Below are 287,661 nucleotides of genomic sequence, written 5' to 3' on the forward strand. Positions count from 1 at the left end.
AAATTGTTTGAGCAGGGGGAGTTGCTATTCAGTTGTATATGTTACTTGCATTTTAACCCCTTATTAGATATGCAGTTTGCAAATATTTTCTCATTCTGTGGGTTGCATTTTCATTTATTGACAGTTTCCTTTGCTGTGCAAAAGCTCTTTAATTTGATGTGGTCCCTCTTGTTTATTTTTGTTTTGGTATCAAATCCAAAATATCATTGCCAAGACCAATGTCAAGGAGCATAACCCCCTAGATTTTCTTCTAGGAGTTTTATGGTTTCAGGTCTTATATTCAAGTCTTTAATCCATTTTGAGTTGATTTTTGTGTATGTTTTAAGATGAGTCATTTCATTCCTTTGCCTGTGGCTATCCATTTTTTTCAATACCATTTATTGAAGAGATTATCCTTTCCCCTATTGTATATTCTTAACTCCTTTGTCAAAAATTAATTGACCACACACACACAGGTTTATTTCTGGGCTCTCTATTCTCTTCCATTAATCTGCATGTCTGTTTTTATGCCAATATCCTATGGCTTTGATTACTACACCTTTGCAATACATAGTTTGAAATCAGGAAGTATGGTGCCTCCAGTTTTCTTCTTTTTTTCTCAGAATTACTTTAGATATACAGCTTCTTTTGTGGTTCCAAATACATTTTAGGATTGCTTTATCTATTGTTGTGAAAAAAGTCATTGGAATTTTGATAGGGATTACACTGAATCTGTGAATTGCTTTGGATAGTATGGACATTTTAACAATAGTAATTTTTCCAATCCATGAACATGGAATATCTATCAACTTATTTGTGTCTTCTTTAATTTTTTTCATTGATGTCATCTAGTTTTCAGTACACACATCTTCACCTCATAATGTCCCTTTCTAGCTTTGGTATCAGGGTAATTCTGGCTTTGTAAAATGAGTGTTGCCTCCTCTTCAGTTTTTTGGAAGAATTTGAGAAGGATTGGTATTAATTCTTTTTAAAACGTTTGATAGAATTTACCAGCGAAGCCATCTGGTCCTGTACTTTTTTTTTTGGAGGGGGGAGTTTTTTTTTTAATTACTGATTCAATGTGCTCACTAGTAATTGGCCTATTTAGATTCTCTATTTTTTATGATTTAGTCTTGGTAGGTTGCATATTTCTAGGAGTTTATCCATTTCTTATAGGTTATCTAATTTGTGGTATATAATTGTTCACAGCAGTTTCATATAAGCCTTAGTACTTCTGTTATCAGTGGCAGTGTCTCCTCTTTCGTCTGTGATTTTATTTACTTGAGTCCTTTTTTTCTTAGCCTACCTAAATGTTCGTCAATTTTGTTTCTTTTCTAAAAGAACATACTATCTTTGTAACTAGAAAAATACGAACAAAAAAAAATTTTTTTTTAAAAGAAAGAGCTTTAAAGAGCCAAAAAGCTGCTTAGGAGAACGAGTCAGGCAGCAGATGGCAGGGTTGTTTCAACTTTTGCTTCAATCTGCCAGGATGGTGAGAATCAGAATGCCAGAAAGAGTATTGTGAATATAGTAGAAGAAAAGGCTGCAATTACCATACAACATGATGTGACCAGTGGCTATATCTGGTGTGGGATTACCACAGATTATTTTTGAATCTTCTTTATGCTTTTGTGTATGTGTTGATTTTTTTCCATATGGACATACAGTACTTGTGGAATAGGGAAAAGAAAAGCATTTATTTCTTTAAAAGAAAAAAAAAATTTAAAGGGTTCCAAGTCCTGCCTCCCCAGGCAGAAGGCTACCCCAGGCCCAGAGTTTAGATGCTTCTACTCTGTTGCCCGGCCCTCGAGAGCCCCAAGCTCTCAAGCTACAGTCTCTGGCTATAGTCTCTGTCTCTCCAGAGGCCCATGTTCTCTCTCTTGATATCTCTGCTCCTCTTTGCATATCTGTTTCATTCTCCTCTTTCTCTTGACTAGTTTTCTCCTAACTTTTGCTCAGGGATGATCCTTCGCATTTGGCCCAGGCTCCAAGTCTGTCATATAGTCTTTTGGTTCCATTTTAGATGGTGGCCCAGACTCTCTGCTCCCCAATTCTGTATTCCTAAGAGAGGAATCTGCTCTAGTTCATCTTCTTCAGCCAGGCCACAGGAGTCCTGTATAGGGCACCAACTTGCCTATAAAGGGGCCATCCTTGGTCAAATGTCCCCTAATCCTGTTGCAATCAGACAAGACTGGGAAGGGGGGGTGTCTCATGGATATTTAGGATCATAGGAATGATGAGCTGGACAGAGTCCCTGTTGGTGCCCAGACAAATTATTAGCATCTCTAGTATAGCAGGCCTGGACACTGTGCTCTGATGAAAACCTAGACCAGAGGTCTACAAAGGCTTGCAAATCCTGCATGATATTCATGTGCCCAGTCTAATTTCAGAGATTCTTAGAATTGGCAGGTCCTAATGTCCATCATGGAGAAGGCAATGGCACCCCACTCCAGTACTCTTGCCTGGAAAATCCCATGGATGGAGGAGCCTGATAGGCTGCAGTCCATGGGGTCTCGAAGAGTCCGGCACGACTGAGCGACTTCACTTTCACTTTTCACTTTCATGCATTGGAGAAGGAAATGGCAACCCACTCCAGTGTTCTTGCCTGGAGAATCCCAGGGACAGAGGAGCCTGATGGGCTGCCGTCTATGGGGTTGCACAGAGTCGGACACGACTGAAGCGACTTAGCAGCAGCAGCAGCAGCAATGCCCATCAGGGTCCTGTGGCTCTGATGGTAAAGAATCTGTCTGCAATGCAGGAGACCTGGGTTCAGTCCCTAGGTCAGGAAGATCCCTTGGAGAAGGGAATGGCTACCCACTCCAGTATTCTTGCCTGGAGCATTCCATGGACAGAGGAGCCTGGTAGGCTACAGTCCATAGGGTCACAAAGAGTCGGACACGACTGAGCGACTAACATTTTCACTTTTTGCTTTCACGTAAGGTTCACCAGGCCTACTTGTACCAGTTCTAGCCCCCATCATTGGTCCTCCACTGCCTCTATTTAAGTTGAAACAACCTGTGGTAAATTCATGCAATGGAATATAATTCAGTCATACAAAGGAATGAAGTAGTGACCTGTGCAAAAACAGGGAGGAAACTTGAAAACATTATGCTAAGGAAAAGATGCCAATCACAAAAGGCCACATACTATATATTATTCCATTTATATCAAAGTCCAGAACAGAGACATCTATAGAGACAGAAAGATTAGTGGTGGCCCAGGGTTAGGAGTGGAGATGGGGTAGGAGAGTGACAACTAAATGGTACGGAGTTTGTTTTTAAGGTCTTGAAACTTCTAACATTCTAGAATTTACTGTGGCTATAGTCTCCCATATCTGTGAATGTACTAAAATTCACATCTCTCAAAGACTCAAAACAGCAGAACTATGAAAAGACTTTTTCTTGAACTAGTGACAAATTGTCCAAGTGAAGGAAAAATATTAGACACCCTAACTTCCAGTTAACTTGCCTCGTTATGAAATACACAAAGCTACAAATCCTGGCAAAAGATAGTCAAGGGAGGTCGTGAAATTCCATCCCAGAGTGCATGGCTTTCCCACACTAGTCTGAAGAATGAAAGCATACAGGGACACATGCGTGGATGATGGCATTAGCCTCTGCAAGGAGTCATTAGAGTTTAACAGAGCAATTGCTGTTGCTTGTGTGAAGTGGCGCTTTTTTTTAATGATCCAGGGCTGCTCCGAGTCTTAGTTGCGGAATGCAGGGTCTTTAGTTGCGGCATGTGAACTCTTAGTTGCGGCATGTGGGATTTAGTTCCCTGACCAGAGATTGAACCCTGGCCCCTTGCATTGGGAGAGTGGAGTCTGAGCCACCGGACCACCAGGGATGTCTCAGAAGTGGCACATTTAGATGTTGTACAGGCCATGGCCAAGAGGGGAGAACTAGTTTTGGAAACTGAAAAGCAGCCCAACTCATCTGACTGGCTCCAGAGTGATATGTTTCCAAAAGCTGATAGAATAAAGAAGCATAAGGGAAAGAGTGCAATCATAGTTCAGTTCAGTCACTCAGTCATGTCCGACTTTTTGCAACCTCACGGACTGGAGCATGCCAGGCTTTCCTGTCCATCACCAACTCCTGGAGCTTGCTCATACTCATGTCAGAGTTGGTGATGGCATCCAACCATCTCATCCTCTGTGCAATCATATCGGAAAGAACCATAAGGCAAGCTTTTTCAAGGGTGACCTTCATAGAAGTCATTTATATTATTCAGCTCTCCTTTTGAAAATATAGTGTATCTGTTAAGAGTTTTCAAATATATTTAACCATTAAATATTTTGAAAGTTATAATATATAGCTAGTACTCCAACATGGGCTTATGGATCACTCATGCACATAGCAGAAAACATAATGTAGTTTTCACAATTATTTGTTGCTAAAAAAAAGATCAAAATATGATTTAAATGCTGATTGTGTCTATTTCAAAATATGAAACCAGAGAAATTAAATCACTCTACTTGACAGTAAAAATAAAACATATAACAAGATAAAATAATGCTTATTTACATTTTTGTATAAAATATGATGTATACCACAAGACATCTAAAAATGAGAACAGTGAAGTATTCTTTTTAAGAAATTCCCCATGATGCTAATTTTATATCAGGAAAAAGTCCCGTACATTAGATGTATTAATATTAATAATAAAATACTAAATTTCTTCTTAAACTTGCTTTTTCTTGCCTGGTGATGTGAAAATCCTGTTTAACAAAGGTCTTCCTAGCAAAAGGAAGAACAAAAATTGGCAGCATTTGGAAATGCTTAAATAGACTGCTCCAAAACTCATGAATTATTAGGTATTTCACAGCTGTTTCCCTCCAGTTTTTAGAGATGGGGCTGGGGTGGGCCATCCTCACTTTGAAATATTCTGGCTTCTTGCTTACTTGATGCACATACAGTTTGAAGATATAAATCTCTGCTTCAAGTGTTAAGCTTCCTTCTTTCCGTCACCAGCTCATAGGAAATGAGTGGATGAAATAGACACATCCAATAGATAAGATATAATAAATAATAATATCATAAATATATGTCACTGGAAGTACAGCCACTGCCCTTTCCATCACCTCTCCAGCCCAGAGATGTTGTTAGCCCACAGGAACTAGTAAATCTCACCCAGCTTCCCTTTGCAGAGATTGCAGGAGGTAGCCCTGCCCTGGAATTTGACCTAGCCTCCAAAATAAAGAAAAAGACTTTCCATTCAAAGCTTCTGCCAGCTTTTGGAGTAGGTGGCTCTGTGGTAGGCTTACTTTTTCTGCCTCTGAAGCATCTGCCCCACCCACCCAGGGCACAGTCTGAAAGCAGGAGAAAAAAGACACTGGCACTTGCTCTGGGCGACAATGGAATTTGGCAGGGCCAGCTGGGCAGGTTTCGAGAACTTTTGGTGTTTCTCTTATGCAGTTTGAATTATGCTGGACCATCCTTGATAGTTAATGGGGACCTATGTTGATGCCAAGGGGGTCAGATCATCTCTTAAAGGTGTAGGCTTTTGAGCCTGCCTGCCTAGATTCACAATTACCATTCATTAGGTGCGTGACTTGGAGGCTCAAATATGTCATCTTTATAATGTTGATAAGAATAGTCCCTACATACTTCCCTGGTGGTCCAGTGGTTAGGACTCCGTGCTTCCACTGCCGGGGGCACGGGTTTGATCCCTAGTCAGGGAACTAAGACCCTGAAAGCCTCGTGGTGCTCCCCAAAACAGAAAATTTTGCTGGCGATCCACTAGTTAGGACTTCCAATTTCATGGCCGGGGGTATGGGTTCAATCCCTGGTTGGGGAACTGAGATCCTGCATGCCTCATGGTGCAGCCAAAAAAAAAAAAAAGTCCCTACATGATGGAGTCACTGTGATAATTAAATTTCCATATCTCCACTGAGACTAAGATGTAGGATAGACCATTATTTTATGGCCACAGGACTGGAAAAAGTCAATTTTCATTCCACTCCCAAAGAAAGGCAATGCCAAAGAATGTTCAATTGCACTCATCTCACATGCTAGCAAAAAAATGCTCAAAATTCTCCAAGCCAGGCTTCAACATTATGTGAGTCGAGAAATTCCAGGTGTTCAAGCTGGATTTAGAAAAGGCAGAGGACCCAGAGCTCAAATTGCCATCTGTTGGATCACAGAAAAAGCAAGAGAGTTCCAGAAAAACATCTACTTCTACTTCACTGACTACGTTAAAGCCTTTGACTCTGTGGATCACAACAAACTGTGGAAAAAGAGATGGGAATACCAGACCACCTTATTTGCCCCCTGAGAAACTTGTATGCAGGTCAAGAAGCAACAGTTAGAACCAGATATGGAACAATGGACTGGTTCCAAACAGGAAAAGGAGTACATTAAGGCTGTATATTGTCACCCTGCTTATTTAACTTATATACAGAGTACACCATGTGAAATGCCAGGCTGGATGAAGCACAACCTGGAATCAAGATTGCAGGGAGAAATATCAATAACCTCAGATATGCAGATGACACTACCCTTTTGGCAGAAAGCAAAAAGGAACTAAAGGAGCCTCTTAATGAAAGTGAAAGAGGAAAGTGAAAAAGATAGCTTAAAACTCAACATTCAGAAAACGAAGATCATGGCACTGGTCCCATCACTTCATGACAAATAGATGGGAAAACAATGGAAACAGTAGCAGACTTTATTTTCTTGGGCTCCAAAATCACTGTGGATGGTGACTGCAGCCATGAAATTAAAAGACACTTGGTCCTTGGAAGAAAAGTTATGACAAACCTAGACAGCATATTAAAAAGCAGAGACATTACTTTGCTGACAAAGGTCCGTCTAGTCAAAGCTATGGTTTTTCCAATAGTCATGTGTGGATGTGAGAGTTGGACCATAAAGAAAGCTGAGCGCCAAAGAATTGATGCTTTTGAACTGTGGTGTTGGAGAAGACTCTTGAGAGTCCCTTGGACTGCAAGGAGATCAAACCAGTCAATCCTGACTACTCATTGGAAGGACTGATGCTGAAACTGAAGCTCCAATATTTTGGTCACCTGATGCAAACAGCTGACTCCTTTGAAAAGATCCTGATGCTGGGAAAGATTGAAGGCAGGGGGAGAAGGGGACAACAGAAGATGAGATGGTTACATGGCATCACCGACTCAATGGACGTGAGTTTGAGCAAGCTCCGGGAATTGGTGATGGACAGGGAAGCCTGGTGTGCTGCAGTCCATGGGGTCGCAAAGAGTCAGACATGACTGAGTGACTGAACTGACTGAAAAAGGAAAAAGCAAGCTGCCCCTTAAACTCTGTATACCACTGGTTTGGAGACATCCTGGTGTCAGAAATGTTACAACATGAAAAGTACACATTTCTTAATTGCTGAAGTACAGTAGTTATACTGATAAGGTGCTCAGAGAAGTGCTTGGCCTACGGGAAGTACTCCAAGTCTGTAATTATGGGGTGGAATGTCCCTCCAGTAAGGTAGTCCACCTTGAAAATGGAGGCCTTATTGAGAAAGGAAGCTCATAGCCTTCAACAGGGGAGAGTGAGGCTAGGAACCAGGATGTGTCCACAAAGGACCCTGATGTAGGGGTTAATTCTTTCATGCTTTTCTATTGAACAACATAAAAGCAAACGCCATGTTTGGTGTTTAGCTTTGCACCCTCTCTCCGCCATTGTTACCTCTCTAGTTGCCCTTATCCCCAAGCCTCCAATCCTGCTGCAGAACTCTTAACTCCGCCTGATGGAGCTGTTGAGGACTAGGAGAGGAGGGCTGCGTCCCAGGCCGAAGAGCGGAAGCACACTGGAAAGTCTATTGTCCGGGAGCCCCACGTGACGACAGGCTATGAGTAGCCAGGAAGACCCGCACCCAGAGAAGTGGCTGTTGAATGGACATCCACTGAAGAGTAAATGTGAGGGGACAAAACTTCCTCCTCAGATTTTAGGAGAAAAGTGACCCTGGGGGTGGCAGAAGTGACTAATGCTTAGGACACATAGATGATGAAATTAGAAGACATCTTGCACAATCCATTCCAGCAGCCATTGAATAACTTTATTTTTAACTTCATTGATCTTTATAAGAAAGATGGATGACTTTATTTTCTCACTTTTAAAAAGCACATTTTCACATTTCATTATTTCTGAAATCAGAATGTGTGACTATGATGCTGGTGGGATGATGATGATGATAGCAATAATAATAGCTAACACTTATCTACAACTTAATGTTATTAAGTGCCAGATGTTATTCCCAGTGCTTGATCTGTATTAATTCATTTATAGCCCTAGAGATTAGATTTTCCCCTTATTGACAATTGAGGAATCTGAGGCATAAAAAGGTGAAAGTTCTCCAAGATGTCACACAGGCACCCCTACTAAGTGGCAGAGTCATGACCCCAACCATGACACTGTCCTGCAATTTACCAAAACCATGGGATTTATGTTCTTTCCCCAAAGCTCTTTCTAAGCCAATGGTACCTCTTAAGATACCCAATAGCATCTTAGAATTGAGGAAATTGAAGTGGTGGTGAAATGGTCCCTATACTTCAGTTCCAATCCCACCTTTGAGCGCTGGGGACTTCTGAGGGACAGCGTAGGGCAGTGGCAGGAGGCCACCCCTGCATTTGAGTCCAGCCATGCCACTTGCAAGCTAGGTGAGCTTGGCAGAGTTTTTTTAATTTACTTTTTAATTGAAGGATAATTGCTTTACCGAATTTTGTTGTTTTCTGTCAAACCTCAACATGAATCAGCCATAGTTATATATATATCCACTCCCTTTTGAACCTCCCTCCCATCTCCCGCCCCATCTCACCCCTCTAGATTGATACACAGCCCCTTTTTGAGTTTCTTGGCAGAATTTTTAAATCCCTCTGACCTTCAGTATCTTATAAAATGAGGACAATCATAACATTTTGTACCTCACAGAGCTGCTGTGATGATAATACCAGCTAATCCATGTGAAGTTCCTTGAACACAGTAGGTTAGTGTAGTGCTAAATCACTTCAGTCGTGTCCGACTCTTTGTGACCCTATGGACTCTAGCCCACCAGGCTCCTCTATCCATGGGATTCTCCAGGCAAGAGTACTGGAGTGGGTTGCCATGCCCTTCTCCAGGGGATCTTCCCCACCTAGAAACTGAACCAAGTCTCCTGCAAATCCTGCATTGCAGGCGGGTTATTCGACGCTGAGCCACCAGGGAAGCCCAGCAAGTGCTCCTTAAATGGAGACCATTTTCATCTTTCATTTGACTTCCTGATGTGCTGAGATGAAGGGTCTTTCCCTCACTGTTCAGTGAACGGGGTGGTTCTTAGTCAGTGAAGACTAGCATCTTAAACCAGTCAGTCAGCCCAGGGTCTGTAGAGTCTTCCTAGTGCTTCAGAGGGGGTAGCAGCGGGAAGGGCTCCTTGTGAAGGCACCAGGCACCCGGGGAATCACTGCTATCACATGCTAGGCACAACTTAGTCCCAGATGGGAATGCGTAACATTTGCTTCAGATCAGATCAGATCAGTCGCTCAGTCATGTCCGACTCTTTGCGACCCCATGAATCCCAACATTTGCTTACCTAAACTCAAAAACAACTCTTTTAGATTTTTGTCTCATGTCGTTCACCTTTTTCAAATGTTTCAAACCGGACTTGGGTCTGTGAGAAGCCTCAGAGGCCTTTGTTAGGAAGGACAAACATATAAACCAATGGAAAACACACACTGCCATCTTGAAGCAAAAGGTGACTATGCCAAGACGTACACGCGAAATGAATGATTCAGAGGTTGAAGTGACACCAAATTAATGACTGGAAAGGGTGTTGGGAGTGAGCCCATGGTCATCAGACAAACCCCCTTTTCTCAAGCTTATTTCCTCCTGTTCTCTCCATGGAATAGAAGACAAAGTTTTAATCCTCCCCAAGGTAAAAACCTTCTTTATGGGTTACTATCATGGAATCAGTGAATTTTAAGAAAGGGTTGGAGGAGAAAGTATGGCCAAGAAGGGAGAGAAAATCATGCTGTATGACCTAGAGGTAGGACATCTCTATGGAGAAAGGGGAAATAAAACTCAAGTTTGCACTGTTGTTGTGGTTTCTTTTATAAGACACATCTTGAAATTGACCTGCAGATTATGGTAAATAAGTGCAAGTTTGGTACCTAACTCGCAGAGACGATCTCATCCCATTTTGCTACAAAGGCCAGTTAGGATGTGCCTCTCTACTTGCTATTTTCACTTTGACCTGCTTCCCTGGGAATGTACATGGATCTTTGATTTGAGGATTTCAGGTTCTCCCCTCTTAGCATGTGTTTCTAGGAGAAACACACAAACTACACATAGCCATCATACCTTTGCTCCTAGTAGCAAACTCATGACTCTCTCATAAGCATACTGCTTCAACCAGCTAACCAGGTACAAGCAAGCTAACAAAGGCATTAAGACAACTGCTCCCCTTAAGAGCCCTAGGCATCTCGCTACATATAATAACTGAGCACTGGGATCTCATCCCAGTATTCAGCAACATTTTGCTTTGGCTCAGCATTTCTGAAAGTGAAATCAGTCATCTCTGAAAGTTAAGAGTGTCTGCTAGGGCCATCTCTGGGCATGATGCCCACCCAACTCATAGTTTCCAAATAGTACTATAGTGCTCATTTGGCCTTCAGAAGTTCACAGCCCTGATTCTCTGAGCAAGAGGCAGGTATGAAAAACACTTGGGGGAAATGTGTGGGTGGATAACAAATAATTATAAGCCAGCTGGTAGACATTCAGTGAACTCTTGTTCTAGATGGGTTGAATCCTTAGAGGTTAAGACACCACCTCCCATCTTTTCTGGAAATAGTTGGGGAGAAGATAAATATTACATGAAATGAGTATCACAAGTAGAGTTTAAGAAAAACACACAAGAGCAGCTAGAAGCACTGAGCTCTGCATAACACTTGTCACAGACATTGGGAGAAATAAGAATAGCATAATGATTAACAGATAGACAGGTGGAAGGCAGCTGTCTAGGTTTAGATCCTGCCTTGCTATCCATAGCTTAGTAAGTTAATTAACCTCTGTGGGCCTCAGTTTCCCAATCTGTAAAATGGGTATATTAACAAGCTTATGGAATTACTGTAAGATTAAATGTGCTATATAGAAAATGATTCCAACACAGCTAAGCATATGCTTAGTGGTCTATATTATCGTTTCTGAGCTCCAAATATTTCTAGAATGTTCAACTGACTTTGGCTGCTATGCCAGTTTAGCAAGCAGCCATTACAAACAGCAATTCAAAGGCGGATGAGAGGAGAGTTGCTGTGAGTAAAACTTCCAAATTCAGGTCACTGATTACCGCCCGCAAAGTCTTATTCTTCCACACACCCACATTTCGGGGGCAGAGGAGAGTGAGGAGTGTTTCCACATGGAAATTAAAGATTGAAATTGCTTATTTCGGGAAAGGCGAAAATAAACAACATGGAGACACAACTGGGGCCGTCCCCACCTACTTCCTAGGCAGCTTCATAGGAAGCTGGCATTGGCCCTTTGAGCAGTGTGGGGTCATCTGGGTCTGGATCTGTCACACACCTACTCTTTTCTATTCCACCATGTAACAAAGAACCAAATCACCATTCTTTGGTTACCGATCACTTTGATGAGTGAAACTCTTCATTTCCTAGTAACCGTTTCCTTCCTCATTACTAAGCCCTACCACCCAAAGGCCCCTGAGCTCTTCCACTGTGACTCAGAACAAGAAGCTCGCATGGCAAGCCCGACGCCATGAATCAGAGCTTTTCCAGTGTTTGTTGATAGGAAGGGAAGTATGCAGGTATGGCAACAGTGATCACAGTATCGACGGCTTTGGAAACCTCTCAAACCAATTTCTAGTCACCCGTCATCTAAAGATTGTTCCTGAGGGGTAAAGCACCTTGATGTGCGGGCGGAAACAATGATGCAGAGACTGCGAAGAGCTCCCTCTCTACCCCACCTCATTCCATGCCCCACTCTCTCCCCAGGTCCATGTGTACTTTATCCCTCTAGACGGGAGAAAAGATTGGACGCCAAATTCGCATTAAGGTCTTGAGTGTGACCCCACCTCCCTTAGGTAGGATTTACAATCTTTTGTGTGTGTGTGGCCACACTGTGTGGCTTGGGGGATCTTAGTTCCCCAGCCAGGGATTGAACCCATGCCCCCATGAGTGGAATCATGGAGTTCCCAACCATTGGACTGCCAGGCAAGTCCCAGAATTTGCAATTTGAAGGGAATTCCAGCTAGATTAAGAAATCTTGAGAGGTGGACACCCAAGCCCTTGAGACCTCTAGTCCCCAAACCTCAGAATGACATAAGCCACTTTGGATGACACCTTTTTCAATTATCCCAGCTAAACCGTTTCCTCCACAGGGGTCGTTCTCTAACCAACGACCCCTTTTTGTAGTCTTCATAAGTCTCGTGATGATCTAAAATCATCTTGATAAGTTATCTATTTGTTTCATTCCTGTCTGTCTAACCCTCTCAAGTATGAGACATATATGAAGACAGGAACTTTGTCTGGTTTGTTCATTCCTATATCCATTAAGGCACCTTTCAAAGAGTGCCTGTCACATAATAGGTGCTCAGTAAATATTTGGCAAGTGAGTGAAAAAATAATGAACTGAAATGATTTTAGAACAAGTTCTCCTGAAAATAAACTGTTCACTTCCCCGTAGCCTTTGATAATTCAGGCCCCATTCATTTTTTTATGCAGCCAACAAGAGTACCATCTGTTCCACTTGTATATTAGATCACATACGGCTGTGGCCGTGACAAGAAGCACCTATTATATTGTTATCATCTTCATCCAGGGGACTTCTGGTGAGAGATAAGCTGGAGTACCAGCTGCCAGAGGCCAGAACACCCTCCTGGATCTATACACACCAGCTTGGGGCCGGAAGGGAACACTTCACTTCTAACGTAATTGAAAGGTTGAAGAGGAGTTTGAAAGATGAAGATAACAGGTCTCCGCTTGACAACCCCACAGCGCTGAAAGTTCAAAGGTTTCCACTTTGTTAGATGTACATCTTCTAATGATCCCCCACTCTCTATGGCCTTTGCCTACCTCACAATAACAATAAGGTGTGTAGGTGGCGAGTATTATTAGGCCCATGTGCAGGTGGAGAAAGTGAGGCAAGGCCAAGACGGGATGAATCAAATCAACAAGCTGGCTTCTTGTGTACTCTGTTCAAGGCACCGCTTATTGAGTGCCTGCCTTGAGCAAGGCATGATTCTCCAGCCATGTCAATCAATACTCATGTTATTGCTCCCTTTCAGACAGGCCTGGGTTTGCTTGACTCAGGACAGGAAGAGACTTTTCTGACAGCCTAGGAGCTGAGTACACAGCCACAGATGAACAGAGCTAGGGAGACCAGAGCCCCTGAGATGACACCCAGGGCTTAAGAGTGGTGGGTTTCCTGTGTAGAATGAAAGGAACTGTCTGATTGGTTCATCACCACAAGGCTCACTCTGGAGTCAGGCACTGTGCTTCCCCTGCATTATCTCATCGGGTTCCCACAACTCTGGAGATACAAAATATCTTTATCCCCATTTTACAGATGAGGAAACTGAAGTTTACTGACTTGCCCAAGATCACAGAGGTAGTCAGTGGCAGAGCCACTTGAATGGGTCTCCCTGATTGTGGAGCCAACCTTAAGGCATCTGTGTTTCCAGCTGAAGACATGCCAACAAGTTCTCTACAGGATTTGAGCAGAGCACTGGGAGTCTGTCATTCTACACAGACAAGAAAGCTCTTTCAGCTGGAACTTCACACCATCACCTTTGGCTTCAATGGCCACATCAACAGCACCAGTGCTCAAATGAGGAGCGAACGCATGAATAATCTAGCTCTTGGATTTACTCTTCAATAAAATGGAACCACATATTGAGTCTTCTGTTGGAAAGTAACATTTTATGAAGATTTCAAGCCAACAACGGGCATAATTTGTAAGTTCCCATACATAAAGGGCTGGCCTTCAGCTATCGATGAATCAGCTTCTCTAGGAAAGTGTTCCTCCAATGGGTCGGGAAGATCCCCTGGAGAAGGGATAGGCTACCCACTCCAGTATCCTTGGGCTTCCCTTGTGGCTCAGCTGGTAAAGAATCCACCTGCAATGTGGGAGACCTGGGTTCGATCCCTGGGTTGGTAAGATCTCCTGGAGAAGGGAAAAGTTACCCACTCCAGTATTCTGGCCTGGAGAATTCCATGGACTGTATAGTCCATGGGTTTGTAAAGAGTCGGACATGACTGGGTGACTTTCACTTTCATTTTCAATGGATCTGGAGAGCTGTCCTTCTCTCGTATGCAGTGACTAGGCAGAAGTGATCATGAGCCAAGGCTCTGAAGTCAGAATGCCTGGGTTATAATCTTGGCTCTGACTCTTGTTAGCACTATAATCTTAGACAAATTACTTCATCTTTCTGTACCTCCTTTTCCTCATCTGTTGCACAGATTCAATGAGTTATTATTTGTAAAACACTTACAGCAGAACCTGGCATGTAGTCAACAGTCCATAAGCTATCCTGCTGCTTTAGGTAAGAAATGATCCTGTGATACAAAACTGGCCTGTGGACAGACCACCACATAAACAAAGCAGAAGCGGCAAGTTGAACGTGAAGCCTACGAGTTCAAACTTCTGTACACCAAGTATTTCTCTTTCCCTTTTCCATTGTTTGATGTTAACCTCCAGGGTATTAGTTAAATTGTGCCCCACCAGAAGCCACACTCTGTGACCACCAAAACTCAGAATTGCCCACCTCTGTCTTTTAGCAATTCTGTGTAAGTGACTCAGCACTCACTTTCTAATTCCCCCATAGAGCTCTAAACTCGAGGCTAGCCTGAACCACAACAGTGGGTGACACTGGCAGTGTGTATTGGGTGTCCTCTTTCACTCCTTCCTTCAGCATCTCCCTCCTTCAATTCTCCCAGATACTCAGTGCTCTTGTGATGACCCTGCCTGGGCAGGGCTCCTTGCAAAGAGACATCCAAAAGACTGTTAGTCTAGGGCTCCAGACCTTCCCCAAATGGGATTCTGGCTGAGCAAAACCTAGGTCCCCAGTAGCTACTTGGATTCAAATAGCCTAATCCCGCATTCATGAAACAAATATGTGCCCCCCCAAATAGCTTCCAAATGTTTGTTAGTGAACTGCAGGACTGAGCCAAGACAATTTTGTCATTACCAAGCTGTTTTTCTCCATCCCCCACATGATGGATTCCCTCCTCTTGCCAGGCCACCCTTGATAGCTATGACCTCTATTTTCTCAATGTCAGCCATAGAAAACCACATCTCAGAAGCATCTGAAGAGGTTTATAACATCTCTATGTTCTCAGTGGTGAAATATTTGATGTCATTATATATATTTTAAATTTCCGAGGTAATCTGTTATATTTTTTTACACTTAAAGTGAAGAGATTTGGGAAACTTTATACTGGAAAGCTCCAAAAGATTGAAAAAAAGCATGATTGTCTTTTTTCTTGACTCAGAAGAGCACACATTTTTAGTCAAATATATCAGTTCCTGCGTGTGAAGAGTTTTCATGAAACATTCATCTATTCTTGTGAAATGTTGGCTTTTGTGCAAATCCAACTAGATGGTATGTGATTTTAGTATCAAACTGATGGAATTTCCTCCCTGAGATCTGAGTTCTCTCACTTAGCACTTTTCCCTTCACTGGGCGGCCCTAGCCGGGTTTGTTTCCACTCCTCTTTGCTGCTCCCAACCCACTTCCATCATCAGTTACTCATCCCTGTTTATTGTAGAAATAGACAAAGACAATATGCTACGGGGTGAGTTAGGTTCCTCAAAATTCATGTGTTGAAGTCCTAACCCCCAGGACTTCAGAATACAACTGCACTTGGAGATAGGATCTTTAAAGAAGTAGTAAAATAGTTAAATTTTTTAAAGTTCACGTAGGTGGACCCTGATCCAATATGATTGGTGTCCCTATAGGAAGAGATTAGGACATAGATGAACACACAGGGAAGACTACGTGGAGACACAAGAGAGGATGGTCACCTACAGGCCACGAAGATAAGCCTCAGAAGAAAGCAACCCTGCACCACCTTGATTTTGCACTTGCAAACTCTAGAACTGTTGGATAATAAATCTATGTTGTATAAGCACCCAGTCTGTGGTTCTTTGTTATGGCAATCTAGCAAAGTACTATACTACATATACAATCAATTCATATTATTCTTTTTGGATAGTTAAAGTGATCAAATATCCAAATTTTTAACGACATATATGCCTCAGGGCCAGGTATCCTGGGGCAAGTCCTCAAGAGGACAGACGTACTCTAAGGCTCAGGGTCTCTGATGTGAAGTAGCTGTCTGGCTCAACCAATGGTGACTACAGAGCTCAGCATTTGGTCCTTACACCTGGCACTCTGGCCCCAGGAAAGTCTATATTGCGGTTCACTCAGTTTACAGGGAACAGTGAGGCTCAGGGGGGCACACCATTTTGTGGATGCCCCTCCCTTCCAGCACAGCCCACCCAATCTGAGGCACATAATTAAAAGAGACCCACCCCAACTGGCAGCAGTAGGCCTGATTGCCTTGGCCATTGCCACAGACTCAGGTGAAGAGCCCAGAATAAAGGAAAAGAACTCACTCTAGGACCACAGCAGAGAGGGGGAGGCCCTGGACTGAGAAACCTAGCTTCTTAATCTTGTCCTCAAGGACCTTGAGCAAATTACTCAACCTCTCAGGGCCTCTTTTTCCTCATCTGTAAAAATAAATGGGTTGCATCTGCTTCCTGCTAAAGCAGGATTTCTCAAGGTAGGATTCAGCATGAACCAGCTGCAGCCCAATCATCTGGGATACTTGTCCCCAGTAACATCCTGGGCCCTAACAGAGACCCACCCAATCAGAATCTCCTGTGTGGGAATCTACATCTTAACAAGCCCTATTGTTCCACGGTCTCATTCAACTCAGCGTCTCCTGAGCCTGTGACCCCTTATCTCCTCTGTCCCATCCCCTTCATCCATTTAGAAACAAGATCACTTTCTCCCCGGGGCCGTTGGCTGCTCTGTGCTTCTGCTTCTATCCTTGCAGCAGCTGGTGCCGTGCTTTCTGGCTCTAAAAGCCATCTTTCTACTTCCAGCAAAGGATGGCCCCGAGCAAGGAGAAAAGCAAAAATAAGTTTGATGGGAAATAATTTTGAAACTTCTAACTTAACATAAACTTTTGATATTGTCTGGCTTTTAATTTTCCAGAACTTGTTTGTCCTTCATGAGCACAAATAATCAGTAGGTAGCCTCACTAAAAATTTCCTTGAACCGGTTCCTTTGACTGAAAAAACAACGGAGAGAAGGGTAGGTTCGATAATCTTTTGAGTTCTACCTCGCATGATTGTTTTGCATATCAGTATTTTGGCCTTTCCTGCTAAAGGTCTTTCCTTGGGTTTGCAAACAGGAGTTTGAGAAGAGTCCTGGTACTGACTGAGCTTTCTTGGTAATGTCACACAATTTCCAACCACAAAGTCAATCTTCATTTGAGTCAGAGCAATTAGAGGAAGACAATGGCTGTGGACCACACGACTGAAATATTTTATCGAGGAAGCCAAAGAGGCAATTCAAATGGGAGAACATCTTTTTTACAATTATGGGGTACAATCTGCCACCTTTTAGCAGCAAAATGCCCAGAAGATATTCTTAAGGAAGAGGAGAAAATATGAGTATTCAAGACCCCCTCTCTACAGGTTGTAGGGAATGGTATTGTTTTCCTGTGTCTTTCTATAACATCTGTTTTTCACAATGTTATAATTCAAAGCTGAAACCCTGATTTCCAGTTGATCTAGCATTGTCCACATTCCGGTCCAGGATAGTTTTGATCAGAGTCCCAAGATCACAAATATGCATGATCTTGGGCTCTGTATAAAAACACACTGTAGGGACTTCCCTAGTGATCCAGTGGCTAAGAGTCTGCAGTCCCAATGCAGGGGGCCCCAGGTTCCATTCCTGATCAGGGAACTGGTTTCCACATGCTGCACACTACAACTTAGAGTTTGAGTGCAGCAACTAAAGATACCACAAGCTGCAACTAAGACCAAGTGCAGCCAAATAGATCATTTTTTAAAAACATACTGTAGGGTTAGCTAGAGAAGTGCAGAAAAGTCATTTTTAGGAAAGCTGAGCTTCAGCTAAAGGAGTGGTACTGTGTTTATATGTCAGAATAGCTAAAGCCACCAAATGTTCAAATGGTTCTTTTCGCTTAAGAATATATTACTGCTGGGAACTTTGTTATTTCCTGAATCTGGGCGGCCAATGATGAAGATTTCTTTGTATGAAGGTCATGCTTTTCCCCTGCAATTTGGGATACTTTAGAGCAGGGGTCCCCAACCTCTGGGATCTAGTGCCTGATGATTTGAGGTGGAGCTGATGTAATAATAGTAGAAATAAAGTGCGCAATGAATGTAATGTGCCTAAACCATCCAGAAACCATCACCCGCCCGCCCCCCCCCCCCCCGCCGCCCCGTCTGTGGAAAATTGTCTTCCATGAAACCAGTCTCTGGTGCCAAAAATGTGGGGGATCACTGCTTTAGAGGGTCCATACTTTTTATGGGGCTCACAATGCTAATGATTTGGATTGATAATACTTGTGGCAAGCAACAAACACAAATTATAGATTGTAAAAATGTCTAAATATTTATTGGTCTCTAAGTGAAAAGTAGGGTTGGAAGTTTTCAGCAATGTGACAAAATGCAGTAACCCTTATCACAACTATAGAGTCTGGGTGACACCTCCATCAGCTGAGCCACTTAGAAAGTTTCCACTTCTCACCTTAAGATTTAATGTGATACCCTTTAAGATGCTAGAATCTTCTCACTTGGTTACCACAGAAGACGTAGGGCATAAACCCATCAAGTCACCTTCTCCATCAAACCAAGTAACCAGATTAAAAGTGTGGGAGAGGCCTCCACATATACAACCCCTACATCAAGGCCATTGAAACAACTTTGGTTGGGAGTAGGTCACATAGGTGCCAGTAGAGACTCGAACTTGGAGGGTAGTAGAGTTGGGTCACTGAAAGTGATTCATCCTGTGGCACTGATATGTACTCCATTGCTCATGGAGGGGGGTACCTGTGTAGACAATCCTAACTAGATGCTACTCAAGCTTTGGAACTCCAACTTCACGGTCTTTGAGAAATGACTATCTCCACCAGAAAGAACAGAAATGCTTCGCGAGCAGCAGCCATGTCTCAAACCTCTTAATTCTGCACCTACTGCAGAGGAATAGGAGAAAAACCACAGTTTCGCAGTGGTGTGATGTTATTAAAAGAAGCATTCTATTATTGTTGCTTTTTAAAACGGTGGTTATTAAAATGTGGGGTAACAGAAAAATGCTTATTAGGAAAGGGTAAGTGAAGATAAATATGTGAGATGATGGAGGTGTTAATTAACTAGCTGGGGGAATCCTTTCACAAGGTGTACGTATATCAAAGCATCACAACATACACTTTAAATATCTTATAACTTTATTTGTCAATGATACGTCAATAAAGCTGAAAAAAAGGTAAGTTTTTAAAAGCAGGATACAAACATGTGGGTTCTATAATTACAAGAATAAAAAATTTTTGTGGAGAAAAGATGAAGGAAATATGACAATGGCTATGCTAGAAAGCTAGGTTTGTGAGTCATTTTATTCCTATTCTCTTTTTTTGTGTGTGCAATATCACTAAAAAACCCTTTTCAGCATTTTATTTAAGAGGAAGGTTCCTGTCCAGTTATTGTAAAGCTAAATTCCCAGGTTGACAGCATGAGTTGATTTTTTCCCTTGCCTAATTCAATCTTCCAGAAACGGAGAATCTCAGTGGGGTGAGCAATGCTCCGTCCTAAAAAGGTTTCCTAGGAGCGAGGCTCAGCTGGGTCCTTGGCCGGTGATGAGTAGGTTCATAGAAACTCTGAGTCACCCCAGAATGAGAGCCATCAGTCTTGCTCCCTTCCGTTTCTCTAAATTGAGGTCGTGGAGCAGCCCTTTCTTCTGTGTGTCTGCTGGTGCAGTCTCAGCTGAGCCAAAGGAGGAGGATGAAGAACAACCCGAGCCCCCTGATTTCAGTTCCAAGGGCCTGGAGTAGGAAAAAGGGACACAGAGCCTGCTGGGTGCAAGCTGGTGCTTCCACTTCTATGGAAGGAATATGACCTTTGTGGCTATGACTTGCCGCTTAGAGCTTTCCCCAGTCCCCACAGACCATCCAGTGAATCACTAGGTTCCCCAAAATGTTTTGTGGGGCCTGCTTACTACATTGACAAAAGAAAAAAAAAAGATCGTGAAAATACACCTGAATCATTCCAGAAATTGTTTATTGCAAAATGAGGAGTGGAGGAGCAGGACACCCAAAAAGCTTCATACCTAGTGCTTGTTGAGGAGAGAAGAAATCTTGAGTGCCAGGGCCTGCTGCTATAAAATTGAGTGCCACACGAATGGAAGAGAACTCCAAGACTACCAGAGCAACCTCTAAATTTCTCTGCCACTCACTGGGCGCTGGAGCTGATTTCATTTGATTATTAGCCTTTGGTATTTGATACGTTTGCCTCTGAGAGCCGGGGTTCTCCTCTTATGATTTACGAAATCAGTTCCTCAGAGGGACAAATTGGGAAACAAATAGAGAGATGCTCGCTTCCACATAGTGTTCAGGGGAAAAGGGGTCATAAACTTATATACTCAGGTGGAATCCAATGATGTGTTATGTATGCATCTTTCTTTATTGAGAGAGAGAGAGCATGCAAGCTGGTGAGCCTAGAAGGAAATACTCCAAAATGTTATCAGTGGTTATCTTTGGGTTGTGGGTGCTTTTTGTTTCCTCCTTTATATTTTTCTGCATTTTAGAGTTTCCCACAATGAGTGCTTATCACTTTTCTCATCAGAAAACCAGAGCTCCATCAGGCATTGATGGGTGAAGCATTCTAAAATGTAAGAGTTCTCTGTGAAAAATAATAAAATGGGCTTAAGAACAATGTTAAAGAAATCTCTGGCTAACTGAAAATGAATTCTTAATAGAAAGTAAGCCTCCTTACTAGCCTGGCCAAGTAACTTGTCCCTTTCTGGCTTGGATTCTATTTCACAAGTGGTCGCTGGGAGCTTCTAACGAAATAAAGTACATCAACTCCTTAGCATGGACTGGGTGTGCAGTAAGGACCCAGCCCATATTCGTCCCTTCCTGTTTCCTTCTGACTCTCACCCCTACTTCTGAAGTATTGAAATAACTTGCTAAGGGTCAAAAAGGAAAGAATCACAAAAACATAGCAATGCAAGGCACCAGGTGGAGAAAGAGGATGGCAATGTGGGATGCAGTGCAAATATTTGATACCATTTCCTAGTTATCCACAAGAAGCACGAATTGTCTCTGTATAAGGAAGGGTCAAGCTGTAGACAATACAGTTGCCCATGGAGTTTAGAGAAAGGGAGCCCTAATTGGGCTTCCTGGAGGAGGCTCAGCTGGGGTTGGCTCTTGAAGGGAGGGGTATGAAGGGGTGTGGAAGGAGAGAGGGATATGGCAGGTGAGATGAATGAAAGTGAAGGCAGGCACAATGAAGGCAAAAAGAGGATGCTGGACTGTCAGTCTAAATAACACCTTGCTTACAGTAGCAGTGGGTGGGTAGAGTACAGGAACAGCAAAGTCCCTTAGGGGACATCTTATGGTCCAAACTTCTCATTTTACATCTAGAAAACCTGAGACCCAGGAAAAGGAGGGCCACACAGTGACACAACTGGTCAGGACACAACCAAGACTAAAACCTTGGACTGGGGAAAGGCTTGGGGGCAGGGCTCCTGCCTTAGGCAAAACTGAATTGGAGGGGGGGAATGGAGGGAAAATGGGGCATAACTGCTAAAGAGAATGTTCTAGAATTCGAGAGTGGTGACGGTTGCACAATTTGTGAATACACTAAAAAGCACTCAACTATACACTTTAAACGTACCCAACTATGTTTGGACTTCCGTGGTGGCTCAGATGATAAAGCGTCTGCCTACAACGCGGGAGACCCAGGTTCAATCCCTGGGTTGGGGAGATCCTCTGGAGAAGGCAAAGGCAGCCCACTCCAGTACTCTTGCCTGGAAAATCCCATGGACAGAGGAGCGTGGTAGGCTACAGTCCATGGGGTTGCAAAGAGTCGGACATGACTGAGCGACTTCACTTCATACACTTTAAATGTACCCAACTATATGGTATGGGAATTATATCTCCATCAAGGTGTTATAAAAAAAAAAATACTGAAGCCCCAGGGCCTGTCCTGGGTCTCAGCTCAGGACGGGGATTCAGATGCTGGGAGAGGAACGTGGCAAGTGAATGGAACGCAGGCCAGTACAGCTCAGACCATTTTGCCACTGCACAACCACTCACACCCAGCAGAAAAGCCTAGGTACCTCTGAGGTGAGGTATTGGATTCATTCTCTGAAGTTCTTAGGCTTGGCCTTAGATGTCGCTTCTCCCCCTCCTTCCCTCACTCAGGATGCCCTTGATCTCTTCATAAACACTTGAGATCAGATGGTGCCCCAGGTGTTATGCTCTGGGTGCTGGCAAGGAGCTGGCTGGGGGTATGGAGAACCTAGGGTTGAGGAACTACTCAGGCCAGCAGAAGCCCCAAGCAGCTCCCCCATGGCCTCTGGCAACACAAACCCCAAAGAGGGGTTCAGCCTGGATGTTTGTCTGGATCATACAGCTTTACAGCTTTCACAGATTTTTGTGAAGTTATAAGGGCTCCCTCTTGACCACAGTGGTAAGGTTTTTGGCGAATCAAATCACTTATACCCACAACTATTTTTCCTTCGTTCTTTTGCATTTTTCATTCACTCACACATTCCCCCAAACAGAAATGGCTTCTGCCCTTGTGGACTTTATGATCTAGTGGGAGAAAGATCAATCAAATCATCGCTGTGGTAGGTAGAAATCTAAGACGAGCCCCAAGATTTCCATGGTTGGGTGCACACACCTGCTATAATCTACTTCCCCTGCACAGGGGCTGGATCTACAACTATGATGACAGCTCTCCTGTGATTAGGCTACATTCCATGTGAAAGGTGAAGGCATTTTGCAGATGTAATTAAGGTCCCAAATCATTTGGCTTTGAGTTATTCCAAAGAGAATTTATCCTGGTGGACCCGACAATGTAGCACCAAAAGAAATTGTAAGATGACAACTGGGACAAATGCTGCAGGAGGGGAACATATGGTGCTATGAGGGTCTACAAGGGGAGTACATGCAACAACAATCTAACATTCAACACAATATGTTCTACTTTCCAGGTGCTGCTCTTGGTGCCTTGTTTAGGGCTCACAACACCCTGCGGAGTAGAGACCGCTGTTGGCCCCATTTTGCAGGTGATGAGCTGAAGGCACAGGGAGTTCACTTGTCTGGTGTTGTCTGCTTAGAGAATGATGGAGTTGAGATTTGAAGCCAGGAAGTGTGGCTCTCATTCTGAGAGTCAAACCAAGCTGCTTAGCCCAGAAAAAGCATTCCTTGGGTAAGGAGGTAAGCAGTGCTTGAAGGGAAACAAGAAATGTGAGCTTAATCTTTCTTGCATCTTTTCCCCCTCTGGTTTCTATGCTACTGTCCAATCCTGATTCTTTATACTTTGACCCCCGCCCTGCTTCTCTTCTTTCTTGTACCTAATTTTGAGATTCCTCCAAGTTGTGGTCACTTGCTCTTTGCCTTCTCTTTTAAGTTTTCTTTCTTTCTGAAAGAAAGATCCCTCTAATGAATGATCTTTTAGGTATTGCGAGTCATTCAGCTAATTTTTAGTAATGAATCAAAGCTGATTTCAGAATCAGAAAACATACAGTCATCCTTCTGTATCCATGGGTTCCGTATCTACAGGTTCAATCAATTGCTGATCAAATATTTACCCTCTGTATCTGCAGCTGCAAAATTGTGGAACATCCTTGGATAAAGAGGGACCACTGTAAGGGACTTGAGCACCTGCAGAGTTTGGTATCTGTGGGGGGCCTGGAAGAGATATCCTGTGGATACCAAGGGGTGACTGTGTATGTCAATTTGTGTAGAGGTAGTAAAAGTATTTGTGACTTGGAGTGAAATGACTACTTTGCATTTTGCAATTCTAGCTACCCAGTAGAACCAAGTGAGGAAGTTGTCCAGATGATTCAAACATGCAAACAGGGCTGAGAACTAATGCTTAATACAACCAATGAAGTCAATCAGTACAATCTTGTTTTAAGAGGGTCTAGGAGTTACCATCAGAGAAGGCAATGGCCACCCACTCCAGTACTCTTGCCTGGAAAATCCCATGGGCGGAGGAGCCTGGTGGGCTGCAGTCCATGGGGTCGCTAAGAGTCGGACACGACTGAGCGACTTCACTTTCACTTTTCACTTTCCTGCATTGGAGAGGGAAATGGCAACCCACTCCAGTGTTCTTGCCTGGAGAATCCCAGAGACGGGGGAGCCTGGTGGGCTGCTGTCTATGGGGTCGCACAGAGTCGGACACAACTGAAGCGACTTAGCAGCAGCAGGAGTTACCATGGAGGGATGATCAGGAAGAGTTGCTTTATTTACAAGACCATGCACGAATAAACAAGCTAGAGCTCCAGTAAAATTATCCCACGTCCACTGGTGCAAATGAAAAAAACCAGGAAAGCCAAAAATTTATAGTATATCACTTACCTTAGTGTCCTGCACATAGTGTTAATGAGTGTTATACAGGTGAGAAAATAAGGTAGTAAGAGATGGGGTGGAGGGGCTTGGGTATTGTGTGATAACATTTTATATATATATAACTCAATCCTCAGACCCTGAGAGACATATTTTATTATCACTATTTATTAGGAAACTGAGGCAAAATGAGTATGTGATATGCCTAAGATTATAGAGATAGTAAGATTTAAATATAAATTATCTTATGAATGAAGATCTTCACTATTCTTTTGCTTCTAAAAGCATTGTCAGGGGGACTTCCCTGGCAATTCAGTGGTGAAGATTCCACACTCTCAATGCAGGGTTTGATCCCTCGTTAAGGAACTAAGATCTGGCATGCCACATGGCATGGCCTAAAACTAAATAAATGCATTGTCAGGAATTGATGTTGAATTTTTTTGCTTCTTCACCATTTATTGAAATAAATGGTTTAGTTAGTTCTGTTACTAACGGGAATTTGAGTAATAGATTTTCTAATATTAAGCTATTTTGCATCACTTGAAATGAGTCCCTCTTGGTGAAGGTATGAGCATATTAACATACTGCTGGATTCCATTTACTAATATTTTATTTAGTATAGTTTTGGTAAATATTTATGTGTGAAACTGATAGGCAGTTTAATTCTTCATACTCTTTGTGAGGTTTTTAAATTTTATCTTAACACATTGTTATTCAAATAAAAAAATTTTAATTAGTGAAAAAATTTTATTTTATTGTAGTAAGAACACCTAACATGAGATTTACCTTCTTAACAATTTTTAAGTGTACACAATTTTTAAAGTGTACCTATTGTGAGTATAGTGTTGTACAGCAGATCTCTGCTGCCACTGCTAAGTCGCTTCAGTCGTGTCTGACTCTGTGTGACCCCATAGACAGCAGCTCACCAGGCTCCCCCGTCCCTGGGATTCTCCAGGCAAGAACACTGGAGTGGATTGCCATTTCCCTCTCCAATGCAGGAAAGTGAAAAGAGAAAGTGAAGTCGCTCAGTCGTGTCCGACTCTTAGCGACCCCATGGACTCCAGCCCACCAGGCTCCTCTGCCCATGGGATTTTCCATGCAAGAGTATTGGAGTGGGGTGCCATTGCCTTCTCCGCAGCAGACCTCTAGACCTTACTAATTTTGCTTAACTGAAACCTTATGCCCATTGATTAGTAACTATTTCCCCCACTCCAGCCCCTGGCAAACACCATTCCACTCTTTGATTTTATGATTTTAACTATTTTAGGTGCCTTATATAAGAGGAGTCATGGGGTATTTGTCTGTCTTTCTGTGACTGACTTACCTCACTTAGCATAATTTCCTCAAGGTTCATCCATATTGTCCCATATTGCAGAATTTCCTTCTTTTTAAAGCCTGCATAGTATTCCATTATATGTCTATTCCACATTTTCTTAATCCAATCGTCCATCAGTGGGCATTTGTGTTGTTTCCACATCTCAGCTATTGCTGCAATGAACAGGAATGCTAATATCTCTCCGAGATCCTTATTTCAATTCTTCTGAATATATACCCAGAAGTGGAATTGCTGGATCTTATGACAGTTCTCTTTATAGTTTTTGAGGAATTTTCATGTTGTTTCCCATAGTGGCTGCACCATTTTGCATTCCTATCAACATGTGCAAGGGCTCCATTTTCTCCACATCCTCGCCATTGCTTGTTACCTTTTATCATTTTGATGAATAGCAATCGTGACAGGTGTGAAGTGATGGCTCATTGTGGTTTTGATTTGCATTTCCCTGATGATTAGTGACATTGAACATTTTTTATATACTTATTGACTTTTGTATGTCCTCTTTGAAGAAATGTCTATTTAAGTCATTGGTGGTGGTGGTTTAGTCTCTAAGTCATGTCCAACTCTTGCAACCTCATGGTCTGCAGCCTGCCAGGGTCCTCTGTTTATGGAATTTCCCAGGCAAAAATACTGTAGTGGGTTGCCATTTCCTTCTCCAGGGGATCTTCGAGACCCAGGGATTGAACTCGCATCTCTTGCATTGCAGGCAGATTCTTTACCACTGAGTTACCAGGGAAGCCCATTCAAGTCCTTAGCCCTTTTTTGGGTAGGAATTCCTTATATATTTTAGGGACTAACCCCTTATCAGATATATGGTTTGAAAATATTTTATTCCATTCTGTAGATTGCCTTTTCACTCAGTTGAATGTTTTCTTTACTGTAAGAAGCCTGTTAGTTTGATATAGTCCCATTTGTCTATTTTAGTATTTTTTACCTGTGCTTTTGGTGTTATATCTATGAAATCATTACCAAGACCAATGTCATGAAACTCTTCCCCACGTGTTCTTCTAGGAGTTTTATAGTTTCAGGTCTTATGTTTCAGTTTTGAATCCATTTTGAGTTGATTTTTGTGTGTCATGGAAGGTAAGGGTCCAATTTCATGGGTCCAATTTCTTTTGCATGTGGTTATCCAGTTTTCCCAACATCATTTGTTGAAAAGACTATCTTTTCACTGTTGTGTATTCTTTGCACCCTTGTCAAAGATAGTTGACATAATATATGTGGATTTATGTCTTGGCTCTCTGGCTAGTTCCATTGACCTGTGTGTCTGTTTTTATGCCAGTGCCACACTGTTTTGATTACTGTAGCTCTGCAATGTATCTTGAAATCAGAAAATATGAGGCCTCCAGGTTTGTTCTTCTTTTCAAAATTGTTGTGTATATTCAGAGTCCTTTGTGGTTCCACATAATATTTAGGGATTTTTTTTCTGTTTTTGTAAATAAGAATATCATGATTTTGATAGAGATACCTTAGATCTGTAGATTACTTTGGGTATATGGACATTTTAACATTATTAAACCTTTTAGTCCTTGAACATGCAATGTCTTTACATTTGTTTGCGTCTTGCTTAATTTTCTTCATTACTATTTTCTAGTTTTAATAAACAAGACTTTACCTCCTTAGTTAAATGTATTCCTAAGTATTTTATTCTTTTCAGTGCTATTAAAAATAGCAATGCTTTCCTAATTTCCTTCTCCAATAGTTTCTTGCTAGTGTTTAGGAATGCAACTGATTTTTGTGTGTTGTGTGTCATGAAACTTTACTGAATTTGTTTATTAATACTAACAGTTATTTTAATGGAATCTTCAGGGTTTTCTATACATAAGATCATGTCATCTGCAAACAGGGATAATTTTACTTTTTCTTTTCTGATTTGGATGCTTTTAATTTCTTTTAGTAGAGTAATTTTTTTTTAACATTGAATAGAGGTGGCAACAATGGGCTCCCTTGTCTTGATCTTAGAGGAAATGTTTTCATCTTTGCACTATCCAATATGATGTTAGCTGTGGGCTTGTCATAAATGGCCTGTATCATGGTGAGGTACTTTTCTTCTATTCCTAGTTTGTTGAGAGTTTTTAATCATGAAAAGGTGTTGAATGCTGTCAAATGTTTCTTCTACACCTGTTGAGATGATTGAGATGATCATGTGACTTTTATCCCTTATGCTGGTAATGTGGAGCATCACTGATTGATTTTCATATGTTCAACCATGTTTGCATCTTGGGAATAAATCTCACTTGGTTGTGGTGTTTGATCATTTTAATGTGCTTCGGTTTGCTAATTTTTTTGTTCTTTTTTAAAAATTTCATATTGAAGTATATTTGATTTAACACTGTTGCATTAGTTTCAAGTGTACAGCAGAGTGATTCAGTTATACATATACATATATCTATTGTTTTTCAAATTATTTTCAATTTAGATTATTACAAAGTATTGGGCAGAATCTCCTGTGCTATGCAGTAGGTCCATGTTGGTTATCTATTTAAAATATAGCAGTGTGTACATGTCAATCCCAATCTCCCAATTTGTTCCTCTGCTAATGTTTTTTTTTTTTTCCAAAATTGGGAAAGCACTAAGTCAGGCTGTATATTGTCACCCTGCTTATTTAACTTATATGCAGAGTATATCATGCAAAATGTTGGGCTCAGTGAATCACAGGATGGAATCAAGATCACTGGGAGAAATACCAATAACCTCAGATATGCAGGTGACACCACCTTTATGGCAGAAATTGAAGAGGAACTAAAGAGCCTCTTGATGAAGGGGAAAAAGGAGAGTGAAAAAGCTGGCTGAAAACTCAACATTCAGAAAACGAAGATCATGGCATCTGGTCTCCTTACTTCATAGTAAATAGCTGGGGAAAAACGGAAACAGTTGACAGACTTTATTTTCTTGGGCTCCAAAATCATTGCAGATGGTGACTGCAGCCTTGAAGTTAAAAGATGCTTGCTCCTTGGAAGAAAAGCTATGACAAACCTAGACAGTCTATTAAAAAGCAGAGACATTACTTTGCCAACAAAGTTTCGTCTAGTCAAAGCTATGGTTTTTCCAGTAGTCATGTATGGATGTGAGAGTTGGATCATAAAGAAGGCTGAGCACTGAAGAATTGATGCTTTTGAACTGTGGTATTGGAGAAGACTCCTGAGAGTCCCTTGGACTGCAAGGAGATCCAACCTGTTCATCCTAAAGCAAATCAGTCATGAATATTCATTGGAAGGACTGATACTGAAGCTGAAGCTCCAATACTTTGGCCACCTGAAGCAAAGAGCCTGATGCTGGGAAAGATTGAAGGCAGAAGGAGAAGGGGACAACAGAGTGTGAGATGTTTGAATCACATCACCGACTCAATGCACATGAGTTTGAGCAAACTCTGGGAGATGGTGAAGAACAGGGAACCCTGGCATGCTGTAGTTAAAGGGGTCACAAAGAGTTGGACACGACTTAGTGACTGAACAACAACAATATTTTTTTCAGGAGTTTTGCATTTATGTTCATTAGGGACATTAGCTTGCAATTTTCTTTTCTTGTGGGATCTTTGGCTTCAGTTATCCTGGCCTCATAAAATGAATTTGAGAATGAAGTATTTCTTTCTTTTTAATTTTTTTAAAGAGTTTGAGAATGAATGTTATTTACCAGTGAAGCCATCTGGTTCTGGGCTTTTCTGTGTTAGGAGACTTAGCATATCTTCTTTATCCATTCATTAGTCAACAGACACAGATTGGCTTCCATATCTTGGCTGTTGTAAATAATTCTGCAATGAACATGAGGGTGCGTATATCTTTTTGAATTATCGTTTTTGTTTTCTTTGGATAAATAACTGGAAGTGGAATTGCTAGATCATATGATAGTTCTAGTTTTATTTTTTTGAGGAAACTTCATATTGTTTTCTGTGGTGGTTGCTCCAATTTACATTCTCACCAATGGTGCACACGGTCCTCTTTCCTCCACATCTTTACCAATACTTTATTCCCTGTATTTTTGGTAATAGCCATTCTAACAAGTTGGAGGTGTTGGTTTATTGTGGGTTTGATTTACATTTCCCTGATGGTTAGTGACGTTGAGCATCTTTTTATGTGCTTGTTGGACATCTTTGGAAAAATGTCTATTCAGATCCTCTGCCCATTTTTAAAAAAGATTATTTGTTTTTTCTTTATTGGGAGGTTTTTGATTGTCAATTCAAACTCCTTACTCATATTGGTCTGTTCAGAATTTCTGTTTCTTAATGATTCAGACTTAGCAGGTTATATGTGTTTAAGAATGTATCCATTTTTCTAGATTATTCAGTTTGTTGGTGTATAATTCTTCATACTAGTCTCTTATGATGCTTTTTATTTCTGTGGCATCAGTTGTTACATGTCCTTTCTGTATATATATGTCTTTTCTTTCATTTCTGATTGTATTTATTTGAGTCTTCTCTCCTTTTTTCTTAGTCTAGCTAAGAGTTAGTCAGTTTTGTTTCTCTTTACAAAAAACCAACTTAGTTTTGTTGGTTTTTTCTATTTATTTTTAGTTTCATTTATATCTAATCTTTGTTATTTCCTTCATTCTGCTAACTTTGGACTTAGCTTTTTTTCTTTTTCTAATTTCCTGAAGGGTTAAATTAGGTTTTTCTTTATTTAGAACTCGATATTAATATTACACCGGCTTTGATTTGAAAATGGAGACCTTATTTTTCACTGTTCTAGAACATTTTTTAAAGTATCAAGATTATTTGTTCCTTGAAAGTTTGAAAGAATTCATTTATGAAGTTGGGCCTAATGCTGTTTTAAGAGTTAGCTGTTTAAAACATTCCTGGGACTTCCTTAGCAGTCCAGTGGTTAAGATTCCATGCTTCCACTTCAGGGGGCGTGGGTTCAATCCCTGATCAGGGAAATAAGATCCTACATGCTGTGTAGTGCAACAACAAAAAATTTCTAGTTTATCCTGTAGGAGCTTAAGTCAGTCCAAGGAGGACATGTCCATGAAGGACAAAAGAAATTCATTATACTGTATCAGGTCAATTCTTTGCTTTCCCTGTTCATTTTCTTACTCATTAGTGATTTCCTTCTGTTCACCTAGTTAACCTGTCTTCTTTTCTTCTTATCCAAATAAGGATTAGTTCTAAAACAATATTTACTGTGAAACTCTTTTCCAGGGCTACATCTAAGGGCATGATTTACTTATGGGCAGTCCCAGTATAATGGGTACATGATGTAGATTCTCTATATATGCAGGCAGCTTTTGATTTAAAAATATTCTGGACTTCCTGAGATTGACATTACCTTTTTCCCTCTGTTTCCTCTACATCCTTTTTTCCAGCTATTGAATCAAATCCCCTGTGCTAGAGGAGATGGCTAAAGAAGCAGCACAGAAGTAAGTGAGGGGGTGGGGAGAGAGAGTGGAAAATCTATCAGAAACCTAATTGGGAATTATATTTTCCCTGCCTCTCCCCCTCCCACCCAAAAAGGCCTACTGTTCTTCCGCGCCACAGTTTGAGCCTGCCATTCTAGAATGTTCCATAATGCAACCATTACTTTCCTGCAGAGGTCATGAAACAGAGTTTTGGCTTTCCGGTCTTGCTCAGAGATCTTCTTCATTTCAGTGAAATACCAGTCCAGAAGCTGCTTTGAAAGGTGTCATATGCCGTCCCCAGCCTCGGTTTAGGAATAACTTGTGCAAAAGCCACAATTGCTCTTCTTTACAAAACCTCTACTGTGGTTTTTGCACATCACTGCTACCTTGCACACAGCCTTTCCTCTTTCTTACAAGAGTAAGAGAAAGTCTTAGCTCTAAGTCAGCTCTGTCACATTTCCGGTTTCAGAGGAGCTAACTCTGAAAATGCAGTAATTTTCCTTGTTCATCAACTTTATGGATACCCACTCCATGGATGGAAAATTCTTGTGTCTTAAACTGCAAATGTCTATTTTACTTGCAGTTGGGAGTAGATTTTGAGACAGGTTTTTTGTTTGGAAGTACAAAAATTGGAGAATTAGTAATTGAACCATGTCAGTATGTGATCTCTTGAAATCTTTTGCCTTGAAAACAGCACCCCTCTCCTCCTCAAATAAATTAGCCAGGAATGGTCTTTAATTAAGACAATGGTACCTGGGTGTGGGCATTCCTTTTTAAGTAACTTCCTTACCTTCAGTTAATTGGCCCATAATTCTTATTAAGCTTCCTTTTGTTGTCCTGGCTAAATGGGAAAAGGTCAGGGAAAAGAACTGTGAAATCCCAAGGGGTCCCCAGAGCTCTGCTCTCTGACCTCTGTGCTCAGAAGCCCTCACTCCCTCCCCTTCTCCAATTGAAGTCCTTGGCTTCTGGGCTTCCAGAAACCCAGTCCTTCTCAGCCTGGAAAGTAGCCACACCCACTCCCTCTGAGTCAGGGCTTTGTTACTGTTGTTTAGTCGCTCAATTGGTCAGTGTCTGATTCTTTGGGACCCCATGGACTGTAGCCTGCCAGGCTCCTTTGTCCATGGAATTTTCCAGGCAAGAATACTGGATTGGGTTGCCATTTCCTTCTCCAGGGGATCTTGTATCTCAGGGATAGAACCTTTGTCTCCTGCATTGCAAAAGGATTCTTTACCACTAAGCCACCTGGGAATGGAGAAGGAAATGGCAACCCACTCCAGTATTCTTGCCTGGAGAATCCCATGGACAGAGGAGTTTGGTGGGCTACAGTCCACGGGTCGCAAAGAGTCGGACACGACTGAGCAACTTCACTTCACTCACTTTCACCTGGGAAACCCCCCAGGCTGGGCAAGGAGCAGCTTTGAAGCTTCCCGGAAATTTGCACTTAAAAAGGAGACCTAGGGTGGCAGCCAGCCCCTCTGTACAAAGCCTGCCTTCAGGGAGTCACCCCTCCACCCCACCCCACACACAAGGCCTTGTGGGAAGATGTCACCTGTGTGGAGGGCGGTGGGAGGGGTATCCTTAGGAGAGGACGTGAGGACTGGGGGTTGGGCGAAGATGACGGGCTAGGTGGGAGTGTTTTCCGCCTGCCCCACCCCACTTCCTTTTTCCCATTGTTTCACCAAGTCTTCCTTCTTGACTCACTTTTGTACATTTTCTGTACTTCTCATGTCCTCTTTCTGAACTGAGACTCTTTTCCATCCACCTTGCTGCCATTTCCTCTGTGTGTATGTCTTTTCTCTGTGTTAATGATTCTTTCTTTTTCCTTCACTTTAATTTTTATTTGTATACAATTTTTAAAGGTTACTTTTCATTTACAGTTATTATAAAATATTGGCTATAGTCCCCTTACTGTGTGTCAGTATTTCTTGACATGTCCTATTTCTTGTCTCAGAACCAAATAAATCATTCTGAGGTTGACAACCCCACCCACTGGCAAAGCCTGCCCTCCTCTTGACCCTGGATCTTTTTGTTGAGTGGCATTATTTTTGGATGAGGAGGCTTTTCCAGACTCACTTTGAACCACACCACTTGGGGTTATCCCTGTAGGTGATCTGAGAGGTCAGCCCTGGAAATTAGCTACCCTTTGGGGGATGGGGGCAGAGGAGCAGGTTGTGTGGAAGGACAGGGACTGAGAAGAGAGTGGGGTATCTTCTGCAGAGCACAAAGCTTGGTCTGAACAAAAATGTTCTTAGTAGCAGAAAATGCTTCTGAGGAGGAGCTTGCTTTTGTCACATCTATTCACTGAAAAGGTACTGATCACGTACTGTATACCTGGCACCATTCTAAGTGCTGGAGCTACAAGGGCTAGGAGAACAAGACAGACGAAAAGCTGTGTCTATAGATCTTACCTTCTAGAAAATGCTACTGGACCAGGTGTTGGGACCATGAGTGCTAGTCACAGCCCTACGAGTTATTAGCTATGAAACCTTAGACAAGTTCCTCAACAACTCTCTGAGTCTCAGATTCTTTATCCACCAGACAGGGGTATGGCATTGAATGGATTGATAAGGAGTGCTCTTTAAAGAGCATGGAATACCACACAGATACAGGGTTTTATTATTGTCTACATTCCCCACCACTGGGCTTTTCAGGAGTAGTTCCTAGCCTTGGATCCACAAGAAATGAAGGTAATCTGAGGCTATCTGACTTGGAAAATTCTTTGAGTATATAAGCATACTAGTAATTAAAGATCAGTAGATGGATAAGTAGATGCCAGGTAGATGTATATATACATATTTTACACAAGCAATACATAGCCATGTGGGAAACTTAGAAAATACAAGTTAAAGCAAAAAGATAAAAATCCCCCAGAATTTATCACTCAAAGACAAGTCTTGGGGTTTTTTTCCAGATTTATTTCTCTATGCATGTATAGACCAGTGTAGAGCATAACCAGAGGGACCACACATACCCAGGCTTGAAAGTGTGTCTTCTATTGATGAGCATCTTTCACCTCATGTCTCAACTGGAGCAACATTTCGGAAGATGGAGTCATTTTTTATTTTCAGAGATGTGTGGTATTGTTTTCCAATGACTGCTTTAATATGGTGCCACAAACTGAGTGGCTTAAAACAACCGAAATGTAGTCTTTCACAGTTCTGGAGGCCAGAAGTCTGAGATCAAGGTTTTGGCAGGGACATGCTCCCTCTGAAGGCTCTAGGGAAGAATCCTTTTTGGCCTCTTCCAGCGTCTAGTGACAGCCAGCAATCCTTGACATTCCTTGGCTTTTGGCTGCATCACTCCAATCTCTGCCTCCATCCTCACATTGCCATCTTCCTTCAATTTGAGTCCATGTCCAAATTTTCCTCTTCATGTGAAGACATCAGTCGTTGAATTAAGGCCCATCCTACTTCAGTATGATCTCATCTTAATTTAACTAATATCTGCAAAGATTCTGTTTCCAACTAAGTTCACATTCACAGATTCCGGGTGGACAAGAATTTGGCGGGGGAGGGGTGACACTATTCAAACCACTGCAAGTGTCAATCCTGTTGCTTATTTGAACAGGCTTTAGACAGAGTTGGGACCCTCATGTCAGGAAAGAGGTCTGTAGGCATCAGTGATCCTGTGACAATAGGGGGCCCCAGAGCTTCCTGCTACTCCCAGTCAGAAAACATCTTGATGTCAAAACCCCTGACTGGATTAGATAGATGTTGCATTAGATGTGGATGTTTTCTGGTGGGAGCCATTCCAGATCCACACTGAAGAGGGACTTCCGTGGTGGTCTAGTGGCTAAGACTCTGCATTCCCAATGCAGGGGGCCAGGGTTCAATCTCCGGTCAGGGAAGTAGATCCTGCATGGGGCAACTAAGACCCAGTGCACCCAGTAAATAAATAAATATATTAAAAAATAAAAATATATCCACATTGAGCAAGATGGCACCATTCACTGTGGCACATTGTGAAAGAGAAAAGTTGTCGGCTCCATTTATTTGCAAGTGAATGCCTGTGTTACAGCAACTCTCCAAGATTGTGGTCTTTGTCAACCATTAATCTCTGGGCAAAAATTAACATGGGTGCAGAGAGTGGAGGGGAACATACAGCCAATTTCTAACTACTGCTCATAAGCACTTTGGGGACACTCTCAACTTATTTGTGCAGAAGTAGAACTATGGGAACATTCTATTTTTGCCATGATTTTTGCACTAACAGTGTATCACAGGGGTCCTTCTAAGTCAGTAAATATATTTCTGTTACCCAAATGTATTTGACTAGAAATCTTAAATCTTTTTTTTTTTTTTTTGGAAATTCTTAAAAGGATATTACTACCTTTTTTTCCTTTTGAACTTTTCCCATACATATATATATTTGCATATATATATATTTGGCCAAAACATGCAGTATGCAGGATCTCTGTTTCTCAACCAGGGATAAGGCCTGTGCCCCTTGCAGTAGAAGCTCGGACTCTTGACCTCTGGACAGTCAGGAATGTCTCCAGAATCTTAAATGTTTTGATATAACGCTTTCACCTCCCATCCCTTCCCTGTAGTCCCTGACATCTTACCATTTCATTGACTCCCCCAAACTTCTTTTGCATCCCCTACCCTGCCAGAGGGAAAAAAAACGCTTCCTGCCTCCCGTGTTCCCTTAATCAGATGCAGACAGGGCTGGATGTTCTTTGCTGGGCTGCTGAGTCAGAAGCTTGGACAGGCCAGCTTCAGTCTTAATGAAGTGGGTCAGGAAGGAAGTGCTGAGAGAGATGGGTGCCTGGTGCAGTCAGTGGGTGGGAGCTGATGGCAATAACAAGATCGGAGCCTTCTGAGAGGCAGCCTGATTCCTGGGAAAGAGCATTGGCTACAAGTCTGGAGGCCTGGGCTAGTTTTACTCTGTTACTAAATTGCTGCCAGACCCTGGTAAGTCATCCCCCTTTTCTGAGCCTCAGTTTCCCCATTTCAGAAACCTTGAGGCGGACCCCAAGAGACACTGTGGGAGAACTGGAGGGCACCCAAGTCAGCCACCATGAAGAGGACAGTCTCCTGGGAGACTCGAGTTGGGAGCAGAAGCTCTCATTTGAGAAATAGCCCCAAGAGGTTGTTGAAACAGATGCAGAAGGGGTCTGGGAGGGACTGCCTGAGCCTTCAGTCAGAACTGAAGAAGAAAGCGTGGAGAAGAGTTAGAAGCTGAGGTGAAGGCAGGGAAAAGAGAGAAGCCTGAACAAAGTAAGTCAAGAAGAAGGATTAAGGTAGAGATAGATTAGGGCCCCAGGGAGAGGCTACATGGCAGAATTCAGGGGAATAAGAGCTAGGAACCAGTTTACTGAAGTTCTGGAGTCTAGGGGAAATGCAGAAGGTAGTCCGAGACTGCAGCGATGAAGGTAAAAAATGAGCTAGAAGCACACAGACAGGTCTTTTATGTTCAAGCATATCAGGCTGATTTCTGAAGAGAGAGGGGTACCCCTAGATTTACCCACCCATGCAGCACTTGATCCCTGAGACCCTTCATCCTGGAACAAAGAGGGTGTTTTTACTATAAAGTCCTCATAAGGTGGTACTCCATTTTAAAGGCACATTGGAAAACCCTGGAATAGAAACTGTGCAGAGCCCAGAGCAAGGCTGTGGTCCCAAGACTGAAGACTCAGGAAAAGAGCCCATGGGCTCCAGCCTCTGGGTCCTTGCTTGGGCTAGTCCCTGTACCGGGAAAGCATTCTTCCTCACCCAGAAAATTCCACTAGAGTCACCTCTTCCAGGACCTTTCCTCCTCCATACTTTTCTCCTTAACTAGCACTCTTTTCTTTCTCATTTTGGCTCCCCAGACATATCAGAGAGCCTAGTGCTTGCTAAGTCCTGGGCAAATATTTGCTGAACAGATACTAACTACTTGACACTAACTACTCATCACCTTATAAGGACTTTATGGTAAAAACACCCTCTTTGTTCCAGGATGAAGGGTCTCAGGGATCAAGTGCTGCATGGGTGGGTAAATTTGGGGGCAGCCCTCTCTCTTCAGGGCCCTTGTTCTTTAGTCACTCAGTCATGTCCAACTCGGTGACACCCTGGACTGTAGCCCGCCAGGCTCCTCTGTCCGTGGGATTTCCCAGGCAAGAATACTGGAGTGGGTTGCCATTTTCTTCTCCAGGGGATCTTCCCTACCCAGTGATCAGACCCAGGTCTCCTGTGTCTCCTGCATTGGCAGGCAGGAGAGCCACCAGGGAAGCCCAATCCTGCCACAGGAAACACCAGTGGGAGAACCTGGGGGACTTATACAGAAAGATGCCACGGGGCTTGTGTCTCTCTGCTAGACACATGGCAGGAGGTGTTTAAATTGTCCAAAAGCCCAGTTATGACTAGAATTTCTTCTAGAATTTCCTTCAAAGCAGATTGCTCCTACTGCTTGGTGGGCTGGGGATGGGGAGGCAGCAGGAAGTGAGGGGACAGAATCCTACCCCCAGAACACAACTCTAGAGTTTTTTTTTTTTCCCTTAGAGCTAGAGAAAGAGGAATCTCTCACCCATTTTCCCTCAGATACTAAGCCATTGACTGCCTCAAGAACAACCTTCTCTTTCTTGCCTCTTTCCAGGCTTTGCCAGAAGGGCAGGGAGACACTGATGAACACTGACCATCTCAGGCATGAAGCATAGAACCTTGCATAATTTTCTCATCTAATCCTCAGACCCAGCCTATAAAGCAAGAACTATTATTACCCTTGCTTCATAGGCAAAGCAACCAAGGCACAAAGAGGTTCAAAGATATGCCTAAGATCCCGCAGCACATAGGGTAGTCCGAAATGTCTGCTACCAAGATCTGGCTATTTCCACCACCCTAATCTGCCTCTTGGAAGAATTGCTATGCCCAAAGGATATCCCCTTTGAGGTGATTGTTTGAAATAATAGTTAGTATTAATAATATTTATTATTATTTATTATTTTTACTTATTTATTATTCAAACTATTATTATTGTTTGCAGTAATAATTATTATCCAACAATAATAATATATAATAGTATATTATTATATTATTATGTAATAATAATTATAAAATAATTATTTCAATTATTTTCAAATAATTTTCTTAAATGATTATGTTCTATATTTATAGAGGATGTTAGCATGCAAGTAGACATGTGGATAACAAATGAGCACATGCAGCGATGGTCAACATCATTAGCCACTGCCTGCATGCTAAGTTGCTTCAGTCATGTCCGACTCTTTGCGACCCTATGTAGCCTGCCAGGCTCCTCTGTCCATGGGATTCTCCAGGCAAGAATACTGGTAAGAATACTGGGGTGGGTTGGCCTGCCCTCCTCCAGGGATCTTCCCGACCCAGGGATCTTCCCGACCCAGGGATTGAACCTATGTCTCTTACATCTAACCTGCATTGGCAAGCGAGTTCTTTACCACTAGTGCCACGTGGAAAGCCCCATTAGTCAAATCAAAACTACAATGAGACAATACTACAGACTTGTTAGAAGAGCTAAGATAAATAATGCTGATGATACCAACTGCTAGTGAGGATAAGGAACAACTGGAAATCTTAGTCAAAATGATTCTTTGGTGATAAGAGGCAGAATAGTGGTTACCTTTGTGAGAAGTGGAGGTGATTGGAAGGAGACAAGAGGTGGACTTCGAAGATGCTAGTAAAAATCTACAACTGTTCAATCTGGGTGATGGTTACAATGGCTGTATTTACTTTATGAAAATCCACTAACATGATTTGTGCACTTTTCTGTATATAAAGGTTTACTTCAATAAGTTTATCAAAATTATAAAACTCAGGACTTCCCTGATGGTGCAGTGGTTAAGACTCTGTGCTTCCAATGCAGGGGGCGAGATTCAATTCCTGGTTGAGGAACTAGGATCCCACATACCATACAGCACACCCAAGAAAATATTTTTTTAATTATAAAAGTAAAATATTCTCATTATAAAAATAATGCAAAGGGTACAGAGGCATAAATCAAAAATTAAAACTTGTTCCCCGTAAACTCCATTGTACTTCCCAGTGGTAACCACTGTTACCTGTGTCTCTTGTCTATTTAAGCACATAAACAAATAGGGCTTTTCTCACACTAATGGAGAGTGGAGCCATGGTGCCCACAAGTTAGAAACAAAGAGTGGACATTTGTCAAGAAGATTCATCTCGGAGACATAGGATGGAGGCATGCAGCTAGAGATCGAAGATTCTGGTCACACTGTCAAAACTAATGTGTGTGTGGGCTAAGTCACTTCAGTCATGTCGGACTGTTTGTGACCCCATGTATACAAAGTTATCACAGGTGTATCTTCTTTGAGAAAGCCTTCCTGGACATTCTTCCTATTCTACTTCCCTGCTGTGACTCTTCCTTAATGCTCCCATAGCATTCTGTGTTCACCTCCACTGGGGCTCTTCTCACATTGTTTTCTGGTTATCTGCTCATGTATTCATGGGCTTTTCTAGATTGGGAGCTCCTGACAGGGTAAGGATTATCATTTTTATTTTTGTATTCCCAGCATCCAGCTCAGCACCTGGGCCATAGTAAGTGCTCTGGGAATGTTGCTTTGAGCAAATGAGCTGATTGAAGGAAAAATCTCCAGAAAATGCATCTTACAATCTCACCAACAAGTGCAACATCTGGATGTAAGCAGCAGATATCAAGCCATCTCAGGCTTTCTGCTGCAGACTTGCGTGGAGAATCCCACAAGGTGCAACCAGAATCCTCAAGGTGAGATAGGACTTTGCATTGGAAGCTTCAAAATGTAATGCCTGGCTTTGAAAGTGAAAGTGAAAGCCACTCAGTTGTGTCCAACTCTTTGTGACCCCATGGGCTATAGAGTCCATAGAATTCTCCAGGCCAGAATACCGGAGTGGGTAGCCGTTCCCTTCTCCAGGGAATCTTCCCAACCCAGGGATCGAACCCAGGTCTCCCACATTGCAGGACAATTCTTTACCAACTGAGCTATCAGGGAAGTCCACCTGGCTTTGAAGAGGGTGAATAACGCAGTTTACTATGAATTTACTATTCAGAAAACTAAGATCATGGCATCTGGTCCCGTCACTTCATGGCAAATAGATGGGGAAACAGTGGAAACAGTGGCAGACTTTATTTTTCTGGGCTCCAAAATCACTGCAAATTGTTATTGCAGCCATGAAATTAAAAGACACTTACTCCTTGGAAGGAAAGTTATGACCAACCTAGATAGCATATTAAAAAGCAGAGACATTACTTTGCCAACAAAGGTCCATCTAGTCAAGACTATGGTTTTTCCAGTAGTCATGTATGGATATGAGAGTCAGACTATAAAGAAAACTGAGCACTGAAGAATTGATACTTTTGAACTGTGGTGTTGGAGAAGACTCTTGAGAGTCCCTTGGACTGCAAGGAGATCCAACCAATCCATCCTAAAGGAGATCAGTCCTGGGTGTTCATTGGAAGCACTGATGTTGAACTGAAACTCCAATACTTTGGCCACCTGATGCAAAGAGCTGACTCATTTGAAAAGACCCTGATGCTGGGAAAGATTGAGGGCAGGAGGAGAAAGGGATGACAGAGGACAAGATGGTTGGATGGCATCACCAACTCAATGGACATGGATTTGGGTGGATTCTGGGAGTTGGTGATAGACAGGGAGGCTTGGCATGCTGCGGTCCATGGGTTTGCAAAGTCAGACACGACTGAGAGACTGAACTGAACTGAACTGTGCATTGATCTGACTAATGGAAACTAAACAATAACTTTTAAGTTATCTTCCCTTGAGTGTGATGTATTCAGTTAACACATTGATTAGTCAATGCTAATATATATATTGCTAATATATAAGTCCTACATATATATAGGACTTCCCTGGTGGTCAAGTGGCTAAGACTCCATGCTCCCAATGCAATGCAAGGGGCCCAGGTTTGGTTCCTGGCTGGGGAACTAGATCTCACATTCTGCAACTAAGACCCACTGCAGCCAAATAAATAAATATTTTAAAAAAGAACTTTGTGTATGTGTGTGTTTGTGTGTGTGATTTTTAGCCTTCCAGATCCCACAGAAATGCTTAAAAAGTGAATCAGTGTAATTAAATCACTTTGCTGTACACCTGAAACTAACACAACATTTAAATCAATTATACTCTAAAGTAAAATTTTAACAAATTTTAAATAAAAAATGAATAAGTATAGGATTATTTGTTGCAGCATTGTTTAATATCATATGACTGGAAAAACCTAAATATTCATCAAGAGGGGACTAGTTAGATAAATTGTGGCATGTCATTCATATAATGGAATATTATACAGTTCTTTAAAAAAAAAAAAAAGAAGCACTTTGTTGCCATAAACTAATCTCCAAGGTATAGTGTTAGATGAAAAAAGAATGATGCACACAGCACATTGTATACTACTGTGTGTAAAAAAGAGTGAAAGAAAAAAAAAGAGTGAAAGAGAATAACTGTATTTGCTTGAATGTACATAAAAGCATCTCTGGGAGATACTAAGAAACTGACAACATTGGTTGCCAGTGAAGAACTAGGCAGAAAAGTCTGAAAAAAGACTCTACATTGCACGCACTTTTGTATCACTTATATATCTAACCATGTGAGTGTATTACTTAGTCAAAAGTAAATGTAGGGACTTCCCTGGTGGTCCAGTGCCAAAAACTCTATGTTCCCAATGCAAAGGGTCAGGGTTCGATCTCTGGTCAAGGCACTAGTTCCCACATACTTTAACTAAGAGTTCACATGCTGCAACAAAGATTGAAGATCCTGTGTGCTGCAACTAAAACCCAACACAGCCAAATAAATAAATAAATATTTGAAAATAAATAAATATAAAAAGAATGAAATCACAGCAACAATGCTAAACAAGAAAAGATGACATCAACATGAAATAAATTTTAAGGGATATTGGGAAGTAAAAAAGTCAATGAATTTGGGCTAACAGAAATCACAGCAGAAAACACTGCAATTCAAAAAATCAGACTGAGTGGGTTTTCTCAACAGCACAGCAATCTCAGGGTTGGTAAATGCAAAGAGTGGGGTAGATGGGGAAGGAATAATTATGGTAACTTATTTAAGATCTGGAGTAGGGACTTCCCTTGTGGGCCAGTGGATAAGAATCTGCCAGCCAATTTCAGGAGGCACAGGTTTGATCCCTGGTCTGGGAAGATCCCACATGCCTTGGAGTGACTAAGCCTGTACCCCACAACTATTAAGCCTATGCTTTAGAGCCCGTGATCCTCAACAAGAGAAGTCACCACAGTGAGAAGCCCATACACTGCAACAAAAATCGATATACTGAAAATGAGTATACTACCCAAAACAATCTATAGATTCAATGCAATCCCTATCAAGCTACCAGTGGTATTTTTCACAGAACCAGAACAAATAATTTCAAAATTTGTATGGAAATACAAAAAACTTTGAATAGCTAAAGCAATCTTGAGAAAGAAGAATGCAACTGGAGGAATCAACCTGCTTGACTTCAAACTATACTACAAAGCTACAGTCATCAAGACAGTATGGTACTGGCACAAAGACAGACATATAGATCAATGGAACAAAATAGAAAGCCCAGAGATAAATCCACACACCTATGGACACCTTATCTTTGACAAAGGAGGCAAGAATATACAATGGAGAAAATACAATCTCTTTAATGAGTGGTGCTGGGAAAACTGGTCAACCACCTGTAAAAGAATGAAACTAAAACACTTTCTAACACCATACACAAAAATAAATTAAAAATGGATTAAAGATCTAAATGTAAGACCAGAAACTATAAAACTCCTAGAAGAGAACATAGGCAAAACACTCTCTGACATAAATCACAGCAGGATCCTCTAAGACCCACCTCCCAGAGTAATGGAAATAAAAGCAAAAATAAACAAATGGGACATAATTAAACTTAAAGGCTTTTGCACAACTAAGAAAACTATAAGCAAGGTGACAAGACAGCCTTCAGAATTGGAGAAAATAATAGCAAATGAAGCAACTGACAAAGAATTAATCTCAAAAACATACAAGCATCTCATGTAGCTCAATATCAGAAAAATAAGTGAGCCCCCATTTTTTGATTTTGGCCCAATCAAAAAATGGGCCAAAGAACTAAACGGACATTTCTCCAAAGAAGACATACAGATGGCTAACAAACACATGAAAAGATGCTCAACATCACTCATTATCAGAGAAATGCAAATCAAAACCACAATGAGATACCATTTCATGCCAGTCAGAATGGCTGCTATTCAAAAGTCTACAAGCAATAAATGCTGGAGAGGGTGTGGAGAAAAGGGAACCCTCTTACACTGTTGGTGGGAATGCAAACTAGTACAGCCACTATGGAGAACAGTGTGGAGATTCCTAAAAAACTGGAAATAGAACTGCCATACAACTCAGGGTTCAATGCAATCCCTATCAAGCTACCAACAGTATTCTTCACAGAGCTAGAACAAATAATTTCACAATTTGTATGGAAATACAAAAAACCTCGAATAGCCAAAGCTATCTTGAGAAAGAAGAATGGAACTGGAGGAATCAACCTGCCTGACTTCAGGCTCTACTACGAAGCCACAGTTATCAAGACAGTATGGTACTGGCACAAAGACAGAAATATAGATCAATGGAACAAAATAGAAAGCCCAGAGATAAACCCACGCACATATGGACACCTTATCTTTGACAAAGGAGGCAAGAATATACAGTGGATTAAAGACAATCTCTTTAACAAGTGGTGCTGGGAAATCTGGTCAACCACTTGTAAAAGAATGAAACTAGAACACTTTCTAACACCATACACAAAAATAAACTCAAAATGGATTAAAGATCTCAACGTAAGACCAGAAACTATAAAACTCCTAGAGGAGAACATAGGCAAAACACTCTCCGACATACATCACAGCAGGATCCTCTATGACCCGCCTCCCAGAATATTGGAAATAAAAGCAAAAATAAACAAATGGGATCTAATTAAACTTAAAAGCTTCTGCACAACAAAGGAAACAATAAGCAAGGTGAAAAGACAGCCTTCAGAATGGGAGAAAATCATAGCAAATGAAGCAACTGACAAACAACTAATCTCAAAAATATACAAGCAACTCCTACAGCTCAACTCCAGAAAAATAAATGACCCAATCAAAAAATGGGCCAAAGAACTAAACAGACATTTCTCCAAAGAAGACATACAGATGGCTAACAAACACATGAAAAGATGCTCAACATCACTCATTATCAGAGAAATGCAAATCAAAACCACTATGAGGTACCATTTCACGCCAGTCAGAATGGCTGCAATCCAAAACTACAAGCAATAAATGCTGGAGAGGGTGTGGAGAAAAGGGAACCCTCTTACACTGTTGGTGGGAATGCAAACTAGTACAGCCACTATGGAGAACAGTGTGGAGATTCCTTAAAAAACTGGAAATAGAACTGCCTTATGATCCAGCAATCCCACTGCTGGGCATACACATTGAGGAAACCAGAAGGGAAAGAGACACGTGTACCCCAATGTTCATCGCAGCACTGTTTATAATAGCCAGGACATGGAAGCAACTTAGATGTCCATAGGCAGACAAATGGATAAGAAAGCTGTGGTTCATATAGACAGTGGAATATTACTCAGCTATTAAAAAGAAAACATCTGAATCAGTTCTAATGAGGTGGATGAAACTGGAGCCTATTATACAGAGTAAAGTAAGTCAGAAAGAAAAACACCAATACAGTATATTAACACATATATATGGAATTTAGAAAGATGGTAACGATGACCCTATATGCGAGACAGCAAAAGAGACACAGATATGAAGAACAGACTTTTGGACTCTGTGGGAGAAGGCGAGGGTGGGATGATTTGAGAGAATAGCATTGAAACATGTATATTACCATATCTGAAATAGACCACCAGTCCAAGTTCGATGCATGAAACAGGGCACTCAAAGCCAGTGCACTGGGACAACCCTGAGGGATGGGATGCGGAGGGAGGTGGGAGGGGGTTCAGGATGGGGGACACATGTACACCCATGGCTGATTCATGTCAATGTATGGCAAAAACCACTACAATATTTTAAAGTAGGAAATGGCAACCCACTCCAGTGTTCTTGCCTGGAGAATCCCAGGGACGGGGGAGCCTGGTGGGCTGCCGTCTATGGGGTCGCACAGAGTCGGACACGACTGAAGTGACTTAGCAGCAGCCTCAATATTAAGATAAATAAGTTAATTACAATAAAAAATAAAATGAATACAGTGGAATAAATGAATAAATAAATAACTATTTGTTTTTAAAGTGCTAGAGTGGAACAGCTAAGACAAGTGACCCCTTTCTTCCTCTCTCCCTCCCCCCATGGATCCTTTGTCAGCAGCAATACTGGGCCTTTGCCCTCAGGCTAAAGCCTAGGGAGGGCCCTGAGACCTCTCCAATGGATAGGAAAAAGGAAACCAACCTCAGTCAAAAGTGAAACCCTCTAAAGGGCTCTACCCCCAGAGAAAAGCCCTTCTTTATCAGTTGTGGGGGTCCCAGCCTTTCTACCTCTCCACCCACATAACCTAAAGGGAAGACTGCCTGTTGACAAGCCCTACCCACTTAAACAGAACCCACAGTCAGCTCTCCCATTGCAGAGAGAGGTTCATGGGGGAAGCAGATCAACACAATTGTAGAGGAAACCTATGCCATCCAACCATAAAAGCGAACAGATTCATAAACATGACCAGACAACTAAGGTCATCAGACGTTGGAGGAAAACTGTCAACATAAAACAGAAGGACCAAAATAAAGAAAATGAAACTGATCCTAGAGGAAAGAGAGATAAAGGAATAGAAGAAAACAGAAAACAAATGCATTGTGATGTCTATCACCAGAGGGCCTCGCCAGTGCTGTACTACCAGATTAGAACATTTTACACTTTCCCTTCTCAGACAAGGCAATGGCACCCCACTCCAGTACTCTTGCCTGGAAAATCCCACGGACAGAGGAGCCTGGTAGGCTGAAGTCCATGGGGTCGCTAAGAGTCGGGCATGACTTAGCGACTTCACTTTGACTTTTCACTTTCATGCATTGGAGATGGAAATGGCAACCCACTCCAGTGTTCTTGCCTGGAGAATCCCAGGGACAGGGGAGCCTGGTGGGCTGCCGTCTATGGGGTCGTACAGAGTCGGACACGACTGAAGCGACTTAGCAGCAGCAGCAGCAGCAGCACACTTTCCCTTCTATCCCCTGAAAAGAAAATTTAGTAATTTGATAAAAATTTACTAATTCCTTACAATGTATCAGGATGCAAGGATTCTGAGATTTGCTTTTTAATTGTCTTTCCTCTAAAAGCTAATGGTAGGGAAATCATACAAGTCAATTGTGATGCAATATGTCAAACTCTATGATTGATTAAGCACAGAAGACGGCATTTTATCAGCGGAGAGGGCTCATTTCACAGAGTGAGTATTTCTTCAACATTAGTGAATAAAAACGGAAGGAGTCATGAGCTTTCCTGGTGGCTCAGTGGGTAAAGAATTGGCCTGCAATTCAGGAGATGCGAACTGGATCCCTGGGTTGGGAAGATTCCCCTGGAGGAGGGCATGGCAACCTACTCGAGTATTTTTGCCCGGAGAATCCCCATGGACAGAGAAGCCTGGAGGGCTACAGTCCATGGGGTCACAAAGGGTTGAACACTACTGAGTGACTACGCATGGATGCACTCATGATATTCATGCGGACAGCTTGAACAAACAATATGTTTAGGGAAATAAACTCAGCAGGACATGGGTGATGCTCAGGGTTGAGCATGAGTGAGTTGTGGAGGATGAAGACAGAAAGGTGGGCAGGGGTCAGAACTTATGCTATGCTTACAACGGAAACACTATCCTCTAGGCTAGGGTTTTACAGACATATTCAGGGAAAAGAGTCCTTGAGAGGCCCTTTGTAAAACAAACAAAACGCTGATATATTTAACTCTTTCTTATGTACTGGAAATAACTTTCCTAGCAGAAACTCTGACTGTGTTCTAGGTTATCAATATAAAATCACAACCACAAGCATAGTCACATCAGAATACATGAAATCCATTGTTTTTTTTTTTTTTTGAGTTTTTCCCTTGATGTTTGTTTATTGCAGATCAATCACCAGCAAGAAGGAAAGAAGAGAAAGGTGACAGAAATTTCAGAAAATTTTAGGCAAGAAAAACTGAAAAATGAAACAATTCAATCCATTAACTTGATTCTTTCTGTAAACTAAGAAAAAGATGGTCAATATTTGACTTTAGCTAAAGGCACTTTCCTGTACTCCCCAGGTCTATAGATTTCTTGGTAATCTAGTTTAAAAAGTACTTCTGGATGCAGTAAGCAACTGAAATTTTTAAAGGGGTCCCAATATCAAGGCCAGTCCACTCCTTGTCAGGGGAGAGACAGGTATGGGAGGTCCTTAGACAAAGGACATCTGACAGAGAATCAGAAAATAGAACTAAAATGTGGAAGCTGGAAAGGTAGCCAATGTTACAGTAATCTGGGGGCTTCCCTAGTGGCTCAGTGGTAAAGAATCCGCCTGCAGTGCAGGAGACACAGGAGACACAGGTTCGATCCCTGGGTCGGGAAGACCCCCTGGAGGAGGGCATGGGAACCCACTCCAGTATTCTTGCCTGGAGAACCCCATGGACAAAGGAGCCTGGTGGGTTACAGTCCATGGGGTCACAAAGAGTCGGACATGACTGAGCGACTGAGCACACATGCAAGTTATAGTAATCTAGAGGACCAGGCAGAGGAAGAATGGGAGAAAGAGGGTACTTCAAGGATTAAAGGACTATCAGGCTATTTGGAGCTAATCCCATTCATGACGAATATGCCAGGAAACTGTCAATCTGCTTCCCTGGGTCCAACGCAGAGTTGTAGGAGTGTAAAAATATATTGGATAACATGGTCAGTGACAAGATTCAGAGTTAACATTCTTCTGGAAGATGGATGGGGTGGGGCTAGAAAGGCAACAAGATAATCAATCTAGGAGGGAGGGAATGTGGCCCTGGACTAGGATGTTTCCCTGGAGACTAGAAAGGAGTCATGGTGATAATCAAGAAGCTTTTGGGGATGAGGAAGCCACTGGGATAGAGAAGTAACCTGGGCAAGACAGAGGAAGGAATCCTGGATGGCTCCTAGGTCTTGGACAATTAGGTGAGTATAGTAGTACCAGTCACTGAGATGGGGAGAGCCTGGAGGGAAAACAAGTCTGGATAGGAAGTGGAGTGGCGGGATGAGTTAATTTGGGGTCCTGGCAGATGCAGGGTGGCTTTGGGGTGTCCAAGTGGAGATACCTTGGACTCAGAGTTACCTGCACTTAAAAATCTTCAGTTCAGGGTTCAGGTATACATCTGGGGTTTATCACAATGAAAGTAATAGTGAAAATCATGAAAATGGATGGCAGTCATCCCAGGTAAACATATAGAATAAGAAGAGGGGAGGGGTGGGAGGAGCATGAGGATGGGAAATGCCAAAGTTTTAAGGGGTACCAGGGGAAAAGGAAGCACACGAAGAGGAGGCAAGAGGGGAGAGATTTAGAAGGATGCCAACAAAAAACAGGTCAACAGACTACTGGAAAGGTCACTAAAAATTAACCCTACAAAGTATTCAACTCAAACCATTGTGTTGGGAATAGTGGAAGCAGTTTCAGGGGAATGTTATGAGCAGAAGTCAGGAAGTGTAGGCAGGGAGACAGGACAACAATTTTCTCTTGAAGTTTGTCCCAGGAATAAACGTGCCACCCTCGGAGCTTGGCTGAGCTGATGGTCACAGGGTCCTTGCAACTCTGGCATGCTGTCATTGCATGAAACTGGCCCTGGAGATGTCCTCGAGCCCCTTTTAGCTCTCGTGATAATTTTCCTTTAGTGGAACTAAGGTTCCTTGTCTAAGAACCGAAGCCTCTGATTTGACTGATCAAAGTTTATCACATGCATTGAAGCCACCTACTTGGCAGATGTAGTGAGATCTGGGCCCAGGACAGGATGCTAGGGCGTGGGAGGGGAAGAGAGCAGGTGGTAACTATGCAGATAGCATGCCTAGCAGAGGAGTTTGTTACATTTTCTATTTGTCTCTCAAAACAATTTTATAGGAATCACAAAAGCAATCTTATCATGGTTCTAGAAAAAGTTGGGATGTAGGATAGGGATTTCCACAGCTGTTTTTATTTCAAAGGCAATCTGATAAGACCATCAGAAGCCATTCAGAAATGGGTAATTCTACACACTTCAATAATTCAGATCGCTGTCAAAACATTGGGTGTTTTTGAAGCTATTGTTGTTTGTTTGCTGTTTACTAGTATGTAAGGAGTTGGCAATCATTTGGAAAACTCCTCATAGGCTGAACAAATACCAAAAAACTTCAGATGAGAGTGATTTGCTATTGCTTGTTTCAAAGATTTTTCAGGCACATCTTTACTTGATTTCTCAACAACCTAGAGGACAGGCAAAGGAGGTACAATTGCCCCTTTGGGTAGGAGGTAACTGAGATCTGTAGAGGGAGAGATTTGCTGGAGGTTCACAGCAATTCATTGCTACCCCAAAATCTAGAATTCAGGTCTCTTAACTGCAGCCCAGTTTCCCTATTCCAAACTGACAGATCAGCATCAACAGTTATCTGATGAATTGGAACAGTGTAGATAGGCAACTTGGCTAAATCAACCTAATATTCCTACTTTAATCTCAATTCCAGAATTTTGGCCTGAATTACTCAAGGCTCTACTTCTCTTGGCCTTGGAGAAGTGTATTTTTCTTTTATTTTTTTTATTGGTGTATAATTGCCTTACAATATCGTGCTAGTTTCTGTTGTACAGCAAAGTGTACAGACATACACACACACACACACACACACACTATATATATATATATATATATAATCATGTTTTTTGGGTTTTCTTCCTTGTAGGTCACCACAGAGCACTGAATAGGATTCCCTGTGCTATACAGTAGGTTCTCATGAAGAAGTGTATTTTTCTTGAATTATCTTTCCAGTTAAATTTTCTCTACTAATTGTTAGCACTCCTTTTTGCTTTATGCTGTGTAGACTTGACTTGAAATGCCACAGGGATTTTGTTGGGTTTAAAGACGAAAGAAATCTTAAGGAGCCAGCAGCAAGCCAGTCATAAAATCAATCCAAACTTTCGTTGGTGTTTCTTTCTTTCTCCATCTATCAGGTTCCCGCTTTATATTAGTAAGATTGAAATTGAAATAAGCCTATTGCTGGTGGATTCATCTGTCACTTTCCTTGAAACTGGTGAACCCCATACGTTAGACAGTGATAGGAAAATACTGCCATTGTCTGTTAAGGAGTCTATGACATTTCAAGGCAAGAATGAATATATGGAAGAAGAAACTTATTTCTTCTTTACTAATGAAAGGGAAAGCCTGGAAGTGAATGATATGGGTAGGTTAAAAAAAAACAAAAAACCTTTACGTAACTTTTTTGCTGGGAGAGAAGACTGCGAAGCACATTTTCCAGGAAGTGTGGGCTGCGACGATTGTGCGCTCTTAACTAATCCTGAGTAAGGTGGCCACTTTGACAGTCTTCTCATGCTGCCTCTGCCACCTTCTCAGTCAGAAGACATCATTTCAACTCTAACGCAGCATGATCGAAACATACAGTCAACCTTCTCCCCGCTCCGTGGCCACTGGACCACCTGTCAGTATGAAAATTTTTATGTATTTACTTACAGTTTTTCTTATCACCCAGATGATTGGGTCAGCGCTTTTTGCTGTGTATCTTCACAGAAGATTGGACAAGGTAAGATGAACCATGGGTCTTCATTAACTAAATTTAGGGTTCTTATTGATGTGTGGGTTGGTTGGATTTAGTGCTACCCAAATGATGGACAATGTTAAGAACCCAAATAGATAAATGGTCTCGTCGCATAGTGGTTGTGGTCTAGTTAGTGAGATATTCTATTCTTTTCTCTGGTCAAGACCCTTGACTCTGGAGTTAGACTGCTGGGTTCAAATCTTGACTCAATCCCCTACTCGTTTTCCGATCCCGGGCAAGTTATTTTACATTTCTATGCCTCAGTTTCCACATCTGAGAAATGGGGATGATAATGGTACTCATCTCATAGATTAAATTCAAGCTAAGACCAGAACCAGGCACAAAATAAGTACTGTGGAGACATTAGCTATAATGATTTGTTTATGTTTTGCTTAAAAAGTAAACTTTTTTTTTTTTTCTGATGGAGACAACTATTTTTCTTCTAAATTTTCAACTAGAGAAGGAAAGCATCAATTTGACCTGAAAATTCATAGTGCTTCGGGTTAACATAGGCATAGAGAAGTCCCCAATTTGCAACTTTAAGTGGAAGTGGTGGTCTCTGTATAATTCTCAAATGCTGATTGTAGTTGTAAGCTGCTCAGTTTCCCTCTGAGATGTTGTGCATTCTTGAATAGCCAGACTTGTAGAACAGAAGAGTGGAGTAAGTTAGTAGGTTGCTCTGCATTCTTAAGAAAATGTTACCATTAGGATTTATTCTGTTTCCATGTGTTTACTCCTCTCCAGTGACAAGCATTATTGGCTGTGTTGACAAAATATCAATCATGGATGAAAAAGAGAAATTTTATCAATTATTTGTCTGGTCTGGATGTGGGAATTGTGGATGCACAGCATCTGGAGACTGTGTTTTCTCAGGGATGTGCAAGGGGTCTTTATTGAGCCGCCAACCTTGAATTACGACCATAAGATTTTCTAGCAGGATAAGGTGGGGCAGGCAGAATTGAGGCAATTCACTGGGTTACTACAAATTTTAGGTTTCACTGCTGAGAAGAGAGTGGGATTCTGTGTCTGGTTGTTTGTTCGTGGGCTGGTGGGCTCTGCTAATCAAATGCCCTGCCAATCAAATATTTCCCCTACCCTCAATAGGGGAAATATTGACCTGGGTAGATCCCTGGGTGGGGAAGATCCTCGGGAGAAGGGAATGGCAACCCACTCTAGTATTCTTGCCTGGAGAATTCCATGGAGAGAGGAGCCTGGTGGGCTACAGTCCATGGGGTCGCAAAGAGTCAGACACTACTGAGCGACTAACACATACACACACAGAGACTCAAATTTACCCTGGCACTTGGGTGTTCTGTTAATGACAGTGAAAGCTGCTGGCTAACTGGACCTTGTTTTGAATCTAAAACTGCAATATGAATACAAGAAAATGGCACAGAATTTGTAACCAAGTGACTTCCATACATTTAATTATTTTAGGACATCAGAAAATAAAATATCTCAACTTTTGGAATGAAAGATGATTTCTTTAAAAATGTAAATGCTTTTTGCAAATACTAAAGTTAAAAAGAGAGAGATGTAATTAGACTTTGAGTAATTGACACGCATTACAAATCCCCCTCTTTTTATAAAGCGCTGGATCACAAATGTTAAAACTAAGTGGGCAAATTAGCTCACCAGAAAACTATTTTATAGATTGTGTTTATAATGACCTATCGTTATTGAAGCAATGGGAAATATGACCATTAAAGAATGTTGCTGCTAATATACATGGAAAAATGTACAATTTGTGATGAAATTTCATTAGAATAGCTATGATTTCTACCTAGTGTTTCAGGCAACATCACATTTTCTTTGCTGGCTTTTGTAGATTTTTTAAACTGCTAATACTAAATATCACTAATTCAGTATCATTGCTTAGTCGCTAAGTAGTGTCTGACTCTTTGCGACCCATGGACTGTAGCCTGCCAGGCTCCTCTGTCCATGGGATTTTTCCACTAAGAATACTGGAGTGGGTTGTCATTTCCTTTCAAGGGATCTTCCCCACCCAGGGATTGAACCTGCGTCTCCTGCATTGGGAGGCGGATTCTTTATCATTGAGCCACCTGGGAAGCACCAGTCCAGTGTACTAATGTGTTATCATTCCCCATTTATATTCGCAAAGCCCTTCTTGTGTTGCTGAGGCCATGGAAGTGATTGTAGAGGCAGACATCTTTAGCTGCCTTCTTCAAAATTACAATTTCTCATGTCCCTGTCATTTCAAAAATAGATAGAAGACGAAAGGAATCTTCATGAAGATTTTGTGTTCATGAAAACGATACAGAGATGCAATAAAGGAGAGGGGTCCTTATCCTTACTGAACTGTGAGGAAATTAGAAGCCGGTTTGAAGACTTGGTCAAGGTAAGGACCTCGGTCGTTGGGAAAAATATCATTGAAAAGTTTTGGAGGGGGGAACCTGCTAGGTTGGTAAACTAAAACCTAACCATGTAAAAGTTTAAACATGTGTCAGGTATATGCTATAGATACAGGTAGACATACATATGTACACACGTGTATATGGGTGTGTATATGAAAAAGCAAAATTGAAGCCAAAACCCTATGGTTAAAAGGGAAAGGAAAGTTTAAAGTGTGCTTGCTCATAGGAATGCCCTTAAGAAGAACAAAAAAGGCTCTCTGGAGAAAATACACACTTTCCTGGGCACATTCACATATGCATGCGAGCTCAGACAGGCAGATGCCTCGGGGGGAAAGGATGAAGTCCACCACCTTGCTTTTTGCATTTTCTTATCTTTCCATCCAAATCTTAGTGCCTTCCCACTGAGGACCCAGGGTCTGGTCCCCATTTCCCAGGGAAGCGCTAAACACTGGCCACTGCAGTGTTGGCAGGCCACCAGTTAAGGGTTTGCCTTCACTGGGGGTGATGGGGACTTCTGAGCACTGATAGACTCTTAACATGTGAAGGAACGCTTTGCTTCTCTCATGATGGAATTTCAGGTACCACGTAAGTAAGATCTTTTCCTTTTACTGTGAGGAGAGGTGTGGGCAATGGGTGATGGACTGTCTCAGTGCCACTCGAACCAGACTCCATAGAATACCCCCTGCTCATGGAGCCAGTCTGCTCTACGGCCAATCAAGACCCAAGGCAGAGAGTTTGAAGTTGTCTTGCCCAACAGACTGGTGCCCAGCATTAAGTCACTGCAGTGGTTTATGTTGTTGTTTAGTCGCTAAGTTGTGTCCGACTCTTTGTGACCCTATGGGCTGTAGCCCGCCAGGCTCCTCTGTTCGTGGGATTTCCCAGGTGGAATACTGGAGTGGGTGGCCACTTCCTTCTCCATCAGTGACCTATGATGGGTACCTAAAGCAAGAGTTTTGGGACAGTTTACTGAGGATGTGCCTACAATATTAATCCCATCGTCGTAGACAAGGGGTCTAGGAGCTCTTTCTCCAGAACAGCATCTAGAAATCGTTGTGCCTGTTTCCCCCTCAGAACAAAGTTAAACATCTTGGGCCCTCAGGGGACTTGGGGGTTGTGAGTAGGAGGCCACATCCAGGCTGAGGACAGTGCTGTGCCAGGTGGGTGGGTAGCTAGAGAAACCAACAGGAGTTCTCAGATACAGATAATGTGTCATTTAACCCAGGAGTGGAAGGGCCCGAGATCTTATTTCTGAGCTTTTTCCTGTCCTCCTATACTGTCCCTGGTATATCATTTAATCCAGTAGTGAGGACTCTGGGAGCTTATCCCTGAGTCACCTATGGGAATCAGAATGCAGCTCAAATCTGTGGCTGGCTTTTAGGTTCTCCACAGGAATACAGGTTTTAGAGGAAGACTCCTAACTCTTTACATGCAAGGCTTGGAAATGATTTGAGCTTCTCTGGTTCCTTGAGGCTTCTGGCCAGTATTACAGAATATTGGAAGGTGTTGCAAATTTAAATGTGAATAAATCCACTTTGAGATCAATGCTTAGCATATTAAATGTGCTTGACTATGTGATCTTGAGCAAATGACTTCACCTCTCTGGGCCTCATTTTTCTCAGTTATCCTATGAGAGGGCTGAGATGTTCCGCCAGGCACTACCAGCTTCGACATTCTATAATTCTCAGATCAGCCGCCAGTTCCCCCAAAGGCATTGAGAATGGTTGTTGGTTTCTTCCCTCCCTCTTACTGAGAGTTTACTGTTGTATTCCAATATCTCATGGCTATATTTCCGGTCAGATATGCAAAGCTTCCCAAATCAGCTACCAGGAGAAAAGCAATGAAAAAGTCAGTTTGGTCTCTCTGCTTATACTTGCATGAAAAAAATGGCAGCTCCCGAGTTTCATATTCTGAAAAGGCAGACCTTCCCAGGCATGTCCACCAGAGTGCCTCCTGTGAAACAGAGGAAGCCTCTTGCCTCCACTGCTGTGGGGTAGAATCCGAGTCAATGTCATCTGCACCTCCGATGCCCACGACAGTCGGACCCAAAATACTCCAGCTCCCCCTCCTCTTCCAATGACTGACCCCACTCCAATATCCATGCCATGAAACTTCTCATTCTAAAACAAAATATTTTGGACTTTTTTTTTTTAACCCAACAGGCCAACAACAAAATAATCCCAAATTAGATCATTTGTATTCTTAGCTAATGTTAACAGGCTTCCCTTCTGGGTCACAATCTGACTACTCCAGAGCAACCTAAAGTTTGAAGCTCAGGAATGGATGTTCAAAATCATCAGATCCAATTATCAACCCAGAGCTGCTGCTTCTCCCCACAGTCTCTACCCAGCAGTCCCTCCATCTCTGTTGGAACGCCTCTAGTGACAAAGAACTAATTCCTGAGGCAGGTAGAACCGAGCTGTCACTCTGGGCAGAAGATGGGATTCATGGTTGCTATTAGGTAAATGGAGGCAGCATTTTAACCAGTATAATTTCACATTAAATCTTCCTCCCCCCCCCCAACTGCCTGTTAGAATGATCAGTTCCTGGATTGTCTGCTGGCCAATGCCCACGATGTCTTTGATAAGGTCAGAGCATCTCCTTTTCGAGTTAAAGATCAACCTATCCAGCCCTGCCAATAGAGTTCCCACTAAGAGAGAAATAACTCCTTCTAGATTTTCTAAAATCAACTTTAAAAAGTCTGTCAGTTGAGGTGGGGATTGAAGCAAGAGAAGGGGGAAGGCTCTGGGGTGTGTGGCTGGGGGAAAGTTCACAGAAAGGCAAGGCCGGACGCATAAAAGACAAACTTTGCTGACTTCACATTTTCATGTTGGCCAAGCCCTGACACCAGGGCAACCACCTAGTCTAAAAGTATCTCGACTTCGATCATCACACTCCATCTTTTGAAAAGACACGAAATACTCTTTTGTTGGCTTATTATCTTACAAACATTTTCCTGTCGCCGCACTTTCAAGCCACCACCCTTGAGCTCAAGTGGAAAGTTGAAGCTCTGAGCCCCATGCAAGCATTTTGAGGCGCAGGTTGCCCATTAGGCTCCATGACTTATACTCTCACACCTGACACCTGAGCCCCTCAGTAGTAACAACACTAATTCCTTTTAAGGGAGGAACAAAAAGGAGGGGTGCTGTGGAAAATTGACTCCAGGAACAGGAAGGATCACAAGCCTTTGATTATCCAAAGATGTGAAAATATTATTGCCTTCCTCCTTTGTGCTCAGAGCAGAGGGTGATGGTGTGGGTTAAGCCCTGCCTCAGAGTGTGATCTCATAGTTTCTACTCTCGGCTTCAGCCTCAGACTCCTTGGGTGACCTCATGCCTGCCAGTTAAGCCCACCAGACCTTTTATTCAGTATCTTTAAAATGGCAACAGCAGCCTTTACTACCTTCCAGACTGTGTAGACGACACTCTCTGCTAGCTTTCGTAAGGGCCTCTAACCATCCTGCAGTTGCTAGTGAGAAGCAACCCCTTAAGAAGTACTGTGTTTGCCTTGGAATCTCAGCTGCACTGAGACATTACTTAGGTTTCTTCTATGTAGATTATTCTAAATAAGAACAGGCCACATGAGGCAACCAACAACAAGAGAATCTCTTCAGCCCATTGAAATGGACAACAAAATTTAAAAATGTCTGAGGGTCTTTTCAGGGTCTGGGATTTCTTCCCAATGTCAAACTTACTACTTCCATTTCCTAAGAGGTTTCAGACTAAGTTTATTCTAATAGATACACATCATTTTTATGTTTATTAACATTCTATCTACCAGTTCCCAAGGAAGAATCAGCTCCTCATTCAGCATTATTTGTCGATATCTCTCAGAGCTGGGGAGGTTGGGGTCAGAGGAGGGGTCAGGATGGCAACCTCTGGCCTGGCACAATAACAGAGCCCAAATTCTGTCTCAGGTCTACCCCTGGGCTTTCTGGGCTGTCAGCTCATCTGTCAAAACCCTGGGCTCTGAATTACAGTAGGATGGAATTAATGACAAGCTCAGAGTCTATACGATAATCCTGACCAGAAACAGACAACAGAGTAATGACAGATGTCAAATGCATGCAACCTCTCTCTAAAGGCCCCGTCAGAGTTCCTTTCAAAATGACCTTTTGCTATGATTCTTATTTTAGGATATAATGCAAAACAAAGAAGTAAAGAAGAAAGAAAAAAACTTTGAAATGCACAAAGGTAGGTTGCTCTTTACCATTCCTATGAATACTTAAAAGCAAAAAGGAAGCTTTAGGCTGATTGTATTGAACAACGCCAAGCTGAATCAGGGAACCTTTAGCCCTGGAAATAAAGCAGGAACATGGCTGCGAAATCAACATCTTCCTTGGTGCCTGTTACTTGGAAAGGATTTGTGTGGACATATTTACAGGGAAGGCTGTGCTCCTTTAGTGCTGACAATACCAAGTATGAAGAAATTGTATTATTTTCAACACTTTACAGCAACCATACAGCCTAGCGCCACCTACGGAGGATAAGATGACCAGACAGTCGGCATTTGGTAGTGGTGTCATTCATCACTCAATGATGACAGTTTTTCATGGGGAACCACAGCCAGTAGAACCTCAGGGATCAAGAAGTGATTCAGTATGACAGCCTTGTTCTTTGCTCTATTCTTGATGTCTGAGCATCTCAAACATCCCAGAGTTGAAGGGACTTCTTGACGGTCCTCAAATCTCATACCATTCCCAGGTCATGAATCTCCTTCACACTAGCACTAACCATCTTCCCTCTGAACAAACATGCCTAGACACCTTCTAGCTCATAAAGCAGCCTGGGCCATCTTTGAATGACTAATAATTAAAAGAAGGTTACTATATACTCAAGAGAAGTCTTTTCTTCTCTGGAGTTGAAATTTATTCTTGTAATCTCCATTCACTGAATTGACTTCTGATCTTTGGGGCCATACTAAGCAAAGTATATAATTCCTCTTCCATACAGCAGCTGTCCAGATGTTGAAAATGGCAATCATGGCCCCTGAGCCTTTTCTTCTCCAGGATAAACCTCCTCAGTGTCTTCCACTGTTCCCCCTTTCCAGGATTTTTCTTTCTTTTTCTGGACACACTGACTTCCCTTTTCCTATTAGAATGTAGCACCCAAAACCAATATAATAATTCCTGGGGTGACCTGAGCAGCTGAGTACGGGAGAAATGGAGTGTTGGTAGATGGGTGTTGTTAGAGAGACTACTATATCACAAAGTCAGTGTAAAGATGGTATGGCTTGTACAAATTTAATATACACAAAGAAATGCATTCATACATATAGAGATACAGATACTGTTCTCTGAGGCAAAGAGCTTGCTTTAACTGTTGGTCTGAATGCAAGGGGTTGCCTGATTTCCATGAAGGCTTTGCTTTCAGAATGACTGTAAAATATGTTGAGTGATACCAAATTGTTAATTGCCATGAAATTTGAGGAACGCACTTCATGTGGGTGCTGCCTAGCAGCCTTTGAGAAAATGATATACTTAACAAAACTGATCATTTAGGTCACACAACTTGACTCAGTATTTATAGGAGACCTACAAGGTGTCCAGCTCCAAGCTCATTACTGGGAAAAAAAAGGAACTTCCACATCATGTCCACACTTAGAAGATCAGCACAGCTAATTAAGGAGCAAGTCTACACGAGAAATGGTTGGAGGCAGATATACTGTGGCCAGTGCTTGACCAAATCAGGCACCGTGAGCATCTTACTAGTTAAGTGTGTAGGCATGACCTTGGGGCTCACTAAGATGACCAATGGATGGGAGCTTTCTTAAAAGTAAGATTCAAAATGTGTTTAAAGAGGATCATTTATCTTTAGCCCGTGTCAATCTATGTAAAGCGAAGTCAAGTACTGAACTACTCTTGGAAGAATTGGGCTCAGTGGAAATAATCAATTCAATTGTTTAGATTTTAGAAACAAACTTTGCCCTCTGTGGGAGGGATTTCAGGCCATCTTATGCTTCCATTCACATAATCTGTTTAAGTACAGTCTCTATGATTCAGCTGCAGAACTAGACTAAATTGTTTGGTGGCCAGTTTCGTGTTTCTTTGGCCTGACAGTTGGCCTTTGGTTTCATTTCAGGTGATCAGGAGCCTCAGATAGCGGCACATGTCATCAGTGAGGCCAGTAGTAAAACAACCTCTGGTAAGTCCAAAGCATCTGCGCATCAGTCACCTGAGTGAGGGGCAGGCTAGGAGGCTACAGTTGGGCAGCCTAACGATTAGGCTCCTCTCTTCCTTTGGGGCCCAATTTACAAAGCTCCCCAGACACGTCTCATGCGCTTGCCTTTGTCTTCAAAGTGGGCTCAAATGCACAGATGGGACTTAGAGGGACAAAAGGCAGTGGAAAGCAATCCTGATGGACTCATTAGGTTCTTGCTCTGTGGCTGATTCTGAATTATGAATTACTGGGTGGAGGGACCATTATGCTGACAACATAGAAGAGGTGGCAGGTAGTGACCTCTTGACTGGGAGCATCCCTCATTCTAACCCCTCTTCACTGTGTGTAAATGGGCCTCAAGGGGTATTTCCTGCCATCTTCCAATCCCTGTATGATTAATCCCCACCTCTTTGGGGCCAACCTTAGGGAAATTAAAGGTAAAATCATTCTGCAAAGATCAATAGGTGCCGGGACATTAGATTTTTCAGTGAAGTAACAATAGATGACATACTGGAATCTTTTCAACTCTGAATGATATTTCTTTCCATATATGTTCTGCCATGATTCTAGCCCTCAGATCTTTTTTCCCAAATCTGTACCTCATACTAACTGGTGTTGGAGAATGTGGCCCCTCTGATAAACGGATGGAAATATACACATTAGCATAAAATCTCCCATCTACATAAATGCAGGCCAAGAGCATTAGAGCAGTCTTTGAAAATTTCAGCACAGTGCTCTGGAATGGAGTTCTAAGCAGTGTGTGTGTGTGTGTGTGTGCGCGCGTGCGTGTGCATATGCATATGCATGTGTGTGAGACACAGAGAAACAGAAACCAAGAGAGAGGAAAGGAGATACAGCCTCATCTCTGAGGTGGCTTGGGCTTCTCAGTGGGCATAACACATAGGTGGCTATCCCGGATCATGGAGTAGGAGCGCTGGATAGAAAGGTTTTGAACACTGAGGCTTAAGAACCATGACTGCCACTTGCTGGGTGACCTTGGGCAAGTCCCTTTACCTATGCAGCAGTTTCCTGTCTCACTTACTTCACAAGGTGACTCTGAGCATCAAATCAGCTAATATGGAAGAAAGTTATTCTGTCAAGCACTGTACAAATCTAAAGTGTCATTCCTTAACTGACTTCCCTGTAGCTGTCAGAAGAGTAACATAAAGCCCTTTTTGAATAACACTTACTCCCACAATGTTTCGTAATTCTGCCAGTACCCCTTTCTCAGAAAATACACTTAGGGGAGAGTATCACAACCATATCAGCATGTCCAGGGTGTTCATCCACATGATACTCTCTCATCCGGATTGGATGGATGCCAGCCACAGAGACACCTCTTAGAAGAATAGCTTGCCTTGGATAGATGTCATGGTGCTCCCACATCCTGTCAAAAGGTCCATGATGGCTCTTGATCCTAATGTAGTTGACAGTCTGCAGCCCAGTAGGTTTGCAGAGGATCAGATGAGAGTCACATTTCTTACCCCACCCCAGCCACAAACCTCCCAGACCTACTTGGTCATGCTGCTCTAATCCTGACCTACCTCTTACAGCAAGGACAAAAATTAGGTAAGGACTTGATAACAATAAACCTTGTGGACAGAAAGATAGGGAAACCGCTCATGTTTTCTCAATCAGATAGTCTAAAAGTGAACACATCATAATGAAGCCTTTCTAGAGTGGTCTGGAGGCCCACGCAATGTCAAGTATTTCACGATGCCTTTCCTGATTACGGAAGGGTGAGACTGAACAGGTGGCGTCTTGTACCCTGATAGGCCGAAGACCACCAAGCAGGAGTGAAAAAGAAATAGCTCAAGGAAGCAAACGCATCAGTACTTTCAGTTCTCCCCACCCCACCCCCCGCAGCCTTGCTCTCTGTGGGAGCTGAGATTTGAAATCGGCTGCACACACTACTTTGAACCCACTCAACATCTCAGCCGAGAAAATGGCACATTGTTGGTGGGTACTCTGGCTTAGCCACAAGAATACAGGCACTTTCAAGTTGGTGGCGCCCACTACAATGGGAAATCAAAACACACAGTGAAATGACAGGTTTATTTTCATACTTCCTTGCCTAATTTTAGTCGTTGCTGTGGGAGGCAGATTGGGTTTGCAAGAGCCCGATCAGGTAGGAAGAAATGGGGGTCTTGTCTTTGCTCTATGCTGCGGCTGAATGAGACAGATCAGCAAGTCTTTGACTTTAGAAAATTCAAGGAAAGCAAGATATGAAAGTTGATATTAGTAACGCTTTGAGCATTTTGGCACGCATGATTTATGACACGGGATTTTTTAAGTCATTCGCACTGGCTGAAGTTCAAGGGTCAATTGGCTTTAAGAGTTTTTAAGGGGAGAAGGAAACTCCCTTTGCTCGGTTACTTGAGTTAGTCTGCACAGCGAGTCTCAGAGAGATTGACTTGCCCAAGCTTGAATAAGATCTGGATTGGAACCCAGCTCTGTCCAACAGTGCAGCCCAGGCTGGTTGGTCAGCCGTGGCTCCTCCATAGTCTCTGAGGGCTGGAGGGGTCCTTTAGACTCCCTGACGCCACAAACTTGCCTTCCTGTATGAAGCCAGTATCCAGTATGGAACTCTATTGTCTGTGAGAATCTGAATCATGTATGCACAACCTCACCATGGCTTTCCCCCTTCTCCATTACAGTTCTCCAGTGGGCCCCCAAAGGATACTACACCCTAAGCAACAACCTGGTAACCCTCGAAAACGGGAAACAGCTGGCCGTGAAAAGACAAGGATTCTATTACATCTACACCCAAGTCACCTTCTGTTCCAATCGGGAAACTTTGAGTCAAGCTCCATTTATAGCCAGCCTCTGCCTGAAGTCCCCAAGTGGATCAGAGAGAATCTTACTGAGAGCTGCAAACACCCACAGTTCTTCCAAACCATGCGGGCAGCAATCCATTCACTTAGGAGGAGTCTTTGAATTGCAATCGGGTGCTTCGGTGTTTGTCAATGTGACTGATCCAAGTCAAGTGAGCCACGGGACGGGCTTCACATCATTTGGCTTACTCAAACTCTGAACGGTGTAAGCCAGCAGGCTGCGGCTGGGCTGATGCTGGTGGTCTTCACAATCCAGGAAAGCAGTTAAGACAACTTCCCCGTTGAACTGCCTATTTATAACCCTAGTATCCTCCTGACGGATAACTATTTATTATACATCCCAAGGCATGTAGGGCTGCAATGAGTAAATTACTGGGCAGGGGAAACCCCAACAGGCCCTGATCCATAAGAGCTTATATTCTGAAGCAGCAACCCCACTGACACAGACATTCAGAGTCCTGTGAAAAGACACCATTATGCACAGCTCAAATTTGAGTAAACAGCAGAAAATTAGCCAAGTTTAGTTTTGTTTCTTTGCATGCAGTGTCTTTCAGTGGAGGATGTATTTGATTTCTCAGTGAAGATGCTGAAGGGAAACGGGGAGCTTCAGCTCACATTCAATCATGGTGGATTCTGGGTCCCTGGGGCCCTGGTGGAGATGGGGCAGACTTTAGGAAGTATAAGGCAGTAGAGAACCAAAACCCTACCCCCACCAGCCACCCTGACACTCATTCTCATCCTCTCTTTCTCTCCTACATACACACACACACACACACACACACAGAGTCAGGCAGTTGCTCATCAAGTATCTTATTTCAACCCTGTTCCTGTCTCCACTACTGTTGATGGGGTGGGGGGTGGGGGGAAGAGAAGTCAGCTCTGAGGCTGCACACTCCTCCCTGAGAAATGACTGTATTTAAAGGAAACCTATTGTATCTACCTGTAGTCCTCATTGTTTCCAGAATGAAGTTGTGATTATCTTATTTATTTTTTGAATAATAAAGATCTCTTAACATGATTGTTGTTACTTTGCATCTGAAGCCCCAGGCAGGGGTGTGAGTTTGGGGGAGAGGAAGAGTGTGGTGTTTTCAGAAACTTGGTTCTGAAGCTTGTGGCACCACAAAATATCTTGGTGAAAGTACACTCCCTGGAGGGCTGTGATAGCCTCTGATGGATGACAGGGGAGCTTAGCCAGTGAGAAACTTGCTCTGGAAATGTTGCTGCTGCTGCTGCTGCTAAGTCGCTTCAGTCGTGTTGGACTCTGTGCGACCCCATAGATGGCAGCCCACCAGGCTCCCCTGTCCCTGGGAGTCTCCAGGCAAGAACACTGGAGTGGGTTGCCATTTCCTTCTCCAGTGCATGAAAGTGAAAAGTAAAAGTGAAGTCGCTCAGTCCTGCCTGACTCTTAGAGACCGCTCCTCCGTCCATGGGAGTTTCCAGGAAATGTTGCAGGGGATTGCAGAGAGGCTGGGTTTTCTTCTCAATTAGTCACACCTAAGTGAAGCTTAAATGAGAAGCAGTTGCTTATCTTTTTAATAGCTGTCGAAGTGGTTCCACCTTAGGTAAGAGGACATGGAGCAGGGACCAACCGAGGGGAAGCATTTGTCCCTCGGTCTCAGTTGGAGGTGACAAGACTGAGGTCACCTCCAATTGAGGGGGTTTTCACACAAGACGCCCAGAGTGGCTTCATCTGCCTTACCAGTAGAGGGCCCTTCCTCTGGCAAATACAAGCAGAAAAATATTACTGTAGCAATAAGAATGAGGCTGAGGAGAGGTCGGTACAGTTCTTGGCTGCTGGTCCTGCTCTTTGGTCCTCTGGACAGCACAATCCCTTCTTGGCTGAGTGACTCAGAAGGCCTTAGAGCATGAATTTCTAACATGAGGCTGAAGAGTTGCTGGACAAACTTGCTGGCTTGTGTACTTTCTCCAACAAGGGAAGTTTGGTCTGAGCCTGGGTGACATTGTGGGTTCAGAGATATGTCCACAGTGCTGTCTTGTCCTCTGGAGTGAAAATCCTTCTACAGTGTCACTCTCACATGGGAGACTTGAAGGAAGAGGGGCAGAGGCGGGGGCAGCAAGAAGACCCTGGTCCTGATCTTCTCACACGTAGGCCAGGCCCCCATCTTGCTGACGGGAAGGCTTGGCCCAGTCCCAAGAGAAGATAATACACCGGCCATGACTGTCCCCTCTCACAGTTGATGAAAACCCACTGTGGAGCACAGCCTTGGGTGGGCAAGAGGGTCATTAGAAGGGAATTCATGTCCAGGCCTTTCTACACTCACATCCTCTGATTGAAACCTTGTCCCTGCACTTCACCCTGCCTTCTTCTTCTTTGGAAACCATGATGTTCCAGGCTATCTCTACCTCTAGGAACCGAGTGGCTAATAAAATCTGTTATCAGAAGGAATGCTGTAGACACAGAACCTCAAAATTTCTAGGCTATCTCCTCTGCTGCCATGCTTCCTGCTGCTGCTGCTAAGTCGCTTCAGTTGTGCCCGACTCTGTGCGACCCCATAGACGGCAGCCCACCAGGCTCCCCTGTCCCTGGGATTCTCCAGGCAAGAACACTGGAGTGGGTTGCCATTTCCTTCTCCAATGTGTGAAAGTGAAAAGTGAAAGTGAAGTCGCTCAGCCGTGCTTCCTACTATCCTCTAAATGACACCTCCCACAGCCCCAGCCTAGAACTTTCTCCTAAGTGTCAGCCTTACAATCCAAGTGCCTTCAACCCTTCAGATGGCTTCCACCTGAGGTCAGCCTTACCCTTGCCAAGAACTCAAAGGCCTGTCCCCTCCTGCTCTACCTGTTCACAGGGGGTCATCTCTCCCAGCTCAGGGGTTGAATGAACCCCTTCAGGCTACTAATGTCATGCCTTTGGTCCTGACCTGCCTCCTAGAGTGTGTCCCCTCTGCTCACATTTCCAAATGGTGGGCCCAGGGGTCAAATCCAAGGTATCCATATGGAGCCCTTGATCTTAACCCTGCACAACGGGACCCACTTTCAGTGTTGCCCGAGCCACCAACCAGGCCTGACCCCTCACTGCCCTCAATCCCACATCCTGTCCCCCTAACCCAACACATCAATCTTATTTCTTAAATAGCTCTTAATCTACTTCTATCTCTACTGCCAGGATCCTAGTCTGAACTCCTGTCGTCTGTCTTCTGGAAGTGACAACAGCCTCCTAGACTCCCTGCCTCCACGCCTGCTCCCTCTCATCCATTCATCCTTCTCATCCATTATTCAGCAGCCAGAGAGAATTCTTAAATACAATCCTGATGTCCACCACTCCCCTCCTTTTTAAAAAAAAAATATTTATTTATTTGGCTATGCCTGGTCTTAGTTGTAGCATACAGGATCTTTAGTTTTGGCATTTGAACTCTTAGTTCCGGCATGTGGGATCTAGTTCCCTGACTAGGGATTGAACCCAGCCCCCTGTACTGGGAGTGCCAAGTCTTAGCCACTGGACCACCAGGGAAGTCTCACGCCCCTCTCCTTCTTAATCACCTGAGAATAAAGACCAAAAATAACGAACTGATTTTTTTATCCTGCCAATACCTGTCCCAGTGTAAGTGCCAACCCTTAGCTCCTCTGAGCAAAGCTACAAATGCTTTCCTGCCTTAGGAGATGGGAGTGTAATTTTCTCTGCTTGTGACCCCATTTCCCTCCCCACTGTCCCCTGCACTGAGGCTCACAGCACTTACAAGTTTAAGGTGTTTCCTCCTACGTTGGGAGCTGCTTAGGGACCAAGACTTTTTCTGTGACAGTAAGGAAGACCTTTTCCAAGACAGTAACTTCGGCATCTACTGACGGTCTGGCACAGAATTGGTTCTTTATTCTTTGTGTGGGAAGGAATCAGTGAATTAGTGCATGTAGCTGCTTCCAACCCAGGAGTCCATGAAATAATTCTGTGTTGGTGAAAGCAAGAATTTGCCATACTGTAAAAACCTTCATGACATAAAAAATATCTATAGGATGAAAATATACTCAGGGAGTAGAAAATGACTGAAAATTATACTGTCGATAAAAACAAAGAATATATTTTTATTATATTTTGCAAAATAGTACATGATCATTGGCAAGATAGTCCATGATGTTGGTTACAAACTTCATGTAATATTTTCAAAGTTGTTCCAGTAAATGACAAGGACTTGGGTCCATTTCTGATCTACCTATATTAATAATATTCTGATCATAAATTATCGAACTGAATTTATTTTTGTAAATGTATCACTCTGCATTCCCGCTAAAGAGTGGGGAGAGGAATGCTTGAAATGATCAGTGATTTTTATTTTCAGATAAAGAGAAAATAAAGTATAAACAGGTCTGTCTGTGTTCCTTGATAAGAAGCAAATGTCTACAAAAGGAACAGTGTGCCCTGGCAAGCTATCAATACAGGGGCCCCAGTTAAAAAGAAACAACATATAGATTCCTGGGCTCCAGGAGGGAACACATTTTGTGTTGAATTTGACTATTTCCAGAGGGCCTGACTGCATTGTTAGAAGTCTAAGCACTGCCTTAGGCCTTTAGAGCAGTCTGAAATACTTTGGAGACATAAAAAGGGAACATGATTTTCATTATTTTTCTTTTGCTCTGTGAAGCACATCTCCATTAAAAAAAAAAAAAAAAACCAAAACCGGAAATCCTCAGTGTAGTACAGTGGTTAAGTCTGGAGTCAGACAGAGACAGTCTTAATCCAGGCTCCACTGTTTTTCCAACATCATCACCACGGACAATTCATTTCATCTCCTCTGGGCCTCGGGATCCTCATCTGTAAAGTGAGGAGATGCTAAAAATACCTGCTTTGCAAAGTTGATGAGGATTCGATGAGACCATTCTCAGAAAGCCCCCAGCAGAGTCTGCTCTCTGGACCAGATCATCCTATAAAGAGCACCAAGGGGAGTGCCCATGTGGTCCCCAGCACACCAGCCTGCATCCAGTGCCATAGGTAGACAGGATGGCACCTTAAAATGTTTGAAACTTCCGAGACCAAGGTGAACAGCAGCCCAGGTACACATGAAAGGCCTTGCCATGCAGTAGACCAAAGACCACACCCAATTTGAAGCAAAGTGAAAGCAAAAAAAAAAGCAAGTCTAGAACAAGAACATATACCGAATATTAGAGCAGGTCTGTGTGTAGCAAAGACTTTCCTACAGTTTCATTGTCAAAAATGATTAACAATCAGAGGCTGAGGGTTGCCAAACTTTTCAGTAGTCTTAAGCAGTTGCAAGTTCCATCCTCAGGATATTTAGGAAGATTTTTTTTTTTAATCATTGATTCCCAATATAAAGTATGTCAGCATATAAACTTCCCCCTTCCAAAATAAATGAGGTCCTACTATGTAGCACAGGGACCTATTAATATAGTCAGTATCCTGTGATAAACCATAATGGCAAAGAATCTGAAAAAGAATACACATATGTATGTATAAGTGAACCACTTTGCTGTACACCAGAGACTAACACAACAGTGTAAATCAACTGTGAAGTGAAAGTCGCTGAGTCGTGTCTGACTCTTTGCGACCCCATGAACTATACAGTCCATGGAATTCTCCAGGCCAGAATACAGGAGTGAGTAGCCTTTCCCATCTCCAGGGGATCTTCCCAACCCAGGGATCGAACCCAGGTCTCCCACATTGCAGGAGGATTCTTTACCAGCTGAGCCACAAGGGAAGCTCAAGAATCCCGGAGCAGGAGTGAGTAGCCTTTCCCATCTCCAGAGGATCTTCCTGACCCAGGAATCAAACCAGGGTCTCCTGCATTGCAGGTGGATTCTTTACCAACTGAGCTGTCAGGGAAGCCTGTACTTCAATAAAATTATTAATAATAATAAAGCCCCCTCCTTCCATACCACACTCCTCTGAGTAACCCCAAGAGGCAATTCAGCAACTCTCAAGAAAACCATTTAAATATATAGCTGCTTTTCATTCTTCATTCCTGGAGTTCCATTGAGTTATCCATCACATTTTCCCTGCTAATGTAACTCCACTTAAAGTCCAATAATTTTGGTCACTAAACTTATCTTCTGTGTATCTCTGATGGTAATTGTGTGTGTTTGTGCATGCATGCTCAGTCGTGTCCATCTCTTTTCGGCATCATGGGCTGTAGCCCTCCAGGCTCCTCTGTCCATGCAATTTTCCAGGCAAGAATACTGGAATGGGTTGCCATTTCTTGAAATCCCACATGAAACCTTTAACACAACTTCAATCTGATTCACATTTCTTGTTACTATGAGTTTAAAGATGTGTATTTTTTGAAAGATTTTTTTTAATGTGGACCATTTTCAAAGTCTTTATTGAATTCATTACAATATTGCTTCTGTTTTATGTTTTCTTTTTTTGGTCACAAGGCACGTGGGATCTTAGCTCCCCAACCAAGGACTGAACCTGCACCCCCTGCATTGGAAAGTGAAGTCTTAACCACTGGACCACCAGGGAAGTCCCAAAGATTTGGTTTTTTATCCATCCACCCACCCATCCAACAGTGAGTGGTATGATAGGTTCTGTGCTTTGCATGCAATGGATATGAGCCAGTCTCTGCTGTCAAGTAGCTTACAGAATTTTGCATCAGATCAGTCGCTCAGTCGTGTCCGACTCTTTGCGACCCCATGAATCGCAGCACATCGGTGTGCAAACGTTGAAAGACCACTGTGAATGCTGCAACATGGGTCAGAATCAGTGTTACCAGGGATACATGGGAGGGACATGTAACTAGCACAAGCAGGGGAAGGTGGGTTTCAGGAAAGGCTTTCCAGGACATGTGGCACAGATCGAGCCTTACGGGATGCTGGGGGAGAGGGACCACGTTGAGGAAAGGAGGGCCCAAGAGATAGAGCGAATCATGTAAAAGCAAACGTGTGAAGGCAAAGGGTTCTGGGAAGCAGGCAGGAGTCAGCTCACAGAGGGCCTCATGTGAGAAAAATATGTTGCTATACCGGCCTAACAGCACATGCTGAAGCCCAATCTAGAAGTGCATTTGTGCTCACCTGGCAGAGAAAAACAGCTCTCTGAGCTCCTTAAATTCTTTTGTTTCTTTCTTTCTTTTTTTTTTTTGCTCTGTGGCATGTGGGATCTTAGTTCCCCAAACAGGGATGGAACTTGTGCCCCCTGCAGTGGAAGCACAGTCTTAACCACTAAACCACAAGGGAAGTCCCTAAGATTGCTCCTTATTTTGAGTTTGTCTGATATTTCCCCATGGTTAAATTCAGGTTACGTTTTTTGGATGGAAAACTACATACTGATGTGTTCTTCTCAGAGGGTGTCCTATTTGGAGGCATGTGATGGTCACTGGCCTCTCATTCTTGATGTAAACTGTGATCCCTCACTTCAGGTGCTGTCCAATATCCCCACTCTATCTAGAGTTACTATTTCCTACCTTGCAACTAGTAAGCACTCTTTGGGGAAACACTTTAAGACCATGCAAGTAATTTGTTCATCATCAAAGTTTCCCTCTATGTTTAGCATCTAAGGGTAATTTTGGCCCGCATCGGTCTTTACTACGATGGCTGCAAAACGGGGATTTTCCAACTCTAGAGTTCCTTTCTTGTTTACCAGTCAATACTCATGGTACTATAAACAAGAACCTTCCCTTTCTCCCCACTTATTTATTGGTATAGACTCATAGATTTCTACTTTTTCCAGTGTTTTCTAATTCATTACTGTATTTTGGTGCTCAAATTTTCCCTGGTTTGGCCAGTAAGAGCCTCTTCAAGTTCACACCTGGGTCTTTCTCACATGCGCCTCTCATATTTCTAAGCATCACTTCTGGCAGAACAAGATGTTCCAGGCTCATCTTGTACCTTTCCTGCCTTAGACGCAGAATCAGCCATTTCTCCAAGAAGCCCTTCTCCCTTTCAGTGCAGAGTACAGTGTTTAGAAACCAAGTTGTGGGCACTAGGTGTGTCCGCTGTATTAAGATGTCACTTCTCCTAGGAAATGTATGCATTTAGATGTACATGTATACACACATACCTACTAAAGCTGTCAGCCTTAGCAAATAAAAATTCAGGATACCCAGTCATATTTGGATTTCAGGTAAACATTGAAAAAGTTAATATAAGTATATTCCATTCAAAATTTGGGACCTGATATATACCAAAACATTATTTGATGTACAGCTGAAATTCCAATTTAACTGGGCATCTTGTATTTTATCTGGCAATCCTAATACATATAAACATACATACTACATGTACATAAATGGACACATACACATGCAGAGATATATATGCACATGTGTTTTGGAAATCATGAGTTCATACAGATACTTGACCCGAGCCTAAATGGAAAAAGAAAGAAGTTATTTGATGTACAGGGATGGGAAAGGGATTCTAGACAGGACAAATGGCATATTTGGGACTTAAGGGAAATTCAAGGAGATCAAACTTAACTGAGTGTGGTAGTAGCAAGACACCACATTTTTAAACAGGTCAGTGATATAGTCAGATCTTTTAGATAATCATTCTATTGGCACTAAAGAGGCCAGACTACAAGAGGCAAAGAGATGCATGAATCTGAGGGAGAGATGACATGTACCAGAAATAGGCAATGGAGGATGGAGAGAAATTCAGGGGCTACTGCAGAGTTAAAAATGGTAAGACTTGTATATGTATATGTATAAAGGATTAATGTATAAATACATTTATACAGGGTTGAGGGAGAGAAAGGAATGAAGGATAATGTCTATTTTTCTGGCTGGGGCAACTAAGTGGCCAGGGATGCCATTTATTGGGATAGGAAACACTGGAAGAGCAGATCTGGGACTACAAATGAGGGGTCCAGTTTGGGACATGCTGACTCTGAGGTGCTGTAGGACATCCAAACTGCGATGTCCACAAGGTAGCTGCCTCCATGGGTCTGGAGCTCAGGAGAAAGTTCAGGATGGAAAAATATGGACAAGGGAGTCATCTGTACTTTGATAAATGAAGTTATAGGAATAGACAAGATTGTCCAGGAAGAGGCAATAGAAAGAGAGAGAAGAGGAAAAGAGCATTAAGGATCAGCAACATTCATGGGGCAGGCAGGAGGCATATTCAGCAAAGCAGACTGTGGGGTGGTCAGAAAGACTGAATGAATGCCAGGAAAGTTGGGATCATGAAAGCCAAGGAAGTAGAGATTTAACAAGGAGGCAAGGGACAAAGGTCAACATAGTGAAAGCTATGGTTTTTCCAGTAGTCATGTATGGATGTGAGAGTTGGACCATAAAGAAGGCTGAGTGCCAAAGAATTGATGCTTTTGAATTGTGGTGCTGGAGAAGACTCTCGAAAGTCCCTTGGACTGCAAGGAGATCCAACCAGTCCATCCTAAAGGAAATCAACCCTGCATATTCATTGGAAGGACTAATGCTGAAGCTGAAGCTCCAATACTTTGGCCACCTGATGTGAAGGGCTGACTCACTGGAAAAGACTCTAATGCTGGGAAAGATTGAAGGCAGGAGGAGAAGGGGATGACAGAGGATGAGATGGTTAGACAGCATCACTGACTCAATGGACATGAGTGTGAGCACACTCCAGGAGATAATGAAGGATAGGGAAGCCTGGCATGCTGCAGTTCACAGGATCACAAAGAGCTGAGATGATTTAGCAACTGAATAACAAAAGGTCACATACTGAAGAGAGGTCAGGATGGATATTGAAAAGTGCTCCCTACATTTGTCAATAGGAGCTCATTAGTGACTTCAGGAGAGTAGATGGCCAAGGTAGAAGCCAACCAGGCAAGTGTCATGTGTAGAAGAGGCAATGCGGTAGAAAAAACACGGATCCAAGAGGCAGACAGACCAGGGTTTCAAGTCCCTGCTCCACACACAGTAGCATATTGTTCAATCACTGTACCTTTCTTCACTTGTAAGAAAGTTAAAGTTGAAAGTTAAGTCACTCAGTCGTGTCCGACTCTTTGCGACCCCATGGACTGTAGCCCACCAGGCTCCTCCATCCGTGGGATTCTCCAGGCAAGAATACTGGAGTGGGTTGCCATTTCCTTCTCCAGGGGATCTTCCTGACCCAGGGATCGAACCCAGGTCTCCCGCATTAGAGGCAGACACTTTAACCTCTGAGCCACCAGGGAAGCCCACTTGTAAGATGGGGATATTCATAGTGAATACCTAATGGGGTTGTTTGGAGGGTTACAGGAGTTTAACCATGTAAAACAGTGCTGAGCCTCGCACGCAGGAGGTACGGTATTATAGCTATTGCTTCAGTGTAGGAAACATAAACCACTGAAGCGATCTCAAGCAGAAAAGTAGTATCAGGTGCCTACAAAATTGATGACTACAGAAGTGGAAGTCAGGGGGCTTTCATTAGCCTAATGGCTATCAAGGTCATAGCACAGTGGTCGTGATCCAAATCTAGCTTCAGGGGATACGGCTGCTGCTAGAGTCTGTCACCCACAAAGCTGTGAGTACAGAATGTAGTACAGAAGCCACAAACATCTCCTTGGATCTCCCTGCCAGCCACCAAGCCCCGGGGAAGAGAGCCTCTGCCTAACTGAAGCCTTTCAACCTTGTGCCAAGGCATCTCATTGGCAGAACTGAAAATGTATCAGAACCCATGTTGTATCCAGAATCCTAGCTGCAAGAGAGTCTGAGATATTTATTTTTTAGCCTTGGGGTAAGGTAGGGGGAGGACTGGATGCTGAGTAGTGTTCTTGCCTGGAGAATCCCAGGGACGGGGGAGCCTGGTGGGCTGCCGTCTATGGGGTTGCACAGAGTCAGACACGACTGAAGTGACTTAGCAGCAGCAGCAGCAACCAATAATACCCAGTGCAGCTCTCTTGTTTGGGAGTAAATATTTTCACCCTGACTGCTGAAACTGGCATTCCAACTGTGGTCAAAATGGAGCAAAATTGGCAAAATCCTGCTAAATATACAGAGAGATGGAAACAAGACTGAAGATCAAGGGATAAGTTTGAAGAGGAAAGTGAATATCTCTATCTCTAATATTGAAGAAAAACGGCAAGAAGAGGTACAGACAGTTTATAGTTTGGGGCCAGGAGGAGAGGGGTGGTGAAGTTAAGGGAGGTTCTCCCTCAAGAGACATATTATCTCTGTAAAGTGGGGAACAAATATCATCTGCCCTGAGTGAAAAAGATAGAAGCTAGTTCAGGGGCCTGATGAGCATGGATAACTGATGAGGGAAACAGGAAAGGAAGCTGACACAGCATGAGAATTCTTTCCACACACCAGCTAGCAAAAAAAAAAAAAGAAAGAAAGAAAAGAAAAAGAAGAAGAAACACAGGACTTATTTTATAAAGCATTGTTATTCTTATTTATTGAAAATGTCCATTTTAAAAGTCTTCAAAATAAAAACAAGTTAGAAAATTTGAGCTTGTGTAAGAAGGGACACGACAGAAGAGGAACTAAAAGGCCTCGAAGGGTAGCCGTTTTAACTACAGGGTTACAGGGACCCATTTATAGAGTATTGTAAACAACACAACTATGGAGACACTGCTGTTAGGTTAACATGGCTTCATTTCCTGTATAGGATTGTTGAGTGTGAGTGTGGACACCACTCTGCAAAAACTACATTACCCAGAGTACCTAGGGCCTCTCATCAGAAGGGCCACACCCCCAAAACATGCATATGGACACGTCACTTTAAAATAAAGACCTGTCAATATTTTAAGCAATCCTATATACCTTATCAACTAAAGTATTTGTAATCACAAGAAATGTTTCCTACAGATATAGTTTGCATATTTATTGCAAGCCATTGACTAACCACAGACAGGGCATATGCTACGATCTGTGTTCTTGTTATTGTTGTTTTTCATCTGGAAGTGAAGGATGGCATCTCTAAATCATTGGGCTAAAAACAGAACACAGCCATTCCAAGAAGTCTTCTTCAGTCTTCAGCTTCCAAAGACGGCTGTGTGTGGTTGGCTGAGATTGGTCTGCAGGAAAAGTCCATTTCCTGTGGAGGATGTAATTTCTGCCATGTAGCAAGCAGTCAACAGCCCCTTAACAGGTAGCTATGGGAGTTGAGACCCCCTCTGCTGTACTAAAAAGGAAAATGGCTTAGCAAGCTCGGGAGTTCAAGTTTGGTTTCTAAACATTTGCAAAACCCACATTTATAGGTACCTACTGAATGTATCTGGGAGACAACTTTGATCTGTCCATTGGTCCTTGACCTCTCTTTCCAGCGATCTCCCCCATCTGGCCAAATTGCCTCTCTTTGGGAGAGACAGGGGCAGGTTGCAACTTTCAACTGTGCTGGATTTGGATGTGTGCTGCCCTGCCATGACCATCTTCTACACCTGGTTTATCACAGTTCTAATTTCTCAGATATTAGAAACCCTCAGCAAGGGTTTGATTCGATGGACAACTTGAGTAAACCAGTTCCAAATAATCAGCTTTGCTAGGAACCAGCACACAGCTACTAGAGGGGCCCTTTCCTTCCAGCTGTACAAACTGGCCCAACAGCACATATCTGCAAATCATGCTTAGAGTCCTACTCAAAGAGGCTGATGACTATTACAGCATCTCACAGCATATATGGGAGGACAATCAAGGGAATTAAAGCTGTCTGCCAGGGCGCCACATCACCTCAGTGTAGACTGAAGGATGAGAAGATGCAACTTGAATATGTGACGTAGATAAAAGGAACTGCTCACAGTATATATTTTTAAAAAGCAAAAGCACACACAAACCAATTTACACACTGATTGGGATGGTTGGCTTAAAGCACTGGGGAAATAGAAAACTTCTACACAAAGCAGAAGGCCAGGGACAAAACCTAGCATGCACTGGCAAGAGATGGGCAAGTCGGCTACTGAGGGGAAGATGCTCCAGTGCAGGTTGCTAATGGATTTGGTGTTGGCGTGGGTGACCAGAGCTTCTGCCCCACAGAATGGAAAAATAAACCAACACGAAAGGAGAAAGGGTGCTACAGTTTTCTTGGTCTTATAGACAAGACAGGGTAGTCATTTTAAAAAGCGGGTATTGAGGGTGGCACAAGCTGTGTCTGGGAAGGGCAGCTGGATCACTGGGCAAACATATTTGCCTTTCACCTTCCCCAGTCAGAGTTCCAGAAATGTTGCCTTCAGTAAATTAGGTACTGAGGGGCTGCCAGGTAGAGGAAAGCATTAGGGGGAAAGTCAAGTTCACATTTTAATAAGCCATGGCCAGCCACTTGGGGAGAGCAGCCAGCCCAACAAGAGTGACCCAAGGATAATGGCTGGTAAAGAGGCACTACGAGTTGAAGGCCATCTGAAGACCCTGTGAGTCATCTGCCTACAATAGCTTCCCTTTGCTTACTGATGGAAAAGACTCTGGGGAGACTTCTCCCACTCCCTCTTGCTTTTTTACTCCTGTCAAAAAAATCAACAACCAATCAATAACCAAACAATCACAAACACTCATCCAAACACACACACACATACACACACAGAGAGACTAAGATATGAAATAAAAACCAGAGAAGTGAGCAAACTGAGTCAGATCACTCAGCTGGACATTTCCCGACACCCTACAGGCACCCTCTGCCAGCCGCACAGTGATGGTTATGGGAGAACGGAGGTCTTGCTACTGGACTCGGCCCGAATACACTCATCAGTTTGCTTCAACAGCCTCCGGACCAGCTTCTCTAGGTCCCTTCTTGATTTCAACTCTTCCTCCAGGCATTGCTTCATTCTTTTATTCTCCTATGATGGGAAAAGGCTGATTGGTTACCAAACAAACAGTCCCTGCCACAGGGCTCCTCATGCTCAACCTCTTGGCAGCCTTCACCACTGAAGACACTCTCCCTCCTCAAACTCCTCTCCCTCAGCAGCTTCTGGATTATTCTACTTCTCGCTGACCAACCCCTGAAATATCAAGACAAGCATTCTCTAGGGCTCTGGCCTGGGCCCTCTTCTCACTCACTCTTTTCACTTACTGTTTTTTTTTCTTTCAACTCAAGTATCTGTGAAGAGGCCACCCCAATTCTCTCTGGCACTGACCTCGTCTCAGCTCAGGAGCACCAGGTCCATAGCCCCCAGGGCCAACTTGATATTTCCGCCTATACTTGTTATAAGGCCCTCAAGTTCATTATGTTCTAAAGTGAACCCAGTATCTCCCCCATCACCCAAACATCTCTTCCTTCTGTAGTTTCTGATTTTCATGAAGGGCACCACCATATCAAAGTACATACCCAGATGAAAAAGTTTCATCTTCCATCTCTGGCTCTTTTTCTTTTCTTTTCTTTTTAATAATTTTATTTATTAACTTTATTTTTGGCTGTGCTGAGTCTTCGTTGCTGCACGGCTTTACTCTAGTTTTGGAGAGCGGGGGCCACGCTCCAGTGGTGGTGCACAGGTTTCTCATTGCAGTGGCTTCTTTTGTTGCAGAGCATGGGTTCTAGGCATGTGGGCTTCAGTAGCTGCAGCACATGGGCTCTACAGCACCAGCTCAATAGCTGTGGTGCACAGGCCTCGCTATGCTGGGGCATGTGGGATCTTCCTGGGTCAGGGATCAAACCCGTGTCTCCTGCATTGGCAGGTGGACTCTTTACCACTAAGCCACCAGGGAAGCCCTCTGGGTCTTTCTCAATTCCCACATCATAGCACCATTTTCCACAGGCTCTAACTCAGTGATATACCTCCTTTACTTCCATGTCCCTCCTCTGCAGCCTCAGTGGCTCTCTCTCCTCAGCTCAGGACCTCATCATGTCTCACCCTGAGTTCTGTAATAGCCTCCTAAGTGATCTTCCAGCTTCTGGTCTCTCTCCCTACAATCCAGGCTTTACCCCATCACAAAGTACAGGCAGTCCTCAAACTCTAGGAAGAATGCCAGAGGAGCCCACAATTCATGACTTATGGTTCTATTTACATGAAGTCACTCAGTCATGCCTGACTCTTTGCGACCCCATGGACAGCAGTCTGCACCAAGCTCCTCCATCCATGGGATTTTCCAGGCAAGAGTACTGGAGTAGGTTGCCATTTCCTTCTCCAGGGAATCTTCCCTACCCAGGGATTGAACCCAGGTCTCTCACATTGTAGACAGATGTTTTACCATCTGAGCCACCAGCGAAGTCCCATGAATGACTTATCTTTTCTTAAATTCTGTTTGCAAATGTCAGGGAACATGAAAGTTGTAACTAAGTTTGGGACCCTATTTTAAATGCTAAACAGGTATATAATCAAGCCTCAGAAATTGAAATCCAAGGCCACATGGTAAAATCTACAAAACCCACCTGGATGACACACGGGAAATAAGAATGCCCACCTCACCACCTTGTTCCCGGCTTTCTCCTGAGGGTGTTTACCCATGTGTGGCAGGGAAGAAGGAGGCTGTTAGGATCTGAGAAATTTCATTACCTGTTTCAGCTCTTTGACCTCATCCTTCAAGGCATAAACAGTATCGACAAGGCTCCTAGAACAACACAAAGTTCAGAGATTAATAGTTGGCATCGAAGTATTAAGTGATACTTAAGAAGAAAAGCAGCTTTATAGAAATAGTTTCTGAAAACCAGTGACCTTTCTGGCGGATGGGGAGAGATACTGCTATGAATGGCCCTTGTGTCCCTCATTTTTATGGGCTAACAACCACCATCACACCAGCTCATTCCAATGCCGAGTCACCACGCTTTTCCTATTACTTCTCTCCTCCACTGCTCGCTTCCCGGCTCGGGTGAGTACGGAAAAAGCGACTAGTGTATTATACACCTGTAACTTATATATTATTGTATACCAACTCTACTTCAATTTTTAAAAAGAAAAATTCAGAAAAAGAGAGACTAGGGCTACTCATAAGGTTTTGATTTCTCTCCTGGGGGAAGCAGGGGGCATCACCTGACATACTGTAATGAGAGGTGGCACCAGGCCCTGCCTGCTTATAGTGTCTGCATGAGCACATTGCCCTTCTCACCAGCATACGTGACACAAAGTCAGGGCATTATTTCTGGAAGATTCCACGTATTCCAAAAGGGATAAAGCACCTTGGCTGAGTTGTAGAAGAGTCATTTCCTCTCTCACTCTCTCCCTGGACAAGGACTTTGGAGATCAGAGTTCCACTTACTGGACATCTTACCAGTCCTCTAACCTTGGGTAACCAGTTTTCTTCTCACCCTCTCTTGGTCTCATTTTCTTCACATACAAAATGGGGATAGTAACCCATTCCCCGAAAGCCTCATAAAGTCATTGGGAGGGTGAATGTAGCCATAATGATAGTAATTAAACTATTACTATTATTGAGTTAATAACTATTACTATTGAGTAAATAACTATTACTATATGATCATCACTTATTGAGTGATTATCATGTGCTGGCCTTTGTACTTCTTATTCCATTTAACCTCACAACAACCCTGAAAGTATCATTATCACATCCAGTTTATAGATGAGGAAACTGAGGCAGAGAGAAGGGAAAGAACTTGTCCCAGGTCACACAGCTAACAAGTACCAGAATCGGCTTGAACCAGGGCTGTTCTTCTCTTGAGCCCGAGTGCTTCATCATTTGGCCGTATCACTTCATGCACCAGATGGAAAAATATATTGACGGTGCCAAGCGCTATGAAACAAGCTGTCCTATGCAAATTTAGGCCTGACTTCAGAAATGACTCAAGTTTAAACAAGTATTTAACCTGATTTTCCCCTGGTAGGTCACCCTCATTACTGTGCAAAGGTAGGTCAAGGACATAACTTTCTTGAATCACAATTTCCTCATCTGTAATGGTGGTAAATCTCAATGGTGGTGTATCTCACTGGATTGCTGTGGGAGTTTAAATGAGGTCAAATATTGAAAGTCCAGTGCCTGAGTCCATAAATGTGAGGGGCATCACCATGGGCAGGGGAATTGGTGCTGTAGCCTTCCCAATGCCTCCCAAACCCATCTGGAGCAGTATTCGTTTGTACCCTGAAGTTCCTTCCTGTCCGGGGAGCTGGCTGCCCCCTCTGCCTTTCCTTTCTCCTTCCCTTTGTTGTGGGAGAAGCACCCCCTGTGCTCCCAACTGTACGATCAACCAAGAGGGCCCCATGCTCTGATGAGGAGGGTCTGCCCTTCAGTGCAGGCTTGGTCTGCTGGAACCTTCTTTCCAGCCCCTGGAAATATCAGAAAAGGTTTAGCCAGCTCTACTCACTTTTCTTCAATGATGGTCTGGCCATTGCTTCTGGTTTCTTCAACGATGAGTTTCTCCTCCTCGGGGAGTAAGACTTGGGGAACGGAATCTTTGCGAGCACCTACAGACAAGGGTAGCCAGAGGCAGAGGAGAGGGATTACTAGAGGAGATTATTTATTGGGGGTTTGTTCCTTTCTACGATTGTTTTTGAGGGGTCTTTGTTGATAGCATCTGGCTGACTGGCACCCCAAGAGCAGTCACATTTTCTGATGAAATCTTTCTGACATGAGAAATTCCAAATGGCCGAATACATTGTTTCAACCCTGGGGGCGGGGGCACATTTTGTATCCAGAAACAATGTGAAAAGGCTGCTGTGAGATTATCCTCAACCAAGGTCCCCTCCTTTCCTGTTCTGGCTCCTCCAAAGCAAAGAGCTGGCCAGCAACCATTCCTCCCTGCCCATCTCTGGGGAATGGCACACCACATTCTGTGTGTTTTGTATTTTAGTAAAAATCATGCAGAACATAGCACTACATGGGGATGCAACATGCTTAAAAAGTCTTCAGAAGCATCATTCACCCCCATTGGTTCTCCATCTTACAGGATGAGGCAGAGTCAGTGGAGACCATTTTGATCAAGGGTAGAGTGAGGGTGGGGAGATGATCACGACAGCTGCAAAGATGCAGGCGTCCTGACCACTGTCTGCTCACCATCTACCGGCTCTGGGATGGAGAAGGTGACAGAGCAGCCATGGGACCTGACCAGACAGCTCTCCTGCACCTCCAACCTCCGCCTCCCTTCTGGATCCTTCCTCTGAGAGCTAGATCCCTTAATCTCTGTCTCCTTGAGCCACTGGCTTCCTCTCTTCTAAGCCAATTCCCTTCAATTTCTGAACACTCACTGCCTTCACTCAATCTCCATGCTTTTCTCAAAGGGGATGTGTCTCTGTCTTCTGCAGGCCCCAGGACTTCGTAGATGCTTAATAAGTGGGTAGCAGGCTGGCTGACTGACCAACCAACTGGATGCAGCAAGAAACAGTAGGGATCAGTTTTAGGGGAGCAGGACTTTTGGCTGGAGAGGGATGTATAGTGTTGGTCGCCATGACACCATGATGCTAAATGGCTTACTGCGTGCGAAGCACTGTGCTAGATACTTTCCACACGTAAAAGGGAGGCCAGGGAGGAGGGGGGACAATATGACTCTTGAGAATGCCTGCCTGCACCTCTGAGCAAATTTCCTGTCTCTATCAGAGTGAAGACAGGAGGAGGCAGGAGGTGAGGTCAGATATCACAGGAGGGCTGCTGCTTCTAGTGTCTCCTTGTGTGCCTCTCTTTCCTGGTTTCTATGATAAAAACTGCTCTCACTTGCCTTTCCTGGCTCCTGGAATCTTGTTATTAGGGCTGCTGCTGCTGCTGCTGCTAAGTCGCTTCAGTCGTGTCCAACTCTGTGCGACCTCACAGATGGCAGCCCACCAGGCTCCCCTGTCCCTGGGATTCTCCAGGCAAGAATACTGGAGTGGGTTGCCATTTCCTTTTCCAATGTATGAAAGTGAAGAGTCAAAGTTAAGTCACTCTGTCGTGTCCGACTCTTAGTGACCTCATGGACTGCAGCCTACCAGGCTCCTCTGTCCATGGGATTTTCCAGGCAAGAGTACTGGCTAGGCGTGCCCAAAGCTGCAGCCAGGTTGGGTCTGAGAAGCACAAGGTGTGACAGTCTACCCTTCAAAGTCAAATGTATCAAAGTCCACATAGAATGCTTTTCCCATGATGCCTTTAGAGACATGTCACTTTGACAGCACCCCTCAGGGTGGTTCACCGAGGAAGCCCTGCCCACGCTCAAGCATGGGCTCAGTGGCTGTCCCAGTGGAGCCTTAGGGAGAGCTCATGTCTTCCGCAGAGGCAAGACCCTCACACCAGGTATCCTTAATGTCTCTAATAATGAAAGGCCAAGGACATAAGCCATGTGACATGTCTTTTATAAAAGCACAAGGAAGAATCAGAAAACATCATCTCACTTTCAGGCTGGGGGAAATACCCTCAGCTAATAGGTCCCTGATAAATTGTAGACACTCTCAACAGGCCCTGCTAAGCAGCTACATTTCCAGATTTTCAGAGCAACTCTGAAACTTGAGCTTGGTGAAGCTCTGTTTGCTTAAATATGCAGCTGATCAAAGATAATATTTTGACTTCCTTTCCAAATCTGCCTATAAGAAGAGATTAGCATCAGTTCACAGACACAGGAACCCTTTGGGCTCTTTAATTCCTAACTAGTGTTGGTGAAGGTATTTGTGTACTTCAAAGGAAATTGACTTTAAAAAAAATTTTTTTTTTCATTTCTATCACCTCCAACTTTTTTTTATTCTTGCATCTCTCTTTCTCTCTGGGTGAAAAGAAACAGTGGGTAAACAAACCACTTGGTAGCTAAAACCAGCTTATCTGAAAGATGCAGCCTTGTACCCACTCCTCTGCTGCAAGTCACCTGCTTTCCACACCCTGCAGCCCATCTGGGTTGCTTTGCTCTTTTTCCAAGAGGCAGTGAGCAGTAGCGAAGAAACATCACTCATTAGAGAAAGTGGCTGGGGGAACCTACTTGAGCCATGGCCTTGTGGAAAGCTTGCACTGGTACAGTAGGCTTCAATCACCTTCAGAATCTGAGCATCTTCTTCCAGAGCAGCCGTACCTGTCAAATGTAATGAATCGTGACTTTTCACAGAGATACACGCCTCTGGACCCTCGAAATGATGCACGCGGGTTCTGGGCACTGGCTTCTCTGACCAGTGGTGTTCATGCAAGGCAGGAGAGAAAAGCTGACCAGCTGTCATGGTGGAGCGAGAGAGACAGTAGCCCCGAGGAGCTCTGCGGTCAGCACCAGTGAGTTCAGCACCGAGAGTGGTCTGCTCTGGAAGCCACTCGAAACACTAAATTAGAGGGTCTCCCATGTGCCTCAGAGGCTTCAGGGCCAGCACTGGGCTTGGCGCTGGCCTCAGTTCTCAGCCAATACACCACACCCTTCCTCTCCATCAAATTTCAAGGCTCACCTTCTCTAAGGAAGCTTTCCACCACTAACATAACACATTTTTTTCCCAACCAGCCAGGCTAGTCATTGAGTCTCCCTCTCCTCCCCAAGCCCCTCCAACTCATCCTAGACGTGACTGTTAACACGCTCATGTGCAGACCTAGGAGTCGGGTGGGCAATGGGGGATACAGAAGCTAAAGTCTAGCAAAGGTTTATCCAGACTATTTCTGACTGATAGGCACAGCTCTGTCACCCATTTAGGAAGTGGCACTTACTCCTTCATGTGTGTCCCAGAGTGCCTTGTTCCCAGCCGCAGAGGCAAATGTGTATGTATCCACTGGCTGACCGACTTTGCAGTCTGTCTCTAAATCCAGCCCTGTTTCAGTATGTCAGCAGGCAGATTCCTTGACTAACTGAGAACATCACTGAACATTAAACTCCCTTCAGGTCTACTGAGTCAGTCTCAGTAAAGGCAAATATCTCAGGCATTCAGAAACTAAGAACGGAAAAATGTATCCATGGCAAATAGGTCCCTTTAGTATTTCTAAACCAGGTATGGTCAAATAGTCAACACAAAAATCATACAGGTGAAAAGCAGCAGGAGACAGCTTATTCCAAAGTCTGAGAGGAGGCTAAGCCTTTTTTTTTTTTTTTTAATGCATTTTTCCCTATGGGAAAGATGATGCTGAGAACATACTGCTCGAATTTTCTGCTTTCAAAAAATTCCTCATCTATAATCAACTTTCTAAAAATAAAAAACACATACATACTTTTCCGGATGACATATTCCTCCTCTGATGGTTTTCTTTCAGTCTTTCTTTTATGAAGAAACTTCTTCATCGTTTTGGGGCTTTTACTAGACTCCTATAAGGGTAGAGGTTTCTTCATGAATTAAGGTTCTCCCCACTCCCACCCCCCGCAAAAAAAAAAAAAATTAAAAAGAGCAAATGAAATTAAGTAGAATGGCTCTCTGATTTTTACAGTTGCACTTAGGAGGGTATCAAAATTTAATACTATACACAATAAAAATGGCTCCAAGAATGGCATGGGCAAGCTGCAAATACAGGAGGCCAAGTGCCTTTAGGGTACCATCTGGAGAGATGGTAATGGGCGTCACTCCTAGAGAAATAACACTACTCCTAACTGGGTTTATCCTCCCCACTGATACAATTTTAAGGGAATGAAATAACAATTATAACTATTAGTGGGGTATAGACCACTTTTCAAAGAGCTTCAAAACTAAGAAATTCTCCTTAGCAACAGTCCCACAAAGAAGAATATCAAATTCCATTTGCCAGACAGGAAAATTAAGGCAGAGAGACTAAATACAGTCCCTGTATTCAGAGAGAATAGCCAAATGAAAGATTTCCTGATAAATAATTCGGGGTTACACGTAATGTACTTACAGCCAAGCAAGGCATATTTTTAATTAGCAGATTTATCTGCTAATTATATATAATCATATATATATAATTATATATGAATTGTTGGATTTGCCATATGAATAACCAGAGAGTCTAAAAAGTGCTCATTAAATATCCGAGTAAATAGCGATCATCTTATTCCAACCTCCCATGCAATATATATACAGGATGAATGGATAACAATTGCTACCTTACAAATAAATGTGACAAAGAATTTAATTTCTTCCTGTTAGCCTCAGTGATCTCCTTAGAAAGCAGACAGACATGAAAAACTCACATGTGACAAAAATAACAGGAAAAATAGAAATAGCAAAAAAAAAGCCCATGGAAAACAGACATTTTACATGCTATTTCTATTTTTCCTGTTATTTTTGTCACACGTGAGTTTTTCATTTTTGTACATATTTCCTAAGAGCCTGCTTTTTTGAAGAAAGTACTTACATGTCAGAAATGTATCTTCATATTTTAGCTACCAATTGTAAAAAGGGACAAAACAAGCATAAAGGAAAGCTTCATTCATCAAAGATTACAGCACAGCATTAAATGATGTCACTGTACACCAAAGATATTGTTCTACCCTTACCTTTAAGATATAAGACATCCTCTAAAGTGAATATGTAAAGAAAGAGAAGATGAGCGTGAGAGGTCGATGGTTATAGTGACCAAATCCATTTATCAATAATTCTAAAACAACATTTGAAATGTTAGTGTTATCATAAATTACACAGAGAGAATATCATCATGTTTCCCACATTAGTTTCAGATGCAATATCGTCATGCAAAAGCCCAAGGAATACAGTTCTGTGAAGAATTACAAATGCTGAAAATTACTGAAATACACACTATATAGTAAGAACATATTAATAACTCACTTCTCCCAGCAGAAACAAAGTGATCATGCCTTAGTTTTAATGGATTAGTTCTGTGAAGGATTAAGTCAACTTTACCCTTCAAAGCTCACCTTAATTTGAATTTAGTAACTGACAATTACAAAATATCCATCATTAAAAAGGGGACTTAGGTAACTATGAAGTGGCACTCCTGGTTAAGGTAATCAGAGGAGAAAATTGGATGATTGCAGGAATCACCGATCAATTTCCAAAGCCAATCTCTGGGGCTGTTTTCTGGCCAAATTCTGAATAGAGGTACATAATAAAGATTCAGCTCAAGGATTATTTTCCTGTCATGTCAGGTTGAAAAGATCAAAAAATCCTCTCGTATCCAAACATTGTTCTACTTTTACTGCACTAAGCATTGGAGGCAACAAGTGAAACAATGGCACGGTGTTTTAAATCAAAACAAACTCAAAACTGAGCTAAGTCTGCATCACGCATCAAAAACACACGTTTGGTACAAAAGTATATGCTGCCTTGGCACCGTAATTCTAAGACACATCTCATAACTGTCACAAACTTAAATCTTCATGCAGTAAGACCTATTTAAAGAACGGTTACTAATAAATGAGGATCTTTTCTGAAAGCTGAAATGATGAGAACCATGCTAGGGAAAAAAAAAAAAGTTTGGATGGAAAAGGTAACACTCCACACAGTTTCAGAAGACAGTGACTGGCATTTCCTGACTGCAACTTCGAGACAAGAAAAAAAAAAAACAAAAAAAACCTTGAAATCCCCATTCTACCCAAATATCAAATGTCCTCTAGGGTTGTTGCTTAGAAGCCTCTTTTTTAAAGACACTCCTTTCATTAAATTCTTTCTTTCCAACTGCAGCAAATAATTCAGGCTTTCATAGTTCAGACCCAGGGCTTGGTCCCATAAAACTTTTACTGATTTGGTTTCATAGATCAAAATGATTCAAAATGCAGAACTGGGTCTGCTTGGTTAGCAATTTCACGCTAATAAAGTGACTTTTGTCTGAGATGTGTGTACATCATGACCAATTTATAGAATTATCATATCATCACAAAGGCAAACCAGAGGCCCTTCAGGAGGAGACCGGAGAAACTCAGGCAGTGCACAGAAAGCCTGGGGGTATTTAAGACATATGTGTAGATGGACAATGGGGAAATGAAAAATTCAGAAATTAAAAAAAAAATCACTGAGTCTGGCAACTCAAGACTGACTGACTGTATCGCCTACCATCAATTCTAGCACATCCCCACAGAACTATCTCTAATAAGCTACAAAATCAGCTTGTCAGAAGCATTTTATACCATATGTAGCAAAATTACCTCTTTATAACCTAGTGCTGCTGATGGTCTAAGTGGAGGTGCAGGTCGTAGACAACTTAAGCTCCACGGTTTTATAATTTGAGGAGGCTCCAAGGGTCCTCGGGGCTGTCCAGTAGAGCTAAAAGACTGGGAAAATGTCTGATGAGATGGTAGCAATTGGCCATATGAACCCAACCCTGGGCCACACAGTGAGAGAACAACAATAGCTTGGTTGGATCTGAAAAGCCAGGCCCAGAAAGGAAAGGATGGGAAAACAAGTCTCCAGTTGGAAAACTGGCATTCTCCAGTCAAGACTTGGGGCCTCAAAAGAACAGCACAACACTGATTCCACATCCCATGAGCCTGCCCTCCCTCTGTCCTGCAATTTCATTCAAGTCAGATGTTTTTTTATCCCCTGAAAGGGAGGAAAGTGGAATAACAGCCAACATTTAATGAGTTCAGTCATGTGTTTGGCACTCAATTAGGTGCTTACATAGGTTATTTTCAGAAAAACTTAAGGCAAACTTTAGCAAAGCGAAGTAACCAGTCAGCAATCGGCAAAGTCAAGATTTGAACCCAGATCTGATGCCAAAAGCCCCTTTTCTTCTCACAACACACGATGCTCAAAACTGGAATTTGAGCATCACAGGTTTGAATGTTAACAGACAACACAACACATCTTCAGTCTCACTCAGCAAGTACAGTAAAATCTCATCAATTCAAATTCCGTGAACTCTGTGATACAGCAGAAGGAGGCAGCTCTCAAAGTTTACCCTTAAAGGTTAATGAAGAAATGTGATAGCATAAATGTGATTGCATGGAGACGTTTCAGTACTTAAGAAGGTAAACTATCCCTTTTGCCTTAGCACATTATTAATATGAGCACGCTGTTGTTGTTCAGTCGCTAAGTCGTGTCTGACTCTTTGCGACCCCATGGATTGAAGCACCCCAGGCTTCTCTGTCCTCCACTATCTCCCGGAATTTGTGCAGATTCATGTCCATTGAGTCAGTGATGTTATCTAACCATCTCATCTTCTGTCACCCCCTTCTCCCTTTGCCTTCAATCTTTCTCAGCATCAGGGTCTTTCCCAATGAGTCAGCTCGGCACATCAGGTGGCCAAAGGATTGGAGCCAAAGCGTTGATGAGCATAACGGTTGCTAAGTAAAATAAATCCTGTTTATCACTAAAACATCTTAGCAGGACTTCTGGTTAGAAAAACTTTGCTAGCTGTTCAGTTGGAGTACCTTAATAACTGTCAAACAAAGCTGCATATCTCAAACTCTGTGTTAATTGGGATGGGCCTCCCCCATAACAAGAAAGCAGAATTAATGAGGTTTGACTGTACTTCTAATCCTACAAATCCAAACTATCCAAAGGCTAAGGGCATGCTCACCACTCTTGTAAGTCCTCAGTAGGCAGGATTTGACAAGAGACTCAATAATCCCTGGACAGGACAGACACGCTACTTACGGAGTGAGCACTACAAGATGACGATGATGTTTTGGATAATGAACTGCAAGAGGCAGGTCCTCTGATCAGCCTGTACAGATGCTCCAGCCAATCCTGGAAGTCCTGGTTGTTGCCACAGTGGACCACAATTCTCTCTACTATGTTACCTGGATCACCCGATTAGGAGCATTTGGAAACAAAAGACAAGGAAGACCTTGAGCTTGCCTCATTCATAAACACACTGTGTGCAGCTAGGACTTGGGTGTCTATCTTGAGAAGTTTTCATAGCTATGAGTTAACCCTGTTGAAACTCTTCTATCAGGAACAGATAAGCCATGATAATAAAGATATAAATACTTGTATTTGATTTATAAAAACCATCCTTGATTTCTACTGCCTATAGAATCTTGGAAGTAATATAAAACTTCACTCTAAACAAGCTCACAGTTCCCAAATTTAAGCACAGGGCCCATCTAGTTCATAGTCTAAAAGGAGAATAGCATACTGCTTTACCCAATATCAAAGGTGAAGCCAGATCCAACTAAGACTGGTCTTTAGGCCAACACCAAATCTCGGACTCCCTATTGGGAAAGAAGGGGTTATGGTCTGGGGCCAGCATCCTAGTGTTAGCCATTGAGTTGTATCAGTGAAAAACGTGCAACCATTACATCAAACAGGTTTGGCAAAAGGGACAACAGGCCAGTTGGGGGGCATGACCAAGGTGTGGCAGATTGCTCAAACCGTGAGGAAAGTTTCATGGTTTTTCGGCACTTTTTAGAAACACAAATCTTGCTAATTCATAGGCTGATGATAAAATTGTTGATAAAAGTTCACATCTTTGGCTCCTCTGCCACCAGGGAATAGATGACAGAAGGGAGATAAAACTGTATTTACATCAGTCCATCTTGTTATTTCTTAGCTCTTATGCAAGAGAAGATTGAAACTAATGGCCAAGCTGAGGCTCATGAATGACCACAAGTCTTCCCTCCTCTTGCTGTAACCTAATTATCCAAGGAAATGGAATACACTTTACCATGTCCATGGAAAACTTGCTCATGGACTATATAACAGAAAATAATAGTGTTTATTTATTTAAACCCCACTTCATTTCGAAAAGGATTTGAAGAAGAGAAAATTACCTACCTGTGATTTCAAATGTGGAGTCATTCCCTTCAATTTCATCTAATCTAGTCACCACCATTCCTGCTACTGGTATTTTTCCCTACCAGAAAAAGAACATCCCCATTAATTCTGTGGTTATACATGTCTCTGTTTTTGTTAGATTTTCTGACCCTCTTAGGAACCACTGCTGAATTATGGTGAGACATATTTCTCCAGTCTGTCAATAGATAATGTGTTTCTCTGCTTTAAATTTTAATCAGACAAGAAAGCAACGGGAAAATGTGGGTTATGTTTTGCTAACACACCATAAATCATGAGGTCAGGATTAAATCATAGTTTACCCTTCTAACAGATTTTCAGGAGAGTCCGTCAACAAAGCAAAAACTCAAATTTCATGAAAATTAGTCATTGCTAGGCCAAGATAGGATAGGCAACAATAACTTATAACACTCAGTGTCTTGGGAGTCAACTGAAAGGAGTTGAATTTCCTAAGGAGTTGAATGACTTCCATCTCAGAAACTTGGGTCATATAATGTGACTGTAATAAGACAATCATAGAGGCAACTGTCAGCTTTATATCTTCTCAGCAATAATCATATGATCTAGGCCTGGAAAATGCTGCTGTTAATTTACTTAGTTGCAGACTTTGATTTCTGTTTACACATTCATGACCTATCTCATAACCAGAGCAGTGGAGGTTCAGGATAAACTCATTATGCTAACACAAAGGTCTATGTTCAAAGGAATATCTGCTCTCATAAATTGTTTAATTATAAAAAGGGTCAGAACATTCTGCCTTTTCTGGCTGGAGCTCTTAATACAGAGTGGAAACAGTGCATCTAGAGGAAAATTTATTTTCATTATCTGTCTTGTTGCTTTATATGAAATCTACTAACCTGATAGATAAAGCCACTCATCCGAGGACTTGCAGATAACATTATCAAAACACTTGAAAATAACATGAGGTACCGCTCCTCTTTTTCCTGAAGTGGAGGGAAAAAGACTACATGTAAACAGAAATTGCACGTTTTGTTTATTAAGAATTTCTGGAATTTTTGTAAGATAGATCTTATATAAGGCAATGAAACACAAATAGTGATTTTTTTTAAAAAAAGATACCCAACTTAAAAGTAGAAAACTCGTTTAATTGTACTTTGAAATGTATATAAATCCAGTTTATCTGTCTCTTTCCTATACACAACGTGTGTGCTCAGTCGCTCAGTTGTGTCCGACTCTTTGTGACCCTGTGGACTGTAGCCCACCAGGCTCTTCTGTCCATGGAATTTTCCAGACAAGAATACCAGAATGGGTTGCCATTTCCTTTTCCAGGGGACTTTTCTGACCCAGGGATTGAACCCCCATCTCCTGCACTGGCAGGTGGGTCCTTTACCACTAGCGCCACCTGGGAAGTCCTATACACAACAGTTAAGTACAAATGACCACGCTTGTTTCCCAAGCTGAAGCCTGAAAAGTCACACTGTTAATGCCTTCTTGCCCGTGATGCAACCACAGCACAATATAAGTCTTGAGGTTCTCAAAGTGAAAATGATTTTACTTTGAAAAGTGGCCAAATAAAGGGGTTCAAGTGATAAGAAATTTATTATGCTCTAACACAAGGGTCCCCAACCTCTGCAATCTAATGCCTGATGATCTGAGGTGGAGCTGATGTAATAATAATAAAGTACACGATACATGTAATGTGCTTGAATCATCCCCAGATCATCCTGCCACCCCTCTCCCATTCGTAGAAAAATTGTCATCCCCAAAACCCATGTCTGGTGCCTAAAAGGTTGGGGACCGCTGCTCTTAACCCATGTGTTAAACTCTTCCTAAAATTACTGTTAATCAGTAACTACACAGTAATTATCATACCCACATAAAACAAAGAAGGAAATAGTGGTCATGTATGGATGTGAGAGTTGGACTGCGAAGGAAGCTGAGCGCCGAAGAATTGATGCTTTTGAACTGTGGTGTTGGAGAAGACTCTTGAGAGTCCCTTGGACTTCAAGGAGATCCAATCAGTCCATTCTGAAGGAGATCAGCCCTGGGATTTCTTTGGAAGGAATGATGCTAAAGCTGAAACTCCAGTACTTTGGCCACCTCATGCGAAGAGTTGACTCACTGGAAAAGACTCTGATGGTGGGAGGGATTGGGGGCAGGAGGAGAAGGGGACGACAGAGGATGAGATGGCTGGATGGCATCACCAACTCGATGGACATGAGTTTGAGTGAACTCTGGGAGTTGGTGATGGACAGGGAGGCCTGGCGTGCTGCAATTCATGGGGTCGCAAAGAGTCAGACATGACTGAGCAACTGAACTGAACTGAACTGAAAGGAAATGTTGGACACAAATGCTTCTCTGAACTACTTGAGCAGATATGCAGTGAGTAAATGCCAAAGATGTCGCTGGGCTTGCACGTCCAGCCATTTTACCTACAATTATCCTCAAGCCCAGTTCCATCTCCTTCCTCCTGCTTGAGAAGAGCAACCTTTCAAGGCTGATTTTTCTAACAAGTGTTCTGCGTTCTCTCCCATCTTTCTCTTGGTTGGCTTCCTTCTACAGACATCTTATCTCCTGCTCCTGCTTCCAGCCACTTCTCCTGTCTAACTCGCTTTTTCTGCTGCCTTTAGCATAGGCACATCTCCTGTCCATTTCATAGGCTGTCATCTGCCCCCTGTGGCTTTATTTCTTGACGTTTTATTGCCAAATTACTGGCTGCTTTCTTTTTCTCCCCATTGATCCCTCCATAACTGCACCCTTATCGCTCTCTCAAAGTCATCAATCACTGCCTTTTTGTGACATCCCATGGCTTCTCGGTCTCCATACTCTGAACCTTCTGCAGCCCTCAGCAGTCTGACCGCTTTCAAATGTTCTTTCTGGAATTTCCATGACAACACACTCCCCTAATTTCCCTCTATTTTCCACTTTCTTTTTCTGGCACTATTTCCTTCTTGCTTTACCCAAGAGGTTTATCCCAAAGGTATGAAAGACTGTTAGAGTCGCTACAGTAACTTTCCCAAGGGTATCTGCATTTTACCTGAGATTGCTTATTTTTCTTCTAGTGTTTTTTTATTGAAGCCTAGTTGAGTTACAATGTTTCAAGTGTATGGTAAAGTGATTCAGATATACATTTTTTCAGATTCTTTTCCATTATAAGTTACTACAAGATATTGAGTATAGTTTCCTGTGCTAGAAGGGAGAAGGCAATGGCACCCCACTCCAGTACTCTTGCCTGGAAAACCCCATGGATGGAGGAGCCTGGTAGGCTGCAGTCCATGGGGTCGCTAAGAGTTGGACACAAATGAGCGACTTCACTTTCACTTTTCACTTTCCAGCACTGGAGGAGGAAATGGCAACCCACTCCAGTGTTCTTGCCTGGAGAATCCCAGGGACGGCCGGGACTGGTGGGCTGCCATCTATGGGGTCGCACAGAGTCGGACACGACTGAAGCGACTTAGCAGCAGCAGCAGCATACAGTAGAATCTTGTTGTTTATCTGCTTTATGTATAGTAGTTGGTATGTGTTAATCCCAAACTCCTAATTTATTCCTCCCCACTTTCCTCTTTGGTAACCACATTAGCCCAAAGTAATGAATCTCTGACACAGACCTGTCAGGGAGTAGAAGAAGATATTTAAGGAAGGAGAAGATGATTGTAATACCCAATAAATCATGCCAGGTGATGTAATCAACCTTCTTCCCCTACCCTGCCCCCTTCCTAAAAGATATAATCCATCTTCAGGCCTTTGTGCTTCTTTCTGGACTTTTATTTCCCAAGAAAGCACATCTGTCAGCGACATGGAAGCCTCTGCCTCTAATTCTGACCTCCTACCCACATTTCTATACTTTTTCAACACCTGCCTACAAGTCACCTCCATCTGTATACCAACCATCACATTTCAGTCAGGTCTGAAATGACATCTGTCATCTCTTTTAGCCCATGGCCCACCACTTCCTATAGGCTTTCCCTTCCAAACAGGTCTCAGACTTGCCCCTTAAGTTTCATTCTCTCCACCATCACCTTCCTGGGAAGGGGAGGTACTTACTTACCACTTTCCAACCCAGCTGGCCTGTCTCCAGCCCCATCCCCTCCCGTTTAGTGGACATGTACGGCTGCCAGATGGTGTCGTAAACAGCCCTTTCACTGTGTTTCTCTACCCTCAGGTCTGGCATGGTTCCATCTGAACTACCCTTGCCTGACATCCGACATTCTTCACAACCTGCCTCTCAATCAGCTCGCTCTTGCACTCTGCCTGGGAGGTTTCCTCTGCTCCCAATCAAGTGCCCTGAAGAACAAAGGCCGCCAAGTTCGTGCTCTCTCCTGAGACAATAAGGACCTCTCCCCTACGAAATTTTCCCCTCTTCTCTTCATGGCCCCCTCCTCGGGTCCTGTCTCCATAGAGTCTTTCCTTCCTCTCTCCCTTCTCTGAACTTCTATGGAATCTACTGCTGGGATGTCACAATCTGTCATGGACTATTTTGATTTGTTTTCCAGTTGCAGTTTGGGTTTTCATCTGTCTCTAATGAGTACTTTGAAGGCAGAGATCAAGATCATGGCTGTTCTTTCCTCCTAACTCCCTCCCACAGCACCAAGCAGAGGGCTGGGCAAAGAAGAGGTCCTCAGTTTCTGATGCGAAAGTTCGAGTGTTTGACCTTGATGGGAGAAGACATAAAGGAAGAAACATATGGAAGAAGAGATGAAAGAGGTGGTGTTGAGCTGTGAAACCTCTTACCTCACTTGTTCCACACTGCACCATGACTTGTGACATAAAGATCACATTCCCCAAGGTTTTAATATCCTCCCCTTCCCATGCCTGAATAGGTTCCGAAAGGATCTGCAGCTCCAGCTGTTTTCTCTTTCTGAGATCTTGGCACTGCCCCTACGGAACCAAAGCAGAACATAATGGAATAGGAATTCTTCCGAAACAGACCTAAAACAAGACGAAAATAAGATGTGGTTCTCGACTCTCAGATTTCCACTGAGTCCCTGTTCTTCATCGCAAATCCCATCACCAGCTCCATTCTGGACAGACAGAAAGATCTACTACTTTAAATTGCTGGCCTTGAGCCCCCAGACATTTTGTAAGGAAGAGCTACTTCTCATTTTGTCAAAACATCAAGATAAACTGGTAGAAGGGGATTGCTTCTCCCTCCCTGCAAGGAGTATGGGAAAATAAGCAGAATGACATCAAACGGGGACAGTACATTCAGATCTGCTGCTTGGCATCCCTGTTGGCTCCACCTCCCCTCCATCTTGTCTATCTTTGCATAAATAGAGCTTTGAGTTACAAAGCAATCTTATTTTTCTAACTCAGTTTCCAACCAAATAACATCTTAATTTATAAAATAACTCCAAGAGTTATTGAAAAAGAGAAAGTTAAACTCCTTATGCCACAGTGACTCAAACTGATCTTATAATGAAACATGTACACTGTGCTACACTTTGTTTTGGGACCAGTAGTAGGTTGCTATAAAAAGTACTAAGTTCATTTTTATCCTTAAAAGGATTCGAAAAAGAGATACAACTGAATTGCACAAATACAAATTGAAAATACAAGCCAAGAAACAATATGTAGGCTATAATTACTATATATATATATATATGATTGTTTCAGAAAATGCGGTTATCTTAAAATAATTTAACAGCATTCAATCCAAATTGAATATGAAAATAAGCATATGATTAGTTATATTCCTGTTTCCAAATGACTGTCATAGCATTTGGGGATGTGTTTTCTATAAAATCTCTGCTGTCCCTTTCAGGTAAATGAAAGCTTAAAGAAATAAACTGATACATTTTTGAAGCACCTGGAATGGGAATAATATGTATACTATAACCATCAAAGCAACTTGTACAACATGTAAAATGATTAGAACTAATTTGTTTTCAAAAGAGACATGTTATATTCAATCTTTTCAGGAAAAAAGAAAGGGGACACAAATAACAATAACAAATGCCACAGGTTTCAGTGGCCCTGCTCTATTAGGTTGAACCATGTCAAACTGCCAATAATTGACCATTTTTTGTCTCCCACAGCAAATTGAACCTGATACCTTACTCTCTGGTCTTCAACTTGCTGTTTAACTGCGGACACGTCAGGTACAGATCTTTTAACAGCAACCAAAATGAGGTGATGGTGAAAGGTGCATCATAATCTTACAGCAAGAATCAATAACTGAACCTCAATCCCCATCACTTGGAATACTACGGAAATGTCTAAAATGAAGCTCAACTTAATCAATCACCCCAAATAACATTTACTTTCCTCCTAAAATGCCACCAAGCGGTTTTACATTAGTGGTTTCAAGAGGACATTAAGCCATCATGCTCAAGATTTAAGATAAAGGTATCTTTGATAGCAATCTGTATACGGCAATTGCATTTTAGCTGTTTTTTTTTTTTTCCTTTTAGATTTGATGAAGGATTTCTTTTTCCTAGGCAAAGAATAGACTCACACCTTTTGGCATAAGTAGATGAATCCAGTATTGATGCCAATCAGTGAAGGACGAGTTGCACAGACGTAAGGTGAGCAACACAGGGGTAAAGACAAAGAGACAAAAGAAACCCCCCACCCACACAGCCATGCTTAATGTGGCAGAGACTTCAAATGTGAGTACTTTACACCCTCAGCCTGGCAACCTTTCACAGGTGAGCATGATGTTTGGAAGACAACATTAAATGAAACAATCACTGCAATACGGTCACTAGAGCTTACTGTTTCCACTCCAAAGACCTTTGCAAAAGGAAAGAAACATTACACACAAGTCACTGTTTTAGAACAAAGACTACGAAATAGAGAATAATAATTTTAGAGCAGCACCTACCATGAGAGTTTTGAATGCTACGATTGCTTTCAGAATATCCTGGTGATCTGGATGCGTATCCTATCAAAGAAATACATTTTAAAACAGTATTAAAGGAGAACAGATCAGTGGTTGCCAGAGGGTGGGGTGGGAGGAAGGTGTGGCTGCAAAGAGATCAAAAGAGGACATTTTTGAGGGATGATGGAACTGTTGTGTATTGCATCAGTGATGGTGGTAACTCAAATCTGTACATGGGTTAAAAGTCATAGAACTGTACCTCAAAGGAAAAAAATCAGTTTTGCTATATGTTAACTTCAAGATTAAAAAATAAGACAGCACTTGAGCATTTGGAATCTCAGCACCTTTAATGATTAGGTGATGAAGAAATTAAGACAGTTCGGAAGACATTATATATTTGGTAACATATATTTGGTTATCGAGGCAAGGGTTTCCATTTCCCCTTTTGCTATTATACTGTGGATAATAAATAATAATTATTTGGGGTCATCATTAGGTCATGTTGTTAGTAAATGATAAGAAGTAAGGAAATGTAGAAACTGAGTGATACTCAGAAAAATCAATCCAATCTCACATGCTAAACCTCCTCCATTTTCTTTCAGCAGGCTAAACCTGGTGGACGGGAAAAAATTCCAAGTTTATACCATGTGCTCCTTCTTCAGCAAGCTTATTTGGTCTGCAATTTCATGGGACTTACAATCCCCAAAAGTGAACAGGTTCAAAAATGGTTCTGAGGGGCTTCCCTGGCGGTCCAGTGGTTAAGACTCTGCTTCCAAGGCAGGCAGCAACAGTTCAATCCCTGGTTGGGGAACTAAGATCCCACAAGCTGGGCAGTACAGTCAAAAAATGAATTAGCTTCAGAACGAATAAACAGCCATTTTTTTAAAAAATGGCTTTGAGGAGTCCACACCTGCATAACTCTTTATGAAAGGAAAGTGGAGCTCCTTGGGGAGAGATCCAGCTAAGCTTTGAATTTCAGCTGGAGTAATGGGAAAATATCTGCTGTGCAACCAGCCTCCAGTGATAAAATACAGAGCTGAGCAGACTAAGGGTCTAACCCAAGCCAAGAACAGCACTGCTTATGAAAAGAAAGGTTGTATTCCTTTATAAACTCATCCTTCCCCAAATCAGCTGACCCCTGCGAAGTTCAAATGTTACTCTATCATGAGCCGGCAGCCATGCTCAATGATCAGAAAGCTGGATAAAGTGTTTTATCAGATGGTGAATTCATACTTGGGGTATGTATAATTTCATAGTGGGAAATGAAAGGCAGCCAAAGGCAGGGGACCACCAGCACATGGAGAAGGAGTGGAAACAGGCTCCAGGACAGAGGATCCAGGCAGGAGGAGCACCTGGGATTTTATCTCCTCCAGTGAAGCGTGTATTAATATTTGCACTTCAGCACTGAGCAGTCACGGAACCTGAGGCCGCTCATTTCTGAATTTTTGTGAGAAACCAGGAGGGGCCAACCTCAAACGATTCAGCAAATTGGTTTAGCTTTTGGAAAGCCATCCAAGGGCTCAACACCTTGCCGGGCTCTAACTGAAATTTCATTCTGGCTGGCATTACTCACTGGCTCCCCACTGCCTGCAGATTTCTGGCAGGTCAAAGAACCTGAGAATGTGGTTTCGCTCAGAGTACACACTTTCAATCCTTACAAATGCTGACATGACCGGCAGTGTGCAACCTTTTTCTTTAAAGATATTCAAACCCTTTCAAACCTCAAAACCTTTCCCCAGACACAGGAAGAACAAGTAGGGTAAATGCAGCCTTCAGGCCCCCCTCACCCACCCACAACACCATCCCCCAGGCTCCAGCACACAAGAACCACTCAAGAAGCCACCCCTGCTGACTGGCTTTTAATAAGAGGATTTGGGCTCTTGAGACAAAAAATGCAAGGGGACTTTGATGGAGATGTCTGGATGCGTAAAGAAAGAAACTAAGAGTGGACCCATTTATTCTTCTTTCAAGAAATACCAGAATCTTCCACTGTAACCTAGCCTCAGAAAGCTGAATGACTGCAGTGACCTAGGGATAAATGCTTCTGTCTATAATAATAAAAAAAATTTTCTGCACATTTTCTGATGCTGTTTTGCTTTGTTTATCTCCCTCAAGAAAGTTGGTTCATATATCAGAGCAACAGAAGATTTCTTGGTGAAAGATCTCTCTGTAGAACCACCATCTGAATCAACCAATGAGCAAGACCGAGGCTGGGAGAAGGGAGGGGAGGGAGAATGACCATGAATATTTAATAATAAAGAAAGAGTATCTTTCAGTTATTAGATGAGTAAATCTGAGGGATCTAATGTACAGCATGGTGACTACAGTTAATAACACTGAATTGTATACTTGAAAGTCGCTAAAAAAAAAAGACATTAAAAGTTCTCACACAAAAAAAGTGGTGGATGTGCTAATTAACTTGATTGTATGGTCATCATTTCACAAAGTACGTGTATAATGAATAATCACATTATACACCTTTTAAAACTCACGTTATACAATCTAAATGCATACAGTTTTTATTGGTCAGTCATACCTCAAAAATAAAGCTAGAAAAAATTAATAAAAGTAAGTCCAAAAATTTAAAAATCTTCAGAGGAAAAAAACAGTCCCCTTCTTATCTTGCTGCATAAAGAGGAAAACTAAAAGCCCAGGAAGAGGGAAGACTGGATCAAGTAAATTTTGAAACCAAGATTTTTCCTGAACTCCTCACCAAGGCTAGTTTGGAGGCAGACCGGCTGCTGCCTCCATAGCAGAGGTCCATACTTTGTATGCGAGCTTAAAACAGTTCACCTTCCCTTACCTCCATATGCCGTTCCAACTCTTGCAAGAGTGTAACATACTTTTCCAGTCGCATGAAAGGTTTGCTGAGGCTTGTTGTTAAAATGAGGATACCTGGACTGGATGCACCTTGATTTTCCATAAATCGTTCCAGCTCATCACTGGCAAAAGGATGAATATAGTTTTGTTATTGCTTAATATTCCATATAAACAGCTATTGACTGAACATGATTTTCCTGTATTTCACAGCATATAAAACCAGATAAATTTTGTGTCACCAGCCCAAATGCTGTCCAACGCATTTCAACTCAATTCCATCAGCATGGCATGCAGCACTGGGTACAGTGGTGAGCCAGGCACTCGTAGCCCCTGGCTTCGTTTCCTCATCCAACAATTATTTATTGAGCATCTACTAAGTGACAGGCTCTGTTCTCTGTTGGGAATACAGCTGTGAAGAAAACAAAAATCTCTGCCCTTAAGGAAGCCTATACCCAGAGTCATGGGGTAAACAATCTATCAGATGATCTCAGTGTCAGGTTCGGAAAGTCTTTTCTGAGTCACTGCAAACATTTAGTTACTGGCTGGTGAGATGTCAAAGAGAATAACTCACCAAGTGCTTTCTATCACCAGAACATCACTTGCAATGTTCCAGAATCAAGTCCTAAATTCAGACAGCAGCATGTCTCCATGACTAATCACAAAGTCACTTAGCCTAGGATCTGAAAACATACAGCAGGTTACCCAAATAACTCGGCCAAAAATAACAAAAGGACTGTAGGGAATTCCCTGGCAGTCCAGTGGTTAAGACTCTGAGCTTCCCCAGCAGGGGGTATAGGTTCCATCCATGGTTGGGGAACTAAGATCCCACATGCCAAGTGGTGGAGCCAAAAAGAAAAACTTCTTAGGAACCATGTCCTGCCAACGTGTAACCTGGGGTTTTCCCTGCCCTTCAGCACATTCTGGATTTTCTCCTTTCCTCCATCACGATTCTGAGTCCTTGGGCTGCAAGATCATTATAGTTTACATTTCTGAAAAATATAAAGAAGGAAATCTGCTTTATCACTTGACCCCTCTCCTTCCTTGCTCGCCCATGCATATCCAATCCATCACAAGCCTTCTTGTATCTGTTCATTCCTTTCCATTCGCACTGCCACTGAGTTGGTTCAGGCCTTCATCTCATTCAGTCTAGTTCACTTCAATAGTTCAGTGGATCCCCTGGCTTCCAGGCTTTCTGGCTTCTGAAACCCCTTGCAAACCACCATTTTACCCCTGCTGCTTTCCTACTTAAAAACCTCCACTTACCTGTGAGATCAATTCTCCACTTTTTAGACTCCCACTGACCCCACCAATCTTCTCATCACTCTCCAACAGGAACCCTGTACTACCAAATGACCTATTTATTCTCCTAGAATACATCTTACGCAGCACTTTCTGACTATGGCATGTTGGAATACGTTGTATTGTGTTCAAAGAAACTCACTATCAGTGATAACATGCTAGGGGGTGGGGATGGGGTAGGTTGCCCGTTAACCCTACTATAAACACTCTCCCTATCTCTGGGCTTTTGTGAGCAGGAGAGAAAAGAATGGAGTTTCAGTTGTTAAACAGAAACTGTGAATCACACAGAATTAAAGGAATGTCAGAGGAAAAAGAACTGGGAATTGCCACCTTCACGGCAGCTAGAGCTCATCTGAGTGGTCACACCTAACCATCAGTGCTTCCTGTTTCATCAGTTTCTGCAGTTTTGGCCCAGAAGCAGCCAAGGGGATTGAAGTGCCCTGGACTTGAAATCATAAAACAAATTTGGTGACCCTGGATCAGTTACCAACCTCAGCTGACTCATCTGTAAAACAGAGATAAAAACTACTTCCTACTAAAATCGTGAAGCCTAAATATTGAGGTTTGTAAGGCTACTGCTTCACGCTAAGTCTTTGCATGCATTTGTTCTTGTTTAATATTCACTACAACATTTTCACACGGGTGTTATCTTCATTTTACAGACGAGAAACATAAGACTCAGGAAGGATGAGTGAAAGCAAGTAAATAGCTAAGTTGGGGTTCATACCCAAGTCTGTTGGAAATCAGTACCATCTGATGCTTGATGTGGAACACAGACATGGCACGGGCCATCTCTGAGGTCTAAATCATGAATAAAAGGAGGGTGGGGGCTGAGTTGACTTGAATAACACAGGGAGAACTTCTATGAGAAATAGTCCTTTGGACCTAGAAATTCTAATACTAAGTGAAGTAAATCGGATAGAGAAAGACAAATACCATATGATATCATATATATGTGGAATCTAAAATATGATACAAATGACCTTGTTTACAAAACAGACTCACATAGAAAATAAATAAACTTATGGTTACTAAAGGGGTTACAGGATGGGGGAAGGATAAATGAGGAGTTTGGATTAGCAGATACAAACTACTATTATATAAAGCAGATGAACAGCAAGGTCCTACTATACGGCACTATATTCAATATCCTGTGATAAACCTCAGTGGGAAAGAATATGAAAAAGAATATGTGTCTATATGTATAACTGAATCACTTTGCTATACATTTGAAACTAACACAACATTGTAAATCAACTATATTTCAATAAAAATTTTTAAAAAATAGTGCTTAATGCAAGTCACTAGGGAAACACTTGGTTAGCCTGCCTCTGGGTCAGATTGGCTTAAACTTAGTAAAAAATCATCACATATAAAATATAATTAGGAAAATAACTTGAAGTGGGAGAGCGCATTTGAGTAGAAGTGTACTTTTGAGAAAATCGCGTTCCTAACTTCTTTTCAATTTGGTAAACAAGTCTTATTTTTCCTTTCCATGACTAAATAACTACCGCATCCTCAATGTTCTACTCAAATTGATACAAGGGTTACAACAATTAAAAGCAAATGTCAATGTGTATTTTACTACTTTCCATGCAACATTCTAACTTCTAGGCTTGTCAAATATTACAAAAGAATTTCTTTAATTTTTCCAATATAACATGAGATCGCTATCTCAGAATAAAACACTGGTTATTGGGGGAAAAAATAACATTTGACTATTGCAACAAAAGAACAAAATTATCTTAAAGCCACTGCCCAGTATGATAAATAGATCCTGAAAGACACATTTTACTTAGCCAAATAAATTTAATGCACAAATTAATATCATTATATACAAATATAATATGCAAATGTATATCACTATACCAAAACACAATCTGTCTTTCAAATACAGCTTTTAACTTTTATACAGCCTATTTGAAATGTCTTTTGAGTTTAACATGTTCTGTATGTGTGATGTGATACAACAGAAGCAGTTTTCAATGTGTGAATGTTGTCTGCAATTCAATATAACCTTATCTCACAGAATGCACATGGTGGATGGGGCTTTGGCACATTCTGGGTTGGGCTGGAAAACTCAAGAAAATTATTGTACATTATAATGACAGTACAGGGCTTAACTATCTCATCTAACAGTGTTTCTGTAGAATCTCTGCATAGATTTCTACTTCGAATGATGATAACTCCATCTAAAGCAGCTAGAAAAGGGTCAGACTTTTCCCCCCTTTGCCTCACTCTCTCGCACCAGCCTTTCTTGGGAATCGCTGTAGTCAGGAAAGTGATGATGAGACATGAGGAGCTGGGAGGCTGGGTCTGGCCAGTGGAAAGTCCCAGGGATGCCACTCCCACTGGGTTGGGTGGATCTCACTTAGCCCTTTTTTCTCTGATCCGGTCCCAGAACCTAGGCTGCCTGCTTCTTTTCTGTCCCCACCACTTTTTGTTTGTGATTAGTCTCACTTGCTCCCTTCCCTGGTTCCTCAAAGACAGAACAGAATCGAGTCTCAGAATTTTCCTTAGGTTTTACATAAGCAAGTACACAGCTCTGGGTTTTTCTCAAAGTCTTCACTGCTGACAACAATGGTAAACAAGAGAGTGAATAAAACTAACAAGAGGAAAAGGACATGTGGTGTTTGTGGTAGCTGCCACAGTAGAGCCGGAAGTGAGGTCCAGATCTGCCTCCATGCTCTCTCTTCCTCTCCCTACTCTGTCGTTTCACACCGGGTCGCTCTCCCTCGTGAAAAAGAATGGATGCCACAATGAAGCATGGGAGAGAAGCGGGTATTTTTGTAAGGGTGAAGTTACTCCCAGAAAGAAACAAAAGCTACAATAGGAAGCCAGAAGGGGAGAGAGAGGGGAAATCCCAAAAGACCTTACCCAGGGCAGAGCAAAAGACCGGGGCAGTCATTCAAATATATGTAAATATGGGGAACATATCAAGGTTGGGGTCTGCTTTATATCTCGAAATCCAGAAAATGGCTTACTGTTCTTTTCACAAGGTTCCAACACACGACCATAGCATTTTAAAGCTGTGTGTGTGGTCTCGGTGCCAATCGTCATAAACATTTCTAGTATGCTACTGCCACCTGCCGGCGGAAAGAAAGATGTGCACCTGACTGGCTGGCTCTGACTCGGTGATGAGTGAGTGAAAGTGAAAGTCGTGTCCGACTCTTTGCGACCCAATGGACTACATAGTCCATGGAATTCTCCAGGCCAGAATACTGGAGTGGGTAGCCTTTTCCTTTTCCAGGGGATCTTCTCAACCCAGGGATGGAACTCAGGTCTCTTTACTAGCTAAGCCACAAGGGAAGCCCTTGTGATTATCCAGCTGCTAAATACCTACAGCTTTAGCAGAAATCCAACAATGTCCCTATTTCAGCTGAAACCTTCATGTAAAACAGGATTTTAATCTGAATTTTCATTCAACTATGCTTTGCCTCTAATATGTCAGCATAAATTACCACAGGATGCCTAAAAAATAGCTGAGATTATACTAGAAACACCATTGAGGATAACGCCAAATATTTTAATTTTCATTCCTTGCACGTAAATAAGTTATTAAGATAAAAATTCAGTTCTATGGGACTCCAGTAAGTCTTCCATCAATTCAAGGGATATTATAAAATTCTCAAAAAAATCACTAACCATATGTAGAATAAACAAGAAGCTATGATATAGTACAGGGAACTATATTCAATATCTTGTAATAACCTATAAAGAAAAAGAATTAAAAACTATATGTATATAAAAGGCTTCCCAGGTGCCCCAAGTGGTAAAGAACCTGTTTCCCAATACAGGAGACATAAGAGACCGCGGGTTCCATCACTTGGTCAGGAAGATCCCCTGGAGGAGGGCATGGCAACCCACTTCAGTATTGTTGCGGGAAGTATCCCATGGACAGAAGAGCCTGGCAGGCTACAGTCCATAAGGTTGCACAGAGTTGGACACGACTAAGGCGACTTAGCACACACGCACGCACACGCACGCACACACACACACACACACACATACGCTGAATCACTTTGTTGTAAACATGGAACATTGTAAATAACTATACTTCAATGAAAAAAATCATTAACCAAAATCAAGCCAATAGGATACAGTAGTTTTCCCCCCAAAGTAGAGAATCTTTATATTAACTGTGGAACAAATTTTAAATCATAATGTTTGAATGAATCTCTACTGTTATTTATATTTTAAACTCCTAACATGGATAAATACAGACTCAGAAGCATTTTAGCACACAGAATTACAACAGAAAATTCTTCAGTTGCGAACTTTCAAAGATGTGAACGTGGAGCTTACTAATGAAGACCTGTTGGAAATGGAGGCCCAGAGAAAGGATGGAGGGAGACAAGAGGAAGAAGAAGTAACTGCAGAACTGAATAATTTCACGACGCAGGGAAAGGCAAGGGGATTTTCTTTATTTGAGGAGGCTCTGTTAGTCACAGGACCCAAACGTAGAACAGTACACAAAGGTTGCAGCAGCCATTCAGACTGCAATCCGGTGCTACCATGGCATCTCTGACGAAAAGAAAAAAGAGCTGCTAGCCAGACATTACTGGATTGTTTTTTCAAGAGGGTGGATAGAACTGAATCCATCAAGGAACCAGAACCTGTGCCATCAACATCAGGCATGAGTGAAATTGCAGCTTGCCCTCCGTCTCCTGTTGCTCTACCATCTCCCACCTCCTCTTCGTCCTCCAGTCAGTAACTCATCTTGCCTGTTCACTCGATGCCAGCTCCTGTATGCCAGCTGTTGTACTGTGCTATTGTGCTTTTCAGGGTATTGTACTGTAAGATTGAAAATGTTTTAAAATATAAATTTATTAATTTTAATTGGAGGCTAATTACTTTACAATATTGTATTGGTTTTGCCATACATTGACATGAATCCGCCACAAGTGTAATTCAAAAAAAATAAAAAATAAATAAAATGTTTTTATTTTTTGCGTTTGTATTTTATGTATTATTTGTGTGAAATGTATTATAAACCTACTACAGTACAGTACTATATAGCTGATTGTGTTAGTTGGGTACCTAGGCTAACTTTGTTGGATTTATGAACAAATTGGACTTACAAATGTATTCTCAGAATGGAACTTGTTTGTATGTAGGGGACTTACTGTTTCATATAATATTGCTTATATGTGGAATCTAGAAAAATGATACAGATGAACTTATTTGTAAAGCAGAAACAGAGACAGATAAAGAGAACAAACAATGGACACCAACACGGGAGGGATGGGTGGGATGAACTGGGAGGCTGGCATTGACATATACACACTTCTGATACTATGTATAAAATAGGTAACTAATGAGAACCTACTGTATAGCACAGGGAACTCTATTCAGTACTCCGTAATGGCCTCTGTGGGAAGGGAATCCAAAAAATAGGGGATATATATTTACATGTACTTGATTCACTTTGCTGTACAGCAGAAACTAACACAACATTGTAAAGCAACTATACTCCAATAAAAACAATAATAAATAAAAATAAATAATTTTTTTAAGACAGAAAATTCTCTAAACACTACAAAAATCCGTCATCTGAGGTACACCATTTCTTTCTGGTATTTATTCAGAATTGCTATTCTTGGATCAGAAAACAGAGAATATGTACTCATATAAATGGTAAGCTAACATGATGGTGATATCTTTTTATAGGCATTAAGAAATTTACCCTTATCCACACAGGATGTTTAAGTATCCATCACAGGAAAAATGCCTCTGAACCATTTTGTCTTTACTGAAGACAAGTAGTAAAGTATGAAAACATTCCTGGAAATAATAAAAACAAATTCAAGACTGGCGTTCCCTTGCGGGAGGGAGCAAAGGAGGAGCAGGAAATATTGGAAAGTGTGCACAGGGCTCCAGTTGCAGCTATAATTTGTTTCTTAAGCTGAATGGTGGGAATGTGGGTGTACTTTATTTTCTCTCTGCTCTTTGTGTGCTTGAAATGTTGCATGATTTTTTTCTAAAACACAACAAGTAGCTGGAAGATGAATAAAGTACAAATGAGGAGTGACAGCAACTACCTTGCCGGGTACTTTACGCACACTGTTGCATTGACTTCTCGCACCAACCTGGCAAGGTAGGTGGTTTAATTTTCACTTTACAAGTGAGAAAACTAAGGTTTAAAAGTGAAGTGAATCCTGTTTACAATAGCTAGAACATGGAAGCAACCTAGATGTCCATTGGCAGACAAATGGATAAGAAAGCTGTGGTACATATACACAATGGAGTATTACTCAGCCATTAAAAAGAATACATTTGAATCAGTTCTAATCAGGTGGATGAAACTGGAGCCTCTTATACAGAGTGAAGTAAGCCAGAAAGAAAAACACCAATAGAGTATACTAACGCATATATATGGAATTTAGAAAGATGATAACGACCCTATATGCGAGACAGCAAAAGAGACACAGATACAAAGAACAGACTTTTCGACTCTGTGGGAAAAGGCAAGGGTGAGATGATTTGAGAGAACAGCATTGAAACTTGTGTGTGAAACATATGTGAAATAATGAAGAGTCCAAGTTCGATGCATGAAACAGGGCACTCAAAGCCAGTGCGCTGGGACAACCCAGAGGGATGGGATGGGGAGGGAGGTGGGAGCGGGGGTTCAGGATGGGGGACACATGTACACCCATGGCTGATTCATGTCAATGTATGGCAAAAATCACAACAATACTGTAAAGCAATTAGCCTCCAATTAAAATTAATTTTTTAAAAAGTGAAGTGAATCACCCTGGTGATTACAGTTTACAGTTCTGCTTCTAAGTGGCAGAACTGTAAACTGAGACAATATAAAAGTGGTAAAAAGTTTAGGATCTAACAGCAAGGACCCAACAGAAGCAGAAGAGAATAAGAAGAGGTAGCACGAATATACAGAAGAACTATACCACAAAGGTATTCACGACCCAGATAACCATGATGGTGTGGTCACTCACCTAGAGCCAGACATCCTGGAGTGTGGAGTCAAGTGGGCTTTAGGAAGCACCACTACGAACAAAGCTACTGGAGGTGATGGGATTCCAGTTGAGCCATTTAAAATCCTAAAAGATGATGCTGTTAAAGTGCTGCACTCAATATGTCAGCAAATTTGGAAAACTCAGTGGTGGCTACAGGACTGGAAAAGGTCAGTTTTCATTCCAATGCCAAAGAAAGGCAATGCCAAAGAATGCTCAAACTACCATACAGTTGAGTTCATTTCACATGCTAGCAAGGTTATGCTCAAAATCCTTCAAGCTAGGCTTCAGGAGCATGTGAACCAAGAACTCCCAGAGGTACAAGCTGGGTTTTGAAGAGGCAGAGGAACCAGAGAGCAAATTGCCAACATTCGTTGGAACATGGAGAAAGCAAGGGAATTCCAGAAAAACGTCTACTTCTGCTTCACTGAGTATGCTAAAGCCTTTGACTCTGTGGATCACAACAAACTGTGCAAAATTCTTAAAGAGATGGGAGTACTAGACCACCTTACCTGTCTCCTCAGAAGCTTGTATGCAGTACGAGAAGCAACAGTTAGAAACGGACATGGAACAACTGACTGGTTCAAAACTGCAAAAGGAGTACAAGCCTGTATATTGTCATCCTGCTTATTTAACTTACATGCAGAATACATCATGTGAAATGTTAGGCTGAATGAATCAGAAGCTGGAATCAAGATTGCTGGGAGAAATATCAGCAACCTCAGATATGCAGATGATACCACTCTAATGGCAGAAAGTGAAGAAGAACTAAAGAACTTGATGACGGTGAAAGAAGAGAGTGAAAAAGTTGACTTGAAACTCAACATTAAAAAACTAAGATCATGGCATCCAGTCCCATAACCTCATGGCAAATAAATGGGGAAAAAATGTAAACTGGCAGATTTTATTTTCTTGGACTTCAAAATCACTGTGGACGGTAACTGCAGTCATGGAATTAAGACACTTGGTCCTTGGAAGAAAAGCTATGACAAACCTAAACAGTATATTAAAAAGCAGAGATATCACTTTGCCTACAAATATATATATATATAGTCAAAGCTATAGTTTTTCCAGCAGTCATGTATGGATGTGAGAGTTGGACCATAAAGAAAGCTGAGCGCTGAATAATTGATGCTTTTGAACTGTGGTGCTGGAGAAGACTTGAGAGTCCCTTGGACTGCAAGGAGATCCAACCAGTCAATTCTAAAGGAAATCAATTCTGAATATTCATTGGAAGGACTGATGCTGAAGCTGAAGCTCCAATACTTTGGCCACCTGATGAACTGACTCATTGGAAAAGACCTGGATGCTGGGAAAGATTGAAGGCAGGAGGAGAAGGGGGCGAGAGAGGATGAAGTGCTTAGGTAGCATCACCAACTCAATGGACATGAATTTGATAAAACTCTGAGAGACAGTGGAGGACAAAGGAGCCTGGAGTGCTGCAGTCCATGGGGTTACAAAGAGTTGGACATGACTCAGTGAATGAACAATAACAACAAAAACTGAGAGGAGGCTGGTCCTCTGAATTAAGAGCAACAAGCTACACAAGAGGCCAGCTAGGTTGCTAGAGAGAACCAGGGAAAGAGACAACTAAGGAGGGCCAGAAGAAACTTCAAACACTGGTCTCAAAAAACTATCCCTAGAATGAGATCCCAGAAATAAACCCAGATACCTATGGTCAATTAATCTTCGACAAAGGAGGCAAGAGTATAAAATGGAGAAAAGTCAGTCTCTTCAGCAAATGGTATGGGAAAGCTGGATAGCCACAGGGAAATCAATGAAGTTAGAACACTCCCTTACACTATACACAAAGATAAGTCAATATGGCTTATAGACTTAAAAATAATACAGGACACCATAAAACTCCTAGAAGAGAACATAGGCAAAACATTCTCTGACATAAATTGTACCAATGTTTTCTTAGGTCAATCTCCCAAGGCAATAGAAATAAAAGCAAAAATAAACAAATGGGACCTAACCAAACTTTTAAGCTTTTGAACAGCAGAGGAAACCATTAACAAAACGAAAAGACAACCCACAGAATGGGAGAAAATGTTTGCAAACCATGTGACTGACAAGGGGTTAAATTCTAAAATATACAAACAGCTCACACAACTCTGTATCAAAAAATCTATCCAATCCAAAAACAGATTTGACATTTTTGTCAAATAAGTAGACATTTCTAAGTAGATGTTTCTCTGAAAAAGACATACAGATGGCCAATAAGCACATGAAAAGATGCTCAACATCACTAATTATTAGAGGGATTGCAAAACAGAACTGAAATGAGGTATCACCTCACACAAATGGAAAATAACAAATACTATACATATATCCTTACTCCTCTTTCTTCTCTTAGTTTAATTAATAGACAGAAAATTATTATACTACTAATAATTATGGGAATGTATTATTGGGTTTATAACATATAGACATGATATGTATAACAACAATAGCACAAAAAGGGAAGTAGAGAAAAAGAAAAGGAAGTAGAAATAGAGCTATACTAGGAGCAACGTTTTTCTATCTCCCCAGAATTAAGTAACTGTTAATATGAAGCAGCTTCAGGCAAGATGTATATGCAAAGCCTCAAAGCAAACACCAAAAAAAATAATTTCTGGGGTAGGAGAAGAGATTGACTCAGGTGGGCATGAGGGATCTGCTGTGACAGAAATGATTTTGAATTGTGGTGATGTTTGTATAACTCTATACATTTACTAAATATAAGTTAAGCAAACTGGTTAAAAAACAAAATAATTCAAAAAATCATGAAAGGAAATTGGGTTTCAGCTCTGACATCCAAAGAGCTTAGAAGTTATCATTACCATTCTCACAACAAGAAAAACACTGAACAAACTGAAAATCAATTACTTTCTTTAGATCCACTGAGAATTGAGATCACAGGGAAAGCCACCAGCCCAAAATCTAGAAAGACAGTCAAACACAAAGAATTAAAACCAAGATCAATTTCCCTGAGGAGAAGCCACTGGTACTTTTGATACACTGCAAGAGTCTGAGCATGGACTAGCTTGACAATTAAAAATTCCCAAGGATCCAGTCAGGGAGCCCAAAACTTTTGTGTGTTTTGTATCCATTAACCCAAGCAGGCTGTCATAGAGACAATCAGAGAAAAATCCCTTTGTGTTTCAGAGAAGGGGAGAGAAAAGTGACCATAGTGAAATGCTCCCAGAACATTCTCTGTAACAAAGGCTTGCTCTCCAAAGGAAACTATGTTGTCAGAGACTTATCTGACCCTCTCTCATCTTCCTCTCATAAGTAAGAGGAGGAAAAAAGTCTAAGAAACTCTTCTACAGATCAGAGGTCAGGGACACTGGTCCATTAAATAAGTAAAATTTATCCATAATATTATAGAATGCATCCCTTCCATTACACCTTATACCAACCACATGAACATGGCTCCAATATAACAATGGTGGATTACAGCTGAGAGAGCTGCAGGATGTGGACTCTGTGAGGAAATTCTTAAGACACACAAAGATACAGAGAGGGAGGGGAACAAACAAAGAAACTAGGAAAAACTAAAGCCACTAGTACTCACAGAAAGCACAAGCAAAAGAAGAAAAAATAAGTAAGTGGGACTATATCAAACTCCAAAACTTCTGCACAAGTAAAGGAAACTATCAATAAAAAGAAAGGCGACCTATGGAATAGGAGAAAATATTTGCAAGTCATAATCCTATAAGGGGCAATATTCATAATATATAAAGAACTAAACTCAATAGCCAAAAAAAAAAAAGAGCCAAACAATCTGATTTAAAAATGGGTTGAAGAACTGAAAAGACATTTTTCCAAAGAAAACATACAAATGACCAACAGGTACATAAAAAGGTGCTCAGTATCACAAATCATCAGAGAAATACAAATCAAAGCAATAATCAAATCCTACTCATGCTGCTAGGATGGCTATTATCAAAAAGACAAGAGATGCCAAGTGTTGGAAAGGATGTGGAAGAAAGGGAACCCTTGTTCACTATTGCTGGGAATGTAAATTGGTGCAGCTACTATGTAAAACAGTACAGGGGTTCCTCAAAAAATTAAAAATACATCTACCATATGACCCAGCAATTTCACTTCTGGGTATATATCCAAAAACAAAACAAAGCAAAAAAAACCTCAATTTAGAAAAGATACATTCACCCCAGTATAGCAGCACTATTTACAATGGCCAAAATATGAAAACAACCTAAGTTTTCATGGGTAGATGAATGGATAAAGAAGCTGTTTTATATAAAACATTTCAGCCCATTTTTAAATCAGATTGTTTGGCTCTTTTTTTTACTATTGAGTTGTGTATACATATATACACACTAATCAGCCATGAGAAAAAGAAATCCTGCCATATCCAACAACATGGATGGACATTAAGGGCATAATGCTAAAGTGAAATAAACCAGACAGAGAAAAGTACTGTATGCTATCACTTACATGTGGAATCTAAGTAAAACGTCAAGCTCAAAAAGAGAGAGACAGAGAGAGAGAAACTTGTCATATATAATAGAATTCCCATAAGACTATTGGTGGTTCTCTCAGCAGAATCTTTGCAGGTCAGAAGGGAGAGGGATGATATATCGAAAGTTGTTTTTAATTTTTTTAATTGAAGGATAATTGCTTTACAGAATTTAGTCACTAAGTTATGTCTGACTCTTGTGACCTCATGGACTGCAGCTTGCCACGCTCCTCTGTCCATGAGATTTCCTAGGCAAGAATACTGGAGTGGGTTGCCATTTCCTTCTTCAGGGGAGCTTTCCAACCCAGGGACTGAACCTACATCTCCTGCGTTGCAGATCGATTTTTTACTGCTGAGCCACCAGTGAAGCCCTATATTGAAAGTACTGAAAGAAAAATACTGCCAACCAATAATATAATATCTGGCATTATTATCCTTTATAAACAAAGGAGAAATAAAGACTTTCCCACATAAACAAAAGCTGGAGACTGTATCACCATTAGATTTGCCTTTACAAGAAATTCTAAAGAGAGTCCTTCAAGTTGAAATTAAGACACTAAACAGCAACACAATAGCGTTTTTATTTATAAAGTCACTGGTAAAGTTAAATATATAAACAAATACAGAATACTATAATACTGTTAGCTATAGTACATAACTTGCTTTAATTCTGGCATAGAAATTAAGAGATAAAAGTATAAAAATAACTATAAAAAGATGCTAATGTATTGACTCATTGGAAAAGACTCTGATGCTGGGAGGGATTGGGGGCAGGAGGAGAAGGGGACGACAGAGGATGAGATGGCTGGATGGCATCACTGACTTGATGGACATGAGTTTGAGTGAACTCCGGGAGTTGGTGATGGACAGGGAGGCCTGGCGTGCTGTGATTCATGGGGTCACAAAGAGTTGGACAGGACTGAGCGACTGAACTGAACTGAATGGATATACAATGTAAAAAGATGTATCTTGTGACATCAATAACATAAAGTGGAGGGGAAGTAAAGTGTAGAGTTGTGTGTGTAACTGAAGTCAAATTTTTATCAACTTAAAGGAGATTGTTACGTTTTATGTAAGCCCTGTAGTGATCATAAAGAAAATGCCTATAGATGATACACAAATGAAAATAAGAAAGGAATCAAAACATGTCACTACACAAAATCAATAAAACATGAAGGAAGACAGCAAGAGACAAAAAAAGGCTGCAAGATAAACAGAAAACAATGAACAAAATGGCAATGGTAAGTTCTTCCTTTTCAATAATTAAATTTAAATGGATTAAAGTCCTCAAAAGATATAAAATAGCTGAATGGATTTTTTTTTAAAGACCCAAATACATGCTGTCTAAAAAAACTCACTTTATTTTTAAAAACAAACTCAGGCTGAAAGCGAAGAGATGGAAAAAGACATTTTATGCAAATAGTAACCAAAAGAGCACAAGGGTGGCCACATTTATATCAGACAAAATAGACCTGATATCAAAAACTGTCAAAAGAGACAAAGAAGGACAAAAAAGTATCACAGTAAAACGATTAACTAACCAAGAAGATATAACAATTAAAATATGTATATATGCAAACAACACCAGAGCACACAAATATATAAAGCAAATATGAACAGACTAAAAGGAGATATAGATAGCAACACAATGATACCAGAGAAATTTAATATTGCGCTATCAATAATGGATATAACATCCAGATAAAAAATGACTTGAAAAATGCTTATAGATCATATAGACCTAGCAAACATACATATCAACCTGCCCAACAGAGCAGCATATGCATTCTTTTAGTGCACAGAGACCATTTTCCAGGTTAGGTTATGTGTTATGTTACAAAACAAAACTTAACTTTAAAAATACTGAAATCATACCAAGTATCCTTTCTGATTCCAACAGAATGAAACTAGAAATTAACAGAAAATTGGAAAATCCCCAAATATGTGGAAATTAAACAACACACTCTTGAACAACCAAGGGCCAAAGAAGAAATCAAAAGGGAAATTAGAAAATATCTTCAGACAAATTATAATGAAAATACAACATATCAAAACTTACTGAATGCAACAAAACAATTCTAAAAAGGAAGTTTATAGTGATTAATGCCTATATTAAAAAGAAGAAAGAGCTCAAACAATCTGACTTTACACCTTAAGGAACTAGAAAAAAGAACAACAAACTAGGTCCAAAGTTAGCAGAAGGAAAGAAATAAGAAAAATTAGAGCTGAAAAAATAAACAAAATTGACCTTTAGTAGACTAAGGAAAAAGACTCAAATAAATAAAGAAAATTAAATAAGAGACATTACAACTGATGCCATGAAAGTAAAAAGGATCATAAGCAACTACAGGCATACCTCTTTTTATTGCACTTCACTTTATTGTGCTTCACATATATCATATTTTTTACAAATTGAAAGTGTGTGGCAACCCTGCATCAAGCAAATCTATCAGCACCACTTTTCCAACAGCATCATTTTAAAATTACGATATGCACATTTTAAAACATGTTAATGCATGCTTAATAGCCTATAGTATAGTGTAAACATAACTTTTATATGCGTTAGGAAACAAAAAAATTTCAGGTGAGTTGCTTTATTGCAGTGGCCTGGACCAAACCTGCAATATCTCCAAGATATGTCTATTCTATGAACAATTATAAACTAACATACTGAATAACATAGAAGAAATAGACAAATTCCTGGAAACATACAGCCTACCAAGACTGAATCATGAAAAAAAAGAAAATTAACACACCACTAATGAGTAAGAAGACTGAATTTGTAATCAAAAGCCTCCCAACAAAGGAAAGCCCTGAACCCAATGGCTACACTGCTGAATTCTATCAAACATTTAAAACTGAATTAACACCAATCCTCCTCAAATTTTTTCAAAAAAATTAAAGAGAAAGGAACACTTTCAAACTCATTTTATGAGACCAGCATTACCTTGATACCGGAGCCAGAGAAAGATACCACAAGAAAAGAAAACTACAGACCATTATCCTGATGAATATAGATACAAAAATCCTCGACAAAATATGAGCAAACCAAATTTAATAGCACTTTTTAAAAGCATCATACACCATGAACAAGTGGGAAATATCCCTAGGACACAAAAATGATTTGACATAGAAAAATCAATCAGTGTGATACATCACACTCAAAGGACAAAAGATAAAAATCACATGATAATCTCAAGAGATGCAGAAAAAGCTTGACAAAAATCCAGCATCCTTTCATGATTAAAAAAAAAAAATAAACCACTCGACTAATCACAAACAGAAGGAAATTGCCTCAACATAAGAAGGCAATAGATGAAAAGCACACAGCTAACATACTCAATGGTGAAAAACAGAGCTTTTTCTCTAAGATCAGGAACAAGATGCCTACTTTGGTTACTTCTATTCACATAGTACTGGCTGTCCTAGCCAGACGGGCAAGAAAGAATAACAGAAGGTATCCAAATGGGAAAGGAAGAAGTAAAATGATTTCTGTTCACAGATGACATGATTTTATACACAGAAAACCCTAAAGACGCCACCAAAAAAACTGGTAAAATTGATAAATGAATTCAGTAAAGTTGCAGTATTCAAAATTAACATACATGAATCAGTTGCATTTCTAAACATTAACAATGAATTATCCAAGAAAAAAAGAAACAGAGTAAGAAAGAAGGAAGGAAAAAAGAAAGTAAATAAGTCTCATTCACAATAGCATCAAAAGAATATAATACTTAGGACTAAACATAACCAAAGAGACCAAAGACTTGTACACTGAAAATTACAAAACATTGATGAAAAAATTAAAGAGGGAACAAACAAATGTACAGACATCCCATGTTCACAAATCAGAAGAAATCATTTTGTTAAAATGTCTAGACATCTAAAGTGATCTACTGATTCAAAGTTATCCCTATAAATTCTTAAGGACATTTTTTTTGAGAAAAAGAAAAAATCTCCAAATTCATGTGGAACCAAAATGGACCCCAAATAACCAAAAGAATCTTGAGAAAGAACAAAGCTGGGGGCTTCACACTTGGTTCCAAAACATATTACAAATCTACAGTATTTAAAACAGTATGGTATTGGCACAAAAACAGACAATAGATCAATGGAACAAATAGGAAAGCCCAGAAATAAATCTACGTATATGTATTTGATTGATCTTTGTCCAGGATGCCAAGAATATATGAGAAAAAACTGTTTTAAACAAATGTTACTAGAAAAACTGAACATGCACATCAAAAAAAGAAAGAAAGAAACTGGACCCTTACCTCACACCACACACAAAAATCAACTCAAAGTGGATTCAAGACTTAAACCTAAAACCTGAAACCGTAAAATTCCTAGAAGAAAACAGGAGAAATTCTTTACGATAGTGGTCTTAGCAATGATCTCCAAGAGCACAGTTAACAAAAGGAAAAATAGGCAAGTGGAACTACATCAAACTAAAAGCCTTCTTCACAGTAAAGGAAACAATCAAGAAAATGAGAAGGCAATCCATAAAATAGGAAAAAAATATTTGTAATTCATATATTTGATAAAGGGCTAACCTCCAAAACAAATAAGGAACTCCTACAGATCAGATCAGATCAGATCAGTCGCTCAGTCATGTCTGACTCTTTGCGACCCCATGAATCGTAGCACGCCAGGCCTCCCTGTCCATCACCAACTCCCGGAGTTCACTGAGACTCAAGTCCATCGAGTGACTATGCCAAAGCCTTTGACTGTGTGGAACTCCTACAACTCAATAGTAAAAATACTAATAACCCAATTTAGAAGTGGGCAAAGGACTTGAATAGACATTTTTCCTAAGAAGACATACAAATGGTACATGAAAAGATGTTCAATATCACTAATCCTTAGGGAAGTGCAAATCAGAACTATGATGATATTTTATAATAACTATAGATGGAGTATAACCTTTAAAAATTTTGAATCACTATATTGTACACCTGTAACTTATATTAACATTGTACAACTATGCTTCAATTAAAATATTACTTGAGTATTTGAGGAAAACAGATACATGACCCTTACTACATAAGATTGTATACATTTAGGTAAAGAACTGGAGAAGGAAATGGCAACCCACTCCAGTACTCTTCCCTAGAGAATCCTGTGGACAGAGGAGCCTGGTGGGCTGCTGTCTATGGGGTCGCACAGAGTCAGACACGACTAAAGTGACTTAGCATGCATGCATGCATTGGAGGAGGAAATGGCAACCCACTCCAGTATTCTTGCCTGGAGAATCCCAGGGACAGAGGAGCCTGGTGGGCTGCTGTCTATGGGGTCGCACAGAGTCAGACAAGACTGAAGCGACTTAGCAGCAGCAGCAGGTAAAGAACTGTAGAAACACACACAGAGATACACACACAAACAATGAGACATTCCTTCACATCTGATTAGGATGGTCATTACCAAAAAATAAAGAAAGAGAACTCTGGTGGTGCAGTGGATGAGAGTTCACCTGCCAGAGTGGGGGACACGGGTTTGATCTCTGGTCCAGGAGGATTCCACGTGCCACAAAGCAACTGGGCACCACAAGCACCACAACTACTGAGTCCACGCTCCAGAGCCTGTGCGCTGCAACTACTGAAGCCCACGTGCCTAGACCTGTGCTCCGCAACAAGAGAAGCCAGCCCTAGGAGAACCCCGTGCACCACAACTGGAGAGTGGCCCCTGCTCGCCGCAACTAGAGAAGGCCCACGCAAAGCAATGAAGACCCAGTGCAGCCAAAGACAAAGAAATAATTAAAAGTAAGAAAGAAAGACAAATGCTGGCAAAGATGTGAAGACACTGGAATCTTTGTGCACTGTTGGTAGGAATATAAATTGGTGCACCACAGTGGAAAACAGTATGGAAATTCCTCAAAACACTGAAAATAGAACTACTATTTAATCCAGCAATCCAACTTTTGGGTATTTATCCAAATACATTGAAATGAGAATCTCAAAGAGACATTTGCATTCCCATGTTTGCTGAGGCATTATTTACAATAGCCAAGTTGTGAAAACAATCTAAGTGTCCATGATGATGAATGGATAAAGAAATGTACTATGTACATGCCTATCTCTTTAAACAGAAGGAAATACTGTCATATGTGAAAATATAAATGAACTTTGAGGACATTATGCTAAGTGAAATGTCAGTCACAGAAACACATTACATGATTCCATTTATATAAGGTATCTACGTTAGTCAAATTCATAAAAGCAGGAAGTAAAATGGTGATTTCCAGGAGCTGAGGTAAGGGAAAAATGGGGAGTTACTCTTCAATGGATATAAAGTTTCAGGTACAAAAGATTTAAAATTCTAGAGATCTGCTGTACAAAATTGTGCTAATGATTAACAGTGCTGTTCTGTACACTTAAAATTTTGTTAGGAGGATAGATGTCATGTTATACAGTTGTTTGTTTGTTTGTTTTACACAATAAAAATAGAAGGAAAAAAAGTGGAAGCAAAATTAAAACTTCCTCAGGCAAACAAAAACTGAGGGAAATTGTCACCAGTAGATTTTCTATCAAATATTTGTAAGAGAAGTATTTCAGAGAGAAGGAAACTTGGATCTACATAGAAAAGGAAGAGTGTCAGAGAATAAATGCAGGTAAAATAGAATCTTTTTTTCATATTTTTAATAGAACTAGTCAAAGTAATAATAGCAACAATATATTGAGTGATTTTACATTATGAATAAATGAAATGAATGAGGATAATAAGAGATGAGGGGGAAGAACTGATAATACTCCAAGTTCTGCTAAGTCACTTCAGTAGTGTCTGACTCTGTGCGACCCCACAGACAGCAGCCCACCAGGCTCCCCCGTCCCTGGGATTCTCCAGGCAAGAATACTGGAATGGGTTGCCATTTCCTTCTCCAATGCATGAAAGCGAAAAGTGAAAGGGAAGTTGCTCAGTCGTGTCTGACTCCTAGCGACCCCATGGACTGCAGCCTACCAGGGCTCCTCCATCCATGGGATTTTCCAGGCAAGAGTACTGGAGTGGGGTGCCATTGCCTTCTCTGAGTTACTACTTGTGAAATGGTAAGTGTTATGTGAGTAGTTGTTGTAAGTCTGTCAGAGTAGTTGTAAATGGATATTCAAGCTCTAGGGAAATCACTAAAATTCTTCCTAAAAGAGAAGAAAGAAATGAAATCATACAAAATATTTAACTAAAACCAGAGAAGGTAGTACAAGGGGGATAGCAAAGAAAGAACAAGTGCAATGAATAGAAAACAGTTACAACATTTTAGATATTAACCCAACTATAATAATAATCATCACTTTAAATATGAATGGTCTAAATATGCCATTTAAAAGATAGAGACTTTCAGAGTGGATTAAAAAGCAAGACTCAATTATATATTGTCTACAAGACACAGATTACAAAGCAAAGGAATGGAAAAAGACATTAAGAGTAATCAAAAGATAGCTGGACTAGCTATGTTAATTTCAGAAAAAGCTGATTATCAGAACATGGAAAATTATCAGGGATAAAGAGAGAGAATTACATGAAGATAAAAAGGCCATCTCTCCAACAAGATAAAGCAATCCTTAACACAAATGCCCCTAACAAAAGAACATCAAAACACTTGAGGGAAAAGAAAGTGATAGAACTGGAAGGAGAAATAGATGGCTCCACTATTATACTCCATCCCTGTATCAGTATCAGTAAATTCAGGTCAAAAATGGATAAGGATGTAATTGAAAAGAATAGTATCATTAATCTAGTTGATCTAATCAACATTTATTGAAAAATTGATTCAACAACAGGAAATACAAATTCTTAAGTTCACATGAACATTCACAAAGATAGATCCAATTCTGGGACATAAAATACAGTGCAACAGATTTATAAGAATAGAAATCAACAAATGGTGCTGGGACAATTGGATCAGTTCAGTTCAGTCGCTCAGTCATGTCTGACTCTTTGCAACCCCATGGACTGCAGCACACCAGGCTTCCCTGTCCAGCACCAACTCCCGGAGTTTACTCAAACTCATGTCCATTGAGTCGGTGATGCCATCCAACCATCTCATCCTCTGTTGTCACCTTTTCCTCCCACCTTCAATCTTTCCCAGCACTAGGATCTTTTCCAATGAGTCAGTTCTTTGCATCAGGTGGCCAAAGTATAGGAGTTTCAGCTTCAGCATCAGTCCTTCCAATGAATATTCAGGACTTATTTCCTTTAGGATGGACTGGTTGGATCTCCTTGCAGTCCAAGGGACTCTCAAGAGTCTTCTCCAACACCACAGTTCAAAAGCATCAATTCTTTACCACTTAGCTTTCTTTATAGTCCAACTCTCACATCCATACATGACTACTGGAAAAACCATAGCTCTGACTAGACGGACCTTTGTTGGCAAAGTAATGTCTCTGCTTTTTAATATGCTGTCTAGGCTGGTCATAATTTTTCTTCCAAGGAGCAAGTGTCTTTTAATTTCATGGCTGCAGTCACCATCTGCAGTGATTTTGGAGCCCCCAAAAAAGTCTGTCACTGTTTCCATCGTTTCCCCATCTATTTGCCATGAAATGATGGGACCGGATGCCATGATCTTAGTTTTCTGAATGTTGAGTTTTAAGCCAACTTTTTCACTTTCCTCTTTCACTTTCATCAAGAGGCTCTTTAGCTCTTTGCTTTCTGCCATAAGGGTGGTATCATCTGCATATCTAAGGTTACTGATATTTCTCCCAGCAATCTTCATTCCAACTGTGCTTCATCCAGTCCAACATTTCTCATGATGCACTATATAAGCGGGGTGACAATATACAGACTTGATGTACTCCTTTCCCGATTTGGAACCAGTCTGTTGTTCCATGTCCTAACAGACAGTTCTAACTGTTGCTTCTTGATTTGCATACAGATTTCTTAGGAGGCAGGTCAGTTGGTCTGGTATTTCTGTCTCTTTAAGAATTTTCCACAGTTTGTTGAGATCCACACAGTCAAAGGCTTTGGCATAGACAATAAAGCAGAAGTAGATGTTTTTCTGGAACTCTCTTGCTTTTTTGATGATCCAGCAGATGTTGGCAATTTGATCTCTGGTTCCTCTGCCTTTTCTAAATCCAGCTTGAACATCTGGAAGTTCACAGTTCACATACTGTTGAAGTCTGGCTTGGAGAATTTTGAGCATTACTTTGCTAGCATGTGAGATGAATGCAATTGTGCAATAGTTTGAGCATTCTTTGGCACTGCCTTTATTTGGGATTGGAATGAAAACTGACCTTTTCCAGTCCTGTGGCCACTGCTGAGTTTTCCAAATTTGCTGGCATATTGAGTGCAGCACTTTCACAGCATCATCTTTTAGGATTTGAAATAGCTCAACTGGAATTTGATCACTTCCACTAGCTTTTTTCATAGTGATGCTTCCTAGGCCCACTTGACTTTGCATTCCAGGATGTCTGGCTCTAGGTGAGTGATGACACCATTGTGATTATCTGGGTCATGAAGATTTTTTTGTATAGTTCTTCTGTGTATTCTTGCCACCTCTTCTTAATATCTTCTGCTTCTGTTAGGTCCATACCATTTCTGTCCTTTATTGTGCCTATCTTTGCATGAAAAGTTCCCTTGGTATCTCTAATTTTCTTGAAGAGATCTCTAGTCTTTCCCATTCTATTGTTTTCCTCTATTTCTTTGCATTGATCGCTGAGGAAGGCTTTCTTATCTCTCCTTGCTATTCTTTGGAACTCTGCATTCAGATGGGTATATCTTTCCTCTTCTCCTTTGCCTTTTGCTTCTCTTCTTTTCACAGCTATTTGTAAGGCCTCCTCAGACAAACATTTTGCCTTTTTGCATTTCTTTTTCTTAGGGATGGTCTTGATCACTGCCTCCTGTACAATGACACGAACCTCCATCCATAGTTCTTCAGGCACTCTGTCTATCTAATTCTAATCTAAGATCTCATCCCTTGAATCTATTTGTCACTTCCACTGTATAATCATAAGGGATTTGATTTAGGTCATACCTGAATGGTCTAGTGGTTTTCTCTGCTTTCTTATCCACATACAAAAAATGAAACTGGACTCCTACCTCACATCATATGTAAAAATTAGCTCAAAAAGGATTAAAGAGCTAAATTAAAGAGCTGCTACTGCTGCTGCTAAGTTGCTTTAGTCGTGTCCGACTCTGTGCGACCCCATAGACGGCAGCCCACCAGGCTCCCTCGTCCCTGGGATTCTCCAAGCAAGAATACTGAAGTAGGTTGCCATTTCCTTCTCCAATGCATGAAAGTGAAAAGTGAAAGTGATGTCGCTCAGTCGTGTCTGACTCTTAGCGACCCCATGGACTGCAGCCTACCAGGCTCCTCCGTCCATGGGATTTTCCAGGCAAGAGTACTGGAGTAGGGAATTAAAGAGCTAATACTATAAAATTCTTAGAAAGGCATATCTTCATAGCCTAGGCAATAATTTTAGGCAATAGATTAGATTAGGCAATCTATTAGGCATAGATTAGGCAACAGTTTTTTAGATATAACACCAAAATATAAGCAAAGTAGATAAAATAGATATATCGGACATCATCAAAATTAAACAAAATAAAAATTTTTGTGCTTCAAAAGATAGCATCAAGTGAGTAAAAAGAAAACCCACAAAATGGGAGAATTTTTTTGCAAATCACACATTGGATAAGAGTATATAAAGAAGAATGTACAAAGAAATATTGCCACTCAAAAATGAAAAGATGAATTAACTCACATAAAAAATGGACAAATGATTTGAGTAGATGTATTTCCACAGAAGATATTAAAATAGCCAAGAAGCACAGGAAATATCATTAGCCCTTAGAGAAATGGAAGGTGACTGCTACTAGTAAGGGGTTTCTTTTGAGGGTGATGGAAATATTCTGGACCTAAACAGAGATGATGGTTGCACAACATTATATATACACAACCACTGAGTTATACATTTTTAAATGGTGAATTTATGGTATGTTAATCATATCTCAATAACGAGACAAGTAACCCAATTTAACAACAGGTGAAGGATCCGAATAGACATTTCCCCAAATGAAGGTACACCAACTGCCAATAAGCACATGAAAGATGCTCAGCATCATGAGTCATTAGGGAAATGCAAATCAATGTCACAATAAGGTATCATTTCATACCCTTTAGGAAGGCTATAATCTATAATCAAAAAGACTAATGATAACAAATGTTGGTGAGGATGTGGAGAAAGTATTAGTAGGAATATAAATTGGTGCAGCCACTTGGAAAAGTCTCACAGTTCCTCTAAAAGTAAAACAGAGTTCCTGTATGACCCACCAATTTTACTCCTAGGTATCTACTACCCAAAAGAAATGAAAACATGTCCACACAAAGACTTGTACATGAACCTTCATAATAACACCATTCACAATCCATATGTCCACAAGCTGGTGAATGGAAGACCAATATGTGGTATTCATACAATGGAATGTTTTTCATTATATGACAATTTAAAAAGCAGTGTACTGATAAGTGCAACAGCACTGATGAATCTTGAAAACATTATGCTGAGTGAAAGAAGCCAGACACAAAAGGCCATACGTTGTGTGATTTCACTTAAATGAAATGTTCAGAATAAGCAAATCCATAGCGACCTAACGTATTTCAGTGGTTGCCTTGGTCTGGCAATGGAGAGTCACTGCTAATGAGTATGGGTTTGTTTGGAGAATGATGAAAATCTTCTAATATTGATCATGGTGATGGTTGCACAATTCTGAATTTACTTAACACTTTAAATGGGTGAATTGTATAGTATGTGAATTATATCTCAATAAAGCTGTTATATTAAAAAGGAAATGGTAACATTTTATTTCTTAAGTACATAAGTGTTCATTTTATGATAATCCTTTAAATTTGCATTTAGAGTATTCTCTTTGTAGGTGAAACACATGCCTCCATAAAAACATTTTTTTAGAAGTCTGACAGACCTGGATTCTAATTCGGGCTCAACCACTTAACAATTATGAGTACTTGGGCAAATTACTTAACCTTCCAATGTCTTATCTGTAAAGAAGAGATGGTAATAATAGTAACTCTATCATAGGCGTTTACATCATGTGCTTGGCACATTGTCAGTGTTATTATTAGCTCTAAGCAGTTGAGCCACTTGCCTAAATAATCCAGAGTCACGGCTTCTTTCTTTAAACTCCAACGACCATATTTGCTATTTCATAAAAATTCACAACTTTCATCAGGGAAGTAAAACTGACCTCCAAGGAGAACCTACTGAATTCTACCTTCAAAATGCCCTTACATAACAGCTCTATAAAGCCAATCAAGCCCTTCACAAAACAGAACAAAACTGAAGTTTCCATCACTTTCTGAGGGTTGGTGTCAACTAGCGTTTCAGGTTGGCTCTGGGAGTTCAAGTCAAATTAAGAGAAAAGTCTTTTCTGTCTTGAGCAGCCTCCAGAATCATGTTGGTCTGAATCTAGACTCTGAGTTCACTCATAAGAGCCTCTGCATGTTGTTCTTCCTATTGTCTCACCTGGATTTCTAGCACACAGTTTCAAAGTCAAAACTGTCTTCAAGCCTATCCTACAGAATCCTGGTCCCGAGGACTGTATCAGTGAATGTGTCAAGGATGAGTTGTCAGAGGGTAAGGAAGGGCAGGAGAGACGTGAGCTCAGCTGGATCCCTTGTAAGGACTCTTAAAGGAGACAGTGTTCTGCTGTTCTCCATGCATCCGAAAGCTTATATTCGTGTATAATTATAATCCGAGATCTTTGCTTAAAGTACGTGACACATAATTTCATGTCTAAGAATCTACGCTCCATGAGGGAAGGGACCTTCTCTTCCCTGTTCACAGCTGGATCCCCATCAGCTACTATAGGACTTTGCACATAGTAGGTGCTCAATAAATTATCTGTTACATGAATGGGCAATAAAACCATATAACAATGAATCGATTTCTGGTATGACGTAAAGGGATAATCAAGAGTTCGGAGGGAGACTCTAGATTTCCAAATAGGTAGTCCGAGGAAAAGGTATCATTGCAAAACAGCTTTTGGAGGGAAATGTTAATAATTTACCTGTGCTGGGTGAGCACATTTACAGCTGAAGGATGATTTGCACAGTAAGCCAGATACATAGATTTAAAATGAGGCATGAGGCTCAGAAGACAACCACCTACTTTGTGTTGGTTTTCTGGAAACCTGTAAGTAAAACAAGTGGAACACACAATGTAATAGAGAAAACAAGATAAAGGAAGGTGATTTATACTAAACCTGGCAACATGCAAACCTTTTGAATTCTTTTGCCAAAGTTAAAAAGAAACTTCTATATTATAACCATTTTATCTATGAAATGCAAGTTCTTGGCCACTGCTTTAAACCCCAGCCACCAAACATAGCTCCAATACATAGAGTCAGATACTTATTTTGCATTAATAGGGGTTTTAAGATGCTTATTCAAATTACAATATTCAAATTTAGCCAGACACACTAAAAATACTCTTGATTAATTTACATGAAGTTCAAGTACAGATAGTTTAGTTGGTAAAAAATCTGCCTGCAATGCAAGAGACCCTGGTTCGATTTCTGGGTTGGGAAGATCCACTGGAGAAGGGATAGGCTACCCCCTCCAGTATTCTTGGGCTTCCCTGGTGGCTCAGCTGGTAAAGAATCCACCTGCAATGTGGGAGACCTGGGTTCGATCCCTGGGTTGGGAAGATCCCCTGGAAAAAGGAACGGCTACTCACTCCAGTCTTCTGGCCTGGAGAATTCCATGGACTGTATAGTCCATTAGGTCACAAAGAGTCGGATATGATGGAGCAACTTTCACTTCACTTCACTTTAAGTACAGACAAAACTAACTGAATCCAGAAATGACACATCAAAAAGAAGTGTTATGTAGTCTTGGTGGCAGTTGCTAGGCAAGGTGACATCCAGATGTTTAAAATTACAAGTCACCTATCTTAGTTTGCAAAAAACTCAGAAAAACACAAGAAAAAAGTTACTTGGAATTCCACCATTCAGAGATATCGATTATAATAATTTTGGCTTATTCTTTGGACTCTTCTATGTATTTCTCTATAAAATGGAAAACAAAGATGACAAATCTAGATGGCAATCTGCTCTTAGTCACCACCTTTCCATACCAATCTTCTGGATCCCTACAGCATTTGGAGTGGCTCTTGAGGTCTCCTTGTGAGGGCTCTCACCAGCTTCCTCCGTGGACAACCACTTGTGCTTCACTAAGTTCAAGAAACAGGCAATTGCCCCCAAGTTCCCTATAGACAACAAAAGTCACCAATGTCTGAGATCCACCACTTGGACAACTAATCTTGCTCCAGAAGTAAATTGCTTGATGATCATCACAGTTCACTCTGCAGTATGAAGTTGAACACCTCAATGATCTAGCTAGCCTTCAATGATGTATTGTGCTTCACATAAAGGTATTACTTGGAAAAGTAATTCGCTATGTATGAACTATCATCTAATAGATGATAAAGGCATCATCTATAGTCAGTTTAGACCTTATTTGTCAACATAATTCTTAAATAAAGCCAGAAGTAATTGACTAGATGTAGAACACTGATAAGCAACTAGTGGTCTGACACTGTGAATACCACCACCTAGTGAATTTTCTCTGTTGTTGTTATTGTAGAGTTGCTCAGTCATGTCCAACTGTTTTGCGACCCCATGGACTGTATGTAGCCTGCCAGGCTCCTCTGTCCATGGGATTTCCCAAGCAAGAATACTGGAGTGGGCTGCCATTTCCTTCTCCAGGGGCTCTTCCTGACCCAGGGATTGTACCCCAATCTCCCACTGTGCAGGCAAATTCTTTATCACTGAGCCACCAGGGAAGTCCAGATTTTCTCTGTACTGGGGCAATTTACTAAAGTTGTAATAAATGTATAAATGCATAAATACAAAGTGCCCATATCTAAGACAACAGTCAAAAGAAAACAAAACACACATTTAAAAAACCCAATGTTGCTAGCTATCTTAATGGCAATGTGAGACACTTACTTTGAACATTCTTCCAAGGCTTGGCAGAGCGTCTGTTGAAATGTACATACTTCCTCGAAGTTTCCCAATAAAGATGTAAACTCCACAGTACTCAGACTGAAAAATAGATATATGCAGCTTCAGTGAAGAGAACTTGGGGATGACTTGAGCTATCTCTCTCTAGTCTGGTTAGGTGACAGTTTGCTAGTAACTGGCAAATGGGACAAAGGAAGCAATTCTTATATTTTAACTTTTGCTTCTGAATTGACACCAACTCTGTGGTCTTAAGCAACTTTCTAAAACTTCTTTCCTTGGTTTCCTTTTCTACGACAAGAATAATGATCCTAAAGAAATGAGTGTTTACAAGGGACATTAGGTATTTTACAAAGCGAGGAGTAAATGAGTAACAAGTGCTTAACATCTGAGCATTGACAGAGAACAGATTGGTGGTTGCCAAAGGTGGGGAGAAGGGGTGGGTGGAATGGATTACGGTGGTCAAAAGGTTCAAGCTTCTAGTTATAAAATAAGGAAGGCATAGGGATGGAATGTATGGCATGGTGACCACAGTCAATAATACTGTACTGCATATTGGAAAGTTTCTGAGAGAGTAGGTCTTAAAAGTCCTCATCACAAGAAAAAAATTTTGTAACTATGTGTGATGATAAATATTAACTAGATTTACTGTAGTGATTATTTCACAATATATACACATACTGAATCATTACACTGTACATCTGAACTAATATAATGTTTACATGTCAACTCTATCTCAATAAAAAATAAATAAGAATCTAAAGTAGGTAGAATACATCACAGTTGGGAATAAGTGTAAAAACTTTTGAATTCTCTCCCTGAGAGGAGCTGGGACAGTAATTGGAAGATATTATATATGCCATATAAGGCACAAGGAAAAAGAGCAAAATCCGGCTTCTCTTAAATTAAAATCAACTCAAGGAAATCTGGAGAGGAAGTAGGAGGGAAGAAATAGTAATGATGTGTGTGTTTGTTTTTGGAATGGAGTAGAATCAAACAAAGACAAACTGAACAATTTTATCCACCACCTCTGTACTAAGAATTTTCTCATCTTTTCTTCTCATATCGAAAAAAAAAAAAAAAAAAGGAGCCAACATTAGTATAGCGCTTAACACTGAGGTAAGCATTTTACAAATAACAACTTGTCTTAACCTTACAACAACTTTATGAGATAGATACTATCGCTGTCTCCATTTTACACATAAGGAAACCCACACACAGAGAGGTTAGGCAAATCAGGCAAAGTCACAAAGCCAGCGAATGGTGAAGCCAAAAGTTGAACTCAAACATTCTAGCTCCAGAGTAAATGCTTCTACTTTTTGAGAGAAAACTTTTCTGAAGATTGACTTAAAAGGCCAACGTCTGCCACACGTTATTTCTCCTTAATATAATAATACTAGGGGAGGGTTTCCAGGAGAGTAACTTTTGCTGACAAAGAAAAGGAAGACCCAAACAGACGTTACCAGTAACCCCCAGAGTATAAAAAGCACCCAGTTCCTACCCTCTGATGCCCTCTTGAACCACAAGCTGAAAAACCCCTCTCATGGGTGTCAAAAGTGAAACCGTTTAGGCAGCTTTCCTGGCTGTTGCTCCCCTAGAGCAGCAGGAACTTGACTGAGCACTTAGCTGGGCCCTTCAGGATTAAACAGTAAACAGTCTGCTTTGCTCAAATCACTTCGGGGTCGACCAGGCAGAACCAATGGAAAGTGACTGTAAGTGCATTTCGAATTTCCGTGGAACAGTGAGGTTCTGGCTCGGTTCTCTCACCTCCTCTGCCCTGGCTCTTTTCCTTTCTTTTGTCTAGTTCTTGATTGCTCATCAACCACTCCTTTATTTGAAGTCTTAACATCTCTGCTGTCAGCTTTAACACATCAGTTTCCCTCTCCTCCTCTGCCTGTCACCTCTAGAACACAGACCCACATTTCACTCAGTGGCAGGAGATACAGCAGGTTGAATCTGGCCACTGACTGACCATGTGATGGGCAGGGCAGTGAGCCTCTTTGGGATTTGGTTTTCTTATTTATTCAATGAGGAAAGTCATTTCTTCCAGGGCACTAGACCCAATGATTCACTGAAGTTCCATTCAGCTCTAAGAACTATGATTCACAGAGCACTTCATATTTTACAAAATATTAACAAAAGCTACTTTGTTGTTGATCATTTAAACTCTGACAAAACACAGGAATACAAAATCCTTTCATACTGAAGTAGGATTCCCACAGTGTCATGAAAATAACCAAGTGGGAAATTTAATAGGACATTATGTCTAAGCAAGAATGGTTTAGAAAAAGGGAGAAAATAGTGAAATACATCATTAAACTTATTTAAGCTAGAAGCCAACAATTTAGGTAATTGTTTGGCAAAAAATATACTCAAACTGAAGTAAAAGAAGAGGCTTCTGTCCTCCACTCTATGTATCAACTGCTAATTTTCTATTTGACTTAAATCATAATCTCTAGGAAAGTTTAATCCATTAAAAACACACAAATGCAGTTGGACATTATTTGTTACAAGCACTAAAAAAATGAGTGGTCAACAGTTTTATTTTGTGAAAAGTAAGTTTGCAATTCAGGCCTTCGGATTTCCATGATCAGAATAAGGTTTGAATGTTGGATTGTGAAAAACATTCTAACAACTCTTTCTCATTCACTTTGGCCTGGGTGAAATACTGGCTTGAATGGCTCTTAGGAACACTCACAAAATGCCACACTTTTTCCACTCTCAGAGCATGGGAAAGAGTTTCTGCTCTGGCAAGCAAAGGTCACAGCAAGCAGAAGAATTTCCAGTATCTGTGCTTTTTGCATAAAAACATCAGCAAGTCCTTTTTCTGGAAAGTAAAACCAAATATATCCCTTTAAAAATGGACAAGACAAAAATGGTGACAGACAGAAAAGCAGATCGACTCATTCCCGCCACAGCCAGAAGAGAGAGAAAGTCGAGCTCTCCAAAAGCAACATCTTGCATAATTTCTGTTGCCTTGACCATGTTCTTGGCAACCTGTGATCTGTGGAAATTCTTCTAAAGGGCAAAATCAATTATTCAGTGACATAAGAGTAATGACTCCATATGCTGACATTATCTTGCTTTGCTTAGTGAGGGGTTTAAAATATAAAACTTACTTGTTATTGGACTGCAGGGGTCTTAAGTAAGTAACAAGAAGAGACTGAAGTTCTTTAGCATAATCTTTTTCAGTGTCCAAGATATTCTGTAACACCTATGGAGAAACAAAGATCAAGGTATTGTAATTGTCAGAAAAGTCCAAAATAAAATACAGTTTTAGATCTTTTTATCAAATTATAAGAAAGAAAAGTCCTATTTACTCAGGTTAGCAGTGTGAGTAAGGAACACAAAATCTGAATGCATTCTAGCAAACTAATAATTGCATGGCAATTGGTTATATTGCATAACTCATACATGTTTTTTCAGAATTACCTTTACTTGGAGGGGCCCTACCATTTACACAGTATGGCTCAGAATGCTTTTGTGTGCTTTAAATTATTTTATCCTCAGTAAAAGTCTCAGCTAACAAAGGATCATCATTTCCATTTTATGGCTGAGAAGACTGAGACCAACTACCCCAAGACATAGAGATTCAACGTCAGGATAATTTCACGATAACTGATATCAAACACCAAAACAGATTTTTTTAAATGATGTTTTTGAGAAGATCTTTAGGTGACAAAATCTGAGGACACTGAATTTTTAAGCAGGGTTAAAACTGGTTTTTTAATTAAAAGTAAAAAGTGCCAGTATAAACATTTCAAAGAGAAAAAGAAGCTGAAATGTGAGGAATTAAATGAGGGAAATGATGCTTACCAGTATTATTAATGATAGCCCAAAGAAAATCCTCTAGGCAAAATAATCAATAAATAGGTCCACAGTTTCTCTTCCACCACCAGCCCTGGAGTCATGCCCCATTTCCCAGCCTTTTCTGGAGGCAGCTACAACCTTCATTCCAAGTTCTTAGAGATCCACCAAGCTAACATTTTGGTGTACTTTCTCATATCTCCTAATCCATTCAACACAAATTTACTGTCTATGTGGTGACAGGGCTTCCCTTGTGGCTCAGCTGGTAAAGAATCCGCCTGCAATGCGGGAGAACTGGGTTCGATCACTGGGTTGGGAAGATCCCCTGGAGAAGGGAAAGGATACCCACTCCAGTATTCTGGCCTGGAGAATTCCATGGACAGTCCATGGGGTCGCAAAGAGTCGGACATGACTGAGCAACTTTCACTATGTGGTGACAAAGGCCATACCTGCCCTCAGGGAGTTTCTACTCTATCTGCAGGGGGAGACATTAAACAGGGGGCTCACAAGACCATGTGAAGCATTCTTAGCCAGGAGAAGCCCTTTACCTACCAACATGCCAGACATGTACTCACAAGACAGGGCATGATGATCTGCTTTTAAAAGGTGGAATGGAAAAACCACCTGGAGGTCCAGGCAGCTGTGGTTTGTTTTGAAACAACTGAACTGAAGGGTGGTCGTCCAGGCTCTGCTACCAATGAGCAGGTTGCTTCAGTTTTAAGGTTTCACTTGCCTCATCTCAGATTGTGACATTTCACCTACCTCAGGGACCATTGTGAAGAGGTAAGGGAGACACTGTACGTGTAGGTGCTGGGTGAGTTGGGAAACAGTCCCTTCCAATTTAAATGGTTAAAAAAAAGGTTCCTCAATGGCAGTTATTGACATTTCAGAGCAGATCACTCTTTGTTGTGAGGGGATGCCCTGTGCACTGCAGGATGTTTAGCAACATCACTGGAATCTACCCGTCAGATGTCAGCTGCACGCCACCCCCTGCCCAAGTATGACAATCAAAAATGTGCCCAGACAATGCCAAATGTCACCTGAAGGGCAATATCACCCCTGGCCGACAAGGACATGGGCTATAGGGGTGGCCCCAATGAGTTGTAGCCCCTCCTCCCAGCCACTCACGTCTACTTTCAGTTTCTCTGTTCCTTAAAGAGGAATGCCTACTCTAGAAATAAGCGTGCATCTAGGGGCCTGGAGGTACCAGTGTGCTGTGAAATTAACCCACTAATGAAATAGAAATGTTACCCCCTACAGGAAGTCAACGCACAACAAAGGAAATTAGAAACTATCTTGAGATGAATTAAAAAAAAAAAAACACAACATAAAACACTTGTACGATGCAGTTAAAACAGTGCTTGGAGACGGTAAATAGCTATACATGCCTATATCAAAAAAGAAGAAACAGGACTTCTGGTTTCCACTCCAGCATTTAAGGCATTTGCTAGTCCATCCTAAAAATTACTCCATCCTAAAAACAAGCAAATAGCTTTTAAAAAAATGGGAAAAAGAACTTTACTTACATTTGTCAGGGAATTGAGGTCACAAGGGAAAAATGATACACTCAAAATTAGAGAAACAGACAAGCAGATAGAGATCATATCTTGCTGGAGCAGAAAACCATGAGAAGCCTCCACAGGAATGGGAAGCAAGGTAGGAAAACGTGAACTATAATTGATGAGTTGCTGGAGGCTCACTTTGCTGTACACCTTAAACTAACAACACGAACATTGTTAATCAACTATACCCCAATATAAAATAGAGTTTTTAAAGAGATATTTTTTAAAAAGTGGTGCTGGGACCACTGGATAAGTACATGCAAAGAAAGAACTTGCACTCCTACTTCACATCATATTAAAAAACTAACTCAAAATGGATGCTGGAGTTAAAATTACAAAACCCTGAGAAGAAAACAGAAGAGGAAATCTTCCTGACCTTGGATTTGGCAATGGATTCTTGGATGACACCAAAAGCACAAGCAACAAGAGACTAAAGATGGATAAATTTAAATTCATGAAAATTAAAAACTTTTATGTATCAAAGGACATTGTTTAGTTGCTAAGTCATGTCCAACTCTTTTGCAACCCCATGGTCTATAGCCCGCCGGCTCCTCTGTCCATGGGATTCCTCAGACAAGAATACTGGAGTGGATTCATGGCAATGTATGGCAAAACCACTACAATATTGTAAAGTAGTTAGCCTCCAATTAAAATGAATAAGATTATTTTAAAAATTTAAAAAAAAGAATACTGGAGTGGGTTGCCATTTTCTTCTCCAGGGGGTCTTCCCAACCCAGGGATCAAACCCATGTCTCCTGTGTCTCCTTTGGATTCTTTACCACTGAGCCACCAGAGAAGCTCACCAAAGGACATTGTCAAGAAAAAGACAACCCACAAAAAGGGGGAAATATTTACAAATAATGTATTTGAAAAGGGTCTACTATTCAGAATTTATAACTCAACAATAAAAGTAATCAATTAAAGTTGGCAAAGGATTTAAATAGACATCTCGCCAAAGAAGATATACAAATGGCCAACATGCACATAAAGAGATAGTCAACATAGTTAACCACTGCTGCTGCTGCTGCTAAGTCGCTTCAGTCGTGTCCGACTCTGTGCGACCCCATAGACAGCAGCCCACCAGGCTCCGCCGACCCTGGGATTCTCCAGGCAAGAACACTGGAGTGGGTTGCCATTTCCTTCTCCAATGCATGAAAGTGAAAGTGAAGTCGCTCAGTCGTGCCCGACTCTGTGCGACCCCATAGACAGCAGCCCACCAGGCTTCGCCGACCCTGGGATTCTCCAGGCAAGAACACTGGAGTGGGTTGCCATTTCCTTCTCCAGTGCATGAAAGTGAAAAGTGAAAGTGAAAGTGAAGTCGTGTCTGACTCTTAGCGACCCCATGGACTGCAGCCTACCAGGCTCCTCCATCCATGGGATTTTCTAGGCAAGAGTTCTGGAGTGGGGTGCCATTGCCTTCTCCGAGTTAACCACTAGGGAAATGCTAATCAAAACCACAATACTACTTCACACTTAGTAGAGTGGCTATAATAAAAAGAAAAAGTAGAAAATAAAAAGGGTTGGTGAAGATATGGAGAAACTGGAACCTTCATACATTGCTGGTGGGAAAGTCAAAAACTTTCTATGGAAAGTAGCTACTGTGGAAAACAGTTCGGCAGTTCCTCAAAAAGTCAGACATAGATTTATCATATGACCCAGTAATCCATTACTAGAAAGAATGAAAAAATATCTCTATGTAAATATTTGCACATCAATTTTCACAACAGCATTATAAATAATAACCCAAAGGTCCATCGGGTGATGGTTGGATACACAAAACCTATTATATCCATACAATGGAAGATTAATCAGTCAAAAAAAGCAATGAGTTACTAAGACACAACGTGGATGAACCTTGAAAATGTTATGCTAAGGAAGAAGCCAGACACAAAAGAACAAAGATTGTATGATTCAATTTATATGAAACATCCAGAATAAGGAAAACTCTACAGAGAGACAGAAAGTAGATTAGTGGTTGTTAAGGGCTGGAGGGAGTGAGTACTAATGGGTACAGGGTTTCTTATTGAGGTGATGAAAATGTTATAAAATAAGATGGTGGTGATCATCACATAATTTACTAAAAATCAGTGAATTGTACACTTTAAAGTGGTGACTTTTGTGGTATGTGAATTATATATCATTATAGCTGTTATCTTAAATTCGAAGGACAAATTTCTCATCTGTTCATGGAAATTTTTCTGTTTTTTCTCTGAGTTCAAGTCCTTATCCAGTAGAATACCCTTCCAAACTCAATTTGTCCATCCTTACACCTCTCTGCCCAGCTGAGCTGTTGTTCACTGCAGTGTATTAAATAATCACTTTTACTCACATTCAGCACTAGGATTCATTTTTCATTCTTACAAATAGAAAGAGGTGCACTAGAATTCAACAGGACCACAGTTATTAAGAGGTAAAACTCTTATACAGATTTCCTTTTTAGCAATATTTATTTGTCTACAGTATTCATATTGAAAGAAAAAGAGGCTGGTGGCCTGGCTTCCCACTTATATCCAGGAGAGAATGAAGTCAGTTTATCACTTCCTTTGTTCACATTTTTCTGAAGAGACCATGTCTAGTAATGTACCGTCTCAAATCCTCAACCTTGCATTCAAGAACCGTTGTCTGAAACTGTCATACTATCCAGATTATAATGTTCGTTTAAAAAAAAGAAAAACAAAGCGAAAAAGAAAAAAAAACACAATCATTGCCTGAGGGAATTTTTAAATTAGAAATTTCGAAGACATTATTTACATCATAAAGTGTAATTTTTTAAGACAATTAAACATCACTACTTTAACTCCAAGGTTGCTATCTCCCTGTTGAAACAGTTTTATTATTTCAACTTCCTTTAAAATGCAATCATCTCAAGTTCCCTTTGCAGAAAGGACTAAGATTTTGCAAGAAAGGTGCCAACTGCCCTGGTCCAAGGGGTTTATTGGAGTGTGTAAGCGAAGCAGTATTCCAAGGCTTCTATCTGCGCTGCAATCACTCGTACGGACAAACAGAAGCAGGAAGGCAGACACTCCTCACTGCCCTTGACTGAGTTCTGGAGATCTGAACAGAAACATATACTAAACTCATAATGTTGCAAGTTTTGAGGGTGGCTGAATGCTGATTTCATGGCTTCAATCACCACCTTTAGTGATTTTGGAGCCCCCCCAAAATAAAGTCTGACACCGTTTCCCCTGTTTCCCCATCTATTTCCCATGAAGTGATGGGACCAGATGCCATGATCTTCATTTTCTGAATGTTGAGCTTTAAGCCAACTTTTTCACTCTCCTCTTTCACTTTCATCAAGAGGCTTTTTAGTTTCTCTTCACTTTCTGCCATAAGGGTGGTGTCATCTGCATATCTGTGGTTATTGAGATTTCTCCCAGCAATCTTGATTCCAGCTTGTGTTTCTTCCAGTCCAGCGTTTCTCATGATGTACTCTGCATATAAGTTAAATAAACAGGGTGACAACATACAGCCTTGACGTACTCCTTTTCCTATTTGGAACCAGTCTGTTGCTCCATGTCCAGTTCTAACTGTTGCTTTCTGACCAGCATATAGGTTTCTCAAGAGGCAGGTCAGGTGGTCTGGTATTCCCATCTCTTTCAGAATTTTCCAGTTTATTGTGATCCACACAGTCAAAGGCTTTGGCATAGTCAGTAAAGCAGAAATAGATGTTTTTCTGCAACTATCTTGCTTTTTCCATGATCCAGCGGATGTTGGCAATTTGATCTCTGGTTCCTCTGCCTTTTCTAAAACCAGCTTGAACATCTGGAAGTTCACGGTTCACATATTGCTGAAGCCTGGCTTGGAGAATTTTGAGAATTTTGAGAATTTTACTTTACCAGCGTGTGAGATGAGTGCAATTGTGTGGTAGTTTGAGCATTCTTTGGCATTGCCTTTTTTTGGGATTGGAATGAAAACTGACCTTTTCCAGTCCAAAATCACTGCAGGTGGTGATTGCAGCTATGAAGTTAAAAGACGTTTACTCCTTGGAAGGAAAGTTATGACCAACCTAGACAGCGTATTCAAAAGCAGAGACATTACTTTGCCAACAAAGGTCCGTCTAGTCAAGGCTATGGTTTTTCCAGTGGTCATGTATGGATGTGAGAGTTGGACTGTGAAGAAGGCTGAGCACCAAAGAATTGATGCTTTTGAACTGTGGTGTTGGAGAAGACTCTTGAGAGTCCCTTGGACTGCAAGGAGATCCAACCAGTCCATTCTAAAGGAGATCAGTCCTGGGTGTTCTTTGGAAGGACTGATGCTAAAGCTGAAACTCCAGTACTTTGGCCAACTCATGGGAAGAGTTGACTCACTGGAAAAGACTCTGGTGCTGGGAGGGATTGGGGGCAGGAGGAGAAGGGGATGACAGAGGATGAGATGGCTGGATGGCATCACCGACTAGATGGACGTGAGTTTGGATGAACTCCGGGAGTTGGTGATAGACAGGGAGGCCTGGCATGCTGCGATTCATGGGGTCACAGAGTAGGACACGACTGAGCAACTGAACTGAACTGAATGCTGATTTTACAAGCTAGATTGACAAAGGTGATTAATGAGTCCTTCGTTAAATAATGCAAAATGTGTTTGAATGATGATGTACTGAACAGTATTGCCCTTGCTGTGGTGTGATTAGTAGAAATGCTCATCATGGTGGATGCCTAAGATTCTTTCCCAAATTCACTTGGATTTTTATTGCTTTCCTCAATCTCAATAGACCAACTGATGAACTTTGGAGACTGGTTCTTTATTTTTCAGGCCACAGGGCATCTACTGTAAAAGGATTAAAAAGGGAAGCAGACAGAGAAGGCTATGTGTTCCCAAACAGAAGGCCTCAGTGGTGAGTCAGAAGGCAGGGAGTTTGGCAGGCCAACTAACTTCAGAGCAGTACAATCTGATTGAGATGAAATCCACTCAATACTAAAATACACTGTCCAGACATTGCCTTTGCTTCCCTGATTCCTTCTTCACAAGGACAACGGAGTATCCTTTTGCTCAATTAACCTTTGACTAAATTCAGAATAAAACAGATGGTTAGAAGCCATAGAAAAAGAGGTAGAGGCCTTTTGAACCTCCATCCTAGGCTACTGATTTTCCAGTAAAATATATTTCCTCCATTTCCTGGAAATGCTTTAGAGTGAATTCATTTTTATAACTCTGTTTTCCAAAGGGAACGAATCATATAGGTCTGAGGAAATTATTTTAAGGGGCTAAAATGCAGAAACAAAGGCTGACTATAGAGATACGTCCCATGATAAAGGAAAACTATAACGGCCTTAAGAAAACTTAAATCTAAGCCAAATCACTGTTATAGGAATTCTGAGATAATTATGATGCCTACAAAAAATGAGTTTGTGTTGGTAAACTACTATGAAACAGGAAAGGGCAATACATTATTGTATTTATACAATATTTGGCTTATATGACAGAAGAGCCACCTGCTTACATTCAAGTGCAGTGGTCAATTTCACTTCTCCAAGTCCTTGGTTTTCACAAAACAAGCAGCACCATGCCCTGTAATTGACAGACCCAGCAAAACAGAATTGGACTCTGAAAACTCTCATCATCTCCCCAACTTCAGGTGGAAGACATGGATGGATGAGTCAAACAGGAAATAAGAAGGCAAAAAAGAATATGGCATATGGAGAAGGAATAAATGGACAGATGGGTAAGGTAGTTTAGATTAGTGGTTTAAAAAAGAGAGAATGCACAGAAGTTTTTTAGGGCAGTGAAATTACCCTGAACAACACTCTAAAGGTAGATAGATGTCATTATACATTTGTCCAAACCCCTAGAATGTCCAACATCAAGGGTAATGGCAATGTCAACTCTGGACTTTGGTGCTAATGATGTGTCAATGTAGGTTCATCAATTGTCACAAACATACCACTCTGATGGGACATGCTGATAGTGGGGGAGGCTATCTATGCATGTTTAGGGGCAGGGGTATACAAGACATCTCTCCATTTTGATCAGTTTCACCATGAAGCTAGAACTGCCCGAAAATATAAAGTTTTCTTTTTCTAAGAAGGGTAGATAAGCACTAGAAAGGTAGAGAAAAAAATCTTTCCACCTTTCCTACCGAATGGAGGCACTGAAAACAGACTGGTTAGGCATCTGCCATACATTACAATAAAGTAGAAGAAAGTTAGAAAAAATAAACAATACTGGCCCTTACTTATTATATTTGCCTATTTGGCTGTAGGGAAATATCTCTACAGATATACAGTTGCAGACAGAGGCAACTTCCAGAGTTTAGTACAGGCAAACCTCGTGTTATTGCACTTTGTTTCATTTCACTTTGTGGACATCGTGTATTTTCACAAACGGAAGGTGTATGGCAGCCCTGAATCAAGCAAGTCTACCGGCGCCATTTTTCCAACAGCATTTGCTCACTTCAGGTCTCTGTGTCACTTTTGGTAATTCTCCCAAGAGTCTACACTTTATCGTTATTATTATATTCATTGTGTGATGGGTGATCTTTGATATGACTACTGCAGAAAGATTACAACTCGCTGAAGGCTTAGATCATAGCATTTTTAACAATAAAATATTTGTTAATTAAGGCGTGTACATTGTTTTTTAAGACATAATGCCATTGCACACTTAATAGATGACAGTAAAGCATAAACAGGGACTTCCCTGGAGGTCCAGTGGTTAAGACTTCATGCTTCCACTGCAGGGGACACGGGTTTGATCCCTGGTTGGGGAACTAAAATCCTACATGCTGTGCAGCATGGTCAAAATTTTTTTAATTAAAATTTTAAAATTGGATAGGACTTAAAAGAAAAATAAAATGGAAACATAACTCTTATATGCACTGGGAAACCAAACAACTCATGTAACTCAGTTTCTTGCGATGCTCTGGAATCAAATGGGCCTTCCCAGATGGCTCTAGTGGTAAAGAATCTGCCTGCCAAAGCAAGAGACTCAAGAGACATGGGTTCAATCCCTGGGTTGGGAAGATCTCCTGGAGAAGGGAATGGCGACCCACTCCAGTATTCTTGCCTGGGAAATCCCATGGACAGAGGAGCCAGGCGGGCTACAGTCCATGGGGTCACAAAGAATCAGACATGACTGAGTGACTGAGCACTCATGGAATCATATCTGCAATATCTTTGAGGGGTGCTTGTATCAGTGAGCCTGGCCTATTTGTGGCAGCACAAAGGACCATATTCTTACAGTGGGCTGCACTTGTTGCAATAAATAAGGAATTTCACCCTCTGAGAGGCATTTTGATGGGAATGGAAGAGAACGCAGTCCCTTCTGCAGGGACAGGTTGCAGGCATGCACATTCTTGCCAGGATGAATGTGCTCACATGGTTCTCCCTGCCTGACTCCCCTTCCAGCTCTTCTCTGCTTATCTAAGCCCTAACATGCCCTCAATCCTCTCTGCCATTCAACTTTTTCCTGTTGCTGTTGTTGTTTAGTTGCTAATTCATGTCTGCCTCGCTGTGACCCCATGGACTATAACCCGCCAGGCTCCTCTGTCCATGGAATTGTCCAGGCAAGAATATGGGAGTGGGTTGTCATTCCCTTCTCCAGGGGAGTTTCCCGACCCACAGATCAAACTCGCGTCTCCTGTACCTCCTGCATTGGCAGGCAGATTCTTTACCACTGATACACCTAGGAAATCCAATATTTTCCTTTATTGATTTTTGAATTTTAGTTTAGTGAGTATCAGAATCGCCTGTGAGGAATGGAGAGAAAGCAGCTGAGGGAACTGTTTAAAAATGCTGTTTACTAGGACCTATGGCCAAAGATTCTAATGTAACAAGCCAGATGTGGATCCCAAATATCTACAGTTTTAATGGTCTCCCTGGGGGCTTTCAAATGCAAAAGGTTTCCCAGCCACATCTGGAGCAACTCATCTTAGGACAGTTTGTCACTTGACATCATTGCCTGCCATGTGGCTTACACCACGTCGGTCCTGTCTTCCCGGTGAGACCATGGATGCCAAGACCTAAGTGCTGCATGCAAATGAACCCACAACTAAGCTACATAGTTTCCTCTTTCTTTTCTTTTTTTTCAGTTTTATTGCAATCTAATTGACAAATAAAAATTATATATATTCAAGATATCTTACTTCACATTTTGATGTATGCACACATTGTGAAATGAGCACCACGATCAAGCTAATTAACACATCCATCACCTCACATAGTCACCATTTTCTTTTGTTGCTATTGTTCTTCTTTATTTTTAATCCCTCCTGGCACATAACATCAACTTACAATAGGCAAAGAGAGCCACTGAGCAGATTATTAGAAAAATAACTCATACAAAACGATATGCTTTTGTTCAATGGTAAGAGACGTTTAACAAATGACAGTGAATTTTTAGGACAATGAAGGAACCAAAGTCAGGAGCAGCAAAAGCCTCCTTTAGGCTGTCATGTCCCTAAAGGATGCTAAACTCCCTTTCAAAACAACTGGCTAGGAGAGGCCAAGCCTCAGTTAGATACATTAAACATGCTTCATGGCAGATGTAGGTCTGAGTTGGGCTCCCTACGTCACTTTGATCATACTGGAGAACTTCTAAACATTTCGGAACTTATGTGCCACCAGAAGCAAACTGAGGCTTAAATGGGTCCAAGATCAGCTGATAATCCCTCAGAAACTTGAAAAAGGGGAGAGAATGTGTGCAGACCTGCAAATTCCAAGAGGTCTCTATCCTGCCCAAGCTTATAGGATGTGAGAATTAATTTTATGTATCAACTTGGTTGGGTCATGAGATGCCCAGATTAAATACTATTTCTGGGCAGGTCTGTGAGAGTGTTTCCAGATAAGGTGAACTTTGAACCAGTAGCCTGAGTAAAGCAGATTGCCCTCCGCAATGTGCATCATCCAATCTGTTGGCCTGAATAGAACAAAAAGGTGAAGGAAGGGAGAATTGGCTCTCTTTGTACCTCACTGCTTGAGCTGGAACATCTGCTGCCTGAGGACTGGAATTTATACCCTTAGCTCTCCTAGTTCTCAGGCCTTTAGACTCAGACTGAACTACACCACCACCTGTCCTGGGTTTTCAGCTTACACATGGCAGATCATGGGACTTCTCAGCCTCCATAATCATACAAGCCAATTCCTTGTATGTATCATTTGTTCTGTCTCTCTGGAGAACCCCGACTAATACACAAGACCAAAATAAAGAAAGCATTTAGACTAGCGAGGACTCACTGAATGAAGAGCATAAGAACATGTCTGATCACAGTATCGTCAGGGTGTGAGAACAAAAAATCTCCATGAAGGAGAAATAATGAAGAAGACATAGTTCCTGTTTTATTTATAGCTATATTTATATTTAAACAGGCTATGTATATGTATATATGTATACACACACCCACACATCAAAGAAAGTTTGGCATCAGATTCAGCAAGATGTTAATGATGATCATCTCTGAGTGGTGGAATTACAGGTGATATTTATTTTCTTCTTTATACTTTTCCTGCAGTCTGATTTTTTAATCATTATTTATATAATAAAAAAATTCTTCCTGTTTTAAAAAAAATGAAGTAAAAATCAGACACTAGTGCTCTTACAGAACTAGCAACGGAAAACATCTACAATTAATGACTCTTAGGAAGACGAGCTAATGTGAGATGAGATGGGGACACCTTACATATGGGTGAACTTGATTTTTCAGATCTCCAAATACTGTGGGTGAGTACTCAGGTATTCAACACAGATTGGGAGGGTGATCAGAACACTCGGAACATATTTTGAATTTGTTGCTGCTAAAAATTTGCCTAAATACTCAAAAATGTAGATTTTTAAAAAACACCAACTAAGCCCAAATCCCTTCACATGCATATCTAATTACAATAGTAAGTCCAACTGGTCTCAATAATCCAGCAATTCTCATACTACAGCTCTACAGTTCCTTCTCAGACCATCATGGGCTCCCCAAGACCTTTTGGGTTTTTTTAAATTAAGTTTGGTTTGAGAAAAAATTTAAATATATATATTTTTTTTGGCTCAACAATTTAACTTCTAGGACTCCACCTTACAGATCTTTATACGCTTTGCCAAAGTTACACACAGGATGTTCACTGCAGAATTGTTTGTAACAGCAAGATGTGGAAATAAGGTACATGGACTCCAACAGGAGATGGGTGATAGAAACTGCAGTACATCTTGAGTTGGTATTTAGTATAGATAGGATTTGTATAATGCCCATAAGAATCACAGAGGTTAGTCTGCCTTGGATAATCCCAGTGAAGTTGCTCAGTCGTGTCCGACTCTTTGCGACCCGTGGACTGTAGCCCGCCAAGCTCCTCTGTTCATGGGCTTCTCCAGGCAAGAATACTGGAGTGGGTTGATAGACTCAGCAGAGGCAGAGAGAGAGTCAAAGCAGAGTGATTGTATGCTCCAGACCGGCAGGGAGAAGCAGCTATTGTAACACTTTCATTCACCATTTGACTGCACCCTTCCATTAAAAATTTAATCATTGGGGTTCACCTGGAAGCTAAAAGAAATGGTCAGGACCAGAGGTTGGGGGGGATTGTGTGAAGGCGGTAAAAAGGTACAAACTCACAGTTATAAGTACTAGGGATATAAAGTACAACATGATAAATATAATTGACACTGCTGTATGCTCTTTATGATTATTGTTAAGATAGTATATCCTAAGAGTTCTCATCACGAGGAAAACACATTTTTTTCCATTTCTTTGATTTTGTAACTCTATGAGATCATGGATGTTCAATGACTTACTGGGGTCATCATTTCATGATGTATGTAAGTCAAATCATTATGCTGTACACCTTAAATTTACAGTGTTGCATGTCAATTTTTTCTCAATAAAACTAGAATAAAAAAGAAAATACAAGGCAAATAAATAATTGAAAATATGATAACCTTAAGTGACAACTCAGAACACAAATTGTGTAGATAGCATGATTACAACTACACTGGGGTTCCCTGGTGGCTCAGAGGTTAAAGCGTCTGCCTGCAATGCGGGAGACCTGGGTTCGATCCCTGGATCGGGAAGATCCCCTGGAGAAGGGAATGGCAACCCACTCCAGTATTCTTGCCTGGAGAATCCCATGGACGGAGGAGCCTGGTAGGCTACAGTCCACGGGGTTGCAAAGAGTCGGACACGACTGAGCGATTACACTTCACTTCACTTCAATGATATATAGCTATATATGTGTAGGAAATGCATCAAAATATTACCAGTTTTTTAAAAAAAGTGATCAGGGATGAAGAGAGAAGGGAGCCTAGCTCTGTTGAGTGATGTATTTTAACCTCAGAAATGTAAAAGGAAAATAGTGACAAAATTATCCCCTGTGATTATTGTCCATGCTACCTATGAAGTTCCTACCTGATTTTTCACACCAACTACTGTTCATGTTATCATTATGAAGCAAACTCACTGAAGAATGATATTTCATTTTTTGAAACCAAATGTATAGAAAGATTTTAAAACTCTTGAGGGACTCCCCTGCCGGCCCAGTGGTTAGGACTCTGCACTTCCACCTCAGGGGGCACGGGTTCCATCCCTGGTCTGGGAACTAAGCTCCCGCAAGCCACACAGTATGGCCAAAAAATAAAATAAAAACTGTTTATCCATGCACACAATGAAAGAAATCGGCAGCAAAAACACACATAGAACATTAGGTGAAGGGTGAAACTATATTTCAGCTGTGATGAGGAAGATGACAAGGCTACCAAACAGGGAGACTTCGGGGTTATGAGGACTTGACCTTTTCATTAGTGACTGGGCCAAGTCTGGAAAGAAGACATGGAGGAAAACAGAGTAGATTAAGGGAAATTATACAATTTCTTTTTCAAACAGGAACTTATTTTGAGTATTGCACATGCCCTATTTATAGCTTATATATTTTGTCATATCTGTGTTCAAGCCAGAGCCATTTTATTCCTCCCTCTGTGCCAAAGGACAGTCTTCCCTTTGGGCTGTCCTCAAGAACAAGGTTGATAATATTTCCAAGGATATCATAGCAAATTGATTGATTCTAAAATAAAATCACACTATGCAATCATGTAAACTTTATTCCATTAAAAGAACTTGGGGATTCACCTCCTATATGTAAGGCGAGCTCTAACTGCTGAATTTCCCCATAATGTCGACATATCAGCCAATTTCTCCTTTGTTGCGGTTTAAAAGGTCTTGCTCTGAATCTTTGTGCTACCCTTGAATTACTCAGTACAGGGGATGTAAAACTTCTAGACATCTGTAAGAAACCTACAAGTAGAAGAGTTCCATTATAATTAAGCTGACATTAGACCCTTGCAATGCAACTTTCTCCAGTCTTCCATTGGTGTCTCCTCGACACTTCAGTGGTTCTCCATATAGAGAGTCAAGAAAATTTTTGTTCATCATCTGAACACTCACCACAGTATAATAATTCTTGGTAAGTGGAGTCGCTTCAAATCCTTTGACAGCCTTGGGGGAGAGAGGTCTCTCTGTGAAAAAGACATTTAAATTATGTTAATATGACACAAGTCTAAGATGAACATTTTATAACATAGGTCAACTAACATATAAATATTGTCAAGTGGAAGGCTCAAAGGAAATGTACGTTTCTAAACAAGTGAAGCTATAATCTTACTAAACTACAGATGGTCAAGTCACAGCTTCTTAATGACAGGGTCAAGGCAAGAACTTCAGATCCAGTTTGGGCTGTTTCTTCACTCATCTGCCTTTCCATTCGACTTATTATAAAACAGATAAGCAAAGGAATGCTAACCAAATACGTTATGTTTGTAACTTGCAACTAACCATACAAGAATAACATAATACAGATAATAGCAGCCATTCTTTCTTGGGGCTGGCTGTTTATTGTGCCCAGAATAAAATAATCGGAATCTTGAATACACTGAAAACTAGCAGGAAATTCTTCTATGTATCAGTTTAATATCATTACATTGTGCTATAAACTGTTGTCTTTCTTTTACAAAGTTTGTCTTATCTATTAAACTCATGACGAAGAGATATCCCAGGATGCTTTTTTTAAAAACAAAGAAACCACTTAATAAAAATACAGACAGGGGACTTCTTTGGTGGTCCAATGGCTAAGGCTCCTCACTTGCACTGCAAGGGGATCAGGTTCAAACCCTGGTCAGGGAACTAAGATCTCACAAGCCACCTTGTGCAGCCAAAAGAAATATAAAAAATAAAAAATACAAGACAACAATCATAAATGTTTAACAGTGTCACTACAGACTATCTTCCTTACTCTCATTTTGTCCTGTATATCATTGCTGTATATTCCATTTTTACCTCGCTATATTATATTGTATGCTGCTTTAAATTCCTTCTGAAGTATGGTAGAGTATACATAACCAAGTATTATCATCAGGCCTTGATCTTTCCTTTTCTAAAAGTAATATTTTCTAGTTTTATATCTATGACATTCCACTCCTAAAAAATACAATATATATAAAAGAAAAACCAACAATTAACCCGTCACCAAGAGCTAACCATCACCCACAGTAACGTTTTGGAGTATGTCTTCCTATTCCTTTTATCATGTGTTTGTGAACACACACACACACACACACAGTGATCTTCCTTAATTCACCTACAGCTTAACTCTCCTATTACAACACTATTTCATGAACATTTTTCCATTTAACCTTGATTTCTAATGATTTTTACATTTAAAATATCCCTTATGTTTACTTGGCACTTACCAGCTTTTAGGACATTTTATTTGATCTTTACAACGACCCTGTGAGGCAGAGATAATCTTCTCATTTTGCAGAGGTCACTAAAGTACAGAAAGGTGAGGTCAGCTGCCTAAGGGCATGAATTTGGGAAATGGCAGAGCCAGGACTGAAGCCCGGGTGTGTCTTGACAAGAGCCTGTGCTCCCAAGCAGCAGGACGTCCTGAGATGAAGCTACTGAAGGGCCTGGTCGATGGCATGAGCAGTGAGTGGTTCCCCATCTACCTCAGAGCTCAGAGGGGCCATCAGTTCGATCTGGGATGGTCAGAGAAGATCTTGCTGGGCAGGGGGGTATTTGATCTGTCCCTGGATGGGGGCTAGAATTCAAACAGGCTGAGAAGACAGTAGAGCGTTTTCTCAGCAGGGAAGATTCCAGGAGCACAGCTGTAGAAATGGCAACACTCAAACAGGGCTGTTCCTGTGACAGTGAACTGTCCAGCTGGACCAGGCTGTGTAAAGTGGAAATACAGCAGAAACGCAGGTATGAGGGCCAATTCTCCCACTCCTCAGCAACAAAAAATGGGGCATATCTAGTTTAAGATCTGCCTGGATCCACATGGTGGCTTCACGAGGCTTTACTGGATAAATCTGAGCAATTCAAAGCCACCCAGACTATTACTTGAGATTATAAGTGGCAGAGTCAAGACATGAACCCAAGTACTGTATTGCCAAGCTTGGTGCTCGCCGCCCCCCACCGCCCCCCCCCAACACACACACACTATGGTTTTGGACTCTTCAGCATACTTGAAATCAACAGTCACCAAATTCTTTTAGTTTTTATTAAACAAGTTTTCTACAGTATAGCCCTGATGCTACTTAAAACTCAGTTGTTTTGTGTAATTATGACATAAACCAGTCCGATAAAAATAGAACGTTCCAGAGAAATCAGCAAGATGTGGTCGCCTTTTGAAAGCAAGGCCAAAAGGAAGGGTAAACAGTAATGGAAAGTCTGCTAAGATGCAGAAGAGGAAAGGAAAGCCCAAAGGAATTGGTCACTGTAATTGAAAAAAAAAATGGTAACTATGTAAAGTAGAACAGGGAAACACGAAAGAAAACAGTGACTGCCATGGAGATTCCTGGGTGGCTGAACATAATGCTAAAAGAGCTGGTGCTTTGATAAGATCAATAAAATTGTTAACAAGGATTTACTGAATAGCCCAGGGGACTATATTCAGTATATTGTAATGACCTATAATGGAAAAGAAATTTTCAAAATATAGAGATATATACATATATATGTATAACCAAATCACTTTGTTGTACACCTGAAATTAATACAATATTGCAAATTAATCACACTTTAATAAAAAAATTCTAGTGAAAAAAATTTTAAAATAGTCAAACTCTAGCAAGACTGACGGAGGAAAAAAGAGAGAAGACACATATTGCCTATATGAGAAGTGAAATATGGGATATCTTTACAGACTCTAGAGATACCAAAAAGATAATAAATAGTATGAACAACTCAAAACACATAAATTTGATAATCAGGTGTGAAATGGAGCAATTTCTCAGAAAACCAAAACTGCCACAGTTCACCCACTATTAAATATACCATTTGAAGAACCTTATAACTAGTATGGAAATTGAATTTATAAATTTAAAACTATGGAAAAAAGGAAATCTCCAGGCGCATATGGTTCTAATGGAGAGTTCTACCAAATGTTTAAGGAAGAAGTCATAGCAATTCTTCTCAATGTCTTCCAGAAAATAAAAGAATTCATTTTATAAAGTCACTATTACACTGACACCAAAACCAGACAAAGACAGTACAAAAAATAAAACTGCAGACCCATATCCCTCATGAATTTCGATGAAAAAACCTTAACAAAGTATCAGTAAATAGAATTCAGCAATATTTTATAAGAACTTTATACCATGGAATTCATCCCATGGATACAAGTTGGTTAAATATTCAAAAATCAATAGATGAAACCCATGTTAGTAATAGCCTAAAAAGAAAAATCACATGATAATATCAACGGATGCAGAAAAAGCACAGGACAAAATTAAATACCCATTCAACAAAAACTTCCAAAAAGAAATAGGAATAAAGAACTTCTCCAACTCTATAAAGACATCTACAAAAACCTTATAGCTAGCATCTTACCTAGTGGAGAAAAACCTACAGCTGAATGCATTCCGAACCCCAAGATTAGGAATAAGGCAAGGATGCCTGCTCTCACTCAGCGTCGTGCTGGAAGGTCTGGATGTCCCTGCAGTCTTGGTGCAGAATGGGGAATCAACCCCGAGAGAAGGAAAACAGATTTGGAAGGACAACCTTGGAAAATCTTTAGATACGTAGCCTTTGCAAACAACCGGCCCCATGAAAAAATTCAAGGGGTGGATGCAAAGAGAAAAACACCAGTACCAGGTTTCAGTGACAGTTCTTGCCTCTTGTTCCTCCTTTGCCCTCTACCCCCCAGCCCACCACTGCCTACTCTTAACACATGTGGTCTTAGCTGAAACCCACTCTCAGTGAGACACGCAGAGAAGGAATGAATACGTGGAGGTGCAGAAGAAACAAGTTCAGTCCCTGGGGGTGGTTCCAAGTGACAGAAGGGGGGTCAATTTTCCCTCCCCAAAGTGTCTCTTTGGCACATGGATTACATTGAGCTGAAAACAATCAAGGCTCTAAAGACTCAGGAAGTCTTTCTTTTTACCTCCCTCTTAGATGCCTAGAGAATTTAGGTAGAAGGCCTGTTCCCAGAACAGAGCTATCAGCAGAGACATCTGCAAAGAACATGGGCTGGGGGTGGTGGGGACAGCTCTTGGAGATCAGAGTCCACTCTGTGTTCCATGGTCTCTGCAAGGCCCAGCAAACATTTATTTGCCAAACATTTGCTTTTCCATCTCTCTGTCAATTGCCTTCTTCCCCTTTGAAGTCACAAACCACTACCCCCAACACCCTCTTTTATCTTTAGCTGAAGATGGTATTTAATGTGAACGTTTCACCATTTTGGCAACTTACTCAGTTCCCCTGGGTCTCTCCCATGTAGACATATTATTAAAAATTTTTTTGTGATTTTCACCTGTTGATCTGTCTCTTACCAATTTCAAAAGAACCTAGAAGGGTAGAGGAAAACTTTTTCCTCCGCAATATAACCTAACTAGAACTAATATGAAAACATAAACCTTTTAGGTGGTGTTTCTAAGGCCATTAAAAAACTGGTCAATTCAATTCAATCAACAAAAAAGAAATCAATCAATGTAGTGAAGAATTCAAATGGGTTATTTAGCATAACTCAAACAACAACAGTGTCACACAGTGTAGACATAAGTAACCTTCCTAGGGCATTCTGCTAAGTGAAATAAGTCAGAGAAAGACAAATACTATACTGTACAATAGGACGTATTCATGGAATCTAAAAAATAAAACCAACTAGTGAATATAACAAGAAAGAAGCAAACTCACTGATACAGAAAACAAAGTATTGGTGACCAGTGGGGAGAGGGAAGGGGGAGGGGCAATATAGGGATAGGAGAGTAACAGGTACTATTAGGTATAAACTATTAGGTATAAAATAAGCTACAAGGATATACTGTACAACATGAGGAATACAGCAAATATTTTATGATAACTATAAATGGAGTATAACCCTTAAATATTGTGATCACTATATTATATAATTTATATAATACTATACAACTGGGGCTTCCCTTGTAGCTCAGTTGGTAAAGAGTCTGCCTGCAATGCAGGAGACCCGGGTTCAATCCCTGGGTCAGGAAGATCCCCTGGAGAAGGAAATGGCAACCCACTCCAGTATTCTTGCTTGGGAAATCCCATAGACAGGGGAGCCTGGCGGGCTACAGTCCATGGGGTCACAAAGGGTTGGACACGACTTAGCGACTAAACAACAATAACAAATATTTCAATTAAAAAATGTTACAAATGTTGGGAAAAAAGAGAAATCGTCCTTATTCCTATGTAACGACCCCTTTCCCATTAACTCTCCATTCATTCCTCTCCCTCGCTAAGGTATAGATTCCTATGCCTGTTGGTGGTGACAAGTCAAAAAGAAATCTAGTGATAACTGGTTTTCTCTGGATGTGAAGGATCTGTGTGATACACCCTGGGGATTAAAACAGGAAGTCTAAATATAAAGCCTCATCATGGTTTTGGATTAGAATAAGTAGGAAGAGTCATTTCTTAATCTGCCTTAATACAATTTAATTAGCCATCTACCTAATCCCCTCATTTGACATCTACATTTACCTGCAAAGAAGAAGTTTTAGAAGGATTTATTGACCCTTTAACTGAATCAGCTGAAGAAAACAGAACTTGTTTAAAATATCTGCTCCAATCATATTTGCCTCAATAGCCAGGAAAATTTTAATGCAAAGTCCTGATAAAACCTTCACCCTTTCTTGGTAACAAAGACAAAAATTTTAAGGAGAGATATAACCTACTGTGTTACTGAGATATAACTTACTATGATGTAGTGGCAAACATGATTTTGGTGTGTAAACAACAAGGTCATTTACAAGTTACCACTAATTTTGAAGAAAAAGACTGAAAACAGGATAAATGGCTAATTTTCTTATTTATAATGTATCTGAGTCAAATGAAATGATGGATAAAAAAGACCTTCTGTAGTTTATATAATGACTAAGTTATTCATACATGTACTTTTCAAGAAGTAAGATCCTTGGAAAAAATATTTTTTCCTCAAAATGGGGTGTATTTTTCTCATGTGACAGGAAATTGAAAGGTGGCCAGCAGGACTGGTAACAAGAGCTTCCTAATGTCACCTGTGTCTGAGTTCTCTCATTCTTGCGGAGAGGCTTTTGTCATCATGGTCACAAAAAACTATTCTATCTTCAGCCTTAAACTCATGTTGAAAGATGTGTGTGTGTGTGTGTGTATAAAACACTATACTCAAATATTCTATTTATCAACTTTCTACAGTATTAGAGTGGTGGTGTTCTGTAAGTCCTCAGAAATCAACCTCCTGAAGAGAGGAAGAAACTGTCTCCAGGGCTTTGGCCATAATTATCTCTAGACAAAAGTTACAGAGGATTTCTCAAACTTAAAAATCCATTCCCCAAGGGCAAACTTACCAGAGCATGAAGTGCTCCTGTCAATGGAACAAAACTCTGCACAGCTTTCCATCGCAGAGGCAGCAGAGCCATCTGCGGGCTGAGGGTTGCCTGGGACTGGAGTTCCTTTGTTTGATTTCTAAGACAAAAGAACCTGTAGCATCAGCCTGAATTGTACCCAGGCTACCGTGAATGAGTATTCCAGAATTCCTGACTCTTCCAGTGATCTCCGTGTTACACATCTGGCCCAACAGTAAGCAGATAGAGATCACAGAATTCCATGCCTGATTCAACTTTATAAAGGACCCAGAAGTTGTATAGCAGAGGGGTTGAAAACTTCAAATTGAAGGTTTCGTTTCTTTGAGCTACACATTTAATCTAGAAATCATTTTTAAAGACTCTTTAAAGATAAATGTCCTTTCCTAAGTGGACACATCACTATGGATTTTATGGAAAGACATTCCAAAGTTGACAAGTATCTTCTAAGTGTTAGTCGCTCAGTCGTGTCTGACTCTTTGCGACCCCATGGACTATAGCCCACCAGGCTCCTCTGTCCATGGAATTCTCCAGGCCAGAATACTGGAGTGGGTAGCCATTCCCTTCTCCAGGGGATAAAACAGCGTAACACTGAGTTTATATTGTCCCTCAGCAGCATTCTAAGTAGGTTGTGGCCTTCTTACTGTTTTGTGCAGCAAGATATCGGTGGGAAAGGATTCAAGTCGGCAAAGAGCTGATACCTACTTTGCCAACAAGATGTTTGCATTACACCAAGTTAATCTCCTCCACAGTCCCTTAAACACGCTCCACTTGAACTACCACCGATCTTTCATGGTTTTCATTCTCCCCAAACAATCACTACAACTTATATTGTCCTCCTCTCTCTTTTGGACCTGTCCACACAGCCTCCGTGTCTTTGAGGGTTCAGCTCAAGTCCTATCTCTTCCAGGAAGCCTCTCCCAACCTCTCCAGTCACTGCATACTCTCTGTCCACTGATGATCTGCTATCTATTTGACACTTCATCATCCACCACTTTGTAGTGTCCATTGGCAGTTTAATCTCCAGCTCTTACCTCTCTCCCATGCTCTAAATTCATCCTGCCAACCTGCTAGAAATCTTCAGAATGATAACCTGCTGGCACCTCCACTCAACATGTCCAAAACAACTCATCATCTTCCAGTACCAATCACCCACCCCCAACACACACACACACACACACACACACACACACACACACAAACCTCCTATCTTCTCTATTAAGGGAGTTCAGCATCTACCAAACATTTCCTATGTCTAAAGCACTACATTAGGCACTATGGACACAGAAAGATATACAAAGATGAATAATTTCCGTTTGACCTCCTTGTCAGGATGAGCTGGGTACCTCTCTTCTGCTCACCATTCTCCAGACTACCTTGTATTTAGAACTGAGCATTTGATATGCTAGTAAGACCATCTCCTCACAAGACTATGAACACCACGAGGGCAAGAGGCATGCCTCAGGCTTCTGTGCCTCACTGGTTCCCTCATCATAGAACTGATATCCTACTCCTGGCAAATAAACCTTTGCTGCCCAGCTAGGTGGATGACACTGCATGCCCTTAAGGAGCTCACCATCAACCTGGACCCCTAGGCTTGGCATTATGTTCACCTCTTCCCTTTCCTCACAGCTAATCATCAGCAAGTTTTCTTGATTCTGTTTTGACAGTATCTACTGCATCCATCCACTTTCTCTTCTCCACAGTCATCAAAGTCGATTGCTGGGACCTCAGCAGTAGTCTTTACTGCTTTGCCCACATCCTCCTTGATTATCCCCACCACTTCCCTGCCATCCAGCCCCAACATCATCACTAGAAAGATTTCTCTAAACCACATGCAATCCCCTGCTTACAACTTGTCATTGACAGCCTTCTTAAAGTAGCTCCAGCCACACCCCTTCTCTTCACTCACCTGACCCTCAACCCAAATCCTCCTATCACTCACTCCATGCTTCCCTGCTTCCCAGCTTTAACTTAGTAACTGCTTCTATCCTCTGCCCATCAGAAGCCTCTTTTCATCATTCAAGACCCAAGTCAAGTGCTTCTTTCCTCTTGCTGCTGCTGCTGCTGCTAAGTCACTTCAGTCGTGTCCGACTCTGTGCGACCCCACAGACGGCAGCCCACCAGGCTCCCCTGTCCCTGGGATTCTCCAGGCAAGAACACTGGAGTGGGTTGCCATTTCCTTCTCCAGTGCATGAAAGTGAAAGTGAAGTCGCTCAGTCGTGTCCGACTCCTAGCGACCCCATGGACTGCAGCCCACCAGGCTCCTCCATCCATGGGATTTTCCAGGCTAGAGTATTGGAGTGGGGTGTCATTGCCTTCTTTCCTCTTAGGTTACTGTTAAACAAATAATTTCTTTACTCTTCCAACAGCTTTGTACATATGACTTTGTGTGACTCTGTCCTAACCTGTCATGTACACACCTATCATGACTACTAGACTGCAAAGTCCTTGGGGGCAGAGTCCATGAGGACAGATTATTACAACCCTCTCCCCACCAAGTGGGCTTCCCTGGTAGCTCAGTTGGTGAAAAGAATCCACCTGCAATGCAGGAGACCCCAGTTCAATTCCTGGGTCAGGAAGATCCTCTGGAGAAGGGATAAGCTACCCACTCCAGTATTCTTGGGCTGGTGGTTCAGATGGTAAAGAATCCACCTGCAATGAGGGAGACCTGGGTTCAATCCCTGGGTTGGGAAGATCCCCTGGAGGTGGGCATGGAAACCCACTCCAGTATTCTTGCCCGGAGAATACTCATGGACGGAGGAGCCTGGTGGGCTACAGTCCGGGGTCGCAAAGAGTCAGACACGACTGAGTGGGTAAGTACAGCACAGCCCACCCAGTACCCAGGAAATACTCAACGAACAAGCTGAACAGAATTGAATGACCTGCCCCACAACATTCATTCATTTTACAAATATTTACCGAGCCAAACCAACAGAAAAAACATCTCTGCCCTTGTGGCACTTATATGCTAATGGTAGAATACAGATGGTAAATGAAATAAATAAATAAATAAATATACACTGTTAGAAATAAATGGTTAAAAAAAAAAAACCTACAAAAGGGAAAGGGGACAAGAGTAGTGAGAACAGGGTCCAATTTCCCCCTGGGTGACCGGATAAGATGCTACTTCAAAGCCAACAAGGGAGCAGAGACCTGAAGTAGGTAAGGGTGGAGGGACAGCAGGTGAGGCAGGAACCTGTCTGGAACAGGCAACCAGGAGGCCCGCGTGGAAGTGGGACAAGTGAGGGGGAGAGAGGTCAGAAAAAAGGTCAGAGGGGACACCAGAGGCCAAATCCTGGAGGCCATGTAGACTATTGGGATGACCTTGACCTTCACTGTTTTTGAGCTGGGAGCCATTATAGTACTCAAGTTACATTTTAAAAGGATCATTTTAAAAGTACCCTCTCTAATCATTTTAATAATGCTCAAGGTACATTTTATATTTTTTTAATTTTTTTTTTCAAGGTACATTTTAAAAGTACCCTCTGGCTACTGAGTTTAAATTACACTATAGGAGTGACAAGGACAGGAGCAGGGATGCCAGTTAAGAAGCTATTGCAATAAACTAGGTGGGAAGTGGTCCATACTCTTGCAGTCCTAGGCTTTCCCTGATAGGCTGGCCTCCTGACCCCAGTTAGCCAGACCTATTCTTGACAGCTGGAAAAGAGTTTCTAAGGGTTAGGTTCCCCAGGTGCTCAAACAAGAGCCAGAGCTTGCCAAGTGTATCCTTAACTGAGTTGTAAACCAAAGAGAGTTTAGGAAAAACTCAAAGAGAAGGGGTCCAAGACCAGGACAAACTGCTCAGGGTGGTTGGTTCACAAGGGAGGAGCCAGACTATATGCTACAAGGCATCTCAGTAAGGGACACTATATATATAAGGAGTGCGGCGTGCTGTCTGTTCGCTACCTGCATCCCCTCAACAATGCTTGGGATTCCCAGGCCAGGCCAGGAAGCAAGGGCTGTTCCTTTTACTTTTCTGATGAAGGCATTGAATCAGTGAACAAAGTTAGGGTGAATTTGTCAAATTATTTAGAGATTCTAACAATCAGATTATACACACTGAAAGATGTAAAAGGGGTAAAAATCGGCTGTGGAAATCATCAAAACCAAGGAAATTCCAGGCAAAGCCCATGAAAATACTTCAGGGCTCAACAGAAACTCCTCGATTCCCAGTACTAAAAGATACTAAGACATTTACACACACACACATAATTAGAAATCTGTTAGTAAATACTCATTCCATTAAAGGAAATGCTCCACCTTCACCCGATACACAACACAGAAAAGCGTGAAGCTAAATTTTAGCTCAAATACTTTAGGGAAAAGCTCCTAACAGTGGTTATCTGGAGGAGGAGATGAGAGGGGAACTTTTATTATCTCCACTATCTATTTTGGTAAGTTTTAACTTATAGTGAGCCTATAATCTTATTAAATAATAGTATTAATTTTGAGGTATTAAAAAAGCAAAAAAAGACATCAACCAAAGGAAAAAATATACCAAGGAGCTAACTACTCAAAAGGAGCCCCTGGGTAAATAGTTTTGAAGCATGAAGAGCTATAATAATGTGAATAACTGAACCTTATTTTATCTGTATTATGACATATTTTTATAATGCCAGAGATTTTTGTTGGTTTTGTAATATAAGCAAGATTTAGTTTCTTGAAGAATAAAAGGCAAGTAAGTTACCTAAGAAAGTTCTAGAATGATTACTGATGAGTGATTAGATTGCATTTCTCTGGGTATCATCATGAAAAAGGGTAAACGGTTAGCAGTGTACAACGACTTTCAGGGTAATCTTATTTAGAATCAAAGTGGCCAGACAGCTTCCTGCAGCCTTGTGATTATTTCTCCTACATATCTCTGAGACATTTAGACTTAAGTTTGCTCAAAGAGCTTAGGGATAAAAAAGGAAGTGAGCACATGGCCTCTCTTATTATTGTATTCTGCCATCAGTGATTCTTGGAGTAGCAGGAAGGACTTTGTACATGGGCTACATGAGCTAGAATTAGTAGCAGAAAGGGACATAGTTAGGGTGGAACAGTTGTCTAAGCTTTGAATTCTTTTGCTTTTTTAGTTTTTTGCCGCCTTGATGTAATCTAAATACAACTTGGCTTCAAAATATCTAATCACAGATTTTTTTATCCCAGTTCTGTTCTAGTCTTTTTCACATATACCAGTACAAACAATTCTGTGAACCAATGAAAACTGCAAGATTTTCCGTCCAAAGACCAAGAACATAGAGGAGTCAGAGTCAAAAAAGCTTTGGAAAGATTGACTTACCGCTGGATTTAATTTCTCGGACATAATTACTAGGGAACCAGCCCGTTCTCCCATTTAATGTGCCTTCCCACCAGCCTCCTTCTTCAACTCTAGTGACATAAATGATGTCCCCTTTACAGACAGACAGCTCGTCTTCATTAGTCTGCTTAAAGTTGAATCTTGCCTTTACTATCAACTGGTGACTTCCATTTTCCGTCATCTCCTAGAGAAATAAAAGTCACACCAGATTAGGTACTCATCTCAATGAGGCTGGGGCAGAAATTCTATGAATTTAGGCAAATAAAGTAGGGTGACCAAGGATAAAACCCCAGGTCTATCTCAGTCTTGAATCTTTAACTTAGGAATGGGCCTAACATAGGTAGGCCTTGCCAGGGCGCAAGCGGTGAGAAGAAGGGGATTAATAAAGCCCTCAAAATTGTAGGCAAACTTTTGCATTTGTGAGCATGTGTATTTTGGAGGGGGTCATGCCTTCATCTCCTTGTCCCCCACCAGTTATCTAAAGATACTACTTTTATTTTTTTGGCCACACCACTCAGCTTGTGGGGATCTTAGTTTCCCGACCAAGAATCAAATCCAGGCCCCCCGCAATGGAAGCATGGAGTCCTAATCACTGGATTGCCAGGGAATTCCTGAAAGATACTTATTTAAATGAGCTAGGAAACAAAGTAGATTAATAAACTATCCCACTCTGCCTGTACCCAACACCCAGACAAAGTCTTACATAATTACATGACCAAGATTAGGTACTAACCTCCTCTCATAAAATCTGCCTCCCACCTCCCAATTACTAAGAATATCTTAAATTGGCTAAGGCTTAGTCATATGCAAAGATCAAATATCCCATAGTTACCCAAGTCAGGAGCTCTTAACCTGTCACAGGTCCCTGAGAAGATGATAGCACAATGTGCCTTTACCCAAAACAGAGACTAGTAAATTCAGAGAGAAAATTTTGCATACAATTTGAGAGGGCCCAAGGGGTATGGAACCTTACAATGTTCATCAGCTTCTGAAAGGGATCTCTGATCTCAAAAGGTTAAGTGCTTTGGAAGTAATTAAAGTACTTTGGAACTAATAGCTCCTGATGGCTTAAAGCAAGTGGGTGGATTTTGACAAGGAATAAAGGTCTCAAAAGAGCAGAAGCTAGGGTGCTTCCTTCCAAAAGCTCCCATTAAGACCAAATGCAATGATAACTGAGCCATCCCAATACAGGAGCTCCTCTCGAGCTCAGTAGGAATGCAAAGAGAAAAAGAAAATGGCAGTGATGATGATGAGAGCAAGTAATGTGCATTGATTGCCTGCACTGTGCCAGGAGCTATTTAGTTCTCTAATAAGCTGGGGGCGGGGGGTGGGTGGTGGTGACGGGGAAATAACAGCAAACTTCCCTCAGGAAGTCGGACTAACAACTGACATTTGCATAGGGCTCTCAGTTGCTCAATTCTAGAAAGGGATGGGCTTCCCTGGTGGCTCAGACAGTCAAGAATCTGCCTGCAATGCAGGAGACCTGGGTTTCAATCCCTGGGTCAGGAAGATCCCCTGGAGAAGGGAATGGCTACCCACTCCAGTAGAAAGGGATAGAACTTTGAGGCTTCAACCCTGACTTTCTGACTCTGTGGCCCACATGCCTTTGATGCGTTCCCTTGGGCCAGCCTGAATTGGGGTGAGGTTCCAAATTCATTTTATCACAACACCCCAAACCAACAGGATGGTATCTCACCACCTATGGAGATGTAACCAAGATAGCCATCGAATTTTACGGATTTAAAAACAGGCCAGGGGAATTGGGGACCATACTTACCACTGGCTTTGACTGCCTTTGCAGTCCTGGAGCTGTGCTAGAAACTGCTCCCTGTGGGTTTGTCTGAGAACTATTAGCAGCGCTAAGAGAAGAGGAACGTCCACATGGCCTTTCTGAGAGCTGATCTGTGAAAAGAGGAAAAGGTACCGTAAAGAGAGCCCCTTGTGTCAGAAAAACGTCTCCAGCAAAATATTTTCTTTCACGGGACATTATCAAAGGCAATCTGACCAGACTTCTAACTGTTCCATGATGAACATGCTGAGCTTATTTCATCCCCCCTCCCCTCCGTTGCAGTGGCCAACTTCTCTTTCTTAACCTTACTGGCCATTGTTCTCCAGTAGAATGAAAAACAGCAACACAACCACATTTTCTCTTAACCCATTTCTCTACAACACTTTGCTCCTGAACCCGTTGGAACAGTATGCCCTGTGATCCCCAGCAGAACTATATTGGGTACCAAACAGCTGTCTGTGGCTCTTATTACTTTGAAATATTTTAAATTTCTCGCTTTGTTTTTTGGCCCGTAACTGAGTGGTTCTTTTCTTCCTCACATGGAGCAGTCTATGTGGCACATATGATGTCAAATCTTCCTTGTGCCTGGGGGATGGGAGAATGAGAATGAGAGAGAATGTGCGTCTGGGAAAGATGCAGTCTTGATACTAGAATCTTTTTTTTTTTTTTAAACTCAAACTCAAGAGTCTTTTCCTTGAAACCATGTGAAATTCGATCAGCCCAGCGCTGAGTTGGGTGTTTTCAGAATGCCCAGAGCATACTAAAGGGAGGAGTTGGCTTCCTGACAAATTCAAATGAGAGTTCTTTTCCTCTCCATTTATTTTTAAAAGATATAAACTGCAAAAGTCTAAAGCCCAAACATTCCCTAGGCGACAAGCTCAGTATCCAAGTAATTTCCTTGATGCTGTGGGTTTTAACTTTCACCTCCTTGTATTTTATAAATATCTGTGGCAAGGGAAGAGACTGTAAAACTTGCTAGGAGAGTTTGGCAAAGGAACATATAATTTGTATGGCATAATGTTAGAATTATACGATCCTCCCTGCCCAGAACTGGATAGTTGTCATGTGTGTTAAATATAGTTACTTGAATTAGCTGTACTTTCTGCTATACGCCTTGCAATAGCGCCAAAGCATTTTCTTCCAGAAAGCAAAAGAACAACTTCAGAGAAGTATTTTTACATTTATTGCTATTATATACAGCTCTTTTGACTAAAACTGTAATTACTTGATAGCTTCCTAGATGCCCCAGCCTCTTTGGCACTTGATTATATTGTCTGTTCTTGTTCTTTAATTGTTTCATGTGGGTAAGTTGAGTCTCCCTAAATAGATGGTAATTTTCTCCAGGGCGGGGACCACGTCTTACACTTCCTTTGTAGCACCTGGCAGTGCTGGGCACACAGCGTGTTGACTTTCCAGTGTTTTGAGCAGCAAGACCCAAGTTGGAGCATCGGGGCTCTAGAGTCAGTGAGCTGTGGGTCTGAATCCCAGGTCTGCTGCTTACTTTCTACTCGAACCACTACAGGCCTGACTTTCCTCTTCTGTAATATGGACCTACTATTGACACCTACTCCACCTACTCCCAGGGTTGTTTCAAAGATTAAATGAGACTACTGATGGCTCTTAGGACGGCCATGACCCATGGTAAGGGCTCAACGCATGTTAACTATGGTTATTACTGCCCTGCTCTCAGTAAGAGACTGTATCACAGAAGGAATGAAGCTATCCTTTAAGGTTATCATCATTTGGTTCACATGTACTAAGATTTATATTTATTTCATTCTGCCAATGTGATGGGTACTAAACATTTAAATAAATGATGTTCTTTTCTCTCACTATGAACCTGAGGTTTCATTTCCAGTGCAAGGTTACTGAAGGGTTCCTTAACATGGACAAAGACATACTGAAAACTATGAGAAAAAAAAAAAATGTCTCTGGCGGGGAAAGGGAAGTAACGGCTGCATTTTGTAAACTTTATGAAAAAAGGAACTGATCTTTTTCCTTTTAATTTTCTGCCTTGTTATACTCAGGGGCCTATTTGATAGCTTTGAATGAAATTGTTTCTTGATTCTTATTATATTAAGGGCATTAGAAAAACATCTGTAATAGTTATGTTGAAATCCTAAAGTATGACGAATTAAAGCATCTGGCACCCATTGGGGTTCTTTTAAGGGGAAGAGAGAAATCTGTCCCAAGGGCACAGTTGTGGCCATAGTCGGATCCTAGAGGAATCAGAGACACGTGAACCCAAACATGTCACCCAGACCCCCCTACCCATCTCAAGCCCTACTTACCTTCTGTTGCTTTGTTGACAGCTAAAAGAGTGTTCAGAACCTTGGAGAAATTGACCCCTGCATAAAGGTCATCAGGATCAAATATCTATGAGAAAGGAAATTGAAACTGTTAAGACACTGTAAGTATTCAACTCAACAAACCAAACTATCAGAAGGCTACTTCCTCCAGCTCTCAGGGGAAAATAATGTAAAAGCCAAGACCCAAACCTCTGTATACCTTTGGGAAAAAATGAAAGCGGCAGCAAAGCCGCCTAATGACATGTGGCAGCCATCAGTGAGTCAGAGAGAAGCAGTAATGGGAAATGAGAACTATGCCGAGTGCAGCGCCCACCAGGAAATGCACAGACCTGCTCTTCTGACCTGAACCCATCAATACTCTCGGCCCAGTTACCGGAAACCCTGTGCTGGGTTACAGTCAGCGCCCATCACCTACCGAAGGAGGGGGAGCCCTTGTGACACCCTTTCCTCAGTGCAGTTTATTCACTGTTCTCAGCCGGGCACTGTCAGCACTGCCTTCCTCTCTTCTGCCCATCCTTGCTGTGGCCACCCACTGGGTCCCAACTTCACACTGCCCAAACTTCCTGCCTAGGCCTGCCTCCTGTTCCCAGCCTCAGTGCCCAGTTTCTGCCGCTTGACCTTGCCCCTCTCAGCTCATCTTCATGGATCTGACCCTTGGCCACTCTGAGCCTCTAGGTTCTTCCTGGCCTTAGGTAACTTCTCCGGATATGACCTCTGGCCTTCCTGGTATTGCTCATCTGCTGGCAGCAAAACATTGAAGAAATACAATATTTCACTTGGCCAGTTACAATCATCATTCTGATATCCTCTGTCCCTAGGGAAGATACCAAGCGGTTACTGTTTTAAAGACAATTGTTCATTTAAAAATGTATTCAATATCTTGTAATAAGCTATCATGGAAGTGAATCTGAAAAGGAATAGATCTATAGATGTATAAGTCAATCACTTTGCTGTACACCCAAAACATTGTAGATCAACTATACTTTAGTAAAAAAATAATTTCACAAATTTAAGAATAAAATTTCAAATGCATTCAATGTATTAAAAGTGTATGGAGATGTCTTCTAGTCTCATAAATGTGTATTTGAAACTAGAAGTCTGCTCAAGCACAGGCTCAACCTATTAATCTGCCAGTCAATGATACAGATCTATATATGGTTTAGTGGCTAAGTCTTGTCTGACTCTTGTGACCCCATGGACTGTAGCCTGCCAGGTTCCTCTGTGCATGGGATTTCCCAAGCAAGAATACTGGAGTGGGTTGCCATTTCTTTCTCCAGGGGATCTTCCCAACCCAGGGATTGAACCCACATCTCCTTCATTGGCAGGCAGATTCTTTACCACCGAGCCACCTGGATTCCCAGATCTATATATATTATCTATTGTGCTGTGCCATGCTGTACTCAGTTGTATCTGACTCTTGCTACCCAATGGATTATAGCCCACCACACTCCTCTGTCCACGGGATTTCCCAGGCAAGAATACTGGAGTGGGTTGCCATTTCCTTCTCCAGGGATCTTCTCGACCCAGGGATCGAACCCACATCTCCTGTATTGGCAGGTGGATTCTTTACCACTAGCACCACTCTCCAATGCTTAACCAGATGCCCAGTTTCTGGATGGAAATATACCTTAAAACAGTTTTTTCCAGGATGTCAAGAAGTTTGCATCCTTTTTTCCCCCAGTGTGGTGATGGAATAAAATGTACCTTTTCATGTGGGGCATGGTTGGTAATGAGCCTAAGATTCTGAAGGATCTGTCTTCCCTGATGGGAAGGTAGGGACATTTGTTCCATTTCTAATCTGCATGTTTTCTGGGAGCTATGTCAAGATCCAATTTTATCTTCTTTGTGTACATATTCTTTAAGACCTAAAATCTGTCTCTTGAGTGAAAATATATAGTATCCATTTTTTCCCCACATTTGGGAGGGAGGCCATCAGTGTAAACAATATATGCAAATGTGGGCCTCTTCTGAGACCCACAAGTCTTTATTCATTTAATCAATGAATGTTTTGCATTCAAACTTAAAATGACTGACGAGCCCAATCGCATCTAAAAATGAGATTCTAATATACTTCTAGCAAAGGGGAGATGTCAGTATTACTAAAGAGTTAAAGGACACTACAATCCAAATATGTTCCTGAATGCTACAATCTAAAATTCAAAGGTTTCCAGGAATAAATGGATAGGCATTCTGTTCTAGTTTGCCAAGACCTGAGTGAACAAGATGCAACAGACCCTAGAGACACTATCAAGTATCCCATGGGATTCCAGACTTACTGCATCTCCCTTAGAAGTGATATCAATGGGAAAGTGTTAATGACATGTATGCCAAAATGGTAACAAAGCAAAAAACTCCTAGTGGGAGTGTGAGCATGTGTATGCACGTGGATGTGTGTATTGGGCAGATGTGGTGGAGATGAGTAGTGTCTAAAATAATAAATGGATGTAAATATCAGCAGAAAAAGGCCGAGAACTGTGATAAAAAACCTTCACCTTTCTTTTGAGGTTGCTCCTTATCCAGGTTAATTGACCTCCTATAGGCGACCACACTGGCCATATTCACTTGTATTAGTTGTTGTTTAGTCGCTCAGGCGTGTCCAACTCTTTGCAACCCCATGAACTGTAGCCTGCCAGGCTCCTCTGTCCATGGGATTTTCCAGGCAAGAATACTGGAGTGGGGTGCCATTGCCTTCTCCAAGGGATCTTCTCGACCCAGGGATCGAATCCACATTTCCTGCATTGGCAGGCGGAGTCTTTACCACTGAGCCGCTAGGGAAGCCCACTTGTGTTGGTACTTGGCTGAATTTGAGAATAAAGACATTGATCAGAAAATGAAACATGCATCAGCAAGAGGCACTGCATCTGCTTGAGGGAAGTTGCCTGCACTATACACAGTTCCCTTTTTTAGAAAACCTCAATACAGTAGAATTTACCCACAGATGCTGTTCTGAAGCACTCGGAACTACATAGGAAGAAGTTGGAAGGGGCCTCTCAGGACTAGTAGAGAAGGCAAAGCCTGAGGGTTATGATTTCTGAGCCAATGGAAAGTTAGACAGAACCATGTCACCCTCCACTGCACCGCACCCTCACGAGCATCACATGGAATAATACTGAACATTCCATCCCAGACCTTCTTCCTCGCTCTTGAGATTGGTCACCTACTAAAATGGAAATACTGTCTATAGAAAGTGCAATACTTTCAGCTGCTATCAGTCTTTTACACCTTAGTGGAAATGAGAGGTGTGAAACCAAGTTCAGAGACGATGATGTGGAGAAAAACTAAGGGCACTGGCACCCAACTGGGAAAAAGCAAGGGAGACTCCCCCACCATGGGCAGGGTATGAGGTAAGCAGACTCCAATACAAGTCACTTGCCTAGAATTAATCCCAATCATTCACATGTACAAAATGGACAACCAATTCCCCTTTTCTATCTCCAAAGCACTGGGATGGTGAAAAGGTAATGCAAATTTGTGCTCAGATGCTGTATGTGATTTCCCAATACAATGGCCGGATGACACGCATCTCTGGCTTCTCTATGCAAGCTTCATGCACCTGTTTAGTGTCCCTGGTATGAAACTGAGCTTCAGATTAGCTGAACTTTTTTTTCTATTTTTTTTTTTTTTTTTTGGTCCACACAATGCAGCATGTGGGATCTTAGTTCCCTGACCAGGGATTGAACCTGTGTCCCCTGCACTGGAAGCATGGAGTCTTAACCACTGGACCACCAGGGAAGTCCCTAGCTGAACTTTCTTGATACTTATTTTGGTGCAGAAATTAGCTGCTTAGTTCCAGTTGGATCTGTGAAGGTCGGATGAACAGCAGGATTCCCTGCCTCCATTCACCACTACTGTGAGGCAGGCAGGAAAGAAAAGATTGCTTCTTGGACTACAGCTCAATGGCTTCAAGGTCCCAGGCCTGCCATGGAATGAGGCAAGGTTCAAGAATAACAACAACAGAAAAACATTTACTCTACACTGGGTAAGCAATGGAGAGACAGGGAGTAAAGTTCATTAAAGATTTTAACTATTTACATAGAGCCAGCCTAAGGTCTAGTCCTACATCAGCAGCTGAAATCAGACAAAGCCTTTCATTTTTAAATGTTTCCCCACATTTTTCCATTTTGGATATCCACAATGACAGCAAAACCTATTTTCCATCCACTAAATACCAGGTGTTAATTCTGAACCACTGGGGATCTGCCAATATAAGCTGCACAGAAGTTAATATTTATATGGCTTTACAAATAGATCCTTTTTGGAGGAGTTTTCAGTTTCAACATGTATGCTATTTTATGACATCTTCCCTACACTGACAAAAGTAGGAAGTGCAGGAGAAGACACTCCCCCAACCATTTGGTAATCTTACTGCTACAATTTCCTGATTTACTGAGCCCTTGCTATGTGCTATGGGCTGACACCATCCATTCATTGCCCTTGATTCTCCCAGCAAGCCTGTATAATCTGGGTACAGTTATTTTCCCCATTTTATAGATAAGTAAATGGTGACTCAAAGTAAGTAGTTAAGTCACAAAGCAAGAATGTGACGGAATCAATAAAAATATACAAGAAAGTGCTCTGAGGAGCATTTTAGCCCTGTATGCATACCCGAAGTTTTATGTGTGTGTGTTAGTTGCTCAGTCACACCCCGACTCTTTGTGACCCCACGGACTGTAGCCCACCAGGCTCCTCTGTCCATGGAATTCCCCAGGCAAAAATACTGGAGTGGGTTGCCATTTGCTTTCTCCAGGGGATCTTCCTGACCCAGGGATCGAACCCAGGTTTCCTGCATCGCAGATAGCCCCCTTACCATCTGAGCCACCATGTTTTCCTGACATAAAAAGATGAGAACGAAATCTGTGAGTCTGTACATGAAAAGAAATCCCTTGCTGCTGTCAATACAAGGAGTACCTTTACCACCTGCAGCAAGCTGGTTACAACCTCTAAGACAACTTAGTTCAACTAATTGTGACAAAGAGAAACTCACCTGTATGAGAAGACTGTCTTCTGCAGGGGTTTGCCTAACTCCTGTGTTGTCTTTCTCATTTCAGGGGGTAGCCCTGACCCAGCAGGCACCTCGTCGTATTTGCCAGAAGGGGTTCAGGGCTGCACTAAGTTACTCCTGTTTGTTGGTCTGGTTCCATCGTCCATATACGTTAAGTGTTGGCTGACGGGGTGTGGGTTGGGGATCTGGCCCATGGTTACAGGACCAAGTGAAACCATTCCTCAGCATCATACTCTAAGCATCTGCGTTAACCAGTCATAGCCCCAGCCACATCCTCGTTAAGACAAGAAGCCATACCACAAACCAGTTCAGAACTAGGTGATGCCTCTAATGCCATGTGGCTTCAGTACCACTCAGTGCATTTCATTTAAAGCTAATTCAGGGTTTGAGAGGATCACAATAGACTCCATCACTCAACTATTAAAGCCTAATCAACTGCAAAGCAAGTGATTCAGTGAGACCACATGGATATAGCTTATGTTCCTGGCCCATTTAAGAAAAAAAAAAAAAAAACTTTTTTCAAATATTTTAGGAACATTCCATCTCTTCCTTGTTCTCCTTGTTCTTATTGAATAAGATCTTAAATTAACTTAGACCATCTTGAATCACATTCTCTAATCCTCACAGCTGAGCACGCTGCCTCTGTTAACCCCTGAACTTTGGAGGAAATGTCATTACATCGTGCGACAGAGCAAGCCAATCTGAGCTGCTTAGTCATATTTCACTGGGTGGCAGTGCTCCTGGCTTTGTAGACATGACCTGGGATGCTTCCACCCAGCTCCTCCTAAAAGCAGTCACCCAGTCCGCAACAAATAATCCTCTCATCTCAGAAACTGGACCCACTTCGACACTGGTATTCCACTTACTAGAATACAGGAGTTAGCATTTATACTCTGCTTGGTTTTAAATGAAAACTCTTCCAATTTGATATGGTGCAAAGCCTGCTCGCTACTTCTCTCCCTTATTTCCTTCCCTTCTCTACACTTCAGCCGTTTAGAGAACAAGGTCTGACTTATGCACGTAGCTGCAATAACATCGGTGTACTGAAAAGAGCACCGACGTGAGGGTCAGGAAACCTTGACTCTAATCCAAGATTTGTCACTGCGGGGCAGTTGTGAGGACTCAAGGAAAGCAACACTACTTTCTTTGTGTCTCTGTTTCCCATCTGGATGGTGAGAGATGTCTTTGACCAAAGGAGCGCAGTAAAAGGCCTGCTGATTCATCCTCTGAACAGGGGCTCCCAAAGGCAGCATCTTGGCTGGGTCCCCAAGGTCCAGAATCTGGTCTTCAAATCTCAAGGCTCTTGAAAATAGACTCACATTAACCACGTTCACAAAAGGCTAATACATAAAGCGAAAAGCCAATGTACTAATTTTTCAAAAAAATGAACCATTAAGAGGATTGGATCCTTCCATTTTATGGTCTACATCACTCTCTCCCAACAGAGAAATCTACATGGTAAGCCAAATTACAATCAGAAATTTGTTGGATAATACAGAATCAGAGCAAAGGGAGTCTGGAGTATCGCAGCCTAACATAATTATTACCTGTTTACAGATGATTTTTTTTTTCAAAATGTCATTTTTAAATGGCTTATTTATAAATTCTGGCTCTATCTTCCTGCCAGTGCCTCGTGGGACTCGTGTTGCAATTGGGGATGGCTTTGACCATCTATGTCCTTTTGTTTCTGTGAATTTATACAGAGTTACTTTAGATAACTAATATAGGCTTCTTGATGACTTGGACCTCATGATATCCAGAGCCAGGAAGTCCAGCTTCACAGAGCTCCTGTAAAACGAGCAAAGGTCTGAGCCTAATTGTTACTGCTCACGCCTCATCTTGAAATCCCCAAGTCCACTTCCAGATGGCTTCCTCAGCATCACTGACATCACCACATCCAACTTTATGATCTCCATTCTTCCTTGTGAGCACATGTTTACGGCAAAAACCACTTTCTCCACGACAGAAATTTATCTTCAGTTGAGTAGCAAGTGTTCAGGAAAGAAGCAAAGGAATGAGGAATGACAGGGGCATCCTGGTGGAAACAGTGCCAAGATTAAAAAGAGAAAGAGAGAGGACAATTGGCTTTGGATAATCTCACCAAAAAGAGAGTAGATGTGAAGGAAAGGAACAGACGAAATCTCTCTTATCAATAGCACTTGCCAAGCCAAGGAGGGAAGCCGAAGACCTAGAACCAGCTGCTGCCCAGCCAGATGGCCGCTGTGGCCCACCTCCCGCCCACCACCTTCCTCCTGTGCCCCTGTCACTAGAGTCATACAAGCTGCCAGTTTTGAGGGGTGGGGCGGACAGACATGGGATGCCCCAGCTGCTGGAGCATCTGTGCACCAGAGCTGGGGGTGTCCTCCCTGAGCCCCAAGTCCCCACCCCTTCAGAGAAGGCGACTTATTTCTTAGTCTTGCAGATTGGAACAAGGAACATGTTTTCCCAGAGATACAGTGTCATTCCCGCCACTTAGTCACCGTGACATCTGTAATTCAGTCACATTAGTTATTAAACAAGCCGCTGTGGGCCGGCCAGAAAACAGTCACCGTGTAGCGCCATATTTCTATGGGAAAATGTGCTGTGTTCCTTAAAATAACTTAAAAACAAACTTTTGGAAAATCCATTTTTATACTGAAAAATGCCTGAACATGGGGTCCCAAATCAACATCCTCATCCTTTATACTTCTTCCTTGTCCTTTCATGTAAGGATAAATTTAAAAAGATAAAAAACACCCTAGATATTCCAGGTACTATTTCTTTTAGAACTCCCCATGAGGAATCCAGCCATAGGTAAAAAGACCACGAGAAGAGGCTCAGAAAGTCTAAGAGCCGAGAGCTCCTGCTGGTTTAATTGTCCAGGCAGTGAAGGAGGGGACTCTCCTGTGAAGACAGGGTTCCCAAAGCCCCTGCTTTCTATGATTTAGGGTCAGAGCCTGAAAACCTAGTAGAAGCAACTGCTTTGCGACAAATTCCATGCACAGGAGAGACTAGTGTTACATGTTGTTGCTCAGTCGTTCAGTTGCACCCAACTCTTTGCAACCCCATGGACTGCAGCATGCCAAGCTTATATCAATAAATCATCACTCACTGGTGAACTGGTAAGGTGGACTATCAGAGAAACTTAAATAAGTCCCATGAAACCAGTTTTTTAAAACATCTTCATGTCTGGGCATTGGGGAAGGATGGACTGAGAGATTGGGATTAGCAGATGCAAACGATTACTTATAGAATGGATAAACAACCAGGTCCTCTCTCGTCCCCTTCTCCTCCTGCCTTCAATCTTTCCCAGCATCAGGGTCTTTTCAAATAAGTCAGTTCTTCGCATCAGGTGGCCAAAGTATTGGAGCTTCAGCTTCAGCATCAGTACTTCCAATGAATATTCAGGACTGATTTCCTTTAGAATTGACTGGTTGGATCTCCTTGCAGTCCAAGGGATTCTCAGGAGTCTTATTCAACACCACAGTTTGAAAGTATCAGTTCTTTGGCGCTCAGCCTTCTTTATGGTCCAACTCTCACATCCGTACATGACTACTGGAAAAACCGTAGCTTTGACTAGACAGACATTTGTGGGCAAAGTAATGTCTCTGCTTTTTAATATGCTGTCTAGGTTGGTCATAGCTTTCTTCCAAGGAGCAAGGGTCTTTTAATTTCATGGCTGCAGTTACCACCTGCAGTGATTTTGGAGCCCAAGAAAGCCTGTCACTGTTTCCATTGTTTGCCCATCTATTTGCCATGAAGTGACGGGACCAGATGCCATGATCTTAGTTTTTTGAATATTGAGTTTTAAGCCAGCTTTTTCAATCTCCTCTTTCACCTTCATCAAGAGGCTCTTTATTTCCTCTTCACTTTATGCCACAAGGGTGGTGTCATCTGCATATCTAAGGTTATTGATATTTCTCCCCGCAATCTTGATTCCAGCTTGTGCTTCATCTAGTCAGGCATTTTGCATGATGTACTCTGCATATAAGTTAAATAAGCAGGGTGACAATATACAGCCTTTACGAGTACAAAGCTGAGGGAGGGAGGTGGGCAATGAACACAGTAGTCCCCCCTCCAGCAGTCTCATCCACTGCCTTCCTTAAAGTCCCCCACCCTCATGCCTCTCTTTCTTCCTCCTGTCTGCATAGATGGCACATACATAAGCTCTCAGTCAACTCCAGTGTTATACTCTCTACTTATTCTGCAGGATTTAAGATTAGCCCTGGCTTTCCCATTGGAAAGCCAACTCTTAGCAGCACAGTGTCCCCCAGCCCTGGTCCAGCATTCAATACCTATGAGACACTCAATAAACCACCATTCATTGGTGGATTGGTAGGGTGGACTATCAGAAAAACTGAAATAAGCCCCATAAAGCCAGGTTTTTTAAAACATTTTCATATCTGGGTGTGGAGGAGGGACGGACTGGGAGTTTGGGATTAGCAGATGCAAACTATTACTTATAGAATGGATAAACAACCAGGTCCTACTGTATAGCACAAGAAAGTATATTTGATATCCTGGGACAAACCATAAAGGAAAAGAATATAAAAAATGTATAACTGAATCACTTTGCTGTACAGCAGCAATTAACATAACATTGTAAATCAACTACACTGCAATAGTATTAAAAAATTTTTTCATCTCTGGATCCTCAGTGTCTAGAAAAGTGTCACATAGTAGGTATTCAATAACTGTTTGATGAATTACAGTTTAGAAGCTTTCACCAATTGGTGATTAATTATAATTGAGGAAAAGGCATTGTCAAGATCACAAGTAAAGGCAAAAAGAAATATGATTAGCAAAGAAAAAGAATCCATTTCCATATGACTTTTCAGGAAACATCTGTTATCTAAACTAACACACACCTGTGCTTGTCCCCAAACTGAATCCCAGTGACTGTGAGGTGACTAAAGATGCTTCAAACTCTACGGTGATGGATTTCAGTGACTCATGTGCCCATGCAATTTCTGGCTTGTCTCGGGTGGTACAAATCTCCTCCCAAAGCACCATGATGTGGGCACTATAGAGAAGGGATGCTGGAAAGGACTGTGAGATGTTACTGTTTGGCTGGCTGGGTTATCTTTTTTTTTTTTTTTTTTTTTTGAGCAGTGTATTGTAAAACAGCTTAAAAGACAGCCACTATGAGCCACATTAACCTGTTTATCCCTTGCCTTAAAACAGAGTCCAAGTCCCAGCAGGGCACAGTGGGACATGACAAAATACAGCAAAGTAACCCAGGAGAAGGAAGAAGCAGTGACAGGCAATTGGCAAGACTACAAATCACACGCCTGAAGTCCCTCTCACACCAGCTAATCTGGGTGGGAAGGATGTTGTGCCAAAGTTTCTCCCACTTTCTTTCTTTCTTTTGAGATCACCTTCAACAATTCATTTGGCAAAGACTTTTGGCATACTGTGCTTACTTCTCTATGTGAGTTACTTTTTCAAAATTATGCCCTTTTCAGAGATGCCCATCGAGGCCTAACAGACATCAATCAGCCAATTAATGAATAAGTTAATTAATTTTCCTCCATCTGACCCCAAACAAGATCTGTGCCTAGGAAACCATCCAAACACAGGAAGGTGGGCATTCAGGAGCTCAGACATCCAAGCCAGCATGAACAGTGCTTTCTGTTAAAAGTCACATCTCTCAGCCTAAGCTAACCTTGCCTATGACTACCTACTAGATCAAGTCTGCACTCTTCAAACCAGCATTCAAAGTGCTTCTCAAGCTGGTCTCACCACTAGCAAGTGCGTCATTTCTTACCGTCACCTCTATGTATGCCCCAGAATCCTTTGCTTCCTTCACTGTGCCGCTCTCTGCTAGGCACCCTTCTCTTTATGAACAAGCTCCCTCAATCATCTGAATTGTAGCAGATCTTCGGGGCCCATCCTCCATCAGTCTCCTCCATAGGGTCTTCCTCCAACACTCTACCTTAGTACACAATGCACTTCTCTTTCCACTCTGTATTATGCTCTAGACTCTGGCAGCATGGCTACCTAGCCAGACATCCACTGCGAAACTCCATGACTATTTCCCGTACACATGCTGCCCTTTTCCACAATGCTCAGCACTTGCCACACAGACGATCCACAAACATTTGCTGACTATTCCTCTTTTCTTTCAACCTAAAATTTAAGTGGCTATTTCTTCCACCAGAAACACCTGTCCTTTGGGCCTACCTTCTCCAGAAGGAAAGACAGGGGGGGGTCATTTTTTTTCCTCATAGAACTTGTTAAATCAGGGCTCATATATTTTCCATCACATGGGAAGACAGATGTTTGTTTTTGAAGAATATGATTGAGAGAAGAAAAGAATGCTGATAAAGCATTTACCTCACCCAAAGGAAGTGCAGTTACTGCCTGGGACCACTTTGGAGAATCAAAGTTAGAGTCCTGGATATGCAAATCTCACACTTGAAATTGTAGTGAAATTGACAGAGTTTCGGTAACACAAGGAATAAGAAGTGACCTGAGGACAGGAAAGGCAGAGAAAGTCTTCCATATGACACTGTGTGACCTAATCTCTCATGTTTTTCTTTTTCTTTTTTTTTAACTTTTAAAAACATGAAACAGGTGCTCCAGCTTGGTATAAAGAAACTGAGTAATACTGACTAGGAGAGACCCAGTTTTCCTGTTAGCCTTATTTTCATCCACTAAAGAGTCACTTCAATAAATAAAGTCAGCTCTTGATAATCTACATATAGGCTGTTAGATATTCAAGCTATCTAAAATTAATTCTTAACAATTCATCCACTCATTACCCATTCAACAAATATTTACTGAACACCTGGTATATGCCAAGCACTAATGCATAAATTTGTTTTAAGATAAGAAATAAAACGGATGCTATATGAAGTCTATCAAAAAAAAAAAAGTCCCTACAAGTATATACCAACTGTCAAACATTATTTTTCATTCTGTTCTCTTTCCTTGAAGGTGATTTTTTAATCCCCAATCAAGATTTCCCCCAATTCATTCCCAAATACCAGCATATCTTCAAAGAATGCAAGCGGGTTATTTCACAGTAAAAATGCTGATTTACACTATCACAACACACATTTCTCCAAAGAAGTGGTTAAATTTCTTTGGTTAGTAAAATACTGAATTCTCTTGGTTTGCATACATTTCTCAGAAATCATTGGTAAGTAGCCCCAGTTTGCTGGAAACCTAGCCATGAAGAACAGACAAGTTATTAATACAAGACAGAATGTTCCTCAGTGTTGAGGGACTGCTTCACAGGGCCAGCTCTTCATAAAAGCTGTTCACAGCTTGACCCCTTAAAGATGCCTCTTAAAGTAATGCCTGTGCTGCCAAAGGGAGGGAAACCTGCATGTTTTGTCTAGGGTGAGACAAGCAAGTCCTTGTCACACTTTCACTCTCTGCTTTGCAAACTGCTGCACTTCATCTCACCTTAATTTAATTCTTTCTCTTCCCCATTGCCCTATTCAATCCCTCAGTTGACATGTCTGATCTCTGTAATAATATTCAAGTCCCTAAGAAAGTATAAAGCTGGGATTTTACTCTATTTCTCTAAGCAGAACTTAATTAGGAAGGTAAATCTTCTGCCAAGAAGTCAAATACAAATGACATGTGACTAGATGTCATCTGAAGCCACACAACCCTCTGTGTGGTAGGGTCCAGTTTGCCAGGGTCTGACAAAGCCAGGAGCTAATTAGACAGATGTCTGGTGTTGTAAGTCTTTCTTCCAGATGACAATAGAGGAAGTGGCAAGGTCACTGTTGAAATGTAGATAAGGAGCAGCCTTCTGGGCTGAGTGGACATACACCTCCTCTAAAAACGGAGGTAAGCAAAGGCCCTAAGCAATCAGCCAGACCTTGTACTTCCCTTTGGTGCTAACCCCAGTGTCATCACCAATGGCTCTGCCTACCTTATGCTGTGTTGGCAATGTCCTCACCTCTCAGACCGATCCTTGGGGGGTCGCCTCAGTGATAGCATACAAACAAATTAGAGTGGGGCTGGAGCAGGGGAGAACTGGCCAAGATTGTGTGGTCTTAATAAAGGCCTGTATTGTGCTCTGTTGCCCCCAGAAACAGCCTGGATTCAAATCAACATTAAAACCAAATTACAGTTGAGTTAGATTTAATTCCAACAAAATGCCTTCCTTTTGGTATTATCAGCACACATTCAATTCAATTCAGAAACTATATGTTTCCTTTTTAAGTATTATATACCATGGGGGGTTTTGTTTGTTTTTGTTTTTTGTATAGAGGCAACTGATTATTTTTCCCCCTCAACTGTGCCCAATTCAACAGGTTTATTACTTATTTCCTGGGAGCAAGGGGGAAAGCTTTTGTCAGTCATCACCAAAAACAAAAAAACATTTGTTGAATTGTTTAATTCAACTAAAACAAGAAGCAAACTGCTCTGGAGTGGATTTTTAAATTTCAAGCTATAGTAATTATAAAATGAATATCAATACCTTTGTTTTAAAAGACACACCTACTATTTTATCCAGGTAAACATGAGAAACTGAAAATATCCTTTTAAACATTCTCCTAGTTTATGCATAGACTAGAAAAGAGTGAAAAGCTTTCCTGATTTTTCAATTCCAAGAGGAATCCGTCCAAACCGTTTCTATTATTAGCACACAAAATGGTAGCTAAAGAAGTTACTGTGGTTAACAACTGAATAATTCATAGTCTCAGAAGAATTCAGTCGCTTTGTCTTCTCCAGTTCCTCTTTAGAACTGGATCCCCAAACACATTTCGCGCCCTGAGTTGTTATAAAGAAAACCATATACAAATTTCTTCTCAGAACTTAAAAATCAGCCACGCAAAGCACTAAAAACAACAGCGAGACATTAGGCTGGAGACTTAACAGGAACTTTTATAACCAGTTCATGAAACTCTTAAGATTCAGTCAGTTCAGTTCAGTTTAGTCACTCAGTCGTGTCCGACTCTTTGCAACCCCATGAATCGCAGCACGCCAGGCCTCCCTGTCCATCACCAACTCCCGGAGTTCACTCAGACTCACGTCCATCGAGTCTTAAGATTACACATACATTATCAGAAATTAGAGTTACAGCTTCCAGTTTCTGTCCCATGGCTATCACTGGGCTATAATATCACCAAAATTTAAACTGTCTTTATGCAATCTTCCAAATAAAATATGTAAACACAGTAAATATGACCTACAAATAGTTTTCAACACATTTCAACACCCTCTAATCTAAAGTCGTTATTTTCTATGATGTGAGACACTAAGAATTTCAAGTTCAGAAAAAGAAAAAAAAAACCAAAACACTTCAATTAGTGAGTGAAAGAGGTTAATAATGTTGGCAGGATAGAGTTCTGCTGTTCACCAGGAGAACAGAGGTCAAGCCCACCACCACTCTTCACCGAAAATTCCCAGAAACGTTCAACTTTGTTTTGTCTTTGGAAGAAAGATGTTAAGTATTAAAAAATATGTGGGGATTTTAACCTTCAACTTTATTTTCTAACAACTTTTTCCCAAAAACAAGCGATCTCTGCCAAATAAAGCCTAGAACTGTGAAAGAAGATGGCTGGATTTTCTCTTTCCTGGTTTACATTTCATCCTCGTCTAAATTCTCAATGGAACAAGTGTAAAACCTCAGAACCCCAGGTGACGCCATCATTCCCCGGAGGCCACAGTTTACCCTTTCCTGTCTCCAAGGGCTTTTCCATTATTTTATTATTTGTTTCTCTGCACTGGGTCTTCATTGCTGCGCAGGCTTTCTCTACTTGTGGCAATTGGGGGCGACTCTCTAGTTGCAGTGACTGGGGGCCTCTCATTGCGGTGGCTACTCTTGTGGAGCACAGACTCTAGTTGTTGAGGCCTGCGGACTTAGTTGCTCTGCAGTATATGGGATCTTCCTGCACCAGGGATTAAACCCATGTCCCCTGCATTGCAAGGTGGATTCTTAACCTCTGGACCACCAGGGAAGTCCCAAGGTTTTTTTAATGTTACAATTTCTAAAGCAAATCTTTCCATTAAGCACGATTCCCTTCTTAAATAGAGTTTGCCTAACCTGTCAACAAGAAAAAAAGTGAACCTTTTTTGGATACTGCAATGTGATCATTTGTGAACACTAGTCTACTAGGATATATTAAAATTCCAGGGACTTCTTTGATGGTTCAGTGGTTAAGAATCCACCTTCCAATGCAGGGGATGTGGATTCAATCCCTAGTCAGGGAACTAAGATCCCACATGGCCCATGCTGCAACGAAGACCCAGTGCAGCGAAAAAACTAAAATACAGCTAAATTAGGAACTAATTAGATGTTAGTGAGCGTTTACTCAGTGCCAGGCACTAGTGTGAAGTGCTTTACTTCTCTCATTTAATGCTAAGAGGTAGCTTATATCTAATAATAAGAAAGTAATATATATACCTAATATTACCTAACACTACCATGAAGAAAGGGCTTCCCTGGTGACTCAGTTGGTAAAGAATCTGCCTGTATGCAGGAGACCTGGGTTCAATCCCTGGGTTGGGAAGATCCCCTGGAGAAGGGCATATCAACCCACTCCAGTATTCTTGCCTGGAGAATCCCATGGACAGAGGAACCTGGCGGGTTACAGTCCGTAGGGTCACAATTGAGTCAGACACAATTGAGCGACTAACACTTTTCACCATGAAGGAAATTATCATATACCTCACAAGTGGCTACCTCAGGTCAGTTCAAGTCCAAAACTCAAGCTCTTAGCCTTTGCACTACTACACGACTTCTCAAGAACAAAGGTTCCCTGAGCAGGAATTAGACCTAGACCAAGGCCAAGAAAGTTAGAAATTCTGGCCACTAGACCACACAGCATGTGCTGGGTTACCTGACCCCATGCCAAAAATGCCCGGATGGTTATGTTTGGCAGTCTGCTTTTTTATAGTTTTTGTCTCCTGCTGATTTCATTGCTTCCATGTTTCACATAGATATAGACTTTCTACCATCACCAGCAAGTCTAATCTGGAGCAACCTCTCTTCTCCCTTTATCACAACTTGCCATTTAGATGCTGTTTTCCAGTTTACAAAGTGCTTCCACATACCTTATCTCATCTAATCTAATTTGCTATTTCTAATCAGTTTGGGGATGAGCAACCAGATTACCCATAATTCCAACAGGCTTCGATAAATAAAAGCAATTAGGTTCTGAGTGAGGGCTTAAGGCAGACTCCTAGGAATGAAGTGCACATGTCCAAGGACAAAGAGCGGGCATCTCTTTTGCAGCCCAGACCTTGCCTGACCACCCAGTCATTCTAGCAATCATTCATTTAATAAACATTTACTGAGCACCAGCTATGTGCCACATTCTGTCATGACTGCTGGCATTACAAGGATGATCAACCTCTAGTTCCTGCCTTTGAGAAGCCCCAAGACTAGTAGAGAGAGAAATGTGACCACAGATTACCATGCTGAGAATGGGCAGGCAGCAAAAAGGTAGCTGTGCACAAAGGATTATGGGAAAATGGATGCTAGCTGCCCAGTTCAGCAGAGATTTTCTAGACGATCCAAGGCTGATGAGGTTCTCAGCTTGGTGGCAGACTCTAGGGGTTGCTGGACGACTGAACTCTAAATAAACCAGGGAAAAAGTTCTCGACTCTGGCTACACATTAGAATCACTTGGGGAGCTTTCAAAATCAAATAATAACAAGACCACTTCGGAAAATTTGGGGGCAGCACTTACTCAGGCCAAACATACACATACCCTATGACCCAGCAGTTCCATTCCTATGTATAAACCCAGCAGAAATGTGTACCAGAAGACACACACAGGGATATTCATAGTAGCATTGTTCATAGCAACCCCAAACTGGAAACAACCCAGATGTCCATCAACAGGTGAATGGATAAAGAAAATAGGGGTCATCTACACAATGGAATACCACTAGGAATAAAAAATAGAGAACAACGAAGCACAGACTCTAGGGCGCCTGGGCTCAGTAGCTGTGGCACATGGGCTTAGTTGCCCTGCGGCATGCGGAATTTTCTCGGACCAGGGATCGAACCTGTGTCCTCTGCACTTGGCAGGCAGATTTTTAACCACTGAACCACCAGTTCCAGATGTGTTCAGTTTGTAAGGATCCAATGAACTTTTTACTCAGGACTTGTGCAGTTTCCTGAATTCATGCTGTACGTCAATATAAAGTTTACTTAAACATTAAAAAAAAGAAGAAATAGTGAGGAAGGCCTAGATCTCACTGCAGACCAATTAACCCAAAAGCCCAGTGTGGGTAGACCCCAATATTTGTATTTTTTAAAAAACACCCCTAGTGGCTCTGATGTACAGCTATGTGTGAAAACCAAGGCTAGATGTTCCCATATTCTCAATAGCTCCTTTGGGTTAACAGCCTGGCACGTGGCAAAGGGAACAAGTTCTGAAGTAAGGAACATCAGTGATTACATTCTGGCTCTGTTTTGCACTGGCAGTGTGTGGCATTTGTCTGGATCATCCCCAAACCTCAGTTTCCACCAGTGTATAATGGGCACAATATCCTCTCCCCACCTAGGACTGTTGTGAGGATGAAATGAAATAATATATTTAGAGCACCTAGCATGCAACCTAGAACACAGTATGTGCTTGAAAAATGGTAGGTACCCACCTCCTCTCCCTCCTTCATGTCTAAGTTCCTAAGTCTCAGCCCAGTGATGAGCAGATCGCTGTAGACAAACAAAACTCACACTCTCCGGTTTCTCCTCCTGAATGAGTTTCTTTGTAGACTGAAGTAATATTATACTTGGGCTAGTGACGTCAAATGAATGTCAGACATTTCTGGGCCCTGGGGGCTCACTCTGTTCAACACTGCCACCCCCAAAGATGATTGGAGAGGAAGCAGACCACAGATCAATACCAACCACAGACCCTCCTGTGGAAAGCTTTGTCCCTGACCTTACCCCTAGTAACAGCAACAGTCCTGTGAGGTGGCAAGAAAGAACAGAAAGAAACAGTAGCTTGGGAGACATACCAGCCACGATATGTACCAAATGAGACACTTTTGTATCAAATGTCATGTTGGCATAAAAACAAAGCAGAATCATGGGCTGAGAAGCAGAAGATTCGGGTGAGAGTTTTGATGACACCACCCATCAGCTGTGTGACTTTGGTTCACTAAACTTTTCTGTTTCTCTGGCCAATGAAAACAATGCCATCTCTCCTACATCCTTTACAAGGGCACAGTGAGTTTTAGATAAGATAAATAGAATGCTTTCCAAAACCTGAAGCAGCAAAGGAAGGCAAGATGAGATTTCTAGGCTGGAAATTTACTTTGTTCCAAACTCCAGTCACCAACCACCACCCTCCCTCCCCAAGACTGAGAACTCTCTGATATTAACTGCTTCAAGCACACCCAGAGACTCCACCAGCCTGAAGCTCGCTTATGTAAGAAGAGACTGCAGCACTGCCTGGCATGTAGCGTAATACTTTGCTTAAGAGAAATCCTTGGAAATGCCTCAGCTGAACTACAAGGGCAGGCCCAGGCTTTACATTTTGGAGACAGGCGCTCTCAGTCACGGAACACCAGAACTGTGGCTGGAGCAAATGATGTCATCGGAGCTCTTCTTACCATGGTCAATGTCAAAATTAAGATAGGAAGTTCAAGGACAAATCGTGGGGTTCCCAGGCAAATACAAGTTAGAAAAACAGTCTGGACCTCAGAATCTTGCTTTTAAAATTGTCTCCTCTCCTATAATGGTTTCTGGTTTATGTGAAGCTTTTCTTGACAAAAGGTACATAGTTGCATACAAAAATATATTCCCTTAGGACTCTATTTTTTCTCCCACTACACATTAAGGAGAGACAAAAAAAAAAAAAAAATCATGTGAGTCACCCCTGTATCCAAAAACAATAACAAACCAAAAATAAAACTATAAGATTTTCGAAGAGACAGATAAACTTAAAGGCTCTCCACTCTAGAGCTGAGAAACGAAATCGCTCAAATACCTGTTGGGTTCCTAAATGACTGGAAAATGAAAACTCGAAATTAACCACAGGTACGTTGGAACATCTTGTAGATACAGGACTTTCCCCATCCACAAACCATTTCTGCGACAGACCTGTGTACTCAATGCCTAAAATATCCCCAAATGTACGGATGCCGGGAATTGGGGGGGGACGGGGGGTATGTCAATTAGTATAAAAGAAAAATAGTACTGTTGACTCCTGCCCTGGTTTCAGGGAAAAGAAGGAATTGGGTCTGATGCAAACCTCGCGGCCAGAGCCGGACAACTCGCCCCTAAGTTTGGCGCGTCCCCGCTCTGCGCCCTCGGCCCCCGCCCCCGCTCCCGGCACCCAGGAGCTCAGAGCCCCGCGAGGCCCTGGCGGAGGACGGACCCCGCGGCCACGGCCCGGGGAGGAAGGGCGTCTCCTCGCCAACGAGGGTCCTTCGGCCCCACCCCAGGCCCTCGCGCGCTCCCCTTCCCCTGACCCTTCGCCCGGGCAGGTCACCTGGCTTGACGGCTGCCCGCTGGTCCTCCAGATTTTCGCTCGCTCTATCCGCGCTGCCGCCGCCTCCGGGAAGCCGCTCGCCCTCCCGAGTCACCGGGCCGGCGAGCGGGCGGCCGAGCCGGTGCCAAGGCTGCGGGAACGGTTCCACTCGGCCGGAGCTGGTACTCTGCCCTGAGCGCGGCCGCCACCAGGGCGAAACTGGAGAGCTGGGCTCGGCTCGCCGGGGCGGGGAGGGGCGACTGCAACTTTGCTCCTGGACGCGGACGAGGAGGGGGCGCCCGTCTCCAAACTCTGAGCAGCGCCCGCAACCTCTCCAGACCAGGGTTTTTTTTGTTTTTTGTTTTTAATGCTCCCCCCCCTCCTTTTTTAGCCTAAAGGGAAGCTAGATGCTGGCCCTCAAGTTCTTGTTTCCAAAGAGGCGGGGAGCGCGGGGCCGAAAGCGGGGTGCGAGAGACGCGCCCTGCTGGGTGCGCGGGCGGCGAGCCGGCCGAGGGCGCGCGGGGCGGCAACGGGCGGGCAGCGGCTGCCCTGGGAACCCGCCTTTGCGGCCGCTCCGCACCCGGCTCTCAGTACCTCGCCGGCCCCCTCCAGCCGGGAGCCAGAGCCCGGGAGGGAGAGCGGCCTGGAGGGACCGGGCCAGCGGCGGGGAAGCAGTGACCCGGACCTGGATCGCCGAAGTAGGAACTGGAAGTGACAGCGGCGCAGGGCAGAGCAGCCGCCGCCGCCGCCGCCGCCGCCCGGTAGCCGTGGCGGCAGCAGAAGCCACGGAGCAGCGGCGGCGGCGGCCACACTGCGCATGCTGCTGCCGCCGGGTTCAACCCCGAGCCCGGGGCTGCCGCCGCCTGGCCTGCCGCGGGCCTCTGCTAGAGCCTCGGGCGGGAATCCCGGCCTCACTGAGCAGCCCTGCCAGGTGGCCCGCTTCCTCCTCCAGCCCCGGACACGGCTTGGAGCCCCCAAACCCTGTGGTGAGCCGCTGAGCCACCCCAGAAGAGGAAGCGCTCTCCAGCGGCCCTCCGCACCCCTCCCTTCCCCGAACTGTCCTGGATGCCCTTCCCGGACTTCTCGAATAACAGGCCCCACACCAAACAGTCTCTTCGAGGGAGAATGGAAAGGTTCGTGAGAGAAGGCAAATATTTCCGACCTTACTTGAAGTCCAGTTTTTACCGAAAAGCAATGGAATCGGTAGATTAGGATGGCCAGAGTCATGGGTGTCATTTGATGTAACTCACGGAAATTCCAGTAGGAGTGTCAGACTGGCTCGACAGAAAGAGGAAAAAAAAAAAAAAAAAGACCAAAAACTTACCAAAATCCTCTTTAGTCTTCTCACTAGCTCAAATTGAGCGGCTAAATATACAAAGCTTTCCCCAGCGGAAACTGATGGAAATGGGCCAGTTAAAAACAGTGTCCAACAGTGAGACATTACCAATCCTTACTCCAGCCTCTTCATGTTTACAGATGAGTCAACCGAGGCTGAGAGAAGGGGACTCTGAGTTCTCAGAGAGAACGTCGCCGTTTCAGGGCCTGATACCCACTGCAGCTACTGCTTAGCTGCCTGGTCTCTGCCTCACTGCTCCAGGGAGGCTTTGCTCTCCTAGAGCCCAGATCGATTATGGGAGATTTAGCCCTTGACTCATGATCATTAGTAGAGCTGCCTTCCTTCCAGAACTGCTTCCCTGTCGAGCAGCCCCTGGGAAATGGCAAATCGTCCATCCCACAGGCCCCACTTTGGGGAGGGCACCCATGCTGTTCCAGTGACAAGGCAGATGGAGTGACTCAGGGAGACAGGAGGCAGTTACGGGTGGGGGCAAAGAAAAAGCCATACTGATACCAGCTGGTGAGAGAGAGAGAGGAGGGAGAAAGAGAGTGAAAGAAACCCTAACTGAGCTTCATATACGTTCAATGAAATCCTTCATAAACAAAACAGCTTTCTACAAAGTAGGGTTGGCCCAGGAGCAGAATAGGAGATTGTAGAGTATCCCTGGCAAAGGGTTGTTCATAAAAGCGGCAGGTGAAAAAGAAGTGCCTACTGGGGATGAGGCTGGGGGAAGCCTGGCTGAAAGAAAAACCAGAGGACTAGAGCTGGGACAAACCAGTCCTTCCTGGGGCTTAGCCAGGACCACGTAGTCAGAGAGGTACCACCCAGGCAAGTCCTAAATGATCACAAGAACTATATCTGTCCCTGACTCCCAGCAAGTTCAAAGGCAGAACAAAGACCATTGCTAGGATAGTGCTGTCAAGGGACTTATTGGTCACATTAGTGACACTCTACCTAGACATGAGGATTTTTCCATATGTTCTAGAAGATTTTCTCTTGAAGCCTGAGTGTCCTCCCTGCCTTCTCCATTCTGTAAATAAATAAGAAAGATACATTTGGTTCACAGAAATGGAAATACAAATAAACAATAACGGCGTGAGAGATGTCCAAACGCACATGGAATCATGAAATTCATATTACAGCAATAAATCAGATACCATTTGCACCCAACATTTTAGCCAACATTAATGATAATATCCAGGGCCACCAGAGACATGAGGAAGAAGGCACTTTCTACACTGTTGGTAGGATTAGAACTGCATACAGCATGTTTGTAGGGGAATTTGAGAGTATCAAATTTTAACACAGTTATTCCATTTCTATTAAGAAAGATGCTTCAAGAATAATCACAGATGTACACAAATCTCTATGTGCATATACAACATGACCCTCTGGCATTTATCCCAAGAATACAAGATTGATTTAACATATGAAAATTAATAATGTAATAAACATTGCAGTATAATAGAAGAGAAAATCAATGGTCATCTTAACAGATGCAAAAAAAAAAAAAAGCATTTGAAAAAATCTGGCACCCTTTCATGATAAAAAATACTCAAAAAACTAGGAATGGAATGGAACTCCTTTAATCTGATAAAGAGCATCTATGAAAACCCACAACTACCATTATGCTTAATGGTGAAAGATCAATTGTATTTCTATGCAATGAACAACCCAAATGTGAAATTAAGGAAACAACTATTCCATTTGCAATAGTATCAAAAGAAATAAAATACTTTGGAATAAATTGAATCAAGGACGTACAAGGCGTGTACACTGAAAATTACAAAACATTGTTGAATGAAATTTTAAAGACCTAAATCAATGGAAAGACATCCTGTGTTTATGGATCAGAAGACTTAATGTTGTTCAGATGGCAGTATTCCCCAAAGCAATATACAGACTGAATACAATCCTTATTAAAAATTCCAGTTTGCCTTTTTGCAGAAATGCACAGGCTGATCCTGATCCATATGCACACACAAGAGATCCAGAATAGCCAAAATTATTTTGAAAATGAAGAACAAAGTTGGAGGACTCATGCTTTCTGATTTGAAAACTTACCACTCAGCTACATTAATCAATTCAGTGGGGGAAAGAATCATCTACAGAAAGCAAGGGAATTCCAGGAAAACATGTACTTCTGTTTCATTGACAACACTAAAGTCTTTGACTGTGTGGATCACAACAAACTGTGGAAAATTCTTTAAGAGAGGGAATACCAGACCACCTTACCTGCCTCCTCAGAAATCTGTATGTAGGTCAAGAAGCAACAGTTAGAACATTACATGGAATAATGGACTGGTTCCAAATTGGGAAAGGGGTGTGACAATGCTGTATATTGTCACTCCGTTTTTTTAACTTATATGCAGACTATATTATGTGAAATGCCAGGCTAGATGAAGCACAAGCTGGAATCAAGATTGCCGGGAGAAATATGAACAACCTCAGATATGTAGATGATACCACTCTAATAGCAGAAAGTGAAGAGAAACTAAAGAGCTTCTTGATGATAGTGAAAGAAGAGAGTGAAAAAGCTGGCTTAAAGCTCAACATTCAAAAAACCAAGATCATGGCATCTGGCCCCCTCACTTCATGGCAAATAGATGGGAAAAAAGTGAAAACAATGACAGATTTTATCTTCTTGGACTCCAGAATCACTGTGGACGGTGACTGCAGCCATGAAATTAGAAGATGCTCCTTGCAAGGAAAGCTATGACAAATCTAGACAGCATATTAAAAAGCAAAAGCATCACTTTGCCAACAACGGTCTGTCTAGTCAAAGCTATGGTTTTTTCAGTATTCATGTGAGAGTTGGACCATAAAGAAAGCTGAGCACTGAAAAATTGATGCCTTTGAATTGCGGTGCTGGAGAAGACCCTTGAGAGTTCCTTGGAGTGCAAGATCAAACCAGTCAATCCTAAAGAAAATCAACCCTGAATATTCATTGGAAGGACTGATGCTGAAGCTCCAATACTTTTGCCACCTGATGCAAAGAGCCAACTCATTGGAAAATACCCTGATGCTGGGAAAGGTTGAAGGCAAAAGGACAAGAGGGCAGCAGAGGATGAGATGGTTGGTTATATACCATCACTGATCAATGGACAGTAATCTGAGCAAATTCTGGGAGATAGTGAAGGACAGGGAAGCCTGGCATGCTGCAGTCCATGGGGTCACAAAGAGTCAGACATGACTGAACAACAACAACAAACCATCAAAAATACCAACGTGACATTTTTCACAGAACTAGAACAAATAATTCAAAAATTTGTATGGAAACACAAAAGACCCCAGAGAGCCAAAACAATCTTGAGACAGAAGAACAGAGCTGGAGGAATCACACTCTGTGACTTCAGGCTATGCTACAAAGCTACAGCAATCAAAACAGTATGGTACTAGCACAAAAGCAGATACATTGATCAGTAGAACAGAATAGAGAGCCCAGAAATAAACCCACTCACTTACAGTCAATTAATCTATGACAAAGGAAGCAAGAATATACAATGGAGAAAAGATAGTCTCTTTAATAAGTGGTGCTGGGAAAAGTGGAGAAGGCAATGGCACCCCACTCCAGTACTCTTGCCTGGAAAAATGCCATGGACGGAGGAGCCTGGTGGGCTGCAGTCCATGGGGTCGCTAGGAGTCGGACATGACTGAGCGACTTCACTTTCACTTTTCACTTTCATGCATTGGAGAAGGAAATGGCAACCCACTCCAGTGTTCTTGACTGGAGACTCCCAGGGACAGGGGAGCCTGGTGGGCTGCTGTCTATGGGGTCGCACAGAGTCGGACACAACTGAAGTGACTTAGCAGCAGCAGCTGGGAAAAGTGGACAGCACATGTGAAAGAATGAAATTAGAACATTCTCTAACACTATACACAAAACTAAACTCAAATGGATTAAAGACCAGATACTATAAAACTCCTAGAGGAAAACATAGACAGATTATTCTTGGACATAAATCACAGCAATATTTTTTGATCCATCTCCTAAAGCAAAGGAAATTTAAAAAATAAACAAATGGCACCTACAACTTAAAGTTTTTGTACAGCAAAGGAAACTATTGACAAAATGAAAAGACAATCTACTAAATGGGAGAAAATATTTGCAAATGCTGACTAATAAGAGGTTAATATCCAACATATATAAACAGCTCATGCAACTCAACATCAAAAAAACAACCCAATTTTTTAAATGGGCAGAAGACCTGAATAGATATTTTTCCAAAGAGGTAATGCAGATGGCCAACAGGCACATGAAAAGATGCTCAGCATTGCTAATCATCAAGGAAGTGCAAATCAAAACCACAATGAGGTATCACCTCACACCTGTCAGAATGCCTTGAAAAAGAACACAAATAACAAATTTGGGAGGGTATTGAGAAAAAGGAACCCTCCTACACTGTCGATGGAAATGTAAATTGGTGCAACCACTGTGGAAAACAGTATGGAGGTTTCTCAAAAAACTAAGAATAGAACTACCATATGCCCCAGCAATTTCACTCCTGGGTGTAACACCAATTCAAAAGATACATGCACCTCAATGTTCATAGCAGCATTATCTACAATTTCCAAGGTATAAAAGCAATCTAAGTGTCTATCAACAGGTGAATGGATAAAGACAATGTGGTGTGTGTGTGTGTGTGTGTGTGTGTGTGTGTGTTATGGCTGGAATACTACTCAGCCATAAAAAAGAACTAAATAATGCCAATTTATCCCAACATGGATGGACACTTGGATGGCATTATGCTAAGTGAAACAAGTCAGAGAAAGACAAGTACTGTATGATATCATTTATATGTGGAATCTAAAAAATACAACAAATTAGTGACTAAAACAAACAAAAAAGGCAGACTCACAGATATGGAAAACAAACTGCCTGAGGGGAGAGGGAAGGAGGAAGAAGGCAACATAGGGATAAGGGAATAAAAGGGGTTATTATGGGACTATATGAAATCATATGTGTGAAACTTTTGAAAATTAGAAAGCACTATAGAATTTTAAGAATTTTTCGTGTAATAAAAATTAATTTTTAGGGACTTCCCTGGTGGTCCAGTGGTTAGGATTCCTCACTTCCACTGGTGGGGGCCCAGGTTTGATCCCTGATTGGGGACCTAACATCCCACAAGCCACACAACACAGCCAATAATAATAACAATTTTAATTAAATTAAAAAGAAAGAAAATGGGGAAATATTTTTAAGAAGATACTATCAAAGTCTGGGAGGCACTTCAGAAGCATCCTTGTCTCCCAGGTGTCTCAGCGTACTTCCCTGGTGAGTTGCTAGTGGCGTGAGCCTCTAGCGACCCTAGGATACCAGAGCCACATGAGAACACAAAGATGGAGGTCACTTGCAGAGACCAGCTGGCCACTTAGAGGGTCAGAAGGCAGCAGCCCTTTCATGTGGTCACCGTGCCCCACAGTCAACACTCAAATTGTCAATGTACTGCTGCATCTCTGCTTTCATTTTTCTAGATTTCCAAACTGACCGTTCCCAGCTGGCACTCTTTCTGTATATAAATAATAGTGTGTCCTTGGCAACAATCAAGCCCTGCTCTTTTTGCTTTTTAAACATTAACAGTTTCATAGTGTCAACAAAAAAAAGTATTAAGTATGCCCTAAGGGGAAGGCTACCCACTCCAGTATTCTGGCCTGGAGAATTCCATGGACTGTATGGGAACGCAGAGTAGGACACAACTGAGCAACTTTCACTTCACTTCACTTCAGACTAGGCACTGTGCTAGGTACTTTAGATCTAAGAGATACTCTATCTAAAGTGACAAGATACAGAAACAATTTAAATGTTCATCAATGGATGAATGGATTTCAAGAAAAGATGTGGTATATACACACAATGGACTGTTTTTCAGCCATGCAAAAGGAGGATATTCTGGCATTTGCAAAAACAGGGATGGACTTTTGAGCACATTATGCTAAATGAGATAAGTCAAAGAAAAATACTGTATGGTCTCACTTATACATGGAATCTTAAAAAATCAAACATAAAAAAAGAGCCGTTACCAGGGGGTGGGGGCTGAGGGATGAAAACTGACATTGTTTAAGCTTACCAACCTACAATGAGTAGTAAATACACCATAGTGGTCTAATGTCCACTATAGGGAACACAGACAACAATATTGTACTTAGGTGATGTGATAAATATAGCTACAATGGCAATGATATTACAAAATATAAATGCATCAAGGTAACACATTGTACACCTTAAATTTACACCATATTGTACGTCAAATACTTTCAATTTTTAAAATAATGTTTTTAAATTTGCAAATATTTGTGTTTAAGTCTATCTCCTAGCTACCTTGGGAACTTGAGACTGAATGGTCAGTATTTTTGGCTGCTGGGTGCACCCTCGCTCAGCTTTCAATCTCATTCCTCATGTATTGATTTTATTAATCTTCCCTCAGGGTTCTAGGAGTGCCTCAGTATGACTGCTGTGCACCCCTTTCAGGCATAATTTTGTGTGCAACACTACCTGTAATAATGGTATGAGTGAACAGCTATTATGCATGCTTTATGTGCAATGACATATGAAGTGCTTTAGATGCATTATTTCATTTGATCTTTAAAAGAATCCAATGCAGGGACTTCCCTGGCCGTCCAGTGATTAAGACTCCCTGCTTCCACTGCAGGGGGCAAGGGTTTGATCCCTGGTCAGAGAACTAAGATCCCACATGCTGCAAGCTATGGTCAAAATATTAAAAATAAATAAACAAATCCAATGCAGTACCTATTACTCATGTCTCCATTATACAGATGAGGAACCTGGAGCAGAGAGAGGCCAAGTAACTTCTCAGAATCACACAGAGCCAAAATTCTGACCCATGTCTGTCTGTCAAACTGGAGAAGGGATGTGCTTAACCATCCTGCCAGATATTGCCTCCTCACAATATTCATCTGATGCTCAAGGCCAGCCTGAATTATCCAAAAGAGATCAAAATATGTTTGGTGACCTTCATGTAAGAAACGAAAATTATGGTATACTTTTAAAGAAATGTTTGTGTCCAAAGTGGCCAAAAATATTTTAAGTATGGGTGCTTAACGGAGTAAGCATTAATTATCAGAAAAATCCACTTATGTGAAACGACTCATTCTTCAACAATGCCAGACCCAGGAGGTGTTTCTGTATCACCTAGTATTCTTAGAACCACAAAGAAGCTCAATATACCTTCTGACAGCTTCAGAGTGCATGAATCATTGGCAACCTCACCATGTTTTTATTTAACAAATGAAAAGAAAATGCCATGATCTGTTCAGAGCAGACATCATTCCATAAGGGATATAGAGTAGGTTGCACCTGCCTTAAAAGCCATACACACCGTGTGCCCAGGCACACACACAGAAAGATAAAGAGAGAGAGAGAGGGAAGGAGCTAAAATTTGGCAATAAGGAAATCTGGAATAAAATATTCTGAAACAAGCATAACTTGATGCTATGGCTAACTTTCAGAAAAATTCTGAAGGAAGCAAAGTTTATCTGGGGAAAAGGTACTTGTACTAGTACTACTAGTAGTTAACTAACACTAGGAGAAAACTTTCTGTGTGCCATGCACTCTTCCAAGGATGCGAATTCTTTGAAACCTTATACCAATCCCATGAGACAGGTGCTGCTATTCTTCCCATTTTGCAGATATGGAGACTGAGGCATAGAGCCATAGTTAAGTAACATGCCCAAGGTCACAAAGCTACTAGCAAGAGATAACTGAGATTTGAACCCAAGTAGTCTAATACCAGAAGGTGTGTAAAAGTGTTAGTCGCTCAGTTGTATCCAGTTCTTTGCAAGCCCACAGGCTGTAGCCCACCAGGCTCCTCTGTCCATGGGATTCTCCAGGCAAGAATACTGGAATGGGTTGCTGCCCCCTTCTCCAGGGAATCTTCCCAACCCAGGGATTGAACTCGAGTCTCCTGCATTACAGGCAGATTCTTTACTGTCTGAGCCAGTAGGGAAGAGTCCAGGCTCAAACCAGTACTAATACTTCTTACACCCCAGGTCCTGTGCTGAGTACTCTACCTACGTTATTTCATAGATCTTTGGAATTTGGAGCTCTTAGCTCTAAATTATTATGCAGTATCTCATTTGATCCTTAAAACAGCCCCATAAGGTAGTTATTATTGTGTCCATTTTACAGATTAAAGCACTAAAGCACAGAGACATGAAATAATGTAACATACAAGCAGAAGTGTCACCTCCTTTTCAGCAACACCCCCTATACTTACTGCAAGGATCCACATAACATAAAAGAATACAATGTAACTTAATATACAGTTTCTACCTCAGGCCCAAGTTCTTTCATGGCCTCTATTCTAAATTGTTAGTGGGGAAAAGTGGTTATAATTTTTCCACCCTTCCCAACTCAAAAGGATTACAGTAACCCTCTGCAGCATCCAGTGGCCCACTTTGGCCTCCACTTAGTAGGGATGCATACCATACAACCTCTGGCACCAAAAGCCTGCTTTCAGAGCTTGGGAGCTGTTTTTTTTTTTTTTTTTAATTTATTTTTAATTGGAGGATAATTGCTTTAGAATACTGTGTTGGTTTCTGCCATACATCAACATGAATCAGCCATAGGTATACATATGTCCCCACCCTCTCAAATCTCCCTTCGACCTACCACCCCATCCCACCCCTCTAAGTTGTCACAGAGCCCTGGTTTGAGTTCCCTGAGTTATGCAACAAATTTGGAGAGCTGTTTTTAAGTGGTACTATATTTTGGTTCTTTAAAATTGAATTATAGTTGATTTACATTGCTGTGTTAATTTCTGCTGTACAGCCAAATGATTCAGTTACACATATACAGACATTCTTTTTCTTAATATTCTTTTCCGTTATGGTTTATCATAGGATATTGAATATGGTTCTCTGTGCTATACAGTAAGATAAAAGTTACCATATTTTGAATTTTGATTTTGTTTTGCTTTGGAATTGGTTTCTGGAAAAAAAAAAAACAAACAAACAAACAATGACTGGGGACCATCGATCTTAACCATGGTTTCCATAAAAATGCTTCCTCTGTTTAACAGTGAAAATAAGCCTTTTACCACAACACCATGTTCATTAGCAGAGTGAAAAATGACCACAAGGAAGGCAACCTGGGTGGGCTTACCTCCACTTGAAGGGCCGCACATCCTTTCAGGAAGTCATTGATGTTGTTGGTGCAGTCAGCTTCAGTTTGGGGCTCCAGACAGTACTAGAGAAACACAGTCAAATATCACTTGGAGACTGTCATCCCAAGTGGGACACATCATTGCATCATTCGCTGATAACTAGATAAAGTAGGCTTTTTAAGGTGGGGCCAACATTACTGTCAATCCAGGAAGAGAAATTAACCACTGAAGGAAGTGATGCAAAAATCTAAACGGTTGGTCTTGTTCCAAATGTCACCAAGTCCTTAGCCCCAAGCCATCTGCACGTATAAACTTTCTCATGCTTTCTACCAAAGTGTGGTGATAGCAAATTAGAGAGACCCTGTAAGTTTTTTTCATCCTGGCTGCTTTCAACCTATCATTTCCCTCCATCCTCCTCATGATAATGTATTAAAATTGTATTTTCCTCTTCGCTGTTCTTTACATTTGATCACATTTCTCGACATTTTCCATTTTATCACTGTTTTCCAAGTTTGAGAAATTATAAGTAAATCGGTATGTTCAATAAAAACACCAACTGCCTCAAGGAAGGAAATGAACTGTACTCAGTGTCTCATTCCCTGCTGACCTTAAAAAAATAATTTATGGCTCCACTTTTAAACTTAGTCAAGGTGCCCATTTTTAAAATTATTCATACTGGTGATCATGGGTTTCCAACATTCACAATTTTGGATTTTTAAAAATGAGTAAGGTTAGTTTCACTTTGAACACGTGTTGCATTCAAAACATATATTTGGTTTCTATTGTTTTAACAAACCCGTTGTGACATTTTGGATTATTTCTCCTGATTGCTAAATAGCCTCTCTTTCAATGGATACTTTATTTCTTTGAGAAGTAAATCCACACTAAATTTAGTCATACCATCAATAAGCACCCTGAATATCTGTTACAAATCATCCCTTTACTCCACGGACTCACATGAACCTCAGGTTCAAAACATGTCCTCAGTACACAGGGAGGTACAACACGCGTCTCTATGACAGAGCCAGCTCGTGACGGGGTGTTCTCCTTGTCCCCTGGCACCAGTGGTGTCACAGGTTTTTACTGTACTAACCTCCAGTGGCCAATCACTAAAGGATAACCTTTCATTCTCTGACTTTTTCCAACTACGAAAACAGTAAGAAAGAACGGTTAAGTCTCAGAAAGAGATGAAAGCAGGAGTGTCCCATGACCCAAGCAATCGAAATCTCCAGAGTGACATTACCGCTGCTCTCTGGTGGTGAGCAACCATAAAGATACTGCAAATTTCCCTTACCTTTTCTACAGAGCCAGGCCTTAGTCTGTTGATCAGTTTGCACAGCACTACCCCATTTTTCAACGAGGACTTCAAGAACTCCTCAGGATCACAGATGGTCTTTTTGGGGGAATCTAATACTCCCAAGGATATGAGCCAGGTCACGACACGCTCTTCTGGATTCATTACTGCAGACTGAATGCTCCCAAGCACCTCTCTGGGGCAGCTGCAAGGACTAAGCCACATCCGCGATTGCATCTGCTGTTGTCTTCCTTTTTGTGAGTTCTCTTCTCGTGCTTGCAGAGCAAAGCTCTAAAACAACGTTCCTTAGACAACGGTGGAAGCCACACCAATTCTGGGATTTGAAAACCACAGAGCTCACACTCAAAGATGTAGAAATAGAATGAATGGGGGGAAAATCCTGGATAACACTGCGTTTCTTTTTCAAAAGCTGCAAAACAAATTCATTAGGATTTTTTTTTTTTTTTAAAAAAAAAGAAGAAATACATACACACACTCACACCCCTCCCCCTCCCCCCAAAAAAAACCAACAGTGCAAGAAGCTGTAAGGGAAGGAAGTGAGCAGGATGCTGGGGAGGGAAGAAAGAGAAGGCAGCGAGCGCTCTGGGAAAACAGAGGCGAGCCAGCACTTCAGGGGACCTTGGAAATGAGATACTCATGGGCCAGTCTGAGAAAACGCTGTCAATAAATAGTCTAGCCCCAGTGAAAATCTGGCTTCTGTCAAGAGGAAGATGCCAACTGGCTCTTAGGTCAGACAGATCTGAGCCTCGTGGGGAGCTGTGCTGGCACAACAGGGCTCAGAGAAGGTAAGCTGGGAAAATTCTTCCAAGAAATGGCCGGATGTCCTCTTACTGTCTCACCGAGATAATGTGTCATGATCATTCCTTTGCAAAACACGTTGAATTGCACGGTGACAACGTGCCAAGCAGATGAAGACTGTGCCTGCTGTCAGCCATCACTCTGTGTAAGCACAAACTAGAAGAATGGCATTTTACTTTGCAGCCAAAAAGCTATGTTTAGGGAAATAGACTAAGGATAACATCTGACATCCTGTTTACTTGCATTCTTGAGCGATTCTTTTTCTGGACCTGGTTCCACTACACAATCCAGCTGCAGTGCCCTTAGCAAAGGCTCAGACACAGTCATATCGGCTAGTGAAAAGCACTTGGAAACAGAATTTTCGAGAACAAAAGAACACTTGTCCTCTGTCTTTACTACAGTCTGAAGGTTGATGTTTCCCCAACAAGAAACATTTTGCCTTCAAAATATTGCTCTGGAAAAAAAAAAAAAAAAAGGTCTATAACAAGAGATCGACACTATTCTTAAAACAGCTTCATAACCAGTTATAATAGCCACATGATTAGGAAATTTATGATAAGGCCAACAGTATAGCCTGATCTGGGCAAATGCATGGTACTCACCATCACTACCCTCTCCTGATGCTTGGGATCCTGCTAACTTTAAGAATCTTTTCAACAGAGTGACAGGCATCTACTACCAAATAATCAGCTTAGATAATCCTGCTACACGTTTGGGGAACTTTCCTGGTAGTCCAGGGGCTAAGACTCCATGCTCCCTATGCAGGGGGCCCAGGTTCCATCCCTGGTCAGGGAGCTAGATCCCATATGCCACAGTGAAGATCCCACGTACCACAACTAATACCAGGTGCAGCCAAATAAAAATTGTTTTTTAATCTGGCTACATTCTTTCAAAGCTTCCCCTTTTTACTTTGTCCTAACAGTTATCCAGACTTGACCACTGTCATTTGTTGATCTGTCTCCTCCACCGGAATATAGCCTCCACTAGGGGAGGGGTCTTGGCTGCCTTGATGAACACTGTCCCCAGCAGAGTGCCTGGTACACAGCAGACATTTTAATGACTTAAAACCAACATGTTTTCCTTGCTAATGATTTTTGTACTTTTACTGAGATATAATTGACATAATGAATCACACATAGTTAAGATGTATGATTTAATGGATTTTGACATATGTATACATCCCATGATACAATCATGTACACACAATTCAAAAAATTTTTCTGTCATCCCCCAAAAGTGTTATTGTGCCCTTTCAACACCATCTTCCCTCCTTTCCCTTAAAATCCCAGACAATGAAAAATCCTTTTTCAATCCTGTAGATTAGTTTGCATTTTCTAGAATCTTGTATAAGTGGAATCATACAGTGTGGACCTTTCTGTTGTCTGGTTTCTTGCAGTTAACATCATCACTTTGAGATTCATTCATGTTGTTGTATCTATCAATAATTCTATAAGAAAGATTTGACCTCCAGATATTCAGTTTGAGCAAAATAAGTATAGTCAATCAAAAGTTTTCATTGACTTTTGATCCATGACCAAATCTATGTAATGGAAATAAAACCAAAATCCATGTGTTGATCAATGAAATTCTTAAATGTAACCTGCTTAAATATACTTTGATATCTCATTTGACCAGTTTTCTCACAAATGCTCATCAAAATTGTATTCTACAGACAAACAAATCCAGCAGTATTATTGAGGTATCACTTACATTTTTTGTTGAAGAATAAAGCCTGGGTAATTTCAGGAACCCAGCCTTGTTCAAAATAGGCTTGAGCCCACTGGGGTTATTGGGGTGAAAATCTGCCTCATTTTAGACATTGGCTATCGCAAATGACTGTAAGCAATAGAGTAAAATCAGAAAGGCAAGGCCATCTCAAAGCAGAAGAAACACTTCTACTAGTATAAAGATTGGAAGTTAGGGTTGGTATGGGCAAATGTCAAGAAAGCAAGGCATTCCAGGACAGTAGCAACCATACGGGTGAAATGACTAACCAGGGAACCCAGAGCAATGAAAAGAAGTTAATGACCTGGGGGAACAGAGTGGAGGGTTGAAAGACAGGAGATCATAGCGGCACAAAGCACAGGCTTTACATAAGAGTATGAAAAAATAAAATGCTATGCAAAAGTTACCTTGTCAAGCTTGCAAGAAGAGAATGGCAGAAGTAAAGGTGGATACATGTATCCAGAACTTGCATGAAATTACCTCACTGACTCATTTAATTCAAGCAGAAGCCTAAGTTTTCTCTTCCATCATATGAATATTAGAGTCTACCCATTTTGATGAACAACATTATCTGCTCTCCTTCTGCCATACAGAAATCTAGCGACTATTTTATCTAAGCACACAGTCCAGTTCAGTCACTCAGTTGTGTCCGACTCTTTGTGACCCCATGGACTGCAGCATGCCAGGCCTCCCTGTCCATCACCAACTCAAGGAGTTTATTCAGATTCATGTCCATTCAGTCAGTGATGCCATTCAACCATCTCATCCTGTTGTCCCCTTCTCCTCTCGCCTTCAATCTTTCCCAGCATCAGGGTCTTTTCAAATGAGTCAGCTCTTCACATCAGGTGGCCAAAGTATTGGAGTTTCAGCTTCAACATTAGTCCTTTCAATGAATATTCAGTACTGATCTCCCTTAGGATGGACTGGTTGGATCGCCTTACAGTCCAAGGGACTCTCAAGAGTCTTCTCCAACACCACAGTTCAAAAGCATCAATTCTTCGGTGCTCAACTTTCTTTATAGTCCAACTCTCACATCCATACATGACTACTGGAAAAACCATAGCCTTGACTAGACAGACCTTTGTTGGCAAAGTAATGTCTCTGCTTTTGAATATGCTATCTAGGTTGGTCATAACTTTCCTTCCAAGGAGTAAGCGTCTTTTAATTTCATGGCTGCAATCACCAACTGCAGTGATTTTGGAGCCCCCAAAAATAAAGTCTGACACTGTTTCCACTGTTTCCCCACCTATTTGCCACGAAGTGATGGGACCGGATGCCATGATCTTAGCTTTCTGAATGTTGAGCTTTAAGCCAACTTTTTCACTCTCCTCTTTCACTTTCATCAACAGGCTCTTTAGTTCTTCTTCACTTTCTGCCATCAAGGGTGGTGTAATCTGCGTATTTGAGGTTATTGATATTTCTCCCAGCAGTCTTGATTCCAGCTTGTGTTTCCTCCATCCCAGCGTTTCTCATGATGTACTCTGCATAGAAGTTAAATAAGCAGGGTGACAATATACAGCCTTGACGTACTCCTTTTCCTATTTGGAACCAGTCTGTTGTTCCATGTCCAGTTCTAACTGTTGCTTCCTGACCTGCTTATAGCTTTCTCAAGAGGCAGGACAGGGGGTCTGGTATTCCCATCTCCTTCAGAATTTTCCACAGTTTATTGTGATCCACACAAAGGCTTTGGCATAGTCAATAAAGCAGAGATCTATTTCTGCTTTATTGACTAAGCACACAACATGATACCAGATATGAAATCGATTTCATAATAACCTTAAAAGACAGACATTGAACTTTCTGAAAAGATGTTTTAAATCTGGGTTTTCTGAACAGGATTGTAACTTTGAATTTCTATAATCTTGGTATTGTATTCAAGTAATATTGCTCAGATTTGTTAAAAGGTAGCCAGTATGTACTCTATTTTGAAAACTATATTTTTTGCAGATTTTTTCAAATTAAATTTATACATAGATTTCTTAAGATAAAGTGGAACATAAATTATGAGCAAATTTTTTAAAAAGATAAAGCAACTATATGCCAATAAAAATTAATTTAAAATTAATTAATTAATTTAATGCCCCAATTTTTTAAAAATTTGAACAAAAGCTGTACTTTAATTAATAATATTGTACCACATGTTAATTTTCTGGGTTGTTTATTTTTCTTACAATGTGATATTTCTTTATGTTCTCAGAATTGGATTTCAAGCCTTATTCAATTTTTTTAAAATCACTAAGATAATAAACTTTCTAGACTTTTAGCAGTAATACTGGATGCCAAAATACGTGGAACTATACCAAAGTTTTGAGTGAATATGAGTTAAAAATGTAACATTCTATTCATACTAAGTCAAACAAGTGGAATCAAACTGTCATAAATTTTTTAGCTAGGCAAAAATCCATGTTTTCTAAAATATATATGTTATACATATATTATATATATGTATACAAAAGCTTTTCTACTATGCTTGATAGATAAAAGCTTGAGAAAGACTATCAAAAAGAAAGAGACGGAGAAATTGGAAAACATAAACTAAATGAAATGGGAGCACTGAAGTTGATTTTTTCAACTTGAAATTACATATAGATTTCACCTAAAATAAAGTATAACATAAATTTTGAGCAAATCAAATTTTTTAAAAAGATAAGACAACTATCCTCTTATAAAAATTAATTTTAAATTAATTAAATGCCTCCCACAAAATTTTTTTAGTATAGTGCTTTTTTTCAGTTAATTAATTTATTTTGATTGGAGGATAGTTATTTTACAATATTGTGATGGTTTTTGCCATACAAAGAGCAAAGGTTTCTGGTTCTACTTCAGATCTTTAATACCACACACCTTGGGCCACTGAAACTGCCTCATCACTGGCTTTCCCCCTTCATCCTCTCATCTTAATGAATTCCCTTGCAGAGCACAGTTTGGTTGATTTTCCAAAAACACCTCTGTAATCATTTAATATTCCTGCTCAAAAACTCTCAAAGGCTCTCCATCACCTAAAGTAGTCATTTACAAATGACAACGTACAAAAATAATCACCTCTTGTGATGGAAGGAGGAGAAAGGCATGAGAGTGGAACTTGTGCCGATCAGTAAATTGGTAATATTATATTAAAAATAAAAAAACCTACAGCAAATAAGGCAAGTGTTAACATTTGTTAAAACTGGTTTCTGGGTACATTGGAACCCATTATGTTATTTTCTTAACTTTTCTGCCTTTGGAATAATCATAATTGATTTTTGAAATTTTAAATCTAAGGCACTTGTTAAAAAGATTTGGGGGTTCAATTCCCTAATACCCCAGTTTAGAGGATCTGCAGTGGGACAAAGGAATCTGTATTATTAAAGTATCCCCTTGATTCTGAGGCAGTGGACCAAGGTCACACGTGAAGAAACAAGTTGTTTTACAACCTTATACTCCACCAAAATTTCTGTAAACACCGGTGATAATTTCAGTATTCACAAGAACAACAATCCAACTGCATGACCACTCAGTTTCTTGACCTCCTGTACCTGTAATTGATATAATACCTCTCACTCCCTCTTTTTATTGTGAAAGTGGATCTGGGGCCTTTCAGGCTGTGTTCTTTTGCCAGCAGGTTTGAAATATTTTATCTAGTAGATGGTGGTGGAAAGACCTGGCAGGAAGAAGGGGCTTTACTTCCTGTTTCCTGTGTGTTTCCTCCATAGGCTTCTGGTAAGACCACCCCCCTACCTACCCCACCTCCGCTGACGCCTCACCCCCACCCACCCCACCCTCCACTTTCCTAGCACCCACCTTCTGTGCACTGGCTTCCTCAATGCACAGTGGGTGGCAATTTCCCCTGGCACCACCCTTGGGTGGTTCTGTAGCAGTGTTTCTGGTGAGATACCTCCCCTATGAATGGGAAACATCCTGGAGAAGCACGTTTTCAGCCAGTTCCAGAGGGTGGATGTCCAGCAAGTTCCTCTGACTCAGCACACCACAGGCAACTTCTCTAACAAGGCCTGGATCTCAGCTATACAGGGAAAGAGAGATTATCACAGCTCTGTGAGTAGTGACTATTACATATTGTTTTTATATTGTCTGCCATTGTATATTATATCTGCTCTTCCTATATTCTTTTAGAGTTCCCTTGACTTCTTACCAGCCAATCTCTTATTACTCCAGTCCCCTGTTATCGTTAGTAATTCTTTACGTTAAACTTTTCCTGTTAAAATCCCCCTGTGCTTTATCTGTCCTAATTGGACCCAGACTAACATGCTTCATCATCTTCAGTGAACTCACCTCCACTTTAGCTAACCACTTGCAAGGTCACACCTTGTACTTGGTCATTGAACAAACTTCTCTGCCTCCTGCATCATGAATTCAAGCACTACATTTTCTAACCACAACCAACTGTCTTTTCAGCTTGTTTATTCAGTTACTCCCACTACAATTAATCCTTAGCCACATAGCGATCCCCAAAGCATGGTTTTCTAAGATGATTATACAAATTTACATTCCCACAAGCAGGGTATGATTTCCTATCACTCCATATCGTAGCTAACACTCCATATTACAGACTTTTTAATTTTTAAAAATATTTTTGTGGGTGTGAAATTTACTCTTGTATGATTACTAATAAGGTTGAGCCTTTTTTTTTTTTTTTTCGCTGCAACACACAGCTTGGGGGATCTTAGTTCCCCAACCAGGGATGGAACCCAGGACCCCTGCAGTGAAAGCACAGAGTCCTAACCGCTGGACCACCAGGGAAGTCCCAAGAATTTTTTAGTATGTTGATTCAGATCAGATCAGATCAGATCAGTCGCTCAGTCATGTCCGACTCTTTGTGACCCCATGAATCACAGCACGCCAGGCCTCCCTGTCTATCACCAACTCCCGGAGTTCACTGAGACTCACGTCCATAGAGTCAGTGATGCCATCCAGCCATCTCATCCTCTGTCGTCCCCTTCTCCTCTTGCCCCCAATCCCTCCAAGCATCAGAGTCTTTTCCAATGAGTCAACTCTTCGCATGAGGTGGCCAAAGTACTGGAGTTTCAGCTTTAGCATCATTCCTTCCAAAGAAATCCCAGGGCTGATCTCCTTCAGAATGGACTGGTTGGATCTCCTTGCAGTCCAAGGGACTCTCAAGAGTCTTCTCCAACACCACAGTTCAAAAGCATCAGTTCTTCGGCACTCAGCCTTCTTCACAGTCCAACTCTCACATCCATACATGACCACAGGAAAAACCATAGCCTTGACTAGACGAACCTTTGTTGGCAAAGTAATGTCTCTGCTTTTGAATATGCTATCTAGGTTGGTCATAACTTTCCTTCCAAGGAGTAAGCGTCTTTTAATTTCATGGCTGCAGTCACCATCTGCAGTGATTTTGGAGCCCCCCAAAATAAAGTCTGACACTGTTTCCACTGTTTCCTCATCTATTTCCCATGAAATTATGGAACTGGATGCCATGATCTTTGTTTTCTGAATGTTGAGCTTTAAGCCAACTTTTTCACTCTCCACTTTCACTTTCATCAAGAGGCTTTTTAGTTCCTCTTCACTTTCTGCCATAAGGGTGGTGTCATCTGCATATCTGAGGTTATTGAGATTTCTCCCGGCAATCTTGATTCCAGCTTGTGCTTCATCCAGTCCAGTGTTTCTCATGATGTACTCTGCATATAAGTTAAATAAGCAAGGTGACAATATACAGCCTTGACGTACTCCTTTTCCTATTTGGAACCAGTCTGTTGTTCCATGTCCAGTTCTAACTGTTGCTTCCTGACCTGCATACAGATTTCTCAAGAAGCAGGTCAGGTGGTCTGGTATTCCCATCTCTTTCAGAATTTTCCACAGTTTGTTGTGATCCACACAGTCAAAGGCTTTGGCATAGTCAATAAAGCAGAAATAGATGTTTTTCTGCAACTCTCTTGCTTTTTCCATGATCCAGCTGATGTTGGCAATTTGATCTCCTGTTCCTCTACCTTTTCTAAAACCAGCTTGAACATCAGGAAGCTCACGGTTCACATATTGCTGAAGTCTGGCTTGAAGAATTTTGAGCATTACTTTACTAGCATGTGAGATGAGTGCAATTGTGTGGTAGTTTGAGCATTCTTTGGCATTGCCTTTCTTTGGGATTGGAATGAAAACTGACCTTTTCCAGTCCTGTGGCCACTGCTGAGTTTTCCAAATGTGCTGGCATATTGAGTGCAGCACTTTCACAGCATTATCTTTCAGGATTTGAAATAGCTCAACTGGAATTCCATCACCTCCACTAGCTTTGTTCGTAGTGATGCTTTCTAAGGCCCACTTGACTTCACATTCCAGGATGTCTGGCTCTAGGTCAGTGATCACACCATCATGATCATCTGGGTCGTGAAGATCTTTTTTGTACAGTTCTTCTGTGTATTCTTGCCATCTCTTCTTAATATCTTCTGCTTCTGTTAGGTCCATACCATTTCTGTCCTTTATCGAGCCCATCTTTGCATGAAATGTTCCTTTGGTATCTCTGATTTTCTTGAAGAGATCCCTAGTCTTTCCCATTCTGTTGTTTTCCTCTATTTCTTTGCATTGATCACTGAAGAAGACTTTCTTTTTTTTTTTTTTTATTTTATTTATTTATTTTTTCTTCCAATTTTATTTTATTTTTAAACTTTACATAATTGTATTAGTTTTGCCAAATATCAAAATGAATCCGCCACAGGTATACATGTGTTCCCCATCCCGAACCCTCCTCCCTCCTCCCTGCCCATACCATCCCTCTGGGTCGTCCCAGTGCACCAGCCCCAAGCATCCAGCATCGTGCATCGAACCTGGACTGGCGACTCGTTTCATACATGATATTATACATGTTTCAATGCCTGTAGCACATTTTAAGAAACAGAGGTCCTCAATTTTTTAAATAAGATACTTTATCTCACTCTCATATAAAACAAATACAGAATTTGGCAGTCCAAGGCTAGCATGCAGCTTCCTAGTCATCAGAGATCTACTGATGCTACTTTTCAGTTACTTTGCCATTTTTAGCTTCCCACCTCATAGTTCAAAATGATTCTTTGTGTGAATTTGGATTAAGCAGTGGGTTTGATGTTGTTGTTGTTGTTGTGGCTGCACAACATATGGGATCTTAGATCCTGGACCAGGGATCAAACCCACGCCCCCAGCAGTGAAAGCACAGAGTCTCAATCAGTGGACCACCAGGGAAGTCCCCTCAACGGTTTCTTAGATATCACACCAAGGCCATAAGCCACAAAAGAGAAGAAGAGATAAACAGGTCTTTCTCAAAATTAAAGTTTTTTCCTTCAAAGGACACCATCAAGAAACTGAAAAGACAACTCACAGAATGGGAGAAAATATTTGCAAATCATATTTCTGATTAGGGACTTGTATCCAGAATATATATATATATATGTATATAAAACTCTTACAACAACAGAGAGACAAATAGCTAAAAATGGGTAAATTGTCTGAAGAGACATTTCTCCAAAGATATACAAATAGCTAATAAGCACAAGAAAGGATGCTCAACATCATTAGCCTTCAGGGAAACACAAATCAAAACCACAATGAGATTCCAGTTCACACCTATGAGGATGGCTATGGTAAAAAAAAAAAAAACACACACACACAGACAATAACAAGTGTTGGCATGGCTGTTGCGAAATTAGAGCCCTCATACATTGCTGGTGGAAATGTCAAATGGTACAGCTGCAGTGGAAAACAGTTTTGCAGTGACTCAAAATGTTAATACAGTTATCATATGTGCTAACAATTCCACTCCAAGAGAAATGAAAACATGTCCACGTAAGATCTTGTACACAAAGATTCATAGCATCATTACTCATAATAGCCAAAAAGTGAAAACTCAAATATCTATCACCTGATGAATGGATAAATAAAATGTTACAAGTGAATATTATTCATTTTACAAAAAGAAATGAAGTACAGACACATCCTACACATGGATGAACCTTGAAAACTTTATGTTAAGTGAAAGAAGCCAGTCACAAAAGATCATGTATTGAATGATCAGTTATATGAAGTGCTCAGGATAGGCAAATCCACACAGATAGAAAGTAGAACAGCAGTTGCCTAGGACTGAGGTGAGAGTTGAGGGGAAATAAGGATTGACTGCCAATGGGTATGAGTGGGACTTCCAGGCGGGGAGGAAGAAGTGAAGAAAATATTCTAAAATTGATTTAGTGATGGTTGCCCAACTCTGTAAATATACTAAAAGCCATTGAATTGTACAGTTTAAATAGGTAAGTTATAAAAAATAAATAAATAAATAGGTAAGTTATACACTATGTTAATCATGTCTCAACAAAATTGCTATTTTTTAAAAGGCCATTGTGGGACTTCCCTGGTGGGCCAGTAGTAGGACTCTGCACTCTGACTGGCGAGGGCCCAGGTTCAATCCCTGGTCAGGGAACTAAGATCCCACAAGCTGTGAGGTGCAGCCAAAAAAATAACAATAAAATTAAAAGGCAATTGTGATGAGCAAAAAATAAATAAATAAAACAGACTGCTTGGACACTAGTCATGACATTTGCATTCCAACCCAAATGTCAGGATGGGGGACTAAAACTGAAACTCCTCCCTCCCCACACACAGTTTAATAAGGAAAATGTATAACTTACTGAAAGACTGAGGGAATATGATGATCTCCTTTGTCCCCAGCATCTAGATTTAATCATTGGAAACATTCTGCCATATTTCACTTGCCTAAATAGGCACAGTGGCTATATTTTTCTAAATAAATGATTAAATAAGTTGCAGACATCCTATCACCCTAAATCACCCTAAATACTTCAGCATGCCTCTCCTCAAATTAAGGATATTTTGAACATAAGCAAAATTCACTAATGCCATCCAATATTCAGTTCATATTAAGACTTTCCCATTTGTCCCTAAAATGTTTTCCTTTATGATGTACATCTTTTATATCATGCCTAAAGTTTTTCCTCAAGGTCATTTTAGAAACTTATCCTAGGAAAATATGACAAGTTTGGAAGATTATAAAATCACAATCTACAGAACAAAAAAAAGTTAAGAAATTAGGTTTCATCAAAATTAAGAACTTTTGTTCTTTGAAAACCCATTTGAAGAGGATGAAAAGACAAGCTACAGACTGAGAGAAACTCTTAGAAACCATATATGTGATAAAGACCTACTATCTAGAATACATGTTAAAAAGCCTAAAACACCTTTTAATACATTTTAAGCTCAGTGTTAAAAAATAAACAATCCAATAGAAAATGGGCAAAAGACATAAACAGCTCTTGAAACAGGACATGCGGATGGCAAATAAACACATGAAAAAGATGTTAAATATCATTAGCTACTAGGGAAATGCAAATTTAAATCACAGTGAGATCTGACTACACACATATCAGTAGAGCTAAAATAAAAAAACAGTGACAACACCAAATGCTGCTAAGGATGCAGAGAGACTGGATCACTCCTATATCACTGGGAGGAATGTATAATGTTGCAACCACTATGGGAAAATAGTTTGTGGGGAAAAAAAGTTGTGTGGCAGAAACCAATATGACATTGTAAAGCAATTATCCTCCAATTAAATATTTTTTTAAAAAATCTAAAAAAAAGTTGTTTTTAGTTTGTTAAAAAACTAAGCATGTACTTGCCATCTAACCCATCAATTATACTCCTGGAAATCTAGTCCAGAAAAAATAAAAATATCAATATCTATACATAAATGTTCAAAACAGCTTTATTTGTAGCAGCCCAAACTGGAAATCAACCAAATGTCCTTCCTTCAACAGGCAAATGGATGAACGAACTGTGGTCCATCCATATCATGGAATCCTGCTCAGCAATAAAAAGGAACAAATTATCGATACGCACAACAGCCTATGTGGATCTCAAGTGAATGATGCTGAATGCAAAAAACCAGTCCCCAAAAGTTACATAGTGTATGATTTCATTTATATAACATTCTTGAAAAGACAGATACCCACAGGTCTCACAATGCCAGAGGTACAATATACACTTTTTAAAAAATTATTTATTAATTTGGCTGTTCCATGTCTCAGTTGTGGCATGCAGGATCTTTTAGTTGCTGCATATGGGGTCTAGTTCCCTGACCAGAAATCAAAACCAGACTGCCTGCCTTGGGAGCTCGGAGACTTAGCCGATCCTTCCCTTAGGATCATGAGGGAAGTCTCTGGATTCACTTTAGTATCTCACACCTTGATTGGGCCTTTAGCACTACCAAGTAATCTTACTGTATTTCTCTAGTTCAATTACTGTTCCACTTTATCAGAAGATTATTGAAAACACTGGCTTCTCTCATCAGATCTGCATCTTCCTCTCTACGCTCCTCACTGCCAGATGATGATCTTGCATATTTAACTGAGAAAATTGAGCCAGTTATCTCCCCTTCTCCAAGTCAACCAAGCTATCTGCATCTGTACTCATCTGCTCTGGCCTCCCTCCTATTATAATCAATGAACTGTCGGTGCTCCTTGCGAAGATCAACCTCACCCACTCAAGGACTTTGCTCTTGCAATTATCGCCCCCTATTTCCTGCAACAGTATTCTCTTAGTCTGCTACTATAATAAGGAAGAACAAATCTTACTCCATATTGGATCCATTTCTTTTCCTTTAACCTTTGTGTTCTATTGCTTTTGTTACAAGTTAATCACTAAAGAGATGTTGCCTATAGCTTCAGTTTAGTTCAGTTCAATTCAGTTGCTCAGTTGTGTCTGACTTTTTGCAGCCCCATGGACTGCAGCACGCCAGGCCTCCCTGTCCATCACCAACTCCCGGAGTTTACTCAAACTCATGTCCATTGAGTCGGTGATGCCATCCAACCATCTCATCCTCTGTTGTCCCCTTCTCCTCCCACCTTCAATTTTCCCAGCATCAGGGTCTTTTCAAATGAGTCAGTTCTTCGCATCAGGTGGCCAAAGTATTGGAGTTTCAGCTTCAACATCAATTCTTCCAATGAACACCCAGGACTGATCTCCTTTAGGATGGACTGGTTGGATCACCTTGCAGCCCAAGGGACTCTCAAGAGTCTTCTCCAACACCACAGTTCAAAAGCATCAATTCTTCGGTGCTCAGCTTTCTTCACAGTCCAACTCTCACATCCATACATGACCACTGGAAAAACCATAGCCTTGACTAGATGGACTTTTGTTGACAAAGTAATGTCTCTGCTTTTTAATATGCTGTCAAGGTTGGTCATAATTTTCCTTCCAAGAAGTAAATGTCTTTTAATTTCATGGCTGCAGTCACCATCTGCAGTGATTTTGGAGCCCCCCCGCCAAAATAAAGTCTGCCACTGTTTCCACTGTTTCCCCATCTATTTGCCATGAAGTGATGGGACCAGATGCCATGATCTTCCTTTTCTAAATGTTGAGCTTTAAGCCAACTTTTTCACTCTCCTCTTTCACTTTCATCACAAGGCTCTTTAGTTCTTCTTCACCTTCTGCCATAAGGGTGGTGTCATCTGCATATCTGAGGTTGTTGATACTTCTCCCAACAATCTTGATTCCAGTTTGTGCTTCATCCAGCCCAGTGTTTCTCATAATGTACTCTGCATATAAGTTAAATAAGCAAGGTGACAATATACAGCCTTGACATACACCTTTTCCTATTTGGAACCTGTTGTTTCATGTCCAGTTCTAACTGTTGCTTCCTGACCTGCATACAGATTTCTCAAGAGGCAGGTCAGGTGGTCTCGTATTCCCATCTCTTTCAGAATTGTTGACAGTTTGTTGGGATCCACACAGTCAAAGGCTTTGGCATAGTCAATAAAACAGAAATAGATGTTTTTCTGGAACTCTCTTGCTTTTTCAATGATCCAGTGGATGTTGGCAATTTGATCTCTGGTTCCTCCGCCTTTTCTAAAACCAGCTTGAACATCTGGAAAGTCACAGTTCACGTATTGTTGAGCCTGACTTGGAGAATTTTAAGTGTTACTTTATTAGCGTGTGAGATGACTGCAATTGTGCAGTAGATTGAACATTCTTTGGCACTGCCTCTCTTTGGGATTGGAATGAAAACTAACTATTTCCAGTCCTGTGGCCACTGCTGAGTTTTCCAAATTTGCTGGCATATTGAGTGCAGCACGTTCACAGCATCATATACCTTAAAGTAGACATAATGGTCTATTTCCCAGGACCCTGCCTCCTAAGCAATGAAGTTAAGCTAAAATATCTTAGCTCACAGGAAACATTCTGACCAGGGCCACCTGTAAAAGGCTGCAGGAAAGAAGACATCAACACATCTCCTCTGGAGTCTACCGGAACCAGGAAATATTTGCAACAACTTATTGTCTTTTGGGGCTTCCCTGGTGGCTCAGATGGTAAAGAATCTGCCTGCAGTGCAGGAGACACAGGTTTGATCCCTGGGTCAGGAAGATCCCCTGGAGAAGGGAATGGCTACTCACTCCAGTATTCTTGCCTGGAGAATTCCATGGACGGAAGAGTCTAGTGGGTTACAGTCCATGGGGCCACAAAGAGTTGGAGATGACTAAGTGACTATCACACATACACACACACCTCCCCCTCTTTGTACAATAAAAGAAACTAGCATCCAAACCTGGGCAGGATGTTTCTTTGGGACACTGGTCCACCATCTTCCCAGCCTGCTGGCTTTCCTAATAAAGCCACCACTCCTTGCCCAACAGCTTGTTTCTCCATTGACTGGCCTGTTGTGCTGCAAGCAATATGAGTTTGGACTCAGTAACACTGGGGTTGCCATAACAAAATACCACAGACTGGGTAGCTTAACAGCAGAAAATTTATTTTCTCACAATTTTGGAGGTTAAAAGTCTGAGATCAAAGCTTCAGCAGTCTGGATTCTCCTGAAGCCTCTCTTTGGCTTGCAGATGGAGGCCTTCTTGCTGTATCTTCACATGGACACCTGGCTGTCTACACACGTCGTGTCTGGTGTCTCTGTGGCCTTCTTTTCTCATAAGAACTTCAGTCATACTGGATTAAGACCCACTGTAAAGTGAAAGAGGAGAGTGAAAAAGTTGGCTTAAAGCTCAACTTTCAGAAAACGAAGATCATGGCATCTGGTCCCATCACTTCATGGCAAATAGATGGAGAAACAGTGGAAACAGTGTCAGACTTTATTTTTGGGGCTCCAAAATCACTGCAGATGGTGACTGCAGCCATGAAATTAAAAGACGCTTACTCCTTGGAAGGAAAGTTATGACCAACCTAGACAGCATATTCAAAAGCAGAGACATTACTTTGCCAACAAAAGTCCGTCTAGTCAAGGCTATGGTTTTTCCAGTGGTCATGTATGGATGTGAGAGTTGGACTGTGAAGAAGGCTGAGCACCGAAGAATTGATGCTTTTGAACTGTGGTGTTGGAGAAGATTCTTGAGAGTCCCTTGGACTGCAAGGAGATCCAACCAGTCCATACTAAAGGAGATCAGCCCTGGGTGTTCTTTGGAAGGAATGATGTTGAAGCTGAAACTCCAGTACTTTGGCCACCTCATGTGAAGAGCTGACTCATTGGAAAAGACTCTGATGCTGGGAGGGATTTGGGGCAGGAGGAAAAGGGGACGGCAGAGGCTGAGATGGCTGGATGGCATCACCAACTCAATGGACGTGAGTCTGAGTGAACTCCGGGGAATGGTGATGGACAGGGAGGCCTGGCGTGCTGTGTGATTCATGGGGTCTCAAAGAGTCGGACACGACTGAGCGACTGAACTGAACTGACTGAAAGACTTCACTTTAACTTAAACGCCTCTCTAAAGACCTTATCTCCAAATATAATTACATTCCAAGGTACTGGGGTTTAGGACTTCAGCATACGAATTTTGAGAGGCCAGAATTCAGCCCATAACAATCTCCATGTTATCAAACCCAGTGGTCAATTATAAAGACACATTAGTAGTTCTCAGTGGCATTTGAAACATCAGATTACTCTCTCCTTGAAATCAAGGTCACTACATATGGTTGTTCAGGTTGTCCACTGCACAAGTGCCTTATATCTAAGTCAGTGCCATTCACAATCATAGATACTTTAATTATTAGCAAAATGTTCATATTTTTACAATTTGAGGACTCTAAGTTTAAAATCTGCAAGCTTTTTTCAACTGGTGATTTCAGTATTCATGTATATGATCAATTCAATATCTGTTTTCTCAGTTGCTTGAGGAGAAATGAGTTTGGAGAGTATCACAGAATCAGTTTGTGGCATATTATCACAATTGAAATATCACAGTTATCACTATAGGTTATCGGCCTACAGGTGCCCTTGAAAGCATTGAAGGAACTTAGAAATTGTTTGACAAAAAGTGAACCATGATGTTTAAGCTAAATATATTAATGATGCTAAACAAACTAAGGCCTATTAAAATAGAGACTAACCTCTTCAGTGTAAAAACATAAAACGGGAAAAGACAACTCATTTAAACTGTATATCTATGGTGATCAATTTCAAGCTAAGCTTTTTTCTATATTGTATACAGTATCATATTTAAAAGAAAAGTTTATAATAATTAAAGACTATCATGGCTGTATTCATTTCCTAGAGCTGCTATAGCAAATTATCACAGAATTTGGTGGCTTAAAACAACAAAAATTGGACTTCCCTGGTGGCAAAGTGGATAGGAATCTGTCTGTCAATGCAGGGAACACAGGTCTGATCCCTGGTCCAGGAAGATCTCACATGCAGTGAGGGTAGGGAGCAGCTAAGCGCATGTGCCACAAGCACTGAGCCTGAGCTCTAGAGCCCACGAGCCATAACTAATGAACCACTGTGCCACAACTACTGAAGCCCAAGAACCATAGAGCCAGGAAATCGCAACTGCTGAGCCTGCGTGCAGCAACCACGGAAGCCCATGCTCCTAGAGCCTGTGCTCCCAGAGGGAAGCCCACGCACTGCGTCTAGAGAGTAACTCGCACTCTCTGCAACTAGAGAAAGCTCGAGTGCAGCACTGAAAACACAGCACAGCCAAAAATAAATAAATAAAGCACTGTGAAAAGAAAAACAACAAAAAGTTATTCTTCCATAGTCCTGGAGGCCTGAAGTCTGAAATCAAATAGGGCCCTGCTGTCTTTAGACATTCTAGCGGAGAAGCCATTCTCTGGTCCTACCAGCATTCCCTGCCTTCTACCCACATCACTAAAACCTGTGCCTCTATCTTCTTTTTGGCCGCACTGCACAGCATCCTAGTTCCCCAACCAGGAACTGAACTTCTGCCCTCCCTCTGCAGTCGAAGCACAGAGTCTTAAGCCCTGGACCACAAGGGAAGGCCCTGCCTCTCCTTTATAAACACACTTGTGATGGCATATAGCGACCACCTGGAAAATTCGTAATAACCTGAAGGCCTTTAATCACCTCTGCAAAGATCCTCTTTCCAAATAAGATTACATTTACACGTTCCTGGGTCCTGACTATTCAGACTAGTGGGCTTCCCTGGTGGCTCAGCAGTAAAGAACCCACCTGCCAATGCAGGATACCTGAGTTCCATCCCTGGGTCAAGAAGTTCCCCTGGAGAAGGAAACGCAACCCATTCCAGTATTCTTGCCTGGAAAGTCCCATGGGCAGAGGAGCCTGGTGGGCTACAGTTCATAGGGTCAAAAAAAGTCAGACATGACTTAGCAACTAAACAACAACAATTCAGCCTAGTACAAATCTGCCTTTTCAGTGTTTCAAGCAATATGTTAGAGAGTAATAATACAAATAGAAAATATAATTATGATTTATATTTAAATAAACTTCGAGGTGGTGCTAGTGGTAAAGAATGTCTCCTGCCAATGCAGGAGATGTAAGAGATACAGGTCGAGAAGATCCCCTGGAGGAGGGCATGGCAATACACTCTAGTATTCTTGCCTGGAGAACCCCATGGACAGAGGAGCCTGGTGGGCTGCAGTCCATGAGGTCACAAAGAGTTGAACACAACTGAAGCGACTTAGCATGCAAACAATAAATATATAATTTATAAATACCTATATATATATTTATGTCATTAATACATATAATATATAAATATAAAATAATAAAAATAAGCTAATACATCTAGGAAGGCTTAAAATGGAAATGACTGATGATATTATGTAAGAAATGAGATATTGATGATCTTTGATGTATGAGGAACTGAAATATGGAACTGAAAAGCTGGTTACTAAAATCTAGTAAGCCTCTTGTTGAAGTACGCCATATATTTGCAGCAATGTTGCTGTTGTTATTGAGTTGCTAAGTCGTGTCTGACTCTTTGTGACCCCATGGACTGCAGTATGCCAGGCTTCTCTGTCCTTCACTATCTCCTGGACTTTGCTCAAAGTCATGTCCATTGAATCGGTGATGCCATCCAACCATCTCATCCTCTGTTGCCCTTTCACCTCCTGCCTTCAACCTTTCCAAGCATCAGAGTCTTTTCCAGTGAGTCAGCTCTTCACATCAGGTGCCCAAAGTATTGGAGCTTCAGCTTCAGCATCAGTCCTTCCAATGAATGTTCAGGGTTGATTTCCTTTAGAATTGAATGTTTTAATCTCCTTATTGTCCAAGTGACTCTCAAGAGTCTTCTCCAACACCACAATTCAAAAGCATCTATTCTTCAGCACTCAGCCTTCTTTATGGTCTAACTCTCATATCTGTACCTGACTATTGGAAAAACCATAGCTTTGACTAGATGGACCTTTGTCGGAAAACTGATATCTCTGCTTTTTAATATGCTGTCTAGAATTGTCATAGCTTTTCTTCCAAGGAGCAAGCATCTTTTAATTTCATGGCTGCAGTCACCCTCCACAGTGGTTTTGGCGCCCAAGAAAATAAAATCTGTCACTGTTTCTGCTTTTTCCCCATCTATTTGCCATGAAGTGATGGGACTGGATGCCATTTTCTTTATTTTTTCAGTGTTGAGCTTGAAACCAATTTTTTCACTCTCCTCATTCACCTTCATCAAGAGGCTTAGTTCCTCTTCACTTTTTGCCACTAAAGTGGTATCATCTGCATATCTGAGGTTGTTGATGTTTCTCCCGGCAATCTTGATTCTAGCTTGTGCTTCATTCAGCTGGGCATTTCACATGAGGTACTCTGCATATGAGTTAAATAAGCAGGGTGACAATATACAGCCTTGATGTACTCCTTTCCCAATTTGAAACCAGCCCATTGTTTCATGCAAGGTTCTAACTGTTGCTTGTTGTCCTGCATACAGGCTTCTCAGGAGACAGGTGGTGGTCTGGTATTCCCTATCTCTTTATGAATTTTCCAGTTTGTTGTGATCCACACAGTCAAAGGCTTTAGTGTAGTCAATGAAGCAGAAGTAGATTTTTGGGGGGGGGGGGTGGGGGGAAGGAGCAATTTCATTCTTTTTTCTGTGATCCAATGAATGTTAGCAATTTGATCTCCAGTTCCTTTGCCTTTTCTAAATCCAGGTTGTACATCTGGAAGTTCTCATACTGCTGAAGCCTAACCTGAAGGATTTTGAGCGTAATCTTGATAGCATGTGCTATGCTGTGCTTAGTCACTCAGTCGTGTCCAACTCTTTACGACCCCATGGACTATAGCCCTCCAGGCTCCTCTGTCCATGGAGATTCTCCAATCAAGAATACTGGAGTGAGTTGCCATGCCCTCCTCCAGGGGATCTTCCCAACCCAGGGACTGAACCCAGGTCTTCCTCATTGCAGGCAGATTCTTTACCGTCTGAGTGACCTAGGAAACCCAAGAATACTGGAGTGGGTAGCCTATCCCTTCTCTAGGAGAAGTCCCCAACCCAGGAATTGAACCAGGTTCTCCTGCATTGCAGGCAGATTCTTTACCAGCTAAGGTACCAGGGAAGCCCTGGTAATGTGTTAAATGAGTGTAACTGTGTATAGTTTGAACATTCTTTAGCATTGCTTTTCTTTGGGATTGGAATGAAAACTGACTTTTTCCCGTCCTGTGGCCACTGCTGAGTTTTCCAAATTTGCTGGCATATTGAGTGCAGCACTTTCACAGCAACATCTTTTAGGATTTGAAATAGCTCCACTGGAATTCCATCATCTCCACTAGCTTTGTTCATAGTAATGCTTCCTAAGGCCCACTTGACTCCACACTACAGGATGTCTGGCTCTAGGTGAGTGACCACACCATCGTGGTTATCTGGGTCATTAAGACCTTTTTTGTACAGTTCTTCTGTGTATTCTTGCCACCTCTTCTTAATCTCTTCTGCTTCTGTTAGGTTTTTGCCATTTCTATTCTTTATTGAGCCCATCTTTGCATGAAATGTTCCCTTTGTATCTCCAATTTTCTTGAAGAGATCTCTAGTCTTCCACACTATTTTGTTTTCCTCTGTTTCTTTGCATTGAGAAGGCCTTCTTATAACTCCTTGCTATTCTCTAGAACTCTGCATTCAGTTGGGCAGTAATAGTTCACCGGATACATTTCTGAATACTTCTAGAGCTCTCAGGATGTATTTAATTTCATCAATAATGGTTACCAATAGAGAATGCAGTTTCCCCAAATTAAAATGTATTAAGAACTACTTAAGGACTTCCCGGATAGTCTAGTGGTTAAGACTCCACCTGCCAATGCAGGGGACACTGGTTCGATTTCTGATCTGGGAACTAAGATCCCACAGGCCACGGGGCAACTAAGCTGATGTGCTACATCTCCTGAAGCATACTTGCAGAGTGGCTTGCTCTGCAGCAAGAGAAGCCACTGCAATGAGAAGCCCACACATGGCAACTAGAGAGTAGCCCCACTCGCTGCAACAAACCTGTGCAAGTCAAGGAAGACCAGCACAGCCAAAAATAAACAAATAAAATAAAAAACATAACAAAAGACACTTTAAGAAAAGAAAAAGAACTACTTAATGTCTACAGTCTCAAAAGAAAACTGTCATATATAGTGATTATTTCTATAGACAAAAAGCAAGTCAGTATTGAAACTGTCATAAAGATTTCTGTTTTCATAAAAATAAGATGTAAAACTGTTAAATAATAAATTATTAGGCGCTGACAGTTTTGAGCTCCTAATGTTGTGATTAAATCTTTGAGTTGTTTCTACTTTTGTCTTCAATATTTGATTTGTATAATTTATACAGAATGACTTTATAGTTTTATAATTGTTATACTGGAAAATAAATAGCACACTAACAATTATTTTTTTAACTTGAAGAAGAGATAGGGCTTCTTGTTTGTCTTGTTATTTGCTTTATTTTTGTTTCACAAAGGAATAATATGGCTTAGCAGTTGCTCCACTTGAAACAGATTCTTCATTTGGCTTCCAGACTGCCACGTAGTTTTCCTCCAGCATCACTGGTTTCTGATTGTCTCTTTCACGGGTTCCTCCCCTCCTTCCATAAGTTAAATATTGGAGCACAGCAGGGCTCAGTTGTTGGGCACCCTCTCTTTTCTATCTATGTTCACTCCCTAGCTGATTTCATCTAGGGTCATGCTACATTTCCTCTCAAATAGAGAAGACTAGTTTAAAAACTAAAAATTAAAAAAGGGATTTTACCCACAAGGCAACTTTCCTTTCCATAAGGAAATGTTATAAAGGTACAATAATTAAACACGTGTGGTGTTGACTCAGATAAGTGAACAAATCAGTACCTCCCTTGAAAATAGAGTGCCCAGAAACTAACCCATGCACATGTGGGAATTTGGTATATGTTAGACATGGTATTTAAAACAGATAGGGTGGGAGGAAAACATATATTAATGCATATATGTGGAACCTAGAAAAATGGTGTATATGATCTTACTTGCAAAGCAGAAACAGAGACATGGACATAGAGAAAAAATGTACGGATACCAAGAGGGAAAGGTGAGGGGGTGGTGGGAGAATCAGGAGGTTGAGATTGACATATATACACGGTTGATGCCATGTATAAAATAGACAGCTGAGAGGAGCATACTATATAACACAGGGAACTCTACTTAATTCGCTGTGGTGACCTCAATGGAGGGAAATCCAAAAGGGAGCGGATATATGTATACACGTGGCTGATTGATTTTGTTGTGCAGGAGAAGCTAACACAACATTGTAAAGCAACTATGCTCCAATATAAATTCATCGAAAAAAAAGAAAAGGAAGACTTCCCTGGAGGTCCAGTGGTAAAGAATATGCCTAATGCAGGGGTCATGGTTTCGATCACTGGTCCAGGAGGATTCCACATGCCTCGCCGCAGCTAAGCCTGTGGGCGCAACTACTGAGCCCGAGCGCCACAGCCCGTGCTTCTCAACGAGAGAGGCCACCACAGTGAGAAGCCCACTCACTGCAACTAGAGAAAGCTCACACACAATGAAAACCTAGCACAGCCAAAATAAAGTGAAATAAATATTTTAAAAAGAAAAAATCAATAGGGTGGGAATTCCCTACCCCACACTTCCACAGCAGGGAGCCCAGGTTCAACCCCTGGTTGGGGAACTAAGATCCCACATACCAAAACTAAAGATCCTACATACTGTGTGACATGACCAAAATAAAAATTAATTACATTAAATTAAATTTACAGGGAAAATATTGACTTCTCCATAAATGATGCTGGGACAACTGACTATCCATTTGGAAAAGAGGTAGATCACCAACTCATACACTAACAAAAACAACTTTCAGAAGAAATGAAATAAATCTTTATGTACAAAACCATGGGCTTCCCTGGTGACTCAGATGGTAAAGAATCTGCCTGCAATGCAAGAGGCACGGGTTTGATCCCTGGGTTGGGAAGATTCCCCTGGAGGAGGGCGTGGCAACCCTCTCCAGTCTCTTTGCCTAGAGAATCCCATGGACAGAGGACCATGGGGTCACAAAGAGTGGGACACAACTGAAGTGACTTAGCACGATGCACACACATATTATAGCAGCCATGGTTTCTGTCTCTTTTATGACCAGTGTACCCATTTTCCAGCTCCTGGGAATGCTGCAGCCAACAGCTTACAACTGCAGCCTTCTCCTTGGATTTGCTCTTAGCTGTTGGGGACTATCTTGCTGTATTAGTTTTTTATTACTACAATTTTAGGGGCTTTAAACAACACTAGTTTGCTATCTTACAGTTCTGTAATTCAGAAATCCAACATGGGTCTCATGGGACTAAAATCAAGGTGTCAGTAGGACTGTGCTCCCTTCTAGATGCTAAGGCAGAATTCATTTCGCTGCCTTTTCCAGCTTTTAGAGGTTACTTACTGCTATGTTCTGAATGGTTGCCTCCTAACCACTAAATTCTATTGAAACCTTAACCTCAAAAATGATGGCATTAGGAGATCAAGCCTTTGGAAGGTACTTAGGCTATGAGGGTGGAGCCATAATAAATGGGATTAGTGTCTTTTTTTTTTTTTTTTTTTTTTTTGCACACTACATAATCTTAGTTCCCTTACCAAGGATTGAACCCAGTCCATGGCAGTGAAAATGCTGAGGCATAACCACTAATCCCAGAATTCTTGGGATTAGTCTCTTATAAAAGACGCTCCCAGTCCATCCGACCATGTGAAGGCAGTTGCTATGAACCAGGAAGAGGTTGTTTTTTAAACTACCCAGTATATGGCATTTTCTTGTAAGAGCCTGAACACCATTCCCTGGCTTTTGGGCCCCTGTCTCCATCTTGAAAGCTAGCAACAACTAGTTGAGTCTTCACATCGAATCTCTGACCCACTCATATGCCTCTCTCTTTCATTGTTTAAGAACTCGTGTAATTAGATTGGGTTGCCATGTCCTTCTCCAGGGGATCTTCCCCACTCAGGGATCAAACCCAAGTCTCTCTGCAGCTCCCTGCATTGCAGGCAAGTTCTTTACCACTAAGCCACCAGGGAAGCCCAGCTGGATTAGCACCTGGATAATCCAGGCTATTCTCCCCATCTCAAGGTTTATAGCTTTAATCACATCTCCAAAGCATCTTTGGCTATGTAAGGTAACATTCACAAATTTTAGGGATTAGCACATGGGCGTCTTGGTGGGGGTGGGCGTAATTTTGCCTAAGCTGGAGAAAGACAATTAAAAACAAAATCTCTCCAAACTCAGAAATCCCTTGCACAGTGGTAGCAGAGAAAGAAAAACACTTAAACCAGAATGTGATGTGGATCACAGGTAATCTACTAAGAGATTTCAAAGACTGAAAGCAATCTCACCCTTTTGTATGGCCAGGCAAATACAACCTATTATACACATGGTTTGTTTGTTTTTGTTTATTTTGGCCTTGCCATGCGACTTGTGGGATCTTAGTTCCCCAACCAGAATTGAACGCGGGCCCAGCAGTGAAAGTGCCAAGTCCTAACCACTGGACTGCCAGGGAAGTCCCTAAACGGTAATTACTTCTTCAGCAAAAGGACCTGACAGCACCATTTGTCACACAGTTAATCCGAACTTTACTTGGTAATTGGGGTGATCATCTGTGTTAGCGAATTTATCAAGTTAAAAAACAAACATCTTATATCTTTATGGCAAGTTGTAGTTTTGCAACTTGAGTGAAGTACCTACCAAAGTTAGGCTCGTACCCTCCCACAGAAGCTAGGAGATAAGGGGGCAATCTCTCCTGAGGTTTATATCAAAGAGTTGGTTCCCAGGTCCACAAGAGAGAACTTCCTGGGTCACAAAGCTGGCACAAAGTCTATAGTCTTCAAAAGGATAGCACTGAAACATGTATATTACCATATGTGAAATAGATCCCCAGTCCAGGTTCGATGCATGAGACAGGGTGCTCAGGCTGGTGCACTGGGATGACCCAGAGGGATGGGATGGGAAGGGAGGTGGGAGGGGGTTCAGGATGGGAACACATGTATACCCGTGGCTGATTCAAGTCAATGTATGGCAAAAACCACCACAATATTGTAAAGTAATTAGCCTCCAATTAAAATTTAAAAAATGGAGGTGTCAGTGTATGGCAAAACCCACCACAATATTGTAAAGTAATTAGCCTCCAATTAAAATAAATAAATTAATTTTAAGAAATAAAATAAATTTCAAAGAGATGAGAAAATGCTTATTATTACAAGTTTTCTAAAATAAGTGCTTTGAGAAAAAGAAGAAGGAAATCTCACACTTTATTTTCAACCAGGAGAATTAACCTTCTTGAACTGATACCATTTGCAGCAACATGGATGGACCTAGAGATGATACTAAGTCAGAAAGAAAAAGATAAATACCATAAGATACCAGTTACATGTGGGATCTAAAATATGACATTTATCTATAAAAACAAGTTACTCTACAATGAACTTATCTACAAAACAGAAAAAGATTCACAGACATACAAAACAAACTTATGGTTATTGAAGGGGAAAGGGAGGAGGACAGATAAATTAGGAGTTTGGGAGTAGCAGATACAAAGTATTATACATATTGATAGAATGAATAAACAACAAGGCCCTACTGTATAGCAGAGGGACTATATTCAATATTCTGTGATAAACTATAATAGAAAAAGAATATGAAAAAGAATGTCTATATATGTATAACTGAATCACTTTGCTGTACATTAGAAATGTTTTTTTTTATTTTTATTGAAGTATAGTTGATTTATATGTACAGTAGAAATTAACAATTACGTGCATGTGTGCTAAGACGCTAAGTCGTGTCTGACTCGTTTGAGATCCCATGGACTGTAGCCTGCCAGGCTCATCTGTCCATGGGATTTCCCAGGCAAGAATACTGGAGTGGATTGACATTTCATTCTCCAGGGGATCTTTCCAATCCAGGGATCCAATCCACATCTCCTGCATTGCAGGCAGATGCTTTACCACAGAGCCGCCTGGGTAGCCCATTAAATCAACTATGCTTTAATAAAATAAGCTTTCTTAAGAAGTGTCTTCCTTGTTTAAAATATTTATGTATTTATTTTTGGATGTGCTGGATCTTCGTTGCTTTTCAAGGACTTTCTCTAGTTGCAGCGAGCAGGGGCTACTCTCTAGTTGTGGTGCGCAGGCTTCGCGTGGGGGCTAAAGCATGGGCTTTAGGCATGTGGGCTTCAGCAGCTGCAACACATGGGCTCAGTAGTTGTGGCTAGTGGGCTCTAGACTGTGGACTCGGTAGTTGCAGTGCACAGGTTTAGTTGCTCCTTGGCATGTGGAATCTTCCCAGATCAGGGATTGAACCTTTGTCTCCTGCATTGTGAGGCAGATTCTTAACAACTGCTGCTGCTAAGTCACTTCAGTCGTGTCTGACTCTGTGCGACCCCATAGACGGCAGCCCACCAGGCTCTCCCGTCCCTGGGATTCTCCAGGCAAGAACACTGCAGTGGGTTGCCATTTCCTTCTCCAATGCATGAAAGTGAAAAGTGAAAGTGAATCGCTCAGTCGTGTCCGACTCTTAGCGACCCCATGAACTGCAGCCCACCAGGCTCCGCTGTCCCTGGGATTCTCTAGGCAAGAGTACTGGAGTGGGTTGCCATTGCCTTCTCCCAGGAAGTCCCTAAGTACTTCTTAATAAATTTTAATTTTGGGAAACTGTATCCCATGAGTGAAGTCCAAAGAGTCTTCCTTTTAAGGGCAATAAATGTATCCTGAGTTTCCACTGATTATACAAGTAACATCACATTTACATGATGTTAGGCCTTTCAATAATTGTTTCATCTTTCCAAATATTTTTTTTCAGATGTGAAATACAAAGAGACACACGTCCATCATCTAGCATCAAAGTCTCATTATGAGACACCAGTTCAAGAATACAGATTGAAACTGTACATGATTTCATGTACATGATTCTAATGTTTTACGTCTTGAAGGCAAACTCATTTTGTGGGCCATTTTCACGTTGGTCTAAATCAATACTTACACTATTGTAACAGTCCATTGAATATCTATAGATAATAGACATCCACCTTTGTTTATCCCGTCATACTGAGACTGGAGAGACTTGTCTCCAAGTGTTAATCAGACCTGTCTTCTGGAGTTCCTATCTGTAGATGCGAGCTTTCCATTTGTCTGCTAATTAGATGGTTTTTAAAATTACATCAACCTTCCAATCAAACCAGCTGAAATATTCTGTGTTATATTTAGAGCTCAAGTACATAGATGCAAGACCCTGAAGCTGGGAAAGACTGACCCTGAAGCTGGAAAAGACTGAAGGCAGGAGGAGAAGGGGATGACAGAGGACGAGATGGTTGGATGGCATCACCAACTCAATAGACATGAGTTTGAGCAGACTCTGGGAGCTGGTGATGGACAGGGAAGCCTGGGGTGCTGCAGTTCATGCGGTCACAAAGAGTCAGGCATAACTGAGTGACTGAACAACAACAATCAAAAATTATTAATGAGGATGGTCCCACTTGTACTCTGCTAATAATTGGATTGTTAGATTTTAAATTGAGATCAAGTCCAAACTGAGAGTACAAGTTAGAGTTGATTGGAAATATGTGGTTTGGGGAACCATTAAGCGTGCAGAAAGAAAAAGTTATGTCATAATGTTTCTTTTCTTAGTAAATTTGATTCTTAAAATAATTAGAATAAGCACTGCTGTGAGTAGGACAGCCATGTAGCTTCTGAGAACAGTAATCAATTTTCTAGAATATCTCTTTTCAATTGAGTTCAGTATCAATATCGGTGGTTCTAGAAAGATCCTTTGTGGAAAACATAGTGCAATTTTCCTGCAGTGGGAAGCATGAATCCAGCTAAGTTTCTCCTTTACCTTTATAGCCATATGGGTGATCAGCAGCGCTTAAAAGCGTTCAACTCAGCCCATCTTTTGACTGGAATACCTTAATACAGATGAAGTTTTCCAGTTGGTAGAGGCGGAAGACTTCCTCCGATGGGTCCTTCCAGGTCCTATAACGTTGTCTCAAGGTTTCCAGGGAAGAGAGAAGCCTTGTTTTAAAAATCTTTTGCCCATGCCACATGGCATGTGGGATCTTAGTTCCCTGACCAGGGATGGATCCTGTGTCCCCTGCATTGGCAGTGTGGAGTCCTAACCACTGGATCGCCAGAGCAGCCCCCTGACTTCTATCATTTCATGGTTTACAAGTTATCATATTTCCAGGGATTTGATTATTATCCTATTTTCTGTGGTCTTATATATAAGTTTCTAAGAGTCTCATAAATGTATCCTCCTATAAATATGAAATTTAAAGCTGTAATTCCTACTTTATGATTCTTGACCTTTAACATATCTAGTTTTTCTATCAGAAGCACTTAATTTAAAACAAGATTAAAAGAAAAGTTAGATTTGTCTTTTACACAGGCTATGTTGTATTAAAAATAATTTTAAAAAATCTACCCTGCCGAAACTGGAAGTGAACCCAGGTTTACTAATTCAAACCAAAAGATCCTGATTAAGATCACCTTCTCTTTCTCAGGCCAAAGGAAGAGAAATTTTATTCAATTCTGTATGTATTTACTTACTTTTGGATGCACCTCACAGCATGTGGGACCTTAGTTCCCCGACCAGGGATGGAACCCACCCTCCCTGCAGTGGGAGTGTGGAGTCTTAACCCCTGGACCTCCAAGGAAGTCTCAAGAGAAAACTTTCCAAGTATTGCACATGGTAACGAGAAAATTCAGTTAAATCAGGCACAGGACCTGGTGGTCTCAGACCCAAATTCATAGAGCTGCCAAACTTGCAAAGGGAGAGATTCCATACTTGCTTGCAGGCATGACTTAAATTTTAAATAAGGCTCTAGGCCATGTTAACATGGTAGATTGCTGAGTCTTAGCCAAGGAGTTTGATTCTTTGCTCTACACATCCAGAGGACTGAGGCTTACAGGAATCTGCAAAAATTTGCATACTTCCTGAACAACAGTAGAAATAAGGTGACTTCCTCTGTCCTAGCCAATATGCTCTAGTATCTCAAAAGGGGGAAATATATACATTGAGAGGTTTACCATCGCCTGAATATTGGCTTTTGAAGTAGGCAACATTTCAGGCCATCCAAACATCGTACATACCATAACCAGACACAGTCTCTTACTTTTCACAACCATTATGAAATCCAATCTATGGAATCCAATCATCACCAGGTTCCTGGTTAAGTTGGTTAGGGAGATTCTCCTGTGTTACCTTGGGAGAGGCCTGTAAAGAATTCTGCTGACAAATAGCACATCCCTTTAAATGTTTTTGCCTTTAAAATACGTTTTTTATTCAGATGGATTTGTTGAAGACACACTAACCACGACACAAGGATTATTACTAGGGGCTTCCCAGGTGACTCACTGGTAAAGAACTTGCCTGCCAATGCAGGAGACATGGGTTCCATCCCTGGGTCGGAAAGATCCCCTGAGGAAGGGAATGGCAACCCACTCCAGTTTTCTTGCCTGGAAAATCCCATTGACAGAGGAACCTGGCAGGCTACAGTCCAAGGGGTCGAAAAGAGTCGGACACAACTGAGCATGCACTCAAGATTATTGTTAGGTAATTCCCACAGCCCAGATTTACTGCAGGGTTTGGGGCACTGAGTGTAGCAGTAAATTTGGGCTGTAGGAATTACCTAACAATAATCCTGAGTGCATGCTCAGTTGTGTCCCACTCTTTGCGACCCCTTGGACTGTAGCCAATGTTCCAGATGTTCAAGCTGGTTTTAGAAAAGGCTGAGAAACCAGAGATCAAATTGCCAACATCCACTGGATCATCAAAAAAGCAAGAGAGTTCCAGAAAAACATCTATTTCTGCTTTATTGACTATGCCAAAGCCTTTGACTGTGTAGATCACCACAAACTGTGGAAAATTCTGAAAGAGATGGGAATACGAGACCACCAGACCTGCCTCTTGAGAAATCTGTATGCAGGTCAGGAAGCAACAATTAGAACTGGACATGGAACAACAGACCGGTTCCAAAGAGGAAAAGGAGTATGTCAGGGCTATATGTTGTCACTATGCTTATTTAACTTCTGTGCAGAGTACATCTTGAGAAACACTGGGCTGGATGAAGCACAAACTAGAATCAAGATTGCTGGGAGAAATATCAATAACCTCAGATATGCAGATGACACCACCCTTATGGCAGAAAGTGAAGAACAGCTAAAGAGGTTCTTGATGAAAGTGAAAGAGGAGAGTGAAAAAGTTGGCTCAACATTCAGAAAACTAAGATCATGGCATCTGGTCCCATCATTTCATGGCAAATAGATGGGGAAACAGTGGAAACAGTGGCAGACTTTATTTTGGGGGGCTCCAAAATCACTTCAGATGGTGACTGCTGCCATGAAATTAAATGACGCTTACTCCTTGGAGGAAAATTATGACCAGCCTAGACAGCATATTAAAAAGCAGAGACATTACTTTGCCAACAAAGGTCCATCTAGTCAAGGCTATGGTTTTTCCCATAGTCATATATGGATGTGAGATTTGGACTATAAAGAAAGCTGAGCACTGAAGAATTGATGCTTTTGAACTGGTGTTGGAGAAGACTCTTGAGAGTCCCTTGGACTGCAAGGATATCCAACCAGTCCATCCTAAAGGAGATCAGTCCTGAATATTCATTGGAAGGACTGATGTTGAAGCTGAAACTCCAATACTTTGGCCACCTAAATGCAAAGAACAGACTCATTGGAAAAGACCCTGATGCTGGGAAAGATTGAGGGCAGGAGGAGAAGGGGACTACAGAGGATGGGATAGTTGGATGGCATGACGGACTCAATGGACACGAGTTTGAGTAAACTCCGGGAGTTGGTGATGGACAGGGAGGCCTGGCAAGCTATAGTCCATGGGGTCACAGAGTCGGACACGAATGAGCGACTGAACTGATTAGCCCAAATTTATTTATTTATTTGTAATTAATTTATTTATTTTAATTGGAGGCTAATTACTTTACAATATTGTAGTGGTTTTTGCCATACATTGACATGAATCAGCCACGGGTGTACATGTGTTCCACATCCTGAACCCCCCTCCCACCTCCCTCCCCATCCCATCCCTCAGGGTCATCCCAGTGCACCAGCCCTGAGCACCCTGTCTCATGCATCAAACCTGGACTGGTGATTTGTTTCACGTATGATAATATACATGCATCGATGCTATTCTGTCAAATCATCCCACCCTTGCCTTCTCCCATGGAGTCCAAAAGACTGTTCTATACATCTGTGTCTCTTTTGCTCTCTTGCATATAGGGTCATCGTTCCCATCTTTCTAAATTCCATATATATGCATTAGTATACTATATTGGTGTTTTTCTTTCTGGCTTACTTCACTCTGTATAATAGGCTCCAGTTTCATCCACCTCATTAGAACTGATTCAAATGCATTCTTTTTAATGGCTAAGTAATATTCCATTGTGTATATGTATCACAGCTTTCTTATCCATTCGTCTGCTGATGGACATCTAGGTTGCTTCCATGTCTTTGCTATTGTAAACAGTGCTGTGATGAACGTTGGGGTACACGTGTCTCTTTCAATTCTGGTTTCGTCAGTGTATGACAAGCAGCGGATTGCTGGGTCATATGACAGTTCTATCTCCAGTTTTTTAAGGAATCTCCACACTGTTCTCCATAGTGGCTATACCAGTTTGCATTCCCACCAACAGTGTAAGAGGGTTCCCTTTTCTCCACACCCTCTCCAGCATTGTTTGTAGACTTTTTGATAGCAGCCATTTTGATCGGCATGAGACGGTACTTCATTGTGGTTTTGATTTGCATTTCTCTGATAATGAGTGATGTTGAGCATCTTTTCATGTGTTTGTTACCTATCTGTATGTCTTAGGTCCCATTTGTTTACTTTTGCTTTTATTTCCATTACTCTGGGAGGTGGGTCATAGAGGATCCTGCTGTGATTTATGTCAGAGAGTGTTTTGCCTATGTTTTCCTCTAGGAGTTTTATAGTTTCTGATCTTACATTTAGATCTTTAATCCATTTTAAGTTTATTTTTGTGTATGGTGTTATAAAGTGTTCTAGTTTCATTCTTTTACAAGTGGTTGACCAGTTTTCCCAGCACCACTTGTTAAAGAGATTGTCTTTTCTCCATTGTGTGTTCTTGCCTCCTTTGTCAAAGATAAGGTGTCCATAGGTGTGTGGATTTATCTCTGGGATTTCTATTTTGTTCCACTGATCTATATTTCTGTCTTTGTGCCAGTACCATACTGTCTTGATGACTGTGGCTTTGTAGTAGAACCTGAAGTCAGGCAGGTTGATTCCTCCAGTTCCATTCTTCTTTCTCAAGATTGCTGTGGTTATTCGAGGTTTTTTGTATTTCCATTCAAATTTTGAAATTATTTGTTCTAGTTCTCTGAAAAATACCATTGGTAGCTTGATAGGGATTGCATTGAATCTATAGATTGTTTTGGGTAGTATACTCATTTTCATTATATTGATTCTTCCAACCCATGAACATGGTATATTTCTCCATCTATTTGTGTCATCTTTGATTTCTTTCATCAGTGTTTTATAGTTTTCTATATATAGGTCTTTTGTTTCTTTAGGTAGATTTATTCCTAAATATTTTATTCTTTTCATAGCAATGGTGAATGGAATTGTTTCCTTAATTTCTCTTTCTCTTAATTTCTGTTTTTTCATTGTTCATGTATAGGAATGCAAGGGATTTCTGTGTGTTAATTTTATATCCTGAAACTTTGTGATATTTATTGATTAGCTCTAGTAATTTTCTGGTGGAGTCTTTAGGGTTTTCTATGTAGAGGATCTGGAGAAGGCAATGGCACCCCACTCCACCACTCTTGCCTGGAAAATCCCATGGATGGAGGAGCCTAGTAGGCTGCAGTCCATGGGGTCGCTAAGAGTCAGACACGACTGAGCCACTTCACTTTCACTTTTCACTTTTCACTTTCATGCATTGGAGAAGGAAATGGCAACCCACTCCAGTGTTCTTGCCTGGAGAATCCCAGGGACGGCAGAGCCTGGTGGGCTGCCATCTATGGGGTCGCACAGAGTTGGACACGACTGAAGTGACTTAGCAGCAGCAGCATGTAGAGGATCATGTCATCTGCAAACAGTGAGAGTTTTATTTCTTCTTTTCCAATCTGGATTCCTTTTATGTCTTTTTGTGCTCTGATTGCTGTGGCTAAAACTTCCAAAACTATGTTGAATAGTAGTGGTGAGAGTGGAACAGCCCAAAATTAATCCCTTTTTCAATCCATTTTCCCATTTCCTTTTCTGAAATATATTTTTAAAAATAAACAGAAATTTCTTATCATATTAAGAATAAGGCTTCTGAGAATTCCCTGGTGGTCCAGTGGGCAAGGGTTCAATCCCTAGTCAAGAAACTAAGATCATACAAGCTGTGCAGCAAAACCAAATCAACCACTACAAAACAAATAAGGCTTCTACAACCTAAATGTCCATGAACAGATGAATGGATAAAGAAGATGGGGCATAGTTTCCAGTGGACATTCATGACTGGCATGCTGTCCCCAATCTAGGCCACAGACAGTTATACACGGTGCCTTTGGAAAGCCCAGGACACAGTAGCCAGGGTCCACATTGGCCAAGTCATAATGTCCATCCACACCATGTGGCAGAACAAGGAGCACGGGACTGAGGCCCTCCACAGGGCCACGCTTGAGTCCCCTGGCCACCAGAAGATTCACATCGCCAGGAAGTGGGGATTTACTAAGGTTAATGCTGATGAATTTGAAAACATGGTGGCAGAACAGCAGCTCATCCCCGATGGCTGTGGGGTCAAATACATCCCTAAAATTTGGCCCTCTGGACAAGTGGTGGACCCTGTGCTCATGAAAGCCTTGGCACTGGCCCCTCCTTACTCATGCCCACCAATAAATCCTACTTTCTTTCCAAAAATATGTGGCATATATTGCAATGGAATACTACTTGGCCATAAAAAAGAAAATGTTGCCATTTGTAGCAACATGGAGGAACTTGGAGGGTATTACATTAAGTGAAATAAGTCAGACAGAGAAAAGCAAATACTGTACAATATCACTTATATGTGCAAACTAAAAACTATAATAAAAAGAAAAAGAGGCAGACTCACAGATAAAGAGAATGAACTAGTGATTGGAATTCCCTGGCTGCCTAGTGGTTAGGACTCCATGCTTCCACTGCTGGGGCCCTGGATTTCATCACTGGCTGGGCAACTAAGACACTGTAAGATGCAAGGGGTGGTAAACAAAAAAAGAGAGAGAGAGAGAGAGAAAACAAGGGCTTCCCTTATGGCTCAGTGGTAAAGAAACCACCTACCAGTGCAGGAGACATGGGTTCGATCCCTGATCTGGGAAGATCCCATATGTGGTGGAGCAACTAAGTCAGAGCATCACAACTATTAAGCCTGTGCCCTAGAGCCCGGGAGCCACAACTATCGAGCCCACACACCCTAGAGCCCATGCTCCACAAGTGAAACCATCACAGTGCAAAACCAGGACACTGCAACTAGAGAGTAGCCCCCACTCCCCACAGCTAGTAAAAGACTGCTCGCAGCAGCAAAGACCCAGCACAGCCATAAAGAAATAAGAACCAATTAGTGGTTCAGGGGCAATATACGAGTGGGAGAGTGGGAGGTGTAAAGTACTGGGTGTGAGACATGCTCACAGATACATTGTATAACAGAGGGAATACAGCCAATATTTTGGAATAACTGCAAGTGGAAAGTGACTTCTTAAAAATTGTACAAAACAACAAAAAAATTGTACAAAACATTACATTTTTAAAAAAATAAAATCTCCCAGCTGAAAAAATAATAATAAATTACAAAAACAAAGAATAGGGCTTCTAAGTTTGTGAAGTCTGCCATGTTTTAACAGCAGTTTTTGCCACTCTGTCAGCAATGTGAACTATTGGTACCACAAATCACCTTGCGGTTTTCTGTGAGATTTTGTGTTTTTCACTTCTAAATAAAGTGAAAATTCTCCATTTTTTAAATTGCCTTGTTGCATGACAGACACCAAACATACATTTATTATTAGTGCTGTGTGCTTAGTCACACAGTCATGTCCGACTCTTTGCAACCCCATGGACTGTATGCAGCCTGCCAGGCTCCTCTGTCCATGAGGATTCTCCAGGCAAGGATTCTGGAATGGGCTGCCATGCCCTCCTCCAGGAGATCTTTCCAACACAGGGATTGAACCCAGGTCTCCCACATCGCAGGCAGATTCTTTACTGACTGAGCCACCAGGGAAGCCCTTTATTAGTAGTCTATACATTATATATTTAAGTCCAGACCAGAGACTGTAGCTCTAGTAACTGATATTAACTCATCTGCTTGTGTTGGCTTAATTCCAGACAAAACATGAATTTCAATGACTGTATGACAAGTCAGCACAGCATTGGAGGACATAAGTGGGTCACTTTTAGCTACAGTACATTGCCCATTGGTAAATATCATTAAATCTGCGTTTATTTTCCTTTGGCAACCCCACACAGTTTGAGGGGTCTTAGTTCCTGGACCTGAGATTGAATCCAGGCCACTTCAGTGGGTGGAAAACGCTGAGTCCTAACCACTGGACAACCAGGGAATTCCGTTAAATCTGCATTTTTAACAAGAACAGCACATAAAACAAGTCAGAATTTTTTTTCAAAATTTGGACTCCTCAAAGCTGAAGGAGAGGCTATCATCAATTTCAGTTTTTCAAATCCTCTTCAGATTCTAAGGACCAAACCAGAAGATCTGGAGGTGAACCAGGCAATTGCTTCATCAGAAGATTTGTCCCCTCTGCAAAAACTGGAATCTACTGTCTACAGCTCTTTTGTGCTCATCACAAAATTATCTCAGGTTTTTTAAGTAACAGATAGATCTGCAAAATGGGCTAGGTCCCAGGCTGCCACACACTGTGGCCTACAGCTGACAACAGATGTCCTGTTTTACCTCAGATCAGCAATATTTTGATTTGTCCAGTGAGGCCTTATGCTCCTGTGAAGCAAAGAACTGTACCAAAGCCAAAGTATCAATCAGTTTTATATTGTTCTTTGGTTTCTGAGATTAGTGACAAATCATCTACAACACTAGTGGAACAAATTTCTCTGTTTTCCTGTAAATGACTAGAAAAAACAATAGAGGAGTCTCAAAACCCATGAGGAATTCTTTGCCATAAATACTGAACTCCTGAGGACTTCCCTGGTGGCCCAATGGGTAAGAATCTTCCTGCCAATGCAGGGGACACGGGTTCGATCCCTGGTCTGGGAAGATTCCACACGTCATGGAGCAGCTAAAGTCAGTGTGCCACAGCTACTTAGCCTGCATCCTGTACACACTGAAGCCCACGTGCTGCAACTATTGAAGCCCACATGCCTAGAGCCCATGCTCTGCAACAAGAGAAGCCACTGCAATGAGAAGACCGTGCACTGCAACTAGCGAGTAGCCCCCTATCACCACAACTAGGGAAAACTCTGTGCAGCAACAAAGACCCAGCACAGCCAAAAATAAATAAAATAAATATATAAAATTCTTAAAAAATTGACTCTTTCATTAGCAAAAGCAAATAAAGATAGATTTATCCACTAGAGAAACAGAAAGAAAGGAGGGTGAAAGGAAGGAAGGGAGAGAAGAAAGAGAGAGAAAGAAAGAAAGAGGAGAACAGGGAAGGAAGGGAGGCTGTGGATGTGAGCCAGGGCTTATGGTAGAAGATGCTATTACAGGACTGGACTCCCTAGTAGCAACAGGGGTGATAAGGTTCTGGAAAATGTGAGGTCAGGTGGTAGCACTTAAGCATGAGAAGCACGGTGGGTATAAATACTGTAATGGGCACCGAAGGTACAATCTCACCAAAGTGTGCCTGACCCATGCATTTCAAATGAGATGATTCATAGAACACTGAATTCCTAGGGGCAAGACCATTCTCTTTCATAGAGAGAGAATGAGATGGTTGGATGGCATCACCTACTCAATGGACATGAGTTTGAGCAAGCTCTGGGAGTTGCTGATGGACAGGGAATTCTGATGTGCTGAAGTCTATGGGGTCGCAAAGAGTTGGACATGACTGAGATACTGACTAATATATATATATTAAATAAGCAGAAGTCTGAGGTTGCTATGGAGAAGGCAATGGCACGCCACTCCAGTACTCTTGCCTGGAAAATCCCATGAATGGAGGAGCCTAGTAGGCTGCAGTCCATGGGGTCGCTAAGAGTCGGACACAACTGAGCGACTTCACTTTCACTTTTCACTTTCATGCATTGGAGAAGGAAATGGCAACCCACTCCAGTGTTCTTGCCTGGAGAATCCCAGGGACAGGGGAGCCTGGTGGGCAGCGGTCTATGGGGTCGCACAGAGTCGGACATGACTGAAGTGACTTAGCAGCAGAGATTGCTATAGACTGAATGTTTGTGTCCCCCTCAAATTCATATGTTGAAACCTAATCCCCAAGGTGATGGTATTTGGAGATGGGACCTTACAGAGATGATTAGGTCCTGAGGGTGGAGCCCTCATGAATGGGATTGGTGTCCTTACAAAAGAGACCCCATACAGATCTCTCATGCTTTCTGCCATTTAAGTTACAATGAAAAGATGGCTGCCTGTGAACCAGGAAGTGGGCTTTCACCAGACAACAAATCTGCTGTCACCTTGATTTTGGACTTTCCAGCCTCCAGAAGTGTGGGAAATAAACGTTTATTGTTTATAAGCTACCAAGTCTCTGGTGTTTTTATTTATAGCAGGTCAAATGGACTAAGACACAGGTCAACTGCCCCAGTGGAAAGTCACATCTCTTTTCCCAACTTCCAGAACTGAGACAGTTCTCAGATCCCAAAATCCATAAAGTGAAGATAAGGCCAGGTTCCCATAAGGAAGGACCCTAAAAAAACATGGCACATATATCTGGTAGAGATTTCCTCAGTCTGAAAGTCAGGGTCTATGACCATTTACTCAGCTGGGGAAAGGAGAGTACACTTTCAAGGTCTATTGGAACCAGGAAATAAGTTGACACTGATGCGCAGCAGCCTAACCTGCCATGTGGCTGCCCTGCTAGAGAGGGCTATATGAGGGTCAGATGATAATGAGAAAAACAGTATCAGCTCAGGTCTGTCTCTGTAGGTCCAGTAGTTATCTCCATGACTCCCAGATGAATAATTGCAATGAATATATTAGCAGTTAGTAGATATCTTACATTAGTTCCTTGATCTACAAAGTAAGAGATATTATAATAGGAAAGGCCCTATGAAAGACCCTGAAACTCTCTCCCACCCCAAAACATTCCAAGGGCCAAAATGGTAAATTAAAAAAAAAAACAAAAAACCTCACATCCCTGCACAGGCATGGGGGTGGGAGCAAAGATTAGTGTCACTCTCAAAACATTAAATGATGTAAGAGTCATGATCCCAGGCTTCCTGGGTGGTCCAGTGGTTAAGAATCTGCCTGCCAGTGAAGGGGACATTGGTTCCATCCCTGGTTAGAAAACTAAGACCCATATGCCATGAGCCAACTAAGCCTGTGCACCACAACTATTGAGCCCACACTCTAAAGTCCGGGAGCCACAGCTACTGAGCTCGCATGCTGCAAGAGCTTTCACTGCAATGAGAAGCCCGTGTACCAGTGAAGTACGCAGTGAAGAGTAGCCCCTGTTCACTGCAACTAGGGAAAGCCCATGTGTAGCACAGCCAAAGACCCAGCACAGCCAAAAATACAAATAAATAAACTTTTTTTTTGAAAAAAGAGCCATGATCTCTATCATATGCCCATTTAATCAGTCTGGATGTGGTCTCTTTACTAGAGCAGATTACCAGGTGGCCACAGATTTGGGCAGATATATTCTTTTCACACACATCAGGAAGGAAAATCAGAAACAGGTTCCATTCACATGGGACAGACACCAAGACTATATATTCACAGTCTTACCCCACGGCTATGTTATTTCTTGTACTCTCTCTCATAATATAGCACAAAGGATACTAAGCCATCTGGATACTTCCTAAAGCATTGTATCGGTCCACCATACAGATGGTATCGTGTTAATTGGACGTGAGGAGCAAAATGCAAAAGTACCCTGGATGCCCTGATAAGACACACACTCTAGAGAGCTGGAGAGAAACCCTACAAAGATTCAGGAGGCAGGTTGGACCCTTTGGGTCTGGAAGCAACATTCTGCACTTGGAAATACTGCACTGGTCCATTTATTGAATGACGCAGAAGGCTACTCATTTTAAATGGGGCTCAGAGCAAGAAAGGCCTCTGTAGCAAGCCTCAGCTGTAGTAAATGCAATCCTGTTATTTGGGTCAGTGAAATGCATGATCCAGAAAGTTCCATGAAGGCAGAGGTATTGGTGGTTTAAAAAAAAAATGCCATGTGGAGTCTCTGACGAGGCCAAATAGGAGCAATGCAGTGCTATTACTTAGTGTTCTGGAGCAGGGCCACGCCATCAGGAAGCAGAGAATTATATACCATTTGAAAAGAGCTCCTGGCAGGCTGCTGGGCCCTAAAAGAGATTGAACACCTGAACTTGGGACATCAAGTGACCACGTTCCCAGAACTGCCTATCATGAGCTGGATCCTGTCTGATCTACCCAGCCACAAGGCTGGGCAGACCCAGCAGAAATTCATTCTAAGATGAAGTGGTACATCCAACGGGATTGGGATCAAGCAGAGGACACAAGGAAGCTGTAGGAACAGGTGGTCCAGACATTTATGTCACCCACCACTGTTGCACTGGGGTCTCTCCTTCAAATCTCACCTATGGGCACATGAAATGGAGCATCCCTTATGACAAGCTGCAAGCAAAAACAGAGCTCAAACTTGGTTCCTGGATATGTCGGCCCAGTGTTTGGGTATAAGCTGAAAACGTGCAGCTGCTTCCCTACCACTCCGCTCAAGGATGTCCCGGAAAGACAGTGGGCAGAGCTTTTGATGGTACACTTGGTCATCCACTTTGTGTGGAAGAAGTGGCTTGAGGTTATAATATATATTGGTTCACGGCCAACAGTGAATGGTTTGGTTGGTTGGATAGGAGCTTGGATGGGAAAGATGGAAAGATTGGGAGGTCTGAGGAAGAGGCATGTGGATATACTTATGCGAATGGGCACAAAGTGAAGGATTTTGTCTTTTCATAAAATGACCAAGGAGACAGGATGATCTGGTCAGTTGATATCAGCCAGTCTGTCCTCTGCCATCCCAGTCCTTGAACAATGGAGTAGGCACAGTAGCAGTGATGGCAGCTATGCATGGGCCCATCAGCCAGGGCTTCACTGTTGTACACATTGCCATGGCCAAATGTTAACATTCCAGCAAGAGACCAACACCAAGTCCCCAGTATGGCACCATCCCTTGAGGATATCAACGATTCACTTGCTGTCAAAATGATTACATGACCCCTTCCCTTTGACAATGTCAACTGTTCATTTTGACACACATGCAAATTATGGATTTGCCTTGACTAGCCCACAAGGTCTCAGGCAGCATCTCTATCTGAGGGCTCACAGAGCATCTGCTCTAGCAATACATGCCAAATTCCTAGTCCCATAGGGAGAAGCAAGGGAGGGGGACAGAGGAGTCTGGAGTGTTACCTCAGTGGGTGTTCCTCCACCTGCAAACTGGGGGAATGAGGAATAAATAGCTCCCTCATCTTGGGTTGGGTTCCCCAGAAGCAGTTGCTGAAACGTACATGCAATAACTTAAGGAAGTTCTCCCAGGACAACCTGATAAGAGAATGGAGGAAGTGGAACAGGAAAGAGGAAGAAGCTAAACAAATATGTACTTTCTGACAACATCTTGTGGAGGGTTGCTTCAGTGTGATCCAGCAGGAGAATACTGAATGGAAATTCTGCCTCAGAGCTTGTCCCTACTTGAGGCAAAGGAACTACATACACATACTCTCACAGCAGTCAGTCACTGGGTAAAGACTGTCCACGACTGGCAGATGGGAAGAAAAGGGGTTGTGTAAGGATGACTATAAACTCAGAGACAATGCCAGCTCTCTGCATGTACAAGCAAAGTGGCTCCATTAACCCAAAACCAGGCTTCTAAGAGCAGTAGAGACACAGGTACAGAAGCAAAGCGACAACAAAAGCCAGTGGAATTGTGCTCACAAATTGTTAAAAGAATTCGAGGTTTGCTAGAGTGGCTCATGTGGAGAAGGCAATGGCAACCCACTCCAGTACTCTTGCCTGCAGAATCCCATGGGCAGAGGAGCCTGGTAGGCTGCAGTCCATGGTGTCGCTAAGAGTCGGACACGATTGAGCGACTTCACTTTCATTTTTCACTTTCATGCATTGGAGAAAGAAATGGCAACCCACTCCAGTGTTCTTGCCTAGAGAATCCCAGGGACAAGGGAGCCTGGTGGGCTGCCGTCCATGGGGTCACATAGAGTTGGACACGACTGAAGCGACTTAGCAGCAGCAGCAGAGTGGCTCACTGAAGTCAGGAAAAAGTTTATGGTTAAGCCTTGAGTAACACGGGTTTGAACTGCGAGTATCTAATTATATGCATAGGTTTTTTTTACAGTAATAAACACGACCTACTATACCATCCGCCATTGGCCGAATCCGAGATGTGAAACCTCAAATATGGAGGAACCACCCAAATGGAGCAGATTTTCAACTGCTCAGAGGGTTGGTGCCCCTAACTGTCGAATTTTTCAAAGATCAACTGTAATTACTATTATCAGTTTATTATAAAAGGATACAACTCAGGAATATCCAGATTGACAAAATGCATTGGGCAAGGTCTGTGGGAAGAAAGCAGAGCTCCATGCACATTCCAGGCATACCATTTTTCCAGCACCTCCATGTGGTTACTAACTGGGCAGCTCTCTAAATCCACACTTTTGAGTTATTATGGAGGTTTCATTCCTTAGACATGAATGATTAAATCACTGGTCATTGGTTATTGATTCAACCTCTACCCTTCTCCCATCCCTAGATGTTGGAGGTTAGTGCTGAAAGGTCCAACTCTCTAATCACAAGATTGGTTCCCATGGCAACCAGCCCTATCTTTGGGGGCTTTCCAAAAGTCACCTCATTAATAGAAACTTGGTTGTGGTTCAAAGGGGGTTGTTGTGAATAAGAAAAGATACCTTACATCAGTGTCTCTTTTGCTGTCTCGTATACACTGATGTATAGAACAGTCTTTTGGACTCTGTGGGAGAGGGAGAGGGTGGGATGATTTGGGAGAACGGCACTGAAACATGTATAATATCATATATGAAACGAGTCGCCAGTCCAGATTCGATGCACGATACTGGATGCTTGGGGCTGGTGCACTGGGACGACCCAGAGGGATGGTACGGGGAGGGAGGAGGGAGGAGGGTTCAGGATGGGGAGCGCATGTATACCTGTGGCGGATTCATTTTGATATATGGCAAAACCAATACAATATTGTAAATTTAAAAAATAAAATAAAATTTAAAAAATTAACAACAAAAAACTTTCAAAAAAAAAAAAGAAAAGATACCTTAATATCTCTTATCACTTAGGAAATTTCAAATTTTTTAGCAGCTCTGTGTGAGCAATGATGAGGAAAACCAAGTATATATTTCTTATTGTAAATCACAGTATCCCTGGAGGGGATCCAGGCAGAACAACAACAGTAATGACTACACATCCCTAACACACATCAGTTTTTTAAAAATATAACTTTATTGGGAATTCCATGGTGGGCCAGTGGTTAGAACTTCATGCTCTTCCTGTTTGTTCAAACTCTGGTCAGGAACTAAGATCTCATAAGCCAAGTGGCAGAGCCAAAAAATGTATTTATTTCTTTACTGATGCAAATTTACATATCATATAATTTACCCATGTCAAGTGTACAATTCCATGATTTTTGGTAAATTTACCAAACTGTATGATTGTCACCATAAATCCATTTTAGGACATTTTCATCATCCCAGTAAAATCCTATTTACTGTTAATGCTTGTTCTCATCATGAGGCCCATGCAACCACTTTCTGTCTCTATGGATTTGCTTGTTCTGGACATTTCATATAAATGGTATCATATAATACATGTGATACAGTATGTGTATCAATACATGTAGATACAATCTGCAAACTTTCTTATCTGGTTTATTTCACTTACCATCACATTTTAGAGGTTCAGTGGCATAGTGGCATGTATCAGTACTTCATACATTTTTGTGGCTGAATGACACTCTGTTGTATTACAGTTTGTTTATCAATTCATCAGTTAGTTGACATTTGGTTTGCTGCTTCTTTTTGGCTATAATGTAGCCCCTCCTTGGAACATTCTTGTACTAGTCTTTTCTTGGGTACTCATTCACCCTAGAAAATAACTGCTGGGTCATATGGTAAACTTATAACTAAACATTTTAAGAAACTGCCAAACTGTTTTCCAATGCACATTCCCATAAATATTCTGCACCATGTACATTCCCATCAGCCATCTGTGAGGTTTCCCATTTCTCTGTATCTTTACAATAACAATAATTGTTATTGTCTACTTTTTTTATTTTAGCCATTCTAGTGGGTATGTGATGTTATCGCATTTGGGTTTTAATTTGCCTTTTCATAGTAATTAATGATATTGATCATATTTTCAAATTTATTAAGGTATAGTTTGCATACCATAAAATTCACCTCTGTAAGAGTTCACCAATTTTTAGTAGATCTACAGAATTGTGCAATCATCACCTTCATGTTCATTTGCAGTTAATCTTCACTCCCAAACCTAGGTAATAGCTAACCTAGTTTCTGTCTATATAGATACGTCTTTTCTGGACATTTAATATAAATGCAATCATAGAATAGGTAGTTTTTGCACCTAGTTTCTGAATGTTTTTGAAGTTCATCCATGTTATAGCAGGGCTTCCCTCATAGCTCAGTTGGTAAAGAACCCACCTACAAGGCAGGAGATCCTGGTTCAATTCCTGGGTCAGGAAGATCCTCTGGAGAAGGGATAGGCTACCCACTCCAGTACTTGGGCTTCCCGTGTGGCTCAGCTGGTAAAGAATCTGCCCACAATGTGGGAGACCTAGGTTCGATCCCTGGGTTGAGAAGATCCCCTGGAGAAAGGAAAGGCTATTCACTCCAGTATGCTGGCCTGGAGAATTCCATTGTGAACTGTACAGTCACAAAGGGTCGGACACGACTGAGCAACTTTCACATATTTAGCAGGAAACAGTAGTCTGGTTGTTTTTAATCTCTAAATAGTATTCCACTGAATGAATATATTTCATTTTATTGTTCTCCAGTTGATGGAGATTTTGGATTGTTTCTAACCATTGGCTATTATGAATTAAGCTGCTACAAACATCCATGCATAAGTCTTTCTGTGAACATGTTTTCATTTCTCTTGGATACATACCTAGGAGTAGAATTGTTGGGTCACATGGTAACTGTGTGTTTAAGTTTTTGAGGAACTGTCAAACTGCTTTGCAAAGTGGCTGAAACATTTTATATTTCCAACATCAATACACAAGGGTTCAAATTTCTCTACATTTTTTGCTAACATTTATCATTATGAGCTTCCCAGGTAACACTAGTGGAAAAGAACCCACCTGCCAATGCAGGAAACATAAGAGATGCAGGTTCAATCCCTGGGTTGGGAAGATCCCCTGGAGGAGGCCATGGCAACCCACTCCAGTATTCTTGCCTGGAGAATCCAATGGACAGAGAAGTCTGGCCCACTGCGGTCCATAGGGTTGCAAAGAGTCAGACCTGACTGAAACTACCTAGCACCCATGCAAGTAATCATTATAAAATATCATTTGTCTCTAGTAACATTTTTATCACATTGTATGAACACATCTTCTTTTATCTTCTCACTTGCAACATATTTGTGTCTTTGAAATTAAAGTACATCTCTCATAGATAATACATAGTTTCATTTTGGGTTTTTAATCCACTCTGATAATACTACCTTTGATTAAGTCACTTAAGCCATTCACAGTTAATGTTATTATTGGCATGGTTGGATTTATGTTGGCCATTTTGCTAATTTTTTATGTATATGTCATCTGAGGAATATTCTGTCCCTCTTTTAATTATTGCCTTATTTTTTATTAAACACATTTCTACTGTATCTTCCTCATTCCTTTGTTGAATAATTTCTCTATTTTTTGAGTTATTTTTCTTAGTGGTTGCTCAAATTTTTTGTCATAACATAGATATTACCGCTTGTGGCATTCTTTTTTTTTTTCCTGTGGTTTCAACTTACTGTTTTATGTCATTTATTTGTTCTAATATAGTTTCATTCCTTCTCTCCTCTGCTTGATACTATTGTCATATAGATCACATCTTTTTATGTTAAAAGCCCAATAATACAATTTTATAATTATTATTTTATGGAGTTGTTTAAAAAATCTATTCAGATGAGAAAAGAGACGTACTACAGATATATAATTTCTGTCTTTGTATAACTGCCTACATAATTATCTTTAGTATGCTCTTTGCTTCTTTGTACAGATTTGATTTACTCTCTGGTATAAAATCTTTTCACCCTAAAAAAAAACTTCTTTTGATATTTTTCCCATTTAATTTAATTTACTTATTTTTTGCTATTTCTTGTGAAGTAATTATGCTAGCAATACATTCTCTCACAGGTTGTTTATATGGGAATTTGTGTTGCCTTCAGTTTTTTATTTGTTTAACTGCAAAATGATCACCACAATAAACACAATAAATCTAGTTAACATCCATAAGCACACATAATAATTTTTTTCCTTGTGATGTGATAATTTTTTCCTAAGATCTACTCTGTTAGCAACTGTCTTCAGTTTTGAAGAATAGTTTTCTGGATATTGGCTTCCCTGGTGGCTCAGCTGGTAAAGAATCTGCCAGCAATGTGGGAGACCTGGGTTCGATCCGTGGGTTGGGAAGATCCCCTGGAGAAGGAAAAGGCTGCCCACTCCAGTATTCTGGCCTGGAGAATTCCATGAACTGTATAAGTTGCAAAGAGTCAGACACGACTGAGTGACTCTCATATTCATTTTCTGGATATAGCACTTACGTTTGACAGATTTTTCTTTCAATACTTTGAAAGTGGAAGTGTAGAACTAACTGTTCCATTGAAGAGGCAAAGTTAAAATTTTACATAACCTCCTGCTCCTTGCAAAGTTTGGATCACATAGGTCTCAGAAAGTGGGGACTCACAATACTAGGAACTGGAGCTTATCTCACTCACCCTTGTCCTGCTGTTTGCAATCTCCCAGCCCCTGCAAACCCACAAACCCACAAACCCGCTTAATCATACCTGTCTGTGTATAAAAACTCTGTAAGCCCTTTGTTCAGGGCTCAGAGCTTAGAGTGTTAACCCCTCTGGGCCTGCTGGCATAATAAATGTGAGTTCTCCAACTCTCCAAGTGTGGTGCTTGGTTTCTCGAGTACTAGTTTCTGCAACACCATCATCGCAAGATTCCTTCATGCAATCTCTTACACCAACCTCAAAACCTTCCATGCCCCAGTGCCCAGTCCTTGGCAACTACTAATCTGCTTCTCATCTCTATAAACTTGTGATTTTAAGAATGTCATATAAATTAAACTATATATTATGTAACATTTGGGATTAACTTTACTTAGTACAATGCTCTGGAGATTTACCTAGTTTGTGGCATGAATCAAGTTCATTCTTCTTTATTGCTGCACATTACTCCATGCTATGGAGGTAGCACTTTTTTGTTTTTGGCTGTGCCAGGTCTTAGTTGCAGGATATTTGATCTTCATTGCGGCCTGCAGGATCATTAGTTGTGGTATGCAAACTCTCTGTGCCATGTGGGATCTAGTTCCCTGACCAAGGATTGAACCCCGGACCCCTGCATTGAGAGCTTGGAGGTTTAGCCACTGGATCACCAGAGAAGTTCCTAAGATTTCTTTTTAAGGAGCTTTTTTTGCTTTGTGAATTCAAACATCTTTCGTGGTAAAAGGGCTATTCAGATGATCTATTTTATCTTGGTTGAGTTTTAGTACAGGCCCACCTCATTTCATTGTTCTTCACTTTATTTCACTTCGCAGATACTGTGTTTTTCACAAATGGAAGGTTTATGAGCATCAGGCAAGTCTATTGGCACCATTTTTCCAGCAGCCTTTTCTCGTTTCGTGACTCTGTGTCACATTTTGTTAATTTTCACAATAGTTCCAATTTTTTCATTATTATATTTGTTACAGTCATCTGTGATCAGTGATACTTTATGTCACCATTACAAAAAGCTTACAACTCACTGAAGACTCAGATAATGGTTAGCTTTTAGCAATAAAGTATTTTTAAATTAAGGTATGTACATTGTTATTTTAGACATAATGCTATTGCACATTGTGTGGTTAGGCCACTCAAGATGGTTGTTCTCTTGCTTTCTGTATATCCCCTGCCCAACCAATGTGTGCTTCACCTACACTCTACTCACATGACCGACCTTCCTATGTACTTGCCTCAGGCCCCAGCTAGTCATTGTTCTTGTGAAAGGTGTGGTGAGGGGCTTGCCCCTCTGCTAGTTGCCCTGGTAACTAATGAGCCCACCTGATGTCAATTCCCCTATAACTGGAGATCTCCCCTCCATCCACCACACACAGTGGGTGGGGTATCTCTGCAGGACCTTGCTTCTGTCATGTAAGCTCCTCCCATCCATCAAACCAGTGATGTCTCTGTCACTGACTAAGGGCTCTTTCTTTGGTCTTGAAGCTGGGGAAGCACAGGACTTGTAAGCCTGCAAGCGGCAGTCTAACACCCATTTAATTAACTACAGTATAGTGTAAACATAACTTTTATATGCACTGGGAAATAAAAAAAACTGGTGTGACTCTCTTTATTATGATATTTGTTTTATTGTGGTGGTTTGGAACCTAACCTGCAATATCCCTGAGGTAAGCCTGTACTGTATTAGTGTTCTCCAGAGAAACGGAACCAACAGGATATAAATAGATATACAGAAAGAGATTTGTTATGAGGAAGTGTCTCATAATTATGGAGGCTGAGAAGTCCCATCTCCATCTGTAAGCCCAGGAAACCTGGTGGTATAGTTCCAGTCCAAACCTGAAGGCCCAAGAATTAGGCAGGGGTGGGGGGGGCGGTGGGGGGGCAATGGTATAAGATGAAAGTGAAAGAGGAGAGTGAAAAAGTTGGCTTAAAGCTCAATATTCAGAAAACGAAGATCATGGCATCTGGTCCCATCACTTCATGGGAAAGAGATGGGGAAACAGTGGAAACAGTGTCAGACTTTATTTTGGGGGGCTCCAAAATCACTGCAGATGGTGACTGCAGCCATGAAATTAAAAGACGCTTACTCCTTGGAAGGAAAGTTATGACCAACCTAGATAGCATAATTGAAAAGCAGAGATATTACCTTGCCAACAAAGGTCCGTCTAGTCAAGGCTATGGTTTTTCCAGTGGTCATGTATGGATGTGAGAGTTGGACTGTGAAGAAAGCTGAGCACCGAAGAATTGATGCTTTTGAACTGTGGTGTTGGAGAAGATTCTTGAGAGTCCCTTGGACTGCAAGGAGATCCAACCAGTCCATCCTAAAGGAGATCAGTCCTGGGTGTTCTTTGGAAGGACTGATGCTGAAGCTGAAACTCCAGTACTTTGGCCACCTCATGCGAAGAGTTGACTCACTGGAAAAGACCCTGATGCTGGGAGGGATTGGGGGCAGGAGAGAAGGGGATGACAGAGGATAAGATGGCTAGATAGCATCACTGACTCGATGGACATGAGTTTGAGTGAACTCCGGAGTTGGTGATGGACAGGAAGGCCTGGCGTGCTGCGATTCATGGGGTCGCAGAGTCAGACACGACTGAGCGACTGAACTGAACTGAACTGAATGGTATAAGTTGGTTCAAGTCCAAAGGCCTGAGGACCAGAGCATAGATGTCTAAGGGCAGGAGAAGATGGATTTCTCAGCTCAAGCAGAGAGCAAATTCATCCTTCCTCTGCCTGTTTTGTTCTTTTAAGGCCCTGAATCTATGATGCCCATCCACACGGATGAGGGCAGTCTTATTTAGTCTACCAACTCAAATGCTAATCTATTCCAGAAACACCTTCACAGACACCCAGAAATAATATTTTACCAGTAATCTGGGCTTCGCCTAGACCAGTCAAGTTGACACATAAACATCACAGGTACCTCGTGGGTTTGGAGGAGTTGGTACATTTCTTCTGTTTTCAAATATGTGAGTGTCAAATTGTTCCTAACATTCCCTTTCACATCTTTTCAGTGTGTGTAGGATCTTAGTTCTATCCTTTGTTTGATTCCCAATATTGGTATTTATAATTTTAAAAAAATCTTTGTCAGTCTTGCTAGAGGTTTATCAATTTTATTGATTTTTTAAGAGAATCAACTTTTGCTTCATTGATTTCTCTACTGTTTTCCTGTTTTTAATTTCAGTGATTTCTGTTCTTATTCTTTCCTTCCTTCTGTTTCCTTTGGTTTCATTTTGCTTTTTGTTTTCTAGTTGATTGAAAAGGGAACTTAGATTATTGAATTGAGACCTCTCCTCTTTTCTAATGTAAACAGCATTTAGTGTTATAAATTTCTCTTTTGTGGAATTGTAAAATGGTGTAGCCACTTTGGAAAACAATGTGTCTTGTTTTCTTTTTTTACTCAAAATGGTAAGCAATGTGTTACCATATGACCCAGCAGTTATGACCCAGCAGTTTGACTCTGAGGTATCTTCCCAGGAGAACTGAAAACATGTTCACACACACCAAAACCCACACAGTATTACTTATGACAGCCAAAAGGAATAAACCACTCAAATGCCCATCAGTTGTGGAATGGGTAAACAAAATGTCTTATATCCATACAATGGAATATTACTTGGCAAAAAAGTAAGTTCTGATACAGGCTACAACATAGATGAACCTTGAAAATACTGTGTTATCTAAAACAAGCCAATCATATGTATTGTATGATTTCATTCACATGCAAGTAAAAAGCAGGCAGATCCATAGAAACAGAGAGTAGATTAGTTATTTCTAAGGCCTGGGAGCAAGGAGGAATGGGAAACTGCAATAGGTATGGGATTTCTTTGGGGGGCAATGAAAGTATTCTTAAATTAGATAGTGGTAATGTTGTACAGCTCTGTGAATACACTAAAAACCACTGAATTGCACACTTTAAGAGGGTAAAGTCTATCTCAAGCTGCTATATAAAAAAAATTTCCCTTTCAGCACTGCTTTAGCTCAGTCCCACATAGTTTGATCTGTTTTATTCAATTCTGTGTCTTTTTTTATTTCCTTTGAGAGTTTCTCTTTGATCCATGGGTTATTTAGCAGTGCTAAAGATTTATTTCTAAGTGCTCATAGATTTTCCTATTGCATTTCTGATATTGATTTCTAGCATGGTTCTATTATAGTTAGAGAACATATCCTATATGATAGGCAGAATAATGGTCCCCCCAAAGATGTCTACATTTGATCCCCAGAACCTATAAATATGTTATATTACATGGAGAAAAGGAGTTAAAGATGTAGATAGAATTAAAGTTACTGATCAGTTTACATAAAGTAGGGAAATTATTCTGGATTATCCGTGTGGGCCCAATCTAATCACAAGAATTGTAAAAAGTGGAAGAAAGAGGCCAAAGAGGTCAGAGAGATGTAACATAACAAGGACTTCACCTGCCATTGCTGTCTCTGATGTTGGAGGAAGGGGGATACAATCGAAGGAATCTGGTAGCCTCTATAAGCTGGGAGGGCTTCCCTGATGGCTCAGCAGTAAAGAATCCACCTGCCAATGCAGGAGACGCAGGAGAACCAGGCTCAGTCCCTAGGTCAGGGAGATCCCTTGGAGGAATGGTGACCTGCTCCAGTATTCTTGCTGGAGAATCCCATGGACAGAGGACCCTGATGGGCTACAGTCCATTAGGTCTCAAAGAGTCAGACATGACTGAAGCTACTGAGAACACAGAAGCTGGGAATATCCTTCAGTTTACAACCTGCAAGTAAACACGGACCACAGTTCTGCAACCACAAGGAAATGGAATCTACCAACAAGGCAACTGAGCAAGAGAATGGATCTTCTTGAGCCTACTGAGAGGAGTGCAACTGTCCTAACACCCTGACTTTAACTTGATGAGACTTGGACTCTACCTCCCTGTGTTACAGTCAGGAAAGTGTCCCAGGCCAGAGAACTGGAGTGAATATGCGGCTCCCCTCATGTGTTTCTCTTTTCTCGGGATTGTATTCCTGTAATACTTACTAAGCAATGCCTGAAAAAGTTGTCTCATATTTTATCCAGTTTTACTGTTGCTTATGGTGGGAAAGTGGGTTCAGTACCAGTTACTCCATCGTGGTCAAAGGTGGAAGTCGCTTTCTTGACTTTTCCGTGTCGCACTTCAATATTTTTTAAAATGTTTTTTAAAAGCTAAAGAAGATTACTATAACACACAGATAGTTGGACTCCTCAGGAATGAAGGTTTAGGTTATATCACCAAGTAAAATACCATTAACTGAAGTAAAAGGGTATAATAAATGGATCTTTTAGGGAGAATCTTATAAATACCAGTTATGGCCTTGTGACTAGTCACCTAAGCAAGGGCTATAGATTCCACTTGAATTTTGTCCCTTGTTGTATCATACTCTTGTTTCCTCCCAATAGAATGTTAGGGGAGAAATTTAGCATTTTTAGTCCATATCTAGGAGAATATAGAGGTAAGATCCAAGAAATTCTGCATTTGGAGTTGAATGCAATTATTCACAAAATTTGGGTTATCTTTCTTTGGGGTTGGCCGTGGAGCAGTATGGTACTTCCCTGGTGGCTCAGTGGTAAAGAATCCACCTGCCAATGCAGGAGATGCAAGTTCGATCCCTGAGTAGGGAAGATCCCCTAGAGAAGGAAAGGGCAACCCCCTCCAATATTCTTGCTTGGGAAATCCCATGGACAGAGAGGCCTGGTGGGCTACAGTCCAGTCACAGAGAGTCGGACATGCCTGAGTGACTGAACAACAAAATGGAGCAGTATATTTGGGGTATATGCAAAACAGTCAAAGTGTGTTAGGCAGAGACATTTTGGGAAGAGTAAGGGGAGAAAAGGGTATTCAACCATTCAACATATTTGTTGAACTTTTACTCTGCCAGGCTTTTAAGACACATCAATAAACAAACAGGTAGTTTCCTAATCTCTCAGAGGTTATATTCTAACAAGGAAGGACAGAAAATAAATAATGGTTATAATAGTAGGTAAGAAAGTAATAAAATTATGGGGGAAAACTAGAGCAGGGTAATGGAGTTCAGGCCTGCTGGGCACGGGGAGAGATGGGATGCTTTGCATGTGTGCTCAGTCATGTCTGACTCTTTGCAACCCCGTGGACTGTAGCCTCGGAGAAGGCAATGGCACCCCACTCCAGTACTCTTGCTTGGAAAATCCCATGGACGGAGGAGCCTGGTAGGCTGAAGTCCATGGGGTTGCTAAGAGTCAGACACGACTGAGCGACTTCACTTTCACCTTTCACTTTCATGCATTGGAGAAGGAAATGGCAACCCACTCCAGTGTTCTTGCCTGGAGAATCCCAGGGATGGCTGAGCCTGGCGGGCTGCCGCCTATGGGGTCACACAGAGTCGGACATGACTGAAGCGACTTAGCAGCAGCAGCAGCAGCAGGACTGTAGCCTAGCAGGCTCCTCTGTCCATGGGATTTTGCAGGCAAGAATACTGAAGTGGGTTGCCATTTCCTTCTCCATGGGATCTTCCCAACCCAGGGATCGAACCCATGTCTCTTGTGTCTCCTGCATTGACAGGTGGATTCTTTACCACTGAGCCACCCTGGAAGCCTGGGATGGGCAGACTGCAGCATTAAATAGAAGAGTCAGAGTAGGCCTCGTTGAGGGGATGAGATGAGCAAAGACTTGAGGAAGATGAGAGAGTTAATCAAATGGATGTTTTCAACCCAGTTAGGTTTTCTGCTTAGGGTCATCTACTGCTACTGCTAGGAGAAGGCAATGGCACTCCACTCCAGTACTCTTGCCTGGAAAATCCCATGGACAAGGGAGCCTGGTGTGCTGCAGTCCATGGGGTCGCTGGGAGTCAGACACGACTGAGTGACTGCACTTTGACTTTTCACTTTCATGCATTGGAGAAGGAAATGGCAACCTACTCCAGTGTTCTTGCCTGGAAAATCCCAGGGATGGGGGAGCCTGGTGGGCTGCTGCCTCTGGGGTCGCACAGAGTCGGACACGACTGACGCGACTTAGCAGCAGCAGCAGCAGGGTCATCTAAGGCTAATATTAAGGCACTGCCTGGGCCAGGCTATTCTCTTGAGGTTCCGGGGAAGAATCAGCTTCCAAGCTAATTTGGGTTGATGGTATTATTTAGTTCCTTTTCCTTGCTGGCCTTTCTCAACTTCTAGAGGCTACCCTTCGGAGAAGGCAGTGGCACCCCACTCCAGTACTCTTGCCTGAAGAATTCCACAGACAGAGGAGCCTGGTGGGCTGCAGTCCATGGGGTCGCTAAGAGTCAGACACGACTGAGCGATTCACTTTCACTTTTCACTTTCATGCATTGGAGAAGGAAATGGCAACCTACTCCAGTGTTCTTGCCTGGAAAATCCCAGGGATGGGGGAGCCTGGTGGGCTGCCGTCTATGGGGTCGCACAGAGTCAGACACGACTGAAGTGACTTAGCAGCAGCAGCAGCAGCAGCAGCAGCAGAGGCTAGCCTTATTCCTTGACATGATCCCCCTCCATCTTCAAGCAAGTCATGGCATATGAAATCCTTCTCATATTTGAATCTCTCTGACTGCCTCTGTGCTAACAGCTAGAGAAAAAAACCCTCTGCTTTTAAAGAGTTCATGAGATTATATTGGGCCTACTCAGGTGATCTCTCTTTTGTAAAAGTCAAGTGATTAATAAACTTAATTATATCTGCAAAATCCCTTTTATCAAGGAACATAATTGTGACTATGACATATCATGTCCCAGGGACTAGGCAGGGAAATCTGGGGGGCCATTTTGGAATCCTGCCTACCACAGATACAAAAAGAAATAGAAAACCTGAATAGACCTATATCTACTTAATAAATTAAATTTGCAATTAAAAAAAAAAAATCTTTCCACAAAGAAAATTCCAGGTTCAGAGGATTTCATTAATGAATTCTATCATCATTAAAGAAAAGACAGTAGTACCAACCCTGAACACACTCTCAGAAAAGAGAGGAGGAAGGGGAGTTCCCTGGTTGCCCAGTGGTTAGGACTCTGTGCTTTCACTGCCAGGGACCTGGGTTCAATCCTCTAGTCAGGGAACTAGGATTAAACAAACTTCGCAGCATGGCTAAAAAAAAGAGGAGCAAACACTTCCCAATTCATTTTATAAGACTAATTTACCTTCACGCTGTTGCTGTTTAGTTGCTCAGTCGTGTCCAACTCTTTCACGACCCCATGGACTGTATCCCGCCCGGCTCCTCTGTCTGTGGGATTCTCCAGGCAAGAATACTGGAGTGGGTAGTCATTTCCTTCTCCAGGGGATCTTCCTGACCCAGGGATCAAACCCTAGCCTCCTGTGTTGAAAGCAGATTCTATACCGCTGAGCCAATGGGGGAAGCCTGTTAACTCTTTGGTTAGGGTTTTTATGAAGGTATCATTATATCGGCATGATTACATCACTGACCACTCCTCTCCACTCCCTGAGGTCAGGAGGTGGGTCTGAAAGTTCCAGTCCTCTAATCACAGTGTTGGTTTCCTGGCAACTAGCCCCACACCCTTAGGGACTTTCCAAAAGTCATTCTATTAGCACAAACCCGGGTGTGGTGAAAACAGGCCTGCAACAAAAGACAATCATCACACATTTACCACTCTGGAACTATTTGAGGAACTGAGGACAAAAACCAAGTATTACAGCAAAAGATGCTCTTTTCATGTCTATCATTCTGGAGCTGTTTCAGAAGAAGCTGGGGATGAAGATCCAACTACTTACTTCTTATCCCATCACAACATCATATTACGTTTTGTCAGTAAAGGACACTGTAGAGAGATTATAAGAAGAAAAAAGGACTTTTGCTTTTGGGGTGACATAGGTTTGCCTGGCAGGCTCCTGCAGCATGTGTTTCTCCAGCCAGGGCAGCTTCTTCTGGTGGAGGTGGGTGTCTCCAGCCTCAGGCCCTACTGTGCTCACAGCTCCTGCAGTGTACTATGGGCAGCAGTTGCCCCAGAAATTCCCCTCCCTGCTCAAGTTTTACAGCTCAGAGAAGGCAATGGTATCCTACTCCTGTACTCTTGCCTGGAAAATCCCAGGGACGGAGGAGCCCGGTAGGCTGCAGTCCATGGGGTCGCTAAGAGTCGGACACGACTGAGAGACTTCACTTTCACTTTTCACTTTCATGCAATGGAGAAGGAAATGGCAACCCACTCCAGTATTCTTGCTTGGAGAATCCCAGGGACGGGGGAGCCTGGCGGGCTGCCATCTATGGGGTCGCACAGAGTCAGACACGACTGAAGCGACTTAGCAGCAGCAGTAGCAGTAGCAGCAGCAACCAAAAGCCTCCTTCAGTACCCTAAAGGCTTCCCAGGTGGCGCCAGTGGTAAAGAAATCGCCTGCCAATGCAGGGGACGAAGGGGACTTGAGTTTGATCCCTGGGTAGGGAAGATCCCCCGGAGAAGGAAACGGCAATCCACTCCAGTATTCTTGCCTGGAAAATCCCAGACAGAGGTCCCTCGTGGGCTACAGTCCACGGGGCCTCAAAGAGTTGGACACGACTGAGCAAGTGACACTTTCACTTTCAGTACCCTAAAGGGTAGAGTTCTAGCAAGTTCTGTGGGTGTGGCACCACAGTGACTTCTCTACCATTCAACAAGTAAAGGCATGCCTCCCCAACAAGGTCTAGATTTCACCCCTGGGGTGGGAGTGGGGCTCTTCCTTGAGTACTCCATCTTGGCCATAGGAATAGTGGTTACTGCATATGCTCTTAAGATTTCTCTTTACTTCTAAGTAATCCCTCATTACTCTACCCATGTTAAATAATTCTTCATATCAAACCTTCCCTGATCAAAGTGCTGTGTAGTTTCCCTCTCCAAATAAATACTGAAATGGCCTGGAGATAGACCCTGAAAATTGACAACTCCAGACCCACAAAAACAGGATTTGGAGATTGATTTGTTCACGCCTTTGGGCTTGAGGGAGAGGAGTGACCCCACATAAAGAAAGGCAATGCCAAAGAATGCTCAAACTACCGCACAATTGCACTCATCTCACACACTAGTAAAGTAATGCTCAAAATTCTCCAAGCCAGGCTTCAGCAGTACATGAACTGTGAACTCCCAGATGTTCAATCTGGTTTTAGAAAAGGCAGAGGAACCAGAGATCAAATTGCCAACATCCGCTGGATCATGGAAAAAGCAAGAGAGTTCCAGAAAAACATCTATTTCTGCTTTACTGACTATGCCAAAGCCTTTGACTGTGTGGATCACAATAAACTGTGGAAAATTCTGAAAGAGATGGGAATACCAGACCACCTGACCTGCCTCTTGAGAAACCTATATGCTGGTCAGGAAGCAACAGTTAGAACTGGACATGGAGCAACAGACTGGTTCCAAATAGGAAAAGGAGTACATCAAGGCTGTATATTGTCACTGTGCTTATTTAAGTTATATGCAGAGTACATCATGAGAAATGCTGGGCTGGATGAAGCACAAGCTGGAATCAAGATTGCTGGGAGAAATATCAATAACCTCAGATATGCAGATGATACCATCCTTATGGCAGAAAGTGATGAAAGTGAAAGTGGAGAGTGGAAAAGTTGGCTTAAAGCTCAACATTCAGAAAAGGAAGATCATGGCATCTGGTCCCATCACTTCATGGGAAATAGATGGGGAAACAGTGGAAACAGTGTCAGACTTTATTTTTGGGGGCTCCAAAATCACTGCAGATGGTGACTGCAGCCATGAAATTAAAAGACGCTTACTCCTTGGAAGGAAAGTTATGACCAACCTAGATAGCATATTGAAAAGCAGAGACATTACTTGGCCAACAAAGGTCCGTCTAGTCAAGGCTATGGTTTTTCCAGTGGTCACATAGGGATGTGAGAGTTGGACTGTGAAGAAAGCTGAGCACGGAAGAATTGATGCTTTTGAACTGTGGTGTTGGAGAAGACTCTTGAGAGTCCCTTGGACTGCAAGGAGATCCAACCAGTCCATCCTAAAGGAGTTCAGTCCTGGGTGTTCATTGGAAGGAGTGATGCTAAAGCTGAAACTCCAGTACTTTGGCCACCTCATGCGAAGAGTTGACTCATTGGAAAAGACCCTGATGCTTGGAGGGATTGGGGGCAGGAGGAGAAGGGGACGACAGAGGATGAGATGGCTGGATGGCATCACCAACTCGATGGACATGAGTTTGGGTGAACTCCGGGAGTTGATGATGGATAGGGAGGCCTGGCGTGCTGCAATTCATGGGGTCGCAAAGAATCGGACACGACTGAGCGACTGAACTGAACTGAACTGAACTTGGGCTTGAGGCAAGTGCTCCTTGCAAATGAGAAGAAAAGATGCTAGTGATCCGTGGCACAGTGAGGCAATCACAAAGCATCAAGAAGTGCCAACTGAAGCAGTGCTTTGGAAGATCAAGTAGCTGCTGTGCCTAACCATTATACCAGTAATGATGACCATCAAACTGTGATGTTGGGTGGATTTTTCTGAGTTCGGCTGAGTGCTTACAAAGAAAAAAACTATAAGCTCAAGTCCATTAATTCTCAAATCAAAGAAAATCAAAGAGCTTGTAGGACAACCCTAAAACAAACCTCTTAAATCACAGGGCTGATATTCCTGAAAACCAAAATCATAGGATGTTGAATTACAGTGACAGTTGAATTCAGCCTCAAATTTCTCTTGTGAAAGGCAGTGATTGATAAGGAATGGGACCCTGAAACTTAGAATGGAGTTTGGACCTAGGTGAAACTGTTTGGACCTAGGTGAAATGGACAATTTTGAAGCCGCAAGCCATTTTCAACTTCCCTTACCAGTTGAGGCAGCTTGTCCTGCTATATCTGGAGAAATAAGCCTTCCTCTGCTTAAAATCCTATGATAACTTCACCTGAGGCAGATTCCTTGAAAGGGGGTGGTATTCTCTTTAAGACCTACCACAACCACTTAAACTGCCATTAAATCCATAGCTACAGGCAAATCTCAGTCTACTCTAGGTAGCTAGATACACACTTAAAACCCAGGAAGAACAGTTTATACACCAAACTGGGAGAGTGAACAGGCTAAACAGGGGAGGAACACCTTCAAATACTAAGCTAGTTAGAAGCAATGGACTAGATATATATTTGCAACATCTTCAAAACTTCAAAACTGGTGATAAGAAGTTGTAAGAAACAGAGTAAGGTATATAATATACCATTTAACTTAAAATTTATGCCTTTGATGGCTAAGTTGAAGATCTCCCTTGGTAAATGTCACATAGCACTGGAAAATGTGGGTTATTTTCAAATATCTTTTGATAGTGATTTCTACCATAATTCCACAGTGGTAAGAGAACTGACTCTGTGTAATTTCAATAACTTTAGACCATAAAATTTTTGCACCTTGTACTATGTCCCTGGATATTTTCCAGTGTTTCCTAGTTTATAGTCTATGGGAACTTGAATAGAATTTGTATCCTACTGTTGTGTGAAAACTGTATAAATCTTAATTATGTTGAATTGGTTCACAATGCTTTTCAGGTCCACTATATCCTTCTACTTCCCTGTATATTCATTCTATTAATTTTTGAGAGTTTATTATTGAAACTCCAACTAAAACTCGTAATTTATCTACTTATAAAATAATTGTAACATACAGTGGAACTTCATGTGAACTTGTTCTGTATTTTCCAAGTCTCCTGTAAATGTGTTTGATAACACACGTTTATCCTGTAAAAAGAATGATAATACTTTCATAATTAAAAAATAAAAATTAAAAAATGAATAAAATGTATACATATAAAACATTGATATATTCAATAAGAACACACAAAGAATATAGATTAAATCAATTAGAATTATTGCCACTGCTGGGCAGGGGAATGGGAGAGGGAATAAAAAGTGAAAATTAATGACAAGGGTCCTGTGTGGACTAATCAAAACAATTAAAAATTTGAGGAGTATGACTCAGGAGAGAAAGAACGAACATTGGCTTGCAGTAGGGACTTTCAGTCCTTGACAAGATGCTGGTCTAACATAAGGTGCTGCCTCCCTGCAATTCCAGCCCTAAAGATGACACACAGAAGGAAAATTGACAGATAATGTTGAAGTCATTCTGCAGCATTTTACCATGCGCCAGGCACTATTAGCTCATTTAATCATCCCAGCCAATGCTATATTAATCCCATTATACAAATGAGAAAACAAGTACAGAGAGATTAAGTAACTTGCCTAAAGTCACAGAGCTGGTAATACTGGAGCTGGAATTCTAACTCAGCCCAGATAAAACTGAGGACCACCAAGAGACTGGAAGGGGTGAGTCTGGGGTGGGGGATTGGAGGTCAGGGACAAGCGGCCTAAAATGGAAGAGGGGCACGCCAGGGACGAGAGAGGCCAGAGGAAACTTTCTGATTGTGTCCTTCTGTTCCCCCTTCTGTGTTGTTCTGGGCGAATCACGGTCTACTTTATCAGCATAGCAAGACAGAACAGTGGTGTCAAGTGTCACACAGGGCAGCACCGGAGTTGCTGGGGAGCAGGGGGTATATTACACTGGCAGGTACACAGGCCGAGTCATCTCCCACCCCCACCCACACAGAGAAACCCCAGCCCTACGTCTAGAGCTAGTAAATAAACACAAGACCCTCCAAGGCAGGAATTTGACCAAGATTTCGTTGAGGAATGTGAGTATCCCAAGAGAAAAAACCCAAAGGCAATGGCATGAGGACTTCCCGAGCACAGTACTCGTAGTGAGGCTGTGAAGAAGCCCTCAGAGCTTACAGACATGTTAATCCCCTACTCATAATCATGAGCACCAAACCAAAAACCTCCACTCTTTTGAGGCAAACCTTTACCATGGAAGAGAGTTTGACGTCGTAAAATAGAACTAAGTGACAATAACCAGCGGTCCAGTGGTTAAGACTCTGGGCTTCCACTGCAGGGGGGCGTGGGTCTGATCCTTGGTTGGGGAACTAAGATCCCACAAACTGCGCCATGTGGCCAACAAACAAGAAATGACTGTGATACCACCACCACCCCATCCACTAAAATGGTTAAAATGGAACAGATCAACAGCAGCAAATATTGGAAAGCAACCAGAACTTTCATAAACTGCTAAGGACTAAAGTGGTAGTCACCTTTGAAGAAAACTTTTTGGCAGTTTCTTAAAATCAAGCATGTATCATCTACTCTCTTACTACATCAATTCCACTGCAGGCTATTTCTCCAGAAGACGTGAAAATGTATGTCCAAAACTTGCCCAAGAATATTCATAGCAACATTATTCCTGATAGCCCCAAACTGAAAACACACCAGATGTCTATCAATATAAGGGATAAATTACACACTGGAATTTTACCCTGCAACAAAAAGGAACAAACTACTAATACAACTACATGGATGACCCTCAAACATGTTGAAAGCTAAACACAGAAGGTACACTGATGTAGGATTTAATGTATATAAAGTAGTAAATTAAGCAAATACCCTACACCAGTAGAAATCAAGTCAATGTTGCTTCTCTAGCAGGTGGGAACCTTCTGGAGGGAAACGTTCTCTCCTGATGCGCAGGTTACAGCCTATTTTTCAGGACTAATCAAACTGAGCACTTGAAATCTATGCATTTCACTGTAAATATTTCAGTTCAAAAAATATAAATACTGGGGCTTCCCTGGTGGCTCATGGTAAAGAATCCTCCTTCCAACGCAGGGCAAGTGGGTTTGTTCCCTGATCCAGGAAGATCCCACATGCAGTGGAGTAACTACGTCTGTGAGCCCCAACTACTGAGCCCACGTGCCCTAGAGCCTGTGCTCTGCAACAAGAGTTGCATCATCACAATGAGTGGCCCCCACTTGCCACAGTGAGAGAAAAGCCCGCACAGCAGCAAAGACCCACCACAGTCAAAAATATGTCAATTTTTAAAATGTAGATGCTACTCACTATTCACTGGAGATACACAAATTTAAGCCACAATGATACATTGATGGGGTACAGAGTAACCAAAACTCACACTGTTAGTGGTGACACAGCTTTGGAAAAATCATCTGGCCATTTCTTAACAAAACTTTCTGCTTTACATAATATCCAGCAATTTCTTACCTGTTTTCATCTCTAACCATGTACAGACTTGCATAAGAACACCATTCATAGGGATTTTATTTGTAATGAAAGTGAAAAGTGAAAGTGAAGTCGCTCAGTCGTGTCCGGCTCTTTGCGACCCCATGGACTGTAGCCAACCAGGTTCCTCCCTCCATGGGATTTTCCAAGTAAGAATACTGGAGTGGGGTGCCATTTCCTTCTCCAGGGGATCCTCCCGACCCAGGCTATTATTTGTAATAGCCAAAAGTATGTAAAAAAAAAAAAAATCCAGTACTCATTCATACATACACAACATGCCTGAATCTCAAAAGCATTCTGCCTAATGATAGCCTTATACAAGGACCCATATCTTGCATTTGTAAGTTCCAGAACAAGCAATTAGTCTGTATGTCTGGGGATGAAGGAAAGAATTGTTGAGGAAGGGCCACAAGGTAACACGGTGAGGTGACAGCAACGTGCTCTACCCTGAGAGTGTGTATGTCTTTACCAAATCTCATGATATGCTTTAGGTTGAAGTCCCTTCAAAATTTGTTCAGAGCTTGTTACTGTTCCTATTGTTATTGTTTTTCAGGTTGACGTGTGCAACTAAACAGAAGTTGATGGAATGACATAGATATACCTATGGCTGATTCATGTTGATGTTTCACAGACACCAACAGAATACTGCAAAACAGTTATCCTTCAATTAAAAATAACTTTAAAAAATAAAAATTGATGGGATGGATTTAAGTTTTTCTGGAACAACTGGTAGTACAGAGCTGAGGCTATTCAGGCTTCCCAGATGGCTCAATGATAAAAGAACGAGCTTGCCAATCCAAGAGACTCGGGTTCGTTTCATCACTGGATTGGGAAGATCCCCCAGGAGTAGGAAATGGCAACCCAACCCAGTATTCTTGCCTGGAAAATTCCACGCACAGATGAGCCTGGCAGGCTACAGTCCCTGGGGTCACAAGTCCAACACAACTGAGCATGCACGCACTGCCATGAACTGCCTGAGGTTATTTACAGAATGAGTGTTAGTCACTCAGTGTCCTACTCTTTGCCACCCCATGGACAGTAGCGTGTCCATGGTAGGCAAGAATACTGGAATAGGTTGCCGTGCCCTTCTCCAGGGAATTTTCTCAACCCAGGAATGGAAGAACCTGGGTCTCTTGCATTGCAGGCAGCTTCTTACCATCTGAGCCACCAGAGAGGGGGTTCGGTGATGAGTTTTCAACTGGCTATATAATCTAATCACAGTGTATTAGAAGGAGACAGCAGAGGATGAGATGGTTGGATGGCATCACCGACTCAATGGTAAGAGTTTGAATAAGCTCCAGGAGTTGATGGACAGAGAAGCCTGGCGTGCTGCAGTCCATGGGGTTGCAAAGAGCCGGACACAACTGAGTGAAATGAAATACATGTAACGGGAACCACAAATTGAAGGCTGTTGCAGTGGCCTGACTCACCTCACAAAGGCAAACCTACAAAGCCCATGCTTACAGGAAACCACATGTCAAGGTGACCTTTAACATTGTTCAATCATGTCACTTGCAGTTACTTGTAGCTGGCCAGGTTCCTCTGCCCATGGAATTCTCTGGGCAATACTAGAGTGGGTTGCCATTCTCTACTCCAGGGATCTTCCCAACCCAAGGACGGAACCCTTGTCTCTTATATTGGCTGGCAGATTCTCTAACCACTTAAGCAACCAGGCAAGCCAAGACACAATCACAATCCTCCAACTCGGCTTATGGAGAAGGCAATGGCAGCCCACTCCAGTACTCTTGCCTGGAAAATCCCATGGACGGAGGAGCCTGGAAGGCTGCAGTCCATGGGGTCGCTGAGGGTCGGAAACGAGTGAGCGACTTCACTTTCACGCACTGGAGAAGGAAATGGCAACCCACTCCAATATTCTTGCCTGGAGGATCCCAGGGACAGGGGAGCCTGGTGGGCTATGGGGTCGCAGAGTCGGACACGACTGAAGTGACTTAGCAGCTTGGCTTTATGGGTTTCCCAGGTGGTGCTAGTAAAGAATCCATCTGCCAATGCAGGAGATGAGACATGTGGGTTCAATCCCTGTGCTGGAAGATCCCCTGGAGAAGGAAATGGCAACCCACTCCAGTGTTTTTCCCTAGAGAATCCCATGGACAGAGCCTGGTGGGCTACAGTCCACAGGGTCACAAAGTCTGCCTGTATCAACTTAGCCCAACTCAGCTTTAGCGAGCTCACCTTCCCCTACAAACAGGGGCCCCACAGCCAATGATACCCTGGGAACAGTGCTTCGCTGCCTGTGAGGTACTGTACTCAACCCACCGATTGCTTTCCCTTAAAGGACAGCTGTCACTAAATTAGTTTTATCAAGTGCAAATGAACATGAGTCAGATGTACATAGAGCCAACAAACACTAATCTTGTGCTGATTTAATGACATCCCCAAGGGACTTGGTCTGAAGTGGGACTCACTGCCAAATTGAATTAACCAACTTGTTTCTCCCAGGAGCCAGCGGGAAATACTAGAAACATTACAATCTTTGGTACTTTAGCTTCCAGTTTTTTGGTGTTATTGCTCCAATTTCAGGGCAAGGATCACCTGAATTACCTCAGTGCCTACCCGAAGCTCCCTCCCCTAGGAAGCCTAGCCATAGGCTACTTCAATGACTATGTTCCCTGGCAACTGGCTGCAAGGGCGAACAGCGCCTAAGAACTAGGGTTTGGGGGTGGAGGACGTTTGCAGATCCTTAATTAAAAGCCAAAATAAAACCCTTTTTTATAATAAAGACCCCAGAGCCACAAAAAATGCACGTCAAGTTTTATTAGGTTCAAATACAAAACATTCCAAAAAGAGAAAAGCCATCTATTGTATCTAAGTACTATATTCAACTACCAGTTAAACGAAGAAAACACGTTATTCTGTTTCTTTTACAACCAGTATAAATCAAGACCAATTCTTTTCCCAACAGGAGCAGAAATAAGTCTGCTGGGTCAGTAAACTATTTGCCAAATAGCTGTCTGGTCATTAAACATTCAATTTAGTATTGGTTTTACTATGGTTAGTCTCTATGTTCTACACTATCTTCAAGATACCTAAATAAAATCTCAAGAGCCAAAAGGTCCTTGGGAGCACAGACCCAAGTAATTTCGATTACAGAATGATTGAGGAAGACAGCTATGTAAGTGCAATGGCTTTTTAAATTTGGTCAATACCCTCATGATCTGTGATTGGAAGAGCCTGTCAAAATGAGGGTTACATTTCTGCATATTTTCCACAACTGCAAACGGTAAACATGACAGTACTGATATTTACTAGGTAAACATTCAGAAGGTGAGTTGGTTCCTTCTAACCCAACAACTCAAATCTGTTTCCTTTGAGAACATTAGCTTTTACACCATTGGCTCTAATCTTCAATGCAATAAATGATAAAGCTGTAACGATTTGTTTGCAAGACATGAACTGGGGTAGGGGGTAAAGGAAGCTTACAAAACAACTATTCTTTAAAAAAAAAAAAAAAAACAAAAAAACAAAAAACAGCAAAAGCCAACCGGCCCAATTTTGTCTCCAGTTTTCAACGTGTGCTTTCGAGCATTTCAGCTGTTTCCAGTTACTTTAGTTTCCAGATATTAGTCTTCCATTTAGTTTTAAGACTAAATCTCACTTTTGGATAAACACAAGGAAATATTTTACTTGCTGAAAAATCACTTTACTGGATAAAGTTACCTCTTATGCCTTTCAGTTTTCTAATCCAACTTTCTGACAACCAGTGGTAATTAGGAAGTTCTAAGTTGCAGTTGTCCCTATGACTTTGGGCTTCCCTGGTGGCTCAGCTGGTCAAAAATCTGCCTGCAATGCGGGAGACCTGGGTTCGATCCCTGGGTTGGGAAGATCCCCTGGAGATGGCAAAGGCTACCCACTCCAGTATTCTGGCCTGGAGAATTCCACGGACTGTATAGTCCATGGGGTCACAAAGAGTTGGATAGGACTGAGCAACTTTCACGTCACTTCTATGACTTTAGCTAAAGTAAAGTCAAAGCTGAAAAAAGAAACCACAAGAACTTCCTGACTACCTCCACTTACCCATTTCCTTAATTACTCCCCTTTCTCCATCTTGTCAATTACTTATTTTAAGAAACTGCCACTCCCTAGTTAAGAGTGCTAACCAACTGGGGTTGATGCCTTCCTTAGAGCCACGGGAAACCTGGAAGGCAAAAATCTTGTCTGCACCAAACCAATTCTGATGAGTACTGCTTATGCAACTGTTGTGCCTTAAGGACAATCAGCAATTCTTCTGCTTCAACAGCTCTGTAAAATGAAAAGGTGCTATCAGGTCACAAGATATTTACTGTTTCATTCAGGAAATAACCTAGGAAGCTCAAAAAAAAAAAAAAAAAAAAAACACCCCATCGGAATTCCTGTTATCATTCTACCAGTAAAACTGCTACTGAAGCTAAAGACTTAGTGGCATCTGTTATCAGTTAGTTCACCCTTTAGCCAAACTGGAAAGATAAAGTATCCTTTTTAAAAAGGCTCAGGAAACAGTTAGAACCTCATACAAGTTGTTCACATAGCAAAACGCTACACTGTATCACTCCAGCCAACACCTGGTAACAAAGGACTAGCAAGCTGTATACATGAAATACATTCAATACAGCTATGTTTGAGAAAACCTTACTCCCTTAACGTGCCAGGTGTTACAGATTTACCCTGCTAATCCTAAAATTAACCCATTACAGATAACTTGCCAATATCAAGGCATGCAACATGGCAATGCCATAGTATTTATACCTATAAAAGCCAGTGCAAAACTTACCTTAGCATTGCATTTCTCTTGTTGCCAGCTTTATCTAGTGTGAAAAAAATCAGCACTCCATGACCATCATGACCATGACCAAAATTCTCAACCTGTAAAAATTAAATAGGTAACTAGTTATCTCTCTTAAGGAAATTCTTCAAAACTTGCCTATAACTGCCCTCTTTTCCAGAAAGAAAAGGCAAGTTCAGACTTGCAGCTTAACGTATTTCGTGTTCTACTATTTCTCTTAAGTGGTGGAAGCTTCACTGGCTTGGGATGGACTGGAATGGCTTAAATGGTTAAGTTGCATGGCTTATGGATTCCCATTCTGTTCCAATGGTGCACTGCCATGTTAAATCCATAAGTTGAACGGACAAAACTTATTTGAAGGAATTAAGTGCAGTGTAAGGATTTTTAGTTGGAGGTCTTCAAGTTTACTATATTCAAGAGCATCTTTTTCAACTTCATGGCTGGACCTGGGTCATGCTGCCTCAGGTTTTGCTTTTTAAAGACCACTTGCAATAGATTTTCTCCATAGAGTGTAGTTTCACAGAACTAAAAACAAGTCAGGCATCCAACTAAATGTCAGGTTTGCAATGGCTTACAGGGGGTAAAGAGAGGGGGACCCCAAACTTAAGCCATTTCCTATATTGACTAAAAGACTAATTTGAAAAACGTTAAAACATGAAGCATGTTTAAAGGTCTTCATCAAAAATAAGATTTAAAAAATACCCCCTCCCAAGCCCCAGATCGCTACTGGTAAACAGCTGTATTAGGGCCTTTAAGTGTCACACATGCTTTAAAAAAAGAAATCCAAGTGTTGAATTTGGAGGACTTCTAATATGCTATCGAACACTTTGTTTTCCAAAAGTTTTTTTTTTTTTTAATCTAGAAAGCATTTCCATTGCCATGAGGTACAGTATGTTTCACTGTACTATGAGGAAGGTAAGTGTTCAATTTCGACTTAGACGGAAAAACTAGTTTGCTTTGCTTACCATCTTTGCTGTTTCACAGGCATTTGATGCTTTAAATCTGATGTGGAATGCTGATAGATTCACTTTTTAGAAGTCATAAGCCTTTGAGAAGTTGGAGATAACTTCATTGCTTATCTATTTTCTCCTTTGCAATCAAGCTGTTCCTTAAAAGTGAGACACTACAGAGTTGCAAAAATTTGAAACAGTAAGAGCAAGCATCGTTTGCAGCTTCATGGTTGGTTTTGGCCAAACTTTTTATTTAGTATTCTGTAGTTGCTTAACACACACTTAAATGGTCTTATTGGGGAGGGGGAAAGGGGAGGTTCTTGTAGATTCCCAAGGAAATGTCAGAAAGGCAAAATATGGCCAGCATTATCCATTTGCTTTTTTCTGGGTTTACTGGGCGAATAGCACTTTCCTTACATATATGCATCTGATCTCAGGTTTTTCATACTGAGAACATTTGAGATTTCAGTTTGAAGACACTCTGAAATCCTAAGAGTAGCATACCCCGACCACCCTCTAATAGCTAGCTTGTTTATATAGGCAGGAGGATTCATCTCTCCATTTTAGATGACTAGATATTTTGTGTAAGATAAACTGCTTGCCTCATCATTTACTGGGGAAAATCCTATAGGAAGTGGCCTTTAGGGACACTTTTACTTGGAGATTACACCACTAGTACACATGTCAAGTCTTAACACACTTAACATTTCATTTGCTTGTTGAAAGCAATGTCATAAAATCAAAGATTAAACATGTTTTACTTTCTTTCCTCACAAGAACATAAAAATTATGGAAAGGGAACTTAACAGGAAATTTAAAAAAAGTAACACAATCTTTCCTTTTAGTAGTCCTTGGGTAGTTATGATAGAACAGGTTCCACTTTTGTTTGTTTCTTTGAACAGGGATTTTGGTCCAAGTTGTTTGTTTTTAATATCTGCTTCTGCCTCCCCCTCTATCAGATCGGCTTCCTCCACGGCCACCACCTCTTGGTGCTCCGCGGCTTGAACTGCTGTAGGAATCTCGTGGAGGAGGGTACCCCCTTTCCATAGAAGGGGGAAGCCCTCTTTCTTGTCTGCCAACCCGATCACGACCACTTGAGTAGAGATCACTTCGGCTGCTTGAGTAACTGTCTCGACTTCCACCATATCCGTCACGTGAGCTGCTGTAATCATCATAGCGACTGCTTCCACCATAAGATGGCGGGGGCCCTCGTGTAGGTGGAGCACTACGTGAGTTACCTGCAGGGTCAATGGTCAGGTAATATGGCAACACTATAAATTGTATATATACAACATTTAAATCTGAATTTACAGAATTCTTGTATTAAACGTTTACTGTCTTAACTGGGAGGTTTTAAACTCTGCCATTGCTGGCCATTAACAGGGATTTGCTCATCTGCTGAGACACGGAAATGGGTGGGTTTTAATGTTTGTTTGAAAAGACTGAAGACGGTGTGTATTTCAAGAGGATATTCCAGACAGCTTGTTATTTTATAGTAGACACTCAGCCAACTTTCCAGTGATAAGTTGCAATTTTGAACTGTAGACTTTCCTTCATATTGCAATGGTAAACATTTGATCTTGTTAATAAAGTTTTTAAATTGTATTTTCACTGTTGGGGGAAAACACATAAGGCTGCCAATTTAAGCAAGCAAAATCCCCTCCAAAGCAAGCCAACAGCCTCAAAAAAAACTTAGAAAAAACAAAAGCCCCTCACAAGACTAGGAAAAGCCCAGCTGAATAAATTACCCCCTTAAAAGCAAGCAAACATCCCTTTAAAAGCAAGCACCACAACAGCCTAATAAACTGGCTCATGAACCTAAAAACTCAAGCTGGTGATAGTCAGAGACCCTCAACCAAAATCTTACCATAACTCTCATATGAATCTCTGTAGGAACCTCCACTTGGATGATCTGAATAGTCACGATCACGACCATAGCCATCTCTATCACTATATTAACAAGAAATATGTATAAGCCCCAGAACATTAGTTTTTACAGCTAAAAAAATGTTTTTACATCAAGCCATGGCAGCAAGAGCAAGTCACATACCTATAGCCTCTTGATGGATAGTCATCACGTGAACTGGAATGACCATAATCACGGTAAGTATAATCTCTTGGTGGTGGTGCATAATCTCTTGTATCACGAGAACTTGGGTAATCTCTGCTTGAATAGCTAAAGAAACAAAAGTAACTTGGTTCATACTTCTGATAAGCTCTCCTTCAACCTTAAGTATTAAGAGACAAAAGCTACTATACTTTTCTGTTACCTGTCTTTAGTAGAATATCCATCATCTCTTGGGGACAAATAAACATCTCTACGAGAGGGCAAGGGCTCCCTTCGAGGTGGACCTCCATAACTATCTCTTCCACGTGATACAGGAGCTTAAGGAGAAATCAATTTTAAAAATACAGCCAGAGCAAAGTAAAAATACAAATTTGCATTGAAGCAATGAAAAGCAGTGATTCAACCAAATATGACAATATGGATGTATATGAGGAAATCCTCTAAAATTTCTTAATTATGCCAAAATTATTTTCAATGCTCTGCATTTAACTTCATGACTTCAAGTGATCTAGATACAGTTTAAATATCATTTTTAGGATTCACCTCAATCCTTGTGTTATGATGGTAGAATAGACTGTCATATACAGAACATTTACCTCTTCCTCCCATTCCACTGCTGCTTCGAACTGGTCCTGAAGGGGCAGATCTTTTAGGAGGAGGACCCCCACTTCGTGGTGGTGGTCCTCTTTTTACCGGAAGTGGTCCCCTGGAAGAACTCATGTTAAAATTCATGGAATAGCCACCATCATCTACATTAGAACAAAAAAAATCATGTTAATACATGAAAAAGCTACAAAAGTTTTGCTTGATCAAGAACAAGACCATTTCTGTTTGGGGGGGGGAATCTTTAGTTGTTAAGTCTATATAGAGACTGTGAGACGTGTTAGTCTATATAGACACACGAGTTAGTATAGATCAGAAAAGTAGAACTGAAGGGTTCTACTGAGGGTTCAAATTACTTCAAAAAAAACCCCCAAGTTATTTAATACCTATCAAAATTTTTCTATAACTGTTTTTCCCTATAGAATGAGTTCATCTGGATAAATAATAGCTTACTGTTAATTATTTCAAGGCATTGTTAATTTAACTGAGTATGCCTTCTATATTTCCCTTAAGGAAATCACTTTGGTAGATGAATAAAATGTTCTCAATTTCAAAAGCTAAGGCCTTTAAAATAAAGATTAACCAAAGTACACACTGATGTATTACAGTTCTTAATTTATATACCAAGCCTAAATCAAACTTAAGTCATTACCCATGTGCCCTCCATGGGATGGAGGTCCCCTGGTTCCTCCACTTCCTCCTCTTCCTCCCCGAAGGCCTCTGGGAGGGCCTCTGCTTCTTGGAGGTGGAGGTGGTCCACGTCTACCACTTTCAAATGACGGTTTAGTGGCTTGTTCTACCTTGATGGCTTTTCCATCTAAGGACTAAATAATATCCATGGTTAATTAAAAGTATTTAAAAGAGAACTTGCTGATCCACTATGCACTGACACTAGTAGGTCCTTCAAAATGTTTTTACCTTTCTGTTTAGCATTCAAAGTTTTAAGATATTATTTGAACTAAAACGTTAAGTAATCGGTAAAGTTGCTAAAATTTAACAAGGTGAAACAATTACCAACTTATTAAGACAAATAACCAAAAAGCAAAGCCGAAGTATAATACAAAGTATCATACATAACATTTAAAACTGAACGATTTTTTTGTTAAGAATACACTGAGTACAAAAGGTCCTTCTGAAATTACAAGGTGCTGTAGCAGGGTCATGGAAAGGTTTATACTCAAATTCAAGAGCAGCCCTACACCAGACGTGGGTAACAATGTGCTATTTTACAGTACTAGGAAACACTGTATCCTAAAGACACTCTTACCTTTCCATTCATGTCTCTGGCTGCATCCTTAGCATCTGCTGGGCTTTCAAAGGTGACAAAAGCAAATCCTCTAGATTTGTTGGTTTCACGATCTTTCATCAAGAGAACTAAAAAGTAGTTTTCAGGGGGAAAAAAGTGTTACTCTAGTTGAAAAGGAAAAACAAAAATTAATCTGTAAAAAAGAAAGCAAGCTCAGAACTTCTTAGAGGACAAAGCACATTATCATTTCATGTGATCAATGCAATCAAAGTCATCATAGCTCACCTTTTTAATTATAATAACCCTGCATACATTTTCAGATAACTCACCTTCCACTATTCGTCCATATTTGCCAAATACTGCTTCAAGGGCTTTCTCATTGGTTTCTGTATTGAGGCCACCGATAAAGAGCTTTCCTGGGCGATCTGCCTCAACCATTTTCCCCCCCTGGTTAAAATCTGTTGGGAAAAAAAAGTTACCCTCCCTTAAAAAAAGTTCAAGTTTACCCAATGTTATGTATCATGCTTATTTTTTGTTTACTAAAATCATTAACATAATACACGGAAAGCAATTCTTAAGCCTCACCAGAAAACCTGTGTAATTAGTTTAGTGACAGTTTAATAAACTGGCTTATAAAGCCAACTTAACTAATTCCTGCATCTTTAATCCACTTTGGCAGTCTTAAGTAACTACAACACTTCAAAAAGCGCATTTTACTTTAAACACTATATTTATTGCATTTTAAAAATTCAATTGTTGTTCTTTAGTTGTTAAGTCGTGTCCAACTCTCTCACGACCCCATGGACTGTATCCCACCCGGCTTCTCTGTCCATGGGATTTTCCAGGCAAGTATACTGGAGTGGGTAGCCATTCCCTTCTCCAGGGGATCTTCCCCACCCAGGGATCAAACCCTGGGTGTTACGGGCAGATTCTTCACCGCTGAGCCACCAGGGAAGCCTTAAAAAATTCAATTATCCCATCCCAATTACCCTAGTGATTTTTAAAAACCTACTCAGTCAAGGTCACAGACCAAACGCAGGTCCCTCTGACCAATCCAAGAACTCTGGCTCCTTTCATTACGATTTCCTAATAAATCTAAGCAGCAATTTAAAGTTTTAACCAAGTTATGACTCTCCGTCAACAGCCCCTGCCCCGCTCACATTACCGACTTTTAAAAAGCGTCAGTATTATCTCATACGAAATAACGGAATGTGGAAGCGCGCCCTGTAACCCAGTACTCAAAGGCTGCAGTGGAACCCAATTAAAACCCGTCATTAAAAACCGCGTGGAAAATACAAAATGGCGACACTTGGATTGAGCCCAGAACAACCTCCCCCGGTCAAGGAGTAACTTTTGCCACCAGCGGCGCTTCAGAAAATTCAAAGGGCTTCCTCTCCAAGGCCCGCCAATGAACAAGGACCCCGCGCAAAAGTGCACGTGCCTGCCCGAGGTCAGGGCCATCCCCAGGCAGATATCGGCGGAGGAAGCGCGGTCCCTCCTCGTCCCGCTCCGGTCTAACCTCCGCCACCCCCCACCCCTGCAGGAGAAACAGCCAAACTTTCCGGGGAGGCACATTACGAAGCGCCCCCCACTCCCGCGTCGGTTTCCCGTCGACACTCCCAGCTTTGCCTAAATAGGTCGGCACCTCCGGGTTCTTAAAATGGCGCCCGCCACCCTCATCTCCAGGGAGATAATCCCAAATTGTAACGTGGCAAAAATGGACGCAAGATACAAAGTAACGAAAAGGACTCACGTACTGGAGAGGTGACGACGGTCTCAAGCTCCTGCGAGCTCGCCAACAGCGGCTTCCTAGCAGCTCGGCACGCGGGAGGGCAGCCGATCCTCAGAACGGAAGCTGTAAGGCGCTCGCACTACTGCGCAACGAGGGCGAACAAAGGAGACAGCAAACTTTATACGGCCCGGGAACGAGGCTCAAGGACCCGGATGGAGGCGGGGCTTAGAATTTGAAACGTGCAGGGAGGGGGAGCGGTTCCCAGTATCCTCACTGGCTGCCCCCGCTGTTAATCACTCTTCGCTCCTCCCTTTTTCCCGGGCCCTCGTCTCGTCAGCCGGCCCCAGTTTCTAACCGTTTTCCCAGCCCCCACCGGTGCTCCACAAACCCGCGTTTTTGCTTTCTTCTAAAATGGTTCACGGACTGCATATAATAAAGAATTCAAATTTTTTGCGTGTTCTAGTGGTCCCGGCAAGGTGCTAAACTTTACACCCATTAACTCATTTAATTCTCGAAACAACATGACGAGGGTAGAACTATGCCAGTTTTGCAGAAAGGAAAAACAAAGAAGTTTAGATAATAAAATATATTTCCCCAAAATACCTTTAACAAGAATTTTTGGTGAATGGGGAAAATTCTGATAAATGTCAGGTGGGGGAAAAAACCTGTATTAAACAGCGGGGAGATAACCCGTTTTATAGAACAATTACTGAGCACCTACTAAATTGCAGGCAGGCTCTGGGCTTGGCCGTGAGGGTACAACCCAGAATAAGCAAGACGAGGTCAACGCGCTTCATGGGTAATGCTGCCAGATTTAGCAGGTGAAAATACAGAAAACCCCTTCAGGTTTGAATTTCGGATACCAAATACTTTTTTCAGTATAATAGCTCTCAATATGATGTACTTATTAGCCGTTTATCTGAAATGCAAATTTAACTGGAGATTTCCTTTTTACCTGTCAATCCTACTCGCGGAGGGGATCATAAACGTTTTTGATTTGCTAATTTCTTTAAAAACTGAAGAAGAAATTTAAATACAATTAATAAATAAAACAATTGCATTCTGTGATTAGTGCCAGGGAGGAAGTAAACTCGGTGTTTTGATGGACAATATTTAAGAGACCAAATTCGATCTAACCCTCAGGGAAGGTCTACCTGAAGAAGTGACTTTGGAGGTCAGATCTGAAGGAAGAAAAGAAACCCTCCATGGGTAAGCTGGAGGGTAGGGGAGGATCAGAAGCTTTTCAGAAAAAGAAGCACAAAGTAGAGTGAAAGACCTTGCATGTTTCAAGGGACAAAAAGGGATCCAGGGTGACCAGAATTTAAGGGGCATTATATGAGGGAGCCAAGGCAGGCAGAACATTCAAACCCACTACAAGATTGCAGGGGGTAGGTGTGGAAGTAGGGACAACAATGGGGCTGTGCAAATGGACCAGGAAACAGAAGACAGTGCCTTGAATTAGGGTTGTGGCAGGTGTATATGGCAAGCAGCGGACAGGATTTGCTCATGAATCAGATGGAAAAGCATTGAGGTATAATTTGAAAAACAGGATAAGTCATTATGGATGAGTAAATATCTGGTATTAGTAAGGGGTGGCCATTTGCTAAAACAGCTGCAAAGGAGCAAGTTTGGGGATGTGGGCGGGGATGGAAAAATCTGATGTGCAGAGTAAAGATCAGGGCTAAATTTGTTGCTTTAGAAATAGTAATAAAACTCATCAGAATGAATGATACCACCAAGAAGAGACTATAGTGGGGAAAAGAAGTCCCCCAATCTCACAGTACTAAGTATCAAAAAATACATGTGGAGAGGAAGACACTGGAAGGAAATAGGTTAAAATGTTACCAGTTTATCTCACCGGAAGGATAGAATTTGTGAACAGTTGTTACTTTTCTTCTACACAGTTACAGTTGCTCTGTCTGCCATGGTGAATTATGGTTTATGCCAGGGAGGTGGTAGTAAATGATGCTCAACTCAGGTCATAGGTAAAAACCCCCAAGGAACTTTGGAACCAGCTCTGAGTTATTAACATTAACGGAGGGAATAGTGCTCAGTAGCATAAGAATATTTGTTGTTTTTTTTCTTTTCTCAGCCAAATAAGAAAAAGCAAAGCAAAAGTCACGTCTACTTGTGTTCAGAATAAGTTATATATATTATTATCTCTGCCAATAGTTGGGAACTGGCCAGGTTGGCATAAAACACTTAAATGTATGGCTCAGGAAGCAGAGTCTGCACCTCCAGGCAGAACTGCACCTCCAGGCAGAAATCCCTCCCCCTGAGGCCAGCAGGCACTCTATCTGTCTCAGATCCAGACAGAGGATGACAGGGTCTCTTCCAGTCTAGGGCAAAACAGGGCTGACTCTACCATAGATGGCTTTGTCCCCTTGGGTCTCAAGAAGGGAACAGATCACGCAGGTTTTGTGGTTGGTGCTCAGGAATATGGGGATGGGGGTGGGGAGTGGAGTGCTCTAGACTAGGGTAGACAGCACTTCAAAGGACCGCAAGAGAGAGGAAGATGTGGTGGGGCATGTCTAGTTAAAGAATCTGTAAGAAAGGATCATTATGGCTGTAGCTTAGAATCTAGAGGTGAAACAGAGAGGACAAAGCAAGTAACTGGAGAGGGAGGCAGAGGGTGTACTGATCTGATCAGAAGTGGAGGTAATCAGATTTCATCTTAAGAGATCACCATGGCTGTGCTGGGGAAGGGAGGGGCAGGAAGCAGGGTGTTGCTGATGTAGTTCCAAGAGAGAAGGGATGTGGGCAGACTGAGGGTTAGCAACTCTGGTCCACAGGCAGTCCGGTAAGCAAGTCTCACACTGCCCCAAATGAATCTCTGAAGCCCATCCTTCCCTCTCCTGGATCTTCTAGATTTTTCTCTTTACTTCTTTCTTCCTATTTACTCCTTTGGATTATCATTAAATGTGGTTATAGTTTTCTTAACTCTGATTTTTCCTTTGCCCCATTTGTTTCTCTCCAGATGTCATCTCAATGATTGATGGTCTGAGTCAAGTGATATTAAATGTGCCCCTGTGTATCCCTGGAATATAATCAGTGCTAAATAAATATTGAGTGAATGAATTACAGGGCTTCCCAGGTGGTACTAGTGGTAAAGAATCCACCTGCCAATGCAGAAGATGTAAAAGACATGGGTTTGATCCCTGGGTAGGGAAGATCCTCTGGAGGAGGGCATGGCAACCCATTCCAGCATTCTTGCCTGGAGAATCCCATGGACAGAGGAGCCTGGCAGGCTACAGTCCATAGGGTCGCAAAAAGTCGTACTGAAGCAACTTAGCACGCACACATGAATGAACAACAAGCTGTTTTTATCCTCCGTGGTACTTAGTATGAGATGGGTGTATAGTAAGTATTTAATGAATACTGATGGCCTTTGTCTCAAATCCCAATTCACCTGAAAAGGGCTCACTTTTTTTTTCACTGAACAAACAACAATAAAACAAAAACACTCCATAGTTTTAAAAGCTTCAAACCATTAAATGGTTAAGAAATAACCTTCAGTCATCAAGCTAAGGGTCACTTTGTGATGAGTTAGTTAAAGGAAAGCTCTCCAGTTAGCCTTGCATTTTTACAGAAAGGGCAAATGTGAGGTCACTCTGCAGCCAGTTATGCCTGTTTTCCAAATTACAGAAAGATATCTTGCCACTTGTTCTAAAAATGTCTGTTATCTGGCATGAAACAAGGAGGAAGGGAGGGAAGAATTGTATGTGATTAAAAATTGGGAGGCTTTCCAAGACACTTTCCAGAAGATAGCCTACTTTGCTACAACAAGCAAGGAAAAAAAACTTTGTAACCAGTGTACAGCTCTGATATAGAGTAACTGGAAGGTTGAGTGAAGATACAATTCTACTGTATCTTTCTCTACAGTGGAGGAGATGATGACTTTTAACCAGGCTTCATACTTGAGCTTCCCTGGTGGCTCAAACAGTAAAGAATCTGCCTGTAATACAAGAGACCCTGGTTTGATCCCTGGGTCAGGAAGATCCCCTGGAGAAAGAAAAGGCAACCCACTCCAGTATTCTTGCCTAGAAAACTCCATGGTCAGAGGAGCCTGGTGGGCTACTGCCAAAAGTTGGACACAACTGAGCAACTAACGCTTTCACCTTTCATACCCCCTTAAAAAGGAACTGAAGCAAACCATAAGAAATATCTCAAAATGGTGGGGGCTGGAAAGATGATTGCATTTTCAATAACTTGTGTCAAGGCAATTAGAGAGCCTTTGGAAGGGAGAAAGAAATCTGGATTTGTTAGGAGAACCACTGACCTAAATCCCCTACCCTGGCCAGACACCACAATAACCATTTGTATGAGTTGTTTTACTACAGGAGGTCCTGGCAGGGAACATAGAACTGACAAGCCACCAGCAACCACAAGAATTCAGGAAAGGTCAAAAGGAGACGCCAGTCTATAAGTGCTACCAACCTTCCAGGATCCTTCTTGCTCAAATTCATCTTGGTTAAGGGATGCATTCACCACCAGGAAGGACCTGTGTCAGAATGATTGGCCAGAGACAACCCAGAAACTAATCCCATCACCATAAAACCCAAGACTGCAAGCCATGTGGCAGAGAAGTTCTCCTGGGCTCCCTTACCCTCCTGCTCTCCTTCCAGGCACCCCTTCCCAAGAAAACAGCATCTGTGTCTCCTCAGACAATTCCTGAGTGATAAGCAAGAGCCCCCACTTGGGCCCTTGAAGTGGTCCCCCTTCCTGCAATAGATTCATACCACACTTTTTGAAAGAAAGTGTTAGTCACTCAGTCGTGTCTGACTCTTTTGTGACCCCATGGACTGTAGCCTGCCAGGCTCCTCTGTCCATGGATTTCTCCAAGCAAGAATACTGGAGTGGGTTGTCATTCCCTTCTCCAGGGGATCCTCCCAACCCAGACATAGAACCTGAGTCTACTGCATTGCAGGTGGATTCCTTGCCGTCTGAGCCACCAGGGAAGACCACATTTTTTACTCCAAAATAAATTCCAAATAAATAAATAAATAAATTCCAGCTCCAAGGTTTAAATGTAAAATGTAGAACCACTGAAGTACTAGAGGAAAAATGGGTAGATACTTTTATAATCTTGTCATGAGGAACATCCATCTGCTCATTCATTTAGCAAATATTTATTCAGTGCTTATTGTGCCTCAGCACTGTTTTGATTGTTGAGAATTCATCAGTGAGCAAGAAGACAATAGTCTCTGACCACCTGCAGCTAATATTTTAGTGAGGAGGGCTAGACAATAAACAATAAATCAAATAAATAATGTGTGTTTGAAAATGAAAGATGCTATGAAAGAAATTCTTTGGCCTTGCCTTTCTTTGGGATTGGAATGAAAACTGACCCTTTCCAGTCCTGTGGCCACTGCTGAGTTTTCCAAATTTGCTGGCATATTGAGTGCAGCACTTTCACAGCATCATCTTTTAGGATTTGAAATAGCTCTGCTGGAATCCCATCACCTCCACTAGCTTTGTTTGTAGTGATACTTCCTAAGGCCCACTTGACTTAGCACTCCAGGATGTTTGGCTCTAGGTGAGTTATCACACCATCGTGGTTATCTGGGTCATTAAGATCTTTTTTGTACAGTTCTTCTGTGTATTCTTGCCACCTCTTCTTAATGTCTTCTGCTTCTGTTAGGTCCATACCATTTCTGTCCTTTATTTTGCCCATCTTTGCATGAAATGTTCTTGAATAGACAGACTGTAAAAATATAATAAATATAATATATATATAACATATATATATAACATACATATAAAACATATATATATATAACATATATATATATATATATATTTGATTTTCAACAAAGGTGCAAAGACAATTTATACAGGGAAAGGATAGTCTTTTCACAAATGGTACTGGGAACACCCATATATTCTTTTTTTCTTTGTTTTTATTTGCTTATTTGGCTTCACTGGGTCTTAGTTGCAGCACACAGAATCTTTAGTTGGAGCATGTGGGATCTAGTTCATTGTGGTTATTCAGGTCATTAAGATCTTTTTTGTATAGTTCTGTGTATTCTTGCCACCTCTTCTAAAGAAATAGAACAGAGTAAGCAGGGGAAGGGTGTCAGGAGTACAGGAATGAAAGGATACAAAATTAAAAGGGTGGATCTGAGTTGGCTTCAACCAAGAATGTGCCATTGAAGTAAAGATAAAGGAGGGAATAAGCCATCTGGGGGAAGAGTGTGCCAGAAAGACTGAAGCATACCTGCCCCCTTCTAAAAAGAGCAAAGGGATCAGTATGGATGAAACTGAGTGAACGAACACAAAAATAGCAGAGCACAAGGCTAAGGCCAGATCGTGGAGGGTTTTGTAGGCCATTGGTAGAGACTTTGCCTTTGTTGGGGAGGAAAAATCATTTTCCTTCTACTCTTCAAGGTTCTTGGTTGAGATGTCCCTGCCTCCCACTGTAATAAAAAGACATTAATAGGAGAAAAAGAAACAAGTTTAATAACATGCATACCTCCCGTATACATGGAGGATAACCAGGAAAACTGAGTAATTCAGGAAATGACTCAAGCCATCATTTTATTTCATTTTTTAATTGAAGTATAGTTGATGTACAATATTATATGTTACAAATGTACAATATAGTGATTCACAAGTTTTAAAGGTTATACTCCATTTATAGTTATTGTAAAATATTGGCTATGTTTTTGTGTTGCACAGTATATCCTTGTAGTATTGTGGAATCCGGAGTGGCAAAACACACCTCGGAGGACACTAAAGACAGTGGAGTACAGTTTATTACACCAGCTGGTCCAAGGGGAATCAGTTCCCAACAAGGACCCTGATGTTTCTGAGAGGCCAGTTTTATAACCCCCGCCCCCACACCCCTCTATGTGACTGGTTACATGTTAGCAACTTCTTTATTGTAAAACTCAATCATGGACAACAATGATTATACATTAAGAAGGGATGTCTCCATGGTTAATCTAACAGGGGCAGCCTGACTCAACTACAGTCTCGTTTGCCATCTGTAGGGTGGGATGTCTCCAGGAGACCTGGTTTTCAATAGCAACAGTTTCCTCACTCTTGGGCGGGTTCAGGCCCCGTTTCCATCCTGTCTTTAAGATTGATGACAGGCTTCAAGATGGAGTCTCTCCTGCTTTCCTCACACTGGCCCAACAGTAGTATATTTTTTCAAAAGTTTCTATTTGAGTATAGTTGCTTTACAATGTTGTGTGTAGCTTATTTTGTGCACAATATTGGGTTGGCCCAAAAGTTCGTTGGAGTTTTTAAACTGAAAAATGGGTTTGTTCGGGTTTTTAAAGTAACTTTTTGGCTAACCCAATGGTTTGTCCCTTTTATCCTCTACCCCAATCTTGGCCCTCCCCCTTCCACTCAAGCCACCATTTTAAATACCTCGTCAGCTAAAACAGATGTTGTAGGAACCAGATACCTAAGACTATCAAGCCAAGCACAGTAAACAAGAATATGATTGTGATGCAAATCACAAATATTCCACTCTCTATTGATAAGAGTTTCTAAAGATAAGATTATCCTTCTGTTTCTTCTGCATAGGGAGAAAGACACTTACAAATGGAGATTTTCCTTGTAAATGTAAATGTCTCTTACAAAGGGCAACTTCTTCATGATTTTAAAAACTTTTCCTGTGTCTGCTGTTTCTTCAAATTTATTTATTTTTGGCTGTGCTGGGTCTTTGCTGCTTGGGCTTAGTCTTTAGTTGCGGGCAGTGTGCAGACTTCTCACTGCTTCCCTCGTTGGGGAGCACAGGCTTTAAGGCTCTCAGGCTTCAGTAGTTGCGCCACATGGGCTCCGTAGTTGCAGCTCCTGGGCTCTCGAACACAGTCTCAATAGTGGTGGCACAGGAGCTCAGCTGCTCCCAGGCAAGTAGGATCTTTCCAGCCTAGGGATTGAACCCATGTCTCCTGCATTGGCAGGCGGATTCATTACCATTGAGCCACTTGGGAAGCCCCCTGCTGTTTCTTAGTAGTCATCTCAATATAATCCTCATGGCAAAGAGGATTTTTGACTTGGATGTGCCCATTTCTGCTCTCCTTCACCTTTTTGTTTAGTCGCTCAGTCATGCCTGACTCTTGCGACCCCATGGACTGTAGCCTGCCAAGCTCCTCTGTCCATGGGATTCTCTAGGCAAGAATACTGGAGTGGGTTGCCATTTTCTTCTCCAGGGATCTTCCTGACCCAGGGATTGAACCCAAGTCTCCTGTGTCTCCTGCATTAGCAGGCGGAAGTTTTACAACTGAGCCACCAGGGATTAAAATCAAAAGCCACTGGAGGGCTTTGACCAGAGGAAGGACAGATTTGTCTTACCCCAGAACAGGATTACATTGCTGCTGTATGCAGCAGACAGTGTAGGGAGTGTCAGCTGAGAAAAATGAACAACCTAAAAGTTGAGAATTTTGTTTTATTTGGTGGAATTTTTGAGGACTTGAGCCTCTCAGATCGCTCTGAGGGACTGCTCCAAAGAGACAAGGGAGGAGCCAGGATATATAGTAGTTTTTGCGACAAAAACCCAGGTAGTTGGAACATCACAAGATTTTTTGTTGTTGTTCAGTCCCTAAGTCATGTCCCTCCGACTTTGCAACCCCATGGACTGCAGCACAGCAGGCTTCCCTGTCCTTCACTATCTCCTGGAACTTGCTCAAACTCATGCCCATTGAGTTGGTGATGCCGTCCAACCATCCCATCTTCTCTCACCCCCTTCTCCTCTTGCCCTCAATCTTTCCCAGCCTCAGGGTCTTTTTTCCAATGAGTCAGCTCTTTGTATAGGCGGCCAAAGTACTGGAGCTTCAACTTCAGTAATCATAAGATTACTGTTAATTAAAAGAAAACCAGACATTTCAGGTTAATGAATCTAGTGCTTTTTCTTTGTATGGGAAGATACAAGAGTCTGGACTCATTGAAATCATTCTTTTACTATGCGCCTTAACTATCCAGGGCTGGTACCCCATTCTTTCCCATCCTGAGTCCCCCAGGGTGCACATTTGGGGGCTCCCTCCAGTCTCACCCTTGCACGGTGGCAGTGGCTGATGCCTTGATGATCACAGCATCTTTTGTTTGATAATAAGGCAGGCAATATTTTTCTTTCATGGGAGCAGGGCTGAGAGCAGGGAGACCTAGTGAAAGCTACTGTAATAAGGCCTTGCGTGCTGGGACAGCATTGCTGCTGGTGGTGGGGAGAAGTTGTCTGATTCTGGATATATTTTGAAGGTAGACCTAAAGGACTTCTTGACATGAAACCCAGACAGCACGAATGAAAACACTGATTCACTTAACTATAAGAGCATTCGTTCATTCTCAAATTGCTTGGATGGTTCACTCATTCTTTTTTTTCAAACTGCAAACTAACTTTGTTCAACCATGGTTCTCAACAGCCTTTGATATTTTCATAACTTTATTAGAATTTAAAAAGCTAAGGGGGCTTCCCTGGTGGTCCAGTGGTTAAGACTCTGGACTTCCACTTTAGGGGGCAAAAGTTAAATCCCTGGTCAGGAGAACTAAGATCCCACTAGCCAAGTGGTTTAAAAAAACAAAAACTAAATGTATACATGAAAAAATAACTGAGAATAAGGAACTCTATCAGCTTTATTAGCTGCAGTAAATCAATATTTGTAATTATATATTATAAATTAGAAATTGGGCATCCCTGGTGGCTCAGTAGTCAAGAATCCACATGCCAATGCAGGAGACAGGGGTTCGATCCCTGGGTCAGAAAGATCCTCTGGAAGAGGGAATGGCAACCCACTCTAGTATTCTTGCCTAGGAAATGCCATGGACAGAGGAGCCTGGCGAGCTACAGTCCATGGGGTCACAAAAATTCAGAAACAACTGAGCAACTAAATAACAACAAATTAGAAATTACATGTAACATAATTGTAACAAAAACTTTCATTTTGAAAAATATTTTCTTCAAGAATTTTCCAGTCCATCTTTAAATATTACAGTTTCTTCAGTCTCATTGACACATGCTCTTGTTTTTTCATTCTCTTCTCACCCCTTAAGTAATCTCATCCATTCCCAGGAAGCCCACTACAGTAATATCTCTGTGGTCTCAAGGGTTTTTTGTTTGTTTGCTTGCTTTTTAGGGGGCACCAGGAGGCTTTCAGGGATCTTAGTTCCCTGATCAAGGATCCAACCTGGGTCCCTGGCAGTGGAGTGCAGAGTCCTAACCACTTAGCCACTAAGGAACTCTCTGCCTCAGCATTTATATTTCTGTGGCAAATCTCTCTGTTTGGCTCCTCAACCTGAATGTTCAGCTTCCTGAGTGACATTACTACTCAGATACCTCCAATTAATTAACTCATTCTCTTGCCAAATATTCACGGGGTACATACTCTGTTGATCACTATGGTAGGAAACTGGTACACAGTGGTGACTAAAATGTACTTGGTCCCCACCCTCGTGAAGTTTACATTCTATTACATTCTAGTTGGGGAGGAGGTTGTGAGAAAAACAAGAAAACAAACAATAAGTAGTGAAAACCTCTGTGAATCAGCTGCAACAATAGAGATCTTTCTTTTTTTTTTTTAATGTGTGTGCCATGGGAGGAGACTTGCAATAGCCAGAGGAGATCTCTCTGGGGGTAGTGTCATGTAGGCTGAGAGTTTAAGGATGAGAAGCAACCACCCATGGGAAGAACATTCTAGATTGTTGTAGCAGCATGTGCAAAGGCCCTGCTGAGGAAAAGAATGAGATGTATATGAAGCACTTAAAGGAAGTCACTATGGTGATTTAGGGCAAACAGTGACAGTTAATCCAGTTGGAAGGTTAGGACAGCATCAGATCACCCAGGATCCTATAAGTCATAGTGAGTATTTGTGGAGTGTATGCTAAGAACGATGGGAGCCACTGGAGAGCTTCAGTCTGGGAGAAGCACTGGAGCTGACTGCTAGTTTGAAAGATAACTCTGGCAGCTCCATGGAGAATGAGCTTCAGTGGAAAGCATGGAAGCTGGTAAAGGAGTTTAAGGCTGCATAAGCTCTGATGTGGCATGGATTAGGGATTGTGGACAGGATGAAAAGTGGAGAGATCAGAAAGATAGTTGGAGCAATTTGCTGGTTGTCCAGTGCTTAATGTACCCCTGATCAGAGAATTAAGATTCCCCCATGCCCTGTGATGTGGCCTATACACGTATATATATACATATATATGTATATGTATATATATAATAGATGGGAAGTTGAAACAGTGCAGAATAGTCTACCTAAGAACTAACCCCTGGTGCTAGAATGCCTGGTTCGAAGCCTGGCTCTCCCACTTTTTAGTTGCATGTGTGCATGCTAAGTCATTTCAGTTGTGTCAGACTCTTTGTGATCCTATGGACTTTGGCCCACAAGGCTTCTGCCCATGGAATTTTCCAGGCAAGAATACTGCAGCGGGTTGCCATTGCTTTCTCCAGAGGATCTTCCCAACCCAGGGATCGAACCTGCAGGACGGATTCAGGCAAATCCGTAATTTCTCTGCGCCTCACTCAGTGTGTGCATCTACAAAATGATGATAATAATGGTACTTATAGGAAGTGTCAGGATGAAATGAGTTAATATACACAGCATGTTTACCACATTTTCTAAAGTACAGTAAGCACAATTGATATTGTGTGTTAACTATTAATTTTGATGACGCACTGCGACTGAGGGAGAAATCAATGGTGGTGTCAGGCTTCCAGCTTGAACTACTGTTTGTCTCCTTGAGTCATTAGAGTGGCAAAACCTTGGTCTTGAGTAAAACTGATAATTTATGTTCTCCATGGCTACTGGAAAAAGTCACATAATTGGCAGGTTGGGCCTATTGTAAAATTCATGATCACAGACCCCAAATGAGACTTCAGTATTGCCTAGTAATTTTATTACATATTTTTGGTCAATCCACTCACCTGCCTTCTGCAACCATTTTTTACAACCTTCCCCACTCTTCTCTAACCTCCTACCCAAGCACCACCTCCTACTTGCCCTCAAACATTCAATACTTGACCACAACTCTCATTTCACAGAGAAAATAGAAGCCATTAGATAGGAACTCCCTCATCTTCTGCTGGCCAAATACACGTATCTACCCATCTCCTCACCTACCCTGTCTTCCTTGCCTCCTGCTACATAGGATAGTGGTTCCCAAAGTGTAGTTAATCCGCCAGAACAGAGCAACAGAATCAACACTGTCTGGGAACTTGTTAGAAATGCAGATTTGCAGATCCCACCTCCAAACCTACATAATCACAAACTCTGGTGGAGGAGGGGGCAGTGATCAGTTTTAAGACGCTCTCCAGGGAATTCTGTTTTATTTATTTACCTTTGTTTTGTTTGTCTTTTGCTCTTGTTGTCGCCAGGGAATTCTGAGGCTCAATCCAGTTAGAGAACCAATGCAATAGAAGAATGATGCCTTTTTCCACGTAAGGCCATTCCTTCTATTTCTTCTTGGGATAATGTCCTCCTCTGCTCTCCTGGGAATGTTATGTCATTAATTGTCTCTTTTTCATCATGTATATGCAACCTCTCCTTCTCAACTGGAACTTTCTCATGCACATGAAAGCATGCTCTGGGATGTCCCTGGCAGTCCAGCAGTTAGGACTCAGTGGTTCCACTGCAGGGGGCAGGGGTTTGATCCCTGGTTGGGAAACTAAGATCCCACATGCCTCACAGCAGGGCCCCGCAAAATGCTCTAACACAACATTGTAAATCAACAATACTCCAATAAAAATGAATTAAAAACAAACAAAAAAAAACACCCAAAAACATACTCTTGCCTTTCTCATATACAAAACTCTCTCTTCCAATCTTTCACCCCCTTCTAGCTACCAGGGGATAGTTTACTCCCTCCCCAGCCAAATATCTTGAAAGAGTTGCTGCAGATGTGGGATAAGGGGTAGTCAGTAGTCTTACTAGTCTCCCACTGCTGATGGGAGGGAAAATTGGTGCAGTCATTTGGGAGGGAGGGCAGTTTGGTATTGCAATTGTGTCTATTGAAATTTAAATGAGCATACTCTTCCTTTTGCCTTCTTTGACAAAGTCAATGTATATAAGGCAGTGTTTTGCAGAATTGTGAGTGACTTGGGGGAAAAAATAAAAGCACTTAAAAGACTATCAGTAGAAGAATGTCAAATAAATTATAATATAGTATGTGATATCTGTGGTGCATTTATTTAAAAAATGAAGTAGTTCATTCCATATATCATATTATACTATATAATATATGTATTGATATAAATGGGCTTCCCAGGTGTCAGAGAAGGCGATGGCACCCCACTCCAGTACTCTTGCCTGGAAAATCCCATAGATGGAGGAGCCTGGTGGGCTGCAGTCCATGGGGTTGCTAGGAGTCAGACACGACTGAGCGACTTCACTTTCTCTTTTCACTTTCATGCACTGGAGAAGGAAATGGCAACCCACTCCAGTGTTCTTGCCTGGAGAATCCCAGGGATGGGGGAGCCTGGTGGGCTGCCATCTCTGGGGTCACACAGAGTCGGACACGACTGAAGTGACATAGCATAGCATAGCATTATTATTATTTTGCCTTTTTATACAGTTCATGGGGTTCTCACAACAAGAATATTGGAGTGGTTTGCCATTCCCTCCTCCAGTGGGCCATGTTTTGTGAGACCTCTTCACTATGACCTGTCCATCTTCAGTGTCTCATAGCTTCATTGAATTACACAAGCCCCTTCCCCACGACAAGGCAGTGATCCATGAAGAGGGATGCAAACAGCTGACTCATTGGAAAAGACCTGATGCTGGCAAAGATTGAAGGCAGAAGGAAAAGAGGGCGACAGAGAATGAGATGGTTGGATGGCATCACCAATTCAATAGACATGAACCTAGGCAAACTCTGAGAGATGGTGAGGGACAGGGAGGCCTAATGTGCTGCAGTCCGTGAGGTCACAAAGAGTCGGACACAGCTTGGCAACTGAACAACAACTTTGTTAAATTATGCTGTTACCTATAACAGTAATATATTAATATATAGAAAAAAGCCAGGAAGGACATACCAAACAAATAACTATGGTTACCTCTGAAAGATGGAGAAGAAAACCAGGATTGGTGGCAGTGATCAAAGAGGAGTTTAGTCTTGTTTGTAATGTTTTAATTTTTTTAAAAGGAAAATATATTTATATATTATTTATTTAATTAAAAATCAAGTAAAAGAAAGAGTTGTCAAAAAAGAGTTATCTATACCAACTACTCCATTTTATCACCTCTCACTCAATTCTCAACCCACTCCAATATGGCTTTTATCCAGATCATTTCCCTGAAATAGCTCTCTTTCATGTTGCCAATGACATCTGTGTCACCACATCAAAAAGATAAAGATGTTTTCTGCTCTTTTACTTGGCCTTTTTTTTTCTTCTTGGCCACTCTCTCCTTGAAGCACTCTCTTCCTCTGACTTCTAAACTTTCTTATATTTAACGTTCTGGTTTTCCACCTACCTCTCTGCTTGCTCTTTTTCTAACAACCCTGCACCTTATCCTTCTCTACTAGACCACAAATTCGTTGAATTTTTTTAAAGACTTGCCCTAGATCATCTTCTTTTCTCATTCAGTACTCTCCCAAATGTGTGCCTGTGCTCTGCAACAAGAGAACCCAACACAGTGAGAATCCCATGCACCATAAACAGAGAGTAGCCCCCTCTTGCCACAACTGGAGAAAGCCCGCCTGCAGCAATGAAGACCCAGTGCAGTCAAAAATAAAGAAATAAATAAACCACAAAGAGATATCATCTCACACCGTTGCAATGGTTATTATCAAAAAGAACAGAAATAACAAATGTTAGCAAGGATGTAGAAAAGAGCATGCAGTGTTGGTGGGAATGTAATTTGGTACAAAGGAAAAGGAAAGTGAAGTCACTCAGTCGTGTCTGACTCTTTGCAACCCCATGGACTGTAGACTACCAGGCTCCTCCATCCATGGGATTTTCCAGGCAAGAGTACTGGAGTAGGTAGCCTTTCCTTTCTCCAGTGGATCTTCCCAACCCAGGGATCAAACCCAGGTCTCCCGCATTGATTGTGGATTCTTTACCAGCTAAGCCACCAGGGAAGCACAAGAATGCTGGAGTGGGTAGCCTATCCCTTCTCCAGCAGATATTCCTGACCCAGGAATCGAACCAGGGTCTCCTGCATTGCAGGCGGATGCTTTACCAACTCAGCTATCAGGGAAGGAAAGAAATTGGTACAGCCAGTATGGAAAACAGGCTTTGCAGGTGACTCAGCAGTAAAGAATCCACCTGCAATGCAGGAGATGCAGGTTCGATCCTTGGGTCAGGAAGGTCTCCTGGAGAAGGAAATGGCTACCCACTCCAGTATTCTTGCCTGGAGAATCCCCATGGACAGAGGAGCCTGGCGGGCTACAGTCCATAGGGTTGCAAAGAGTTAGACACGACTGAACAACTAAACGGAGAAGGCAATGGCACCCCACTCCAGTACTCTTGCCTGGAAAACCCCATGGATGAAGGAGCCTGGTAGGCTGCAGTCCATGGGATCGCTGAGGGTCGGACACGACTGAGCGACTTCACTTTCACTTTTCCCTTTCATGCATTGGAGAAGGAAATGGCAACCCACTCTAGTGTTCTTGCCTGGAGAATCCCAGGGACAGGGGAGCCTGGTGGGCTGCCATCTATGGGGTCGAACAGAGTCGGACACAACTGAAGCGACTTAGCAGCAGAACAACTAAACAACAACAACTATGTAAAACAATATGGAGGGTCCTCAAAAAATTAAAAATAGAACTACCATATGATTCAGTCATTGTACTTCTAGGTATTTATCTAAAGAAAATGAAAACAGTAACTGGAAAAGATACGTTGCCTCTTCCCCCACATCCTTTGCAACATTATTTACAATGGCCAAGATACAGGAAAGCAACTTAAGTGTTCATCATCCATGGATGAATGGATAAAGAAAATGTGGTAGACAGATAGATACACAGTCACGCATGCAACACACAAATGGAATATTATTCAGCCACAAAAAGAAGGAAATCTTGCCATTTGTGACAATATGGATAGACCTGAGGGAGATATTCTAAGTGAGGTGAGGCAGAGAAAGAAAGATAAATACCATATGCTGCCATCTATATGTGGAATCTAAACAAAATAAAAGAACAAAAACTGAGCTCATGGGTATAGAGAAGAGATTGGTGGATGCCAGAGGTGGAGGATTGGGGTAAAATAGGTGAAGGGAGCGAAAAGGTACAAACTTCCAGCTATAAAATAAGTCCCATGGGGTGTAGTGTTTATAACACAGTGACTATAGTTAATAACACTGTATTGCATATTTGAAACTTGCTAAGAGAGTAAATCCTAAAAGTTTCATCACAAAGATGAAGTATGTATAGTGATAGAAGCTAAATTAGACTTATTGCGCTGATCATTTCTCAATGATCCCCATAATAAAGGGATATAGTGTACCCTTTGGATAATAAATTAATATTGGTGCAGAAATATGACTCACAGAAACTCAGCAGTATCAAGGAAAAAAAGGAAACCTCTCTGTTCTCACCATATCATAGAATATATAAACTATACGAATAATTACTTGAATGGAAAACTCAATCCTCAAAGTTTTTTTTTTTTTAATCCTCAAAGTTTTAAACCTGTCAAATCAAGCTATTTTAATGTCTGCCTTGCTGTATGAAAGTCATAGGTGTGGCTAGAAGGAGAAGACCCAGAGTCAACAACTGATTAATGGGGGAGACAGAACTATAATACAGTGTAAAAGTGACAAATCGCAAAAACGCATAGGGTGTAGTGGGAGCACATATAAAGGACACTTAATCCAACTCTGTGGTGTATCCGTGGGGAGGGAGTGGTATATACGTGGAGTAGGGGGGGCGGGTTTTCAGGGAAGATTTGCTAGGAAAGGTAACTTTCCAAGAAATATACAAACAAGATTTCAGCCAAGCAAAATGTGGAAGAGGAGGTGGCAGGATCAGCAGGGCCTACTAGATGAAGAAACAGCAAGGATCAATTTGTTCAGAGGCTAGAGAGAATGGCCTTTTCATGTAACTGAAAGTAGTTTTTTGGAGTGGAATCAGAGAGTGGCCTGACTGTGGGAGTGAAATTCCCATCCTTCCCCCCACCCCCCGCCCTCCGCCCTCCTTCCCTGCACTAAATTTTGATGCTGGAGCATGTACGTATGTGGGGGTGAAGGGTTAGGTCATGCATGTCTTCCTGAGCAAAGGCAAAGAATTTGTACTTAATTCTTAGGGTAATGAAGAGCTAGGAGAAGATTTTTTTTTCCACTTTTTATTCTGAGATAATTTTAGATTTACTAAAGTGTTGCAAAAATAGTACAAAAAGGTGTCATATACGTATTCACTGAGCTTCTTTTAACATGAACCTCTTACATAACCACGGTAGAATGATCAAACTAAGAAATCAAGATTGGTACAATACTATTAATATTAACTACACTACAGACTTTATTTGGATTTCACCAGTTTTCCCACTAATGTCCTTGTGTGTGTGTGTGTGTGTGTGTGTGTGTGCACGTGCGCGTGCGGGCAGCAGGATCCAATCTGGGACCCCATGTTGCATTAATTTGCTCAGTAAGGGATTCTAATTATATTTATTTATTTATTTTTTTACTGTGCTGGGTCTTTGCTATGCTGGGTCTTTGTTGCTGTGTGGGCTTTTCTCTAGTTGCAGTGAGTGGGGGCTACTCTATAGCTGTGGTGTGCGGGCTTCTCATCACGGCGGCTACTCTAGTTCAGAGTACGGCCTCCAGGGCGCACAGGCTTCAGTGGCTGCAGCACGTAGGCTCAGTTGCCGTGGTTCCCTCCAGTGCACAGACTCTGCCATAGTTGTGGCGCACGGGCTTAGTTGCTCCGTGGTTATGTGGGATCTTCCCGGATCCAGGATTGAACCTGTGTCTCCTGCATTGGCAGGCAGTTTACCACTGAGCCTCCAGGGAAGCCCCAGTAAATGATTTTAAAGAGGAGTGTGACATGATCACATTGGTACTATCAGTTTTGAGAGAAACATATTTAGACTGTGGGCAATGGGGAAGGAAAAAGTGAGCCAAGGTGGGAAGCCCAAGGAATAAGCTAATCTGCCCCATCTATGAAACATGTGCTGTAGTTTCTGGAGCTGACACACTGACCTACCATGGCAGGTTAGTTCTCTTTTTGATGTTCCAATATGCTGATTTAGAAACATGGCTTAAATAGAGTATGATTCTGCTGGATTCCAGTATTCCTTTGTTCTACTCAATTTTGGTATGGGCACGTTGAAGTGAACTGGAAAGAGGATGGGGATTGTAGCTTGGATACCTTTAACTCCACATGGTTAGAAACATGGGGAAAAATAACTATTAAAACCTAATAGTTGCATTGGTCTGTTTTATACATTTTCACTAATGTCCTGAAGCATCTGCTTTTGTGAGGTGCCATTCCTTGTGTTTCTCTCCCTTTACAATGTTGTCTGAGTGATACTGCATTTCACAAATCTATGTGCCTTTGTCAAAGATAGCTCCTAACCTGATATTTCGGAGAAGGCAATGGCACCCCACTCCAGTACTCTTCCTTGGAAAATCCCATGGATGGAGGAGCCTGGTAGGCTGCAGTCCATGGGGTCGCTAAGAGTCGGACACGACTGAGCGACTTCATTTTCACTTTCCACTTTGATGCATTGGAGAAGGAAATGGCAACCCACTCCGGTGTTCTTGCCTGGAGAATCCCCGGGACGGGGGAGCCTGGTGGGCTGCCGTCTATGGGGTCGCACAGAGTCGGACACGACTAAAGTGACTTAGCAGCAGCAATCCTTTACCTGCTTGTTTCCAGAACATTCTTAGTTAATGTAGCTGGAAATGTAACAGCTACATTATAAAATGAGTTTATTTCTTTTTTTTTTTATTACCAAACATTTTTCACTCCCTTTTAAAACATTTCTTTATTTTTGGCAATGCCACAAGGTTTGCAGGATGTTAGTTCTCCAATTAAGGATTGAACTTGGGGACCCTGCAGTGAAAGCATGGAGTTCCAATTACTGGACCATCAGAGAATTCCTTCACTTTTAATTCCATTAATTCAAGAACTATATTAGATATCAGGAGGCCTGTTTTCCAGCCTTGACTTGGTCATCGATTATCTGTGTGACCTTGGACAAGCAAATTAACTTCTCCTGGTCTCAGTTACTTCACATTAAATAAATACCCTGCCTACCTCTTAATCACTTGAAGTAATGGATGGGCACAAACTTTGCAAACTCTACTGCTACATAAATAAAGGGGGTATTATCCTTCTTATCTGTACTTACTCTTATCTGTCCTTTGATTGCATCCTCTTTTGATTTCCAAATAAGGTAAAACACAAAATGTCTGTGACAGTGTGAGTTCATGTATTAATTCATATTTTCATTTATTCTGAATTACAAAGGGCCCAGATGTGCGCTATGGATTTGAAGATAAGAAATGGATCCTGTGCTCAAGAAGCTTACTTTCAGTAGAGGTAGAGAGACAAGTAAGCACATACAATTAATACAGTGCTCATGCTCTACTTTTCTACCAACATTCATCATGGCTCAGGAGAGAGAACCCATGTCTTCCTGGAGTTTGGGGCATAGTCTACATTAAGAAACTAATTTCTTTGAAATGGAAAGATATCCCATGCTCTTGGATTAGAAGAATTAATATCCTTAAAATGGGCATACTATCCAGAGCAATCTAGAGATTTAATGTAACCCCTATCAAATTATCCATGGCATTTTCCCAAGGAACAAATAATCCTAAAAACGCTGTGGAATCATAAAAGACCCAGAACTGTCAAAGCAATACTGAGGAAAAAGAATAAAGCAAGTGACATAATCCTCCCAGACTTCAGATAAATCTACAGTTATCAAAACAGTGTGGTGTTAGCACAAAAAACATACAGATAGATCAAGGGAACAGAATAGAGAGCCCAGAAGTGAACTCACACACCTATGGTCAATTAATCTTTGACAATGGAAGCAAGAATATACAAAGGAGAAAAGACAGTCTCTCCAATAAGTGGTGCTGAGAAAACTGCACAGCTAAAAGAATAATTGTAGAACATTCTCTAACACCATATACAAAAATAAACTCAAAATGGATTAGAGAGTTAAATATAAGACATGACACCATAAAACACCTAGAAGAAAATACAAGCAAAATATTCTCTGGCATAAATTGTACCAATGTTTTCTTAGGTCAGTCTTCCAAGGCAATTGAGTGAAGAGGCAGAATACAAATTCCTAGAGCCTCTACAGCACAGAGAATATGCTGTATCTCTAGGTCCAGCAGAAGGCTGGGGCTGGTGATGATCACACACTGATAACACCAGGAGGGCTATGTCTTGTTGCAGAGAATGGAGACATAGCTTTCTGTGATGCTTCACTTCTAGAGGTTAAGAGACACAGCGTGGCAGGGAGCTTTAATGGAAAACCTTGATGGCACTATTGGAGTTGTAGAGGGTGAGGATGGTAATCTGCTGACCACTGCTCTTTCCTGCTTCTCAGAATCTCTCTGGAGAGTGAGCAGAGGGGCAGGGGCAGGCATCCTGTAGAGGACCTGGGGGGCACCCCTCCTCCAGGCAGTGCCCAGAACCCCACCCCCCTGGGTTAGCAGAATCCGCAGGCACTTGGCAGGCTGCCCAGGCTGCAGCAGTTCCGGCCTGCTGGGTTATCCTGTTTTTCAAATCTTTACAGGGGCTTCTCCAGTTTTATTGGTCAAGTTTAATCCTTTTACTAACAACATGACTAATTCTGATCATTAGTACATTTTCTCCATTCATTTCCCCAACAACCTTTCCTACCTCTTGGGTCCAGGAGTTACCTCGCTAAAATTTCTACCAGCTTCTGCTATTGGCCAGTTAGCTGCCTTTGTTTGGTCTTGAATCGCCCCTGCCAATCTGCAGAAGATGCAGAATTCTTGGAGTGAGGGAACTTGCACAGAAATGCCCTTGGCCAGGGACACACATCTCAACATAAACAAATGACCTCTGTTCTCCAAAACTCTTGAGACACAAGGAGGGAAAATAATACGCTCTTCTATTTTTGTCCTGTGATGCCTACAATACTTCCCCTGGTGGCTCAGCAGTAGAGTCCACCTCCAATCCAGAAAACTTGAAGGAGATGCAGGTTCAATCCCTGGGTTGGGAAGATCCGCTGGAATGGGAAATGGCAACCCACTCCAGTATTCTTGCCTGAAAAATCCCATGAACAGAAGAGCTTGGCAGGCTACAGTCTATGGAGTCACAAAGAGTCAGACAAGATTGAGCATGCACCTACAATACTCTCTAGGTGCAAATACAGACACTTTGCATTAAAAGACAGAACAAGGAGCAGAAGGTAAGGATTCTGACAGAGGCTGCAAAATAAGATCCCTGCCCTAAGAGAAAGAAAAGTTTCTTTCAGAATCTAAGAGCAACCCCCTTCCTTCTACTCTCTCTTCTTCAGTTTCCCTCCCTTTTTCCTCCTTCCCCAGATTGTGCTGTCCAACAGCATATATAATCTTAAATGTTCTAGTAGCCACACTTAAAAAAATGAAGAAATGGACAAATTCGGAGTTTGAGATTAACAGATGCACATTATTATTATAAAGTAAACACAAGGACATACTGTATAGCACAGGGAACTATATTCAATATCTTGTAATAACCTATAATGGAAACAACTCTGAAAAAGAATAGATATATACACATATATAACTGAATCCCTGTGCTGTACACTTGAAACTAATACAACATTGTAAATCAACTATAGTTCAATAAAAAATTAAGTCACAAAAAAGAAACAGATGGAGTTAATTTTAATGTTTTATTTAATGCAATATTTCCCTGGTGGCTCAGACAGTAAAGAATCTGCCTGCAATGCAGGAGACCTGGGTTCGATTCCTGGGTTGGGAAGACCCCCTGGAGAAGAAAATTGCTACCCACTCCAGTATTTTGGCCTGGAGAATTCCATGGACAGAGGAGCCTGGTAGGCTACAGTCCATGGGGTTGCAAAGAGTCGGACATGACTGAGCGACTTTCACCCTAAATATTATCATTTCAACATGTAATCAATATGAAGTTGGGGAGGTTTTGCATTCTTTTTATCATGCAAAGTCTTTGAAGCCTGGTGTGCAATGTACCATTGCAAGGCAAACCATCCAGCATCACCATAATCCAATTCTATGTCCCAACCACTGATGCCAAAGAAGTTTAAGTTGAACAGTTCTGTGAAGACCTACCACATCTTCTAGAACAAGCACCAAAAAAGATGTCCTTTTCATCACAGGGGACTGGAATGCAAAAGTAGGAAGTCAAGAGATACCCAGAATGATAGGCAAGTTTGGTCTTGGAGTACAAAATGAAGCAGGGCAAAGGCTAACAGAGTTTTGTCAAGAGAACACACTGGTCATAGCAAACACCCTTTTCTAACAACCCAAGAGATCATTACACATGGACATCACCAGGTGGTCAGTAGTGAAATCAGATTATGTTCTTTGCAGCCAAAGATGGAGAAGCTCTATACAGTGAGCAAAAACAAGACCTGGGGCTGACTGTGGCTCAGATCATCAGCTACTTATTGCAAAATTCAGGCTTAAATGGAAGAAAGTAGGGAAAACCACTAGGCCTTTCAGGTATGACCTAAATCAAATCCCGTATGATTATACTGTGGAGGTGATGAATAGATTCAAGGGATTAGATCTGGTAAATAGGGTGCCTGAAGAATGACAGATGGAGGTTTGTAACACTGTACAGGAGACAGTAACTGGAGCTAACCCAAAGAAAAAGAAATGTAAGAAGGCAAACTGATTGTCTGAGGAGGCTTTGCAAATAGCTGAGGAAAGAAGAAAAGGGAAAGGCAAGGGAGAAAAGTAAAGTTATACCCAACTGAATGCAGAGTTCCAGAGAATATCGAGGAGAGATAACAGGGCCTTCTTCAATGAACAATGCAAAGTAGAGAAAAACAATAGAATAGGAAAGTCTAGAGATCTCTTCAAGAAAACTGGGGCTATCAAGAGAACATTTCATGCAAGGATGGGCATGATAAAGGACAGAAATGGTAAGGACCTAACAGAAGCAGAAGAGATGACAAGAATATACAGAAGAACTATACAGAAAAGGTCTTAATGACCCGAATAACAATGAAGGTGTGGTCACTGATCTAGAGCCAGACATACTGGGGTGTGAAGTCAAGTGGGCTTTAGGAAGCGTTATTACAAACAAAGCTAGTGGAGGTGATGGAATTTCAGCTGAGCTATTTCAAATCCTAAAAAACGATGCTGTTAAGGTGCTGTATTCAATATGTCAGCAAATTTGGAAAACTCAACAGTGACCACACGACTGGAAAAGGTCAGTTTTCAAACCAATCTCAAAGGGTGATGCTAAAAAATATTCAAACTATCGTACAATTGCGCTCATTTCACATATTAGCAAGGTTATGCTCAAAATCCTTCAAGTTAGGTTTCAGCAGTATGTGAATCAAGAACTTCCAGATGTACAAGCTAGGTTTAGAAAAGGCAGAGGAACCAGAGATCAAATTGCCTACATTTGTTGGATCATGGAGAAAGCAAGAGAATTCCAGAAAAACACCTACTTCTGCTTAATTAACTATGATAAAGTTTTTGAATGTGTGGATCACAACAAACTGTGGAAAATTCTTAAAGAGATGGGAGAAGCAGACCGCCTTACCTGTTTCCTGAGAAGCCTGTATGAGGGTCAAGAAGCAATATTTAGAACCAGACATGGACCAATGGATTGGTTCAAAGTTGGGAAAGGAGTATCAAAGCTGTATATTAACACCCTGCTTATTTAACTTACATGCAGAGTACATCATGAGAAATGCTGGACTGGAAGAAGCACAAGCTGGAATCAAGATTGCCCTGAGAAATATCAATAACCTCCAATATACAGATAACACTCTGGTGGCAGAAAGTGAAGAGGAACTAAAGAACCTCTTGATGAGGGTGAAAGAAGAAAGGGAAAAAACTGGCTTGAAACTCAATATAAAACAAAACTAAGATCATGGTATCTGGTCCCATCACTTAATGGCAAACAGAAGGGGTTAAAGTAGAAGCAGTGACAGATTTTATTTTCTTGGACTCTCAAATTACTGCAGACGGTGACTGCAGCCATGAAATTAAAAGATGCTCCTTGGAAGGAAATCTATGACAAACCCAGACTGCATGTTAAAAACCAGAGACATCACTTTGCTGACAAAGGTCCCTATAGTCAAAGCTATGGTTTTTCCAGTAGTCATGTATGGATATGAGAGTTGGATTATAAAGAAAGCTGAGTGTGGAAGAATTGGTGCTTTTGAACTGTGGTGCTGGAGAAGACTCTTGCGAGCCCCTTGGACAGCAAGGAGATCAAACCAATCAATCCTAAAGGAAATCAACCCCGACTATTCATTGGAAGGACTGATGCTGAAGCTGAAACTCCAATACTTTGGTCATTTGATGTGAAGAGATGACTCATTGGAAACGACCCTGATGCTGGGAAAGATTGAGGGCAGGAGTAGAAGGGGACGACAGAAGATGAGATGGTTGGATGGGATCACGGATTC

The 287,661-nt window shown here is 41.6% G+C and overlaps 3 protein-coding genes, 1 long non-coding RNA gene and 2 other non-coding genes across 17 annotated transcripts; 2 read left to right on the plus strand and 4 right to left on the minus strand.

Moving 5' to 3' along the window:
- The first annotated feature begins 35,622 nt into the window (after window positions 1-35,622).
- LOC139181100 (uncharacterized) lies at window positions 35,623-41,212 on the plus strand. Its single transcript, XR_011565215.1, has 4 exons — window positions 35,623-36,115; window positions 37,779-38,071; window positions 38,297-38,469; window positions 39,688-41,212. It is a non-coding gene; the product is annotated as an uncharacterized lncRNA (long non-coding RNA).
- A 9,429-nt stretch (window positions 41,213-50,641) lies between these two features.
- Window positions 50,642-63,298, plus strand: CD40LG (CD40 ligand). Its single transcript, XM_019956469.2, has 5 exons — window positions 50,642-50,901; window positions 53,144-53,275; window positions 57,424-57,481; window positions 59,369-59,431; window positions 62,104-63,298. The coding sequence occupies exons 1-5, from the start codon at window positions 50,746-50,748 to the stop codon at window positions 62,478-62,480; spliced, it is 786 nt and encodes a 261-aa protein (XP_019812028.1). The 5' UTR covers window positions 50,642-50,745; the 3' UTR covers window positions 62,481-63,298.
- A 3,000-nt stretch (window positions 63,299-66,298) lies between these two features.
- On the minus strand, window positions 66,299-190,884 carry ARHGEF6 (Rac/Cdc42 guanine nucleotide exchange factor 6). Of its 10 annotated transcripts, none has more exons than XM_070783563.1 (22): window positions 190,477-190,883; window positions 189,182-189,265; window positions 159,330-159,414; window positions 157,027-157,151; window positions 155,232-155,433; window positions 143,538-143,608; window positions 128,942-129,036; window positions 125,811-125,906; window positions 123,870-123,992; window positions 98,101-98,239; window positions 95,301-95,360; window positions 93,209-93,355; window positions 89,374-89,460; window positions 88,499-88,577; window positions 87,377-87,522; window positions 85,927-86,064; window positions 84,322-84,342; window positions 83,085-83,178; window positions 81,889-81,978; window positions 79,321-79,420; window positions 77,561-77,615; window positions 66,299-75,907 (listed from the first exon to the last, which is right to left on the minus strand). In XM_070783563.1, exons 1-22 carry the CDS (start codon window positions 190,711-190,713, stop codon window positions 75,767-75,769), a joined length of 2,415 nt encoding a protein of 804 aa, XP_070639664.1. In that variant the 5' UTR covers window positions 190,714-190,883; the 3' UTR covers window positions 66,299-75,766. The 10 variants fall into 10 exon arrangements, with proteins under 10 accessions (XP_070639664.1, XP_019811340.1, XP_070639665.1 ...); XM_019955781.2 differs by having other exon boundaries at window positions 85,927-86,052; window positions 190,477-190,881; XM_070783564.1 differs by lacking the exon at window positions 84,322-84,342 and having other exon boundaries at window positions 190,477-190,884.
- TRNAW-CCA (transfer RNA tryptophan (anticodon CCA)) lies at window positions 163,007-163,079 on the minus strand. The gene has a single exon. It is a non-coding gene; the product is annotated as a tRNA-Trp (tRNA).
- Window positions 190,885-257,755: 66,871 nt separating the features above from the next.
- RBMX (RNA binding motif protein X-linked) lies at window positions 257,756-263,357 on the minus strand. 3 transcript variants are annotated; one of them, XM_019955788.2, is made up of 9 exons: window positions 263,200-263,356; window positions 261,772-261,900; window positions 261,464-261,570; window positions 260,849-261,020; window positions 260,190-260,342; window positions 259,796-259,910; window positions 259,576-259,701; window positions 259,393-259,475; window positions 257,756-258,763 (listed from the first exon to the last, which is right to left on the minus strand). In XM_019955788.2, the coding sequence occupies exons 2-9, from the start codon at window positions 261,878-261,880 to the stop codon at window positions 258,453-258,455; spliced, it is 1,176 nt and encodes a 391-aa protein (XP_019811347.1). In that variant the 5' UTR covers window positions 261,881-261,900; window positions 263,200-263,356; the 3' UTR covers window positions 257,756-258,452. The 3 variants fall into 3 exon arrangements, with proteins under 3 accessions (XP_019811347.1, XP_019811348.1, XP_070640521.1); XM_019955789.2 differs by having other exon boundaries at window positions 263,196-263,342; XM_070784420.1 differs by lacking the exons at window positions 260,190-260,342; window positions 260,849-261,020 and having other exon boundaries at window positions 263,200-263,357.
- On the minus strand, window positions 261,652-261,723 carry LOC139181798 (small nucleolar RNA SNORD61). Its single transcript, XR_011565537.1, has one exon. It is a non-coding gene; the product is annotated as a small nucleolar RNA SNORD61 (small nucleolar RNA).
- Window positions 263,358-287,661: the final 24,304 nt, after the last annotated feature.

Source organism: Bos indicus, chromosome X, assembly GCF_029378745.1.
Source record: "Bos indicus isolate NIAB-ARS_2022 breed Sahiwal x Tharparkar chromosome X, NIAB-ARS_B.indTharparkar_mat_pri_1.0, whole genome shotgun sequence".
In the NCBI taxonomy this organism is placed as follows: domain Eukaryota; kingdom Metazoa; phylum Chordata; class Mammalia; order Artiodactyla; family Bovidae; genus Bos; species Bos indicus.

Coding starts and splice junctions, on each gene's coding strand:
- CD40LG (XM_019956469.2), top strand. CDS start 50,746: ATGATCGAAACATACAGTCAACCTTCTCCCCGCTCCGTGGCCACTGGA. Junction 57,482..59,368: donor AAACTTTGAAATGCACAAAG/GTAGGTTGCTCT, acceptor GTTTCATTTCAG/GTGATCAGGAGCCTCAGATA. Junction 59,432..62,103: donor CAGTAGTAAAACAACCTCTG/GTAAGTCCAAAG, acceptor TCTCCATTACAG/TTCTCCAGTGGGCCCCCAAA.
- ARHGEF6 (XM_070783563.1), bottom strand. CDS start 190,713: ATGCAATCGCGGATGTGGCTTAGTCCTTGCAGCTGCCCCAGAGAGGTG. Junction 87,523..88,498: donor CTCCACATTTGAAATCACAG/GTAGGTAATTTT, acceptor CGGGTGATCCAG/GTAACATAGTAGAGAGAATT. Junction 75,908..77,560: donor AGGTCAAAGAGCTGAAACAG/GTAATGAAATTT, acceptor TTCCCATCATAG/GAGAATAAAAGAATGAAGCA.
- RBMX (XM_019955788.2), bottom strand. CDS start 261,880: ATGGTTGAGGCAGATCGCCCAGGAAAGCTCTTTATCGGTGGCCTCAAT. Junction 260,343..260,848: donor ATCCCATGGAGGGCACATGG/GTAATGACTTAA, acceptor GTTCTAATGTAG/ATGATGGTGGCTATTCCATG. Junction 259,702..259,795: donor GGATATTCTACTAAAGACAG/GTAACAGAAAAG, acceptor TTGTTTCTTTAG/CTATTCAAGCAGAGATTACC.